The 259,754-nt window shown below is 53.1% G+C and overlaps 11 protein-coding genes, 1 long non-coding RNA gene and 1 pseudogene across 42 annotated transcripts; 7 read left to right on the top strand and 6 right to left on the bottom strand.

Moving 5' to 3' along the window:
* Positions 1-9,581: 9,581 nt before the first annotated feature.
* Positions 9,582-17,758, bottom strand: KEAP1 (kelch like ECH associated protein 1). 2 transcript variants are annotated; one of them, XM_036109273.2, is made up of 6 exons: positions 17,375-17,758; positions 14,664-15,349; positions 12,181-12,866; positions 10,917-11,122; positions 10,475-10,651; positions 9,582-10,319 (listed from the first exon to the last, which is right to left on the bottom strand). In XM_036109273.2, the coding sequence occupies exons 2-6, from the start codon at positions 15,300-15,302 to the stop codon at positions 10,153-10,155; spliced, it is 1,875 nt and encodes a 624-aa protein (XP_035965166.1). In that variant the 5' UTR covers positions 15,303-15,349; positions 17,375-17,758; the 3' UTR covers positions 9,582-10,152. The 2 variants fall into 2 exon arrangements, with proteins under 2 accessions (XP_035965166.1, XP_035965165.1); XM_036109272.2 differs by lacking the exon at positions 17,375-17,758 and adding an exon at positions 16,990-17,144.
* Positions 17,759-21,577: 3,819 nt separating this feature from the next.
* Positions 21,578-44,770, bottom strand: S1PR5 (sphingosine-1-phosphate receptor 5). 5 transcript variants are annotated; one of them, XM_078055772.1, is made up of 2 exons: positions 44,700-44,770; positions 21,578-23,717 (listed from the first exon to the last, which is right to left on the bottom strand). In XM_078055772.1, the coding sequence occupies exon 2, from the start codon at positions 23,697-23,699 to the stop codon at positions 22,503-22,505; it is 1,197 nt and encodes a 398-aa protein (XP_077911898.1). In that variant the 5' UTR covers positions 23,700-23,717; positions 44,700-44,770; the 3' UTR covers positions 21,578-22,502. The 5 variants fall into 5 exon arrangements, with proteins under 5 accessions (XP_077911898.1, XP_035965172.1, XP_035965170.1 ...); XM_036109279.2 differs by lacking the exon at positions 44,700-44,770 and adding an exon at positions 25,555-26,085; XM_036109277.2 differs by lacking the exon at positions 44,700-44,770 and adding an exon at positions 25,122-25,196.
* On the top strand, positions 43,989-50,409 carry ATG4D (autophagy related 4D cysteine peptidase). Of its 5 annotated transcripts, none has more exons than XM_078055738.1 (10): positions 44,003-44,557; positions 45,102-45,185; positions 45,262-45,435; positions 45,727-46,003; positions 46,078-46,142; positions 47,682-47,908; positions 48,839-48,917; positions 48,997-49,073; positions 49,158-49,277; positions 49,843-50,409. In XM_078055738.1, exons 1-10 carry the CDS (start codon positions 44,326-44,328, stop codon positions 50,023-50,025), a joined length of 1,518 nt encoding a protein of 505 aa, XP_077911864.1. In that variant the 5' UTR covers positions 44,003-44,325; the 3' UTR covers positions 50,026-50,409. The 5 variants fall into 5 exon arrangements, with proteins under 5 accessions (XP_077911876.1, XP_077911869.1, XP_077911873.1 ...); XM_036109274.2 differs by having other exon boundaries at positions 44,007-44,557; positions 47,778-47,908; XM_078055743.1 differs by lacking the exon at positions 49,158-49,277 and having other exon boundaries at positions 43,996-44,557.
* On the bottom strand, positions 47,903-58,475 carry KRI1 (KRI1 homolog). 3 transcript variants are annotated; one of them, XM_036109270.2, is made up of 19 exons: positions 58,336-58,475; positions 58,150-58,223; positions 57,286-57,391; positions 56,801-56,909; positions 56,488-56,542; positions 56,361-56,410; positions 55,986-56,082; positions 55,831-55,908; positions 55,438-55,568; positions 55,013-55,139; positions 54,801-54,896; positions 54,541-54,711; positions 53,367-53,442; positions 53,184-53,272; positions 52,968-53,094; positions 52,752-52,882; positions 51,721-51,785; positions 51,533-51,631; positions 47,903-48,112 (listed from the first exon to the last, which is right to left on the bottom strand). In XM_036109270.2, the coding sequence occupies exons 1-19, from the start codon at positions 58,427-58,429 to the stop codon at positions 48,064-48,066; spliced, it is 1,824 nt and encodes a 607-aa protein (XP_035965163.2). In that variant the 5' UTR covers positions 58,430-58,475; the 3' UTR covers positions 47,903-48,063. The 3 variants fall into 3 exon arrangements, with proteins under 3 accessions (XP_035965163.2, XP_035965161.2, XP_035965162.2); XM_036109268.2 differs by lacking the exon at positions 47,903-48,112 and adding an exon at positions 50,035-50,956; XM_036109269.2 differs by lacking the exon at positions 47,903-48,112 and adding an exon at positions 50,035-50,956 and having other exon boundaries at positions 56,361-56,407.
* A 440-nt stretch (positions 58,476-58,915) lies between these two features.
* Positions 58,916-61,487, bottom strand: CDKN2D (cyclin dependent kinase inhibitor 2D). The gene is made up of 3 exons (XM_036109284.2): positions 61,351-61,487; positions 60,922-61,077; positions 58,916-59,877 (listed from the first exon to the last, which is right to left on the bottom strand). The coding sequence occupies exons 2-3, from the start codon at positions 61,060-61,062 to the stop codon at positions 59,518-59,520; spliced, it is 501 nt and encodes a 166-aa protein (XP_035965177.1). The 5' UTR covers positions 61,063-61,077; positions 61,351-61,487; the 3' UTR covers positions 58,916-59,517.
* A 1,753-nt stretch (positions 61,488-63,240) lies between these two features.
* Positions 63,241-76,434, bottom strand: AP1M2 (adaptor related protein complex 1 subunit mu 2). Of its 3 annotated transcripts, none has more exons than XM_078055715.1 (13): positions 75,731-76,434; positions 73,023-73,135; positions 71,716-71,872; positions 71,450-71,517; positions 69,938-70,068; positions 69,678-69,825; positions 69,458-69,584; positions 68,811-68,959; positions 68,648-68,719; positions 65,302-65,460; positions 64,634-64,759; positions 64,227-64,302; positions 63,241-63,656 (listed from the first exon to the last, which is right to left on the bottom strand). In XM_078055715.1, exons 1-13 carry the CDS (start codon positions 75,771-75,773, stop codon positions 63,634-63,636), a joined length of 1,392 nt encoding a protein of 463 aa, XP_077911841.1. In that variant the 5' UTR covers positions 75,774-76,434; the 3' UTR covers positions 63,241-63,633. The 3 variants fall into 3 exon arrangements, with proteins under 3 accessions (XP_077911841.1, XP_077911845.1, XP_035952826.1); XM_078055719.1 differs by having other exon boundaries at positions 68,811-68,953; positions 75,731-76,432; XM_036096933.2 differs by lacking the exon at positions 75,731-76,434 and having other exon boundaries at positions 73,023-73,226.
* LOC118538768 (uncharacterized) lies at positions 63,635-66,016 on the top strand. Of its 2 annotated transcripts, XR_004918747.2 has the most exons (3): positions 63,635-63,766; positions 64,863-65,022; positions 65,347-66,016. It is a non-coding gene; the product is annotated as an uncharacterized LOC118538768 (long non-coding RNA). The 2 variants fall into 2 exon arrangements; XR_004918746.2 differs by lacking the exon at positions 63,635-63,766 and having other exon boundaries at positions 64,693-65,022.
* Positions 76,435-80,227: 3,793 nt separating the features above from the next.
* Positions 80,228-108,031, top strand: SLC44A2 (solute carrier family 44 member 2 (CTL2 blood group)). 5 transcript variants are annotated; one of them, XM_036096935.2, is made up of 22 exons: positions 80,228-80,355; positions 95,069-95,117; positions 97,087-97,160; positions 97,284-97,368; positions 97,869-97,953; positions 98,141-98,251; positions 98,330-98,390; positions 98,500-98,623; positions 98,755-98,838; positions 98,930-99,042; positions 101,407-101,538; positions 101,636-101,735; positions 101,821-101,913; positions 102,093-102,177; positions 102,783-103,045; positions 103,131-103,225; positions 103,907-104,010; positions 104,117-104,190; positions 104,279-104,349; positions 104,578-104,666; positions 105,790-105,874; positions 106,315-108,031. In XM_036096935.2, the coding sequence occupies exons 1-22, from the start codon at positions 80,325-80,327 to the stop codon at positions 106,434-106,436; spliced, it is 2,130 nt and encodes a 709-aa protein (XP_035952828.1). In that variant the 5' UTR covers positions 80,228-80,324; the 3' UTR covers positions 106,437-108,031. The 5 variants fall into 5 exon arrangements, with proteins under 5 accessions (XP_035952828.1, XP_035952831.1, XP_035952830.1 ...); XM_036096934.2 differs by lacking the exon at positions 80,228-80,355 and adding an exon at positions 94,414-94,502; XM_036096936.2 differs by lacking the exon at positions 80,228-80,355 and adding an exon at positions 94,416-94,502 and having other exon boundaries at positions 106,708-108,031.
* A 9,855-nt stretch (positions 108,032-117,886) lies between these two features.
* ILF3 (interleukin enhancer binding factor 3) lies at positions 117,887-145,958 on the top strand. 4 transcript variants are annotated; one of them, XM_036096940.2, is made up of 20 exons: positions 117,887-118,063; positions 130,147-130,244; positions 130,620-130,849; positions 131,008-131,185; positions 133,217-133,364; positions 134,765-134,856; positions 135,245-135,340; positions 136,016-136,127; positions 136,548-136,645; positions 137,215-137,326; positions 137,435-137,545; positions 137,843-138,042; positions 138,436-138,603; positions 139,043-139,168; positions 139,252-139,428; positions 139,528-139,681; positions 139,829-139,882; positions 143,291-143,656; positions 144,554-144,682; positions 145,280-145,958. In XM_036096940.2, exons 2-20 carry the CDS (start codon positions 130,242-130,244, stop codon positions 145,414-145,416), a joined length of 2,691 nt encoding a protein of 896 aa, XP_035952833.1. In that variant the 5' UTR covers positions 117,887-118,063; positions 130,147-130,241; the 3' UTR covers positions 145,417-145,958. The 4 variants fall into 4 exon arrangements, with proteins under 4 accessions (XP_035952833.1, XP_035952832.1, XP_035952835.1 ...); XM_036096939.2 differs by having other exon boundaries at positions 139,031-139,168; XM_036096942.2 differs by lacking the exons at positions 143,291-143,656; positions 144,554-144,682; positions 145,280-145,958 and adding an exon at positions 140,328-141,719.
* Positions 145,959-152,486: 6,528 nt separating this feature from the next.
* On the top strand, positions 152,487-152,935 carry LOC118538772 (large ribosomal subunit protein uL29 pseudogene; annotated as a pseudogene).
* Positions 152,936-160,709: 7,774 nt separating this feature from the next.
* QTRT1 (queuine tRNA-ribosyltransferase catalytic subunit 1) lies at positions 160,710-168,514 on the top strand. Its single transcript, XM_036096958.2, has 10 exons — positions 160,710-160,994; positions 161,221-161,289; positions 161,388-161,526; positions 165,019-165,097; positions 165,199-165,314; positions 167,389-167,527; positions 167,784-167,859; positions 167,981-168,090; positions 168,177-168,264; positions 168,352-168,514. The coding sequence occupies exons 1-10, from the start codon at positions 160,752-160,754 to the stop codon at positions 168,502-168,504; spliced, it is 1,212 nt and encodes a 403-aa protein (XP_035952851.1). The 5' UTR covers positions 160,710-160,751; the 3' UTR covers positions 168,505-168,514.
* A 2,550-nt stretch (positions 168,515-171,064) lies between these two features.
* DNM2 (dynamin 2) lies at positions 171,065-256,401 on the top strand. Of its 8 annotated transcripts, none has more exons than XM_036096956.2 (21): positions 171,065-171,389; positions 202,566-202,639; positions 213,601-213,750; positions 214,892-215,095; positions 217,603-217,701; positions 222,292-222,452; positions 225,178-225,320; positions 227,528-227,663; positions 228,864-228,931; positions 229,541-229,679; positions 231,980-232,066; positions 234,286-234,356; positions 237,667-237,718; positions 238,672-238,683; positions 242,678-242,791; positions 246,860-246,969; positions 249,493-249,604; positions 250,129-250,293; positions 252,734-252,966; positions 253,873-254,124; positions 256,012-256,401. In XM_036096956.2, the coding sequence occupies exons 1-21, from the start codon at positions 171,229-171,231 to the stop codon at positions 256,049-256,051; spliced, it is 2,583 nt and encodes an 860-aa protein (XP_035952849.1). In that variant the 5' UTR covers positions 171,065-171,228; the 3' UTR covers positions 256,052-256,401. The 8 variants fall into 8 exon arrangements, with proteins under 8 accessions (XP_035952849.1, XP_035952845.1, XP_035952842.1 ...); XM_036096952.2 differs by lacking the exons at positions 229,541-229,679; positions 256,012-256,401 and adding exons at positions 230,874-231,012; positions 254,664-255,554; XM_036096949.2 differs by lacking the exons at positions 229,541-229,679; positions 256,012-256,401 and adding exons at positions 230,874-231,012; positions 254,661-255,554.
* On the bottom strand, positions 252,260-259,485 carry TMED1 (transmembrane p24 trafficking protein 1). 3 transcript variants are annotated; one of them, XM_036096960.2, is made up of 5 exons: positions 259,167-259,485; positions 258,367-258,464; positions 258,041-258,224; positions 257,033-257,200; positions 252,260-252,572 (listed from the first exon to the last, which is right to left on the bottom strand). In XM_036096960.2, exons 1-5 carry the CDS (start codon positions 259,347-259,349, stop codon positions 252,462-252,464), a joined length of 744 nt encoding a protein of 247 aa, XP_035952853.1. In that variant the 5' UTR covers positions 259,350-259,485; the 3' UTR covers positions 252,260-252,461. The 3 variants fall into 3 exon arrangements, with proteins under 3 accessions (XP_035952853.1, XP_077911797.1, XP_035952855.1); XM_078055671.1 differs by lacking the exon at positions 252,260-252,572 and adding an exon at positions 256,149-256,487 and having other exon boundaries at positions 259,167-259,484; XM_036096962.2 differs by lacking the exon at positions 252,260-252,572 and having other exon boundaries at positions 256,540-257,200; positions 259,167-259,482.
* Positions 259,486-259,754: the final 269 nt, after the last annotated feature.

Here is a 259,754-nt window from a genome sequence, read left to right as displayed (position 1 = left end):
CTCCCCCCTTTTTTTAGCCCTACACCCAACATGGGGCTTGAACTCAAGACCCCGAGATCAAGTGTCACATGCTCCACCGACTGAGCCAGCCAGTATATTATATTATATATTATATAATATAATAGATAATATATTATATAAATATTATATATAATATATATTATATATATTTATATGTTATTTTATTTATTTATTTTTAAGATTTTATTTATTTATTTGACAGAGAGAGCAAGAGAGCACAAGCTGGGGGAACAGCAGGAGGGTGAGGGAGAAGCAGGCTCCCTGCCAAGGAGGGAGCCCAATGCGGGGCTCGATCCCAGGACCCTGGGACCATGACCTGAGCTGAAGGCAGACGCTTAACCATCTGAGCCACCCAGGCACCCCTAAATATATATATATATATATATATATATATATATTTTAAAGATTTTATTTATTTATTTGTCAGAGAGAGAGAGCGGCAGACAGAGGGAGAAGCAGGCACCCTGCTGAGCAAGGAGTCTGATGTGGGACTCGACCCCAGGACCCTTGGGATCATGACCTGAGCCAAAGGCAGATGCTTAACCGACTGAGCCACCCAGGCGTCCCTATATATATATATATTTTTTTAATCAACTGGCAAATAATGAAGAGATGGACCATCCTTGGGTAGGCAAAGAACTTTCATAGCTCGTTAGTGTTGGTGGAAGTTGGCACATACAGCTTTCCAAGAGTGGTCTGACAATAGTTATCAAAAATAGAATTGCATGGGGGTGCCTAGGTGGCTCAGTCACTTAAGTGTCTGCCTTTAACACTCCCTGCTCAGCGAGGAGCCTGCTTCTCCCTCTCCCTCTACCCTGCCCCTGCTTGTGCTCTCTCTCTCTCACTCTCTCAAATAAATAAATAAAATCTTTTTAAAAATTAGGGGCACCTGGGTGGCTCAGATGGCTAAGCATCTGCCTTCGGCTCAGGTCATGATCCCAGGGTCCTGGGATCAAGCCCCACATCCGGCTCCTGGCTCAGCGAGGAGCCTGCTCCTCCCTCTCCCTCTGCCTCTCTCCCTGCTCATGCTCTCTCTCTCTATCTCTGTGTCTCAAATGAATAAATAAAATCTTTTTTAAAAAATTTAAAAAATATGTAACTGCATGCATTTTGACCCACCCATTGCAGTTTTAAAAATATTTATCCGAAAGAAACAGTTGGATAAAAACCTAAAGGTGAAGGCACAAAATGCCCATTCTAGTATTGGTCAGAATAGTGAAGACCTATGAAAAATGTCCACCATTAGGGACGCGTGGGTGGCGCCGTAGGTTGAGCGGCTGCCTTCTGCTGGGGTCACGATCCCGGAGAGTCTGCTTCTCCCTCTCCCTCTGCGCCTCCCGCTTCTCGTGCTCTCGCGCTCTCTCTCTCAAATAATAAATAAAAAAATATTTTAAAAAATATTAACAATGTCTCCAGTGGTAGGATTAAGAGAGATATGTATTTTCTGTTCTGTAGTCTTTGATATCTTCTGACCTTTAGCAGTGAGCAGGTATTAATTTTATAATCAAAGGCAAAGTTATTTTATAATCAGGGTAAAGAAATACGCGGTATTTGTTATCTGGGAGGCACAAAAGCATGGTAGATAAGCACACAGACTCTGGATTCAGTTTGCCTGGATTCTAGCTCCCACGTCTCCAGTTAATGACTGGGTTCGTGGGAGCAGGTTATTTACTTGTTCTGTGCCTCAGTTTCCCTCCCTGTAAAATGCAAATAATAACTGCCCAGGTTACTATGTGCCAGACGCTGTTTGTCTTACGTAAATTATTGCACTGAATTTTCACAGCAGCCTTATAAAGTAGGTTCTACTATAAATGGGTCACAGGCGGGGAGGAAGGCGAGACTGGGAACTCCAGCCCCCAAGCGCCTCCCAGAGCGGAGCTAGGGAATTACAGCAGGTTCAGAAATGCACGCACGCGCAGACCGAGTGGAAGGCGTGGCGAGAACGCGCGGGAGATTTCCCCCTGCACTACGATTGGCTGTCGTGGTTGTCATTAGCCGAGAAGGCCGCCAATGAGGGGCGCGGCCGCTTCGCCTTGGGAACCCGAGGGCTGAGGGAGCTGAGGCTGTCCCGCTGCTGCAGGTGCGCGAACCTCAAGGCGGGTGAGGGGACCTGGCGTCACTCCCTGAGAGTGACCCCAGCGTCGTTCCCACTCGTTAAGGGGACCCCAGCGTCAACCTCCTTTTCTGAGAGTTCCCTGGCGTCATTGCCCCCTTTTTTCCCGAGACGTCAACCCTTTTTCCCAAGAGGGACCCCTGAGATGTTCCCTCTTCCTGAGGAGGACCCCGGCGTCCTCTGTCCTTCTAGAGGTGAACCCTAGCCTTGTCCCGTCTTCCTGAGAGGGACGCCAGAGCCATTCATACTTCCTTGGGTGGACCCCGGCTTCATCAGCCTTTCCTGAGGGGACCCGGGTGTCAGTGTGTGTTGGGGGGGGACACCAGCTGACACAGGAACTCACAGTGTCACCTGAGAAATTGTTTAAGGAACTGGGGCTGTTTCTCCTAAAATGGGAGCCGAGCGAAAGATCTAAAGCTGCCTTAAAATATCTTTCAAGGGGCACCTGGGTGGCTGAGTCGTTAAGCATCTGCCTTCGGCTCAGGTCATGATCCCAGGGTCCTGGGATCGAGCCTCACATCGGGCTCCCTGCTCAGCAGGAAGCCTGCTTCTCCCTCTCCCACTCCCCCTGCTTGTGTTCCCTCTCTCGCTGTGTCTCTCTCTGTCAAATAAATAAATAAAATCTTAAAAAAAAAAAAAATCTTTCAAGTGCTTCACACGGTCCCTGACATGGTCAGCAGGTCCTTATTGAGTGATTGGGTATGTGTACGACTGACCCCTGGAAGAGGGATTACTTTGGTCCATGAAGTCCCAAGAGATCTGATGGTAAGGGTTGGAGGGAAGTCGAAAGGGCTTCCCAGTGTTGAACTGAAATCCTAAAAGGCTGAGCACAGAGCTGGCAAAATCCGCAGCCTGGAAGACCTGGCCAGTTGCATTCAATCCCGCAAAGATGCATCGTCCGTCCACCGTGATCACGAATTGTCTCGTCCATGTTCAAATACGGGTGAGGTTCCTGTTGTATGTGTCAAATGGTGAACAAGACAGAAGAATAATTCTGAATACGAGGCCCACAAATACAGTGCTCATGACTTCTGCAAGTGACGCCACTTCTTCCTCATTGTTCATTAAGGAACGATCAGTCTGTCTCCCGCCTGGTTGACTACAAGTGCAGGAGGGCAGAAACTGTCTGCTCCTAGCTGTCACTACCCAGTGCCTGGGACATAGTCCATGCCCCAACGCTTCACTTGGTGAATCCTTAGTGGAACTGAGAGATGACCAGGGAGGGTGAAGTATGATGAGTAAGGGGAAGACACGCAGTAGAGAAGAAAGAGATGCACCTGCCGTAGCTGAGATTTAAACACCAACTCCTTGGCTGACGCAATTCATCTTTCCTGACCCTGAGGCTAAGAGCAAGTGAAGGCAAAGAGGCAGCTGAAGTCAGCAGCTCGGTTTAAAATTTCCCACCAAAGTGGTCTAGAGCAGCTGATTTGATCCGGGCAGATCCTGGGACATGTAGTCTGAAAAATGTTCCTGAGTGCTCTGTTTAACATGTGGCCTAAGAAAATCAAAGCTATGACCCTGAGGTGTGGATGTGATGCTGGGGCTCATGGAAGGGAGAGCTCTTTAAATAGGGGGAAGCTTCCTGATGCATTTGCAGTTGTTTCATTTACTACAAATATAATTTACCCAGAAGTTTTGAAGAATGCTAATTTAAAAAAAAAAAAAAGGAACAAGCCAAGGTCGGGTAATTTTGCACCCTGGGCTCCTCCAACCTTGTTCCTTTTCTAGCTCTCCTTCTCTGGCAACAGTTCCTCTTTTTGCCTCGAAGCCCACAAGAGGGTGCTGCGTCCCTTTTAGACCACACCTCCCGTATCAGCCCAGAGAGTAGGCGGAGCTACAAAATCATCACAAAATAAGGCAGATGGGTTGGTGGAAGCTCGGATTTTTCACAGGTTACGAGAGCCAGTGAGGAATTTTAAGCAGCACAGGTAAAGTGGTCTGAGGTCACTAAATGTTCTACCATTATCTTGCTAACCTTAACAACCTTGATAATCCCGATTAATGTTAGCACATCAGGTTTCCAGTACTTAAACCTCATTCCTACCAGTAATACTACATTTATTGTATCTTACTGCGTGCCAGCTGCTAGGGTAGTTATTATCCCCATTTTACAGATGAGGAAAGCCAGGCACAGAGAGGATTTGCACCAAGTTTGAGTGCCAGATATGGGTCTCAAGCCTAGTCTGTTGATTCCAGTGTATTCTTCCCCTCCCCCCACCCCTTAAGTTCTATCTTCCACAAAATTTAGTTCCACTAACATTTATATTTTAAAACCAGAATGCACACTCAAGGGAGAAGATATTCATTGAATTGACAGCATGTTGTATTGCACAAAGCAAGGGACTCTAGCGTCCAGAACTACAGTGCCCTTCACAGAGCTAAAGGTTACCTTAGACACTGTCCACTTGATTGAGAGTGGGAAGTTATTTGCTTACCATCACTATGAATCCAACCTCTTTCACCTCATCTTTGAAAATCTTTCTATACTGAAACTTCCCCTCGGCTTATAAACATGCTGTTTTCTGAATCTCAAAAACAAAACCCCAAACCCTCCCTGAATTCTTTGTTCCTCTCTAGCTTTCAGCCAGTCTTTTTCTGCCTCTTCTCATCCAAATGCCTCAGAAGAGATATTCTCTTCCTCAGTTTCCTTCACTGATTCAGTGTTGTCTTCTCAGCAACAGTACCTGTTCCAAGGAAGCACTCCATGAATATTTACTGAAGGGATCTGTTGCTTTACCCTCACAAGTCTCCTGAAATGGTTCTCAGTAAGATTACTTTCCAGTCACCAAATCCAGTGGGCATTTGAAGGGGTCTGTCTTTCTGAAGCTCTTTGCACTTCATAGCATTGTTCCTTAAAATTTTTGTGCTCGACTTTTTCCTCCACTTAGCCTCTGTGACACTATACTTTTCTTAGTTTTCCTCATGCTTTTCTGCTGCTGTTGTTTGTTGGGGCTTCTCTTCCATTTATTCCTTAAGTGTTTCTCAGAACGTGCTTTTAACCCACTATTCTTGTTCTATACCCGTATGTCTTGCCGTGTGGTCCCTGGACAAGCAGCATCAGCGTCAACTGGGAATGTTAGAAATGCAATTTCTTGAGACTCACCTATTGAATGAGAGACTTCTGGAAAATTCAACACCCATTTATGATTTAAAAAACAACAACATGTAGCAAACTAGGTATAGAGGGGAGCTTCCCGAACTTGAAAAAAGCTCCAGCAAAACTTAAGGTATAAGTTACAGAAAATCGTTTGGCAAACATCAGATTTAATGGTGGCACATTAGAAGCACTCACCTTATTATTAGGAATAAGACAACTATTCCCCACCAGTCCCACAACTAACTAACATTTCAAAGGTCTTAGCTAATGCTGTAAGGCAAGAAATGAGTGGCGTAACTATTGGAAAAGATGACATTCCACTATTCTTACTTGCAGACAATTTAACTATCTGCTTAAAAAAAAAAAACTAGAAAACTAGAAAGAGGCTGGTGGAAGATCAAGATACCTAAATCAACAAATTTCCCATATACCAGAAATACCAATTTTATTTTTTTTTCAGAAACACCAATTGTAAAGGATCAAGGAGTAAAGATCTCATTGACAACAGCAACCAGGCCCATAAAACTCCCATGAATAAACCCTTCGCAAGCCCTTTGTGGAGAAATTATAAAGCCTTCCTGAGGACAGCAAAGACTTCACTAAACAGATACACTAAGTTCATGAACGGAGAGGCCTAATGTAAAAATATTATTCCACCCCAACTCGATAATTTTAATGCAACCCAATTAAAATATTTATTTTTCATGGAATTTCATCCATGGAGCAAAGAATAAATATGCAGTAACAGAATAGCTCAGGGTTGTTTTTTTTTTTTTTTTTTAATAGAAAGAAAAAGGGAGAAGGGACTTATTCTGATATTAAGACATGTTAAAACTTTAGTAATTAAAATGATGAAATTGATGCAAAAATGGATATTGATGCAGAAAGTCAATATAACGGAATAGGGGTCCCATACAAACGTGAGAAATTTGCATATGATTGGGATAGCATTTAAGAACTATGGGTAAAGCATGAATGAGTCAAGAAATGGTTTGAAAAATAAATGGTTGAGCAATAGCTATCCGTACAAAATTAAATTCCCATTTGGTATCATACCAACAACTTCCTGTTGGATTTAAAAATAGTACAAAAACAAAACAATAATATCCGAAGGAAAAGCAGTACAAAAATTTCTTGATGTCTCTGTTAGTCAGGATTCTTGGTTTTAACAGAACCAACAAAAACCGAGTCTGGTTAACTTAGGCAGAAACAAATGTACGGGCAGGAGACAACAACTTAACAAATGGGTAGGAAGCCACGGAAAATGGCAAGAACCAAAAGTCCTTCTTAAATATGACACAGAAGAGAAAAAACATCAAGGGAGAGTGATAAATTTGACTGTGTGAAATTTATAAAGAACTTCTAGAAGCAGAAAGAACATGGTTTGTTACAACCACTTTGGAGGGCAATCTGGCAGCCTCTAAGGAAAGCTGTGCTTACCCTAAGATCTAGTAAGTTCCACCTCTTAGCATCCCCCTGGAGAAATATACATATTTGTGCCCGAGGAGACATGGTTAAGAGTAGGCATTTCAGCCTTATCTGTAATTTTGAGAAATGAAAAGACCTAAATGTCTGTCGGTACTAGAAGAGATAAAACAGAACATAGGTACCTGGCAAAAGGAATGTGATGTCACAGACAAAAAGATCTAGAAGTCTGAGGGGGGAAAGCAAGTTGCAGAATAATACAGGCAACATTATGCCATTTTTGTAAGGAAATACATAGAACATTACTGCAGTTTGTTTTAAATTGAGAGGGGACTGGAATGGAAAGATAGTAAGATTTCAGCTTTATCTATAATGTTCTCTTTTTTTTAAGGTAATACTTAGGTATTTAAGAATTAGATTGAAATGAGCATGGCCCACAGGGCCTCTTCTGACACCATGTTCCTCCTCCCTCTCAGAGTTCATCTAGGTTGCTTCCTGGTGCCACAGGACCTTTGCATGTGATGCTTCTTCTGTCCCGAAGCTTGCCCTTCCTTTCCTCACTAAGTTTACACTATCAGTTCCTTTGGATTTCTGTGAGAAAACCTCCTCAACAATGCTTTCTCAGGGCCTCTGACCTAGGTCAAGCTCCTGGCCTTCAGAGGGGTTACCTTTGAACCTAATTACATAGGCATTTTTGTGATCATTAATTCTAGCTCTCCGAGAGAGACGGTGTCATGCCTGTTTCTCACGGTGTCTGAACACCTCACTTCCGGTCTGGTAGAACAGCCATTCGAGAACTACCTGTTGGAAGCATTAAAGCCTGAAGGCGAGCAAAATGACTGTGCACTCTCCTAAAACAGTTGTATCCTGAGGCCTCAAATGCGACACACCCCAAAACATTGCCACTTCCCTTCTATACCTGCAGCCTCCTCAAAGCTTCTCTACCCCTGGCTGGGATTAAGGTTGAAGCCACACAGGAGCATTCCTAATTCTCCGCCCTTCTTATCTCATCAGTCCCCTCAGCTGTAGATTCAACCTCTCTCTACTCCCACAGCCTAATCCAAACTGCCAACCTCTCACCTGGCTAACGCAATAGCTGCTTCGCTTTCCCCAGTGCACTCCGCTCTGCAGCCAAGCCATGTCCACATGGCTTCCAGAGCCATCGACTTCCAAATGGGAACTTAACCACGACCCTCAGCTGCCTGTCACTCAGCACAGTTGTAATATTGCTTCAGCATCTGGCTTACCTGTAGAGTTGACCCGGTTTACCCGGGGGGCTGAGGGGCTTGGGGATGCCAGCCTTTCAGTGTTCAATCTGGGACTGTCCTGGGCAAACCAGGACGAGTTGGTCACACTACTCCTCTGCTAGGCTGTAATTCCATGAGGGCCGGGATCACTTGGGGCCTGTTCACTACCCTAGCCCCGATACCTAGCACAGTGAGGTCTTTTTATAAACAGCTGTCTTTGCAGAGTTAGAAAGTGAATGTAAATACTCACCTTTGTTGGTCCAGCAGCTTACACAGGGCCTGAGGCCCAGCCGGTGTCCAAGTACCATTTTTGCAGGTAAGAAACTGTTCATCTTGCTTTACTGAATCAGCTGAAACCTGACCTCAAGACCAGGGTTCCAGCCCTTGTAGAAGGAAACCCCACTCTGGGATAGGCTGTGTGGCTTATGGCAACGGATTTACATGCAAATTCCTCTTGACTCTAGATTAGATCGCTGTTTCTGGAGCTTTCACTGATATACACACTGACCCCACGGGACCTCTTTATGTCCCTTCTCACACACGGTGTTCGAACGAGTTGTAGCTGCTTTGGTGTCCACTTGAGTCGAATCTAAACCCTACCATTTAGTGGCCACATGACCTTAGGTAAGTCACTTCTCTAAACCTCTAATCTGTAAAGAATTCGGGCTGGCCCTTCCTGGCTCACAGCACTCTTGAGGATCAAATAATGTGCAAAAACACTGCAAATGCTAAAAGGCTATCCAGATACTATGTTTACAATTCCTAGTCCTCCCCCATCCATTCAATGCAGCCAATGCAGATTTCTTTTCTTGTTCCAATAAAACCTTAGGAAGAGGACCAAGGAAGCGGTGCAACTAAGAAAACCTTCAGGTGAATTGAGTGAATGAAGCTACAGAGCTGAGAGGTAAGGGAAGGAATCAAATGTTTCCTCACTAAGCTCCCTGGGAGAACCTAGGACATTCCTGATAGTTGAGACCTCTTCGCTCCACTCTCCCAATACAAATAGTTAATTGGCAGGGCACCTGGGTGGCTGTCATTAAGCGTCTGCCTTCGGCTCAGGTCATGATCCCGGGGTCCTGGGATCCAGCCCCGCACCGGGCTCCCTGCTCAGCGGGAAGCCTGCTTCTCCCTCTCCCACTCCCCCTGCTTGTGTTCCCTCTCTCGCTGTCTCTCTCTCTGTCAAATAAATAAATAAAATCTTAAAAAAAAAAACCAAATAGTTAATTGGCTTAAGAAGAGATCCAGGCCGTATGTTGCCTTCACACGAATTGTTCAGAAGAGACCAGGTTATATTGAGCCCTTTGCCTAAGAAAATTCCCAAGAACCCCTTTTGTCCTAAATAAAAGGCTATCTGTGTTATTGAAGCGCATACAAATGACTGGATAGATTTTCACCGATTTGGAAGGCATGTTGGGGATGGTTTGCCTTAAAATAGAACTCCAGGGAGCCCTAAAAGAGAGGTGTCAAGGAGTTAGGTCATTGTCTTCAAAGCAGCCCAATGTGACAAAGTGAGCCCTGTGTGGCTTGCCTCCGGGGAGAAAGATGCCCTACATGTCAAGATGCGATGGGCAGAGATAACGACCTGGTTTCAAATTCAAACTCAAAATCAAAGACTTGAGTACGTTTCGGAAGAGTCCTTTCTGTCCCCGGGTTCGAGACCTCCAGCTGAGAGCCCGGGTGGAAGACGCTAGTTAGTTTGTTCTTTATTTTCATTGGAAAGTTATATGGTTACTTATCAACAAAATGTCCAGGGCAGAGATATCCAGTGGTTTCTATGTACAGGCCCATCCCTGGGGTCCACACCTCCACAGGAGCCTCACCCGTGAGGCCTCAGCTGGCTCCTTCCCAGGCCTCCAGGAACCAACCACAAAGACACAAGAAACAAAAACCCGGCCTGACCTAAGCACCTGCTTTCACCGCAAAGGGAGGTGGCGGCTGCTGGTGTGGGACCCAGGCCTATTCTCAGGGTAGTGGGTGCAGGGGCCTCTCTTCCTGGGAGCCTGCCCTTCATGCACCCCCCCTCCCAGGGAGGCTCTCTTGGACACTCCTGGGACGACTCTGACAGGCTCGTGGGTTCCCGCTCTGGCCTTCTTTTCTTTCTAGTTGTCATTTGAACACTGAGGCATCTCAGCCTCCCATCTTGGAGGATAAGCATTTGCTCTGTCGCCTTTTCTTTTTGTCCCTGTTTTTGTACAAAAACAACCATACTATCGATCAGACCATTTTTTTGCCCAAGAAACTCAAGTGGCTCAACAGGTACAGTTCTGCTGGTCGATCTGCTTCCGGCAGGGCTCCATGGTGACAGCAACACCCACCCCGCTCCGGCCCGATGTCATGTGGGTCACCTCACTCCAGGTGTCTGTGTCTGGGTCGTAACACTCCACACTGTCCAGGAACGTGTGGCCATCATAGCCTCCTGCCGGGAGAGCAGAGGAGACAGTCACCCCCTCTGAGGGGAAAGAAAGAGGGAGAAGGAACCCCAAGGAGCCTTCCTCCTGGGATGTGAGCCCGCCCCCCAAAGATGGGGTTAATCGGTCTTCTCCACCCAGGCCCCTGCCCCCAGGGCCTCACCGAGAACGTAGATCCTTCCCTGGTGCACAGTAATCCCCAGGGCACTTCGCCGATGCTTCATGGGAGCTACAAAACTCCACGTTTCTGTCTCCACGTCGTAGCGCTCCACGCTGTTGAGCTGGTCCTGACCATCGTAGCCTCCCGCAGCATAGATACAGTTGTGTAAGACACAGACTCCTAAACACACCGTGCACAGAGTGACTCCAGGGCCTGGCTCTGGGGGCCCCAGGCCCCACCACCCCTCTCCCCTCGCCCCTCTCCCGGGGCGCCCTTCAGAAACAAAGCGGGAAGACAAGAGCTCCCACTGTCAGGATCTAGCTCTCCTGTGCGTGCCCCAGGGTTTAAGACTGGAACGGGAAGCCTCCCCCAGGTCTTGCCGAGTTTCAAGCCCAGGAGTGGGAGAGGGTTCCTCCACGCTCCCCTCCCGGCAGTGCCCACCCACCTGCCCCACTCCGGATGGTGTTCATGGGTGTGATCATCCGCCACTCATTTCTCTCTGGGTAGTAACACTCGGCTGAGTTGAGGCGGTTTGTTCCATCAAAGCCCCCGACGGCATAGAGCAGACGGTTGAGGACCGCCACTCCCACCCCGATCCTTCGAGTCAGCATTGGGGCCACCAAGTGCCACTCGTCCCGCTCTGGCTCATACCTGCAAGGGCATAAGAACGATGACAACAGCGATCACAGCTGACCTGTGTGGAACACTATGACCCGACATGCTGCTAGTTCCTTCTGCACTTGAACTCTTTACTCCTCATAGCTTTTCTCTGAGGAAACAGGTTCACAGCCATCATCTGCTCAAGGTTACCTGCATGTCTGCTGGACGCTGGTGGTAGCACGACCATACACCACCTGCCAGGCCCTGTACTGCGTGTTGTTAGCTCCCCAAAACCCCACTTAGCCGGTCGGGCAGGTGGTTCTCATCATCTCCCACTTCCCCATCATCTTCAGACGACAAGACAGAAGCACAGAGGGAGGAAATGGCATGTCCCGGGTCACGAAGGAGGTGGGGCTGGGGGTATGACCCAGCCTTCTAGGACACCAGAATCCTAATTCTAACAACCAGGCTACCACCCACGATGGTTTTTTTCAAAGTGTGGTGTCTGTTTAAAATTCCCATTCCCCAGCCTCGCTCCAAACCCACCAATGCCAGATCTCCAGCAGTGGGCCAGGGAGTTTGTTCTAACAAGTTCTCCAGCTGAGAACTGTATCATGGATCAAGCTTCTGGAAGAGGAGAAAGCAGAGGACTGGCTGTGCAAAAGTTGGAAGCCAAAACTGCTCAGCCTCTAAACACAGGGTCACCATGCGGTTGTGTCGGTTGTGCACTGCACAAGGGGGCACCTTCCACATAGAAGACCTCAAACATCTGTTTATTATGGCAGTCTGGGGGCAGATGGCAGTGAGGTGTCATGTTGTAATAAAATTAGCGTTTTACAACAACTTCAAACTGAAAGAACTCTTTCCAAATCTGCAGTTGTTATGGGTTTGTGACAGCCCTGTGAGCAATTCCCAGGCCCAGACACATCATCCAACGTCACTGACCATAAATCTCCCATGGATTTAGCTTCACCTGAGGCTTCCACTCCCTGAAGGCAGAGCACAGAGACAGGCACTCAACAACAGGGGGAATCCCCAAATGCCAATGGGTTCGGCCCTTGTTAGCAATGGGAACCTCAGAGCCCACCCCTCCGGGCCCTGCCACTCACCGCTCCACACTGTTGTGGTGGATGCAGCCATGGGAGCCACCAACGGCATAGATGTGCCCATCGATGACCCCAACCCCGATCCGATTGCGTGGTACGCTCATGGGGGCACAGGGCGACCACTGGTTGGTCATGGGGTTATAGCAGTCCAGCGCATTGGAGTCGGTGTTGCCGTCGGGCGAGTTGTTCCGGCCACCCACAGCATACAGCAGCCCGCCCACGACGCAGCCGGCCAGGCCACTGCGAGGGACCTGCAGGTCTGCCAGTCGGAGCCAGGTGCCATCACTGGGGTTGTAGGCCTCCAGGTAGCTGAGCGACTGGCGGAAGTAGCCACCAGCGGTGTAGATGAGCCGGCCGACTTTGGGCGCCCGACAGGGCATCACCTGCGTGGGCTTATGCAAGGTAAGCTCCTGGAAGATCTTGACCAGGTAGTCCTTGCAGCGGGAGTCCGACTGCAAGATCTCGCACTTCTGCAGCTGCATCTGCAGGAAGTGGGGCGTGAGGGAGTGGCAGCGCACGGCACGGAGCAGCGCCTGCACGTAGAAGCGCCGCTGCTCGCAGTCGTACTTGACCCAGTCGATGCAGGCGTGGAAGACCTCGGACTCGCAGCGCACGTTCAGGTCGTCTCGGCTGATGAGCGTCACCAGCTGGCAATGGGACAGGTTGAAGAACTCCTCTTGCTTGGCCACCTGCGGAGGGCATTACTGTGACAGGCTGACTCCCCTCAACGGCGGTACGATCGCAGACAAGTCACTCAACCTGCCTCTGACAATCTCAGTTTCCTATTTTGTAAAACGGGGATTCAAATAGCATGAACTTCATAGGTTGTGAAGGTTAAATGAGTCAATACTACATGCCAGGCATATAGTACGGAAGTACTCAGGCGAATGGGCAAAGACACAATGTACTATGTACCTTTTTGTATCATTTTGTGCTTGAACTACAAGATTGTTACCTTTTTTTTTTAAACAAAATTACTTTTTCAAAAGGGTAGATTGACTAAAAAAGGAAAAAGTAATAGCCATAGAATATTCTAGAAAAGTGTAGGCTCTAAAGAAAGAAGGCTGAGCTGCAACTTGGCCCACTACTTTCTAACTAGGTGATCTTGGGCAAATATCGGAAACGCTCCGTGCCTTGGTTTTCATCCTCTGTAAAAGAGGGATTATATTAGTAGCTACCTCATAGCTGGGCTACTCCTAGGGTATCCAGGGCCCCAGGCAAGTATTTCTTGTCAGGCACCAGTCTATATAAATAATTTCAGTCACCCGACATCAGCAGGTCACCAACACTCTGGTACCCCAAGCCCACGCAATCCCTTTAAAGAAACACTGTGCAGGCCTGTGGAAAAGCCCTGCTCACAGACCACCTTCCTGGAAGCCATAGGCCCTCGGACTAATGCCAGCGCTCCTCATCTGGTCAACCCCACATGTGGGGTAGAGGGAAAGAGAACATCTACCCCTTAAGGAGAGAAATGGAAACCCGGGCGGTATCTACCTCAGCTGATCCCGGCCACTGCGGGAAGACTTTGAAAAGTTCCAGGAAGGCCCTCTAAAGCACGGGACTCCCTAAGGCGTGGGGCCTGGGGTACAGCCCTGTTGGGCCACACCTTAGGGTGGTACTTCCTCACAGGATAGTTGGGAAAATCCAATGATTTAAAGAATGGAAATCACTTAGAACAGGGGTTGGCCCACAGCAAGTGCTCAACAAACACTTATTATCATCATCATCCCAAGGGCACAACCTCTAGTGGCTGCCACCCAAGAATTTGGGCTCTTCATTGTGATTTTACAAGGAATCTGTTATCTTCTGCTCACAACTTCCTCCACTTAAAAACGAAAATGAAACCAAGAACAGTGTAAGGACAACACTGCGCTGACCAGAGAAAACACGTCTAAGGGTCACATTTGAGGGAGGCAGCATGTCATGGGTGTTTAATAAATATTTGCAGGCTGTCTGAAATATCGGGCCCTCCTTTAGCGCACCCCAGGGTTGAGCTGCTGTCCGTGTTCACTGCACCCTTCCCTACCCTTGGCCCCAGAGAAGCCGGGGAGCCTGAGACAGACCCAGGAAGCTCTCACTTTCCTCAGCTGTTTCCCAGAGTCACCCCAGATGTGTAGACTAGGACCCCAGAACCCCATTTTTCTCCAGCTCCCTGATCGGACCCTTCACATCTCTTTTTTTTTTTTTTTTAATATTTTTATTTATTTATTTGAGAGAGAGAATGAGAGAGAGAGAGCATGAGAGGGGGGAGGGTCAGAGGGAGAAGCAGACTCCCTGCCGAGCAGGGAGCCCGATGTGGGACTCGATCCTGGGACTCCAGGATCATGACCTGAGCCGAAGGCAGTTGCTTAACCAAATGAGCCACCCAGGCGTCCCAGATCGGACCCTTCACATCTCAAGGGAAGACAGCGATGTCCAACCATCTGTCCCTGGTCCTTCCGATCCCGCCCCCAGGCCCTGGCTCCATGTCTCCTCCCGGCACTCACCTCTCCGAAGTGCATATAGATGTATTCGCGGGCGCGCTGATGCAGCTCGGCGCAGCCGATCTGTTCGGCGAAGTTGGCAATGCCAATGGCGTTGCTGGGGTCCAGCTGCTGCACGAGGAAGTCGCTGCAGGCGCGGACGACGCTGTCGATCTGGTACATGACGGCGCCATTCATCACGTGGAGCACACACTTCTCCCCCATGGAGATGGAGGCCGTGTAGGCAAACTCAATGAGGCGCTCCATGACCTTGGGGTGGATGCCCTCAATGGACACCACCTCCATGCCCTGCTCCCGCAGCCCATTGGTGAACATGGCCTTGAAGACGGGGCTAGATGAGGCCAGCACCACCTTGTGAGCCATGAACTGGGCGGCTGGCGCGTCCTCATATTTGACCTGCAGTGTGACATCACAGAGCTGCTGGCTGAGCCGCAGCTCGTTCATGATGCCAAAGGCCTGCTTGGTGTGGTCCTCCAGCGTGTAGCTGAAGGTGCGGTTGCCGTGCTGGGAGGGCGTCACCTCGGCTTTGCACTCGGTGGAGGCGTACATCACCGTGTCCCCTGCCCCCTCAGGGCGCTGTGACCTCAGGGGAAGGAATCGCGTGCGGGCCCCAGCCCCGCTAAGCCTGGGTTCCGGCTGCATGGGGTTCCAGGTGACAAGGGACAACACCACCACTGGCACTCAGAGGCCTGGAGGAGGGAGAGCACAGGGCTGGGGGCAGGGCCTGGGGGCAGGCCTCCTCTTTTTTAAGATAAAGTGACTCCTAGACCAGTTTTCCTTCCCAAGCCCAGATGAAGCAATGTCCATTTGTGCTCACTAACTGCCACATGGCCTCAGAGCCCAAGAGTCCATCTTAAAACACAGGTCGGATGATGTCCCTCCCTTGCTCAGAATCCCCCTACGGCACAAAGAGTAAAACCAAACTCTGCAATGTCCTACTAAGCCGTACACAGTCAGCCTCTGTCCACCTCTTTCCTTTGCTCACTCTGTTCCAGCTAGCTGGTGGCCCTTCCCTTCCTAGATAGAGCATGTCTAGCTCATTCTTTCATTTACCTCACCAACGTTTATTGAGTATCTACTGTGTGCCAGGCACTGTTCTGGGCACTGGAGACACAGCAGTGGAGAAAGGCAGACATAAACTGTGCCCCCCTGGAGATGACACCTGGGGAGAGATGGGCCATAAGTAAAATAAGCAAGACTTGAGTAGAAATTGCGGTTGTGAAGAAAAGGATAACAGCGTTGGGATAGTGTGACTTGGGGCAGTTAGTTTAAATCCGGTAGTCCAGGGCTCTGTTAGAGCTGACACAAGAAGGATGTACATGTGAAAGGGGTTTTCCAGGCAGAGGGAATGGCAAGTGCAAAGGCTCAGAGGCAGAATGAGAGAGACAATCTGGAGAATCAGGGAGGAGTATAATGAGAAATACTACTAAAGGGCAGGTTTCCATGAAACCTGTAGAGTCCAGAGGGCCAGGGCATGAGCTGTGTTTTGAAAGATCCGGCTGGGAGAAGAGGGGGATCTGCAAGAGGCTCCCCAGGTTGGCCATTTATCTTTCCCGGACTCAGAGCAGAGTCATCTCCTCCCTGTTTTATTTCCGCCACAGCACTTGTCAGAAACCGAAATGAGCTCCGTGGCTTGCGTGTTGAAGGATGGCCCATGCCTCTGGTCCTCAGCCCCAGGGCTTACGAAGGCAGGGAGCCCCGTGTAGGTCAGGGCTGTGCCCACCCTCGCATGTGCTCCCCCACGTCCCGCCTGGGGCCTAGCTCAGGGGTCAGTAAGCGAGTGGCTGGCCGGCTGCCCACTCCCCCGTGCCTGCCGGAGCACCCTCCTCCACCGGGCCCGGGGCGCCGCTTGGCCGCCTCTCGCCGGCTGAGGCCCCTGTCCTGCTTCTTGGTCTTTGGCCAGTCGGTCAACGGCGCCCCTTGGACACTGGGCACTTCCCCCCTCCCACCCACGAAGCGATGAGCGGGGGACTGCGCATGTCCTGCCTGAGCCGCCACCAAGGCCTGGAGAAGGGAGGAAGTGACCCCTGCCGCGCGGCCTTTCCACTGCCAACCCCAAGGCGCCGACCGAGCTCCCCAGCGCGCCGGGCTCCCGGGCCCTCGGTCCGAGGGGCACTCCCTGGGCCTCTCGCCCGGCTTGCGTAGCTCCCGGGCCACCTCTCGAGTCGCGCCGTCCAACAAAAGCCTAGGACTCGAGCCGCGCCCTCCTGGCCCTCCGCGAGGCCGCGGGACCCCCAGGGCGACCGGACCCGCGGCGCCCCGTTCCCCGACCCCCGGGGCACTCCCGGCCCGCCGTTCGCACGGCCCCGGCGCAGGGCGCCTCACTCACCCCGCCATGGCCGCGCTCGAGCTCCGCCTCCGTCGCCCAGGCCCGGGCGCCTCCATCGCTGCGCGCCGGGGGGGAGGCGCGGAGCGCGCGCAGGTCACCATGACTAAGCAGAGCCGGGCGCCGGCCGTGTCAGAATAAAAGTCCCCGCGGCCCCGGGCCTCCGGCGGCGGGAAGGGCAGAGGGGCCGCTCCCCCCGCCCCCGCCCCCGCCGCCAGTCACCGAGCTGCGCAGCCCCAGCGCGGCGACCACTCCGCCCGTCAGCGCGGCGCGGCGCACCCAGCCGCGTGGTCGGAGCCGCGGGGAATCAGAGCCTCGGGTTCGAGGCCCGGCGCGCCCCTGCCTGCGCTGGAGATCGGTGGACAGCCCTACCGGCCGGCGCGCTCACCTCGGCCCCCGCGTAGCCTCGTAGCTCTTGCCGCGGGGTGGGGGTGCCCGGGGCACCGAGGCGGCTCCCGGCACAGTGGTGCCACCCGCGCGCAGAGCTTCCGGGAAACCCGAGGGTCCGCGGCCCGGCCGGGGCGGCTCCCGCTTAACTTTCGTTATGGGGCGCCCGCGGGCGCGTCCGCAGTCGGGGGACCTTGGCTCTGGGGGCGGCAAGGCCTGCGGGGTCTTGGACGTCGGGTGGGGGGCGGCCTCGGGTCCGCCGGGAAGGAGGCAGGGAGAGGGCGGAGAAGCGCGGTAGGGAAGGAGCCGGGATTCCCCGCCCTTCCCGCAGGTGCCCGGTGCCCCTGGGCAAGGAGCGGGCGAGGGCGCAAGGCCGGGGGGTGGGGGTGGAGGGGGCGGCCCGGTCTGTCCCCACTTCGCACTGTCTCTTCCATCCGCCCAATTTCGTCATCTCGGCGCGTGCCTCCTCTCCCCCACGCGCTCTTCTCCTTTTTTTTTTTTTTAATTTTATTTATTTGTCAGAGAGAGAGCGCGCGCACAAGCAGGGGGAGCGGCGGGCAGAGGGAGAAGCAGGCTCTCCGCTGAGCAGGGAGCCCAATGTGGGACTCGATCCCGGGACCCTGGGATAATGACCTGAGCCGAAGGCAGGCGCTGAACTGTCTGAGCCACCCAGGCGTCCCCCGCTCTTCTCCCTTTAACCCCACACAGCTTAGGCCTCATGGTCCAGTGGTCGCAGGATCCTGCTTGAATTATTTACCTATTTGGCTTTTCCTTGTCTTTATTTTTTAGTTACCTCCAATCTAGAGGCGCGTGAAGCTGGCCTACAGGGGTCTGAAGCCTGGCTCTGCCACTTTCTAGCTCTTCAAGGGATAGGTCCATAACTCAACCTGTTTACACTTCAATTTCCTCCCTGGAAAATGGTAATAATACTAGCACCTACCTGCTAGGTCGTCCGGAGGACGAAATGCAAATGCTAGTGCCCAATAGATAGGAACAATTGTTATTTTTCATGGCAAGGGATACTGATTTGCCATTTATGCTGATTATGATATGAAGTTCATTTTTATTTTTTTTTAATATTTTATTTATTCATTTGCGACACAGAGATACAGAGAGAGAGCATGAGCAGGGAGAGAAGCAGACTCCCCGCTGAGCCAGGAGCCCAAGCGGGGCTTGATCCCAAGACCCTGGAATCATGACCCGAGCCGAAGGCAGACGCTCAACCATCTGAGCCACCCAGGCGCCCCTGAAGTTCATTTTTAAATGTACTTATTTTTAAAAGAGCCCATCTAAGCCAAACTATGGGAGCAGCCTAAGTGTCCATCCATAGATGAATGGATAAAGAAGATGTGGTATATATTTATATTATTCAGCCATAAAAAAGAATGAAATCTTGCCATGTACAACAACATGGATAGAGCTAGGGGGTATAATGCTAAGCAAAAGAAGCCAGTCAGAGAAAGATGGATACCATATGATTTCACTCATATGTGGAATTTAAGAAACAAAGGATGGGGCTCCTGGGTGGCTCAGTTGGTTAAGCATCTGACTCTTGATTTTGGTTCAGGTCAAGATCTCAGGGTTGTGAGATAAGCCCCACAATGGCCTCCATGCTGGACGAGGAGCCTGCTTAAGATTCTTTCTCCCTCTCCCTCTGCCCCACCCCCCACTTAAAAAATAAGGAGGGGCGCCTGGGTGGCTCAGTCGTTAAGCGTCTGCCTTTGGCTCAGGTCATGATCCCAGGGTCCTGGGATCGAGCCCCACATCGGGCTCCCTGCTCCACAGGAGGCCTGCTTCTCCCTCTCCCACTCCCCCTGTTTGTGTTTCCTCTCTCGCTGTGTCTCTCTCTGTCAAATAAATAAATAAAATATTAAAAAAATAAAAAATAAAAAGGAAAAAGAGAGAGACAACCCAAAAACAGACTCTCAACTATAGAGAACAAAGTGGTGGTTACCAGAGAGGAAGTGGGTGGGGGGATGGGTGGACTAGGTGAATGGGATTAAGAGTCAGTCTATCACGATGAGGATTGAGTAATGTATAGACTTACTGAATCACTATATTGGACACCTGAAACTAATACAACACTGTATGGTAACTACACTGGAATCAAAGTTTATTTTTTTAAGATTAAGGATCCTGAGCCAAGGCAGATGCTTAACCGTCTGAGCCACCGAGGCACCCCTCAAAATAAAAATGAAAAAAAAATTTTTTTTACAGCGCCTGGGTGGCTCAGTTGGTCAAGCGTCTGCCCTCAGCTCAGGTCATGATCCCAGGGTCCTGGGATCGAGTCCCGCATCGGGCTCCCTGCTGAGCGGAGAGCCTGCTTCTCACTCTTCCTCTGCTGCTCCCCCTGCTTGTGCTCTCTCACTCTCTCTGTCAAATAAATAAATAAAATCTTTAAAAAAAAATTTTTTTTTAGAGAGAGTATGAGCAGGGGAGCAGGGGAGGGTCAGAGGGAGAGATCGAGAATCTTAACCAGGCTCCACACTCAGCAAAGAGGCCAGTGCGGGGCTGGATCTCATGACCCTGAGATCATGACCTGAGCCGAAATCAAGAGTTGGAAGCTTAACCAACTGAGCCACCCAGGCACCCCTAAAATTGTTTTTTTAAGAAAGACTATGTATCTTTGAAGAGACAATCAAGGATACGACGCTTTCAGTTTTCTAATAAAATGGCTTCATAAAAATTTAAAAATTTTAAAAAAAGTATCTCATAGGAATAATTCTTGCCATATGTGATATACATTCATTCCTGAAAAGCTAGATGATAAACTGACCCAAATTTCAGCTGTACTTGGGAAGTCTGTTTCCTAAAGATACTCTATATTAAATCTTCTTTAAAAGAAAAAAAGAGTCCATCTAAACGAAAACTAGGCGAATAATCGAAGGAAATGCCAGGCTAAAAAGATGTTGGTCTAAGAAAAGATTCTGCCAGCCTTAGGAGTGAATTTTAAAAAGATTCAACATCCCTGCTCAAGTCTAGGATTAAATCCAAGCCAGAGGGTGGAAGGGGGTGTTGCGTGAAGCTGCAGTTCTGGGCTGCTCCAGAAGGGGCGCCAGAGCATAGTCAGCGAATAGGCAGTGGCCCGGGCTCCGCGGAAACCAGCACCTTCCTAGAATGTGTCTGAAGCAATCTCTCCTATCTCAAAATGAAACCTACAGGCCCTGTGACCCAGTGATACCACTTGTAGAGATTCATCCAAGGTACACTTGTACACGTGCAGGAGGATGTATGTACACGGATGTTTATTGCAGTACTGTGTATAAAGGCAAAGGATTGGACTCAACCCACGTGGCCCTCCATAGGATCCTGTTGTAATTAATTCCTTTCCATCCTGTGAAATAGTATAGAGCCAGTGAAAGAGATTAAGACATTTGCCTTATGGATGTTTATCTTGATTAAAAAAAAATTTTTTTTAGTGCTATGGATTGAATTGTCCCACACCCCCCTCCCCCCCGCACAAGAACTATATGTTGAATCCCTAACCCCAACACGATGGTCTTTGGAGATGGGGCTTTGGGGAGGATGAGGCCATTCAAGGTGTGGCCCCATGATGGGCTTAGAGCCCTTGTAAGAAGAGACACCAGAGAGCTTCTTGATTTCTCTATACCATGAGAGGACACAGCAGGAACGTAGCCATCTGCAAGCCGCGAAGAGAGTCCTCACTAGCACCAGATAATGCTGGTGCACTCATCTTGGACTTCCAACCCCCAGAACAGTGAGAAATAAATTTCTGCTGTTTCAACTGCACAGGTAATGATATTTGTTATGGCAGCCTGAGCCAACTAAGACAGTAAGACAGTACAAAATCTGTGGGTGTGCAACAATTCCAAGATATACTATTAAGTGAAAAAGCAAGATGCAAAGCAGTGCTAAAGTTGTATAAAAAAAAGAAGTTTTTTGTTTGTTTTGTTGTTGTTGTTTTTAAGAGAGAGGTGTTTACCTGTCAGCTCATTTATCCACAGAATAGCTCCCCCTCCAAAGGAGCCAGACATGAGGCCTGTGCCTCTTAGGGCCTGGGAGCCCGGCAGTCTGGGTTAGTATCCTGGCTCAGACACTAGGCAAGGTACTCACCGCTTGGAGGTTCTTCATCTGTCAAATCGGGGTGAGGAAACCACCTTCCAAAGTTGCAGTAAGGGTGAGGAAAAGGTGTGTCCTGGGCCTACCACCGTGGGGATGACTAGCCAGACACAGTAAGCTGTAATTGTTCTAATTATTTTATTATATTTTTTACTTTTTTATGAAGGATCTGACACCACACTCAAAGAAATCTTTTTCAGATAGGAATTGGCTGTCTCTCACAGTCAAATTTTAGTTTAGGGTGCCGTGTTTTTGGCATTCTCTCCTCTAAACTTGATTCATTTCTTTCTCTCACGCCCACACTGAATTCCTCAGCAATTCCCACCTGCTGTCTCCAAAATCTATTCAGAATCCACATAGTCTGAGGCCCCATCCTTGCTCTCCTGGGCCAGTGCAGGCACTTTCACCTTGTTCTAGCTTTGACCTTCACCCTTACAGATGTTCACCCTCTGTGAACATCTCAAGCAAATCAAGTCTGTCCTCCGCCTCCCACTTCACTCAGAGAAAAAGCAAAGTGCTGGACGGGGCCCACAAGGCTCTGCCCACTCTGCCCCAGCAGTTTCCTGCCTTTGTTTCCTCCCACCACCCGCCTCCATTGTTGCTCCAGCCGCAAAGGGGATCTTTGCTTTTCCGAGAAAACACAGGCATGTTCCAGCCTCAGGACCTTTGCACTGCTGTTCCTTCACCCTGCAAAGCTCTTCTTTCAAATGTTCCCAGGGCAATGACGTCTCAGCTTACATCGTATGTCACCACTTCTGCAGAGAAGCATCCCCTGACCACCACCGCATCACTGTATTGTAGCTGGAATCATATCCGTGATGTCTTCACCCTGTTAGTGCCTGTGTCCCCCATCAGAATGTCAATGCCACAAGGGCCGTGATTTTTGTCTGTTTCATTTACTGCTGTGGGGCTTAGCACAAATAAAACGCGTTTCCCTTGGTCTCTTCTGCCGCCACCATCTTCAGCTGCTTTTCCTACAAATTCCCTTATTTAAAAAGAAAAAGTCTGCAAAACAGCTCTCGGGGAGGGTACTGGCAGGCCAAAGGGCGTCAGTCCGCGGCCGGAGCGGGTACCAGGGTCCGGGCGGCTGTGGGCGCCCCAGGGCCGCCAGCCGAGCCGCTAGTGTCCAGCCCGTCCCGCTGGGGTGACGAGCGCTCGGAGCGGCTGGAGCTGCCGTCCAAGCCGGGGGGCAGCCAGCGGTTCAGGCCTCCCGAAGCCCCAGCGGGGCTCCCGGACCCCTGGGAGGCGTCCTGCCCTCTGTGGCAGGGGCGGCGGCCGCAGCAGACCAGGCGCAGGAGAGCGAAGCGCAGGTCGCGGTTGGTGAGCGTGTAAATGATGGGGTTCAGAAGCGAGTTGGCCATGGCCAGGCCCAGGAAGGGGTCGGCCTGCAAGAGCACGGGGCAGGCGCGCGCGGGGCACGCCACGTCGAGCAAGAGCAGCAGGAAGAGGGGGCCCCAACACACCACGAAGGCCAGGAGCACCACGCTGAGCGTGCGCAAGAGCGCCAGCGAGCGCGGCGTGCGGCGGGCCCGGCTGGGGGGACCCCCGGCAGCCCCGGGCCGCTCCCGCAGGCGCCGCGCGTTGGCACGCACCTGGCAGTAGATGTGCGCGTAGAGCGCGCAGATGGCGGCCAGGATGCCGAGGAAGGCGAGCACGCAGACGAGCACGTAGGCCTTGGCGTAGAGCGGCAGGACCGTGGAGCAGGTGTCCAGGCGGCCCAGACAATTCCAGCCGAGCGCCGGCAGTAGTCCGAGGAGCAGCGACACGCCCCAGGCGGCAGCCGCCATTGCCAGCGTGCGTCCCCGACGCGCGGCGGGCGCGGGTCCTCGGCGGGCCATGGTGAGGCGGCGCTCGAGCGCGATGGCCAGGAGGCTCAGCACGGACGCGGCGAGCGCCACGAAGACGCCACCTTCACGGGCGAACCAGAGCGCGGGCGACAGGCGCAGCGTGAGGGGCCCCGACAGCAGGATGTTGGCGGCGTAGGCCGCGCCCGCCAGCAGGTCGGACAGCGTCAGGCTGCCCAGGAGCAGGAACATGGGCGCGTGGAAGCGCGGGTGGCGCCCAAGCACGAACAGCACGGCCAAGTTCTCGAGCACGATGAGGGCGCACACCGCCAGGCACACGACGGCGTCGGCACGCAGCCCCGCGCCGGGCTGGTAGCGTGCACCGCGGAGCTTGCCAGTGTAGTTGTAATGCAAGACGATGACCTCGCTCACCGGCGCCGGCCGCAGCAGCCTCGGCTCCATGGGCCGCTTGCCCCAGGGCTGCGGAGAGGTAAGGTGTAGTAAAAGGCCTGAGGAGGCGGGCACGGTGGGGCGGGGCCTCGCAGCCCTGGGAAAGGGGCCCTCACCCCCTACCCGCCACTCCACACTTACCCCGGGGCCCAAAGGGAGTTAGGGATGGAAAGGAGGTGGCCATGGAGACAGGCCGACCCAAAGACACGCAAATAATATCACGAGGGGACATGGTGACAGAGTCCCCCAGGAAAGGGACACGCATAAGTTCACACATCATCAGGGCTATCCAGGGGCAGATTCAATCATAAGCAGACAGGGACGCACACACGAATACAGTGACACGCTGCCAAGAAATGTACACCCAGTCACAAATTAGAGCAAAAATACACAGTCACACCCCATGAGGGAAACCAGAAAATGTATTCACACTTGAGCAGAGCGACATAGACAGAGACACACAGCGACCCAAATTCAGCCACAGAGAGGGTCAAGCCCAGTCGTTACAGGCCAGTTTCACAACCTCCACCCACAGCCAGCCTGGAGCCCGGAACCTCACAATCTCCGTCCCGCGCTGCTCGCAGGGCTTTGTGTGCTGCACGCACTCCTTCATCCACCGCAAAAACCCCGTGAGAAAGCTGTCTGTCCTCCCATTTTACAGAGGCAGAGCCTGAGGGCAACAGACAGGATCCAGAAGGCACAGACAGGCTTTTGCAGAGGGGCTACACGTGTCATTAGAGTGTAATAATACTTCCCGCCCAAGACTTCACCCTCTAATCTCCTCGACAGCCTTCCCCTTAGTCCCAGTTTACAGACTGGAAGCTGTGACTCAAAAGTTCCTCGCATAAGAAGCGGACGGGAAGGTTCTCGTGTTTCAACACAAATACTGTTACTCAGAAATGGTTACACAGTCGCGCGAGTCCCACTTAATAGATGAGAAAATCGAGGCTTGGGAAGGGAAACGGACTTATTTGCCCAGGGCAGGAACAAATGCATCCCGGGCGGCATCGGTTGCACTCAGGGAACCTTGCGCAAACACAGCCCCAGGGAGTCACGGACTCAGCCACGCTGCGGGGAGGGAGACATCAGATGCATGCAGACACGGGTGACGCTCTGATGGGGACACCGAGCAGAGGCTCACAGCCTCTGCATCTCCCGCCTCGCCTCGGATTTCCTGGAAACAGGACTGAAGGAGCGAAGCTTGCAGTGTAGCCAGGAGAGGGCGAGGCCGGGGGAGTCCAGGCGCCCCTACCCCGATCCCCGCCCCCCCTCCCCGCATCCATCCCGGAAGTTGCCGCTTTCCCTCCCACCCCCCCCCCGCCCCCATAGACCTCCGGGGAAATCCAAACAAGGGGACCGGGGCTGCGGTCGGGGCAACCCCCTGCGGGCCGGGCTGAGCCCCGCGCACCTGGAGACCCAGGGCAGTGCACTCACCCGTGCGCCCTGGTCGTGCGCCCCCGGCAGTCGCGCGGCCACGAGCAGAGTGAGCGGACGCGGCTCGGGGGGCGGGGCTGGAGCTGGCCCGCGAGGGGGAGGGCCCACAACGCGGACCTCTGGCGGTCGCCAGCAGTCGCCCCCTCCCCTTGGGGCCCGGGCACCCAGCCCATGGCTGCCAGCCTGTGCCACCCGCCGCGGCACCGGAACGCGCCCCGTCGGCGACTGGCACCGGCGAGCCCTTGGCTCCCCCCTCCGGGCCTGAACTGCTCTCCCAGGGAGGCTCCGTCGCGGTGGGAGGACCCCGAGAAGCGGGGAAGGGGAGGTTCTCAGCGGGGGCAGCCGCAGCCTGAGCCTCTTCCCGCCCCCCAGCAGAGGGGTCCCGTCTGTCCTCTGGGGCCTGGGCACTGGTTGCTGCCCACTTCCCGCCTACCTTCCAGCTGAGCCTCCGGGCTGCACCCCAAGAACGCCCCGTCGGCGACGGACCCCCCGGCAGCGCAGGTTAGGAGGGGTCTTCAGCAGGGCGGCGATAGCCTCAGTCCCCTCACCCCAGCAGTTATGTCCAGGTGGCTCCGGGGCGCAGGCCCCTCTCCATTTCCCCCGCTCCTACGCCGGGCTTAGAGGGAGTTGGGGAGGCGCAGGTGAAGGTAGGATTCTGGTGGGAACCTCCTTCTCCCCAGATGAGGGAGATCGGGCTCATATGCCCTCCTGGCTCCCCCCACCCCGTCTCTGCTACCCTTATTGCTCCCAACGATGTGATTTACTCATTTAACATATTTCTGGGCTGTGTCCCCACCAGACGGTCAGCCCCCACGGAGGCAAGGGTTTGCGTCTGTCGTGGGCACTGCCGGGACACAGCCCAGACCCAATAACTTATCTGCCCAGTGAGTGAATGAATGAATGAGTGTACCCTCGCTTTCTGTGTGTGTATCTCTTTCATCGGGTCTCTCGGGGTCTGTCTCTCTCCCTGTCTCTCTTGTGTCTCTCTCAGTCGTTGGCTGTGTCTTTGTCTATGTCGCTCTCCCACGCCTCTCCCAGGCCTCCGCTCCTCCAACGGGCCAGTCCCAGCTGGCCCCACACCCCCACTCCCAGTTCCCAGGAGTTTCCTGGCCAGGCCCAGCTCCCCCACCCTCAGACCAGAGGCTCCAGCCAGGAAGGGGGGCTGGGCCTGGTGGCTGCGACCTTCACCGCGATGGTGCCCTTTGACTCAGCTGTGGGTGACATGAGGGTGTCCCAGGGGCCATGAGGGGAGGATTAGGGGCTGCCCCCAGGTGAGGGATCGTGAGGGGCACCCAGGCCTGATCATATCCTTATGTAGCCCTTTGGGGATCCCTGAGGCTTCTACCCCCGCTGTTCCTTGGGGAGACAGAACGGTTCCTGCCTGCTCCGACCAAAGACACAGGCAGGGCAGTGCAGTGGGGCTGGAGTGGGGGGATGTGGAATGCTTGGGTGATGGTGCTCCACAACCTTGCCTTCCAAGCCAGCAGGGATGAGCCCTGAAGATTCCCCAAATGCAGTGGGGCCACCCAGATGCTGGATAAATAACCCCCTTCTGCAAAAGGGAAGCCACACCCCTCTTGGGAAGATGGCCTCTTCACACCTCCCTGGGCTCTATGCTGTCCAGGGCCCTCCAATCGCCACCCACCCCCTACCTCCTAGTGCCTCTTTTCTGTAGACTGGGACCCTGATTTCTCCAGCAGATGTCAGGAGCCTGGACATCTCTGTTCCTCCACCCCTATCCACCATTCCACACCTGTGGCCACAGTTCTTAATACTCAGATCAGGTACCTCTCCTGCTCTAAATTCTCCCATGGCTCCCTAGGTGACTCAAAGTAACTGCCAAAGTCCTCACCACCATCCCCATGGCTCTGCTTGGTGTCTCCTTACTTACTTCATTGCTATCCCTGCCTCCAGCCATCCACTGCCCTCCAGCCCCGCTGGCCTCCTCCCAATTCCTCACACGCTTCCAGGACTTTTGCACTTGGGGATAGGTCTGCCCAGAACACCCTTCCCCCAACCCTTCCCAGCTGGTCACCTCCTCAGAGAAGCCTTCCTTGATCTCTCTCCCTCCTCCCCAATCCCACATGGCATCTGGCACCATCTGAAATTACCTTGATTATTTATTTATTCATGTGACCTATTGTGTGTCTGTGCCCCAGATCCCCAGATCCAGGAAGGCAGAGACCCTGTCTGTTCCTCTGCCCCAATGTCATCTAAATATAAAGGGTTCAGAGTCTGTCGCCAGGCTCAGCTACTTTGTAGTCTAGGACCATGGGCAAATGATGCCCTCTCTGAGCCTCAGTGGCCTCATCTGTAACATGGAGTTAATAACAGTGTCCACTCTGAGGGATATTGTTGAGGATGAAAGGTATTAGAACAGAACCAGAACGAGGAAAAAAAACAAAACAAAACCAGAGGCAGGACGAACAGTGAGAGCTCAGTAAATATTGGGTACTATTGGTCACCACCATATCCCTGAGGACGAATTAGGAGAGGACTCAGCTCAGGCCCCATGGGCCTCAAGCACCACCAGCCCCAACCCATTCCCTCCCACCCTGCACACCCCCCCCCCCCCAAGTCAAGCCTGGTCTCTTCCGTGGGGAAGCGCAGCTCACCTGATGCATGCCTGGGCCGGCCCACCCACCGAGCAGGTTCTGCTCCCAGGGCCCTCACACAGGGGCTGCCCCACCCGGGTCTGCACTCAGTCTCACAGCAGAGTCAGTGCCTGCAAGAGGACAAAATGTCTAACATGGTCCCCTCAGACCCCCACCCACCTAGAGGGCTGGAGGACCACAGTGGCGGGGGGGGGGGGGGGCCATTCTGCCCTCTCCACCCCCTTCAGACCAATCCTGAGGCATGAATGCGGCTGGCAGGGAGGTGCAAACTGACAACTTTCCCCCTGGCCAGAGACCAGAGCAGTCACAGTTTGGGGGATCTCAAACTGGAGGCCCAAGGGCCAAGTGTGGCCCACAACCCCAGGCCTGTTTGCTTAGCTCAGAGTCTTCCCATTCAAACAACCCTCTGACCTGGCCAGAAACACTGTACTTTTTTGTTGGTAAATTTGTTGCTCGAAGGGGTACAGATTAATAGCTCTGGGACTATTTATATGCTAGTGTTGCACAAATAAGTACATATGGTAGATCCTCACGGCCAGGTTTCACGCTGTTGCAGAGGCAAGTTGCAAATAAGCAAGGTGGGGGTGCCCGGCTGGCTTAGGCGGTGGAGCAGTAGAGCGTACCAACTCTTAATCTCAGGGTGGTAGGTTTGAGCCCCACGTTGGGTGTCGACATTACTTAAAAATAAAATCTTAAAAAAAAAAAAAAAAGCAATGTGGTGCTGAACTGTGGTTAGCAGTATGACATGTTTATTTTAATAGATATAAGGAGCGCCTGGGTGGCTCAGTCGGTTAAGGGTCTGCCTTTGGCTCAGGTCATGATCCCAGGGTCCTGGAATCGAGTTCCACATCGGGCTCCCTGCTCAGTGGGGAACCTCCTTCTCCCTCTCCCTCTCCCTCTGCTGCTCCCCCTGCTTGTGCGTGCTCTCTCTCTCTCTCTCTGACAAATAAATAAATAAAATCTTTTTTTAAAAAGACAGATATGAAAATAAATATAAATGTGTGTATACATGGCTTAGTAAACACACACATATTCCCTAGTGCTATCTGCTGAAGGTTCAGAAGCGTTGATACTCTAGAAAAAAAATGAGTACACTCAGCCCCTGGGTCTTGGTCTTTAAATACCATTTTCCAATGCAGGGACCCAGGGCTGGAGAAATGGCTGATTCTAGGGCTAGAGCAGAGAAAATACCAAGCCTGGAGACTTTCCCAGAAAGTCCTTAAACCAAGCAGAAAGGACACAGGGGCCAACCTGAAAGAACTTCTCTTGGCCAAAGCTGGATCAATCTGAGAATAAAGTGAATAAGTGTAGTATTGGATTATAACCCAAATGATGAAATAAATGTCCACAAGTCCATACTGATTAAAAATACATGATTAAATCCATTTAAAAATGGAGGAGAAGGGTCAAATCTCCCTGACTGGAGACTTTCAATTAATAAATGTGGAATGAGGGGCGCCAGGGTGGCTCAGTCGGTTAAGTGTCTGGCTCTTGGTTTTGGCTCAGGTGGTGATCTCAGGGTCCATGAGATCAAGCCCCACATGGGGCTCCATACTCAGCTCAGAGTCTGCTGGAGAGTCTCTCTCCCTCTCCCTCTCCCTCTGCTCCTCCCCCGTTCTGCCCACGCAAGCTCTCTCTCTCAAATAGACAAATAAAATCTTAAAAAAAAATAAATGTAGAATGAACGATGAAAATAGAAACTAGCCATAAGAATACCACAGTAATGACTGCTGCAGGCAGAATCCACTGATGGATGAGAAATTTAATGGATAAAACTTCAAGGAGAAACAGGACATTTGCATAGCCTCAAAGTTTCTACTCCTAAATATTTATTAATCATTTTGATCTCTTGTGAGGTGCCTGGCTGGCTCAGTTGGTAGAGCATGCGACTCTTGATCATCGGGTTTTGAGCTCAAGCCCCACATTGGGTGTAGAGCTTACTTAAAAATAAAATCTTAAAAAAAAAAAAATCACCTTGATGGCCTTAATCTTTGTCCACAAATTCTTGATACTCCTTCCCATAAGGAGTGGAGCTAAGTTGCCCCGTCCTTGAGGGGGAATGGACTTGGTGCCTTGCTTCACAGGACTAGAGTATAGTACAAGAAAAAACTGCACAGAGAGGTTCATGGCGACTTTAGTCATAATTGCTAAAAGTTGGAAGCAACCAAGGTGTCCTTCAGTAGGGGAATGGATAAACTGCGGGACACCCACACACAGGAATATTATTCAGTGCTAAAAAGAAATGAGCTATCAAGCCATGAAAAGGCAGGAGGAACCTTAAATGCATATCACTAAGCGAAAGAAGCCAGTCAGAAAAGGCTACATGTGGGGCGCCGGGGTGGCTCAGTCAGTTCAGCGCCCCACTCTTGGTTTCCGCTCAGGTCATGATCTCAGGGTCGTGGGATCGAGCCCTGCGTCGAGCTCTGCGCTCATCGCGGAGTCTGCTGGAGATCCTCTCTCTCTCTCCTTCTCCCTCTGCTCCTCTCCCTGCTCTCTCTCTCAAATAAGTAAATAAATAAAATCTTTAAAAAAAAAAGAAAGAAAGAAAAGAAAAGGCTGCCTGCTGTTTGATTGCAGCTCTATGATATTCTGGAAGAGCCGAAGGTGTGGAGACGGTAGAAAGCTCAGTGACGGCAGGGGTAAGGGGTGGAGAAGGATGACTAGGTGGGGTGCAGCGGATTTTTATGGCAGTGATGGTGGATACATGTCATTATACGTTGGTCCAAACCCATAGAATGTACAACCCCAAGAGTGAAGCCTAATGTCAGCTGTGGACCCTCGGTGATAATAACGTGTCGTGTTAGGTTCACGAGTTCTACCCAATGTGGCACTGTGATGTGGGATGTCCACAGTGGGGCAGGCTGTGGGGCAGCAGGGTGTATATGGGGACTCTGTACTTTCCACTTAATTTCAGAGTAATACAACTGCTCTGAAAAATAAGTTTATTAATTTTTCAAAACACCTTTGCCATTTCAAGTGGGCGGATGCTCCCAGGCCACGCCGCCTGGTGGCTTTGGCCATGTGGATTGCCAGCCTGGCCTCTGGAGGTATTTGAGTTTGGGATTCCTGGCTGAGATGCCAGGGTCATGGACTTGGGGGCAGACTGATGGCAGGGAGATTTCCAGGTTCCTAAACCTCTCTGCACTTCAGTTTCCTCACCTGAAAATAGGGACACACAGTTGCTGCCATTAGGACCTCACCTTCTGGTGGGGGGACCAAAAAACCCACATACAAGTCAATAAGCAAATTCCACATGGTGATGTGTGCTATTAACCAATCAGATATCATGGTGTGATAGGAGAGTGACTGGGGGGACCATTTCAGATCCAGAGAGCCGGGCATCCCTCCTTAAGGAGGTGAAGGGAGCTGAGGTCAACAGAAAGGGGGTTCCCGGCAGAGGAATCGTCCTGAGCAAAGACCTAGAATACTCCTTTTATTTTTTTAAAACTGAGGTGATATTCCCATAACATAAAATTAGCCATTTTAAAGGAACAATTCAATGACTTTGAGTACATTCACAATGGTATGCAATCACCACTTCTGTCTAGTTTTAAGACATTTCAAAAAAAAAAAGACATTTTATCACCGCAGAAGGAAACCACAGCCATTAAACAGCCACTCCTCATTGCCCCCTCCCCGGATACTTCATGTAAATGGAATCATGCAATCTGTGATCTTTTGTATCTGACTTCTCTCACTTGGCATCATGTTTTTGGGGTTCTTCCAGTTGTTGAAGGCACCGGGAGTCCATTTCTTTTTACAGCTGAATAGTATTTTATTGTATTTGTGGACTTCTTCTTAAAGGTTCTAAAAGGCTCAGAGAAGAGACTTTCGGTTGTCAGGGGAAAGGGAGAAGGCAGCCTGGTGGTGGGGCATCACCTTGTCCCAAGATGATGGGCAGGACTTGGGCGGAGCCACACACCTCTCTCTCCTCACCTTTTCATCCCAGGCCTGGCCAACTGCCCAGGGGGGAAAAGCTGACCTCATCCTCCCTTGCCTGTGTCCCCAATTACGGCTCTGGTTAAACTCAGGACAAGGACTTCAAAATCTGTTGATGTGGGTGGGGGCCAAGTCCTTGGGGAGACAGGAGGAGGCAGGCCCTGATCTTTCCCCCAGGCCGCCCCTCTAGGTACCCTCCTCCCTGCACCTTCTCACGTAGGCTTGGAAACTGGGAGTCAGCACCTCCTCTCTCTTCCCCCCCCTCACACTTAGACATTCATTTTACAGACTAGGTAGAAGGGAAAGAACAGCTGGGCAGGGCAGTCGATCAGCACAGGCAAAGGCCTGGAGGCTGCAAAGAATGTGCGAAAGAAAAGGAAATGAGGTCAGTTGGGCAGGAGCTTGGCTTAGGGAGAGCGAAGAAGAGGGGGTTGGGGGTGTGTTGGGGGTGGGGTAAAGGTCAGGTCTGGTGGGGCCTGAAATGCCAAGCCTCTGCTGTCTGACCACCACCGCACTAGATGACTTGCCAAACCTCTCTGATCTCAGTCTCCCCCTCTGTAAACTGGGGTCTTCCACACAGTGATCTTGTGAACACGGATGCAGTCATCAGTGCCGTGTTAACCCTCTCCTGACAGAGCAAACCACGCTATAAATGTCAGATATTATGTTTTAACCACTTTATTGAGACTCGATTCACCTACCATACAATTCACCCACTTAAAGTGTGGATTTTAGATTTTGATGGTTCTTGGTGGATTCACAGAGTGTGTCACCAATCACCACATCTAATTTTAGAATGCTGCAGCACTCACAAAGGAAACTCCAAACCCACTGGCCATCACCCTCATTTCTCCCCTCCACCCAGCCCCTGGAAACCACTCATCTACTTTCTGTCTCTATGGATTTGTCTATTCTTGACATTTCATGTGAATGGAATCATACAGTATGTAATACTTTGTGTCTGGCTTCGTTCACTCAGCCGAGCATGTTTTCAAGACCCAGCCACGTCGGGGCGCCTGGGTGGCTCAGTCGTTAAGCGTCTGCCTTCGGCTCAGGTCATGATCCCAGGGTCCTGGGATCGAGCCCTGCATCAGGTTCCCTGCTCTGCGGGAAGCCTGCTTCTCCCTCTCCCACTCCCCCTGCTTGTGTTCCCTCTCTCGCTGTGTCTCTCTCTGTCAAATAGATAAATAAAATCTTAAAAAAAAAAAAAAAAAGACCCAGCCGTGTCGTAGCATGAATCCCTACGTCATTCCTTTTTATGGCTAAATAAGATGTCATGGTATGGCTATGCCACGTTTAGTTTTTCCATTCATCAGCTTGTGGGCACTTGGGTTGTTTCTCCTTTTTTGGCTAGCTAGGAAAACGCTGCTCTGAACCTTGGTGTGTAGCCTTTTTGTGCGGATATATATTTTTGTTTCCACTGGGTATATTCCTGAGAGTGGAATTGCTGGGTCATATGGTAACTCTTTGTTTAACATTTTCAGGAATTGCCAGGCTGTTTTCCAAATCGATTGTGCCATTTTGCATTCCCAGCTGCAATGTATAAGGGTTCTGATTTCCCCACATCTTTGCTAATGCTTGTTATTGTCTGTCCTTTATTATGATAGCCATCCGAATGAGGGTGAGGTGGCATCCAATTGTGGTTTTGGTAGTTATTACTTTTTGTTACTGTTTTTATTGATACACTTTTCACACTTCAGTCCATCCTTCCTCCTGTCCTTCTTTTTTTTTTTTTTTTTTTTTAAGATTTTATTTTTTTGACAGAGAGAGACATAGCGAGAGCAGGAACACAAGCAGGGGGAGTGGGAGAGGGAGAAGCAGGCTTCCCGCCGAGCAGGGAGCCCAATGTGGGACTCGATCCCAGGACCCCAGGATCATGACCTGAGCCGAAGGCAGACGCTTCACGACTGAGCCACCCAGGCGCCCTTCCTCCTGTCCTTCTGGTCACAACACTCCATTACTCCTTGGTACCCTTTGAAGAAAGTTCAAAAAGTCCTGGCCGTTGGTATTGGCTCTCCCCCCCACCCCCACCCCCACCCACTTCACCCCATAGCATAGTTCCTGCCTCTGAATCTCCAAATCTGGCAACTGCTCCTCATGGTCAAAGAGAGGCAAGCTTTGGGGTCAGGCAGATAGGGGTTGGAATCCTGGCTCTGATGATCTTGGGTGGAAAGATTCACCTCTGTGAGCCTCAGTACCAATCAGTTAAATGGGAATCAGATTATTCCCTCTCTTATAGGGGTCAATGAATCAGTTCATGTCAACTCTTTCTTTTTTTTTTTAAGAGTTTATTTTTTTAAGTAATCTCTACACCCAACATCACGCTCGAACTCACAACCCCGAGATCAAGAGTCACACACTCTACTGCCTGAGCCAGCCAGATGCCCCTCATGTCAATTCTTCAGTGCAATGTCTAGCATTGAGTAGGGGCCCTATGGACCAGGATTTGCCTAGTTGGAAGTTCCAGAAAAACAAAACAAAACTAAGTTCAACTAAAAAACAACTCAAACTCATGTGAGGAAAAAGAAGAGATGAATTGGCTCCTGTAACTAGAAATCTAGGGGTCTAGGAGTTGCGTTGACTCTAGGCATGGCTGGATCAAGAAGCTATATAGTGCCACTAGGAATCTAACTTGCTGCTTCCTGGCTCAACTGGGCTTTCATCTCATCAGGCTCCCCTTTGGGTGGCAGAGATCCTGTCTCCACTACAGACCCATGATTTCCACTAAGCAGCTACTTGGAAAGAGATATTCAACTGCCCCCAAGGTTTCAACAGGTGTCCTAGTACTGCATTTCATTGGTCCAGCAAGGATCACATGACACAACCAAACCAGTCACCAGGCCTAGGGGATGGACTGCTCTGATTGGCCGACTCAGAGAGGAGGTCATCCCAAATTTGTCTGCGCATCTCCATCTGAGCCAATATGAGTCGTCAAGCCTTGGTAGGTTGTGTTTCAGGCGTCTGAGATGGGAAGGCATGGAGCGTCGGAAAAGTCAGGAGTCACGTTCGTGGAGTTCAATTTGGGCCATTTGAGTTGAGATGCCTCCCAGGCATCGCATGGTGCCCCTGAGTCATCAACTGGATAGGAGACACCATTCACTGGGTGTCTTGGTGGCTCACATTCCTTTTATTGCTTTTATGGAAAGGTAATTTGATTTCCCTTTGAAGGATACAATTGGAAAGTGTAATTATTATGATGTATAATTTCTCCACCTGGAGATAATTGCCTTTTTTTTTTCCTTCTTAGAAGTTCTGGCAGCACATCTCGATTCAGCTTTCCAAATGATCATGCCGTCCAGATAATGTATAGGGAGCATTCTGTTGTCTTCCTGAGTTCTTTCTGCTGGGCAGTTTCTCTTGCCACCGTCCCAGGAATCATCTTCAATTCCCATATTGGGACACCTGTTTCCTCCATCCTGTGTCTTCCTTTTTTGTTGTTGTTGTTGGTTCGCCCCCTTGTTTTGGTGGGGTGCATTCTGCAATAACTTTCTAAGAACATAAGAGCACAGGAGATAACATTTTTGAGCCCCTCCGTGTTTTGAAATGTCTTTGCTTGCTCCTCGCACTTGATCACTATTTTGGCTGGAAATAGTGGTCTGGAGTAAAAGGCCTTTTCTGTCAGAATTTTGAGACCATAGATCCACTGTCTGTTTATTTCCAATGTCTTTGACTTTGCTGTTTGTGCTGCCAGGAATGCACTCCCTTCCTTTCTTTTTCTGGCTCATTCCTCCTCATCCTTTTGATCCCATGATGGACATTTCGAAGGTAAACCAATAGCTCTTAACTGGAAAACTCATCCAATTCCGTGACTGCCTGGACTAATTCTGGCCATCGGAATGCAAGTGGAAGTAGAATCCCTTCTCTATGTCAGTCACTTCTGAGCAGAGACATCGAAAAGCCCACCCACGCCTCTCCAGTCTCCCTCTTGTCCCTCTGAGCCGTCTGAGGCAGGGAGTCCAGCATGGCGCAGCCACAACATGGTGGGTGCCTCAGCAGCCCGGGCCCCTGCCTGACGGTGTGGAGCCGAGCCCCTGCCAGCCCACAGAGGATGAGTAACACAAGGGAGAAATAAACTTTGGTTGTGTTAAACTACTGTGCTTTGGACATGTTTGTTCTTGCAGCGAAACTGGACTTAGGCTAATCCAGAGTCCAACTTGAATGTGGCTTCCTCAGAGACGTCCTCCTGGGTCGCAGCCACTGAACTAAGATTACTTCCCCCTCTTGGCAGCTTGTAGTTCCCGACGTGACCCTTACTGCTATCATAACTGTGAAATTATTTGTGTAACGAGTTTAGCATCAATCTCCCGCATCCCCCCTCCAAGACCCCAAGAGGAGAGAGAGTGGTATTTGGCTTACTTACCCAGCGCTGCAGCCTTGAACCCAGGACAGAGCCTGGTCCTCAGTAGATGTTCAGGAACCATTTTTTTTTTTAAGGACTTTTTATTTTTTATTTGACAGAGGGAGAGCCCAAGCAGGGGGAGTGGCAGGCAGAAGGAGAGGGAGAAGCAGACTCCCCGCAGAGCAGGGAGCCCGACTCGGGGCTCGATCCCAGGACCCTGGGATCATGACCTGAGCCGAAGGCAGACGCTTAACTGTCTGAGCCACCCAGGCGCCCCAGGAACCATTTGCTCAATGACAGAAGAGCTTTACATTCTTTCAGCCGGAAAGACAGCAATGAGCAGAGTGTATTTCTAGCACATTTCCTCACACAACTCTTGAGGCATGAGAGACAGCACAGGATGGCCTCAAGGAGGCAAGGAAGTTTGACAAGGAGCGTGATTGATGGTGAGAAAGCATCTGTCTGCGTATTTAGGTCTCTTCAAGAGTGTGTAATTTATTCTAGCAACTGCTCAGCCCGGGAGGGATTTCCAGGGCATGATGTATTTCACTGAGGGGCATGGGAACAGGGTGGAGAAGCATAGAGGCATTCTTGGAATTGCTGAGACCCAGAAGGAAATTCAGGCAGCGACGCCAAGATGCAGTCACCGGGAGACGACAGTCCTACCGTATTGGGCTCCACTCGAGTGCACTTCTGCGGCTGTGCCCTGACCGATTTGTTCCTTCGGCTTTGCTGAGCCGTCGCTGACATACAACAAACCGCTCGTGTTTCCGATGTTCTGGTTCCTCCACGTCCTCTCCAGCACTTGGTGTGGGCAGTCTCTTTCACTGTAGCTCTTCTGGCGGGTTTGTTGTGGGATCTGGTTGTCCCGTTGTTTTTTGCATTTCCCTGACGGCTGCTGATGTTGAGAATCTTTCGGGTGCTTATTTGGCATCCGTGTATCTTCTTTTGTGAAGTCTGTTCAAAGCTCTTACCAGTGTTTTCACTGGGTTGCGTTCTACTTTTTAAATGCATGGTGGGGCGCCAGGGTGGCTCAGTCGTTAGGCGTCTGCCTTCAGCTCAGGTCATGATCTCAGGGTTCTGGGATCGAGCCCTGCATCGGGCTCCCTGCTTGGCAGGAAGCCTGCTTCTCCCTCTCCCACTCCCCCTGGTTGTGTTCCCTCTCTCGCTGTGTCTCTCTGTCAAATAAATGAATAAAATCTTTAAATAAAAAATAAATGCATGGTGACTCTGAAGATTATCCCTGGGGATAATAGGAGCTCCCCTGCTGGATGACCTCTATATCTGAGCCTCTCTTTCCTCATCTGTAAAAGGGGGATAATAAATGTACCTACCTTGTAGGGTAGTGCTGAGTGTTAAGTACTTAAGACAGGTCAAGTCAGGGGGCACCTGGGTGGCTCAGTCAGTTAAGCGTCCGACTCTTGATTTCGGCTCAGGTTGTGATCTTAGGGTCATGAGATTGAGCCCCGAGTTGGGCTCCATGTTCAGCAGGGAGTCTGCTTGAGATTCTCTCTCCCCCCTGCCCCTCCCCTGCCTCTTGCTCACTCTCTCTCTAAAATAAATAAATAAATCTTAAAAAAAAATAAAATAAAAGACAGGTAAAGTCAGTAGGGAACTGATCTGGAGCCCTGGAGAAGCCAGCTGTGGAGACTCAGAAACAGCTGGGAGGAGGCTTTGAGGATGGCTAAGTTCTATAATCATTTAGTCATTCAACAAACAGTTATTGTGCATCAGTTGTGTTCTAACACAAGAGACACAAGGGAGTGGGGATGTCTGGTTTTCTCTTGTCATCGCCAGCTCTAGGTGCAGGCATGTTGCAAGGGATGATGGATGTTCTTGAGAGAATAATGGAGTCAGAGAGTCATAGCTCTTGTCTTTCTAGGGCTTTCACTCTCACAGGGGCACCAGGATTCACGAGCAATGACACAGTTGATTAGGAATTATTACAGCTGTGGTCAGGGGGAGACTGAGAACAGATAAAGGGCCCTAGCCCGGGGCACCTGGATGGCTCAGTCGGTTAAGTGTCTGCCTTCAGCTCAGGTCGATCTGAGATCGAACCCCATGTCCAGCTCCCTGCTCAGAGGGGAGTCTGCTTGTTCCTCTCCCTCTGTCCCCCCTGCCCCCAGGCTCTTGTGCTCATTCTCTCTCTCCCTCTCTCTCCTTCTCAAATAAATAAAATCTTTAAAAAACAAAAAATGACCCTAGCCCCATGGAGGTCAGGACAGGCCTCAGGGCAGAGGTTGGGCAAGCTGAGGCCTGAAGGGGAAGAGGCACCAAGAGGCGATATTAGTTTCCCACGGCTGCCCGTAATAAATTAGAACAAAGGGCTGGCTTGAAACGGAAACGTATTCTCTCACAGTTCTGGGAGCTAGAAGCCCAAAGTCAAGGTGTCAGCAGGTCCCTCTCTCTCTGAAGGCGCCAGGGCAGAGGAGAGACTCCTTCCTTGCCTCTTTCCTAGCATCTGGCGGTAACTGGCACCTCTGTTTTGTAGGTGAATAACTCCAATCTCTGCCTCCGTGGTCACTTGGCCTTCTTCCTGGTGTCTGTGTCTCTCTGTCTTCTCTTCTTACAGGGACACTAGTCACTAGTCGTCTTGGATTCAGGGCCCACGCTAATCCAGGATGACCTCATCTTAACTAATGCCATCTGCAAACTATTTCCAAATAAGGTCACAACCACAGGTAGCTGGGGTTAGCACTTCAGCATGTCTTTCTGGGAGAAACAATACAGTCCAAAGGCGGGCTGGCCCGGGACAACACTGGGATTTGGGATCTGAGGTGGTGGCGCCAGTTGGCACCAAACAAGTCTGGTGCAGCCCAGTGGGGGGTCCTGGGGTGGGGGTGCCTGGCGACTGGTTTGCTTAAGAGGATGGGACCTTGCAGGAGGAGGAGGAGGGGGAGAGGAATGGAAGAACGAGTTGAAAGAGCAGGGTCAGCACAGATGGAGATATAGAGCAGGAGCTGAACAGCTCCAAGGGGTCAGCCCTGATTCAGGCAGAGGTTGTCTGGGGAAGGAAGGGCCCAGGGGACCAACTGCATCTAGGATGTCACATGTCTGGACGTGGGCCATGGTTATATTTCCTGCACCGTCCAATACAGTAGCCACTGGCCACATGGGGCTGGTGAGCGCCTGAAACGTGGCCAGTCCAAATTGTGAAATACACATCGGCTTTTGAAGATGGCACCTAAAAAGGTAAAATAGCTCAATAATCATTTTTTATACTTAGTACATGTTGAAATGATCATATTTTGTATATACTGAGTTAAATAAAAAGTATTGTTAAACTTAATTTTAGGGGTGCCTGGGTGGCTCGGTCGGTTGAGCATCTGCCTTCTGCTTGGGTCGTGATCCCGGGGTCCTGGGATTGAGCCCCATGTCAGGCTCCTTGCTCAGCGGGGAGTCTGCTTCTCCCTCTGCCTGCCGCTCCCCCTGCTTGTGCGCTCTCTCTCTAACAAATAAATAAATAAAATCTTAAAAAGCAAACCAAAAACAAACAAAAAAACCCCCTTAATTTTGCCTGGAGTTCCTGGCTGGCTCAGTCAGTGGAGCGCGCGACTCTCGATCTCCGGGTTGTGAGTTTGAGCCCCACATTGTGTGTAGAGATTACTTAAAAATAAAATTTTAAAAAATTAATTTTACCTGTTTTTTAAATTGATTTTTTATTGAGATACAATTGACATATAACATTGTATTAGTTTCAAGTGTACAACATGATTTGATATTTGTATATATTGCTAAATAATTGGCACACTAAGTTTACTTAATATCCTTTACCTCACATGGTTACAAACTGTTTTTCTTATGAGAACTTTTTTTAATTAAAAAAAATTTTTTTTTAAGATTTTATTTATTTATTTGAGAGAGAGAGTGAGAGAGAGAAAGAGCACAAGAGGGGGGAGCGGGAGAGGGAGAAGCAGACTCCCTGCAGAGCAGGTAGCCTGATGCTGGACTCGATCCCGGGACTCCAGGATCATGACCTGAGCCGAAGGCGGTCGCTTAACCAACTGAGCCACCGAGGCGCCCCTGAACTTTTTTTTTTTTTTTAAAGATTATACTTATTTATTTGACACAGAGAGACACAGTGAGAGAGGAAACACAAACAGGGGGAGTGAGAGAGGGAGAAGCAGGCTCCTGGCTGAGCAGGGAGCCCGATGCGGGACTCGATCCCAGGACCCTGGGATCATGACCTGAGCTGAAGGCAGACGCTTAACGACTGAGCCACCCAGGCGCCCCTCACACCACGTTTTCTTTATCTATTCATCCACTAATGGTCAGTTAGGTTGTTTCCAGGTGTTGATTATTGTAAATAATGCTGTGGTGAACACAGGAGTGCAGGTATCTCTACGAGATCCTGTCTTCGTCTCCCTTGAATAAATACCCAGACGTGGGATTGCTGGATCATATGGTATCTCTCTTTTTAATTGTTTTGAGGATCCTCAATCCTGTTTTCCACAATGGCTGCACCAGCATACACTCCCACTAACATTGCACCGGGGATCCCTTTTCTCTACAATCTCACTAACACTTATAATCTTTTCTATAATAGCCATTCTAACGGGTGTGAGGTGGTATCTCATTGTGGTTTTTTTTTTTAATTTTTTTATTGTTATGTTAATCCCCATACATTACATCATTAGTTTTAGATATAGTGTTCCATGATTCATTGTTTGTGCATAACACCCAGTGCTCCATGCAGAACGTGCCCTCCTCAGTACCCATCACCAGGCTAACCCATCCTCCCACCCCCCTCCCCTCTAGAACCCTCAGTTTGTTTTTCAGAGTCCATCTCTCATTGTGGTTTTGATTTGCCTTTCCCTGATGATTAATGATGTTACCCACCTTTTCATGTACCTGCTGGCCATTTGTATGTCTTCTTTGGAAACCTGTCTATTGAGATCCTCTGCCCATTTTTTTAAATTAGATTGTATTTTTCTAACATGGCTACTAGAATTTTGAATATTATATCTCACATTATGTATCTACCGAAAAGCACTGCTCTAGATTTCTTTGGTGTATAGAAACTGTTCATAAAAATAACTTGATAGGGGCACTTGGGTGGCTCAGTCGGTTAAGCGTCCACTCTTGATTTCGGCTCAGGTCATGATCTCAGGGCTGTGAGATCAAACCCTGCCTCGGGCTCCGTGCTGGGCATGAGCCTGCTTGGGATTGTCTCTCTCCCTCTCCCTCTGCCCCTCCCCCTTCCTCTCTAAAAATATAAAAAATAAATAACTTGATAAATAGGTTCTTCCAGCTGTTGGGTGGATTAGAGGCCTCAGAGTTGGCAGCCGGCTGCTAGCGTTGGGGGCCAGACCGGGAGGGCAGCGGTGAATAAGAATGTCAATAGCAGGGGCACCTGTTAAGCATCTGCCTTTGGCTCAGGTCATGATCTCAGGGTCCTGGGATGGAGACACGCGTGGGGCTCCCTGCTCAGTGGGGAGTCTGCTTGTCTCCCTCCGCCCCTCCCACCCCCTGATTATGCACTCTCAAATAAATAAATAAATAAATAAATAAATAAATACAATCTTTAAGAAAAAAAAGAAGAATGTCAATAGCAGCAACACTTCACACGGAAGTCGTGGGAAGAATGTCAATAGCAGCAACACTTCACACGGAAGTCGTGGCTGGTGTGAGCCAGGCCCTGTTCTTAGCCTTCTGCGTATTCCTTTCATCCTCCCAAACCCGAGGAATTAGGCACTATTGCTAAGCCCATTTGGCAGATGAGGAAACTGAGGTGTAGGGTGGCAGGGTCACCTGTCCAAGAGGCCTGATCACCACATCTGCCTAAGTGGCCATGACTATTGTGCTGCTTCAGGAGTATGAGGACAACTGGGGACAGACAGACTCTGCTAAAGGAAGCAAGGGAGGCTGGGGGTGGGGGTGGGGCAAGGGTGTGGGAGGAAAAGCCAGCGGGGGTGAAATGCAGGACCAGTTAGGGGCACACTGAACCTGGGGAGCCTGAGGGACATTCCAAGGGGGACACATGTGGAGGCTGGACCCCGGGCTGGGGCCAGAGACCCAGGTGGGGAGATGAGGTGATTATACTCATTGGCAAGGGGGAATGAAGGGCAAGGAATCCAGGGCCCCACCGTATCCCCCGAGGAGGGGGTGGTCAGCCACCAGATCAAATGGAAGGGGGTCACCTGTGGCCCCCACATACCATCTGCCCCTTGCAACAAGTTCTCTTTCCATTCCATATATTATTTGTTGCACTTACTGTGTTGTTGAGCACCTACTGTGTACATGCAGGACACATGCTGAGTGTTGAGGAGCCAGCAGTGACCAAGATGGACAGAGTCCCCTGGCCTCGTGGTGTGGTGGGGACAGAGGTAATAAATATACTATATATTTATTGGTGGTGGGGACAGAGGTAATAAATATAGCATATATATATAGATATGATCAGTGCTCTGGTCTGAATGTTTGTGTCTCCCCACAAAATGCATATATTGAAACCCTAGCCCCCAGTGTGATGGTATGAGGAGGCAGGGCCTTTGGGAGATGATCAGGGGTTAGATGAGGTCATGAGGGTGGAGACTCCATGATGGGGTTAATGCCAAGAGGAAGACAGGAGATCTCTCTCTCTCTCTGCCTCTCACTGCACACACCAGAGAAAGGCCACGTGAGGACATAACCAGGAGCAGGGCCCTCACCAAGATCTTGGTGGTTGTGGCACCCTGATCTCACGCTTCCACCCTCCAGGATCATGAGAAAGAAATGTTTGTTGTTTCAGCCACCCAGTCTGCAGTATTTTTTACAGGAGCCTGAACTCAATCAGGTTGTGGTAACTGCTCTGTGAAAAAAAAAAAATAGCAGGGAACAGGAAAGGAGTCCAAAGGAGGCGGTGGGGTAGATTTTGAGCATGGTCAGACTGTTGGGATGACATTTGAATAAATTCCTGACAGAGGTCCAGGAGGAGCCCGCCATGCAAGGATGGGAGGCCTAGGTGGGCAGGGGGAACAGTTCGAGCAAAGGTCCTGGGGTGGGATTGCACTTGTTGGATTTGAGAAAGGAGGCAGGTGTGGCTGAAGGGAGGTGCAGTGAGGGTAGAGCGGAGGAAAAGTCAGGGAAGTGACCATCTTTTTGTACCCTGTTCACATCCCACAGCCTCATCCTATCTCCTGCAGCTGGCTGAGGACAGTGCCCTCGGGCTGGCCACTAGAGGCCACCCTCTCTGCCATTTACAGGGTCACAACCACTGTCATCCACCTTTGAGATTGTGGCTTGTTTACTCTGACCCCTGACTGTGCCTGTAATATCATGCTAAAGCGCTTTACACGGATGGGCTCAGCTCGTCCTCCTAACATTCCCGAGTCAGATGCATTGACAAATTTTTTTACAGCTTTGAGTTATAACTGACATACTGCAAATCACACACATTTCAAGTGTCCAATCTGATGAGTTTTCACATCTTGTAACCCAGCATCACGACCAAGATAGTAAACACATCCACCATCTCAAAAAGTTATATTCTAGCCCTTTTTTGTCCCTCCCTCTAGCCTCTCCCCACCCCACCCCCAGACACCCAGAAATTGATCTGCTTTCTGTTACTAGAGATGAGGCTGCATTTTCTGGAGTTTTAGGTACATGGGACCAGAGAGTATATACTCTTCTTTTTTATCTGGCTTCTTTTCCTCCGCAGAATTATCACGAAGATTCGTCTATGTTTTTGTATTTGAGCCCCTTTTGCTCCTGAGGGAACTGAGGCACAGGGAGGTGTGACTTGGGGGCGCGAGGAGGAGGAGGTGTCACACAGGTTCGGCCCCAGAGCGGCGCGGGTCCCGGATGCCCAGGCCGCCGAGGGGCGCTCTGGCGGGTGGGACGCGGGCAAGTGCACTCACGCGCGGGCCCCCCCCCCCCCGGCCGGCCTCTCCCTGCGCGCCGCCGGGGGCGGGGCCGGGGGCGGGCCGGGGGCGGGGCTTCCCGGCTCTGGGGCCTCCGATAAGGGCCTGCGGGGCGGGGGGGGTGCTCGGGCGCGCCTGGGCGCTGCGATAGGGTGGCGGGGCGTGGTCGTGGGGCGCCGCGGGGAGGCGCCGCGGCCGAAGCTCCCGGCGCGTCCACCCGGAACCGGGCCCGGCGACCCAGGCTGGGGCCGGGCGGGGCGGGGCGTCCGGCCGTGTCGCGCCCGCCTGGCTCACGGAGCCAGGGCCGCTAAAATGGCGGCGGCGGCGGTGACAGCGTCCCGCACCGGGGCCGGGGGCCTGGCCGCCGCGTCGGGGGCCGACTAGCGCCTTCCCGGGCGCCGCGGCCCGCCCCCCTGGGCGCTCGCGCGCGGCCCCCGCCCGGGCCCTCGGTCCGCCCTCCCGGCGCGCCCATGAACTCCGTGTCGCCGGCCGCCGCGCAGTACCGGAGCGGGAGCCCGGAGGACGCGCGCCGCCCCGAGGGCCGCAGGCCGCGGGGCCCCCGAGTCCCCGACCCTAACGGCCTGAGGCCCTCTGGAGCCAGCGGCCCCGCTCTTGGCTCGCCAGCGGCCGCCCCCGGGGAGCCGGACGAAGTGGACAAGTTTAAGGCGAAGTTCCTGACGGCCTGGAACAACGTCAAGTACGGTGAGGAGGGGGCGGGCCCGGGGCTTGTGTTCTGAGATAGGAGCGGGCCCAGGCAGGGGGCTTAGAGGCCGGTGGGAGGCGAGGGGAGCCAGACCCTGGCCCTGCCGAGTATTCCACCATGTGCCCTCCTCCTGTGACTCACCTGTGGGTCCCCCGCCCTGCCCTGCCCCGGGCGGACCTGCAGCAGGTCCAAAAAGGAATGTGTTTTCAAGTCTCAGCCACTCCCGGGTGACCTTGGGCAAGGTTTTTTGCTTTTCTGTGCCTTCATTTTTCCCCTCTGTAAAACGGATACAATCATCAGAACTGCTTTATTCATCCTGAATTGATGGCAAACACTCACGTGGCCGTTACTAGGGTCCCTGCCTCCATCGGAGGGGAATCCGGCATGGATCGCCCAGGGCCAGCCCTGAGATGGGACGTGGGATGGTGTCCGCTTCACAGACCGGGGTGGGGGATGGAAGCGCTGCTGCTGTCGTAACTGTTGTGTTACATGTCTGTCGAGCCAGCGCTTCATCTGGCTGGGTGCTGCCCCGCGTCTCCCCAGGTTGGGCAGTCAAAAGCCGGACCAGCTTTAGCAAGATCTCCAGCGTCCACCTCTGTGGCCGCCGCTACCGCTTTGAGGGCGAGGGTGAGCCGGTGGCCCCAGGCCGGGGTTGAGGGGGGCCTGGTGTGCCTGGTGGCAGCTGACAAGCCTGCTCTTGTAGGTGACATCCAGCGTTTCCAGCGGGACTTCGCGTCCCGCCTGTGGCTCACATACCGCCGGGACTTCCCGCCCCTGGCCGGAGGTGGCCTAACCTCGGACTGTGGCTGGGGATGCATGCTGCGCAGTGGGCAGATGATGCTGGCCCAGGGCCTGCTGCTGCATTTCCTGCCCCGAGGTGAGTGGTGGAAGGGAAGGGCGCCCTAGGAGCGTCCTGCCAAGCACACAGAGCAGCAGGGTCAGAATTGTTTGTAAACTAAGCTTAAATGTATGTGAGATTGTGTGCAAAGTATGTTTTGCAGGGTGGGGGGGGGGAGTGAGAGTTGATACAAGTTGCAGGAATGTGAATATTGTTGGTAAACCTGGGGTCTCAGGAGCATTAGAATTGTACAGAAAGCATGAGCAAATGGGAACTGTGACCCCCACCGCCCCACCAGCACCCTTTGACTCTGTACTCCATCCCCACCAGACTGGACATGGGCCGAGGGCACGGGCCCGGGCCCCTCTGAGCCATCAGGGTTGGCCTCTCCCAACCGTTACCGTGGGCCTGCACGCTTGATGCCCCCGCGCTGGGCCCAGGGCACCCCTGAGCTGGAGCAGGAACGTCGGCACCGGCAGATAGTGTCCTGGTTCGCCGACCACCCCCAGGCCCCCTTCGGCCTACACCGGCTGGTGGAGCTTGGGCAGAGCTCAGGCAAGAAGGCGGGGGACTGGTATGGGCCATCTCTGGTGGCACACATACTCAGGTGAGGGCCGCTGCAGGGGACACGGGAGCCACTGGGTTCCCCCAGGCACTCAGGCCTTCCCTCTCACCCCCCAGGAAAGCTGTGGAGAGCTGCTCAGAGGTCACCCGCCTGGTGGTGTATGTTTCTCAGGACTGCACAGGTAAGAGACTGGAAACCAAGGTCCCAGAGTTCTCACCCTGAGCCAGTCGCTACCTCAGCTGCGTCTGAGGACCTACCTTCTCAGAGGCTGAAACGAGTTCTGGGGCAGAGGAAGCCTTGGAAAGGATTCGAGGCGCACACAGTGGGAGGTGCTCAGGACCCCTCTGCTGCCTCTGGAACCAGCAGAGGAAACGTTAGGGGTTTCTCTGCCAGTGATAGAATAGAGGACATAAGGCTTCCCTCTCTCAGGTCCAATCTACTCTTACTCTGTAAACAATTCTAACATGTACAAAAGTCTGCTCTCTGCCTCACAGGATTGTTATAAGGATTAAGTGAGTAAATAACACAAGTTAAACCATTTGAGCAGGGCATGTCACATAGTGAGTGTTCGCCAAATATTAGATATTATTATTATTGTTCCCCACTATCCTCCAAATCAGTTTCTTTCTTTCTTTCTTTTTTTAAATTTTATTTGTTTATTTGACAGAGAGAGGGAGAGAGAGCAAAAGCAGGGGGAGCTGCAGGCAGAGGCAGAGGGAAAAGCAGGCTCCCTGCCGAGCAGAGCACCCAACATGGGGCTCGATCTCAGGACCCTGGGATCATGACCTGAGCTGAAGGCAGACGTTTAACCGACTGAGCCACCCAGGCGCCCCTCCTCCAAATCAGTTTAGATAGGGTCTTCATTAATAGGAGCCTCAATGGATCAGTGTCAGAGAATCTACAAAACCTATGAATTTTTATATAAAATTGTAGATGTTTGGGGTGATATTTGATTTTCACAGATGGTCACTATCTTAGTCCGTTTGGGCTGCTATACCAAAAATGCCACAGACGGGATGGCCTATAAATAATAGGAACTTATTTCTCATAGTTCTGGGGGCTGGGAAGTCCAAGATCAAGGCACCGGCAGATTCGGTGTCTGGTGGGGACGCACTTCCTGGTTCATTTTGCCGTGTTCTCACATGATGGGGGGCCGGCGAGCTCTCTGGGGCCTTATACAGGCACTGATCCCACTCATGAGGATTCCACCCTCATGACCTAGTCCACTCCCAAAGGCCCCGTCACTTTGGGGGTTAGAATTTCAGCATCTGAATGTTGGGGGGACACAAGCATTCTGACCATAGCAGCTGTGTTTCCAGAAGGGTTGAATCCACTTTTCTGGGAGCCAGGAAGGGGCTTACGTAGCAGTAAGGGAGGACGTGGGAGAATGGAGACCAGCAGATTGGACTTGAGGAGGAGGGACACGCAGGGACATTCAGCAGAGGGGCAGACTGCGTGGAGCTCCCGTTTCCATATTGGCAAACTCACACGCTGAGTAAGTAAAGACTAAGCAGGCCCGGAACTGGGGAGGTGCTCCGGGCTGCGGGGAAGGCTCTCTGCCTCCTCCTGGTTTTATGTTCTTCATCTAAATCTCAGGGCCTCAGTCACCCGCTCTGTAAAACGGGGATGTCTACACCTGCCCGGAGGCCCTGGAATTGTCGGGGGGTAGAGTCTGGGGTGGGTGGGGCATGAGGAAGTCCTCCGTTTCCATTGATGACAGGAGTGGGACTCTCCGACGTCGCAAGGGCACGTGGAGGGCCCCGCTCTGAGGTTCGAAGGGCGGGTAAGAATGTAACCTGCTGCATCATCCTCCCAGTGTACAAGGCAGATGTGGCACGCCTGGTGGCCAGACCGGACCCCACGGCCGACTGGAAGGCCGTGGTCATCTTGGTGCCAGTGCGGCTGGGCGGCGAGACTCTCAACCCCGTGTATGTGCCCTGTGTGAAGGTAGGTTCGGCCAAGTTCCACTAAGCCTCCCCTGGGAGCCGCACAGCCTTCTGTAGCTTGGGTCAGGTGTTCCTGCTTCCTTCATCCGTCCATCTGGTTACCCAGTAGTTAGGGAGCACCCAGTACGTGCCAAACGCTGTCCCAGCTGCTGGGTTTCAGAGGCGAAGAGGCAAACGTTCGTGCCCTCTGGGAGCAGACATTCTACTGGGGGAAGGACAGACAGCGGGTCTGAAACCAAACTGATAGCTGTGGCATTTGAACCTTAGATTCTAGAGGAACGAAAACTAACACTGCGAGGGGCAGAGGGGGTTGGCTACAGCCTAGGAAAGCCCCTCTCCAGCCAGGGCAGATGAGGAGCCAGAGTGCTCCAGGCAAAAGGAATGGCAAGGCTGGAAAAACCCTGGGGTGTTTTCACTCAGAATAAAGGCCGAAGTTCTCCCTACACCTGCAAGGCTTTGTACCATGCCCCTGCCCGTGCCTTGACCTCATCTGCCCCCACTCTCCTTCCCACTTCTCTCTGCCCCCACCACATGAACCTCCTCACTGTTCTCAGAACACACAGGCCTCAGGGCCTTTGCACTCGCCGTTCCAGCCGCTTGGAGTGCTCTTTCCCCAGAGATGCACTCCTAACTCCCTTTCTTACCTCCTTCGGGCCTTTGCTGCAATGTCACCTGTCAGTGAGGCCTTTCTGACTCCCCTACTTAAAACTGCAAAGCCCTTCTCCCTTCTTTATTCTTCTCCCAGTGCTACTGCCTACTGACACATGGCAGAACTTACTCGTCTTACTCCTTATTCATCTCCTACACTGGAACGTCAGCTCCATGAGAAGGGGCTGGGTTTGCACACATGCGGGGTTTGCTAAGAGCTTCCCAAGGGCCTGTTCCACAGCACCTGCCCGGAGTATACTCCCCGCCGCTTTTCTCCCTGCAGGAGCTCCTGCGTTCAGAGCTATGCCTGGGCATCATGGGGGGCAAGCCACGGCATTCACTGTACTTCATCGGCTATCAGGGTAGGCCCGCCCCATCCCGCTCCATCCTGCCCCCCCACCCTACCCTTCCTCAGCCCCCCTCACGCCTCCACCCCTGCAGATGACTTCCTGCTCTACCTGGATCCCCACTACTGCCAGCCCACTGTGGATGTCAGTCAGGCTGACTTCCCCCTGGAGGTGAGCCGGGTCAGATCCCTAGGGTGGGGCTGGGGAAGGTGGAGGAGGCCGGGGCCCTGAGCTTCCCTCATTTGTATGCCCCAGTCCTTCCATTGCACCTCACCCCGAAAGATGGCCTTCGCCAAGATGGACCCAAGCTGTACAGTGGGGTTCTATGCTGGAGACCAGAAGGAGTTTGAGACGCTCTGCTCAGAGCTGACCAGGGTGAGCCAGGAGTGGTGGAGGGCAGAGGGCAGGGGGCAGTGAGGGGGTAGAAGAGGAAGAGAGACCTCGAGTCCAGCAGACCTGGGGAATCAAGACTGTTATCCTGCCCACAAGCTACAAAAGCCTGGCTAGGACTGATTGGACCAAAAGAAGGGCAGGAGATGAAAAGTTAGGGACATCATTGCTTGAAGGACAGCTGCATCCATGAGCTCCCCGTCTCACGGTTCTACTGTCCCATCAGGGCCTCACCCTTATAGTGGCAAGGGGTGGCCACCGGCCTTTCTGGGCACCCACCTCCCTGTTCAGTGGAAAGGGAGCCCTACACTCCCAGAAGATGCAGCAAAAATCCTAGGGTTGCTCTTCATTGGTCACCCTGGGTCATGTGCCCATCACAGTGGCCAGGGAATGGAAGGTGCTGATTGGCTGGCCTGGGTCATCGCCCTGGAGGGATGAGAGTTGAGCTCAGGAAGTACCTGATAAATATACCTATTAGGATAATTATACCTGTAGGACAGTGAATATGGTTTGGGGACTCTCCAAGCCACTCTCCCCCTCCTCCCGCCAGGTCCTCAGCTCCTCCTCAGCCACCGAGCGCTACCCCATGTTCACCGTAGCTGAGGGCCATGCTCAGGACCACAGCCTGGACGACCTCTGCTCCCAGCTCTCCCAGCCAACACTGCGGCTCCCTCGCACGGGGCGGCTCCTCAAAGCCAAACGCCCAAGCTCTGAGGACTTTGTGTTTTTATAACGGGTGGGGTTGGGGGAGAAGATGCGCACTATTTATTTTTTTATTTATGTCATGCTGGGTGTGGGAGCTTGAAATCTGGAGGTGATGGGTCTTCCCGTTCTCACCCCCTTGACAAGTGCAGCTGAGACCAGTCCAGGAAACCTCGGAACTGGGGGCCATCCCAACAGGGGCAGAGCCAGTATGCCTCTCTCCGGCCGGCTGGGCCCTCCGCACAGGGCAGGGAGGGAGGGCTCCCAGACACCCACTCAGGGCCTGACTCAAGTACTGTAGTTTGCACTGGACCACCTGTGCCCCTCGCTGGTCCCAAAGCTCCCACCCTGCCGAAGTCCAGGCGTGGTGGGGGGAACTGCGGCCACTGGGGGCTAATAAAGCCGTTTCACTTGACTGTGGCTGGCCCAGCATCTGCGGGATGGGGTCCGAGGTGTGTCTCAAGGGGAGATGGGGGGGGAAGCTTGTTAGGTAGGCCTCGGCTTCCATGTCTGTGAGACAGGAAGACTTCTCTGCCCATGAGTCCACACGGTCCATGAGGGACATGCATGAGGAGTGCGATGGAAGGGAGGAACGCCAGGGCCCCTGCCTGCTCCCTGGAGCTCAGGGGCCGCTCTTGGGACCCTGCGGCTTCCTCCGTTGCCGGGCCAGCTGGCGGAAGTGCAGCCGTTTGGGGTTGAGGCCAAAGGCCTGCAGTCTCTGGCGGCTAAACTCATGCCCTCCAAGTGTCACGGTGGGGCCCAGGAGACGCGCCTTCCTGCCCCTCCTCCGCCTCTGGGGGATTGGCTTCTGGGTGTGTGACACGGGGACTGCTTCTTCCTGTGCTGGGGGGCTCCCAGGCTGGGGCTGCTTCCTGCGGGCCCCAGCAGGTGCCAGCAGCTGCCCGGGTGGGCCATCTTTGTCTCTCTGTGGCTTCCCTGTGGCTTCCGTAAGCGTCTCCGTCCTGAGCAGAAAAGTGGAGGCTGAGCCCAAGCTGGTCATGATTAGGCCAGTTCCTGAGTACACATCCCCCATTTTCCAGATGAGGAAAGGAGAGGCTCAGAGGCAAGGCACCAAATCCGGGGCCTGCGTCGGGTTCAAACCCAAGTCTGACACCAAAACTGGGCCTTTTCTACTGAACTCTGAGACTCAATTGCATTGCTGAGCACTCTGGCTTTTTGAGCCTGAGCCTATACTAAGCTGTTCATGGAAATTGATTTATTGCAGCTTTAAATCAGCTCTCTGAGGTCCTATCACCCGTGCTTTATAGATCAGGAAATAATGGGCATAATAATAATAATACCTATATGGTATTTCCTATGTTTTAGGCACTTTATATGAATTCACTTAATCCTCAAAAACCAACAAGAAACGAGCCATCTTAACCCCTTACCCTCATTTTTAAAATGAGGAAGCAAGCCCAGAAAGGGCAAAGGCCTTGCCCAAGGTCACGCAGCTGTGGCCCGGGACGAGAAAAGAGGCCCCGTTCCCAGGCCCAATGGGCTCCCAAGCCCGCCCTCCTCCAGCCGGTGACACTCACCTCTCTGGGCAAAGTGACTTGAAGATCTGCCTCTTTTTCCAGGAGTTCTGGGCCTTCTGGCTGTACGTCCTCTTGTCCTGCAGTTCCTCCTGCTCTGACCTGGGGGTGCCCACAGACGCGCCTATTGCCGGGAGCTTTGGGAGGTCCCCCGCCCCCCCCCCCCGGCGCACCTGGCCCAGCCCTGTCACCTGTACATGCAGGTTTTCTTCAGGGAGCACCACCGGTTCAGCTCCTTGTCGTCGGCAGCGAGGATCTGCACGGGAAGGGAGGGAGGGGTCCTGCTGTGTGAGCCCTGGGTTGGGGGTGCGGGGGGCTGGCTTTCGCAGCTTCAGCCGCCTCACTGGTCAAAGGCGGGTCATGCTACTACCACTCGGCAGGGATGTCACCACAGCAGGAGAGGACTGCTTTCTGTGGAGGCCACTGGATGTTTTTGGCAGCGGGCATCAGATGGGGAAACTGAGGCTCGGCAAGGCGCTCCTTGCCCTAGTCAGGTGGTCGGGAAGTGGCTGACCTCAGATTCCAGTTTGGGCCCAGGGGGTCCCAGAGCCTCACTCGGGCACCATGGTCCCAGCAGCCTCAGAACAGGCAAGGGGCTCGGCGCCATGGCCAGGTCTGCCAGTTACAGATGAGGCCGAGGCTCCCACCTGCAGGCCTCAGTTTCCTCAACCAGGGGGTGGGCAAGCCCCTTAGAAACTACTGAAAGGCTGCCGGGGAGACTGAGGGAATGCAGAAAGTACGGGGGGCATAAGCGTGGGCTTTGCTGGCCATGACTGGTGAAGCCCCCACGGCCCCCACGGCTGAGGGGCGAGCGCCGCTCCAGGAGCCGCACACGTTCACTAAAGCTCCACAGCCACGATGTGGGGGCTGCGGTTAGGCCCATTTTACAGATGGGGAAATGGAGGCACAGCGTCCTGGGTCACAGCTGGTGAGTGGCCACAGCAGGATTTGAATCTGGGCCATCTGTTTCCAGAGCCCACCCAGTCCTAATGGCCACCCAACTGCGGATATTAGCTAATAGATTTAACAGTACTATTTACGGCGCGTTCTAGGGCAAAGCACTGTTGGAAGCCCCCCGTCCGAGGCAGGGGAACGTTATCAGTACTGGTGTTTTCCAGAGAAGGAACGGGGGGGGGGGGGGTCGCAGCATCTGCTGGCTGCACACTCCCCCTTGCCCACGGGGCACCCCCCCCCCACGCTGGGCACCATTGTGGGGCCCCACCTCCTCGGTGCTCAGCCCGAAGTCGCAGGGAACCACGGTGCGGTACTTAAAGCGACAGGGCAGGTCGTCAATGATGTCCTCGTAGTCCAGCCGGTAATACTCGTCCAGGTACTGCTCGAACGTCTTGTCTCCTGTGCAGGGCGGGAGCCAGGCTGCCAGGGTGCGCCGGGCCCCGCGGAGCCCCCGCCCGCCCACCGCCACCAGCCCGGGCCTCACCAGGGTCGAACACCGGCTTTTCCTGCCCCACAGCCGCGGCGAAGGGTGACTTGCGCTTCTTCTTGCCCGTCAGGGGGGCCTCGCGCGGCTTTTTCCGCGGCTGGCTGGGGTCGTAGTCTGCATCCATCTGTCGAGATGCCAAGGTCAGGCCAGCCGTCGGCGGGGAGGGGCGGCCCCGTGTACCCCCCCAGGTCCCCCTCTGCCCATGGCACCTACATTGAAGTCGGGGTCCTCGCAGTGCAGCTCCTGCTGATTCCAAGCTCCACCCTGCTCAGGCCCAGCCCACGTGTCCCAGTTCCAGTCATCTGGTTGCAGAGGCCACAGAGGTAGGGGGTCAGGGTGGAACTTCGGACTTCAGACCCAGCAGCTCCCCCAGGCTGGTGCCCCCGGGGCCCTCACCTTCAAGCCCTTCCTCTTCCTCAAAGTGCGGCTTCTCCTCCTCCACGGTGCCATAGTACTCGTCCCCAAAACACCTCTGGAGGGTCAGGGCCCGGACGATCAGCAAGGCCCAGTCCCCGCCACAGTGGTACTCCTGCACCTGACGTGGCTCCCAGCACCCTCCAGACCTAGCTGCTGACGTGAGGGGAACCCTGTGTGACCAGGCCCCTCCATGCCCCAGTGCCCCCTGCTGCACTGGGCACCATTCTGTTCCACAGAGCCACCGTTCTTTCCCTCCCACAGGCCTTTGCCCCTGCGGTGCCCCCTGCCTGGTGCGCTCCCTCCCTCCTTGGCTGCCTAACTGCTCTTCAGGCCTCAGCTGCCTGCCCTGACCCACTCACCACCACGCCCGACAAAGTCGATCCGGGACTCCTCTAAGACCCCACCTCCCCCTGCACGTCCCCCCCACCACTCTGATCGCTGGGGGTTATAACTGTATAGTTTAGACTGGGAGCTCTGGGAGGGCAGGGACCGACCGCTTTGTGGCCTGGTGCTCAGTGACTATGAGGCTGGTTCTTGCCATTCCATGAGCTCCAAGAGGGCTGAAACTGCTGGGCCCTTGATGGAACCCCAGCACCCAGTGGGTGCCTGGCAAAGGCAGATATTGCAAATCATGTCATTTATTAAGCACCTACTATATGCCCAATGCTGGGCTGCATCTCTCTGCATTCTCACAAGCACCCCCAAGAGACAGAAACTACCTCCATTTACGGAGAAACTGAAGCCTATGCATCCTCAGTCCCCTCCCCTGAGCTCGTAGGCTTGGTCAGGGGTCTCTTTGGGGTTCACAGGGTCCCTGCTGCTTTCCCCATACAGCCCTATTGCCTGTTTCTGTGGCCGGATGCTATGTCCCCTCAAACCAACAATAAACATTAATGGCAACAAGTTTCAAGGACCCACAGCCACTCCCTGTTCCCTGAGCGTTACCAGTTTTTATGTGTACTTCTCTCAGGCTATCCTTACACCGGCCCTGAGGTACACAGTATGGTTGAACCCACTTTACAGGGAGAAAGGGACACACGCTCAGAGACGGCAAGTCACTTCTCTGAGGCCACACAGCCAGGAAGCAAGCACGGATTCCAGAGCCTTGTCCCAAGCAGCACTGCATGGCTGGGGTGGGGCGCAGGGGCCGCACCTGCATGAGCTGGTCGTGCCGGGTGGGGTCAAAGTCGTCCTCGAGGTCCCGCTCCTCAAAGCCCAGTGTCTCGTTGCCTGTGACCTGCCGCAGCCTCTCCAGCCTGGCCAGAATCTCCTTCCTTTTCAGGTTCTTCAGCTGCTTGAGCTCTTCCTGCTTCTTCACTTTCTCCTGCGGGTGGCAGGCCCGGGGGAGAGGGAGGGCGTGAGCTCTCCCCGCAGGGTGGGCAGCCCTCCCCATCCCGGCAGCCCCACGCTCACCCTCCTCTTTCGCTCCCGTGTCTCCTCTCTCCTCTCCTTCCTGCGCTCATCCTTGCGGCGCACAGAGGACACGATGCTTCGAGGGTAGGTCTTGACCTGTGGGCAGCAGGGGAGACCAGAAGGGCCACAGAGATGATTCTGGGCTCTCCCGGCCCGGGCCCCAAGGCCCAGGTCCCCCCTAGCCCCCCAAGCTCCAGCCCCGGGTCCCGCACCAAGGCCGAGTCCGGCTCCTCGAAGCGGAAGTTGTACTTGTGCTCAAAGTCCTCCTGCTTCTTCAGAAACAGCTCCCCCTCATCTGAGGAATCGTCCACGACTAGCTGGACCGGGAGGCTGGGGCCCCTGAGGGACAAAAATGGGGCAGGGCTGGGGGTCAGCTGAGCCCCTGCATTCCTGTGTAGCAGCTGTGGTAACGCACTGAATCCTCACAAGAGCCCTACTTTGGAGGCACCCCCATTTTACAGATAGGGAAACTGAGGCACAAAATCCAGTGACAGGGCCACCTAGCTCCAGAGCCCACACGCCGCAGGTCCTCCTCACAGAACAGTAACTCCGCTACCATCTGTGTGAAGAAGTAAACACCTGGTGCCCTTTGCCTTCTGGCACTGGCTCCAGGCCCCTGGGGGACATGGTTGCTTACCCTTCCTCCTCCTCTGCCTCCTCTTCCTCGCCTTCCTCCTCCTCCACGTAGCGTTTGTTGAGGATATAATCCCGCAGGAACTGCTCTCCTTCATCCAGCTCTGGGTTGTTCCAGTACTCCTTGAGGTGGGTCTGGGGGTGGGGGGTGGGGAACAGGACCCAGGTCAGGGACTTGTGGGCAGGGAAGGAGGGTGGGCTTGGCTCCATGTGGACTTAAGTCACTGAAACTTCACAGCCAGCCTATAAAGTAGGGGGGACAATTTCCATTTTACAGGAGTAGAAACTGGCACCCAGAGAGGGGCACACCCCGTCTTCAGACTAGGGGCTCTTGGCTACTCCCTCAAGGATTGGTTTCCAGAAAAAGCCTGGAGACGGACCAGACCTGAGAACTCACCAGTTCCTTCAGGGTGTCAGGGTTGTGAATCTCCTTCTGCCCCTTCAGCCACTCCACGTAGTCCGCATCCTCCTGGGCCTGCGGGTAGGCCAGCGCTGAGGGTCTGGGGACCCCTTCCTGCCACCAACCCCCAGCCAGCCAGGCCCAGCACCCACCTTCTCCTCCCTGGTTTTGGCCCGTTTCTGCAGCAACCCAGAGCCACCTTCCCCGGCACTGTCCTCATCATCGCTGTCCTCCACGAATGCCCGGAAGCTGCCCATGTGAGAGAGTACGCCTCAGGAGACGAAGCCTGGTCCCTGCCCACAGTCCCAAGATGAACCCTGTTTACTAAGTCCTGGGCTCTCCTCAATAAGCTCAGAGCAGTACTGTGACATAGAGGGCGTCATCAACCCCATTTAACAGACGGGGAAACTGAGGCACAGAAAGACTAAGTGATGTGCCCAAGGGCACACAGCCATGAAGTAACAGGGCTGGATTTGAACTCAGGCTCAAATCTGATCCATCTGGCTATTCAGTAGGCCCAGGCTCACCTTTCCTTGAGTTGTTTCTGTTCTTCTACGTAACTCTGCGACGAGATCTGCTGCAGAGAGAGCGACGTGGGCCTCAGGCCCAGCCCCAGGCCCCTCAGCCCCCAACCGGGGCCTCCACTCCACCTACCTGGAATCTCTGATCGGAGGTCTCTGCATCTGAATTTTCCTCATCGACATATTTGCTGTGTAAGGACAAATGGGGGCTTCAGAATAGACTCCCCACAGCTCGTCTGTCCCCACGGGGTGGGGAGCTGTTACGAGCAGCAGTTGGGGGGCAGTGCGGTGCAGATGGGTCACGGACACTCCTGTTCTCTGGGGTTCCCTCAATCCTGGTGAGTCACCACCAGCTTCTTCCCATCTCTTCTAAGACTCCCATGCATCCGCCTGCCCTGGGAAGGCTCGGGGGAGGGATGGGGCGGGGGGTCAGGATCTCTCCTCACCCTTCTTTCTCCAGGATAACCTTCCTTTCATAGTCCTTCAGGTACATAGGCCGTATCTTCTTTTGCTTCTCTTTGGCTTCCTCAGCTTCCTCGCTCTCCGAGGACGATACTGTCGGGTTGCCAGAAGACACCCGCCATCACCCATAACCCCCTTCCTTCCCCAGGTGGACAATCCCACCGGGCGTGGCCAGGGTCAGACCACGATTTCAAATATCACACTTGTACTACATGGTAGTAGCTGGCTGGGCTCACTCAGTAACACATGCTTTGAACAGGGTCAAGCACACAGTCATTATTAACAAGTAATAACCTAAAACACTCCGCTAAGCACTTCCGGCATAGAACATAAAGCATATATGGTATGAGGGTTCGTCGTCACAAAAACCAGTAAGGCAATGAGGAACCCGGGCTTTAGGGAGGCGCAACCCCAGACCTGCTTTCTTTTTTTGCTTTTTTTTTTTTATTATTTTTTATTTTTTTCAGACCTGCTTTCTGATAGAAGGTGGCATCCTTCTGATAAATGCGGGGGTCCTTCTTCTTCAACAAGGAGAGAGTCCTATAAAAGTCACGCTCTTGCTGGGGGTCAAATTCCTAAGGCATGAGAAGGATCGGGGATGACTTCAGAAGGGAGATGGTGAGAGCCCTGGTGGAGGCTGGGGGACACTAAGTAACAGAGCAGGTGGGCTGAGAGGGTGTGGAAATTAGGGTGGGGGGGCATACATTAGGAGGAAGGAGAGAGATCCAGCTGGACAGAGGCAGGTTGGGGGATGGAGGGTGGGTAAGAGGGGCGGTGGGAAGATGTGAAGCAGGTGACAGAGGAAGAGGGGCCCTCGTGGGGGCGGACTGGGGCGAGCCACACAAAGGTACAGGATCTGAGATAGAGGAAGGTAATGGGCAAGGGGAGGATACTTCCTGGGGACAAAGGATTGACGTGGGGGCTGGTGAGCAGAGAGGACATATGTGGGACAGCAAGCAGGGGCCGGGCTGCACAGTGAGGCCCCCAAGATCAGGGCTGATGTGAGAAGGTGAGTGCCCCATGTGGCAGAAGGATGTTCCACTTCCGGGGCTGAGTCGGCCCTGACAAATGGTTAAACTCTTGCGGTCGCACCTCACACATCAGGATGGACAGGTGGATGGTGGCGGGAGAGGGGAAGTAGGGGGGCATCTGGCCACCGCCTGGGGATGGAGAGGGAGCTGTGTGTCCTTCACGGGACTAGGAAGAGGTGGATGGAAACTCCCGTCGGGTGAACTGCGGTTGGAGGTTAGCCGCCCTCCGTATATCGGGGTCGGGAAGCGGTGGGGGGCTTGGATGCTTCCCGAATGTACGGCACCGGGGTGAGAAAGCTCACCACGCGCTCGTCGCTAGAGTCAGACTCAGAGCTGGAGTCGCCGCCGCTGTCCCGGTCCCCGTAGCGATCTTTAACTGCGGGGCACAGATGGGAGCCCCCCAGATCAGCGTGTAGGACCAGCTGAACCCCCACTTCCCGACTACCCGGCACGCGCCGCCGCCCCGCGCGCATGCGCCCCGCACTCACGCCGCTGCAGCTCCTCGCGCTCCCGGTAGCGGCCGTACCGCGCGGCAAACGCCGCGTTTACACGAAGGGGCGACGACCCGCGCGGTTCCGGCATGGCGACTCTGCGGCCCACTGCGCACGCGTGCGGCGGGTGTCCCGAAGGAGGCGGGGCTACTCTCGGCCCCCGCCCCGGCCCCGGCGAGCCCTGGAGGAGGAGGAGCCTCGCGGGCCGCACCTAATCCTGTCCCCATGCTTTCCCGGATCCCTTACGCCGTGCGACCATAATCCCCGCCCGCGGGTCACGCCTCTGCGGGTCAGACTGCAGCCACCGCCCACTGCCCCCGCCCCCCCCCGCCCGGGGCTCCCGGCACCCAGCTGACATCTGGGGGCCCTTTCTCCACTCGCGGTTTCCTGCCTCCCTTCCGTTCCGACAGCGTAAACCGCTGCCCCACCCAGCTCACTCACCTCTGGCACCCTGGGAATTACCACTCTCTCCCCTCCCCCAAAGCACCCACGATCTGCGACCCCCTTCCCACCCCCGACAAACATCCTGGACGCGCGGCTCTCCATCGCAGACTCAAAAATCAGAAGCCACCAGCTCTGTGATCATGCACAAGTCTTAATTTAATGGGTAAAAACATTAAGTTATCACACAACAATTTTTTTCCACAAAGCTTAATAAATAGAATCTCTTTTTTTAACGCTGTACAAGAGACTGGAAAACAAGCTTCCAACAAAATATGAATGAACTCATACTATCCTTTTATTGATTTGAAACTCTCCCCCCTCCCCCATGCCTGAAAGCAGTGTGCACACTTGAGGTCTCTCTCTGGGTACAGCCAGCCAAGGTCGCCAGGTTCCAGGAGCCTTGGAAGTGATGACCTCACTCTGGGGCTGGGGCTTTAAACGCTCTGCCCTTGGGCGTCTGCAGCCCCAGCAATCCGAGGCGCAGAGAAAACTGAACCGTTTAGATGGCTGTTGCCTGCAGGAGCCCTTCTCCGCCCAACACATCAAAAGGGGTGAGAAAAACAAATGAGAAATGTCCCTCAAACACACACACCCCGCAAATCAACACCAACAAGCCACAAACTGGTGCCCCTCCCCTTTCGACAGTGGGCAGAAGTGAGGGGAGAAAGTGTTTCTTCCCTCCTCTTTTGACACAGAACCCTGCTGGGTCGGGTTGCTGGAGTGGGTGGCCCCAGGTCACAGCAGTACTACCGTGTGCCTCTGCAGTATGTCCATGAGATCCTGAGCCCCTATCCCCTGCGCCAGCTCCAGGGGTGTGAGCCCCTTGGCATCCCTGTGATGGAGATCAGACTCTGTAGCCAGGAAGCTGACCACAGCCGTGTGGCCCTCTCGCACTGCCAGATGGATGGGGAGTGCCCCAGTGCCATCAGGAGCGTTGACATCAGCACCATGCTCTACCAAAACCTTCAGGGTGTCCAGGAATCCAGTGCGTGCTGCATCGTGGGCTGGAGTAGTGCCGGTGGTGTCCTGGACATTGGGGCTGGCACCTTGCTTGAGGAGCTCCAACGCAATGGTGGGGCTGCCGAACATCATGACCTGTGTGGGGGCAGAGGGTAAGAGGTCCTCAAGGGAGAGGTTCCAGGAAAAGAGAGTCACTGAAGAGAGGGGTCATTCAAGAATAGGGAACACTAGAGGTCTTCTAAAGAAAGGGGAAAACCCAGGGAACACAAGCTCTCAGACAGCTGTTGGATACCCCAGAGAAAGACATCTCCTAGGAAGAGGGACCCCCAAAAAGCTGGTCACCCCCTAAGGATAAGACAATCGTCTAGGGAATAGCCTCCACGGAAACTTTCAAGGAACCTAAGACCCTCCCCAAGGAAGCAGAGACACGCCCCATCCCATAGGGGAAATCATTAGGAAATATGGAACCCCCCAGGAAATAGGCCTCATAGAATGAAAAATGCCCCCAAAGAACTTGACAGCCGACTGAAGGGAAAGGAGATGCCCAGGGAATTTGAAATCCCTTCTCCAATTAATAACTCCTCCCATATAGTGGGGATAATCCCCAGTGTACCTGACCCCCTTAAGAAATGGGGTTCCCTTGTAAAATGCCCCCCCCCCCGAGGAATAAGGAGACCCGTGCAATGTGTAACTGTGCCCCCATTAGGACTTCCCTTAATATACCAGGCATCTGGGGGAACAAACAAATCCAGGAATGGAGATCTCCCCCAAGTAACTGGGTACCTCTCAGAGAACCCTCCAGAAAATGGGGACCCCCTGGAAACATGAATCCTTCCTTCCAGTGATTGGATTCCCCCCCACAGAAGCTCCAAGAAACAAGAGCCATCCCTATGAAACCAGTATCCAAAAAAGCTGAACTCACACCACGGAATAAGAACCTCCCCAGGGAAACCGAATCCTCCGCACCCAGAGAATAAGAAATCCTCCAGAGAAGATGGAAAGTCCTCCCCTCCCCCAACCTAACCCCATCCACCCACGAAAAGGGACATCAGGGAGCAACATCGGCCCAGGGAAAAAGGACGGGACCCCCAGTCAGCCACCCCATCGCGACCCAGGAAACGTAAGGGAAAAGGTCTGGGGTCCTAGCCCCGCCCCCGCTCCGCGCCCGCGGGGCCTCACCTGCAGCGCCGTCTTGCCGAAGCGGTTCAGGGCGTCGGGGTGCACCAGCTCGCGGTGCAGAAGGCGGCGCACCTCCTGCACGTCGCCTCGGGCCGCGGCCCCGCTTAGCCGGTCGCCGGCGCGGACCTCCTCCAGCAGCATGTCGACACCCGCAGCCTGCAAAGCCCCCCGCCCCACCCCGGCGCCGTCAGTGCGGGGAAAGCCACCGAAGCCGGCCCGCAGATCCCCTCCGAGGCGCACCTGGCCCGGGCGAGGCTCCCAGCGCGGCTCACCAGTCGGCTCTCGAGCGCGACCCCGGCCCTCCCGGCGGGCTCCTCCCCCCCGTCGGCCAGCGGGTCGCCAGGGCTGGCAGCCCGGCCCAACCCTCCGCCGCCCGCACGGCCCGGCCCGGCGCCCGCCCCTTGGGGGCCGGGTCTCCCCCCAACTCACCCTCCCTCCTCCTCGACGTCTGGTCTGAGGCGGCGTCGCCGCCGCTGCCAAGCTGGCCGTCAGGGGGCGGTGCCAGCGCGCTTGAGGCCCCGCCCCGAACGCTGCGGATTTGTTTTCTTATGAACTCGCTACACTGTCGCCCAGCCGCATTGCCCGGCGCGCGACCCGGCGGCGCCCCGCCCACGCGGGCCAGCGCAGCCAATGACCACGCGTCGCCGGGGGAGTTTTACGCTCCGGCATGGGCGGTGCCGCTCCTGATTGGCCGAGCCGCGGCGACCGGTGGACCGCCGGCAATGGCGGGGTTTTCGGTTTTCAAACTCGCCAGGCGGGCGGGAAAGAGAGCCGGTTTAACTGACCCGCGGGAGAAAGGTCAGGGGCAGGGTAGCGCGGTACGCCCCGGGCGGTCGGCACCTCTGGGAGGAAGGGAGGCAGGGCTGGGGCAGTCCAGGCCGGAGTTTCACCATTCGGTCACGCGATAAGCATTTATTAGCTCTTAGTATGTGCAGAGCGCTTTGTTTCATTCACTCGCCCGCTGTGTGCTGGAACCTGTCCCGGCGCTGGGGAGCGCGCATTCAGGCATCTACATAATTTTAGGTAGCGTTAAGCACCGTCAAGAAAATAAACGGGGAAATGGGGTGGGTGAGAGGGAATCACGTTCTGGCTCAGATTGAACCAAACCTGGCACAGCAAATGCCACGGCGAGGACAAAACACGCTGCGAGCTGCAGCCGCCACGTGGACGAGCCTGGGAGGCGAGAGTCGAGGTCGGAGGAGGCACTTACAGATGCCTGCCTTCGAACATTTACTGAGCACCCTCTGTGTACTAGGCGCGCAACTGGAGAGCGAGCCAGCCAGGTGGTTCCCGCTGCAGGACCCCCACCATTTAGGTCGGGAGAAGACAGTAATTAAATCTTTTCACGGGCGCCTGGGTGGCTCAGTCGTTAAGCGTCTGCCTTTGGCTCAGGTCATGATCCCAGAGTCCTGGGATCCAGTCCCACATTGGGCTCCTTGCTCAGCAGGGAGTCCGGTTCTCCCTCTGCTTGTGTCCCCTCCCTCGCTGTCTTTCTCTGTCAAATAAATAAATAAAATCTTTTTTTTAAAAGATTTTATTTATTTATCTGAGAGAGAGAGAATGAGAGAAAGCACATGAGAGGGGGTAGGGTCAGAGGGAGAAGCAGACTCCCCGCCGAGCAGGGAGCCCGATGCGGGACTCGATCCAGGGACTCCAGGATTCATGACCTGAGCCGAAGGCAGTCGCCCAACCAACCGAGCCACCCAGGCGCCCAAATAAAATCTTTTAAAAAAAATAAATCTTTTCAGAGGGGTAAACGCTATGGAGGTGATAAAACTGGTAAGTGATAGTCTCTTGGGAAAGGAAGGCCGTTGAAATAGGTCGGGGAGGGCCTCCCGGAGGAGGTGACGTTTGTGACCTGACGGTGAGGGAAGAAGCCAGGTGAATATCTGGGGGAAAGCATGCCAGGTGACAGGTATTACAGATGCAATGGCCGAGGTGGGAGCACCTGTTGTGCACAGGAAGCATGAGGACTAGAGGGGGAGAGTGGGAGGAGGTGAAGACAGGTTAAGTGGAGGGAGAGGTATCACAGATCGGGTTTGTGGACTGCAGTGAGCACTTTTTACTTTTCACAAGGGAACGGTGGGAGAGTGCTGAGAGCCACGACGGGACTTAGAAGTTAAGAGGCGCCCTCTGGCTGCTACAAGGGAAACTGAAGATCGTCAAACAGGGAGCCCAAGAACCGAGGGGGGGAAACTGCACGGCCCTAGATGTGCCATGCCCAGGCCTGAGAAACGGATCTGCATTGCCCGCTCCCATCCCAGCACTTCAGGGTGTTCCCGGCATCCCCAGTCCCCGGCCAAGAATATACACAGCAGCTAGATTCATTCTTTTTAATACCATCCTAAAACTCAGGGTGGGCCAGCATGGCCTCTGGGCTCAGCAGCTGTGAAGGAGGGGCCCCAACGCCCCTAAGGCAGGTCACTGCAAGAAGGCACTCACGAGGGGGCTTCAAGACCCTCCTCTATTTCTTCATATAAAATTGGGAGGAGGGAGGAGCCCAGAGGCAGGAGGTAGGGAAACTGTTCCTCCCCAGCCTATGGGTGGAGGGAAAGGCAGGGAGGAAGCCAGGTGCTGGGTGCTGGGAACAAGAAACTGCTAAGTCAGGGGCCTTCCCTCACACACATCCCCCATCTTCCTCCCTCCCAAGTCTACAGTCCCAGCCTGGGAAGAGGGAAGGCCCCATGTCCAAGTCCCCACCTCTTCTCTCTCCTAGCTGGTACGAAGTTGATAATCTGCAGGGAAACAATGAGCAGAGACCATCTCAGAACTGGGGAAAGGGAACAGAGGGAAAGACCCCTCCCGCACTTATCTCCCACCCCAGTGCTCATGATCAACTCCATGGGTATGTAACAAGGCTAAGAATGGGGTTCAACACAGGGAAGGTAACCATAGCAACAGGCTTGTCTCCAGATACAGATGGGGGTGCTGTGTTCAGTCCCTTGTCCAAACCCTATCAGTACCCAAGAGCTGGCACCTGCCCCCACTTTAAAGATGGGCAAACTGTTCGGCTCAGGTCATGATCCCGGGGTCCTGGGATCGAGTCCCGCATCGGGCTCCCTGCTCCGCGGGAAGCCTGCTTCTCCCTCTCCCACTCCCCCTGCTTGTGTTCCTGCTCTCGCTATCTCTCTCTCTGTCAAATAAATAAATAAAATCTTTAATAAAAAAAAAAAAAAAAAAAAGATGGGCAAACTGAAGCCAGGCCTGTTGGATTTTGGTGCCCTCCGAGCCAGCGTGTCATCAAAGCCCAGAGACCATCTTTTGGATCTCCTTGACCCAGAGTCCCAGGGAGCGGGCTGCCTTACCACCACTTTGGGTGATGTAGCGAACCCATGGCAGGGCCTGGTAACCGCTTTTCTCAATGATCTTCATGTATCGGACCTGAAAGGGGATGAAATGAGGTGGCCCGGGTGGGGCAGAGAGGCTGGCTGTGGTGAGGGAACTCAGGGGGAATGTGGTGACACGGTCTGGGAGTGGTGAGGTGACATGTGTGGGGGAAAAGGTGTGGCACGGGCAGTGGGAGGAGGAGAGCAGGGAGGCAGTCCAGGACCCTGGGAAAGAGATGGCACAGTGTAAGGGAATAGACACAGGGTGGTTTGGGGGGGGAACGAGGTGTCACAGGCCAGGGAACAGATGTGACCTGAGCCAAGGTATAGGAAAACGGGGAACCCACTGAGGCCAAGGAGAGAAGACATGTGCTCACTACACTCACCTGGATCCCGGAGACGGTGAAATAGGGGATCTCAAACTTGACCCCAATCGGGGGCCGGCCCTCTACCTCCTCCTTCTCCACGCTGGGGAGGCCAAAGTGGGCACGCATCAGGTACTCCTTGCCCCCCTGAGGGCACATGGGGGCATCAGACACACCAAGAGGCCTCTCTCTGCCCCAGACCATCCTCAGGGCAGCCCCCAGAGCAGGCTCTGTTCTTTGTCCATTTCAGACCAGAAAGTGAAGGTTCCTGGCCAAGATACAGCTGAAGCTTCTAACTAAAAAGCCTGGTCAGAGGGCGTCAATGACCATCTCCCCATTTCCCAGGCCCTGATGGACCCCGCACACCACCCCATTCGCCGGCACTGACCAAATCCTCCAGCAGCCCAAGGGTGAGGGTAACGTGATCCTGTCTATTTCACAGATGGGCAAACAGAGGCTCCATGAAGGGAAGTGGGTTTCCTAAGGCTGTCTAGCTGCGAGAGGCAAGGGCTGGTTTCCTCAAGACCTGGGAGGCGGGGAGCTTAACCACCCTGCTGACCTGGTTTCCAGCTTTATTACCCCTAAAGGATAACCATATGCAAACACACATGGGTCTCTGATTTGTTCTCTGCCTTGCTCGCGAGCCACAGGGCAGGTCCCTCAGATCCCACACCCGCCCCAGTACTCACCGGGAAAGACTTAATACTCCAAATAACGACATTCTTTTCTGGCAGGTACTTGGCACTGCCTACACTGGTCTTGAACCTGGGGGAGTCGGCGTCACTGGGCACGGGCACAGATATCTCCACGCCATTGGCCACCGACTGCTTCTTAAACTGCCCCTTGGCCTGTCAGGGGAGAGGGTGTGGGGCGTGAAGAATTCCCTCCTGCATTCTGCAAATATTCAGCAAGCCCTATCCCCCGCACAACCTCGGGGAGAGCCTCTGCAATCCTGAAGTGGGAACGATCGGCCTGCCCATTTTACAGATGAGAAGATGGAGACGAAGGGAAGCTAAGGCATTTGCTTGGAGACACACGGCCAACACATGGCAGAGCTGGGGGTCACACCCACAGGAGACTCCAGAGGCTGTGAGTGCCTTCCTTTTGCAAAGTGTCCTACACCTTTGCCTGGTCCAAAATGCTAATGGTGCCCTCACAGAGGAGTTTTCATTTGAGAGCTGGCATTTAATGAGCCCCTAGCATGTGCTAGGCCCCGAGCCAACCACTTGGTCCTCTCACTAATTCCCTAAAGTAGGATCCATCCCTAAGGTGCATTTTACAGATGAGGAGAATGAGGCACTTTGTCCAAGTCAATTAGCTGGTACCTAGCACAGCAGGGACTTGAACTGAGCTTGTGTTGTCAACCATCGCATGCCTTCCTTACAAATAAATGAATAAGTTACATCATCTGTATTAGCACGTGACATGGGACAAACTTTGAACACAAGGATTTTAAGTGTTCTGTGTACAGTAGCTAGCATTATGGTAACTACCACTAATGATGAATTTGGGGAGGGATGTTTGAGAGGTGAAATCAGGCGCAGAGGACCTCCAAGTAAACCAGAGGGGATATTCTTTCCAGGAAGCACCAGCATTAATGGCCCCTTCCCCTTCCCTGCCTGCAGGGATGGGGATATTGAGGGGTGTCAAGACCCTCCCTGGTGACTGTTCATTTATCTCGCAATCCAGCTTCCCTGACACCCCGAGACCAGGGAACAAAGTCAAATCTAAAAAACACAGACTCTCGAGCCAGGCAGACCCAAGTTCAAAGTAGGTCCCCTCCCTTCCTAGATGGGGGACATCTGCATCCCTCTGAACCTCAGCTTCCCCATCTGTAAAAGAGGGCTCACTCTAAGCTGTGCAGAAGCTCTTGTTTGGGACGCTGGGAGACATGCACAGAGCTGTTCATGGCAATGAGAACTAGAGTAGCCAAGAACTGGAACAATCCATGCAAGAGAAGGAACAGAAAAGATCCCCATGGTGGAATATTCTACAACTACAGAAAGGGATACACTAAGCTAAAGCTCCTGGGACTCATGTTCAAATCAATCTTACACAACCAAAGCAAGTCAGTCCACTGATAGAATCAGAAACCAGCAGAACAAAATAGTTATGGTTAAAAATGTGGGCAGCAGGGCGCCTGGCTGGCTCAAGTTGGTGGAGCGTGCAACTCCTGATCTTGGGATTGTGAGTTTGAGCCACAGGATGGGTGTGGAGACTACTTAAAAATCAGTCTTAAGGGGCGCCTGGGTGGCTCAGTCGTTAAGCGTCTGCCTTTGGCTCAGGTCATGATCCCAGGGTCCTGGGATCGAGCCCCGCATCTGGCTCCCTGCTCAGTGAAGAGCCTGCTTCTCCCTCTCCCATTCCCCCTGCTTGTGTTCCCTCTCTCGCTGTGTCTCTCTCTGTCAAATAAATAAATCTTTTAAAAAATGTTAAAAATCTTTTTAAAAATGTGGGTGGCAAAATTATAAAGTGAATATGCTGAGTACTTTCTTTAAACCACGTAAATATTACATTATATATGTATATTTGATATGCAAGTAAATAAAACATGTCAGTTGGTGTTAAGTCATAGGAGAAAAATAGAGCAAAGAGGGAGGTGGAGAATGATAGGGGGTTGCAATTTTATTTTGTATTTTTTAAAGATTTTATTTATTGGGACACCTGGGTGGCTCAGTCGTTAAGCGTCTGCCTTCGGCTCAGGTCATGATCCCAAGGTTCTGGGATCAAGCCCCGCATCGGGCTCCCTGCTCCGCGGGAAGCCTGCTTCTCCCCCACTTCCCCTGCTTGTGTTCCCTCTCTCGCTATGTCTCTCTCTGTCAAATAAATAAATAAAATCTTAAAAAAAAAAAAAAGATTTTATTTATTTATTTGAGAGAGAATGAGTGAGAGAGAGCACGAGCTGGGGGAGAGGGGTAGAGGGAGAGGGAGAAGCAGACTCCCCACTGAGCAGGGAGTCTGATGCGGGGCTCGATCCCAAGACCCTGGGATCATGACCTGACCTGAAGGCAGATGTTTAACCAACTGAGCCACCCAGGTGCCCCATGGGGGGCGGGGGGGGGGGTTGCAATTTTAAATAGGGCAATTAGGAAAGGCCTCTGAGGAGGTGACATTTAGCAAAAAACTGAAGGAGATGAGGGAAGGAGCCATGTGGATATCTGGGGCAGGGAGGGAGTATGATCCAAAGGGAACAGCCAGTGCAAAGGCCCTGAGGTATCACCTTGCTTGGTGTGAATAAAGAGGAAGCCAATATAGCTGGAATGGAGGGAGGGAGGGAGACAGTGGAGGGAGGTAAAGATAGGGAGGTGACAGGGCAGACTGTCGCAGGGCCTTGTGGGCTGCCAGGACTTTGGCTTTTACTCTCAGTGAAGTGGGAGCCATGGAAGGTTGTAGGCAGAAGAGAGACACAGCCAGACTGAAGTGCTCACAGGTGCCCTCTAAGGGAACAGATGGTGGGGGGCGAGGGCAGGAGCTGGGAGACCAGGGCAGATGCAGTGGAGGGAGGGTGAAGTGGGCCGATTAGGGATCTATTTTGCCCAGGATTTGCTGATGGTTTGTCTGTCTCCCCAGCTGGCCTGCAAGCTCCTTGAGGACAGCATATCTTTTATTTCTTCCTTCTTGTCCCTTAGTTCCCTTACAAAGCAGAGGCTCCATTAAAATCATAGTATCAATAGCTAATACTTTGTCCATCATTTAGACATTATTGAGAACCTACTAAGTGCCTGACACTGGGGAAAAGAAATCACGCAGGGGAGAAGGAGATGTGATGGCCTGCAGAGCAGAAACCAAAGGGGGTGGGAGAGGGTGGGAGCCGAAGCTGTGGGCATGGCTGCTGGAACAGCAGCCCAGGTAGAAGGAACAGCCAATGCAAAGCCCCTACAGGGAACCGTGCCTGACATGTTTGAGAACCAGCCAGGAGACCAGTGAGGCTGGAGGGGAATAAGGAGCCAGGGAGGATGGGAGAGATGGGGTTAGGGGGGTGATCGCGGGGAGGGGCAGATCAAGCACTGGAATCAACTGTTCCCCTGGGCCTACCTTAACCATGATCTCCACGCGACTGTGGGAGAACTTCTCAATGACGGACTCAATCCAGATCAATGGCTTAACCTGCAGACAGCAGAAGAGGAAGTTCTTGGAGGTTCTGGGGTCATCTCTCACCCTCTGCAGTGGGGCTTTACCCTGCTTCACCCTGCTTCACCTGGGTGCTGAGGCGGTAGGACATGAGCTCGAAGTCGCCATCGGGTGGGATGAAGGAGATGGTGCGATCGTTGTCAAAGCGAGAGAGCCGCACGCACTGGTGGAATTTCACATCCTCCAGCTCCACGGACTTGTTCTTGCTCCCTGAAACTCGGAGCCGAGCGGGCCGGCGGGTGACCCTGGAGGCCTGGGCTAGAGACCCTATCCCAGGTCGCTAGCCCTGCCTTCACCGCCTACCACTTGCCATTACCTGCCATTTTACAGGTAAGGAAACTGAGGCCCAGAGAGGATGAGTAACTTGCCCGGGGTCACCCAGCTGGCCAGGGGGGCAGAGCTAGGCTCTGAATCCAGGGAATCTGGCTCTTGTTGTCAGGTTTTTAAATAGGATGCGATTCCGTCCTCCTACTCCCACTTGAATGTCAGCTCCACAAGGACAGTGATTTGTCTTTTTTACCCTTGTACTTGTGCCAGGCACCCAATAATGAAGCACTCTTTGCGCCAATGAGCCAGCAGCCACGGCACCGGCCGTGACCAGCAGAGGGCACTCGAGTGCTTAGCTCAGAACGGGCTGCAATTCTCTGGGTCCCCGGATGGGGTAGGGTCGGCTCCCTCCCGCGCCCCTGCGCCCCTGCCCCCCCAGATGCTTACGGCCAGTGAGCTCAAAGAGCACACGGTCGTTGAGGCCAAGCCGCAGCTCTGGCATTCCCGACAGAAACACCTTGAGCTTGATGGTGCCCACGATCTCGCTCAGCAGGACGCTGCCGTTGGCATTGACCTGAGGATGCACATACAGGGGTCAACAAGCATAGGGCCTCCTCTGCTGCCCCCAGGCCGTGGAAGGAGTAGGGGAGAGGAGGGGGGGGCTCACCAGCAGGTTGACAGACTCTATGACATCGATGAAGACCTCATTCTTCTTGTACTTGATGCCCTCGGAGCGCCAGGACACGGCGTTGGTGACAGTGGGCGGCACCCGTGATTTGCCAGTCTCCAGCTTGTTGCCCTGCTGCGTGATGTACCTGTCGGGACGGCAGGGGCGATGAGCAGCTGGACCCGGAGACGCTTCCCGGACCCTCCCTGCCTTCCTCCCGCGAGCGGCTGCCCCTGTGGCTGCCCCTGTGGCCCACTCACTCCTGCAGGATCTTGCTGTCCGTGGTCTGTGGGAAGCCAAAGTCCATGAGCTCATCCAGCAGCTCATAGACGATGACAAAGTTGTCTCGGATGCTCTCCTCCTCCAGCTCCTTGAAGTACTCAGAGAATACCTGGGGGTGCGGGGAAACAGACACCAGCAGAGGTGTGGCTGGGGCCTCACTCATCCAGCCAGCAACCCAACAGGCACTTATTGAGTGCCTACTGTATACCAGTGCTGGGACATTAAGAATTCAGGGAGTCAGGGGGGTGGGAGGATGGGTTAGCCTGGTGATGGGTATTGAGGAGGGCACGTTCTGCATGGAGCACTGGGTGTTATCCACAAACAATGAATCATGGAACACTATATCTAAAACTAATGATGTAATGTATGGGGATTAACATAACAATAAAAAAATTAAAAAAAAAAGAATTCAGGGAGTCCACGAGCTTTAGGGGTTTGGGACCCCAAATTCAGGGCCTCTGGGAAGGTGTAGGCATAACCACAGCAGAGAACCTACCAGTCATCTGACATTTGAAAAACCCTCCACCCCTCATTCTGCTCCAGCCCCACTGGCCTTCTCTCTGTTCTCTCCTCAGAGTCTTTGCATATGCTGTCCCCTCTGCCTGGGACATTCTTCTCACAGTGGCCTTCTTATCATTCAGGCCTCAGCTCAAATGTCACCTCCTCAGTGAAGCCACTACCACCCCTCCTCCCCCTTGAGTGTCAAGGTGAGGCTAGCACCCCAGTCACTGGGTCTCATAATGTCCTGTTGCATTTCCTTCGGGTCCCTGGACTCCTCAGGACAGGCAGGGACTGTGCCTGTCTTGTGCACAGCTGTGTCCCCTCTTTGCTTGGCAGGGGACAGATCAGTACACATTCCCTATTTGTTGAAAAGTATTTTTTTTAATTTTTTAATTAACATATAATGTATTATTTGTTTCAGGGGTACAGGTCTGATTCATCAGCCTTACACATTCACAGCGCTCACCATAGTTGAAAAGGATTTACTGAGCACCTTCTCAGTCAAGAATGACATCTAGCAAGCATTCAAATTATTATATGATTCTAAAAATAGTACTAATGCTAACAATAATACCAAACCATTATTGAGCACTTACTGTATACAAAGCACTGTTTTAAGCACTCATAAATATGAATTTGACTAATTTGTACAACAACCCTGAAGCAGGACTTGTTTTAACTCCCAGTTTAGAGAAACGGAGAGAAGTGACTTGCTCAAGGTCACACGGCTGGCGGGGGGGGGGGGGGGGGGGGGCGGTGCTGGGATTGGAACCCAGTTTTCTCTGGCTCAGATTTGAGCAGTCACTGTCTTGGAAACCTCCTTGGTCCTTGCCCTACAGGGAGAGATGATCTCCTAGCAGCTAATGAGAACAGAGAGATGGGCTTCGATGGAGGTCGGGGAAAGCTTCCTAGGAGAGATGGATCCTGAAAGAGGAGGGCAAACCGGCTGGACAGACAGACCAGCCAGCCAATGGGAAGCCAGAACCTACCTCAACAGTCTTGTAGAGGAAGGAGTACACGAGGGAGGCGTTGGCGTTCTTCAGTGTGGTGGCCACCACTATGGGCAGCAAAGTTAAGGAAAAGGTGCCATTTTGGAGGTCTCAAGTGGGGCACAGATCCTAAAACCTCACCCTGTCCACCCCCCCCCAACCCAAGCCGCTGATGTGCTGTGCAACTTCTATCCTCAGTCCCACCGTCTCCGGGCCTGAGCTGCCACCACCCCAGGCCTCCAGGAACCCAGCTAGGGGCTGGATACAGTAGAGGTTGCTGTGTTTGATCCACAGGAAGTGGACCCGGCCATGGCTCAGCAGTGGGGCCAGGTCGCCCTCCTCCTCCCGCTGCATGAGCAGAGGCATGAAGTGCTCGATCTCACTCATGGCGATATCGCCCTTGTAGTTGCGACTGATCAGGGGCTAAGGGTGAGCAGAGAAGGCCTGGTCATCGCTGGGGTCTGGGCCCCTTCATCCGGGGGCATCAGAGTGCCTGGTTCTGACTCTACTTCCTGGGTGCCGGGCAGGGGCAAGACTCTGCTGCTCTATGCCTCGGTTTCCTCCTCTGTAAAATGGGTACATGATAACAACAGCAAACGTCCCAGAGTCCTCAGTGAGGACCAGCCGTGTCCTACTAAAGACTGGATGTTTGCTAACTGATTTGGATCTCACTACAGCCTGTCGGGTAGGCAGCAGCTTCATCTTCATATGTCTTCATGTGAAGGATGGGGACACCAAGGTGTGAACCATGTCTCTAACAGGTGGGGAAACCAGGAATTGAACCAAGACACCTGGGTCCGGAATTCTTACTCCTGCCCAGGGCTTCACAGGCACCCAGCTGGTGAGGTGGGGCCCAGGGAAGGGAAGGGAAGGGTGGGGAGGAAGGAAGGAAGCCAAGAAAAAAGAAACATTCTAGAAAGAAAGAGAGGGAGAGATGATATCCACATAGCTGCTGTCTGGCAGGCAGTAAGCACTCGATATTAACAGTACCTACTTCCTGAGCTGGTTTAGACCAAGGGTGAGAACCATGACGGCACAGAGCTGGTCCTCAAACACCTTAGCTTTTCACCACCACCGTTTTTATTGATTTGAAATGAAAAGGCGAATGAGAGGGGGCTTCAGAAAGGGACAAGGCAGCCCCAAATGGGAAAGAGGGTCTCCTGCCCCTGCTGTCTTCCCCAAATATGAATCGTGTGGATGATGGAATAGATGGTGATAGAAATAATTTCAGTGGACTGAACGCCTCATGTTTGCAGCAGGGTTCTTGTGCTAAGTAGTTTACACCCATCCAGTGGCATACATTCTTATTGGGTGGGGACCTCTGTTATTCCCATTTTTACGGACAGGGAGACTGAGGCTCAGAAAGGCAAAGTCCCCGGCCCGCGGCGCGCGGTTGGTAAACAGTGGAGGTGGGATTCGACCCGGGACTTCCAGGGATTGGGGGAGGGGTGTTCCCACGCTCCCGGAGCTTCCTGGAGCCTCCCCGCCCGCGAGGAGGAGCCGCCCCTGGGTCCAGGGGAGCGCAGCCTCACCTGTCCTTCCCCCCCACCCGCATCCCCCGCGCCCGGCCCACCTTGCCCTTGACGTCGAGGATGAAGACAGCCGAGGCGGACATGGTGGCGGCTGGCGGACCCGGGAGGCGGGGAGGGAGCGCCGGGAGGCGACGGCGGCGCCGCTTCCTTCTTCCTGCGGAAGCGGCCGCGCGCAGGTGAGTGCCCAGGTGAGAGCGTCTTAAAGGGGAGGCCTCCAGGTGAGCGGCGCTGTTGGCCGACGCGAAGGCTGCTGCAGGGCGGGGCTTCGGAGGGGACAGCTGCCCCGCCTCCCTTTCCCTTTGCACCCAGGAGGGCTGATGGGAGGAATCTCCAGACCAACCAACCATCCCTTCGTCCACCCACCCGTCCATCCACCCACCCATCCATTCGTCCACCCAGCCAGCCAGCCACCCACTCACCCCCAACCCATTCATCCACCCACCCATCCATCCATCTCCACCCGTCCACCCACCCACCCATCCATTCGTCTACCCAGCCAGCCAGCCACCCACTCACCCCCCCACCCATTCATACACCCACCCATCCATCCATCTCCATCCATCCACCCATTTAACCATTCATCTTGTTTCTCTTCTGTCTCTCCCACATGCACATCAGCCCCAGTAGAGCAGAAATTTTGTCCTGTTTATGTCTGTGTCCCCAGTGCCCCACACTGGGTACTCAAATAATAGCTGTCCAGGTCCGTGGGGAGGGGAGGAAAAAATATATTTGTGCAAATCATTCATTCATTAATTCATTCATACAATAACGATTTACTAATTAATTTATTCTTTCATTCAGATATTTACTGACTAGTAAATTCTTTCACTGAGGAACTGTGGGTAGAACTCAGAGCAGAACAAATATAACTACTTTTATTATTATTCCTAATGTTACTCTTATTCGTTCCAAAAGTATTTACAAGCTCCTGTTATGAGACACTAAGATGTTGATAGAATGGTGAAAAGATCAGTGGTCATTATTATTGTGACTATATTCTCACCAAACATTGAGTACCTCCTGGGCGCTGGACCGAACATATGGAGGCTGCTTTCATTACGGTAATGCTGCTGCTGAGGCTGATTCATGCAGTGAATGAATATTTATCGAGTACCCCCTGTGCCGCTATGGATGGCAAATAGACCAAGCCACTCCACTGCTCTCTTCAACGGAGGGTGAGAGGCACACAACATAAAAACCAAAAAACAAGATCATCTCTGATCATGACGGGAGATCGTCTTAATCATCTTGATCCTGATCATTTCTGATCAAGAAGACAAGTGAAGGGCGCCTGGGTGGCTCAGTGGTTAAGTGTCTGCCTTTGGCTCAGGTCATGAGCCCGGGGTCCTGGGATCAAGCCCCACATCAGGCTCTCTGCTCAGGGGGGAGTCTGCTTCTCCCTCTCCTTCTCCCTGCTGCTCTGCCTACTTGTGCTCTCTCTCTCTGTCAAATAAATAAATAAATAAATCTTAAAAAAAAAATAAAGAAGGCAACTGAGCTGGTGGCAGGTTTTGGGGGGGCACTGTGAGACGGGGAAATCAGAGAAGAGGCTGACATTTGGAAATTTCCCACCATGACTTTACGAGCAGGGAGAAGACAGCGGAAACAGTCCTCATGCAGAGCCTGCATAAAGGGAGTACTAATACTGTTTTTGTTGTTGTTGTTTCTATGTTGTTTCTACGAGGCCTCAGGAGCCAGCTGCTTGGACCTCAAGTCCTGGCTCTGCCACCAGCCAGCTGGGTGGCCTTGGGCACCTGCCCTCCCCTGCCTGGATTCCTGTCTACACATCTGAGAAATAGAGGTAACTGCTCTTTCCTCCTTAGGTTATCATGCAGATGCCTGGGTTATTACCCCCAGGATGACTCTTGGAACAGACATGGGATGTAGCCAACACTCTATAATGTTATTATTATTATTTGCTATCATTGCTATTATTATTTACTGTGAAGCAGTTAAGAACACAGGTGGCAGCGGGACGCCTGGGTGGCTCTTTCGGTTAAGTGTCTGCCTTCGGCTCGGTCATGATCCCAGGGTCCTGGGATCGAGCCCCGCATCGGGCTCCTTGTTCAGCAGGGAGCCTGCTTCTCCCTCTCCCTCTGCCTGCCGCTCTGCCTATCTGTGCTCTCTCTCTATGTCTCTGTCAAATAAATAAATAAAATCTTAAAAATAAATAAAAATAAATAAATAAAATAAGTAAAAAATTTTTTTTAAAAAAAGGACACAGGTGGCCACTTTGAATCCTGACTCCACGATTGGCTCTGAGGCATTCGGCTAGTGATTGCACCTCTTGTGCCTCAGTCTCTCCTTCTGTTAAACGGGCATGAGAGTCTTGGTGCCACCTCTTCAGGCTTCGCTCACTGCCTGGCACAGCACCGAAGCTCCCTGCACATCAGCTATTACAGACCCCGCAACTGTCTGCCCTCCTAGCGGGATGAGCAGGAGAAGGAAAGGGAAACTCACTTCCAGCCTGGCTGGAACTGATCCTGCTCAATAGAGGGAGGGTCCCGAAGGGCCAGAGGGTGGGGGGCTGGACACCTAGCTCACCCAGGCATCATCTTTCCTTCCTTCTACAAACCCAGCCCCACAGCTTTATCAGCCTCTGAGGGCGGGGTGGGTGTCCCCACCAGGGACTTGAGGGAGGGAAGCAAAGACTGCAGCTGTTGCTATTAGAACTACCCACTCTCCTCCCGGCGGGCCTCTAACGTGGATAATATCATGGCAAGGCAGCCCAGCCGAAGTGCACACTCACCGAGCACGAGCACGTCTCTCCCGATACTTCTTTCTGTCTTCATCGATTTTTTTTCCAAGTCTGTTTTTTTTTTTTTTTCTGGTTGACTCTGGTCTTCCCATCTTTGCTTTTCCTGATAATTCAGGACCCAAGGGGAAGACCTTTCCTGTCTTCTTACATTGGAAGAAGCAGAGGCCCAGAGGGGTCAAGGCACTTGCCCAAGGGCTACACAGCTGTGAGGCAATTGGGCCAGAAATTGATCTTGATTCGCTGAGGTCAAGAGCTCAATCCCCACCCACTCCCAACTGCTCTGCTGCGTTGCCAGATACAAGTATTCCTATTCCTAACAACAGCTCAGCCAGTGGGGCACTCAGCTTACCCAGGCCATGCCCTTAGTGTCTCCCCTGTGGGAATCCTTCTAGAAACAAAGCCTTGAGTGAGGGAGGCCTATTATCTCTGTTTGACAGATAGCATTGCCCAGGGGAGGAGAAAACGGACTGACTTGGACAAAGTTATGCTGTCAGCAGTGGTAGGGCTGGAATCCAGTCCTGCAAAGCCCAAGGTTTTATGCTGTCTTTGCTCAAAAGAGGGGCATTGCTGCCACTCTCCATCCCATCTGCTCCCTGCTCAGAAGGTGACCCAGGGGGATTGCGGACGCTGCCAGGCCCTTGCCCCAGCCCATCATCACCGACCCTCTCAAGGGCCCTTCTCCTGGGTCCCTGAGATGTTTTTCAGGCAGTAAATAGAATCCAAAAGCCGGGGCCCAGAGCCCTGGAATCTGAAACTCAAGGTCTGTTTGGCTGAAAAATGCATGAACCCAAAAGCTTCAGTGGGGTCAGAGAACAGAGCAGCTCTGTGTGCCCAATGGCCCCCCCTCAGCTGCAATGTCCCCTGTTCCCAGGGGCTGTGGCCTTGCCCCAGTTCCTCTTGGATGCCTAGAGTCCACCCCAGCCTCCCCTCTGGGACTCTGCCTCTAGGCACCCCCTTCTGTTCCTTCTCTACACTACTCAAGGGAGTGGTCTGAAACTGACACTCCCTCACTCTCATATCCCCAGTGGCTCCCATTGCCCTGGAGCTGCCTGCGGGGCCGATACAGTGAGAAACAACCCCAGCTGAACTCTCTCACTAGCCACCACCGCTTGAGCTTGAACCTACTGCCCCAGACGCACTGACTTCCTTAATTTCGGTTCCTCTCTTTTTCATCCGGCACCTAACCGCACAGCGCACAATAATGCACAACGCCTACTCATTTTTGCTTTCCTAGCCTCCAGCAGCGATAAGGTTTCCTCTTCAGGAAGCCTTCTCTGATCTCTCAATCCATGTCTAGGTCACATCCCTGCTCTGGGCTCTCTCGATTGTCTCACGCTCCCCTGTCATAGCTGTGTTGCACCCTGTTTTTAAAAATCTATTTTAAAAAAACTATCTATCTAACATAAACTTTACCATTTTATCCATTTCAAGTGTACAATCCGGGGGTATGAAGCACATTCACAAGCATTGTGCAGCCGTCACCACCATCCTTCTCCAGAACTCCTTTCATCTCGCAAAACTGAAACTCTGGGCCATTAAACCCAAACCCCCCCTTCCCCTTCCCCTCCCCAGCCCCTGGCGCCCACCATCTACTTTCTGTCTCCATGAATTTGACTCCTCTAGGGAGTTCATATAACTGGAATCAGACAGCATTTATCCTTTTGTGACCAGCCTGATTAAACCGATTTTTAAAATATATTTTAATTTTATGATTTTTTTTTTAATTGAAGTATCGTTGACAATGTTCTATTACCTTTGGGTGCGCTCAACACAGCAAACTGACAATTCTGTATCTTAAGCAGTAAGTGTGGATTTGCCATCTGTCACCATCCAATGTCGTTACGATCTTACTGACTGTATCCCCCTGGGCTGTACTCTCTAATCCCCGTGACATAGGCATTTTATAACTGGAGGTTTGTACCTCTTAATTCCCTTCACCTATGTGCACCCACTCCTCCCCCTCTGGCCACCACCCGTTCTCTGTATTTATCATTCTGTTTCGTTTTGTTTGTTTGTGCCTTTGTTTAGATGCCACATGGAAATGAAATCATATGGTATTTGCCTTTCTCGGACTGATTTCCCTTAGCATAATACCCTCTAGGTCCATGCAAGGTGTCAAGAATGGCAAGATTTTATTCTTTTTACGGCTCAATAATATCCCATTGTATGTATACACTGAATCTTCATCCAGCCATCCGTCAATGGGCACATAGGTTGCTTCCATATCTCGGCTGCTGTAAATAATGCTTCGGTGAATATAGGGATGCGTATATCTTTTATACTTAGTGTTTTTGTCGTCTTGGGGTAAATACCCAGCAGTGGAATTCCTGGCTCATATGGTATTTCTATTTTTAATTTTTTGAAGAACCTCTGTACGGTTTTCTGTAGGGCTGCACCAATTTGCTTTCCCACCAACAGCGCACAAGGGTTCCTTTTCCTCCACGTTAAATCTATTTCTTTTCTTTTTTGAAGATTTTTATTTATTTATTTGACAGAGAGCACAAGCAGGGGGAGCGGCAGGCAGAGGGAGAGGGAGAAGCAGGCCCCCCACTGAGCAAGGAGCCCGACATGGGGCTCAATCCTGGGCCAGGAGCCCCTAAATCTATTTTTTTTCAATAGTTTTAATTACCCACATGAATATTTTCTCCTTTTAAAGAGAGAGAGAGATGCCTGGATGGCTCAGTCATTAAGCATCTGCCTTTGGCTCAAGTCACGATCCCAGGGTCCTGGGATGGAGCCCTGCATGGGGCTCTCTGCTCCGCGGGAAGCCTGCTTCTCCCTCTCCCACTCCCTGTGCTTGTGTTCCCTCTCTCGCTGTGTCTCTCTCTGTCAAATAAATAAATAAAATCTTTAAAAAATATAAAAAATAAAATAAAAAATAAAATAAAATATTAAAAAGAGAGAGAGAAGGAAAGAGAGAACATTGTTGATCGGGAAACAGTCCCTTTTGTCCCCACTCCCTCCATCCTGGTCTTTCTGACAACAACTGGCTGGTATGTTCAGATCTTTTTCTATTAAGTTACATGCAGATATATGTGTGTGTGTGTGTGTGTGTGTGTAATGTCATTTCTCTCTCTTTTCCCCATACCGTTCACAACTAACCAACTAAATACAACTTGCTATTTTTCAACTTGCTATTTTTACTAACCACTGGGACCTGGAAATCTAGCCAGGCTACTCTGGCAGGGTTACGGAGTGCCTGTGGGTTGTGAAGTCAGGCTCCATGAGTTCAAATCCGTGTATAGCCCCACACTCACTACGTGGGTGACTGTGGGGAAATTACTTAACCTCTCTGTGTCATCTTCTCCAACTGGGAAAGAGTTGCGAGGATTTAATAGGAAGCACTTAAGAAATGGCTTAACCTCTATGTGTCACTTTCCCCAACTGGAAAATGATTATAAAGATCGAATATAAAGCACGTAATCCCTCTTCTGAAGCTGAGTAAGCTCCCTATAAACATTCACTCTTGTTACAACCTGCAGGGCCACCTCCTTCTTTCCTATTTACAATTTTTCCATTTTAAAATGAAACATGTTAAGAAAGTGCAGAAGTCGAGTGATTGCCACAAACTGAACCCACCTGCGTAACCACAGTCTTGCTTCCTGTCCACCCCCCTTCCCCCAGAAGCTGCCCCAGAGGCCCTACCACCCATAAAGGCAACCACTAATCCACTTTCAGTTACCAGTTCCCGTGGGTTGATTAGCTATGCCTGTCCTAGAACTTCATTCAGAAGTCCCTGGCCTCTGTCACTCAGCACCATCCTTTTTTTTGAGACTCATCGGTGCTATTGCACTTATCAGTAGTTGATGCCTTTTTATTGCTGAGGACTATTTTATGGTACGGATGGACCACGGTGTGCTGAGCCAGTCACCCGTTTATGGACATTTCGGTTGCTTCCAATTTTTGGTCCTTATGAATAAAGCTGTGATAAAGTATTTGTTTTGTTTAAATATTTTATTTATTTATTTGAGAGAGAGAGAATGCGCACAGAAGAGAGGGAGAGGGAGGAGCTGACTCCCCCCTGAGCAGGGAGCCCCGATGTGGGGCTGGACCCCAGGACCCTGGGACCATGTCCTGAGCCGAAGGCAGCCGCTTAACCGACTGAGCCACCCAGGTGCCCCGGATTTAATCGTTTCTGCCAGATAACATTTTGACCCACAGCATGTGCTCAGCCCGGTGGTTGTTACCGGACGCTCAAATTCTTGCCAATCTGATGAATGAAAACATGGCATTTTTTGGTCTGTTCACTGGCACACGGTCAGCGCTCAGTATCTATCTGATGAGTGAATAGGTGGATGAATGAACGGGTGACAACTGCTCCTAGCGCACCGAACACACCGATGAGAGAGTCTCCCTTGAGCGCAGATGGGAAACAAAGGTTGGGGCCCCACCCTCTCCCGAGCCCGGCCCCGCCCCACGTCCCGCCCCGGCCTGCTCCGGGCTCCCATTGGCGGCGGCGTGCGGGGCTGGCCCGGCGGGCGGGGCGGGGCCGGGCCCGGGGCGGGGCGCTGCAGCCCGCGGAGCCTCCCGCCCGCGCGGGCTGGGGTCGCTCGGGCTCGGACTCCCCTCCCCGCCCGACGCGGCCATGGAGGACGAGCGCAAGGACGGAGCCTACGGTAGGAGCCGCCTCGGGCCCGCGGTCGCCTCCGCTGAGTTGGGGGGCCTTGGGGGAGGGGTACCTCCGAGATCATAAACACCCGCGCTGCAGCTGGGGGCCCTCTCCTGCTTCCCGGCCCAGCATTACGCTCGGCGCGGAGCCCACGCCCCCCTGCTCCCGCCGGGTCGCCCCGCGTCCCCTCTCCCGGGAGCCCCCGCACCCCATCCGGCTGATGGGCCGGGACGCACGGCGCATGCTCCGCCCGGGGAGGTCCGGTTATCTGGGCGGCTCAGATGCCAGGCGGGGGAGGGGAGGCTTGGCAACCGGGGCTCGGGAAAAGGGATAGGGCCCCGACTTTCCCCAACCCCCCTCCTCTTCTGGTTGCCTTAGTCCACTTCTTTCTCCTGCCCGCATCCCCCGAGAAGTAGCCGTCCCGGGCTTCTGGCGAGATGGGGAAACTGAGGCAAGCCTGGACAGACCGATTGCTGGGGGGGGTGGAAGCCCATCAGTTCTTGCCAGCGGCCTGGAAGGACGGAAAGAAGGGCGCCCTCGCTGAGGTGGCAGGAAAGAAGCAGGAAACCATTGAGAAACTTTCCTGGCTGTGTGCAAGGGACTGGGGGTGCCCGCTACCGTTTCGCGAGGTCCCTGCGACGCGGACCCCCCGTCCGCGAACCTCTGCGGGTGGCCTTCGCCTGCGTGCCCAGGGGTTGGGGCCAAGATGAGGCTCCTCCCTACCCACGCCCTGCAGTGCCTCCCTCCCCTGGGTTCCCACGGAGGGGAGTGCCATCCTCAGTTTCTCTTTTCTCTTCTCCATTTTGGGTCCCAGGGCTGAGCTGGGCACATGGCCCACGTAGCACTCCCCTGGGGCGAAGGGGCGCCGCTGCCCCTCCTCGTGTGACAGGAACTTCCTGGAAACTATGAGACAGAAAGCTTTGGGGAGGGGGCAGGAAACCGCTCAAAAATAATCAACAAAAACAAGCTGACAAGATATGTGCCTCCCTCCTGGCTGCCGCCACCGGGGACTGTGGCCTCAGCAGGTTGCAGAGACAGATAGATGGGGGAGGCTAGGACCCTCCCTGCCCAGCCCAGCCTAGAGGGAAACACAGGAACCTGGCCACGGCCCAGCCACTCCTCTCCTTGCCTGAAGCTGCAGGCCCAACCTCCAGGGGCCTCCTTGCTTTTGGTTTTGGGTTCAAGCCTCAGACCCTGAGTCTGTGGGTGCTGTGCATCCCTTGGGTGTGGCTGGCTGTCTCTGATCTGGGAATCTCAACCTGGAGTCCTGGCCAGGCCCTGCCTTCCTGTGGGAAGCACCTGAGGGATCTTGGGTCTCTGTAAGGCAGGGCTGGGGGCGGGGGATGGCAGAGTGGACAGTGATGTGATTCACCAAGCCTTGAATTTGGCCAAAGGGAGCCAGCCTTGGATGGGCCCAAGCAAACCCTCTCAGGCCCTGCCAGACCCACACTCTAGACAGGGGACCTCTGTGCCCAACAGAGGCTGTGCTGGGTGCCAGAAGCCCATTCCATCAAGTATTTATTGAGCTTCTTACAGGCAGGGTCTAGACACTGAGAACACAGCAGTGAACAAAGCAGAAAAATCTTTGAATAAATATATGATTTTAGGTTGTTACAAGTGTTGTGGAGCATTAAACAGGACAGCATGTGTGTGGGAGAATCATCTGGGATTATTTTAGGTGACCAAGGGCTGGAGTTAGAGCCAGTGGCTGCTGGAAGATTTGGGAGAAGTGTGTTCTAGGCAGAAGGAACAGCAAATAAACCCTACAGCTACTTAATTATTTTTCTCTTAGGCACAAGGAAGCCTGAGGTAGAGACTTCAGCTAGGTCTTATATCCAGGCCATCATCAGCTCCTCTAGAGGGGCCACCTGGCTTGACTCCTTGAAGGGGGGGAGGGGGGGCAGATCTCACTTAGTTTGTAAATAGTCCATTCTTATCAGAACCAAAAACCTTGGGCCCTCAGGCTGCCACACGGAGTCCCTGCCAGATAATGAGGAGCTTTCCTTTGGGAATGGTGTTTCAAGAGTTGCACACAAATCCCAATGCTCACATATCCCTTGTATCCCAATGCCTTCCCATCCATCAGTTACCATGAATTTGGGGGGGGGGGGGGATGACGGCAGACAGACCCAGGTTCAAATCCTGGTTCTGACACTTAGGAGTTATGTGGCCATGGGAGAATTGGTGACATCTCTTAGACTCTGGATCCTTGTCTGCAGGGCTGGACAGACCACGCTCACTGGGGGGCAGCATTTTGCACAGTGGCTGGTAGGCTCTACCTGCTCAAGAGGCCTCTGGGGCCCCTAATCCTAGGGACATGGATTTTCCATGAGCTGATGGAAAAGCAGCCCTCTGTCAAGGCATAGACTTGGCTGGCCTGGGCAGGGCAGGAAGCTCCCTCCTCAGCAGACACCACATCAAGAGGAGGCAGCAGCATGGAGCAGACCAGAGAAATGGCTCCTGGCCCTGTTGGATGACAGCAATGTGTACTGCCATCCTTCCCGTCCACCCTTGGCATGATCATGGAAAAAGATTCTAGAACCCAAGACAATAGACTCCGTCAGGAGGGTGGGGTGCGGTGGTAGGTGAGACAACAGTAATGGTGCTTGTTTATTTTTTATTTATTTTTATTTTATTTTTTTTAGATTTTATTTATTTATTTGAGACAGAGAGAATGAGAGAGAGAGAGAGAGCACATGAGAGGGGGGAGGGTCAGAGGGAGAAGCAGGCTCCCTGCCGAGCAGGGAGCCCGATGCGGGACTCGATCCAGGGACTCTAGGATCATGACCTGAGCCGAAGGCAGTCGCTTAACCAACTGAGCCACCCAGGCGCCCATGGTGCTTGTTTAAAAAGCAGATTCCCTGGCCCCGTTTGCTAGAGTCCAACTCAGGTGACCGTGGGGATCTGGCATCTGATTTTTAAAAAAAATATTGTTGGGAGGGGATATTTACTTATTAATTGAAAGTTGGGTTTTTGTTGTTGTTGTTGTTGTTGTTTATTTCTTTCCAAAAGTTGTACTTCAAAAGTATTCATATGCTTCGAAATACAAAAGATAAAAAGATGGTGTAGCTTTATCATGGAGAATCTCCCTCTTGCTCCCTCTCCCAGTGTGACACACCCTTCTTGGCATGCATCACTGTTCCAGCATCTTGTGCTTTCTTCCAAATGGAGTCTGGGCCTTAGAACTTTACGTGCGATTATATACATATATTTTATCTAGTGGCTGGGTTTTTTTTTTCCTTTTACAAAAATATCAGCAAATCTCTAGCGTGCTAATTCCACGAGGCAGGATTGTGTGTCTGTGTGTCTGAAGGTATATTCACGGCACCTGTCACCTAGTAGGTATTCAACAGACATTTATGAATGAAAAGGTGTTTGTTTCACATGTTGCTTTCTTTGTTTGTTTTTTTGTTTTTGGTTGCTTTCTTTGTTTAATATGTCTTGGAGATATTTCTCATGTCAGCGCCTGGTAAGTTTCCTCAGTGTTTTCTTTTTTTTTTTAAGATTTTATTTATTTGACAGAGAGAGACACAGCGAGAGAGGGAACACAAGCAGGGGGAATGGGAGAGGGAGAAGCAGGCTTCCCGCCGAGCAGGGAGCCCGATGCGGGGCTCGATCCCAGGACCCTGGGATCATGACCCGAGCTGAAGGCAGACGCTTAACGACTGAGCCACCCAGGCGCCCCTCCTCAGTGTTTTCTGACAGTTGCATAAAATAGTGCATTTGTGGATGGACCGTCTTTTGAACCAGTCTTATGTTTAACCAATCAAGGGGAATGTTTTAAGCTTTTTATTGAAGCAGACAATTCATACATAAAAGGAAACATCCTAACTGTTTGAGGGTCCAGAGATTTTCTCAAGGTGAACACACCCGTGGAATCAGCACCCAGATTTTGTTTGGGGGGAACAAAAATATTAGCCCCCCAAAAGCCCCTCATGTCCAGGGAGGGGCCAATCAGTATTGTTATTTTACGTTTAATTATTCTGTGGTGAGAAACATCACATAAAACGTACCATCTTTTTTTTTTTAAGATTTTATTTATTTATTTGACAGAGACATAGCGAGAGAGGGAACACAAGCAGGGGGAGTGGGAGAGGGAGAAGCAGACTTCACGCTGAGCAGGGAGCCGGAAGCGGGGCGATCCCAGGACCCCGGGATCATGACCTCAGCTGAAGGCAGACCCTTAATGACTGAGCCACCCAGGTGCCCCTAATGATTACCATCTTAATCATTTGTAAAGTTGTACGTTTCAATAGTGTTAAGTATAGGGGTGCCTGGGTGGCTCAGTCATTTAAGCTTCTGACTCTTGATTTCAGCTCAGGTCAGAATCTCAGGGTCACCTGAATTCAAGCCCTGTGTTGGGCTCCATGCTGGATGGAGCCTACTTAAAAAAAAATAGTGCTGGGCGCCTGGGTGGCTCAGTCGTTAAGCGTCTGCCTTCGGCTCAGGTCATGATCCCAGGGTCCTGGGATCGAGCCCCACATCGGGCTCCCTGTTTGGCGGGAAGCCTGCTTCTCCCTCCCCCCGCTCCCCCTGCTTGTGTTCCCTCTCTCGCTGTGTCTCTGTCAAATAAATAAATAAAATCTTTAAAAAAAAATAGTGCTAAGTATATTCTCATTGTTGTGCTGAGGCCTGTTTTTGTAAAGCCGATAGACTAAGAATGGCTCCATTGTTTATAAGTTGTTGTTAAAAAAAATTAAAAGGAATATGTGACCGAGATGATATGTGAACCACAAAGCTTAAAATCTTAAATATGTGTCCTTTAACAGAAGAAAATTTGCAGAGCTTAAGTAAGGACCTTCCCATTACCCCAGAAAGTTCTCTTGTGCTCCTCCCCAGTCAATCCCCAGAGGGACAGTTGTTTTTGTTTTTATTTTAAATTTTTTTAAGATTATATTTGACAGAAAGAGCAAGCGAGCACGAGCAGAGGCAGAGGGAGAGAGGGAGAAGCAGACACCCTGCTGAGCAGGGAGCCCGATGCAGGACTCGATCCCGGGACCTTGGGACCATGACCTGAACCGAAAGCAGATGCTTAACTGACTGAGCCACCCAGGTGTCCCGGGGGAGTTGTTTTTACATATGATTTTAATCTCTTATATAATAAAATTAGTATGTTCTCTCTCTGGGGGCAGAGGGGTGCTGAAAATTAAAAATAAGCCCTCAACCACACGGAAAATTTTAGCCTTCCAAGGAAAAGAGCCCTTTACATACCCTCGGCCAACTGTCCTCATCCCAGAGGTAACATGACCACGAAGTCGCTTGCACGAGCTTAGCCTATTAATTTCTGTGTGTATGTGTGGCTTCCGGGCAGTATTTTTAAAAGTTCCTCAGGCTGGTTTAATGAAAAATGGTACTGTTCCCAGAGAGGGATACTATGTTGCCTTGTAAAATAGTTGACGTAGGTCTAAGGAACTTCCCTGATGGGAAACAAGGACCGATTATGTTAGCATGCGAAATAGCAAAGTTGGGAACAGTGTGTGTAACAAAACAGGGGGTGGGGGGGTGGAAAAGAGCTACAAGTTTGCTTATGCATGTGTACTTAGACACAGTCTAGAAGGAGGAAAGGGAAACCAGGCAGAGGAAGTTGGGCTTTGGGCCAATGGTGAGAGGGAGAGTGATTTTTTTGGTCTGCAGGCTTGTTCTGGTTGAAGTTTGTTACCCTGATAAGCATAGAGGTTACTTACTAAAAACGAGTTCATTCATAACTTCCCTTCAAACAGTTACTGTGCGGGTACCGTGGGCCAGGTTGTGTTCTAGACCCCAGAGACACAGCAGGTGTTGTAGTGGGGTAGCTGACTTTCTGGAAAGGGAAACAGACAAGGTATTAAGATAAATGAGGGACATTCTTAGAATGGCAGAGAAGGGCTCAGGAGAAAAATAATGCAGGAAAGAGGGATGGGAGTCATCTGCAGGGCCCGGAGGCAGAGTTGAAAATTTTAAGACCATCCTAAGGTGACGGGAGCAGGAGGGAGGGAGCCGTGTAGAATGTTTCAGGCAGAGGGTACGGCCTGTGCACGTGGGCTTTTGTACTGAGACAGATGGGAGCCATTGAGAGTTCTGAGCAGAGGGAACTGGCCTGACTCAGGTGCTCACAGGCGCCCTCTGGCCGCTATGAGGTGCAATGGCAGAAGCCGGGAGACCAGGACAGAGGTGATAGCGCTTATCCAGACGCCTGAATCACCTGGCACCGAGTTGCTAAGTAAACAAGCACATCTACAGAAAAGCTCACCACGGAGTTCTGACTCTCACCCAGCTTCTAGAACCCGGCATCGCCTCTGCTGCCGTCCAGCTGCATTCTTCCTCGCCCTTGACCACCTGTACCTTTTGTGTCCCTGAACCTTTCATATACCAGAGCCTTGGTTTCTCCATCCATACAATGGGGTGAACAACAGTATTGGCTCCTTCTTGGGGCTGCCTCCAGGGTTCAGTGAACTGATGCAGGTACGGCACTTTGCCAAGCTTGGTCCATGGTAAATGCCCAGTGGGTGGGGGTCATCACGGAGCATAGAGTTCAAGAGCATGGTTGTCAGGAGCAGAGTTCCAATCCCAGCTCCTACCGGCTGTGCGATTTGGGGCAAGTCATGAAGCATCCCTGGGCCTTGGTTTCTGTATTTGGCCCTATACTCTCAGAACCTTGTGAGGATGACATGAGCTTCTAGAAATAAATGTCTGGTTTGGTGCCCAGCGCAGGCCCGGCACATAGTAGGAGCTCTATCTTTTGCTCTTAGCATTGTGACGAGGAATGTCACACTTGACTTTCCTACCCGGACGCTATCCCCAAACTCTTTGTCAAAGGGACTCATGTGGGTGGCTGGGATCCCGTTCCCTAGGCACAGACTTCTGGGAAGGCAGGGGTGAGCTGGCCCGGCTGCATGGGTGAGGCCCTGGGCCGCCGTAAGCCTTGGGGACTTGGCCGCTATCTGGAGGCCGTGGGGGCTGGGTGGCACTTGATGCCAGGCACTAGCACTGGGCCTCAGCAGCCTGGATCGGTCTCCTTATCTTCTACACCCACTGCACCGGCTGGGGCGGCCTTTAGCAAGGGCCGCCTCCCCCACCCAGCCTGGTCTATTGGCCTAGCTTTCCCCCCACCTGCTCCCCCCACTAGCCCATCTTTAGTTCTGCCTCTCTCAGTATCTGCCAAGGAAAAGGCCTGGGTTGGAGCCAGGGGGGCCTTGGTTTGATTCACACAGCTCCATCCCTCACCAGCTACGTGGTCTGAGCATGTGGCGTCATTCTGCCCTCTCTGTCAAATGGGACCACGCCCCTGGCTAGTGTTTGTTGAATTCCAGACCTGTGCTAAGTGCTATTTGAGCATTGAATCCTAACACCCACGAAGCAAATGTTAAGTATTAATTCCACTCTCCAGACAGGAAAATAGCAGCCTGGAGAGGGAAAGGGCATGTCCACGCCCCCAGCCCTTTTGAGGGCAATAATACCACTCCTGGTTGTTACAGAGAGTGCATGTGGGCGCACCTGGGTGGCTCAGTGCGTTAATCATCTGCCTTTGGCTCAGGTCATGATCTCAGGGTCCTGGGATCGAGCCCTGAGTCTGCTTGTCCCTCTCCCTCTGCTGTCCACGCCCACTCGTGCCCTCTCTGTCTCTCTTTCAAATAAATAAATAAAATCTTTAAAAAAAAACCCACAGGGGCGCCTGGGTGGCTCAGTTGTTAAGTGTCTGCCTTTGGCTCAGGTCATGATCCCAGGGTCCTGGGATCGAGCCCCACATTGGGGTCTCTGCTTGACAGGAAGCCTGCTTCTCCCTCTCCCACTCCCCCTGCTTGTGTTCCCTCTCTCACTGTCTCTCTCTCTCTGTCAAATAATTAAATAAAATCTTTTAAAAAAAACAAAATAAAAAAACCCACAAAAAAACAAAGAGAGCATGTGAAACCTGCTGGCACAGAATGGGGCTCAACACTTGGTTTGTGGCCTCAAGACCGGGGGCGGCAAACTGTTTCTGCAAAGAAACAGAGAGTAAACATTTTCAGCTCTGCAGGCCACGTACGGTCTATCTCGGCTTCCCAACTCCACTGCCATAGCCTGAAAGCAGCCGCAAACAACATGAAAAGGAACCAGCATGGCTGTGTACCAAGAAAAATGGACTTATGGCCGCTGACATTTGAATTTCATGTAATTTTCACATGGCAAACTAGTCTTCCCCTTTTGATGTTTTTCAGCCCTTTAAAAATGTAAAGACCATTCTTAGTTCTGGGTCATCTGGAAACGGAGTGGGTGGATTCCTCCCCCATACCCACCCCCTCAAGCCCCCACCCCCCGCCGTCCCATTACAATTTCTCAACCCCTGGTTACGCAGCGTGATAGGGAGAGTAATGCCTCCCCCCGCCACCCCAAGATGTCCATGTCCATGTCCTAACTCCTGGAACCTGTGACTATGTTAGCTGACAGGACAAAAGGAAATTTGCAGCTGAGATTAAATGTAGGATCTTATGGGGCGCCTGGGTGACTCAGTCGGTTGAGCATCTGCCTTCGGCTCAGGTCATGATCCCGGGGTCTGGGATCAAGTCTCAGCAGGGAGCCTGCTTCTCTCTCTGCCCGCCGCTCCCCCTGCTTGTGCTCTCTCTGACAAATAAATAAATAAGATCTTTAATGCATACATACATACATACATACATAAATGTAGGATCTTATGATGGGGAGATTATCCTGGCTTATCCAGGTGGATCCAAGGACAAGGGCCCTTATAAAGGGAAGAGGGAGGCAGTAGGGAGTCAGAGAAGGAGATATGGCAGTGTCCGTGGATGTGGGCTGGATGGGCACAGGAAGGGGCCACAAGCCAAGGAATGTGGGTGTGCAGGCAGCCTCTAAAAGCCGGAATGGGTAAGGAAACAGATTCTCACCGAGAACCCGCAGAAGGAACACAGCCCTGCCAGCGCCTTGATTTTAGCCTAGTGGGATGCACTTTGGATGTCTGACCTCTAGAACCATAAGATAATAAGTCTGTGTGGGTTTTTTTTTTTAAGGTTTCTTTATTTGAGAGAGAGACAGAGAGCATGAGCGGGGGGGGGGGTAGGGGAAGAGGAAGAGAATCTCAAGCAGATTCCCCACTGAGCACAGAGCCCACTGAGCACATGGGGCTCCATCTCAAGACCCTGAGATCATGACCTGAGCTGAAACCAAGAGTCAGACCTTAACCGACTGAGCCATCCCGGCGCCACAAGTTGGTGTTGTTGGAAGCCACCAAGTGGGTGGCCATTTGCTGCAGCAGCCCCAGGCAACTCATCTGGATGCTCACTCCCGAGCTGGGTCGCCCTGCTCTGCTGCTCACCATGGGTACATGGTTCGCTGGGGGCCCCCGGGTCTGCGTCCCTCAAATGGAGGTAAGGATGGGATCCATCTCCCAAGGTTGCTGTAAGGAGGAACCCAGGGAAACCATGTGACGTTCTGGAAAAGTGCCTGGCACTGGTAAAGGGCAGTGAAATGGAGGCATCCGGGCATCTGTACTGTTATTAGCTTGCGGTATTGTTGCAAAGATTCAGCAAGTTCTCACCCTACAGGTTTGGATCGGGCTCAGTGATAGAATCCAGGAGTATTCAACCTGCCCCCCCAACCCCACCCCGCTAAAGTTAATGAGAGCTACTGGAACCCATCAGATGGCTGTACCAATGTTTCTTCTGGTATTTCTTTCTTTTTTTTTTTTTTAAGTTCTTTTTTTTTTTTTTTTTTAAGATTTTATTTATTTAATTGTCAGAGAGAGAGAGGGAGAGAGCACAAGCGGGGAGAGTGGCAGGCAGAGCGAGAAGCCTGATGCGGGACTCGATCCCAGGACCCTGGGATCATGACCTGAACCGAAGGCAGATGCTTAACCCACTGAGCCACCCAGGCGTCCCTCTCGCTGGTATTTCTTGAGAGATACTAATACCAATACCAAGCCTCTGGCAGGCGCTGCCCTGTGTCTTTAGTTCCATCTTACAGAGGGACAACTCAGGTTCATGCAGCAAGGTCATGGCCCCACTGTCCCATCCATAGCCACCAATTTCTCTGAGAGCTGAAACCTCTCTCTGTGTCTTCCCCTCCCCGGCCTGGCCAGGTCATGCTCCTGCTCAGAGACTCTCAGTGGCTTCCACTCACCCATCAAACCTGGAGTAGGGACCTTCTACTTGTTGCTAGGTGGCTGGGCAAGCCACTTCCCGTCCCTGAGCCTTGGTTTCCTCCACTGTAAAATGGGTTGATGATAGGACCTCCAGTATAATGAGGACAGAGCTAGAGTCTGAAAGATACTCCTCAGTCAGCACCAGCCACCTTTTTTTTTTTTTCTTTTAAGATTTTGTTTATTTATTTGAGAGAGAGAGACAGGGAGAGAGAACTTGAGCATGAATAGGGGGAGGAGCAGAGGGAAAGGGAGAAGCAGACTCCCTGCTGAGCACGGAGGGGGGGGGGCGCCTCTGCTCGATCCCAGGACCCTGGGATCATGACCTGAGCCGAAGGCAGACTCTTAACCAACTGAGCCACCCAGGGGCCCCAGCACCAGCCATTCTTATATGGTTGCTTCCCCTTTGCCAGTCTGGCTGCCATTCAGGGGACACAAGAAACTTCCGGTGCTCCCTTATCTCTTCTCCACCCTTACCGGTCTTGCCTCCTATCCGATGGTGGAAATATGTTCCTGTGTTTTCCCTTCATACTCATAATAGTTCTGAGTTTTTATCTATTTTGCATGATTAATGCGTGTGGAATTTATTTTGCTATGGGTTGGGGGTGAAGTTAACTTTTTTTCTTTCCTAATGCAATCAAGGCTACTGACAGGTTGATTTATCCTTTCCCTGCCCAGTGAAAATTCCACATTTATCATGTATTAAATTCTTTACATATGGAATTCACAAATTAATTTTTTAAATACATGCACCTGGAAAACTCTAAGCTATGTTTTTACTTTCAGTCTTAGCTATCTTTTTTTTTTTAAGATTTTATTTATTTATTTGACAGAGAGAGCAAGAGAGCACAAGCAGGGGGAACAGTAGAGGGAGAGGGAGGACTCGATCCCAGGACCCTGAGATCATGACCTAAGCCGAAGGCAGACACTTAACCATCTGAGCCACCCAGGCACCCCTTAGCTATCTTTTTAAAAAGATATTATTTATTTATGTGAAAGAGAGGGAGAGAACACACACACTCAAGCTGGGTACAGGGGCCGGGGAGGGAGGCGGGGAGCAGGGAGAGAGAGAATATCCCAAGCAGACTCCAAGCTGTGCAGAGCCCACAGGGGGCTTGATCTCAGGACTCTGAGATCATGGCCTGAGCTGAAATCAAGAGTTGGACACTTAACTGGCTGAGCCACCCAGGCGCCCCCAGTCTTAGCTATCTATAAATGGTTTGTGTACTGTGTTTATTCATTCAACAAACACCAAGTGCCAGGTGCTATTTTGGGCCCCAGAAACAGTTGTGAACAGAACAGACATAAATCCCTGCCCTTGTGCTGGGAACAGGCAAGGGGGCAGACAATAAACAAGCAGTATGTAAATGTGTGATGTGTCAGGTGGTGATAAAAAAAAAAACAAAATAAAATAGGGTGATGGGGTAGAGGTGAAAGGGATGCTGTTTTGGATAGGATGGTCAGAGAAAGCCTCGCTGAGGAGGGGATGATTGAACAGAGGCCTGAATGAAGTGGAGCCACATGGACATCTCTGGGAAGAGATTTCGAGGTAGAGGGAACAGCCAGTGCAAAGGTCCTGGGGTGAGACCATGCGTGAGTTTGTGGTATAGTTAATGAGGCCAGTGAAGGTGAACCAAGTGAAGGGGAGAGAGGGAGGAGACCCGGCAGAGCGTAGGGGGCCTTAAAGGTCATGGTGAAGAGTTGGGTTTTTCCTCCAAGGGAGGCGGGAGCCATGGAAGGTTCTGGGCAGAGGTGTTCACAGGCTTCTCGGGCTGCCACGGAAGGAACAGACAGTGAGGGGAGGGGGAGGGTGGGAGCTAGAGCAGGGTGGAGCTGCCTGCACTGGTCCAGGCAGGAAACCACAGCTGTGTGACAAGGGTGGGGGTGAGAAGTGCTTGGATTCTGGATAGATTCTGAAGGCAGAGATGGCGTGAAGTAAAGCGAGGTGTCTCCGGTTTCTGGTCTGGGCACTTGGGAAGACGAAGCTGCCTTTTCTGAGCTGGAAGCTGCCTTTTCTGAGCTGGGGCAGGTTGGGGACCCATCAGGGGCTTGGATGTAGCTGTGCTGAGTATGAGACACCCATGAAGCCTCCAGGAGACGGGTGTCACAGGGGTGTGCAGCTCAGGGGACCAACGTTGGGGGATCGTCAGGGTGGAGCTGGTGGCTGAAGTCCGGGCTCTGCGGGAGTGTCCCCAAGGGACCTAGTGTAGCTGGGAAGAGGCCGCAGCCTGTGCCGGGCCCGCTTTTTTTGTCCACTGCTTGGACTGGGTGGGTGGGACCAGCCAGCCTTGGGGTTGGCAGAGACCACGGGAACCACAGGGTTTCTTTGGGAGGCCTGGTCACCCAAGGGCATGGCTTGGAGCCTTGAACCTCCCCTGTTTGCTAAAGCCTGTGGGCTAGGGGTCAGGTGGGGCTTCCACAGCTGGAGGCCCCTTGGGGGAGGTGCATTCCTCTAGGGATAAGCTGACTTAGTGACCAGAGCCCTGCCAGGGGATGCTTGACTCTGAGGTAGCAGCTTACTGAGCACCAGGTGTATATGACCACCCTGTAGAACCCCATCGCTGACTGTATGCTGCACACTGAATATATATTCCTGCTGATCATGCCACGGCTCCAACTATGTGATCGACTACACTATGAAGTATACAGCTCGCCTCAAAGAGTGTTGGGGGCGGTGCAGTGCGAACAGGCACATGATCGAGGGAGCATACAGTTGGCTCGGGGAGCGGATGGCTGGTGTGGGGGAATACAGTAAGGGGGGGGAGTATAGCCAGCTGACTGTACACCTTGCACCAGCTATATACGCCCCCACCCCTGCTGTGTACCCCCACACTGATTAAACACCCTCTTTGCGGGCTGTATGCCTCCACACCAGCCGTGGCCCCTGCATGCCTGTGCCCCCACATCCGTGAAGCACCCCTACACTCACTGCAGTGTATCCGTGCCGGCCATAAATTGCCAAGCCAACTGTATGCCTCCTGGTATCCTGTGATTGGTCTGTGACCAGTTTTGGTTTGACACTTTAGCCCCATTTCACAGTTGAGGGGGCTCAGGGCAGGCAAGACACTGGCTGAATTGTCCTCTGGCTTGGATGGGGCCGAGGGAGCATTTGAATCTAGGCCATGCATTTAGGATGTCAGCTCCACGAGAACAGACCCACAAAATTGGGTCTCTCGTTTGCCACCATACTTAGTGCCCAGCCCGGGGCCAGCACCCGGTAGGTGCTCAATAAATCCTTGTTCTACAAAACAATGGCTTCAGGATTCACGGTTGGGATGTGTGAAGGGGTGGTGAGCTCGGCTGTCTAGCCTTGGGGGCCACCGAGGGCAGTGCCAGGCAGGGATGGGGCATCTGGGCTGCCAGTCCCATTTTGCCAGTCTTCAAGAGAATAGCGATGTGGGTCTTTATACGGAGTCTCCCAATGTTTCACTGTTGGCATTTCATTAAAAAAAAAAAAAAAATGCAGACCGAAATAAAACGCGTCCACTGGCTTGAGAGTTTTCAGCGCAAATACTCTGTATTTGGGAGTTTGGGTTCAGCCATCTGCCTGTTTTGCGGCGCCTATATCTAGAGTTACCTCCCTGCGCGCCTCAGTTTCCATACCTGGAGAATGGGGCAACATGAGGCGCCCTTCCCGGGGTGAGAGGGGTTGTAGGCGGCGTCGCCTGGTTGGGACGTATGCCGAGGCCGCGGGGTGAAGCCGGAATTGCCCGGGTGGGGGCTGGGCGGGGGGGGCGGAGAGGGCTAAATCGGGTGGCGGGTGAGCGGCGGGAGCAGCTGCCGCCCCGCGCGGCCCTCCCCCCTCCGTCCATCCGTCGGCCAGTCCGTCCCGAGGCTGCAGCTCAGCTAGGGCCGGTCAGACCGGTTTGGGCCGCCCCGCCTGGCCCCGGGCTGGGAGGAGCCGCCGCCCGTCGGTCCAGCCGTCCCTCCCACGGGACGCCCGCGCTTCCAGATCCAGCACCGAGGGGGCTCGGAGCAGGCAGCCGGCCGCCGGGGCTGGGCGCCCGCGGGGATGGGGGGCGAGCGGCAGCATTACTACGGGAAGCACGGTAGGCAGCGCCCCCCGCCCGCCCCCGGGCCTGGCCACTTGGAGGGGGCAGCGGGAAGACCCGGCCGGGAGCCAAGAGTGGGGAGCAGAATTGCCCATCTCTGCGGGTAGCCCCTCACCCTAGTCCTCTTCGGGAGCTGCCTCGCAGAGCCCCCTCCAGACCCCCTCCACTGAAGGGTTTGTCTTCGTAAGCCCCCTCCCCTGTACTCCTGCAGGAACCTTCTCCAGATCCCACCTTGGAACCCCCCCTCCCTGCCTGGCTCCCCGTTCCCAGTTCCCGGTCCAGCCCCTTCCTCAGTAGGTGGCCCCCAGTCCTGCCCCCTCCGCAGTGGGTGGCCGTCAGGTGATAACTCGGGGCTGGTCTCCATCAGCCACGGCTCCCCCTGCCTCGGCCTGCCCGTACTGGGGGCTGGGGTGTGGTCGCCAGGAGGTGGGGTGAGGCAGAAAATCCACTGGGTCTGTGGACTTCACTCTTCCTCTGGGCCAGAGATACCCCTAGGGGCTTCTGGGGGAGGGTAGTCTTGCAGCCCCTTCTTGGTCACCCTGCTCAATCTTGCCGATTTTCAGGAACACCACAGAAGTATGACCCTACCTTCAAAGGACCCATTTACCACAGGTAAGGGCTCTGGGTTCCTGGGAGAGAAGGGTCTGTGTTAGCACTGCCTCAACCCCTATTTCTTTACCCCCCAGATGTTTCTTTACCACATCTGCTCTCCAACAAACTGGTGATCGATATTTGCGACTTGACAATTAAAGAACTAATTTCCCAAATATACAGAGTCTTTTTTAAAAAAGATTTTTATTTATTTATTTGAGATAGAGAGAGAGTGAGAGAGAGAGAGCAGGAGCGGAGGGCAAAGGGAGAGGGAGAAACAGGCTCCCTGTTGAGCAAGGAGCCTGACTGGGGACTCGATCCCAGGACCCTGAGATCATGACCTGAGCTTGAAGGCAGACGCTTAACCAACTGAGCCACCCAGGTACCCCCAAAGTCTTTACAAATGAATTTTTATTTATTTTTTAAAGATTTTATTTATTTATTTGAGAGAGAGTGAGTGAGAGAGAGCGAGCACAAGCAACGGGTGTGGCAAGCAGAGGGAGAGGGAGAAGCAGGCTCCCTACTGAGCAGGGAGCCCAACATGGGGCTCAATCCCAGGACCCTGGGATCATGGCCGAGCTGAAGGCAGACGCCTAACTGACTGAGCCACCCAGGTGCCCCACAAATGAATTTTTAAACTCAGGCAAAAGACTGGAAGAGAGAATTTCTAGAACAAGAAATACCATAGACAGTGAAGTTACGGGGAAGTGTGCAAACTCACTGAAAGGTAAAGGAATGGGATTTAAAACAGGAACCAAATAGTTTCTCCATCACAGATTAGCAAAGATTAAAAAGATTGGCACATAGGCTGCTCTGAATCTAAGTGGCTCAGTATATTTTGGAGGGAATTTGGAAATACGAAAATTTTTAAAAAGATTTTATTTATTTGAGAGAGAAAGCACGCGCGCGGTGAGCATGCATGTGGGCTCACGTGGGGGGGGAGGGGCAGAGGGAGAAGGAGAGAGAATATCCTTAGCAGACTCCATGCTGAGCCAGGAGCCAGCTTGGGGCTCGATCCCATGACCCTGAGACCGTGACCTGAGCTGAAACCAAGAGTCTGATACTTAACTGACTGAGCCACCCAGGTGCCCCAAAATATGAATTTTTTTAAAAAAGATTTATTTATTTGACAGAGAGAGAGCACAAGTAGGCAGAGCAGTAGACAGAGGGAGAGGGAGAAGCAGACTCCCCACTGAGCAGAGAGCCCAGTGCGGGACTCAATCCCAGGACCCTGGGATCATGACCGAGGCGAAGCCGGCTTCTCTCTCTGCCTCTTCCCCAGCTTGTGCTCTCTCACTCACTCAACTCTCTCTCTCTCTCTCTCTCAAATAAATAAATAAATAAAATCTAAAAAAATAAAAATTAAAATATAAAATAGTTTAAATTTTAAAAAACATGAATCCCTATTGCTATTAAAGGTGGGGGGAAATGGGCACTCTCAGTCAAAGGAGAGCTGAACATTGTGGCCGACTGCTTCAAGAACAGTGTAGCGGGCGCCTGCATGGCTCAGTTGGTTGGGTGACTGCCTTCGGCTCAGGTCATGATCCTGGAGTCCCAGGATCGAGTCCCGCATCGGGCTCCCTGCTCGGCAGGGAGTCTGCTTCTCCCTCTGACCCTCCTCCCTCTCATGCTCTCTGTCTCTCATTCTCTCTCTCTCAAATAAATAAATAAATAAATCTTTAAAAAAAAAAAACAAAACACAGTGTAGCATTAGGTATCAAAATGTAAGGGGCACCTGGCTGGCTCAGTCAGTAGAGCTGGTGATGACCCCTGATCTCAGGGTTGTGAGTTCCAGCCCGGTGTTGGGCGTAGAGCTTGCTTTAAAAAAAAAAAAAAAGTGAAATGTACGTGCTCTTTGGTACAGCATTCACGCCATTAAGGACTCGTGTCCAGATAACACATGAATGTGGGTGTATGTGCAGGGCAGGGTGGGGTCCGTGATGCACAGGGCCCCAAGGCTCCCACCCTGATGCTGTTCTCTGTTCCCCAGGGGCTGCACAGATATCATTTGCTGTGTGTTCCTCCTCCTGGCCATTGTGGGCTACGTGGCAGTGGGCATCATAGGTGAGTGGAGGAGGGCACAGGATTGGGCTTCCAAGGTGGGAGGACAAGCCACAGCCTCTAGGGCAGACATGGGGATGGTGGTGAGGAATGACAGTGCCTCAGTGTCCCTGGATCCCTCCACAGCCTGGACCCATGGGGACCCTCGGAAGGTGATCTACCCCACTGATAGCCGAGGCGAGTTCTGCGGGCAGAAGGGCACAAAAAATGCGTGAGTCTGGCTCCTTGGGGCCTGGTGGGACTGGAGAGGTGTGGGCAGGATGGCTTCATGAGCACTGGGGAGAAGGTTCTAGGCTCCCACCATCCCCAGCCGCTGTTCTAGGCCTTGAGGACACTATACTAAATGAGACATTAAGAGTCTTGTCCTCTGGGAGCTCACGATTTAGGGGAGGGACAGAGAGGAGACCGTCCTGGATCTGATGTCAGGCTGGGTGAGCTAAACAGGTGAGCTAAAAGCAAGTTCAATCCAGGCTGTGCCACTCCCTGGCTGTATGAGCTAGGACGAGTGTCCCAACCTCTCTGGGCCTTTTTTTCCTCATCTCTGAAATGGGGCTCATCACAGTCCCACCCTCACGAGGCTGTTGGGATGGTTAGATGAGCCACCAGGCAGAGCTTAGAATAGGGTTGCTGCTACTAGAGTTGTTTGCATTAGATATTACACATAGGGAGGTTGAGAAAACTTGAGTTTTCATCTCCCTTCCCCAATTCTAGGAACAAACCCTACCTGTTTTATTTCAACATTGTGAAGTGTGCCAGCCCCCTGGTCCTGCTGGAATTCCAATGTCCCACCCCTCAGGTAATTCGGCCGCTCCCCTATCTTCTTTACTACCCCTGCTTTCCATCACCGGGTCCTTTTCTTTCCGGAGGGACAGCTTCTCTCTCAGCCCTTTCTTTTCCCCGGTGAATGGGAGGTGGGGCCTCTGTCCTGTGTGGGGGGGTGTCTGTCTTGATCCCACCCAACCCCTGCCTCCTGCCCCTCCAAGATCTGCGTGGAGAAATGCCCCGACCGTTATCTCACCTACCTGAACGCTTACAAATCCCAGGACTTTCAGTACTACAAACAGTTCTGTGTGCCTGGCTTCCAGAACACCAAGGTGAGGGGAGCCTAGGGAGGGGGGGTGGGTGGAGGGTCCTGGCCTGGGGCATGAACCCCTCTCCCCTTTTCTTGCTAGGGTGTAGCTGAAGTGCTTCGGGATGGTGACTGCCCTGCTGTCCTCATCCCCAGCAAACCCTGTGAGTCTGGGGTTCCTCAAACTTGGGGGGGCGGTGGGGGAGGGGCGGCAGTGGGGGGGGGAGGTTTCAGGGGCTCAGCCTGACTGGTCTCATTCCCTGCTCCACGCAGTGGCCCAGCGATGCTTCCCAGCCATCCACGCCCACAAGGGGGTCCTCATGGTGGGCAACGAGACGACCTACGAGGATGGGCACGGCTCTCGAAAGAACATCACAGAGCTGGTGGAGGGCGCCAAGTGAGGACCGCAGCCCGCCCACATCGGGGTCCTACTTCGGGGTCCTACTTTCCCCGGGTGGGCCAGGGTGTCCCCTGGGGCTGACCCAGTCGGGGAGGGGCTCCAACATGAGCCTTGTCTGCTTGTCCCAGGAAGGCCAACGGGGTCCTGGAGGCGCGGCAGCTGGCCATGCGGATATTTGAAGATTACACGGTCTCCTGGTACTGGATAGTTATGTAAGTTGGGAGGGAAAGTGGCCCCCCCAGTCTGTGTAGCCTGGGGCTGGTGAGAGGGTGCAGTCTGCTCATGCCCCCATTTTATCCCCAGAGGCCTGGTCATCGCCATGCTGATGAGCCTCCTCTTCATTGTCCTGCTCCGTTTCCTGGCCGGCATTATGGTCTGGGTGATGATCATCATGGTGATTCTGGTGCTGGGCTACGGTACGTCTCCCCCTCCCTGCACCCTCCCCACCCCACAGCCCGCAAAATGCCTCTGCTTTCTGATCTGACAGTGGCCATCCGGAATCTTGTCCTAAGCCATCTGTCTTTTATTTGGCGTATTTGTCAAGATGTGCATCTCAGCCTTGTTTATGGGAGTAGGCACTTAGAAATAACCTCCGTGTTTATCGATGGAGGATGAGTTAGATCATAGCCTTCCAGGTGGGACCTGGATCTGCATTTTGTCTACATCCAAAAGCATTCTCAAGTAGACTACATGGTTAAAGATGTGTGCTTTAGCACCAGACAGCTGGGGTTTATTTATTTATTTATTTTTTAAGATTTTATTTATTCATTTGAGACACAGAGATAGAGAGAGAGAGAGAAAGCATGAGCAGGGAGAGAGGCAGAGAGAGAGGGAGAAGCAGGCTCCTCACTGAGCCAGGAGCCCGATATGGGGCTCGATCCCAGGACCCCGGGATCATCATGACCTGAGCCGAAGGCAGACGCTTAACCATCTGAGCCACCCAGGCGCCCCAGCAGCTGGGGTTTAAAGGCCGACTCTGCCAGTTCCTTCCTTTGTGACCCTGGGCAGGTGACTCAACCTCCCCATGCCTCAATTTCTTCCTCTATAAAGTGGGGCTAATCAGTATTTACTAGTTAGGAGGCTTAATGAGAAAAAGTGTACAGACGAGATGGGGGGAGGGCCCTGTAGGTCTCAGGCCCGTGCAGCCCAGAGGCAATGCACAAAACCCAGTGCTTCACATTCTGATTCTTCAGATAAACATTCCAGGGGGAAAGATGTCTCATAGGCAGCCCAACGTGAGGACGCAGATATTAAAATATTCACGCTAATGATGGTTTCTAGCTGGGTGCTGGCGTTTTAGGCAAATGGTTTTTGTTTGTTTTTAAGATTTTATTTTTTTAAAAAGATTTTATTTATTCATTTGAGAGAGAGTGAGTGAGAGAGAAAGAGAGAACATGAGCTGGGGTGGGAGGCGCAGAGGGAGAAGGAGAAGCCGACTCTGTGCTGAGCGGGGAGTCGGACACGGGGCTCGATCCCAGGATCCCAGGGACCTGAGCCGAAGGCAGATGCTTAACCAAATGAACCACCCAGGTGCCCCTAAGATTTTATTTTTAAGTCATCTCTACACCCAGCGTGGGGCTCGAACTCATGACACCCAGATCAAGAGTTGCATACTAAAAAAAAAAAAAGAGTCGCATACTCTATCAACTGAGCCAGCCAGGCACCCCTGTTTTGTTTTGTTTTGTTTTTTACTTTATCTGCATTTTACAGTTTTATTCTACAAAAAGCTAAGGGGAATATTGAAAATCCCTGATGCCACCCCACGGGATGTTAATCCCCACATCCTCGGTCCCCACCCATGAATCATTGTTACCGGGTGGGAAGGAAAGCCTCAGGTCACAGAGCAACCTGGCACCTATTCAGCCGCTCATTTATGCATGTGTGCATCAAGCCTGGATCGAGTGCCTGTGTGTCCCAGGCAGTTTTCTAGGTCCTGGGGGTGTGGGGAAGATGGACACGAAATAATAAACCAGGGGGAGCCTGTGACTCTTGATGTCGGGGTCGTGAGTTTGAGCCCCATGTTGGGTGTACAGATTACTTAAAATCTTAAAAAAAAAAAAAAAAAAACCAGAAAACCCTCTAGAAGGTCCAAGCAGAGAGAAGGGCCAAGAGGTTGAGTGTGAGGGGAGGTGATTCGAAATGGGAGAAGTGGTTTGGGAAGGTCTCTTTAGACGGTGACTTCTGAGGGACGCCTGGGTGGCTCAGTGGGTTAGGTGTTTGCCTTCAGCTCAGGTCATGATCCCAGGGTCCTGGGATCAAGTCCCGCGTCAGGCTCCCTGCTCAGTGGGGAGCCTGCTTCTCTCTCTCCCTCTGCCTGCAGCTCCCCCTGCTTGTGCTCTCTCTCTCTGACAAATAAGTAAATAAAATCTTTAAAAAAAAAAAAAGTGATATTTGAGTAGAGACAGGAGGGTGTGAGAAATCCAGTACTAAGCAGCGGGAACAGCAAGAACAAAGGCTCGGAGGCGGGGCGCCTGGGTGGCTCATTCGGTTAAGCATCTGACTCTTGATTTCGGCTCAGGTCATGATCTCAGGGTCCTGGGATCGAGCCCCAAATCGGGCTCCGTGCTCATTGGGGAGTCTGCTTGGGATTCTCTCTCTGCCTCTTTCCCTCCCCCCGCTCTCTCTCTCTCTCTCACAAATAATCAATCAATCAATCTTTACAAAGGCTCGGAGGCAGCCGCTCTCAGCTTTGGTTCTTGCTTCTGCTAAATGGGGGTGCTCCCACCTGCTCTGCAACATTGGGGGAGCAGCCAGTGGGCTGAGGTCGGTCCCCTGTGCAGGAATATTTCACTGCTACATGGAGTACGTGCGACTGCGGGGCGAGGCTGGCTCCGACATCTCCCTGGTGGACCTTGGCTTCCAGACAGACCTCCGCGTGTATCTGCACTTGCGGCAGACGTGGATGGCCTTCAGTGAGTCCCAGCCCCTCCCCCCATCCTGCCCCGGTGAGGCCTGGGAGGGAGTGGGGACAGGCGGCTGGCAGACTTGGCCCCCCTCTGCCCCCCGCAGTGATCATTCTGAGCATCCTTGAGGCCATTATCATCTTGCTGCTCATCTTCCTGCGGAAGAGAATTCTCATCGCCATTGCGCTCATCAAAGAAGCCAGCAGGTGGGTGCCAGGGTGCCGCGGGGCTGGGCTGGGGTGGCCCCGGGGCCGCTCGGGCCCTGATGCCTGTGTCTCTGCTCCTCCCCAGGGCTGTGGGATACGTGATGTGCTCCCTGCTCTACCCACTGGTCACCTTCCTCCTGCTGTGCCTTTGCATCGCCTACTGGGCGAGCACTGCTGTGTATCCACCCTCAGACCCGGATCCCTGCCCCCGGGGGTGGCTAAGGGCCAAACTGGCCTGGAAGTGACCTGCAGCTTCGGGGGGTGGGGGCAGACCAGAACCCGGTAGGGGAATGGATCCTTTCTCACAAGCCGCCGGGGCCCCAGTCCCAAACCTCAGGTTCCTTAATGACCCTCCAGCTTCCTGTCCACTTCCAACGAAGCCATCTATAAGATCTTTGATGGCGGCACCTGCCAATTTGCTGGGAAAACCTGCAACCCTGAGGTGGGGGTCGACTGTTTCCCCAGCAGCCCGCAGACTCTCTGAAACCTCTCGTCCCTGCCTGGGGACCATTGAGCAAACATTCGGTGCCTGTTGTATGCCCAGTGCTGGATGTGGGGAGCAGGGTGGGGGAGAGATCCAACCTGGCAGCCCCCAGCCCACCCTGACTACTGAACCACCCACCTCTCTCCCGTTGACTTCATTTCCTGCCCCATACCCCTCCCTTAACCCAGTGACAGCCAGGTCTTGCCTCTAGATCCCCTTCCTTGCCATTCACAAGCCCCTCTCCTGATCCCTGTGGTCTTCATACCGATCTCTGCCACTCTTGTCCTTGTCCATGTGGCCACTCTCCTGATGCATGACCCAGCCCTGATCCCCAGGGTAGCTTATCCTGCCTCACTAACCGCCCCCCATGAAGTCAACGATCCTGTCTTGCTTCTAGAACCCCTTTTAGAAGGCCCTATCCTGAACCCCCAGTCCCTTGAGTTACCTCTGATTCCCACGACTCCTGTCCCACCCCACGGTCTATCTGACCCAGACCTGATGCCCAGAAGCCACTCTGACCCCCGGCCCCTGTGTTGTGACCCAGCTCTGCATCCCTCCCACAGACCTTCGCCTCCTCCAATGAATCCCGCCTGTGCCCTGGTGCCCACTGCCAGTTCGCCTTCTACGGGGGTGAGTCGGGCTACCATCGGGCCCTGCTGGGCCTGCAGATCTTCAATGCCTTCATGTTCTTCTGGCTGGCCAACTTTGTGCTGGCCCTGGGCCAGGTCACGCTAGCTGGGGCCTTCGCCTCCTACTACTGGGCCCTGCACAAGCCAGACGACCTCCCTGCTTTCCCACTCTTCTCTGCCTTCGGCCGGGCGCTCAGGTGGGACTCCAGGTGGCCTGGGAGTGGGGGCGAGATCGGGTTGAGGAGCCTTGGCGCGGCCGCTGACCACCCCCTTGGCCCTCAGGTACCACACAGGCTCCCTGGCCTTTGGTGCCCTCATTCTGGCCATTGTGCAGATCATCCGAGTGATGCTCGAGTACTTGGATCAGCGCCTGAAAGGTGCGGCCCTCGAGTGGCTTGCTTTGGCTGCTGGGGGGCAGGGCTGATGGGCAGATCGGGGATTGGTTAAGGGGGGCGGGGTTAGGGCGATGGGACTGTGATTGGCTTCTGCTTGGGGTGAGGAGGGTGGAGTGGGGAGTTTGAGCAATTAGTTCCCAAGGTGGAGGAATGGCTGAGGGAGCCCATTGGGTGGAGTTCTTACTTCTGGGGATGGGGGCGGAGCGGGACCAAGAGGCCTGGGCCACCATTGGTTCCTGAAGAGGCAAAGATTTGTTTGTGCAGAGGGGGGCGGGGCCGAGGCGTGTTTCTTTTTGACAGCGGCGGGGCTGGGATTGGTTATTTTGGGGGTGGGGCCAAGGAGGCGGCGATGATTGGCTTCTGCCTGGGAGGCGGGGCCAGGGCAGTAGTGTGGGTTGTGATTGGTTCCTCCCTGGAGGCTGGGTTGAAAGGCTTCATGGTAGGGCCCTTCCTCGGGGTCTGGGCTGAGAGTCCTGGGCCCTGTTGGTTCCTACTTGGGTGAGGGGCAGGACCCCGGGGGTTCTGCATCAGGTTTCCTCTCCCTGTCTCTTTGAGTAGGTGGGCTCCGGGAATCCTGGACTGTGTGCATGTAACGAAGAGGTGGGGGGGTGGATCCCTACCAGGGGTCTCCCCTCACCTCTGCATCCCTCCCTTCTCTCTTAGCCGCCGAGAACAAGTTTGCTAAGTTCCTCATGACCTGTCTCAAATGCTGCTTCTGGTGCTTGGAGAAGTTCATCCGATTCCTCAACAGGAATGCCTACATCATGGTGAGGAGGCCTGGGACGCAGAACCAGCCCACCAGCTCCTGCTGGGGACAAGGAACCCTCATTCCCAGCCAGTGAGACTGATCCTCCCTCCACCTCCTCCCCCCAGATTGCAATCTATGGCACCAACTTCTGCACCTCGGCCAGGAATGCCTTCTTCCTGCTCATGAGAAACATCATCAGGTCAGGGAAAGCACGGCCCTCGGGCTGCCTCCCTCCTCCCCTAGTCCCTGAGCCCGCCTTCATGCCTGCTTCTCACTGTCCCCTGCAGAGTGGCCGTCCTAGACAAAGTTACCGACTTCCTTTTCCTGTTGGGCAAACTTCTGATCGTGGGTAGTGTGGGTGAGTCCTGCTGGCCAGCCCATGGGGCTGTGGGAGCCTGCCGGGGTGACTTGCAAAGTGCTTTTGGGCCCCCACATCTTCTTTTGTGACAAGCGTTTCGGGGTGACTTGCGCAGTGCTGTTGGCCTGCCCCTTCTTTTGTGACGAGTGTCATGTTCTCTGAGGTCGTGGGCAGGGGGCTTCCTTTAGCCAGAACCCTCATCCATCTTGGTTTCCTCCCTCTCTTTAGGGATCCTGGCTTTCTTTTTCTTCACCCACCGGATCAGGATTGTGCAGGACACAGCACCACCCCTCAATTATTACTGGGTCCCTATACTGGTATGGACCTTTGGGGATGCGTGGGGGTCCAGGGAGAAGGAGGTGCTGGGGCCTCCTGGTCTCTTTTGACTAGACAGATGTGGATGGAGATCACAGGTGGGGGATTGATGATTTATTCAGTCCGCAAACATGTAGTAAGCACCTACCGTGTACCAGGCCGGGGGGGAGGGGTGGCAGGAAAGGCTTCCCTCCAGAGGACCTTACCTTTCAGAGGCAAATAGACCTCATTATTACAGACTGATCCGTGTCACAAGGGAGAGTTACAGGGAACCGTTAAACTGTTAGAGCCTGTGGTGGAGGATCTGGGCAGGCCTGGAAGGCCAGGTGTCTTCACTTTGGAAGTGATGTCGGATCTAAGATCTGAGGGAGATACGGGGAACCTCCAGGCACAGGGATCCACAAATACGGAGGCCCTGAGGTGGGCCTATGCCAGGAATAGTGAGGAGACTGGTGTAGGGGGGAGGAGGTGGGGATAAGGGCAGGGAGGTGGTGGGGCCATGAAGGGGTAATGTCATCACCCTGAGAGCAGTGCAGGCCTTGGAGCCCAATGACCTAGATTTTTATCTGAGTTCTCTATTTGCTCGCTCTAAGATGAGTCAGTGTGGGCAAGTTATTTAATCTCTCCATGGTCCACTCACTTCAATCCGTAAGTGTTTATCAGATACCTGCCAAGGCCCTGTGAGTCTCCAAATTATTGGGGGGTGTGGCCGTAAGTGGGACAGATACAGTCTAGTGGGGATGAGGGCATTATGCCTGTAACGCCCTAAACACGCATAAAATTGCAGCCAGCCAAAGGTCTCAGAGGACAGGCATGCAGTGCTAGGAGAGCATAAAACGGGGTCTAGATGTCAGAAGCAACTTCTTGGCGAGGTGGTATCTGAGGACTTGATGTTTGAACTGAAAACAGAAGGACTAAGAAGACAAAAACTTGACTAAGTCAGGACAACAGCATGTGCAAAGGCCCTGGGGTTGAAGAAAACAAGGAGTGAATGGCAGGACTTAGTATGTTATTCTAAGGAGGGCTTGTCAGCAGGGAAATGACAGGATCCGAGCCTGGGAGGGTGTGGGGAGTGGGAGTTGCTCTAGGAGCTGGGGTGGAAACAGCTTGGCTCCCCTTGCCTAGACGGTGATCATCGGCTCCTACCTGATTGCCCATGGCTTCTTCAGTGTCTACGGCATGTGTGTGGACACGTTGTTCCTCTGCTTCTGTGAGTGACCCCTCAACCCAACCTTGCCAGGCCCTGGCAGCCTTCTCCCCTCTGGGCATAACATCTGATGGGGCTATGTATTCAACGGCCAGGAGCCCCCCAGCTTCCCCGGGGACTGGCTGTTCCGCGTCAGAGGGCCCTGGCATGCCTTCTCGGCCTCCTCCCTCTGCTCGGAGCTGCTCCATCCTGTTGCCCCCTGGTCCAGGCTGCAGCTAGAACGCTGTGCCCCTGGGCCCTCGGCTTTGGAGTTTCCGGCTTTGTTGGGGGGGGGATCTGTGGCCGCTACTAACTCTGGTCTCTCCATCTGTCTGTTTTTTTTGTTTTTTTTCTCTTTTCCTCTACTCCATGCCTGCTGGCTTCCCTGTTCTTCCCTGCCTCCCTCTTTCCCTCCCTTCCTGACCACCCCATTTTCCCCCTGCCGGTTCCTGGGGGGAGCCCAGGTGAGGACCTGGAAAGGAATGACGGCTCTCAGGAGCGACCCTACTTCATGTCGCCCGAGCTGAGAGACATCCTGTTGAAGGGGAGTGCGGAGGAGGGGAAGCGGGCAGAAGTTGAGGAGTAGAGAGGGAGGGAGGCGTGGGGGCCAGGCAGGCCTCCTCGTTTCCTCCCTGTAGACCGGGGGTGCATGCTGGGCAACCCTGCCGGGGGAGTGTGGGGAGCGTGTACGTGTCCCATTCCCGAGCCCACCACAGCCTGCCCCTCTCCAGTCCCAGTGTGTCTTGCTTCCTAACCCTCTGAGCCTTCTCTGTGGCCCTCATCCTCCCACCCTGTCCCCGGAGGCCGCTGCCCATGGGCTCCCCTCATGCCACCGTCTTGGGGGCCTCTCTCCACAGTGGAGGACCTGGAGAGGAATGATGGCTCAGCCGAGAGGCCTTACTTCATGTCTCCCAACCTCAAGAGGCTCTTGAACAAGACCAACAAGAAGCTGGCTGAGTCCTAAAGGCCCCCCGCTCTCCCCCCACCTCTCCAGAAGTCTCACACTGGGTGCTCGGCAGCTGGGTCAGAACCCCTGGCCGCCTGGGCTCACCTGAAGTCCGATCACTGCCGCCTCCCCCCACCCCCCCCCAGCCATCCAGTTACCGCTGGATTCCAGGGACCTGGAAGATTTGGGGCCTCTCCTCCCTATGCCAAGAGGCAGTTGGAGTTTTCACAGGCGGCGCCCCAGGACTGCACGCATAGGTCACTCCAGCCCTCGCTGGCCCGGATGGGGAGAAGTCCGGTGAGGCCTCTTGAGGTCTGGCAGGCAGGGGGGCCCGACCTCTGTGGGCCGCCTCATGCTTCCTGTTCTCCTCTCCGATGGGGCAGCATCTGTGTCTGCAAGAGTGATGACCAAGCTCCGGCCCCTGAGGCCCCCCGTTCACTCGTGTCTGCTCTGGCCAGGACCGAGCACCTTCTCGACGGCTGAACAGCTGCCTCACAGGCTGCCATACGCATTTCTTTATTATTATTTTTTAACCCGGACATGCATTAAAGGGTCTATTAGCTTTTTTCTGTCTGTCTCCACGGCTGAGATGGGGCCAGCTGCGGAGTGCCTTGTGTCGTGCCCTCCCTGCTGGGGTGGGAGTGGCGAGGCCGGGTGGGGGTGGCTCCTGGCATGGGAGGCCACGGCAGGGGTGTCCTGGAAGGAGAGGGAGTGAGTCTGTCGGGGGAGGGCCGCTAGGATCGGGGAGCAGACCGGTGTGGACAGACCAGAGCAGGAGGGAGGAGCCTGCTAACAGCTGCTTAATGGAAACCTGCTGGCTGGCTGGAGGCGTCCGGCCCAATGTCCCCCCTTCTCCCGCCAGCACCGACAGCTCTCTCCGTGAGAGAGCAAGCAGCTGAATCCACCCGAGGGACGATGTCAGGGGAAGGGGTTGGCGCAGATGCTGTGGGCAAACCCGGGCCCCCCCCCCGTCCCCTCACTTTGAGGGATCCTTTTGCCAAATTCGTTGAACTCCGGGGACCTGGTCTCCCGGCTCCCCCTTCGCCCTATCCCCGGGCCCCTGACTTCATGTCTTTGCTCATCAGCACCACGGCGGCACCCCAGAGAGGGAGAAACCCAGCCTGGGGTCCCAGTCTCCTGTGCCTGCCCGCCAGCCCTCAGGCCCCCCGTTCTGTCTGCACACTCTTGCGTGTTAACTGCATTCCAACCACTAATAAAGTGCCTATTGTACAGAGCCCGGGCCTGGAGTGTTTGTGGAGGGAGTAGGAGGCTGGTGGGAGGAACCCTGGCTTCGAGTGCCCTGGGATTGAGTCTCTGAGCTGGGGCGAGTCTCCCCGGGGAAGGAGGGAGGGCGGGAAGCCCTCCGACTGCTGGCCCCATCTCTGCCTGAATCCCACCACGCAGGCAGCTCAGGTTTCTCCTGAACAAAATGCCTCTTTTTTTTTTTCAGATTTTATTTATTTGACAGAGAGCGAGAGAGGGAACACAAGCAGGGGGAGTGGGAGAGGGAGAAGCAGGTTTCCCGCGGAGCAGGAGCCCGATGCGGGGCTCGATCCCAGGACCCTGGGATCAGGACCTGAGCCAAAGGCAGACGCTTAACAACTGAGCCACCCACGTGCCCCCAAAATGCCTCTTATTAGGGTCTGATCCCTAGACTCCAGAAGGCGGTGACGGCCTGTCCACCTCCCGCCCACCTCCTCAGTCCCACGGCCTGGACACATGCCCCCAGGCCTGCTTTGTCCCCAGGCCCAGGCACCTGAGGCGCCCACAGTCTAGTGCAGTCTCTTTGAACCTATAAAGCTGCCAAGAGCTGAGCCCTGCCCTGCTGCCTGAAGGCTCGCTGCTGCCCCCTGCTGCCAGCTATCTGTCACTGTCAGCTAGCTGGGCCACTGCCTTTCTCTGCACTCCCACCCTTGGAATTTTTCTTCAATAGCCACCATTTCTTGAGTACTTCCTCTCTGCATACCATATATACCACTTTTATTACTCTCCTCGATAATTTTTTTTTTAAAGATTTTTATTTGTCAGAGAGAGAGAGAGCACAAGCAGGGGGAGCAGCAGAGGGAGAGGGAGAAGCAGGCTCCTCCCTGAGCAAGGAGCCCGATGTGGGACTTGATCCCAGGACCCTGGGATCATGACCTGAGCGGAAGGCAGACGCTTAACGACTGAGCCACCCAGGCGTCCCTTACTCTCCTCGATAATTAATTGAGGCCGGGAGGTTGGGTTACATTTCTGAAGGTGGCCAGTGGGAAAGTGGCTTAGAAGGCACTTGAACCCAGGTCTCCTTGACCCCAAGCCCTTACCTGCTACCCTGTACAGACCCCAGACAGTGTCGCCTCCTTGTCTTGAGTTTGTTCTTTTCCTTATCCCCAGTTCCTGTTAGTCCCACCTCCAAAATACCTCCCAAACCTACCCACTTCCTCCCCATCTTCAGCTCCCAGCCCCCATTATCACTCACCTGAACCAACGCAGTCCCTTACCCAGGTCCCTGGCTCCTGCCATCACCTCCCCTTCTCCACGGTTCCTCACACAGGTGCAAAAGGGTGCTTGTAAACACTCTAGTGAGTTCACACCCCTTCTCTGCTCAAGAACCCTCCATGGCTCACACCTTATTCAGCATAGCAGCCCAAGTCTTCACTGCGGCTCATGAGGCCCTGCCCCCATCTGCCTCAGGGGCTCCCCCTTGCTGACTCGTCCAGCCACCCTGGCCCCAGGGCTTGTGCCTGAAATGCTCCCCACCTGGCTCTTTGTGTGGCTAGCTCCTCATCCTTCGGCTTTCAGCTCAGGTATCACCTCCTCCAGGAAGGCTTCTGGGCTCATCAAAGGCCCCTCTTGGTGACCACACATCACCCTCTTTATTTTTCTCATGACATTTGTCACAATCTGCAAGTGTTTGTCTTTTCACTTCATAATGGTTAGCCTCCCCACCCAGCATGTCCGCGCAAAGGGGAAAGAGATCTGGCCTCTTTTTTTCCCCACCTTATCCCAGAGCAGGGCAGAGTGCGTGGTACACAACGCGCACAGAACAGCTGAATGACTGCAAACGGCTTGGCACAGTGCCTGGCCTGGTGCACAGCGTGTCCACTGTTACTAGTGTGTTAGCATACGCCAGCATGTAGGTTTCCAGTCTTTTATGCATGCTCAAAACTCTCTGGCTGCTGTGTGTGGAGATGGTACCATACAAAAGTGGGAGCAGGAAGGCCAATGAGGAGGTTACTGGAGGGGCGCCTTGGCTGGCTGAGTCAGTACAGCCTGTGACTCTGGGTTTCAGGGTCGTGAGTTTGAGCCCCTGGGTTGGATGTGGAGCCTACTTTAAAAAAAAAAAAAGATTTTTGGGGCGCCTGGGTGGCTCAGTCAGTTGGGCGTCTGCCTTTGGCTAAGGTCATGATCTCGGGGGGTCCTGGGATTGAGCCCCATGTTGCCTCCCTGCTCAGTGGGGAGTTTGCTTCTCCCTCTGCCCCTCCCCCCTGCTTATGCACATTCGCTCTCTCTCAAATGAATAAATGGAATCTTTAAAAAAAATTAAATTAAAAAAAGGTTACTGCACTAACCTAGGCACGTGCTGCTGGTGGACTGGACTCAGGTGGTCTTGGTGAAGATGATGAAAAGCACGCAGATTTTGCATGTCATTTGAAGACGGAGCTCGACTTGATTGATTGCATGTGCAAGAGAGAGGACTCAAAGCAGCAGGAGGAAGCAGGGCTGAGGGGGGCAAGCTCAGGCAGAGTCCCGTGGCGGGCACCTGTTGCCTGAGCCCGCAGGGAGCTTGGGAGAATAAGCGACATCTCAGAGCTGTCCTGAACTGGTAGGTCATGGACTAATGGTGGCCCAGGAGCTTACGATCCCAGGCACATCTGATTCTCCTGGGCGTGGAGGCAAAGTGTCCAGTATGACCCAGTCTGATCCTCTTGAGAGTGTTGGCAACGTGGTCCCAAGCCCAGGGTAGTTCTCTGAAGAGAGTTGGTGGGCAGGCAGTTGTGCAAAAGCCCGTAAAGCCCGGGCAAAGAGATGATAAAGCTGGGCTGAAGGGATCCAGGCAGGTCGGTGTATTTTGACTTGCTTCATACAAAATCTCCAAGGGAAGCGGTCACGTAGATGGTTGGATGTGTCGGGACTTCACAGGAGAATTCTAGGCTGGAGGCATGTGATCGGGAGTGTGTTTTGATGGTCTTTGAGATCGTGGGGATGGCTGAGATCACCTGGGGAGTTAAGTGTCCAGAAAGGCGAGGTCTGAGCCCCGGGGAGAAGGAAAAAAAGTGGACTCAGGGGAGAGCCAGAGAGCGGCAGCGTCTGGAGCTGCGTGGAAGGCAGAAAGCGTGGGCACAAGTGCTCCTGGCTTTAGTGTGGGAGCAAATGAATGGAGCGACTATTTTCTAGCGCGGGAAGAAGGACGTCAGCAGAGGGCAGAGCGTGTGATGTTGGAAGCCGTAACAAGGTGTGAAAAATTGGGGGAACACCGCATGAATGAGCAATGTTAGGACTGTGGGGTTTTTCTCCCCCAAACTCACCAAGGTGGGAGGTGCAGGCAGAAGGTGGATTTAGTTTGGGGCTGACAAAGAGGCGCAGGGGCGTGAGGGTATGTGCGAGGGGAGATGCAGGAGGGATGCTAGCTTTCTGCTGTCCAAAAACCGCCCACAGCTTTCAAAGCACTCGGGGTGAAAGCCAAGGTCTCTGGGGCCCTGCAGGACCTATCCACCCTTTCTTGGATGGCCCTCCCTCCCACCTCTCACTCTAGCCCCCTTCCAGTGCCTCAGACCTCTTTGCTGCTCCTTCCCTAAGCACGGTCAACCTCTGGGACTTTGTACTGGTTGTTCCCTCTGCCTGGAATGCTCATCTCCCAGCAAGCTGCATGGCCTCAGTGCCTTGCTCCCCGTAAGGACTTTGCTGTGCACTGCCCAACTCAAAATGTCACCTGCCCCAGCCCCGCATCACCACCGCGCTGCTTTATTTTCATCCACTGCACTCGCCACTACCTTGCTTATTGTTTATCACCTGCCTCCCCAGCGAGGTCAGCTCCACGAGGGCAGGGCCATGGGATGGTCTGTTCGCTGTGTCCCCAGCAGCAGCTCCGCGCTGCACAGCTTCAAGGCCAGCTCCTCCCACCCTCCCAGATGGTCTGTGTCACCGGTGGGCTGTACGCAAGCTCTTTTCTGCTTGGGTTGGCCAGCATTCATTTCTGTGGTTTGCAGCTCTGAGAGGTACCAATCCAGAATACTCCAAGTGGTGCGGCCAGGCCAAGGGGAGGGAGCCTGCTGCCCCAGCGGAAAGGAGGCCTGCAGGCGTGGGTGTGCGGGCTAGTTACAGGCTGGCGGAAAACAGAGTGGCTCCGGCAACGGACAAACACAAAGAGGTCTTCCAATTCTGTAACATTCTCGAACAGGTAAAGCTAATCCTGGGGATGTAATAGGGCCAGGGATTGGCTAGGGACAGGAGTGAGATTCCTGGGGCTGTGCCGACACCCCTTACCTTGATTTGGGTGGTGCTCACACAGATGCATACGTAAACAGTTACCAAGATGTACACGTAAATGATTGTATTATACCTTCATTGAAAAAAAAAAAAGTGGCTTCAGGGAAATGGGGAGTTCCTCTTTGGCTCCTGTCCGTGAGGTTGGACTGACTTGGGCACAGTGGGGGCCAGGTGTGGTGGGTGACCCACTCATGCATTTACTCACTGTATCGAGTGCTCCAAGCCAGGGTGAACCAGAACCATGTTCCCTGGTCTGAGTTTACTCTCTGGCAAGAGAGATAGATAATAACTAAATATGTAACAAGTGGTGATAGACACTTTGAAGAAAAATAAAGCAGGATAATCTGACAGTGCTGTTTGAGAAATGTGGTCAGGGCAGCTGGAGCAGAGAGCTCAGAGAAGTGAGGGAGGAAGCTCTGAATACCTGAGGGAAGAGAGTGTTTCAGGCAGAGGGTATGGCCAGTGCAAAGGCCCCGAGGTGACAGGATGCTTGAGTGAATGGAGGAAGGTGTGAAAGGACACGTCAAACGGTAGATCCCAGGCTCACACCCTCCCAGCCCAGCTGCCCGAGCAGAAAGACCTTCTATTTCTCAGATGACTAGAGGCAAGTCCCAGAGTGGCCTAGTCTTTGGCCAGTTCTGGTGAAACACCATTTCTGCACCAGTCACTGGACCAGGAAAGAAGTGGGGTTTTGATCAGCCAGATCCAAGGCAGAGACTGGGTGGTGGAAACACAGTGAGGGAGAGGTGGTTCCCCAAGGGAAAACCTTGGTTTTTAGATCAAAGGGGGAATGGAGACCCAGAAGGCCAAAGCCACCGGCAGCCAGCTGCTCTGTGGGATGAGAGCAAGAGCAAGAACTAGTTAGAACAGCAGGAACTTCAGGACGGCCTAGAGGGCCCTGACAGGCGAAGATGATGAACTCCAGGTGGCTGGGGTCCTACATACACTTGGCCCGTATGACAGCATCGCTGTGTGGCCATGCCGGTTTTTCTCCCCACGTCTCAACATCCTGGGGCTCAAACTGATGTGGCCATGATACGGCTCCACTTTCACTACTCGTTCTTTTAATGTAAAATATTGCTGGGGCGCCTGGGCGGCTCAGTCGGTGGAGTGTCAGACTCTTGGTTTTGGCTCAGATCATGATCTCAGGGTCGTGAGATCAAGCCCCGCATTGGGCTCTGCACTTTGCGGGAAGTCTGCCTGGGATTCTCGTTCTCCCTCTGCCCCTCCCCCTGCTCACACGCGCGCACGCGCGTGCTCTGTCAAAATAAATATGTTTACTTATAAAATTAAATTTATTTTGTGAGAGAGAGCGCTAGCATGAACGGGGCGGGGGCAGAAGGAGAGGGAGAGGCAGACTCCCCACTGAGCAGGGAATCCCACGACCCCGAGATCAAGACCTGAGCCGAAGGCAGACGCTTAACCAACTGAGCCACCCAGGCGCCCCAAATATAAAATCTTTAAAATATATATGTTGCTGCAAAATACACATAAAAATTACCACCCAAACCATTTTTAAGTGTACAGCTCAGTGACATGAAGTACATTCACACTTTAGTGCAACCATCACCACCCTTCACATCCAGAACATTTTGTTCTTCCCAAATGAAAACTCTGTCCCCATTAAACACAAACTCCCCCTCCCACACGCACCCACCATTCTACTTCCTGCCTCTATGAATTGAACTCTTCCAGAGACCTCGTATGAGTGGAGTCACACAGTATTTAGCCTTTTGTGTCTGGCTAATTTCATTTAACATAACATCCTCTAGGTTCATCCACATTGTAGCATATGTCAGAATTTCCTTCTCTTTTAAGGCTGTATAATATTTAACATTCCCTTGTCTGCATATATCACAACTTGTATGTGTTCATCGACAGACACTTGGGTTATTTCCACCTTTTGCCTATTGTGAATCATGCTGCTACGAACAGGGGTGTGCAAGTATCTTGAGTCCCTGCTTTCATTTCTGGTGGGCATATACTCAGAAGTGGAATTGCTGGATATGTTGTTTAATTTTGGGAGAAAACACCATGTTGTTTCCTTGCTCCATCTTTCAGCTGAGCTTTCTTCCTGGTTGGTTACATTCTGTCAAGTTCTTTCATCAAGGTCTACTCCCAGCTGCACCCCCACCCCACCTGGTATTTCCCTGGCTTCAAGATTAGAACAAGGGCTTCTCATGCCCCAGAGTCCCCGGCCTGGGGCTCACTGGCTCTGACTGGCTAGATTTGGGTCCCTTACTCCTAAGCCAATCACTGTGTCCATGCCATGGACCTAGTTTCAGAGTATGATAGCAAGGACTCGTCAACTGAACTCCAGACTGAGCAAGGAAGAGGGGAAGTTCCCCAAAGCACTGTGGTCCACCCATGTCCACTCCGCTGAGAGGGGAGGAAGGCAACAGGCATGGGTCAAAAAGGATTCAGAAGGAAAAGTTCCTCAGTGTAATTGGGGATAGGGGGCTGAAGTGTGAGAAATCTCTGAAGAGGAGGAAGGCAAGAAATGGAGAGCATGTTCATGAGAACACCGAAGTCCCTGAGGTAGACAGAACCTGGCTAGACAGAGGGAAGGCAAGAGGAGGGGACAGACCTTACTCTTCAACTGTTGAGGGAGAGGCTGTAATGGGGACAGGGGGTGCATAGCCAGATGACAGGGCATGTCAGGGCAGGGAAGTCAGAGAATGGTTGTGCATACAGGGATTGACAACCATGTAGTGCTGGAAAGGCAAGGGCAGTAGTGGGAGGCTGCGTCAGGGTGGAGATGAAGGGACAAGAGAGGGCAGGTGGCACCTTGGGGCTTCAATCTTGCATGGTGACCAAAGAGAACATAGACAAGGAGCAGGATGGATTGTAGCTTGTCAGAAGATTGGGCTGAAAACCTCTCATCCTGCCACTCCTCGTGGGTGGGGTTGGGGTGGCTCCAAGAGAACGTACTTTTTTTTTTTTTTAAACTTATTTACTTATTTGAGAGACCGAGCACACACACATGCATGTGTGAGTGGGGGGAGGCGCAGAGGGAGGGAATTTTCAAGCAGACTGCCCGTGGAGTGCGGAGCCCGACTCGGGGCTCGATCTCAGGACCCATGAGATCATGACCTGAGCTGAAACCAAGAATCAGATACCTAACCACCCTGGCGCCCCCAGACCGCACTTTTTAAGGGAGTCTGGTTTCCTTGACACTCCAACTGCTGCCCGGCAGCTCTTACTACAAAATCCAGGTTGGATGAGCCACCAGTCCAATAGGTAACAATCAGAACCACACCAGCTTCCCCGGCACTCATTCCATGCATCCTTAGCAAACCCTTGAGATTGAAAAACTCCTCAAATCTGTCCTGGGCTCCTCTGTGAAGACTGCAGTTTGATCTAAAGCCTTTGCTTATAACCATGATCCTATCTACCCCTTTCTGTGTTTGGGGCCGCCTCGACAGGGGCTGCCTTGACAGCCTCAAAAGCAAGTTCTTCAGAAATCTAATCTTTGGCCCCTCCCAAAAACCATCTATGGACTTGGGAGTTGGAAAACTAGAAACCTTCCGCGTTCTGCCACTTGGTAGCGCTGTTAGCTTAGTCAAGTCGGCACACCCGCTGAGCCTGTTCCTTGAAGTGTCCCGAATTGCTGGTCTCCAACTTGTTAAAGCCAGTTATCACCTTGCTTGTCATGATGACCCTAAACAATCTAAATTTACTTTAACCAATTTTACCTGAATACAAGGGCCCTTAAATTTACCAAAACTTTCTTCAGTCTCAAACTCTATTTAGGAGAGATCTCCAAATTGGGGAAGGGGGGGCGGGGAGCAAGACGCAGAATGTCTACATTTGTGTGAAAAACGGCAAAAAATAAATAAAAAATAAATCTAAGCAACTCTATGAATAAAACACAGTTGTAGAGTTACACACAAAACTTAACACTGGCTGCTAAGGAGGGGAGGCTGATTTAGTCCTCACACTCTTGAACATTTGACATTTTGTATCAGGTGAACAGATTATCTGTTCAAAACCCTAAATAAAAGGTAAATAGGAGAAAAGCAGTAGGTAGAGTATGCACCCATTTCTGTAACATTTTTACATCTTACTTTTTTTTTTTTTTAAAGATCCCATTCGTTTATTTGCTAGAGAGAGAGAGAGAAAGAGTGACAGTACAAGCAGGGGGAGCGGCAGGCAGAGGGAGAAGCAGGCCCCCCGCCGAGCAAGGAGCCCGATGCGGGGCTCGATCCCAGGACCCCGGGACCATGACCTGAGCCGAAGGCAGACGCTCAACCGACTGAGCCACCCAGGCGTCCCACATCTTACCTTTTTAATAATAGTCATCATTTTGAGGCATTTATTCCGCACACAGAATTGTGCCAAGTGCTTTAAAGAAAAATCGTAACCATTTTGTAGATAAGGAAACGGAGGCTCAAGAGAAGTGGGCTGTTTTTGGTCACACCGGGGGGACTCAAACCTAGAGCAGATACTGGGTCTTGCATCCTTAACAAAGGCGCTTACATCCCTACATTTCTGCTAGGAAAAACCATTACTATGCCGTTAAGTCTTTAACTCACTTTCAAGAAGGAAACGTTTTCAATAATTCCTTGTTCCGAGTCCCGGCAGTTTCTGAACAACCACCTCGCACATGACAACGTTCCTAATAACGAGGTCTGTCAAGCGCCAGCTTGATTCTGACACTGGAGGGGAGCGGGGCTTACTTTAGGCAGACTGTATGTACATCGGGGATCTCACGAAACTCCGGGAGGATGCAACAACAACGGGCTTGAAAAGAGAAAGCGCTCGGTCCCCGGCGCCTTTACTTAACAACCCCGAGCTGTGGTTGGCCGAGCTTGTGACCGCAGACCCGGCTCTCACACGACAAGGATGTGAATCCTCCAGCTGGGCCTGTTTCTCCACCTGTGAAAGGGACACTAGAAGACCCCTAGCAGCTGGGCTCTGTCCTCTGGAGACCGGGCCCGGCAGGGCGGCCAGACGCTACACTGGGGGTTTGCAGGACCAAAGAACTGGAGCGCTCACCGGCGCCGGTCCCGGGGCAGCAACAAGAAGATCTGTCCGGCCGTTGCTGACACCCGCATCTCGGGTCTTCTTGGCCTCTAGCGAGAGATGCAGAGAGAGAGGAGGAAGCTCCGCCAGGTAACCTCGGATGGACGTCTAACCTCCCCGACCGAAATCCGGCCACTATGAGGACACTCACGTGCCTCGCTCTCCGAGCCGTTTCCGCCAACGTACACATGAGCGACGGGCGTAAGATGGCAACCGCGCAGGCGCATAGACTCACAGCAGGGGAGACTCCGCCCCTCGACCTGAATCACGTGGTAATGCCGCTTAAAACCGCCATTGAAAAAAGAGAGCGGCGACCACATCACATGACGCAGACCTACCAATACAGCAAAGGGAAGCGCCAAATTCCTTGTCACGTGGCCAAGGATGCCTCTACATGGGCCACTGTCACATGATCAAGGCCTCGAAACGTTTCGATGCCACGTGACCAGCAACGCAACGGCTGCGCTCCTGCCACGTGACTGAAGCCCACCTTATCTCTTTTCGTCGCTCCCTCCCTCCCCGGCTTGGCCTGCGTCAAGCGGCAACGCGGCGGCAGGGGGCGGGGCTCCAGCGATCACGTGGCCCGCACCTCCCCGGCGCGCGCCCGCCCGCCCGCTCGCCCCCGGCCCCGGCTCCTCCTCCTCCTCTTCTCGCCATTGCAGTTGGACTCAGCAGCCCGGTGCGCACCGCGTGGCTTTTGGGGGGAGACCCCGGCGGGCTGTGGCAGGAGGGCGGCGGCGGCGGTTGTGGTCGGGGAAGGGAACGCCGACAAGGTAAGCGTCAATGTGGCGGCGGCCGGGCCCGCTCCCGCCTCTGCCCCTCCCCCCGCCAGTCCTCCCACTCAGCGCGGGCCAGGCTGAGGGGTCGCGGTGACAAGGCCTCAGGCGCCCCGCGCTCCCTGCCTACGCCCGGTTCCCTCGCCCCAGCGCCTGGCTCATTCCTCCCTCTCCAGTCTCGCTCCCGCGCTCGGCCGTTACTCTCCCCCATTGTGCCGAGGAAACAAAATGGCGGCGGCGGCGGCGAGGGCCCGGTGCGCGCGCATCCGCCCCCCCTCGCGGCCCCTCGGCCGGCGGCGGCGCCTCGCGCGGGGGGTGCGCGCGCACCGGGCCCCCGGCCGCCGAGTCCCCCGGGCCCGGCTTTGTCTGTTGCGGCGCCCCGCGCGCACGCGCGCACGTGCCGGGAGCACACACCCCCCTTGGCCGGTAGCATCCTGGCCGGAGCGGCAGGGGCGACCCCCCTCCTCGTTCCTTTCTAGTCTTTGTCCCAGTCCCGTCCCGGTTCCAGGAGAGTCCCAGGTTCCCGAGGCGGGAAATGTCGCCGCCTTTGTCCTTACATGGCGTGGAGACGCGGACCTCCTCCCTGAAACCCCGTTCCCACGCTGATTGCACAGGAGGCCTTTGTCGGTGCATGGGGTTCCCAAATCTGTAGTCGGCCAGGCCTCCCCCAGGTCAGGACCCATATTTGGCGGAGGGTTTAAGCTTTCCCTTTCTTTAGTTTTGTTTCATTGATGATGAATTTTCTCCAGATTGCTTAGGATTTGCATCCTTCCTCAAAATGGTGATCTGGTGCGATATTTGGGTACGCTGAAACTTGCAAGATTGTGACCCATACATGAGAGCTTGAAACGGTTTTCTACCTTATTTTCTCAAGTAGTTGAGTGACTGAGTTGAAGTTCTGCCCCAGTGAATCCGCCGCCTGGATGAATTATCTGGGTTGTACAGTGATCAGCACGCTCTCCCCCAATTCAGAACTGGGGAAGATAAGCCATCTCTTCTCAGTATTTCCAAAATTGATTGACCCGTTGCTTGGGATTCTGCTCACGGGACATGATGGATCAGTAAGGGAGTGCCAGTTTCCCTGAGAAGGCTTCTTTTTCTGGACTTAGGTATTTCAGTGATTCTGAATCTTTTTCTGATTGCTTGGGATTCTCTCCTCTTTAAAGTGAGTGGCCGGCCTGGTGGCATATTTGGGTTCCACAGGAAAACCTAAGGTGCCACCCAGAGTTGGGACTCAAATTTAGGGATTCAGACTCTTTTTTTTTTTTATCTCAGATAGTTGTGGTTGGGAATCTCCGCGGATTGCTCACATTGCTGCCACTATGCTTTGTGTGTGATGCTTTGTGTGTGGTCTCGTGGGATGTAGGTAACAGCAGCCGGTCAGGCTGTGAATGAAGTGTGGGAACGAGAAACTCAGTAGCAGCTGGAAAAGGGAAAAACAGGCCAACTGGGTACTGGCAGGTGCTATTGTCCCTGGTCCTGGGGTCTTTCTCCCTGAGCTGCTGTTCGCCATGTGAGCAGATCCTGGACCCCGGAATTTGTGAATGGAATCTCTGCAGGCCCTAGCGTTTGGAGTTGATTGGAGGCTGGCAGTTACTGCCAGGCTCGGCCTTGCCAGCACTGGGTGCGGGTGTATCAGAGTTTCCCTACTCTCCTAGAGCTTGGGCAAGCCTGGGAATCACACTCCCTCTGGAGTGGAGTGGTACCTAATCGCTCGCAGTTTTTGTTTGTTTTTTCCTGATTGAACTTGTCTAGTGCCTGTAGGCAAAAATTCCTTTCTTTAGCTTCTTCTAGTATATTTTAGAGGGTTTTTTGTTTTTGTTTTTGTTTTGTTTTGAGGCCCATATTATGGAGAGTGAGGAATCTAAGGCTGTTTCTTAGTTTTCTTAAATTCTTCCTGTCAAAAAACTACATTGTCAAGAGCGGCTGCTAATATTTTGATGTCACTTACTTGGTGCTCATTTTCATGCTCCTCTGCTTAAGTTCTCCAGGTAGGAACAGGAGGAGTCAGTGATGAGGAAAGAGCTTTCTCTAAGTCTATAAGCCTCTTCTTTTTGAGTAAGCAGTAGGCTTGTCTGTCTGTAGCAAGATGTGGGGCTTGGAAATGTTCTTCTGGAAAAGGACTTTATAAGTTTTCTTTGGGGGGGGGGGTGCCTGGGTGGCTCAGTCAGTTGGGTGTCTGCCTTCGGCTCAGATCATGATCCTGGGACCCTGGGACCAAGCCTGGTGTCCAGCTCCCTGCCGGGCGGGGAGCCTGCTTCTCCCTCTCCCTCTGCTGCTCCCCCCTCTCCCTCTGCTGTTCCGCCTGCTTGTGCTCTCTTGCTTGTGCTATCTCTCTCTCAAATAAATAAAATCTTTAAAAAAGAAAAAGTTTTCTTTGGGTTGGATCAGCTCCCTCTTATTTACCTCTCTCACCTCCTCCCCAGTTCCTCCTGATTTCATCTTTTATGACTCAGAGGAATAATTACCTTCCCCAGGAAACTTGGGTTTATACCTCCTTGGATTTGCCCTCCTGTTATTACATTTTGTCAGTAAGTTGATCAACCTTGTGCGGTTTTGAGCTGTACATGTCACTGTCTAGTGTGAAATGCATGTACGTCTCACAAAGCGGTGACATTTTATCTGAATGTTGCTTTGATTGAACATGGGAATTAGGATTTTCTAGGCCATATGTATTGGATGCTTTTTATCTTAGCCAAGTCCTTGGAGAAAAAGATTTGATTTCTGTTTCCAGTGAAAGGGTTTGAACTTAAAGGCAGATAGTGGTTTGACAGGAGTCTACACACAGTGAAGCGTGTTGGGGGCCCTGAAGGGATGAGATTCCTTCAGATTCCTGCTGCAGCACTTCTGAGTTTTGTCTGAAACAACTAGCTTCCCTCTCTGCTAGTTAGGGTAAGTCAGTGCTTTTTGTGGTGCTAACAGCATTACAGAAATAACATCGAAAACCGGGTAGACAGGTGTTTGTTAGGGAGCCTTGTCAGTGTACTGACTTTTAAAAATTGTTTCTTGCCATTTTATTCTCTGTTAAATCCCTGTGATATTTCCCCAAGGTTGCACTTTATAAGTGATCCCATTATAAATTGTGATTGGAAATTTAGAAGTGACTTTTAACATCTATTTTCACATGTTTCGAGAAAGCGGTGTCCAGTTGAAATTTAAGTTTTTTGTTTTTTTAAAGATTTTATTTATTTATTTGACAGAGACACAGCGAGAGAGGGAACACAAGCAGGGGGAGTGGGAGAGGGAGAAGCAGGCTTCCCGCGGAGCAGGGAGCCCGATGCGGGGCCTGATCCCAGGACCCTGGGATCATGACCTGAGCCGAAGGCAGACGCTGAACGACTGAGCCACCCAGGTGCCCCGAAATTTAATTTTTTTTTTTATTAAATGTTTAGGGGATGAAGAAATTGAAAATGTAGCCACTAGTTTTTTTTTAAAGATTTTATTTATTTTTTTTGACAGAGAGAGACACAGCGAGAGAGGGGACACAAGCAGGGGGAGTGGGAGAGGGAGAAGCAGGCTTCCCGCCGAGCAGGGAGCCCGGTGCGGGGCTCAATCCCAGGACCCCGGGATCATGACCTGAGCTGAAGGCAGACGCTTAACGACTGAGCCACCCAGGTGCCCCTGTAGCCACTAGTTTTAACAAGAAAATGAGTTTATTGTCCACAGGCTATTTTCTTGTGTGCCATATATGATCAGTAAGGATCATTTAGTTACAAAACTGAATATGCTGGGCGCCTGGGTGGCTCAGTTGGTTAAGCGACTGCCTTCGGCTCAGGTCATGATCCCGGAGTCCCGGGATCGAGTCCCACGTCGGGCTCCCTGCTCGGCAGGGAGTCTGCTTCTCCCTCTAACCCTACCCCCTCTTGCGCTCTCTCTCTCACTCTCAAATAAAATCTTAAAAAAAAAAAAAAAAAAAAAACTGAATATGCATCCTTTTATAAAAGTATGTAAATTTGCTCCAAATTATTTTTATAATCTTAGGTGATTAGTGAGAAGTGATGCTATTGGCAGTTTGAGATCCATTGTAATTTTCTTGAATGTTCCAAACGGCCATCCTTCTTAATATGTTCATTAGGATTGTGGTTCAAGCTCAGTCTTAACTGGGATAATCTTCCCGGCCACTTGCTTTTCTGTTGCTTCCTTTTGACTGCTTTTCTTATCTGAGTCTGTGTGTGTTTAAAGAATAAAATGTTGCAAGTTAGATTTGCTTCTCCATGGTACATTTAGTTTTTTTTGCAGGTTGTTGTGTATTCATAATTCAGAAAAGCAGTCCAAATGTCAGCAATGTGAAAAAAACCATCCCAGCCCCATGGCTCATAACAGCCCTTAATAAACATTTGTCCTGTGGGTGACCTGTGCAGAATCCATGCAGGAAGGAATAATGGCTGCCCGGAGAGGGCTCACCAGTGACTACAGCAGCACAGAGCAGATGTATGAGTTGACAGGAGTGGAGAGAAGGTGAATGGAGTTGATTTTGGTGAAGTTAACTTGAGTTTGTGTTTTAAAATCTCGGCTCTGGAAAAATACTGGCAGTTTCTTACAAAACTAAACAGGCAACCACCATATGACCCAGCAATTTCACTCTTGGGCATTTATCCCAAAGAAATGTATGGTTATGTCTACATAAAAATCTATACACAAATGTTCATAGTAGCTTTATTCTTGATAGCCAGGAATGGGAAGCCATGCAGATGTCCTTCAGCGGGTGAATGGTTAAACAGTGGTGGCTCCATACTGTGGAATGCTACTGAGCAACCAAAAGGAGAAAGCTGTTGATACAAAACTTGGATGAATATTGAGGCAGTTATGTTGCATGAAAGAAGCCAATACTGAAAGATTGCATGCTCTGCAATTCCATTTATATAACGTTGTTGGAGTGCCAAAATTACAGGAATGGTGAATGGATTAGTGGTCTTTAGGTTAGGCATATGGGGAGTGGTGGAAGGGGCGTGTGGCCAGTCATGTGCAACAGGAGGGATCCTTGTGGGGCTGGCAGTGGTCTGTGTCTGACTGTATCCATGTCTGCGTTGTGGTTATGATACTGTACTATGTAGTTTGCAAGATGTTACCATTGGGAGAAACTGGTTAGAGAGTACAGGTGATCTCTGTTATTTCTTACTACAGCTGCATGTGAAGCTACAGTTACTTTAGAATAAAAAGTTTTATTTAAAAGAGGGCCACCCTGGGGAGGTGGGGGGTGATGGGGTAACTGGGTGTTGGGCATTAATGAGGGCATATGATGTACTAAGCACTGGGTGTTAACACGCAACTGATGAATCACTGAACTCTATCTCTGAAACTAGTAATACGCTATATGTTAATTTAAATAAAATAAAAATTTAAAAAACCTAAAAGTGCCACCCTTACCCACTAAAATAATTCATGTTTGTGAATTCGCATACATTACATCCTTTGAGTTTTTTTTTTTTTTTTTTTTTTTGTAACGGGCAGTTGGTGGGGGATGCTTTTGGGAGAAGTAAACAAATTGCATGCCAAGTTAAAAAAAAAAATCTGGGGCACCTGGATGGCTCAGGTGATTAAGCATCTGACTCTTGATTTCTGCTCAGGTCGTGATCTCAGGGTTGTGAGTTCAGGTCCCACATTGGGCTCCACACTGGGTGTGGAACCTACTTAAAAAAAAAAAATGCAACATGGGAGGGTTGCCTTGGGGGTCCCCCCTCCCCAGCCAGGTGTGGAAGATTTCCTAAACTTACTTCCTTTGTCCCCTTGCTGCTTGAAGAGGATGTTGGAAAGGAGGTTTGGTAATTCCCACTTGGAGTCATGGTACACACTTTACTGTCAGGTCCTCTCACAGGCAGACTTTAATAAAACATTTCTGTTGGTTCATCCAAGAGTTGTTGAAATTCCTCCTTTAATATACTGTATTTGAGGTTTTACGGTTGATGAAACATCTTCCACAAAGTCATCTTTTATCCTTACTGTTTGCAACTCTTCGGCATTGCTAGTGTTTTCCATCTCATGTTTGACCCAGCTCTGAACAGGTAGGTAATTTGCTGGAAGGTCTCACAACTGCTAGGTTGGAGAGCCCTGGTAGGCGCAAACCTGGGGGCGTTTGTCTCCCAAGACCCGTGAATGCTCTACAATACTAGTGGGCCTAGAGTCCGGGGTCTCACAGACCAGGGGAGTTCCAGAAACATTTTGGGGGAAAAAACCTGTATTTGTCAACTTTTTATTTAGTCAAGGAAAATATCTTTTTAATTAGTGTAACCAGTCTCCATCTTTTCATGAGAAAAGACATGCTTTTTAAAATTGAAAATATTGGGGCGCCTGGGTGGCTCAGTCGTTAAGCGTCTGCCTTCGGCTCAGGTCATGATCCCAGGGTCCTGGGATCGAGCCCCGCGTCGGGCTCCCTGCTCTGCGGGAAGCCTGCTTCTCCCTCTCCCACTCCCCCTGCTTGTGTTCCCTCTCTCGCTGTGTCTCTCTCTGTCAAATAAATAAATAAAATCTTTAAAAAAAAAAAAAATAAATAAAATAAAATAAAATTGAAAATATTTGTGAAAATCTTTATTCCTAACTTTATACCTCCCTGTGAACCAGTAAAAATACTGTTGCAGACGGAATTGGGAACCACTGTACTAGACTTCAGATCTGTGCTGGATTTTAAAATTTCTCTGAGTGGCATTTTAGATTGGCATCTTCTGACTGGATTACTTTGTTAAAATTATTTTTCATGGGGCCCCTGACTGGCTCAGTTGTTAAGCGTCTGCCTTCGGCTCAGGTCATGATCCCAGGGTCCTGGGGATCGAGCCCCGCATCAGGTTCCCTGCTCTGCGGGAAGCCTGCTTCTCCCTCTCCCACTCCCCCTGCTTGTGTTCCTTCTCTCGCTGTCTCTCTCTGTCAAATAAATAAAATCTTTAAAAAAAATAAAAAATAAAGGGCGCCTGGGTGGCTCAGTCATTAAGTGTCTGCCTTCGGCTCAGGTCATGATCCCGGGGTCCTGGGATCGAGCCCCGCATCAGGCTCCCTGCTCAGCGGGAAGTCTGCTTCTCCCTCTCCCACTCCCCCTGCTTGTGTTCCCTCTCTCGCTGTGTCTCTTTCTATCAGATAAATAAATAAAATCTTTAAAAAATAATAAAAAATAAAATTATTTTTCATGTGTCCTTGATGATGTCAAAATGTACAAGTTTGTAGAGTCAGTAAAGAGTAGCATGTGTCTATCGCTTCACTTCACACTCCAGGATAGGATAGCTCCAGAGATGGGGAAATCAGGAGTGGGGTTTGGATCCTTGTAAATTTCAAAGCCTGATTCCTTCAGTCTCTTAGATGAGCATCTGCTTCAGGACTATTCCCCAGAGTTGCTGGAATAGCGGTAGGATTTCGTGAAATGTCCTGGAAGGGGCATGGTATCTGGTGGGGTTTTATTTTTTTTTGTTTGTTTGTTTGTTTTTTATTTTTTTTATTTTTATTTTTTTTTAAAGATTTTATTTATTTATTTGACAGAGAGAGAGACAGCGAGAGAGGGAACACAAGCAGGGGGAGTGGGAGAGGGAGAAGCAGGCTTCCCGCAGAGCTGGGAGCCCAATGCGGGGCTCGATCCCAGGACCCTGAGATCATGACCTGAGCCGAAGGCAGCCACTTAACTGACTGAGCCACTCAGGTGCCCCTTATTTTTTTTTTTTTGTAACGGGCAGTTGGTGGGGGATGCTTTTGGGAGAAGTAAACAAATTGCATGCCAAGTTAAAAAAAAAAAAATTATTTAAGATAGGTGGGGCCATACCTGTTAGGATGTTGCCACTACACCTGTTCATTCATTCTATAAATGGTTGTTGATCCACACATGCTAACTTGGGCGTGTTTTTTTCTAACAGCAAGTGCCACATATGTCATATTCTAATTAGCAAGAGGTCAGAAATGTGGTCATCACGCTGCAAGCAAAAGGTTTTGTGGTTTAAACTTCTGTAACTCTGCATGCTGTGAGTGGGCTGGATTTAAGAAAGAAACCTGATCCCTGTTAGAACATCCCCAGCCACACAAAGTTCATGTTTAAAATTCTGATTCTTCACTCTCCAGCTGTTCCTTGCTTCGGTTTCCTTTCAGAGAGACTGGACTTGTAAAAATCAGGCTTCCTTGTGCTCCATTTTTTAATCATAATGGTGGTTGCAGGGCAGGGGCCAGTGGAGTGTTGCCTCTAGGTAGGTGGGTGTTGTGGACTTCTCACTAACAGTGTTCTCTGCTAAAAATCTTGAAAAGGAGGTTTCTGCTTGCGCAGAAGACCCCTATGTCTGTTAATGAGATGGATCCCCTGGTATTCAAGACCAGAGCAGCTGGCTTCTGAAAAGCTGGCTTGGATGACAGATCTGGGTTCACATAGAGACAACGAGGCCAGATTTGCTGGCCTGCAAAGGAGCATTGTCTCCAGTTTTTCAGCATTTGTTTTAGCTCAGGTAATTAGTGCTCTTACTCACTTTGTGCCCCTGAATCAAGAGGCATCACTACCAAGGCCTGGTCTAAAGGAGGAGGGCTCCGGGGGTGAATGTTCCACAGATGGGGGGCCAGGTGTGGTGGTCAGGGCCAGCCACAGCCCAGTGAGTCTCTTCAGGGGTTTCTTCTGGGGCCTGCCTCTTGGAGCAGAGGAAGGTCAGGTGCTGCAGCTGGCTGCGGCCAAGGCACACCCACGTTTGGAGTTTTAAGGGTGAAGGCAGCAGATGGAAACCTACATGCAGGACAGTTGCTGAAAGCAGGTGCATTTGGGAGGCTTGTGTGTGTCCTTGAGGTACTTTTGATGGGCTCATTTCTTCTGACGCAGTATCTTTTTACCCGTTGGTAGAAGAGTGATTTTCTACTCCCAGTTTCTCTTTGTCAGATGGCATTTATTCTTGGTTGAGATGCCCCACCTCAACTGTGGGCAGGCTTCAGTCCCTCTTCACCATTTTCAGAGTAGGGAGTTGGGATACAGACACCTCCAGTAGTGGCAGATTAGGGTTTGGGGTTTTTATTAAGTATCGTTATGGACTCAAGCTTTTATGTACATTTAATGTGCTGAATCAATTTTGGTTGTATATTTATAATGTTTTATTATGAAAATTTTCAAACATACACCGAAGGTGACACGATTTTACAGTGAACAGCTACCTGTAGATAAAGCCTCGGTTCTGCCATTGACATTTGACTATGGTTGGTTGGTTGGTTGTTTTTGACTATGGTTTTGTCTCACACATCTCCGTCTGTTCTGGTCATCCTTCAGTCCACAGTTATTTATTCATGCATTTACTGGATGTCTCTGACCTATAATCCACTTTATTCTTATGATGCATTTCAAAGTAGCAGAAAGTTGCTGTCTTGTATCTAAATATTAACTAGAATCCAGTATTTATTTATAGTTTTTTTTTAAATAATGCACACATCTTGAGTATACCATTCAATTAGTTTTGACCACTGCATACGCTCAACCCCTACCAAGATGGAGACCGTGACCATCACCCTGAAAGCACCCTTCCCAGGTGTCCCTGCCATCACCTGTGTGTAAGGCAACTGCTGAGCACTTGTGGCTCTTCTAGAACTTCATACATACGGCAGCATTTTATGTTTGTTTTGTTTTTTGTATTCCGTTGCTGCAAATGTAGCTGGTGGGAGCCTTTACAAGTCAACTCCTTGTCCTTTGGACTTGCACTAGTGTCCGAGCGCTTCCTTGCTTTCTGATCTGCAAATGACCGGGCTCACACAGTCCCGGGGCGAGGTGCCGAATCAACCATTTCTCTGGAGAGCTCCTTTTAGAAAGTTAGAGAATGTCGGGTCTGTAAAATCCAGAATGAAAAGGTCTTAGCCTTCTGAAACCTTGGTTTAAGCTCTGTTGTTTTTAAAGCCTCTGCATTTGATGTTTGTGGCGGAGGAGGAGTGTAGTATGAAGAGCTGGTACGTGTACGGTGAAACGCTGGCTCCTAGCGTCTTGTTGGGCTTGGAAGGAAGGAGTTTCTTCTCTACCTTGTGCCAGCCAGCCCCGGGGCCTGGTGTGGAGGAGGTATATGCTAAATACGTGTTGAGTAAATAAATACGGTTTTTATTTTTATTTTTTTAAAGATTTTATTTACTTGACAGAGACACAGCGAGAGAGGGAACACAAGCAGGGGGAGTGGGAGAGAGAGAAGCAGGCTTCCTGCTGAGCAGGGAGCCCAGTGCGGGGCTCGATCCCAGGCCCCTGGGGTCATGACCTGAGCCGAAGACAGACGCTTAACGACTGAGCCACCCACACGCCCCTAAACACGGTTTTTAAACATCAGCCTTCTTTATCAGATTGATGAGGTTCCAGCATTGATGCGGCCAGGAGTGGGGGCTGTTTAACATGGCCGTATCACCAGTAGGTTGGGATTTCTCAGAGTCTGCTTCTTGGCTTAGAACTGGGTATCTGAGCGTCGGTTAAATTTTTAGATGACCTGTGGTGGCTGCACTTTAGTTAGGAGTACATAAGTCTGTTCTGCAATTAAAGAAAAAACTGGATTGGCAGTTTTCAGACATCACAAGTGAATCCCAACATACCCGTCTCCCAGCTTCAACAGCTGTAAGCACTTCGCCATCCTGTTTTATCTTTGTCCCCATCTCCACTGCCTGCCTCCCTGGAGTGTTTTAGAGCAAACACCAGGCGTGTACTTTCAACCATAAATTTATCTTAAATACATACCTAACAGGTAAAGCATTCTTTTTGAATACAATCTTGATATCCTGTGTTCCTAACTGAATGAATGGGAACTTCTTCATAGAGGATGCACTTTGTCACTCATTGCTTAGCCCCCAGGGCAACCTGGCAAATGGAGATCTTGTTGGTAGAAGTTGGTGCCATTATGAAGGGTCCATGGGGTTTGTGCCGCATGCTTTCTGTAAGTTGACTTGTTTAATTTTCACTCCTCTTGCCAAGGTGGGGGGGGGGCGCATCCATGTCACAGGTGTAGAAGGAAGCTGCAAGGAAACTTAAGGGCCACATGGCTAGTGGCTGGGCAGGCAGGGTTTCAAGCCCAGGTATGTGCTGAAGCTCCCACTTGGTGGTGACCGAGTTGTTCATCAGGGGTACCGTGAACAGCTGAGCCCAGAGATTGGCCTCCACTCTTCTCCCCACCCCACCAGGCATAGTCTTGACCCCTGCTTGTGCGTAGCTCTGCAGGAATATCACCTCTCATTCCACCTTTCAGTTTTATAGTTCTACTTTGAAACTTACAAATTTGCAATTAGAATGTTAGGTAGTCCTGAGGCATTGTGGGAAATTCTTGTTTTGGCCCGTCATGTCCAAGTTTGTCCTTGAAGCGTGTGGCTTTCCAGGTGGGGCCTGTTGCCCTGGCTGGTAACTGACCAAGATCAAAGGGGCTGTGTGGTTGGATGGGATGGGTGGATTCATCTGTTGTGTATTACCGTGATGGATTTTGTTGTTGTTGTTTACTCATTTGGAAGATTTCAGTGTGGACCAGACTGTTTGCACAGAGTGGGAATTGAGTAGGTTGTCGTCAGCATGTTATTTAGAGCCCAAGATGGTAATTACAGCTGTGCTTGCCCTGAAGACTTCTGTTGCGCACTTGAGTTCTCTCGGCCTCTCCAAAATGGAACCCACAGGTGTGGCCACGTGGTGCCGTGGTCACATCCACCTGATGTTTCAGAAGGTTCTTTCCTTCCGGTTTATAGAAGCTCCTGTCTCATGCTTTCCTTCCATTTTTTTCATTACCCTCAAAGACCAGAGCTCCTTCTGTCTCTTTTCCTTGTCCAAACACCAAGAGTTTGCTGAACATTTGTATTGTTACCTTTAGTGGAGACTCATTGATTTTTTATTTTATTTTTTTTATATTTGTAAAAACTGGCATACTTTGCATTAAAAAAAGATGAAAGAAGATGAAGTAGAAAGAGTGGGAAGTCAGAGTTGGCTTCTGAAACCAGCTGTTTTCATTTTTAGGGGATTTTGTAATTAGTTGTTTGTACCTCAGCTTAGCAGTGGTTACTTGGAAATAAAGATGTGCCCTGCTGTGTTACCGGGGCCCCTTCACGTGGCTGCACCACTGTCTTTTGTCCTATTCAGTATCTGGCTGCTAAAATTCATCCATCTATGAAATATTTGAAACTAAAAAGATTTTCTGATCTTATAGATAGTTGAAGTATTGATAACACCAAGGAAATCTGTTACAATTTGAAAAGATAAGCAAACATTTGATTTCCAGACACTACAGCAAAAGAAGTAAAAATGGTAAGTTTTTTTTTTATCTTATTTCTTTATTCGTATTTAGAGATGTAGCATTTCTCCAAGGCATTTGATCCTCATGTTTTTTCATTAGACTTCTTGAATTGTAAAATACTACTACATAGTGTTAAGAGTTCACACGTATATACATACATAGACACACATATGAAGTTGAGTGTGCCCCCTTTCTCTCAACTGCCTCGAGAATGAACAGCTGTTCCCTCTGGTTGTCCTCCTTCTCAGACCTTCAGTAGTGGTCGTGTAGGGGGCCTACTTTGACACAAATGATAAGGCATAATTCTGAGTTGGGCAGCTTGAAAGATGAGTGGAGGGTTGCTCGATGTCTCTGCAAGGTTTTTAACTGAGTGTTCGCATTTCCAGCGTCCAATGCGAATTTTTGTGAATGACGATCGCCATGTGATGGCAAAGCATTCTTCTGTTTATCCAACCCAAGAGGAACTGGAGGCAGTCCAGAACATGGTGTCCCACACAGAGAGGGCTCTCAAAGCTGTGTCTGACTGGATAGATGAACAGGAGAAAGGGAGCAGCGAGCACGCGGAGTCCGAGAATGTGGATGTGCCCCCAGAGGATGAGACCAAAGAAGGGGCTGGGTACGTTTGAGGTTTTGGGAGGGTGGGGATCCTTCCTAGAGAGTCTGGCCAGCATGGGAGTGAGCATCTTCTTTTCTAAGGAACTCCAGCCTTTCCAGGGCCTCTGGGTTCTGGCTGCACGGAATCCCTCACTGAGCGTACTTTGGTGTGTCCCTCAGGGAGCAGAAGACGGAGCACATGACCAGAACCCTGCGGGGTGTGATGCGCGTTGGCCTCGTGGCAAAGGGCCTGCTGCTCAAGGGGGACTTGGATTTAGAGCTGGTGCTGCTATGTAAGGAGAAGCCCACTACCGCCCTCCTGGACAAGGTGGCTGACAACCTCGCCATCCAGCTCGCTGTGAGTGTGACTGCCTCCACGGGGCGGGGTCAGGTCATGCTTGTTGAGGACGGCGGGACAGGAAGAGAGGCCCGTTTGTGCTGTGCACTAGGAGGCACGCTACAAACCCCCCCTTGCACGTGCTTGCGCATGCCTTATCCGTAGGTGATGGGCAGGATGCCGCAGGGCTGCTAAGGTCCTGGTGCCTGATTGACCGAGACGGGCCCAGACACTCTGTCAGCCAGGAAAGGCTCGGTGCCTACCATGTGGTGGGCTGCACTGTTCGGGGCTGCACCGGGCTAGAGCTCTGAATCCACGCTCAGTGGGGTGGATGGGCGGATAGAAGGTATAATGATTAACTCTTCCTCCCTGATCCAAAACTGGACATAAGAACTTTTTAAAAAGCAGCTTATTTATTTCATTACAAAAGTGTTGCATAAATAATAGTCTCTGATATTTCTTGAGAATTGACTACACCAGACCCTAGGCCAGGTGTGCTGTTTATATGTATATCATTTTCTTCTCACAACGACCCTTGGAGATAGGATTTTATCGTCCGAGTATTTTAGGAGATGTGACTAGGGCGCAAGGAGCTGAGTGGTTGATCCCAGGATCCCTGGTTGTGAGTCCTGGGGTTTTAGGACCTCCATGCGTCCCCACCGTATGCTGCCTCCTTGGGACACACTCACCCTCAATTTAGCAACAGGAATAGCAGAAGAATAAAGTAACAAAACAAAACTTAGAAATTGCATTCCTTAGGGAAAGGCACTGTTCATTTTCATATGTAAACATGGATTTTTTTTTCCACATGTAACTGATAATTTGGGATTTAGAGTAGAGGTCAGAATTGAAATGTGGAGCTAATGCAGTTCAGTCGATACTTCTGGAGAGCTGTATTTCAGGTGAATGAAGCACTAAACTTTTCTGTTTTGGTGGTAATTTTATGTTAATTTTAATCCATGTCTATCAAAAGTATATTCGTTGATGAAAATTACGTTGTTGTAAATGTTTCTAAAGGAAAGACATCTTTTGTAAAAAGTCTTTAAAGAAAGATACAAATAAAGTGTGTTTTTATTGATTCAGATTAGTGGTTTTTGACTGGGGCAACTTTGCCCCCCACAGAGGACATTTGGCGAGTTGGAGACAGTTTTGGTTGTCACGGGGCGGGGGGGAGTGGGGTGCTGCTGATCTCCGCTCGGTGGGGGCCGGAGATGGCTGCTCAGTGTCCCACAAGGCGGACGCTGGCCCTGCAGCCCAGAGGCTGGCCCAGTAGCCCAGAGGGTCCCTAGTGCTTAGGTGGAGAACAGCCCCAGTTTAGATCTTTCAGTGTGTATTTGTCTTCCCCTTAATGTGGTATTTCCTTTATGTTTTCCCTAACGAAACCTGTTAAGAGTTTGAATTTTCTTCATTAAGGCACATATAAACTGGTACAAAGGAGAAAGCAGAAGCCAGGTGAACATCCTTTTGTAGAAACATGCGTTTGCAGCAAGCACATGCTTTTCTGTGTGTGCATCATGTGATACAGATTACCTTACTACACTGTTTCTTTCCACATTGATGGCTGCTCACCCCAGTAGGGAAACACCAGTGGTGGATTCCGCTCTGCTGGGGGTTGTATTTGCACGTGGTGTCTGTGTAAGCCTCCTGCAGCCTGGTGGTTTAGGTCTTGTCAAGAAGTCCATTTTATACATTAGAAACCAGCATCTGAATGAGATGAAGTGACTTGCCCAGAGTTACCCAACTACCAGGCGACAGAATGAGGATTCACACTCTTGTCTCCTTCTCCCAGCCCCTGAAGTGTTACCCATCGCATTGTAAAGCTCCCCATGAAAAATGACTTCTCTGCGCAGTTAGAGACCTCCACTCTGGAGTACCCAGAAAATGGCCAAAGACCTGGTGGGCAGAAGGGAGGTCCTGATCCCCTAGATGAAGGAGCTGCTGTCCCGTCACCCTGCAAGAAGCTGACGTGTGCTGTGGTAACCAGCGAGACAGAGCTGTTGATTGCCTGCCTTGAGGAGGAACTGTGTTTGAAAGTTGCGTTCTCTTTTGTAGGCGGTCACAGAAGACAAGTACGAAATACTCCAGTCTGTTGACGATGCTGCGATTGTGATAAAAAACACAAAAGAGCCTCCATTGTCCCTGACCATCCACCTGACGTCCCCTGTTGTCAGAGAAGAAATGGAGAAAGTATTAGCCGGAGGTAGGGAGGCTGAGAAAGGCCAGCAGGACTGTGGAAACTTGGTGTTCCCTCGCCGGGCAAATGTGCTATTCAGTTTTAGCCTGCTTTGGTAAAAGGCTGTCGGTGTAGCTTTGGCCACCTGTAGACTCTGAGATCACATCTCCCGTGCAGTTTCAGTACTTGGGAGTTTGACAAAACGGTTGCACTAAAAGTGAGTAGCACTTTTCATAGAGGATTGCACCATTTTTTGTTTATCTGAATCCTTGAGTGTTCTCATCAGTGTTAAACTTGGTTTTTCTGTTGAGCGTTCTCTGGCCTTGGAAAAGTGTGTCCCTGGTGATTTTATGGCTTTTAAATTCTGGAAGACTACCAGATGGTTTCTGCATGAACATCACGTTGGAGTCGTGCAAACAGCTTGTGTTGTAGCAGAACCGAGGGCTGCCTCGCTTGGCCTCGCTTGGCCTCTTCCAGGGGCCGCTTTTATCAGCTGCCGGGATTGAAATGCAAAGAGCTGGTACAGAGTTTTGGATAAAGTTGTAAACGGTTGTGTGATTTGCAAACCAAAACCTCAGAGGCTCATAATACTTTCGTAATTCAAAGGCCACCGAGGGCCCCTCCTGTGTCTCTTCTGCGAGGATGGTTTTTATCGGAGGTGACGGTCGCAGGCCTTATCCAAACCCCTGACCCCCGGGTGGCAGCAGTGACAGCTCTCTAGTTCTGCTGCAGCAGAGGCTCACACCTTGCGCCCTTGTTGCTATTCTTTGATTACCTTTGGTTCTGATACCTGATTCCAATTATCGATTTAGGGACTCTGGACCTTTGACCAACAGGACTCTCTCTGTCAAGGGCTGGGGCTAGGGCAGTCCCGCCTGGTGGGCGGAGGTGGTCCCCCTTTGCCGCAGATGCCTCAGGGGATGGCCGTTGTGGGAAGCAGAGAGGGAGTTCATTTCCACTCCCCCCCCACCTATTTTGGTGCTTTTGTTTTTGTTTTTTGGGGGGTTTTGTTTTGTTTTTGTTTTTATTGGTGTTTTTTTTTTTCTTTTTGTTTTTTGGGTTTTTTTGCTATTGAAATTTTTAGTATAGCTAATTTATCGGGAGATCATGGGGAGGAAGCAAGGTAATTGTCTATTAGAAGATAGGATCCACCTATCTGTCCCCCTCCCCCATGGGATGATTCCTTTTAGAGTAACTTCCCACTTTTGTTTTTGTTTTTGTTTTTTTTGGAGGGGCCTCCAATTTTTACGATCTCCTCAGGGCAGAGTTAAATGCACTCTAGCTTCTCCTTCCCTGGTCTAGGGTGGAGATGACTTGAGATTCTGGGAGCCTCAGCTGCCCTTTAGGAAGCTGCCACATCCCCTTTCCACCTGACAGAAACCCCTTGGTCAAACTGTACCTTGTCTTCTTATTCCATCCATGAATAGAAACGCTATCAGTCAACGATCCCCCGGACGTTCTGGACAGGCAGAAATGCCTTGCTGCCTTGGCGTCCCTCCGACACGCCAAGTGGTTCCAGGTTTGCATTTTGTTCTTCTATTTGTCTTTTGGTAGAGAATTCCTAAGTTTTAACTTGGCTAACTTGCACCATAAAGTTTCGGTAACGTTGAAGATCGCCGTGCCGAGCTTAGCACCTGCAGGCGTGCGGTTGCTAACGGAGCGCGCATAGACAAATTTGACGTCCCCAGAGGAGGCTTGTGACTGAGTAGGTGGGCTGCTGCTGCTTTGTGCCAAGAGTAACCTGTTCTCATCCACATGGTGAAACCGCTGCTGACCACACACTTGATGGTCTTGAACGTTCACCATTTACCCTTGACAAAGTAGCACCCTGAGACTTGTGTTTTTCATGTTTGCCTTGTGTTTAAGGGAGGTTCCTTGGTATAAAGAGCCTGTGCTTTGTTCTCTAGGCCAGAGCCAACGGGCTGAAGTCGTGTGTCATTGTCATCCGGGTCCTGAGGGACCTGTGTACCCGCGTGCCCACCTGGGGTCCCCTCAGAGGATGGGTAAGGCACCTTGTAGCTATGGCCACTTGAGGGTCAGGTATGCAGAGATGTTCTCCCATATCGCAGGAATATGTTATGATAACTGGGCTGGAGGGGCCCTCTGGGGTGTGGCCGATGGATCCCCGTACTAGCCATTTATTGAGCAACTACTTTGTGCCACTCCCTGGGTGGGGGATGAGAGCTAGAACAGGACGGCCATCCCCATTCTGCCCCCCCCCCAATGGTGGACACAGCTCAGCCTAGGGAGGGGGCCGGCCAGGTAGCACGTTTACTGTGACACTGTTCTCCACGAAGAATTTTTGTAGCTGCTCTTGGACAGGGGTCAGCAAAGTGGGGCCCATAGGCCAAATCTGGCCAGCTGCCTATCTACGCCCGTAGTTATAGGGTTTTTATATTTTTAAGTGGCTACATAATAAATATGAGTACCTAGATAACCGCCTCAGCTTGGCCTCTTGGCTCACATAGTCTGACAGATTGATTTACTGTTTGTCCCTTTAAGGAAAAGTCACCAAGCCAGGCTGTAGTTGTCCTGATTTCAGTTTAGCCTCAACTTGTGAACTTGGAGGGCTTTGACACCTCTCCCCCCAAAAAACACACACAGACATAGTGACAGCTCCTCAGTGTCGGCTGACCACCTCCTGGACACTGGAGCTAACTGTCCCTCTTGCCTTTCAGCCCCTTGAGCTTCTCTGTGAGAAGTCCATCGGCACGGCCAACAGACCAATGGGTGCCGGCGAGGCCCTGCGGAGAGTGCTGGAGTGCCTGGCGTCGGGGATCGTGATGCCAGGTTGGGGCCTTGTGCTTTGCAAGTTGCAGGGAAAGGACAGGGATTGAGGCCCTGAGGCCGCTTCCTGGCGGGTCCCCCGACTGGGTTAGGGCAGCAGCAGCCCCGTGTCCCCCTAGGGCTGAAGCATGTGACTACCCTCTTGCACCATCATATCCAGCCCTGTGCCGGCTCCGCAGCTGTGACTCAGGGCGGATCCGGGGCAGTGGTGACCCACTCCCACGCGAGCTCCTTGCTCTGAGACACGTGGATTATTTATCTCATGGGCTGGACGCCGAGTGGGTCACCGAGCTCAGCGTGTTTTCCAGAGCTGGGTGTGGATGGGGCGTGGGGGGTAACGCACCTGGTTCCCTCAGGCAGCACAACTCTTCCAAGATGCTAAAAGATAATCCTCTGCATATCTTCCTTGTTTCCTGCCTTCAGATGGTTCTGGCATTTATGACCCTTGTGAAAAAGAAGCCACTGATGCTATTGGGCATCTAGACAGACAGCAACGGGAAGATATCACACAGAGTGCGCAGGTATAGTCTTCGCCATTGCCACCGTGAGCCCTTACCCAGGCTGTAATCGCTGGCTTCCAGTTCCGTTACTGGGTATTCTCAGGGTAGCCGCTGGACTCATAGGCTCAGGTTGGGGACCGAAGGTGAAGGGATTGTGCCTGATACAGGGCGCCCCAACCTGGGCTGCTTCTTTCCCTTGGCGCCACGCGTGGTTGTCGCCTGTCCCCTCAGCCTGCTCGAGTGCTATTTTTGGACACCGAGTTCAGTGGGGAGATGTTATTTGCAGTGTGCACTGCTCCAGGGTCCTTCCCTTGCAGGCCCACCACGTGGCTCCGTGTGGCAACCAGTCCCCAGATTGGGGTCTCCTGTATTCCTCTCAAGGGGGGTGGTCACAGGCTGGCCTTCCCCCACAGCAAGGTTGGGCCCTGGCAGTCAGGCCCTCCCCTGGCTGTTGGGGGACCCCTTGCTGTTGTAGGGGAAACCGTTAGCAACCCCCTCAGCTCCCACCCCTTCCAGAAGGCGTTAGTGAGCGCACAGTCCCTGGCGGGGAGCACAGGGCGGCTGAGTCAGGTCCTCTTCCCCTCCTCCAGCATGCCCTGCGACTCGCTGCGTTCGGCCAGCTCCATAAAGTTCTGGGTATGGACCCTCTGCCTTCTAAGATGCCCAAGAAACCAAAGAATGAAAACCCAGTGGACTACACAGGTAAGCACGCCACAGGGGCCCGGCCCCAGGCTGGTGGTGTCAGCGTGGACTGCTGGCAGGAGCACAGGAGGGATTCTCAGCCTTTTCTCTTGTGATCTCTTCCTTCAGTTCAAATCCCCCCCAGCACCACCTATGCCATTACGCCCATGAAACGCCCAATGGAAGAAGATGGGGAGGAAAAGTCTCCTAGCAAAAAGAAGAAGAAGATTCAGAAGAAAGGTACTAGCATTTGTTTCTAGTCCTTAGTGTGTCTTTCTTCTGGCTCAATTAAGAGTCATCCCAAAGTGTTGAGATGCTTGCTTTTGCCTTAATTTTCTCAGACAGGATATCGCAGCCCGTTGTTAAATGACTGCTTGTTGTGGGGGTCTGGAACGCAAGTGGGGTGGCCATGCTGGGAGCAGCATGGGTGAGGCCTTGGCCAGCGTGGGCTCCCAGGCCACCGGGCCGTGCAGCAGGAGGTCGTCCGGGGAGTGCTGAATGACAGTCCAGAACAGTGTTGGGGTTCTCTCTCTGTAGAGGAGAAGGCAGAGCCCCCTCAAGCTATGAACGCCCTCATGAGACTCAACCAGCTGAAGCCAGGCCTGCAGTATAAGCTGGTTTCCCAGACCGGCCCGGTGCACGCCCCCATCTTTACCATGTCTGTGGAGGTGGACGGCAGCTCATTCGAGGCCTCCGGACCATCCAAGAAGACGGCCAAGCTGCACGTGGCCGTGAAGGTAAACATGGGCAGGGTCGGGCACCCAGTGCTTGTTCTCTGCACAGCAAAGCACTTCTGCATCTTGGGCTCCTGTGGAGCTGAGGCTATCGAAACCCTCAGCAGGGACAACTCAAGGCTTAGGGAGGGTGTGTGAACACTGAGTTGAGATGTTTAAGTGTCTGCCAAGTCACACATGGAAGAATGGCTTCATCATTGTGGTTGACAGGCAGAGTCCCCAAATGTAGCTGGGCAGCAGGGTTTCGGGGGATGGGGGAGACAGCCTCCAGTTGCTGGCTGCCACCCTAGGAGCCTCTGATTCAGGATCCTGGGGAAAGGGCGGAGATCTTCGTAGATGACCCTGGTGCTAAGTCCCCCTCCCTAACTGGGGAGCCTTGCGGGTGTCCCTCTGCAGGTGTTACAGGACATGGGCCTGCCTACCGGCGCAGAAGGCAGAGACTCCAGCAAGGGGGAGGATTCTGCTGAGGAAACGGAAGCAAAGCCGGCCGTGGTGGCCCCTCCGCCTGTGGTGGAAGCCTCTTCGACCCCCAGTGCTGCCTTCCCCTCAGATCCCACCGCCGAGGTGAGCACATGGTGGGGGCCGGCAGCTCTGTGTCCTGTGAGCCAGCATGGTTACTGGTTCTTGTTACTCACGCCCCCCTCTCCACCCAAAGAGTAGCTTCCAGTCTAGGGGCCTGCATGGGGAGCTGGGTGTGAGCCTTTGAGCCACCACCAAGAGGGCCCTGCTGATGCTGACCCAGTGCCCAGGGCTGCAGTGGGATGGCCCTTGGTCAAAGGCAGGCCATGCCCCAGAGAGAGGGTGCGGGTGGAGGCAGTCCTGTTGCTGGGAGGCCCTCAGATGACTTCCAGAGTCTGGGAGGCGAGGGTGGTGCGGGACAGCAGGGAAAATGGAGTGGAGGGGCCTCTCTCATGTTTGGGGGGCAGCTGCCCTCCACATGCCGGAAAACCCTTAGCTGAGTTTTTTGGTTTTCTTTTCTGTTTTCCCTGAGAACGTAAAACAGCAGGGGCCGATCCTGACCAAGCATGGCAAGAACCCTGTTATGGAACTTAACGAAAAGAGGCGTGGCCTCAAGTATGAGCTCATCTCCGAGACCGGGGGCAGCCACGACAAGCGCTTCGTCATGGAGGTGAGCAGCCGGCTCCCCAGGAGAGCACTCCTGCCCCAGGGGGAGGCGCCGGGCTACGCTGACCATGCGTCTCTTCTTCCTAGGTCGAGGTGGACGGACAGAAGTTTCAGGGTGCTGGCTCAAACAAAAAGGTGGCAAAAGCATATGCCGCTCTTGCCGCACTAGAAAAGCTATTCCCTGATGCCCCTCTCGCCCTGGAAGCCAACAAGAAGAAGAGAGCCCCCGTCCCTGTCAGAGGTGGACCGAAATTTGCTGCTAAGGTAAGCAGTTGGCCCGGCCGTCTCTGGCCTTAGCTGTCGAGTTCTCCTGTGGTTGGAGTGCGAGGTGAACGCCCCTCGTCTCTGTTCTCTCCCCTGCAGCCACATAACCCTGGGTTTGGCATGGGAGGCCCCATGCACAATGAAGTGCCCCCGCCCCCGAACCTTCGAGGGCGGGGAAGAGGAGGAAACATCCGAGGTCGAGGGAGAGGGAGAGGATTTGGTGGCGCCAACCATGGAGGCTACATGAACGCTGGTGAGGACCCTTGCCTTGTGTTGGCCCGTGGACCCTGCTTGCTCCCTGGAGCGTGCGGGGCCCCTGGGGTCAGGCCGAGACGGCGGGAGAGCAGGGGCAGGGCGGGCTCACCTTGCAGCCCTGTAAGCCTGTGTGTGTTCCTTGCAGGCGCGGGATACGGCAGCTATGGGTATGGAGGCAACTCGGCGACAGCAGGCTACAGTAAGTGTGTGTTTCTCTTTGTCTGAGGGTGGGGAGAAGCTACAGTGTAGCTGCCACACCGAGGTAGGGCGGGGCGGCCCCGCAGCAGCAGCCTCCCTGAGATTTAGGAGTGGCACGCACCTCTTCTCAGGGGTTAGGGCAGACGATCCTCCAGCCCCGTCCTGCAGAAGTGTAATTTGCTCTTTAAATGTTAACACACATATTTGTGTGACTTGAAATTTTCTTAAGAGTCAGAATTTTAAATTTCTCTGCTGTAAGCCATGCGAAGCACCAGTCCTGATGATGCTTTTCCTGACAGTGCGCAGCTCTTGTCTTGAGAAGGAGCCTTCACTGGGGGGTTACAGGAGCAGAGAAATCTAAAACATGAATTTCAAATGTGGCGCTCTGTGCCATTTTTCAAAAGAATTCTAATTTTTTTTCTCTGCTCTGTCTCCCCCTTTTGTAGGTGACTTTTTCACAGACTGCTACGGCTATCATGATTTTGGGTCTTCCTAGAGCATCTAAAAGTATTGCACACAAAATCAACTTTTTACTCCAATTTTCTCGAACTCCAAAACCCAAAGTGTCCGTGCTGTGCCCCTGTGCTTCACTGGGTTTCTCAACCGTGGCTTGTCACCGCAGCTTGTCTGAAACTCTTAGCCTGCAGAATTTAAGACAATGGCAGTTTTTATCGTGATTTGCCTTTGAACTTGGTCATATTGAAGTTCACAATAAGTGGAAAACAATTTTCAGAGAATGCATTTTTGTGCAGAATTGCACAGAATTCTAGAGCCAGCGCTGGTCAGCACCAAGGCAAAAGCCCACCTTTGCTTTTTGTGGAAAGCATTACCTTATTTAAGAGACAGATAATGATGCATTTTAATCTACCTTTGTCTTAATTTACAGCAGGTTTTGTATGAATTTTTAACCTTTTAACAAATTCCCACATCTGGTTGATGCCTTTGACAGTAATGAAAATGATTTTATCACATCTGAATCCAGAGCAACTGGCTTTTTTTTTCTTCTTCTTCTTCTTTTTTTTTTTTTTAAATAAGCTTGTAAAACGTTGGGAACATTGGGAATTGTACATTGTGCTAAGTTAACCTCTCCCGCCTTTTGTAAATGCTCTGGTGGGTTCTTGTTTGGGGGTGTGGTATTTTGTGGCTGGTTTAGTTAGAGGTGAACTCTCAAAGGTATCAAAACTGTGCTTCCATTATTAGTGCAGGAAACAGACAGGCTTTAAGGGAGAGAGAACGTGGAATTTTGCAAGTCCTAATCACAGCTGCAAATGCATGGGATTCTAGAGTTTGTTTGTTTTAATGGGGCTTTAAAATAATTAAGCAGAAAGACTTAATACGCAGCCCAGTTCTGCCCGTGAGGACCCAGTGCTGCTGGGTATGCAGCCATGATGGATTCCAGAAGGTCTGGAATCTTCTGCCCTCTCACCTTTGGGTGCAGGCTGGAGTTTCTGACTTCTCCCTGTACGCAGAGGCACACGGAGGCAATAGCGTTCTTCACCGAGACCCCCGTTTCCCAGTGGCAGTCCCTTTTGGAAAGAGCACGGTTCGGCTCTGGTCAGCAGTCCTTTGCAGCAAAGCCTGCCTTTGCGTTGACTTGCAAGATTTTGCGTTTTTTCAGGCAAAAAGTGGTCAAAACGGTTACTATATAATTTGTTCCCAGAGGTTTGAAACATTCAGTGAAACTTTTTAAAACTTTGCATGATGTATTTTTTTTTTTTTTAGAAAGTTATTGTTTGAGAATAATGTCTTTTTATACCAGGAAATAGTTATCCTGAAATGACGTTGAAAACTTCTCCTTCCCTTTATTTTTTTTTAATCAATACATGTTAAAGTAACAAGTCCTCAGTACTTGGCGTCTTCATTCATTCCTGTGCTTGAGGAGGGGCGCTGAGGTGCTCAGTTTAGGCCGTGGGGCAGCTGAGGTGGCGGGGTTCTGAGAGGGGGTCTGAAGAGGACCTCCTATCCTCCAGCCTCCTTGCCAGGCCTTCGCATGTTTGCTCTCTTGCATTGTGGACCATGCCCTTCTCCTTGGTGTTTTTGGCTTTGTGATGGGGGTGGGTGGAGGGGTGGAGGAGGCCACCTGAAGAAAATAAACTGATGTCACAGATCAGTTTTATCCAAATTATTGTTCCAGCAACCCAAGACCTAGCAGTGTGGGGTGCACATCTGCCGCGGGTGGGAGGCATGGGATGACTCCCAAATTAACTCTACCCAAAAGGCAGGGGAACCCTTGGTGCTAAATATGGGAAGGAAGGTTGGCTGTGTGGGAGTGTCCCCTCCCCCTCCCAGTCACCCTGGGCTCAGCGGGGTAGCTCCAGGTCGTCTGTAGACTGAGGCAGCACCAACCGGCGAAGGCATGCCCACAGGCCCACGTACCTGCTCCGCCAGCCAGGAGCCCCACTGGCCCCGTGTGAGCGCTGGGGATTGCTCTGCTGGGCTTGAGAGCCACCCACACGGCCTGGCCTCCCCTTCCTCCCACCTCACCTTCGCTGACCCATCCCCCATCGGCCCACCTGAGTGTCTGGTGGGGGCAGGGTGTGGACATACCTGTCTTGTGGGATGGGATCTACACGGAGGACCAGAGGAGGGTCTTACTGTGACATTCTCAGCTTCAGGGTCTGAGAATGTGGCGGCCTCCCTGCACGCTTGTCAATCCACGCTCGGTCCGCCTGCCCCTGGCAGCTGTGCTGGGAACCAAGAGGGGCCCTCTGGGGGGCCATCTGCGGCTGTAACTGGAGGCCTGGCCTGGATGTTCGGATCCCAACTTTTTAGCCAGCCTCCCCATGAGAATCACTCCTTAAGTCCTGCGTTTGCACCAGTCACACCAGGGAGACGCCCCCAGGTCATTTGACTAACTCTCCATTTACTTCTCCAAGAGCCACATGAGACCAGTCGTTCGTCCAGGAGTGACACCAGTTTCCGGGGCCTTGTTAAAGAGCATCCCTTGGGGTTCCCCAGGCCTTTGACTGCAGAGCCCCGTCCCAGCACAGCAGGGGGGCGGTGGGGGTGGCCGGCTGCTTCTCTGGGGCTTTGCTTTCCCTGTCACCGTCGGGGACATCTGGGTAACAGCTAGTCATGAATGTCATCTCGCGCTCAGAGCTCATCTCATTGTAATGTTGACATCCGCTGCAAAAGCTGCTGTTGGCGCGCTGTCCTGCGGCTGCTTGGCAAAGATCCATTGTTGTCGTCAGCTGATGGGGGAGTGGCGCTGAAGGCTGGACCAGCCCAAACCCGGCTGCTTTAAGGACCCGAGCCACTGCTCCTCGCTCTCCTGCCTCTGGCCCTCTGCCCTGGCCCCGGGCAGCGGGGCTTGTGGGTCAGCCTTCAGGACCCACAGCTGCCACCTTCCCTGTCTTTGCCCTCCCCCGTCTCCCCCCTCCTCCGCCTGACCCGCTGCCTTCCTGTTTAGGTCAGTTCTACAGCAACGGAGGGCATTCTGGGAATGCCGGTGGTGGCGGCGGCGGGGGCGGTGGTGGCTCCTCCGGCTACAGCTCCTACTACCAAGGCGACAACTACAACTCACCGGTGCCCCCGAAACACGCCGGAAAGAAGCAGCCGCATGGGGGCCAGCAGAAGCCCTCCTACGGCTCGGGCTACCAGTCCCACCAAGGCCAGCAGCAGTCGTACAGCCAGGGCCAGTACAGCAACTATGGCCCCCCGCAGGGCAAGCAGAAGGGCTATAACCATGGACAAGGCAACTACTCCTCCTACTCAAACTCCTACAGCTCCCCCGGGGGCGGGGGCGGATCAGACTACAGCTACGAGAGCAAATTCAGTGAGTTGGCTTCCAGGGCCCCGAGGCCTGGCCGGGGTCTGGGCCCGCGGCGCACCCCGTGGAGTGTCGGAAGTCAGCTTTTGCCCTGGCCTCTTGCTCAGGGACTGGAAGGAAGCCGGGTGGTGCTGGCTGCTGGGCGGGCTTTAGGGAAATCGTGGAGGCAGAGTTCCCTTGGCCCAGATCCTTGCCGTTCCCTTCCTGTGGTGTTCTCCAAAGGCGGGTCTAGCGGAGGCCCCTGTGCCGAGGAAGCCTGTGCGTTGAGGCTGGGGCACAAGGGTGGAGTCTGTGAGTCGGGGCCGGCTGCTCTGCGGGGAGCTCTGGGGATGGGCCCTGGAGACAGCCTTGCCTCCAGCCCCCAAAGAGCCCGAGTCACTTCTCTGCCCCGCCTCTCCCTCCCCCTCATGCCCACACCCAACAGGCTGCAGCTGAGCTGGTGGCCGAGCTAGGAAAGCGTAGGTGGGCGCTTGTTTTCTGTGATGGGACATTGGTCCGCAGGCGGGCCAGGGACTTTAAAGAAGCCGTGTTCTCTGTGTGTGGGGGCCAGGGGACACTGGGTGTCTGGTGGCAGCTGGGTGGGAGGAGAGGAAGCTGCCGTGTGGTTCCTGAAGTGCTGGGAAGCTTGGGTTGGAGGAGTAGGTGGGAAGGCAGGATGCAGCTGGGCGTCCGAGCTTGGTGAGTGGGCTGACCCAGGGCATGATGACCTTGCAGGGCTGCAGCTGGCCCCTGGCAGTCCTCAGCCAAATGGACATGTGCCAGATGAAAGCAGATGGGACAGGGAGATTTGTAAAGGCCCATGGTCCCAACCTGCCACTTCCAGGGCCATAGCACGAGGATCCCAGACCACCCCAGCTGTGTCTTAGCCAAGGCCCCTTAACCACGCTGTCTTCTCTCCCCCAGACTACAGTGGTAGTGGAGGCCGGAGCGGCGGGAACAGCTACGGCTCAGGCGGGTCGTCCTACAACCCAGGGTCACACGGGGGCTACGGCGGTGGCTCTGGGGGCGGCTCCTCATACCAAGGCAAACAAGGTGGGCCTGGATCGGCAGGTGGCACAGTACGGGGGCGGGGGGGGGGGTCCGGTGATGAGGGGCATCGCCTGGCGTGGACAGGCGGGTAGCGTAGGCAGGGCTGCGGTGGCACCTGCCATCTGGCTTCCATGTGGGATGAGAACAGGAAGAGGGAGACGCGGGCACACGGGCTCAGGCATACCTCCAGCTTCTCGGCTTTTCAGAAGCCAGATGTCCAGATGTTGCCTTGGTCTTAAAATGATGGCGCCTGTATGGAAAGTGCTCACAACACCGAGGCCCAGACAGCCTGCTGCGTGGCCTCTGGTTCAGGGGCTTCAGGCTCAGCCTTGCGCTCGGGCGGCCCCCAGAGACTGCTCCCGCTGCCGCTGTCTGTACGGGACAGATCCCCACCGCTTACGAACCAGGGTCCGGTGGTTCCACCTCACAGGGTGTCGGTGGCCACCAGCCCTGACGCTGGCTGGCCACCAGCCCTCAGGAAAGGCACTGAGCGAGAGGCCGTGCCCGTACTGCTCCCCTGCTGCGGTCTCGCGAGCGGACACAGCGCGGCTCGGGTGCTGGCCGTGGTGCTCCCCCTAACCCCGCTCCTCTCTTCCCTAGGGGGCTACTCGTCACAATCAAACTACAACTCCCCGGGCTCCGGCCAGAATTACAGCGGCCCTCCCAGCTCCTACCAGTCCTCACAGGGCGGCTACGGCAGAAACGCAGATCACAGCATGAACTACCAGTATAGATAAAGCCCCCCCGAGGGGTGAAGATTTGTACCTTCTGCACTTACCCCTCGTTGTAAGATTCAGTTTTATGCATCACAGTTAACATGTCAGCTGGCCTCCAGGCCCCCTCCGCCCCAACATGTCCACGTTGCTGTGTTGTGAGGTGCAGCTGGTCACTGCTGTGACCCGTCCTGTGACCCATATTTAGCCGTGTTTGGGACTTCCGTGTCTTCAATGGTTTGTTAGTTGCCATCACAACTTTGTCCGAGTAGAGTTTTTTGAGTTCTTGCAGTTACGTATCCCTCTGTCTATTTACAATTGGTGTTAGTGTTAACTCAGTTTGTCTTTAAATAGCTACAGAAGGGATACATCATCTGTTAATGCTTTTGTGAAGTGAGTTAAACGAGCTTTCTGTATTTTAATGCTTTAGTGTTTCAGTTTTATAAGTGAAGATTTTATTTTAAAAACCAGTGGGAAAGAGTGGGGTTTTTTTGTATGTCTGGATCATTCAGGCAGTACATCTGAATTAAGCTGAATGTAGACAAATAAAGAAAAAGAAAACTCTGTGCCCGTCGTAGGCCTGGGTGTCTGACCCACCGGCAGTGTGATGGGCAGGTTCCTCCACTGTTCCCGGCACGGGAATGCAGGGTGGGGGTGGCAGGGCAGTCCCCTGTCACAAAAGGGTCCAGCTCCAGGCCTCTAGATGCCTTTACTCCAAGGTTGGCTGGGGCCAGCAAGCCGGTTACCTTGGGACCTTGTATTCCTGATGGTCTGCAGAGTAGCTTACGAGTGGCCCGGGCTGGTGTCTGGGGATTTGCTCACACAGTTCTGCATGCTTGCTTTTCTGCTCCATGGGTTCTGGTGTTGTTTTAAGTGCAGTTTCACGTCACCATGGAGTAAAATGTCCAAGGTTTGGTACGTGTAACCTGACTTGAAAAAGGCCAGTTGAATCTGGCTAAAGCACCCCAAGATCTGGGAAACCCAGCCATAGAACCTTCCATGTCGGGATGGCATGGTTTTGTGTCTCCAGCAGCCACAGCCTTCCTGGTGCAGCCCCCGCCCAGACGCTCAGAGTGCCCAGTTAGGGTTCTTTGTCGTGGCCCAGCCCTGTTCTAGCAGGTTTCCCTGGAGCGGTGCTTCTCAATCCCAGGCAGTTTTGCATTGTTTGGGGGACATTGGTCACCTAGTGGGCAGAGGCCAATGATGCTACTGACTGTTCTGCGCTTAAGTGTCAGCTGTGTGAAGGTGAAGGAACCTGCCCTGAGAGCAGCGCTTTCCAGCTCTGGCCCTGCCCCGGGGGGAGGGGGCGGAGTGGGGGAGGCGCCCTGACTGCCTTTGCCCGGGCTTCAGCTCTGTCTCGGAAGAGCCTCTTGGGTGAGGCCTGGGGCTGTACCTCTGCAGAGATCCTTCTCCTCTTGCCGTCTCAGACCAGGCACCGTTTGAGTTCTGAACCCTGGGAAGTCCCTTGGCCTCCTGTACTTGGTTAACTATAGCCTTTGGAAGAAAATCAAACTATTCTTGACTCAGAACTCTTCAGCTGAGGCAGAAAATCTAGTGTGCCTTCAAAGGATGAAGCTTTGCTTTGGAGAGGTAAATGAAAGGTGTTCTGCACTAGACAAAAGAAAACACTGGAAGAATTTTGTCTTCTGGAGCAGAGGAGGACCCAGGTGGTCTAATTCGGGGAGAGGGAGGGATGGTATGATGCCCACCTGAGAGGTGGTCCACAGTGCGAGCATTCACGTCGGCCTGCCGCAAGCTGGGATCCCTCGAGTGTGTGTGTGCGCGCACCAGTGGAGATGAGACAGACCTGAGGGATGGGTCCCAACCCAGACTTTGATGAGATGTGACACGTCCATGACCCATCGTCTCTCCTAGACACTTCCAGGGGGCTGGGACAGAGAGCCCCTCCAGATCATTAGGACCTTGTATTGAAATGAGAAGACACAGGCTGTGGATGGAGCCTGCAGCGCTCAGAAACCCACGGGAAGGAAGGCCCTACCCCGCCTGCCAAATACCTTCAAGCTGTGGGCCTGTGTTCTTGGCACGAGTCTCTCCTTACCACCAGTTTCCAAAGTGCTGACCACCACCACGTTGAAGTTTCTGAATGCAGGCCCTTCACAAGGGCAGGAATCTTGAAGAAGGCTGTGGAAAGAACTCCCAGGCCATCTTGAAGTGGAGGCCTCAGGGAGCTGTGACTTGGTGCCACGTTCCTCTTTTGAAAAAGGGTGGCTCCCTGGGTGGCTTGTCTCGGATAGATGCCTGTCTCAGTCCCTGGGCCCGGCCTGAGCGCTCCCCAAGCCAGGGCAAGTTTTGTTGACCTGAGAGACGTTGTCAAGAACGGCAGTATCGGAGTAGGATCTTTCCTTGTTTCTTCCAGCTTCTGGTGACTTAGGGCATTCCTTGGCTCATGACAGCATCACTCCAGGCTCCGCCTCCTTCACGGGACCTCCCTGTGAGCCTCTGTGTCTCAGGCTCCTTTCTTACAAGGACACCAGTCATTGGATTTCAACTCCACCCTAATCCAGGGTGAGCGCATCCCAAGATCCTTCACGTTCACGGGTATCGGCAGTTAGGACTCGGATGTACGTTTTTGGGGGAACGCTATTCAACCCACTAAAGAGTTGGGTGAAGGCTTTAACCCATGCTGCTGGCACAGCCCTGGGAGGTGGTCGACCACCGCCAGGATCATCACGTGGTCAGCATGGCGGGGACCTGTCCCAAGGCGACAGCTCATGAGCACACATCCCTTGGCACCCTAACTGCTTGGGGACCTCGGTGCTAATGGCACTGTGATGCAGCTGGTCAGCAACAGTATCACAGCCCGCAGGACCTGCCGTCCCAGCAAGCTGCGTTTAGGAAGGTGTGGCCGACACCGTGAACATGGAGAAGACCTGGGTGCTGGCATGTCATTCAGAGCTGACCAAGGCCTTTCCAGGCCTGTTGCCGTCCAAGTGCAGGAAGCCAGCCTGGAGGAGGTTCTCACTGAGATGCTTCTCCAGGTCCTCCTCGGCCAGGGACACGGTGGGCAACAGAGATGCCTCAGCCCACATGCTGCCAGAGGAGGGTGTCCTGCATCTTTCAGTCACCAGCAGAGATCACCAGGAGCATCAGCGGGAAGAGCCAATGGCCCACATGCTTACTCAGCAAGTTGATCAGGGTAGGGTGCTTACCTGGTGGATAGACCATGAGGGTCAGTGACCCAGGACTGGACACCACCCCAGAGGGCTCAGGATGCCTTTGGAGGGAGGAAGGGAGAAAGACCTCATGACTGAGGCAAAAGCTGGCCACACGAGTGGTGGGCCGAGATGAAGTCAGAGGGGCAGAGCCTTGCAGAGAATTTCAGCTGATCCCATAGGGGAGTTGGGGGGTGGTTGAGACCTAGGGCCAAAGGGGGCCTCTGAGCAGTAATGGGACACACATTCAGGATTTCCTCCTTCCTACATTGAGCAGAATCACTAGGGTCCTGGTTGTCCCTGTGGGCTGGGGTCCAGTCTGACCTGGAAGTCGACACCCGGTTGCTTCCACTCTGGCAGGGAAACGTGCGCTGTCCCTCTGACCGCTGACCATTCTTGTGTAGTCAGCCAGGCCTGTCCCACCCCGAAGGACTGACCTGGTTCCCCAGGCCTGGCCTTTTGCAGCTGGGCTCAGCCTCAGGATGCAGTCTGCAGGGGTGAGCCCCACATGGTCTGTGCCCTTTGCAAGCCTATCCTGAGACTTCTGGACACAATTATGGGCCACACACCAGCAAGCCTTCTTGGCCTGGATGCTCATTCTAACCCATCCCAGAATAAATGGAAACTTCATGTGTTCATTGTTTCATTCACTCCACATGTATTTATTGGGTGTTGCTTATGTATCAGTCCTGTACAGGGTGCTGGGAACATGAACCTGGGTCCTGCTCTCATGGAGCTTCCAGGTACCAAGAGAGCCCTGTTCCAGCTTGTGCTGCGAGTGTCAGGGAAGGCTTTCTGTGTTTTAAGAAAGACAGGACAGTTAAATCAGAACCAGAAGGTGTGTTAGGGAGGGTGAGCACAGGTTATGCTGTGCACAGGAACACCATGCATAAAAGTTCAGCTGTGTGTTGGGAATGGACTTCAGGCAGCTGAAGTCAGGCGGGTGAAGCATTCTGGTTGTAAGATGAGAAGTGTGGCTGGATGTTCAGTGGGGGCCAACCACTACAGGGCCTTGACAGCTGAGCAGTGGAGTTCTAACATTTATTCTGAGGGCAGTGGGGAGCCATGGAAAGACTCTGAGCTGTGGAGAACCCAGGCTCAGTTGTGCTTCAGAACAGTCTTTTTGGCTGTTGGGCAGAGAATAGGTGTGTGGGAGAGGTGAGAATGCAGGCCAGGTGATAGCAGAGACTCCCGTCCTGGAGCATTTGAACTGAGGTTCAGGGTGATTTAGGCCATAGAGTTCATTGGACTAGGTGAGGAAACTGCTCCCAAACCTGAGAGAGGTAACACCTACATGTCCCAGACAGGGTAGATGGGCCCAGAGAGGGGCACTGCATTGCCTCAGTCCACAAGAAGTAGAGGGCCCATAGGCACTCTGCTCTGTGGTTGGGAGACAAGCAGAAAAGTCTAAAACGCCACGGAAGTCATTTTCCTGAGGTCGCAAGTCCTGGGCCCATGCCATTTCCAACGTTTCCCAAGAAGCTGACAGCTAAGCTCAGCCTACTTGGCACTGGGCTGCGGGGGTGAGAATATCACGGAATGATAGGCTCCATTCCTGGCTGGATAAACTGGAGCAAACATTGCTCTCCAGCCTCCTGGGACAACCAACCAACATGGGGCTCCAAGTACTCTGTCAAATATTCGAAACCCCTCAGGTCCTGAGACCTCAGCATCAGCTTTTTTTTTTTTTTTTTTTTTTTTTTTAAGATTTCATTTATTTATTTGACAGAGACAGAGCGAGAGGGGGAACACAAGCAGGGGGAGTGGAAGAGGGAGAAGCAGGCTTCCCGCCGAGCAGGGAGCCCGATGTGGGGCTCGATTCCAGGACCCTGGGATCATGACCTGAGCCGAAGGCAGACGCTTAAGGACTGAGCCACTCAGGCGCCCCTCAGTATCAGCTTCTTAAAGCCAACTACCTAGTCCCCGGGTTTGGGGGCTTCCCTGGGCGACGGTGGCGTTCCCAGGGAAGGGGAGGTTGGGAGATCTAGTGGGAACTCCCTCCAGCCACATCTTGAACCTGTGCGCGGGCCTCCACGGGAGGGGCGCAGAGGCCGGCTCAGGTCCGGCCTCTGCCAACACCTCCCTTACCAAACCACGTGCTCTCCGCCCTTAGGTCGGCCTGGTGCACACGGCCCGCCCGTCTTACGCCCAATCAACAGACCCGGTATGGAACAGAAGTATTCTACAGGCGTCGCTCCCAGCAGGCCCCGCCTCGAGACGCCACGCCCTTGTGCCGTCAGCAAACTTCCAATTGGGCGCTGTTGCAGGCTCCGCCCTGGGCCGCGCCCCCATAGGTGTCTCCCGCCTGGTGCTCACATTCAACGGCTTGGGAAGGGAAGCTTTCCCAAGGCTCCGCCCCCAGAGCCGCCGCTTCCCTGGTCTCCCGGCAACGCGAGGGGCGCTGTCCAGCGTTCTGAAGCCGCGCTCCCAGCGCCTTTCGAATAGTGGCGGCCTTCTGGCGCCCCCAGCCCTCCCTGCTGAGCAGCGCCAAAACCCCTAAAGCAGATGTCAGTGAATCTCAGCTGCACCCCACCTCCACACCCCAGTTTACCTCTTGGTAGTAGAAAGAGCTTGCTTCACTTCACGATCTGCTAAGGAACCCCCACCCTCCCATCTAGCTCAGAGGGAAGCTAAAGTCCTTGTTGCAAACCAGAGGCCTTGCAGAATCTCACACTGTGACCTTCTCACCCTCGTCTTCCGTTCCTTCCCTCACTCTCTCCAGCCACACTGATCTCCCCGCTGCGCTGCAAACAATCCAGACACATTCCCACTTCAGGGCCTTTGCTCTCAATGTTCCCACTGCCTGAAATGCTCTCTCGATTCTTCTTCTTTTTTAAGATTTTCTTTTTAAGTAATTACACCCAACATGGGGCTCGAACTCACAACCCAGAGATCAAGAGTCACATGCTCCACCAACTGAGCCAGCCAGGTGCCCCTCTGAGATCTTATATTATGACTCCTCCCAGATCTCCTTCCGGTCTTAACTCACATCTCACCTTCTCCATGAGTCTGATCGTGACCAGCCTGTTTAAAATAGTCACCTCCCAGGGGCGCCTGGCTGGTTCAGCTGTTAAAGCATATAACTTTTGACCTTGGGTTCGTGAGTTCGAGTCCTACATTGGGTGTAGAGATGACTTAATAATAGTCACTTCCCAAATCTTTCTCCCCTCCCCTGCCCTCTTTATTCCCCAGCACTCATCACCACCTGAGACATGGTATGTTTTATTTATTTTTCTTGTTTGTTCATTCAGGGCATGGATTTTTGTCTCCTTGTTCACTGCTGTGTTGCCAGCAGTGAGAACAGCCTGAAACAGAGTGAACGCTTCAAGATGTTTATTACACATATATTCATGTGCATATTTGAGCACTTAAAGTGTGCTAGACCCTGCATACCATCATAATGACCTTCTGCCCCAATTTAAAGATAAAGAAAGTGACACTCAGAGAGTGGCATCACCTGACCAAAGTCACCTGGCTTCTGAGTGGTGATGCCAGAGTCCCCCCCAACCCCGATTTCTCTGTTTGTAACCTTTTCACCCCTGCTCTATGCTGCAATCCCTAATACTGCCTTCTCCTTCAGGAAAAGAAGCTGTATGAAAGGGTGGCTTCACAGAGCTCAGACAGGACTAGATTTCAATTCCTGTTCCTTGATTATGAGCCAGTGAATGTTTCTGCCTCAGTTCATTCATAAAATGGGAATGATAGTAGTACCCACCTGACTGTACTGTGGGAAGTGATGACACTGTAGGGCTTACCAGACAACTGGCACAGCCGGGCACCTGCTCCGATACTGTTGGCTCTTAATCATCATCAAATTATTATTTGAGGGAATTAAACAAACAAACAAAAAACCAAAACACATTTAAAAAATCAGGATGATGGCTCTTTCCCTCGGCCTCGGCGGTGGCAGATTGTGCAGACATGGCCAAGATTAAGGCTTGCAACTTCCCGGCAAGAAGGAAGAGCTGCTTAAACCACTGGAAGACCTGATGGTGCAGCTGTCCCAGCTGCGTCGCCAAAGTGACAGGCGGCGTGGCTTCCCAGCCGCCAAGATCCAAGTTGTTGGCATCTCTATCACCTGTGTTCTCACTGTCGTCAACCAGACTCAGAAAGAGAACCTCCGAGAATTCTACAGGAGTAAGAAGTACAAGCCCCTAGAGCTGTGGCCTAAGAAGACGCGTGCCATGCGCCGCGACTGAAGAAGCATGAGGAAAACCTGAAGAAGAAGAAGAAGAAGAAGAAGCAGCGGAAGGAGCGGCTGCACCTGCTGCGGGAGTCTGCGGTCAAAGTCCGAGGACCCTCATCTATAAAACACAAACTGGCAATAATAATAATAATAAATCAGGAGGATTAAATCATGGGGCGCCTGGGTGGCTCAGTTGGTTAAGCGACTGCCTTCGGCTCAGGTCATGATCCTGGAGTCCCTGGATCGAGTCCCGCATCGGGCTCCCTGCTCGGCAGGGAGTCTGCTTCTCCCTCTGACCCTCCCCCCTCTCATGTGCTTGCTCTCTCTCTCAGATAAATAAATTAAAAAAAAAAATCTAAAAAAAAAAAATAATAAATCAGGAGGATGACAGGACTAGTACTATGTCTTGCAAAACACATAGAGGGGCACCTGGCTGGCTCAGTTGGTAAAGCATGCAACTCTTGATGTTGGAGTAGTGAGTTTGAGCCCCACAATGGGGGTAGAGTTTAGTTAAAAAAAATATATATATATAGGGGCGCCTGGGTGGCTCAGTCGTTAAGCGTCTGCCTTCAGCTCGGGTCATGATCCCGGGGTCCTGGGATCGAGCCCCGCATCGGGCTCCCAGCTCGGCGGGAGGCCTGCTTCTCCCTCTCCCACTCCCCCTGCTTGTGTTCCCTCTCTTGCTGTGTCTCTCTGTCAAATAAATAAATAAAATCTTTAAATATATATATATATTATATATATTTTATAACATATATATTTAAAACACTAAATTTTAAAAAGGAAATGCTCAGCAGCTCAACCATGGTGAATTCTGTTGCCAAATTACCTAAACTGAATAATGAAAGATGTTGCTAGATGGCTCCAACATCTGAAAAAATGTCCAACCTCAGTAAGAATCACAGAAATGCAAACAAAAACCCCAAAGAGACGCTGTTTCACACACACCTGATGGACAGAATTGAAGAGTTCTGAAAATGGAAGAGTTGACAAAGATTCCTTATTTATTTGTTTATATATTTAAAGTAATCTCGGGAGCCTGGGTGGCTCAGTCAGTGAAGCATCTGCCTTCGGGTCAGGTTGTGATCCCAGGGTCCTGGGATCGAGCCCCACATTGGGCTCCCTGCTCAGCGGGAAGCCTGCTTCTCCCTCTCCCACTCCCCCTGCTTGTGTTTCCTCTCTCACTGTGTCTCTCTCTGTCAAATAAATAAATAAAATCTTGAGGTGCCTGGGTGGCTCAGTCGTTAAGCATCCCAGGGTCCTGGGATCCCAGAGTCCTGGGATCGAGCCCCACATCGGGCTCCCTGCTCTGCGGGAGGCCTGCTTCTCCCTCTCCCACTCCCCTTGCTTGTGTTCCCTCTCTGGCTGTCTCTCTCTCTGTCAAATAAATAAATAAAATCTTAAAAAAATAATAAAATCTTAAAAAAAAAAAAAAAAGAATTGCACCCCGGGGCTCCTGGGTGGCACAGGTGGTTAAGCGTCTGACACAGGGTAGCTTTCTTACAGTACTACTGTAGCTGTCAATTGCTGTAATCACCTAGAAAAAAGTTGGTACTGCCTAGTAAAGTTGAATATCCATCCGGTCTAGGGTCTTGCAAGTCCATTCCTAAGATTCTTGCACAGGTGTGCAAGGAGATTCATACACAGATGCTCACAGGAGAACTGTTTATAATAACAAAAACACTGAGAAGTTCACAAGATCATTGACTAGAGAATGAATAAGTACACTGTGGTATATTTATACCAATATCCGACTGTATGTTGATTTGCAGAAAAAAAGAATGGACCACAACTAAATAGGGCACCAATAAATCTTAGACACATAATCATATGAAACAAAGTAAATCACAGGGACCACGTGTGGTATAATGATTTTTAAAAAAGATTTTACTTATTTATTTTGAAGAGAGCACAAGCAGGGAGAGCAGCAGGCAGAGAAAGAGGGAGAAGCAGGCTTCCCACTGAGCAGGGAGCCCCACTCGGGGCTCCATCCCAGGACCCCGGGGTCATGACCTGAGCTGAAGGCAGATGCTTAAGGACTGAGCCACCCGGGTGCTCTATAATGATTTTATTAGAAGAGATGGGATAGGCACTGAGGGACAACTGGCAGTTTCTCTCATGCCTCCTTTTTGCTATCGAATTATAATATAACTATTATCGAACTTATATTTGGAGTAAATCATAATGTTGGGAATGATGTTGAGGCAATTCCATGAGAGAATGATCCATGACTAGTGGAAAATGGCAGTTCAAAGATTCCATTTGTAAAAAGTATTAAACTATTAAAACTTGTGGAAGATGAAAAAAAACCCATAGTATATCTAAATGAATCAATCAAAAACAACAACAGCAACAGGAAGAAAATACGTACTTGCTAATACATGCTGACAAATGTCTGTGAGTATAGACAAGAATGAATAAATACTAAACATTATTTAATATTAAGGGGTGAGAACTGTTTTGACAGGGGACAGGGGTGGGAAAGATAATTCATAGCATACATTTTATCCACATTTAAAAAAACATGTGGATATATATTATCTATTTTATTTAGTTATTAATTATTTTTTAAAGTAATTTATAGGGGTGCCTGAGTGGCTCAGTCAGTTAAGCGTCTGTCTTCGGCTCAGGTCATGTTCCTGGGGTCCTGGGATTAAGCCCTGCGTGGGGCTCCTTGCTCAGCGGGGAGCCTGCTTCTCCCTCTCCCACTCCCCCTGCTTGTGTTCCCTCTCTCGCTGTGTTTCTCTCTGTCAAATAAATAAATAAAGTATTTTTTTAGGATTTATTTATTTATTTATTTATTTATTAGAGAGAGAGAGAGAGAGATAGTGACAGAGATAGCAAGAGAGAGCACAGGGGGAGGAGAAGGAGAATCAGGCTCCCGCTGAGCAGGGAGCCCGATGCAGGGCTTGATCCTAGGACCCTGGGATCATGACCTGAGACAAAGGCAGATCCTTAACTGACTGAGCCACCCAGGCCCCCCAGTAAATAAAATCTTTAAAAAAAAAAAAGTAATTTCTACACCCAATATGTGGCTTGAACCCACAACGCTGAGATGAAGAGTTGTATGCTCTTGTGGCTGAGCCAGCCAGAGGCCCCATATATTATCTATTTTTAAACCTTAAATAAGCTTATTTAATTAAAATTGAATCCTCAGTAAAGCTTATTACACTCCTCTGTTTTCAAAATTTTCATTGTATTTGATGTATTTTTTGTGTGTGTGTACATGTTTTCATTTCTTTATATAAATTTTTACTATAGGGCACCTGGGTGGTTCAGTGGGTTAAGCCTTTGCCTTTGGCTCAGGCCTTGATCCCAATGTCCTGGGATGGAGTCCCGCATGGGCTCCCTGCTCAGCCTGCTTTTTCCTCTCCCTCTGCTGCTCCCCTTGCTTGTGCTCTCTCTGTCAAATAAATAAATAAATGAAATATTTAAAAAATAAAAAATAAATTTTTACTGTGGAAAAATAGATAAAATATAAAATTTACCATTTTAACCTTTTTTCCGTATTTGCTTAGAGATTTCCCCCCAGTTTTACTGAGATATAATTGATGTATAACATTGTATTAGTTTTATTTACTTAGTCATTTGTTTATTTATTTATCTAAAGTAATCTCTACATCAATGTGGGGCTCGAACTCACAACCCTGAGATCAAGAGTTGCTCAAGGGGGCTCCGGGTTGATGCAGTTGGTTAATCATTTGACTCTTGGTTTTGGCTCAGGCCCTGATCTCGGTATCGTGGGATTCACCTCTGCGTGGGCTCTGCGGTCAGCGAGGAGTCGGCTTGAGATTCTCTCTCCCTCTCCCTCTGCCCCTCCTGATCCTGCTCTGTGTCTCTCTCTCTCTAAAATAAATAAAGACATCTTAAAAAAAGAAAAAAAGAGTTGCACACTCTACCAACGGAGGCAGCCAAGCAGCCCTGTATTAGTTTTAAGTGTACAGCATAATGATTTGATATATGTATATATTTCAAATGTATTTAAGACTTGTAATCTCTAGGGCACCTGGGTGGCTCAGTCTGTTGGGCGTCTGCCTTTGGCTCAGGTCACGATCCCAGATTCCTGGGACTGAGTCCTGCATCAGGCTCCCTGCTCAGCGGGGAGCTTGCTTCTCCCTCTGCCTGCTGCCCCCCCACCCCGCCAATGCTCTATCTCTCCTGTAAATAAAAAAAAAAAAAAAAAAAGATTTGTAATGTGGAACTTGAACTCACACCTCTGAGATCAAGAGTTGCACGCTCTACTGAGCACGCCAGCCAGGCGCCCCTCAAATGTATTTGATGTTTGAATAGGAAATACAAACACCAAAAAATATTAAAAGGGAATCATTTTCCTGCATGCTGGCATGAGGAACTTCGCTGATCCCCTCCCCAGTGAAACTGGTGGAAAGTGTTAAGATAACAACCATTGAACGTCTCTGGAAGTGGTCCTAAGGGCAAACTGTAAATGAGGAAGCAACTATTCAAGAAAACCTATGAGAAAATTCAATTAGAATAGTGAGTGTTTCTGGTATTTGGTATCTTTTACCTCCCTTCCTTCTACCAGTTCAGTGGGAGGGAAACTCCACTCCAGACTGGAGCAACCAGGAGCATAAGGTTTGCCCACTCTTAGTCCCCAGTTGGGGTATTATGTTCTCAGGAGGGGCAACACCTCAGCATCTCTTGCCCTGCTCTCAGCCACCTGTGTTGGGGGTGTTTGAGGCAAGTGCACCTCTTCAAAGAGAGAACAACTGAGAATTTCTAAAATTATGGAAAGGCTCTGATCACCAGATCCAAGAATTTGAAAGAATCTCAAATAGGATAAATTAAAAGAAATCCACCCTGAGACACATCATATAAAATTGCAAAATGGCAAATAAAAAAGAATGATTTTTACAAAGATTTTATTTATTTATTTATTTATTTGAGAGAGAGAGAGAGAGAGAGAGAGAGAGACACGGAGCACAAGCAGAGGGAGGGGCAGAGGGAGAGGGAGAAGCAGACTCCCTGCTGAGCAGGGAGCGGGATGTGGGGCTCCATGTGGGGCTGGATCCCAGGACCCTGGGATCATGACCTGAGCCAAAGGCAGACGCTTAACTGAGAGCCACCCAGGTGTCCCATATAGAGTGTATTTTATTTTATTTTTTTAAGATTTTATTTATTTATTTGACAGAGAGAGACACAGCGAGAGAGGGAACACAAGCAGGGGGAGTGGGAGAGGGAGAAGCAGGCTTCCTGCTAAGCAGGGAGCCTGATGCGGGGCTCGATCCCAGGACCCTGGGATCATGACCTGAGCCGAAGCAGACGCTTAATGACTGAGCCACCCAGGCGCCCCTAGAGTGTATTTAAAAACAAAACAAAACAAAACAAAACAAAACAAAACAAAACAACAAACAACAAACCTTAAATCAGTAGCTAAAAATATTTCTTCGAGGAAAACCACATAACTAGATGGATATACAAGTGAAGACGATAAAATATTCCAGAAAAAGGGGCGCCTGGGTGGCTCGGTCGTTAAGTGTCTGCCTTCGGCTCAGGTCATGATTCCAGAGTCCTGGAATCGAGCCCCGAATCTGGCTCCCTGCTCAGCAGGAAGCCTGCTTCTCCCTCTTCCACTCCCCCTGCTTGTGTTCCCTCTCTCACTGTGTCTCTCTCTGTCAGATAAATAAATAAAATCTTAAAAAAAAATCAAAATAAAAAAATATACTCCAGAAAGAGAAAATTCCAATCTCTCACAATTTCTTCCAGCAAATAGATATTTGAACACCAAACTCAGGCAAAGACAGTATGAGAAAGGATATCTATAGACCAATATAATTTATAACAGATGGGATGGAAAAATTTTACATAAAATATTAGTTAAAATTAATGTAAAATGCCATAGTATATAAAAAGGTACCATGACCAAGTTGAGTTTGTACAAGAATGGAAATAAATGTGTTAATAAATAAGAAAATAAATTCATGTCATTGGGCATTTTAAATTAAATGAGCCAAATAATATAGCTATTTCAGATACTGAAAAAAAACATAAATATTTATTTATGACAAAAATCTGTTAGTGAACTAGGAATTGAAAGGACCTTTCTTTACTTGATACAGTGTATCTTCCAAAAACTTACAGTAGCTATCATACATAATGGTGAAACGTTGAAAGCATTTCCTTTAAAATATCTTCAAGGGCGCCTGGGTGGCTCAGTTGGTTAAGCAACTGCCTTCGGCTCAGGTCATGATCCTGGAGTCCCGGGATCGAGTCCCGCATCGGGCTCCCTGCTCGGCAGGGAGTCTGCTTCTCCCTCTGACCCTCCTCCCTCTCATGCTCTCTGTCTCTCATTCTCTCTCTCTCAAATAAATAAATAAAATCTTTAAAAAAAAAAAAAAAAATATCTTCAAGAATATTGTATGGGGAGTAAAGAACAAAAGCCACGAGACCAGTGATGTATCTACTGTAATAATCCAGGCAAGAGATGCTGGTGGCTGGGCCAGAGTGAGAGCTACAGAGGGGGTGTAAACTAGTCGATTCTGTTTAGATTTTGAAAGCAGAGCAGCTAGAATTTGCTGGTAAATCAGATGTAGGGAGTAAGACAGTGAGAGTTCAAGGACCACCCATCAGTTTCTGGTCTGAGTTCCTGGACGGACTGAGCTGCTATTATTAAGAAGGGGAAGATGGAGGGACCTAGGCAAGCTTGGGAGGGACAATCAGGAGCTCTGCTTTAGAGATCTAGAGTTTGAGTGCCTACAGACACCCCATGGAGATGTCAAGGAGACATCTGTAAAGAGGAGATGGGAGTTCAATGAGAGAGGACTACACTGGAAATTAAAATTGGGCATTGTCAACGTATAGAAGTTTTAAAAGCACAATATGAGTTACAAGCAACATGATACAGCGTGACGGGGTGGAGCATTATTAAGATTGGGGAAGTCAGGAACAACTGATAAAATATGAGTCAGCCATGGGAAAATCAGAAAGGAAGAGTATTGCAGATAAAGCAATAGCAAGTACAAAGGCCCTGAGGTGGGCCTCATGGTTGGGCGTTTTCCGGACTTGGCCTCAGTGAAGACTCTCCGCCACCTGGAAAAGCTGGCATCATTAGCCCAAGGCTCCTTGAAGGTCAGTCTTGCTCAGATAGCACAATTTAGGCCAGTGGGCCACTGAGAGGAAGGATTCTGGGGCAATGCCGCCCTCTGCTGGCCGGGACGTATATCCGCACCCTTTTCAACAATAACAGTTGTTATATATTATATAATATTTTGTTATTATTAGTGGAACACACAGTGCTCAATAAATCCATGACCCAGCCTCTCTCATCCCTGTGTGGCATGAAGACTGGCACTAATAGGTATGTATATATGTAGGTCTACACTGAATAAATGAACGAATAAATGTGGCTAGGTTCTGAGTCTGAGTCTCTTCTGCAAATCTGGGTTTCTTTCTCTCATTGTATAAATCAATGTATATTGAGCACGTACTGTGTACTAGGTGCTGTTCTAAGTTCTTGGGACAAATCAATGGGCAAGATAGACAAAAGCCTGTGCAAGGCAGCTTATTAAGATCTCCACATATCCATGCTTCTCAATCTTTACAAAATTTATTTTTATTTGTTAAAAGATTTTAAGTAATCTCTACACCCAATGTGGGGCTTGAACCTAAAACCCCGAGATCAAGAGTGATATGCTCTACCGACTGAGCCAGCCAGGCGCCCCTTTTACAACGTTTTTAATGCCGAGACACTATTATTCGCCCCATTTTTAGAGGAGAAAATTATCCCTTAGAGAGAGACTTTGATTGTAGAGCGGACAAGTGACGGGGGTGGGATTCGAACCCATAACAATATTTATTTTCCCCGACAACACGTAGCGGGTGGGAACGAACTGAGCGCTCCGCGGGGACGAGCATGCTGGCGTCCGTTGCCATGGTTCCCCCACGCACTTCCAAAGCGACAGCCAGCTCCCTGCCTCACGTGACCTCAGCCAATATGGCGCCGCCCAGGGGGTTGCAGTGGCCACGTGGTTCCGTTAGCTAAGATGGCGTCAGCAGTTAGCCCGACGTCCCTGGAGTCGGCCCCGCGGATCATGCGGCTGGTGGCCGAGTGTAGCCGATCCAGGGCCCGGGCAGGGGAGCTGCGGCTGCCGCACGGGCCGGTAGCCACTCCCGTGTTCATGCCAGTGGGCACGCAGGCCACTATGAAGGGCATCACGGCCGAGCAGCTGGACTCCCTGGGCTGCCGCATCTGCCTGGGCAACACCTATCATCTGGGTCTGAGGCCGGTGGGTGGGTTCTGCCTCGGTGGCGCGGCGGCGGAGAGTGGGGGGGAGTACGGGCACCGCCGAGGCACAGGCATGCATTTAGGTCAGTCGACAAAAGTGTATGGAGCTCCCCCGGTGGCCCGGGCCTTGTTCTGGGCGTGAGGGAGCGGCGGGGACCGCAGCTGGCTAGCCTTGTCCTCCAACATAGCGCTCACCCCTCACCTGATCTTTTCTTGCCCAAACCCAGGGCCCCGAGCTGATCCAGAAAGCCCACGGTCTCCACGGCTTCATGAACTGGCCCCACAATCTGCTGACGGTGAGGGGGAGTCGGGGCCGGGATCCCAGGGCACTTCTCAGAGGTGGAGATTCTCCAGTCCCACCCCCCTGACAGCCCTGCGGTGCGATTTCCCCCAGGACAGCGGCGGCTTCCAGATGGTGTCTCTGGTGTCCCTGTCCGAGGTGACGGAGGAGGGCGTCCGCTTCCGCTCCCCCTACGATGGTGAGGAGACCCTTCTGAGCCCGGAGAAGTCCGTGGAGATCCAGAACGCTTTAGGTGAGCGAATCCCGGGCCACCTCCTCTTGCCTTGCCTCTAGAGGGTGGAGGTGAGGCGGGCCCGTTCCTTAACGTGCTGCTCGGCTTTGGGTAAGTCTCTCCCCCTGCCTGAGCTTCAGCGGGGCCAACTCAAATGAGGATAGTTCACGGAAATAATGACGTAATGTTTGTAAATCTCTTAACACAGTGCCTGGCATGTAGGAGCTTTTATTATTATCTCTAATGCTATTCTTTCTCGTAAATGGCAAATTAGCTGAGCAAAGATATGTCGAAATAAAGAGAGCAACAAGGGGGGGACTGGGGAAGCTTTCAGTCCCTCCTATTTCTATCATTCCTTGATAAAGACAATGAACATATCTCTTTTTAAAAATTTTTTATTGTTATGTTAATCCCCATACATTACATCATTAGTTTTGCATGTAGTGTTCCATGATTCATTGTCTGTGCATAACACCCAGTGCTCCATGCAGTACGTGCCCTCCTCAATACCCATCACCAGGCTAACCCATCCTCCCACCCCCCTCCCCTCTAGAACCCTCAGTTTGTTTTTCAGAGTCCATCGTCTCTCATGGTTCATCCCCCTCCGATTGCCACCCCTTCATTCTTCCCCTCCTGCTATCTTCTTCTTCTTTTTTTTTTTCTTAACATATATTGCATTATTTGTTTCAGAGGTACAGATCTGAGATTCAACAGTCTTGCACAATTCACAGCGCTCACCATAGCACATACCCTCCCCAATGTCTATCACCCAGTCACCCCATCCCTCCCACCCCACCCCCCACTCCAACAACCCTCAGTTTGTTTCCTGAGATTAAGAATTCCTCATATCAGTGAGGTCATATGATACATGTCTTTCTCTGATTGACTTATTTCGCTCAGCATAACACACTCCAGTTCTATCCACGTCATTGCAAATGGCAAGATCTCATTCCTTTTGATGGCTGCATAATATTCCACTGTATATATATACCACATCTTCTTTATCCATTCGTCTGTCGATGGACATCTTGGCTCTTTCCACAGTTTGGCTATTGTGGACATTGCTGCTATAAACATTGGGGTGCACGTACCCCTTCGGGTCCCTACATTTGTATCTTTGGGGTAAATACCCAGTAGGAACATATCTCTTTTAACATATATTATATATAGTGCACATTATGTAGTTTTTAGCTCTACCTCCTTCCTGTCTTCTTTTTTTAAAAAGACTTTAGGTATTTATTTGGGACAGAGGAGGGGAGAGGCAGAGAATCCCAAGCCATCTCCCTGCTGAGGGAGGAACCGGAGGTGGGATTCGAGGTGGCGCTCGATCTCACACCCAGGTGCCTATTCATTCATTCATTCAGTCATTCATAAATTTGCTCCTTCAAGAAACGAGTTCCTTTCCCCAGTGGGGTCTCACAGGGTCTGAATTTTGCTGATTACATCCCCATGGTGCTGTGTAACAGTTTTCTTCTGCCATTAGGAGTTCCAAAGTGGTAATGTTCGTTCTTCATTTATCAGCCAGATTATTTCTGTGAAGAGAAACGTCCATCACCTACTCCTGGGTGACCAAGAAGTTCAGTTCATATAGGAAAATGGCATTCATTCTTTTCCTTATTTACTAGTTTTCATGGCTTGATTATTTAGCATCCTCTAGCAGTGATGAATTAATCTTTAGTGTTTTTAGGATCACCATGAAATGAGGGGTTTGTTTGTTTGTTTGTTTGTTTGTTTGTTTGTTTATTTAATCATGGGTTTAAATGTATTTGCTGTGTCTCAGTCTCTTGCAGTGGAATCCATCCTATTGATTCTCAAATTGCCCCATCTTTGGTTTGTGTGGTGCACTCTGCTTTTTTCCTGTAAAGATGCATCTTGACAATATTCCCCTGAGCTTTTCTAACATATATAAATCCATAGCCCCTAATCTGAAATTCTTCAGGTCAATTCAGAATTGTAATATTTTATAAGGATAATGCAGCATACATAGCATCTTAGTAGGTCTGGGACAGTACCCTGTTAAACTTTACTTGTTTCTTTTACTTGTTCCTTTTCCATTTAAAAAAAAAATTGTGACCGGGCACCTGGGTGGCTCAGTCATTAAGCGTCTGCCTTCAGCTCAGGTCATGGTCCTAGGGTCCTGGGATCTAGCCCCGCATCGGGCTCCCTGCTCTGCGGGAAGCCTGCTTCTCCCTCTCCCACTCCCCCTGCTTGTGTTCCCTCTCTTGCTGTGTCTCTCTCAAATAAATAAATAAAATCTTAAAAAATAAATAAAAAATAAAAAAAATTGTGGCAACATAAAATTTACCATTAAAAAAAGTTGCCACTATAACTTTTTTTATTTATTTATTTTTAAAATATACTTATTTTTTTAAATAGGCTCCATGCCCAACGTGGGGCTTGAACTCATGACCGTGAGACCAAGAATGGCATGCTCTACTGACTGAGCCGGCCAGGCGCCCCACTATAACCATGTTTAAGTGTCCGATTTAGTGGCACTAAAGCACATTTGCATTGTTGTGCAACCATCACCACCATCCCTCTCCAGAACTCTTCATCTTGCGAAACTGAAACTCTGTGCCCATTAAACACTAACTCTCCATTCCCCTCCGCCAGCCTCTGGCTCTCGCCATCTACTTCCCGTCTCTATGAATTTGACTTCTCTAGGGACCTCATCTAAATGGCATCATGCAATACTTGTCATTTTTGCGTCTGGCTTATTTCACTGAGCATAATGGCCACAAGGTTGTAGTATACGTCAGAATTTTCTTCCTTTTTAAGACTGAATAAAGCACCCATTAAATTGGATTTTATAAAAGATTATCACTGTCTTGGGTTTTGCTGTGAAATTAGGTATGCCATAAGCATAAGATAAAATCTTTGATTTTGAGAAGTTTCTAGATTTTGGAATTGTGGGAAAGGAACATTCTGTTAAGGGTTGGACCATGATTTATTTAGCCAGACGTTGATGGTCACTTGGGCTCCCATTATGCTATTACCCGCCACGCCATGGCGGATCACTTTGTATTAACAACATTTTGCTCTTGAAGGGTAAACGTGCAGGAGTGGGATTTTATTCTATGTGCCTGGGCAGGGTTTTAGCTGGGGTGAGGCAAGACCAAATGGGTATTTTATTTTATTTTATTTTATTTATTTTTTTTTTTTTTTAAAGATTTTATTTATTTATTTGAGAGAGAGAGTGAGAGAGAGAGAGAGCACAAGAGGGGGGAGCGGGAGAGGGAGAAGCAGACTCCCTGCTGAGCAGGGAGCCTGATGCGGGACTCGATCCCGGGACTCCAGGATCATGACCTGAGCCGAAGGCAGTCGCTTAACCAACTGAGCCACCCAGGCGCCCCCAAATGGGTATTTTAAAAAGCTCCCTCTGGTTGTTGTATAAACAGACTGGGGGGCTACGTGGGAGTCAGCAAGACCCAAGGAGGGGCTTCTAGGGTCCAGCTTATCCCCAAAAGGCAGTGAAGGCTTTCCCAGTGATGGTGCTTCTGTCTCACCCCCCAGGCTCAGACATCATCATGCAACTGGATGATGTGGTCAGCAGCACTGTGACGGGGCCACGTGTGGAGGAGGCCATGTACAGGTGTGTGCGTGTGTTTGTGTGGGTGTGTGTGGGGGGAGGGGATCCTAGTCCTGTAGCCTTGTCTCCTTACCCTAGGGCTCATGACTAGGGCCCTCTTACAGGTCAGTCCGCTGGCTGGACCGATGCATTGCAGCCCATCAGCGGCCAGACAAGCAAAACCTCTTTGCCATCATCCAGGGTGGGCTAGACGCGGATCTCCGGGCCACCTGCCTCGAAGGTAGAGCCATGTGCTGGTCCATCCAGGGCTTATCCATCACTGAGGGCCCCACATGGGCCTGGCATGTGGTGGTGCGGACGGTGGTTGTTAATGGGTGGAAGGAATAGCTGAAGCAAAGGCCCGGGGGCAGAATGGACTAGAATGTTTGCAGAATGATAGTAATTCCAATAGCTCGCGATTTTGGGGTAGTCATCAGACGCTACGCCGTATGCCGGTCACAGATTGCCCCATTGAGTTTTCATAGCCATCCTGTAAGGTGGGAACTACCAGGTTCCCGAGGTTATAGAAGAGGAACCTGAAGCACAGAGCTGTAAAGTCACTTACCCCAAGCCATGCAGCTTGGACATTGCAGAGCTGAGATTTGGACCCAGTTCTTGGGCTGTAGAACCTACAGCATTAACTGACACAGGTGCTGCTTCCTCCCCAGGGTCAGGAGTTAGGGGTGGGGTCCAGGGGTTGTGCTGACACTGGAGGCCCTGGGATACCACACTGAGGTACTGGGGAGCCATGGAGGGCTGCTGAGTGGGCAAGTAACAGGGACCAAGAGGAATCATGGAAAAATCCCAGTAGGATAGGAAGCAGAAGGCCCATGAAGAGGTTGGAGTATTTGCCCAGGAGAAGAGCGAGAGACCTATACCAAGGCCATGGCCATGGAGACAAAAGGGAGGCAGAGATGGGGGCTCAGAGGCAACGAAGTGTCATAGGCAAGACTCTGGGTCCTAGAGTTTGTTTGGCTGGATCCAGACCTCTGATCTGCTGCCTCATGGTTCTGCACCCTTGGCCTCTCTGAGCCTCCCTTTTTTCCTCTGTGGAATGGGCACATATTCCCAATGTCATGGGGTCGAAGTGAGGATAAACGGGAAGGTCTGTTTAGTCCTGTGCCTGCACCTGGCATCCATGTGTACCTTTGTGCAGACTGTCCTTGTTGGAATTCCTTCTGTCCTCAAGCTGTGCCCAGCTCCCGGCCCAGTGAGCCATTTTAAAGGAGACCCCCAGGCAGAGATACGCTTCACGTCACAGCTCAGTATGTGTGGACATAGATGAAAGCAGAAACCAAGACTTCGTGAAACGTTACCCTTACACGTGAAACATTTTCTGGCATTCTCTGTGCTCTCATTTGAAAAAAAAAAAACAAAAAACCTACCACGCTGGTCTTGCGCTAGCAAATTCAGTTCTTGGCCACACTGGTGATGCTTCAGAGCGCTCTAAGCTTACGTGCACCAGCACCAGCACTGCGTGGGTTCTCCCCGCGACGGGCTCAGAGTCCACGGTGAGGTCGGGGTGGGGGGGGGTGGCTGGGAGGCCACATTTGAACAACTTGTCTCCAGTGGATTGGACTGCTCATTCCAGCTTCGAAATCTGACCCTTCGGACGGGTCCTTCTTGTCGATGCTGTGGCCTCCCATGGTTGAACTAGGCAGCTGGGGCCCAAGGCAAGGCTGGGCTTGGAGACTAGACCTGGGCTTAAACCCAGCCTCTGGCATATGCGGCCTCGGGCCAGTGTCAAGCCTCGGGTACCCCTCAGTGGTACAGAGCTGCCGCCCCTTCTCTGCAATTCTGGGGCCTAGGAGCCCACTTCTAAAATGCAAAACACTCAGGAATTTGCAACCCACTCCTTTGCGGGCCAGACCAGACCAGACCTACGGGGTTATTTACCCCGGTTGTTGGGAGTCTCTTCATGTTTTGGTGCAGAAACGTTACAGATGTTGAGGACAGGCTGTTACCTTGCATATGGGATGTTCGCTGTTCTAAAACCTGGAAAATGCTCAGTTTTGAAACATACAAGGCGTCATCTTCGCTGTCAGTGAAGGGTGCACAGGCTGGAGGCCTCTCCTGAGGACTGAGGAGCGGAGGGAGCTTCACACACAGCAGGCATTCAACACATGGTAGCTGAGCTCACCAGCGGCCTTTAGACAGACAGATGGAAAGACAGACAGACACCCGCCCTTCCCCCACTTCTCTCTCTTTCTTCCCGAGGGTCTGCCCTGGTCTGGGCAGGGTCTGCCCTGGGGCTGCAGAGGAGGAGGCGTATTTTCTTTCGCCCAGTGACCCCTCACCTTGCCCTGTACCCCCAGAGATGACCAAGAGGGACGTGCCAGGCTTCGCCATTGGGGGCCTGAGCGGGGGCGAGAGCAAGGGCCAGTTCTGGAGGATGGTGGCCCTGAGCACCTCAAGGCTGCCTAAGGACAAGCCACGCTACCTGATGGGGGTCGGGTATGTGGAGACGAGGGGAAATAGCCCTACCTGTGGGAAGGGGTTCCTGGGGATTCCTGCCCAGGCTGGTGTTGGTGGAAGGACACAGCCCTGCCTGGGAGGGGACTAAAGGAGGACATGGCTTTCCTCTGGGGGCGGTTTAGAGGGAATGTGGTCCAGTCCCTGGGGAGTCGGAGTGTCTGTGATGGGGGGAGGCCTGGGTGTGTGACCAGGGCATGAGGTTCTCTGCTCCCCCCCTCCATGGCCCTCCTCCCAGCTATGCCACCGATCTGGTGGTCTGCGTGGCTCTTGGATGTGACATGTTCGACTGCGTCTTCCCCACGCGGACAGCGGTGAGGCCCTGGCAGGGGGCAGACGACGGGTGGGGGGCTAGGGGGGCCAAGGTTGGGGTGGGGCTGGTGCGGATGAAGGCCTGGTTGACCCCCACCTTCCCCTCGTCCACCCCTCCCCCAGCGCTTTGGCTCCGCTTTGGTGCCCACCGGGAACCTGCAGCTGAAGAAGAAGCAGTATGAGAAGGACTTCCGGCCCATAGACTCCAACTGTGCCTGTCCCACCTGCCAGAAGTAGGCGGAGCTGGGCCTGGGGGCTGGGGGAGGGTGTGGCGGGGTGCAGGACTCCACGTGGCTGAGCCCCAGCCTCCTGTCCACAGGCACAGCCGGGCCTTCCTGCACGCACTTCTGCACAGTGATAACACGGCTGCCCTGCACCACCTCACTGTCCACAACATCGCCTACCAGGTGGGCCTGCGGCCAGGGTGGGCCAGGCTCGGGGTCGGCGTGGGGGAGGGCCCTGGGGCCCCTTGGCTGACACCTACCCCCCCGCAGCTACAGCTGATGAGCGCCGTGCGTGCCAGCATTGTGGAGAAGCGCTTCCCTGACTTCGTACGGGACTTCATGGGCACCATGTATGGGGACCCCACCCTCTGTCCCACCTGGGCCACTGAAGCCCTGGCCTCCGTGGGGATCACACTGAGTTGATCTGGCTTGGGGGCGGGAGGGAGGGGAGGGGAGGGAATGGGAGGTATCGAAGGATTTTTTTAAATTATTATTCTAATTTAGAGTATATCTGTGCCTTCTTGGGAAGGTGGCCTGTCTTGGTCCTCTTCTTCCTCTGAGTGTCACTGTGGCCAGTGTGTCGTCCCCGTCCCCCCATCCTCCCCCACCCCCCCGCTGATAATAATAAGTAACCATTGCAGCAGCTGATCTCTGGAAACCACCTGGCGTAGCCCAGCATGTAGGATGTACCCCAGCACGGGAGGTGCATCCCTTTTCCTGTGGCTCAGGCCCCCCAGCCACCCTGCGGGGGGCACTTGTTACCCCACTTTTCACAGGTGAGGAAACAGGTGGAGAGGGAAAGTAGCTTACCCAAGGTCACCACTGAGAGGTAGCCCCCTGGCTCCAGAGCTCATGCTCTGAGCCTTGACTATTGACACGTGGCTTAATTTTGCTGTCAGTAAACACAGTGATGAAGACAGTAGGTGTGATCTAGCAGGTGCTTACACTGTGCCCGGTACTGTTCTTTTTTTTAAAATTTTTTTTTTTTAAAGAGAGTGAGAGCAGGAACACAAGCAGGGGGAGTAGGAGAGGGAGAAGCAGGCTTCCCGCTGAGCAGGGAGCCCGATGCGGGGCTCGATCCCGGGACCCTGGGACCATGACCCGAGCCGAAGGCAGACGCTCAACGACTGAGCCACCCAGGCGCCCCAAGATAAGGGTTTTTATATTGAAAAAGTAATCCATGTATACAATGTGTAGGATCCACTCTTCTTTTTTATTTTTTAAGATTTTATTTATTTATTTGAGACAGAGAGAATGAGAGAGAGAGCACATGAGAGGGGGGAGGGTCAGAGGGAGAAGCAGGCTCCCTGCCGAGCAGGGAGCCCGATGCGGGACTTGATCCAGGGACTCCAGGATCATGACCTGAGCCGAAGGCAGTCGCTTAACCAACTGAGCCACCCAGGCGCCCGGATCCACTCTTCTAATAGCATAAAAATGCAACTTTTTGATCAGTTTGTGTATTCTCCCAGAGATTTTCCATGTGTATATATTTTTCATGAATGTGGGAGCCCTTGATGTGCAGTTCTGTACCTTTTTTTCTCTTAGTATATTTCAAATTGTTTACACGTCAGAACATGAAGACTTCCTGTCTTAGAGCTGTTGCACAGTATTTATTTAACCAGCTCAATGAAGGGGATGTAGGTAGGGTGTTTCCAGGTTTCCGTCACTGTGGTCAAGGCTGCAATGCCAAGCCTTGTCGGTTAACTTTTTGCCCACCTCTCTGAGACCGGGGTTTTAGGTCTTGGAGCAGGCATATACCATGGGCCACTCTGCCACTCCCCTGTTACGGCCTCATCAGCCCACTTCCCTACCTCCATTGCATCTGACTCCTTATTGGGCTTCTTTCTGGCCAATCTATGCCTAGGGGGGTTAAATCACTTCTTTTCATAAAATCCTTCCACCTGTCTCCGGCTTTTTTTCCCACGAGGTCAAGATCCCTAGATCCCAGAATCTCCAACACCGACTGCAAAATAATATCTTTTCAAGGGGAGAGGATCCGTTGAGTTTCACTGGGTACTCAAAAAGGTCACGATGCGGTCAAGTTGAAGAGGCAGGGGAACAACGTTGCAGGCGTTAGCCGAATCAAGTCGGGGCGTGAACAGAAGGTAATCCTAGGAAAGGGCACAGCATTTGCAAAAGCGTGAAGGTGGGACTTCACAGGAATGAAAATGAGAGCCAACGATGCAGCGCTAGACCGCCTCTCCCTAGGAACTACTAACGCCGGACTCATCTTCAAAGCGCTTTGAAACCCCGCGCGAAGAGCTGGTTTGCAAGCCCCGGGCCGAGATGCATTCTGGGACTTGTAGTTCTCTTTAGAGGCCGGAAACTCAGAAGCGACGGACACTACCGAGTCCCACCACGAGGTGTCGCCCTTCGGCGAGTCCGGTGGGCCTTATCCTTTACTCCGGAAGACTCTAATAGACCTACAACAATCACAAAACGGGAGATTCTTTGATTGACAGAGAAGTTCTCAATCAAAGTCAGGATTCGGAGGTCAAAGCCCGTCCTCTCTGGCTTTGTTGGCTGGAGGAACGAAATGATATTTATATAAACCAATGGGGAATTCTTAGGGAACTAGTTAGTGTCAAGTGACAAACCAGAGTCTATGAATCGATCCCTAATGTCATTGGCCGGCACTTTTGACTGGCGGGTCTTCCTGCCAATAAGACTTGGGTTTTCTTGCCGTCGGGGACCTCCCATAATAGGCGGAGCCAACATTGCCTTTTCCTGAAACACCGCCTCCTGGCCTTGACAACTCGCTGCCCCCACGCTATTGGCTCTTGCGGAAAAACGACAGTTCTGGAGTCCAATGAACCCACCAGGAGGTCTCCTGGGGGAAGGTTCACTCAACCATAGGCCTATGCCTCTCTTTCACTGGCTCGTATGTACGAGTGGCAGCGCGACCGGCCAATCGGGGGCGGTGTGAGGGCTTTGGGCGCAGCCCCGGAGCCCGGGCGGGAGGTCGCTCGGGTCGGGTGTCGTCTGAGAACCGGATGAGGCGGCGACTGTGAGGCCGAGCCGGGAGCGGGCGTCGCGCCGAGGCCCGGGCGGGCGGGGAGCAACGGCTGCGGACGCCGCGGGGCCGCGTCGTTAAGGGCCGGGGGCAGGCGGGGAGCGCGGGGCGCTCGGGCCGGGGCCGCCGGCGCCATGGGCAACCGCGGGATGGAAGAGCTGATCCCGCTGGTCAACAAGCTGCAGGACGCTTTCAGCTCCATCGGCCAGAGCTGCCACCTGGACCTGCCGCAGATCGCCGTGGTGGGCGGCCAGAGCGCCGGCAAGAGCTCGGTGCTCGAGAACTTCGTCGGCCGGTGAGCGAGCGCGGCGGCGACGGCGGGCGGGCGGCGGCCTAGGGCGCGGAGGGCGGACCGGGAATGGCGCGCCCTGCGCAGCCGGCGTAACTGCGGCGCTTGCGTGCCCGCCACGGGGACGGGGACAGGGAGGCGGGCTCTGTGGGACGCCCTGGGCGGAGGGCTTCCTGCAGGGGCTGGGGAGCCGGCTCAGGCCCTTGGGGCGTCTCACCGACTGGGGGGGGCGTGGGCCAGGAAGTGCGGTGGACCGTCGCCGACTCTTCTGGTCCCCCCTTTCGTGGCTGAATTCTACCATCTGGTTGCCTGTGGTTCAGGGTCCCTCTTCTCTGTCTGTCCGAAACCTGCCAGCTAGATACCTATTGGTTCGAACCCCTGTGGTCTGGCTGGCTGTTCATTTATCTGGAGCAGCCCCTGCCGTCTGGTTAGCTGTCTCTCTGTCCTGGATAGAACTCCTTGCCACCACCATTTGGCTGTCCATCTGTCCATTCCCTCAGGGTGGCCCCCTGCTGCCTGGCTAGCTGTCTGGGGTGACCTGTGCTGTCTGGCTGCCCGTCCGTGCCCCTCGCAGACTTTAACACTTAGCCGTGCCTCTGTTGGGTTACTCTGGCTAGCCTCTGCAGTCTGACTGGCTGGCTGGACCCTAGGGGACTCGGTTGTCTGGTTCTCCTAGGCAGACTCTAAAGCCTGGTCCCTGGCAAACGCTGGCTTCTCTCACAAATAGATCCTTTTGTCTGTCTGTACAGGTGTCGGCCTTATCCTAGTCTGCCCATCAGTGCCCTGGCAGGCCCTGGCTGCCTGGCCCCACCTCTGCAGTAGGGAGGAGGTGGTGGGAGCATGCAGAGGACAAGGGAGCTGAAGGATGAAACCTGAATTTCCCTATCAGTTGGAAGTAGGCCCTGGTGGTGGGGGGGGGGAACCTTTCTGCAGGATTCTTTCCCGGCCCTTGTCAGGGTGCTCTGGTATCCCAGAACACAGAGGCCAGCTCCCAAGCGAAAGCCTGCAAATTGGGGGCCCTCGTTGGAGCCTTATCAGGCTTTTGGGCAGCCCTGAGAAGCCTCAGTGTGCCCATCTGTCCGGTCGGCAAACTCCACTCTCTGGGCTGTTTCCAGGATTCAGGAAGCTGATGAATGAGAGCTGGACATGTGGCCTGCAGGGGTGTTTGGTTCTTTCCTCTCCCTTCCCCCGCCTCTTGCCCTTCTGCCTCCCAGATGGGCTGTCACTTCTCCATTCTGGGAAGGACTCCATTTGTGCCTGTGGCTGCCAAACGATAACATCACAGTAATCGTTAGTATTACTGTGGTTGTTATCGGTGTTGAGGGGTAATGTTCATCTGGCAGGCCCCAGGCTGAGTTCTTTTGTCAGCCTCTTGAACCCCATAGTGAGCGAGGTGGAAGTTCTCTTATCCCCACCTTAGACACGAGCAGGGAGGCTCAGAAAAGACTCATCCTTGGCCCAAGGGCACCAGGCTAGGGCTCACTGGAACCCAGCTGGGTGCCCAGCCCCGCCCTGCCTTCCCGGAGGCCTGGAGTTTGGCTGTCAGCGGCATGAATTTCCTCCTTTGCTGCTTTGTCTCTGGCGCCTTGCCTGTTGTCCACTGTGGCGGAAAGGTGTGGACTTGGGGTCAGCCGGGCCTGGGCTGAGCCTTGGGCTGGGCTGTGGGCCCCTTTGCATGGTTATCTTCCTCCCTGCCCAGGCTTTCGATGGGCACACAGCAAAGTTCTGTCCATTTCATTTGCCTTGGGACTTTGCTCAGGTGGTTTGGCTTCTCTGAGCCTCAGTTTCCCCTCCTAAAAATGGGGTGATGGTCCCTCGACAAGACTGTTGCCATGATGCAGGGACATGATGTGTTGAAAGTGCTTACTTAACACAGTGCGTGGCACACAGTAGGTCGACATGGACAGGCTGTTATTCACCATGCTGGTTCCTCTCATATCATCAACAAAAACTGATCAGAATGAAAGTGCTCAAGTTACACACTGGACTGCATTTAAGCCTGACGAGGCTGACACTGCTATGATCCCATTTTACAGAGCAGAAAACTGAGGCTCAGCAGAGCACTCTTGCTCAAGGCCGTTCAGTGAGGAACTGGGGGCTCTAGGTTGGGGACCTGGGGTCTCTCTCCCCTGCCCACCTCCCCTCAGTCTCTCTGCCCTTCGCCTTTCTCTCTTACCCACCCATCCAGGCATCTACTACTGAGCTGGCTTCTGTGGCAACCTCCTCCCAGAAGCCTGCAATGTGACCTTGATCGTTGAGAGCATTAGTTCGGGGCCTGAGAACCAGAGTTTTAAAAAAGCTTCTCGGGGATGGGTTGCTCAAACAGAGCTAACTTCTTTTTATTTCTGGAGCGTGGGTCAGGTTTCTTAGCTACCGAGCCCTGCCATAGGGGGACGGCAGGCAGGCCTCATTTTGAATGAGAACCTGTTTGCCTCTTTGCACTATGGATCTTTACAGTGGACATCTTGTCTGGTTTCAAGGAACAAACGAGAGAGTATGTCAAGGGCCTGGGCCTGGGGGTCAGCACGGACTGCTCTGTTTCATCGCCTCCTCCTTGTTGGTTTTTCTAAGAATGTGGTCCAAGGGAGAATGGCCCAGTTAGCTCAGCCTGTACCAGTGATTGCAGATCGGCAGCTGGGGGCCGAGGCCTGCTTGCTGGTTTTTGTTTCACCTGCATAGCATTTAAAATCTTTTTTGTTTTTAATTAGCTGCCAATATTTATATTTTGCATCAAGATTTGGATTTTTGCAGTGCTTAGCAAACACCCACAGATCTTTAGAGTTTAGTGGTGGTGTACATGGGCCTTAGGCCTTAGGCCTTAGGCCTGACTCCAGCGTGTTTGGGTGTGTGACTTTGGCCAAGTGGACTCAGGTTCCTTTTCTGTAAAATGGGGTGATAACTAGACCCTCCCCAGGGGGACTGCATGAGTTAATGGGTGTTGAGTGCATTGACCCTATGCCCCTGGCAGCTGTTGTTATAATCCTCATAGTCTGGCCTCCCTAGGCCCAAGTCTTGCTTGGCATCAAGTGCCTGGGTCAGACTAGAAGTGGCCACGGGAGGTGCCACACTCCTCACTCCTCCCTAATAGTCGCCCAGGCTCATTTTACATTTGCCTGGGGACTCCTGGCCCTGGAAACCTTTGAGTTTAAGACCCTTGGCTTGTCTGCCCTGTACCAGAATGTGGCCCTAAGAAGGGGGAAGGATGTAGCTCTCCAGTGACCCTGGTCTTTTAGCCTCAGCAGCCAAATGGAGGGAGGAGCTTGGGAAATTTTTCCTTGGGAGAAGAGGAGGAAGCCGAGGTTGAGGCCTCCAGCTCAGAATCCCCCAGGGCTGGGCTTGATCCCATGAGCCTTTCCCCTCTGAGCCTCGGTATCCCCAGCTAGGAAATGGGGCTGTTGACAGTATCTACTGATGGGCCCCTTTCAGGTGAGCAGATGGGTGTGTTTCACCTCTTAGGGGAGATAAGTCATCTGGTGCCTATCATTGAGGGTGGAGGGAGGACTAAATGCTTTGAAGAGTGTCTAACACAGGAAGAGTGCTTAAAACGCTGGCAGTTTTCATTTGTTCATTGAAAAATGTTTTCTGAGCACGTGTACTCTGTGTGCGGCCCTGTTCTGGGGTGCAGACACGGCCCTGAGCAAGATACCAAAACCCCTGCCGTGGGGGGCAGATAAGGAAGGGGGCAGAACAGGGTGGAAATTGATAACTGTTAAGGAAAAGAAGAGCAGGCTCCTCCTGGAGAGGGCAGGGGGGAAGTTCGGGTTTTAAATAGTAGGGGGCTGGGCATCAGGGAAGGCCTTCTTGGGAAAGTGACATTTGAGCCAAGACTTAAGCAGGTGAGGGGGGAGCCACCAGTGGAGATTTGCTGGGGGAGCATCCCGGGCTGTGGGAACGGCCGGTGCAAAGGCCCTGAGATGGTCCTGTGCCTGCAGGCCAGTATAGCAGGAGAGTGGGGGGAGATGAGGTTAGCAGGTGCTGGGGTGGGGTGGGGGCCCAGGAGGGCTCTGAGCAGAGGGAAGGCTGCGGTGGCGCCATTCCAGTCGTTTCGGACCTGGTTCTGGGCAAGCTGAGGACTCTCCTTCGATTTTCAGCTTTACCTCGATTTTCTCAGTGAGTGGTACTTGCCAACTCACAGAGGAGCCCAGTGCCATTTTTCTTTTGACAAGAATCAGCTGCCCATGGGTCTCTACCATCTCCAGCCCCATTTCCATTTGGTCTTCGGTGATGTGTCTCTCATGGAGACATGGCCACACCAGGCTGCTGCCTGGCACACAGTGGGTGCTGGACGGATACCTGTCAGATGACTGGTGGCTGCTCCCGTCCCTGCCAGACCAAGGGGCAGGCACACGGGCTGCTGCCTGGGCTGGTTTGTGCCTTCACAGATCGTAGGTGTTTAAAGTTGCTTGGAGGGGCACCTGGGTGGCTCAGTCATTGGGCGTCTGCCTTCGGCTCAGGTCATGATCCCGGGGTCCTGGGATCGAGCCCCGCATCGGGCTCCCTGCTCAGCGGGAAGCCTGCTTCTCCCTCTCCCACTCCCCCTGCTTGTGTTCCCTCTCTCGCTGTGTCTCTCTCTGTCAAATAAATAAAATCTTTAAAAAAAATAAAAATAAAAAATAAAGCTGCTTGGAAATGACAGCTGTTGCCGTTGTTTTTCCTTTCGGTGGAAAACTAAGGTTCCTTTGCCTGTGTGGTCGGTAGTACCCGGGCCAGCCTGAATGGGGAGCGTCTGGAGGCGCCCGTGGAATGTGGCTGTCCCTGTCACACGTCGGCCGAATGACCTCACTTCTCGCGTCTGGGAAATGGGAATCAGGATGTTCCCTCTCCCCTGGGAGCGGGCTGAGGATCAGATGAACTAATCCTTGTGAAATAGGAGAGCCCTGCCTTTTGCAAAAGCCATGGGTGAGGACTTACGGGCAGTTAATTTCTTTTTCTGCAAAGAGATGGAGTTCATAATTACTTTGTTAATATAAAGACCACCTTATTTTATTTTATTTTATTTTTTTATTTTTAAAGGTTTTATTTTTATTTATTTATTTATTTTTAAAGATTTTATTTATTTATTTGACAGGGAGACACAGCGAGAGAGGGAACACAAGCAGGGGGAGTGGGAGAGGGAGAAGCAGGCCTCCCGCCAAGCAGGGAGCCCGATGTGGGGCTCGATCCCAGGACCCTGGGATCATGACCTGAGCCGAAGGCAGACGCTTAACGACTGAGCCACCCAGGCGCCCCTAAAGGTTTTATTTACTTATTTGACAGAGAGAGACAGTGAGAGACGGAACACAAGCAGGGGGAGTGGAAGAGGGAGAAGCAGGCTTCCCGCTGAGCAAGGAGCCCGATGCGGGGCTCGGTCCCAGGACCCTGGGATCACGACCTGAGCCGAAGGCAGACACTTAACAACTGAGCCACCCAGGCGCCCCAAGACCACCTTATTTTAGTGCAAACGTGAATTGAGTGCCTCTCGTGCAGGCGGGCCTCATTCTGGCTTTTGCCTGGAGGAGGGTGGGGGGCAGGAATATAACCGGGACCTGTCAGTGAGCCAGATCCTGAAATGCTAGCGGGAGCCTATTACTGGTGTGTTTCTAAGTGAAAATGGTGGCTGGGATCAAATACTTGGTGGGAGAATCATTTATGCTCACTTAGTGTTATGGTGGTGGGAGGTGGGGAGCAGAAATGCCCCACAGTAGCGAATTGGCTAGACAAACAGTGTGTCTGACAACCAGCTATGAAATAGCTACTCAGGGAGCGAGAAAGGATTTAATGACCCAGGAGGCTGTGGAAGACCGGTTCGTTTCCAGACCCAATGGAAGTGTGCTCTCATCTTGTGCGAAGCAGTTGTATTTTTGGCGTAAAAAGCCTGGGAAGGTGTATGCCTCCTGAACCCCCCATGTGGGTGGTCTCCCCATATGATTCTTGGTTTGGTTTTGCTTGTTCGGATTATGTTCATGGTCAGGAAGACAGATCTCTCCAGAGCTCAGCTCCGGGCAGCCAAGTGCTTTTTCAGAGTTAGGGATAATGGCCCTCGCTAGGTACACGGATTGAAATCCCCTGGTGGTGAGCTGGTGGTTTCTGGGGCGAGGGCAGAGATGAGCTTGTGGACAGCTCTAGATTTAGGGTTTTCAGAGGTAGCGCCGACGGAAGGGAACCATGTGTCTCTCCAGGTGTTTGCATTTGGGTCAGAGCCACATCTGCCAAGCTCTTGCCGGATTTGAGTGGAAATGCCGAAATTACAGGGCCCTCAATTGCAAGAAAAAATGGGAACATCAGCTAACCCTTAATTTACTGGAGTTGCTAACCACATGCTGTAATTAAGCCGTTATTGTGTGAAAGCTTTGGGAATATGCAAGCCGATAATGAGATATTTATAGGGCATTAGCTCTCATCCGAATAAAAGACAAAAATTGCCTTGCCTCTGAAGCAAGATGGCCCTGGAGAGAAAAGACTCTGCTTCTGGGTGCGTTTTGGGTTCCTGTTAGTATGGGCAGTGTGGCCCCTGCTGGGTGCTGGGGATTTTCCCTCCTGGAGTCACCCTCAGCTTGAACAGGGAGCCGGTGACTCTTGGTTTCACCTGCTGCTGGATGTTGATGACACAGTAGGAGGTGATGTTTGTGGAGCATCATTCTGTGCCATTCCCTGGGGACCTCTGTCTAAAATCTGACCGGGTGGTCCCAGCAGCATCCTTGCTTTACAGATGAAGAAACTGAGGCCAGAGAGGGGAACTGACTTGAAGTCTGCACTCTGGGAGAGGGGGCTGAGATGGAGGCCTGAACCAGCAGGCACATGAGGGTCAAGAAAGTGCCTGTGGGAGGCCTGCTTTCCCTAAATTTTCATTATGCAAGTCGGACACCGAAGGCCGAGTTCTAGTGAAAAGGAAACCGTGACCCATGAGGAAGAACATGCTTCAGCCCCATCCCATCCTCCCAGTTCCACGGGGGGAGCACCACTGTCAGGTTGGGGTGGATCCTGCCAGACCCCTCTTGCGTCTTTTTGTCCATAAATCCTTGCTGGTACCTACGGAAAACCTGTAGCACTGCCCGCAGTTGGTTCTTTTTCAGCGTATCTCTTTTCTAGAACTGGGACCACCTCCGTTATACGGTGTGCAAAACTTGTTTTCCAGCCACTTAATACATCCCAGAGGTCTTTCCATGTTGGAGCGTCTGTCATTGCTGCTTGGAATTTCCTGACAGCCCCAGAGGGGTAAGGAATGGAGGAAGGGGCCAGCAGGAGTTGCCGTGACTGTCCCCCTGAGAAATGGCAGCACCCTCCGTGTGCGTAATGCACGCTGGGGCCTCGGCACCAGGCGCCTTTCTTGCCTTGAGGCCGGTGCTCGATCCCTGTTTACTGGTGAGGAGATTGAGTTAGAGAGGTTTGCCCAAGGATGTTGGGGCTGCGGGTGGCCAAACTTGAACCCAGAGCTTTGGCTTTCACGAGAGGCCTTCCCGGGGCCTGCTGGCCTGGACCTGGAGTGGCAGCCTCAACCCGTGGCCCAGCTTCCTAGGGTCGAGTTTTCACTCCTTCTGCTCTGTTTGTCCCACAGAGTGGCCTCAGAGATTTCTGGAAAAGGCCAGGTGTCAAGGAGTAATCCAAACCCTCCTTAGGTCCTTGCAGCGCCCACTGACGTGCTCAGTACCACACCTCAGTTGCTTGATTGGCCTCTTTCAGTGGCTGTCAGGGGTGGCTCTGGTCTTCCACACCGAACAGACTTTGCGCATCTTCGGTGCGCTTGCCTTGTGCCCGGTGCTGAGCGCTCTCTGTGTGTCCTTTGGGTCAGCCCCATCTTACAGACAAGGCAGCTGAGGGGCAGGCAGGTGAGGGGCCTCCAAGTCCCCGCACTTGCCCACTGGTTCACTCAATCAGTATTTGTCTCCGGTGGAGAATGGTGCCACCGTACCAAGCAGCAGGGTCTGGGCTTGAATGGGGATGTTGCCACCAGTGAGCCCCAAGAGCTTCTTGTCCTCTCGGGAGGCACAGGGAGAAGGGGTGGAGGCATGTGGAAGACACAGGTTCTGATAGGGAGCCTTGGGGCAGGAATGGTGGTCAGGGAATGCTTCCTGGAGGAGGCGTAGGTCTTTCTGTTGAGGTGAGGAGGTTGGGCAGGAGCTGGCATTCGCATGAATTCGTACCTTTATGGCCATCCTGCCTGGCTGTGGGCCCCAGCTCGTGGCTTGAGCCCTGTTCATAGGCGCTTTCTTTTCTTTCCTTTTCTTTTTTCCTTTTTTTGGTTTTTCAGGTTTTGATTTTATTTCCAGTTAATTAACACAGTGTTGTATTCGTTTTAGGTGTGCAATATAGCGTTAGCTCAGCACAACACCTGCCCTCCTTCATCCCCTCTCTTTTTCGTGGCTGTGTAGTACTCAGGTACGGAGGCACCTTGGTTTATTTATCAGCCTCCTGGGGATGGATGTTGAGGTTCTTTCTAGGCATCTAGTCCCAGATTTGCACGTGGGCAGGGGGCACCTGGGGTTGGTTTGGAACTGGTCAGAGTCCTCCACCCTGGGTTCTCGGCTCTGGCCCTTAGCCCCTGCCCTCACTGGGTGCCTGTGGACCCGTGAGTGGGGGCACGTCCCTCCTCTGGCATAACCTGCCCAGGCTCCTACCTCACTTGGGGTAAAAGCCCAACTTCTGTGCCCCCCTCCGCCCCCCCACACCTCCAGCCCTCACCTCCTCCCCTTCTCCCCCTCCTTCATCCCTCCAGCCACACAGCCTGCTCCCAGAACCCCCCAGGCTCACTCTCACCTGACGCCTTGCTCTTCCCTCATTTGCGTCTCTTTGTCCAGAGTTCTGTGTGCCCTGCCCCACCCCTCTCTTCTTGGGTCCCTGCTGAAAGCTCATCTCTCTGCGAGGCTGACACTTACCTACCCTGGCTCACACTGGGCCTGGCACTCTCTCAGACCCCCTGCCCTTCTGTGTTTCCTTCTGAGCTCTTATTAACACCTGAAATTATTTTCAATATTTGTCTGTCTCTCTGTCTGCCCTCCTCCCAACCCCCAGCATAATAGCAAGTTCTCACAGGCAGGGATTTTTGTCTGTGTGTTCCTCGCTTTCCCAGTACGTAGTAGTAGCATGCGTATTTGTTGAATGAATGTACCTAGAAACCAGAATTGGATTGATTTCACTGCGCAGATGTTCATTGAGGAAGGGGGCTGGAGGACGGTGCTGAGACTCCGCGTTGGGGGCTCACAGTGGTGAGATGGGGCATGAGGTGCTCCAAGGGGGCCAGAAGCAGGCGCATCTTCTTCACGGGGAGGCCTGCGATTTGTCCTGTGGACACTGATAATAACAGTATTGTGCTAAGACCCCAGGGCCAGCCAAGCTCGGATGTCTGTCTGGGCTGACTTCCCCAGCTGTAAGAGGGGCCCCCACCCTGGGCTGGGGCAATGGAGGCCCCACAGAGCTACCAATGAGCTGCCCCCTTAACTCTTGCTTAGTACCTGGGTGCCAGGCAGGGGTGGGCACCACTTTGCCCAGGTGCTTGAGCACGTTCACCACAGGGGCCCCCCGAGGTTCGAAGGCAGGATGCCCAAGTAAGTGCCCACTTGGACCAGAGCAGAACCATGGAAAGGAAGCCACTGGGGGTTGTCCTCCCATAGGGAGCCAGGGGGAGAGGTCATAAAATACCAGCATGCCTCCCTAGACCAACTTAAAACTCCTGTGGGATTCTAGAGCCATAGCATGGAAGACTAGTGCTCTGTAACGGGAGACTTCCTTTGGCTGAACTTGAACCCGCTCGGACCGTAGACCTGCAGGATATGGACAAACGGCCAGCAGAGCTGTCCAGGCCCCCAGTGACACCCCCACACCCAGACGTAGGAGGAGGCGTCCCGGAGACTCTGCTGCATGATACATTGTCCCAGCGATAAGTCTTTGGGGACCGGCAGGCTGGCTGGCGAGCAGAGCAGGCAGGAACAGTCCCAGCTAGGGTGACAGCCGCCTGCTGGGTGATACACCCTGGCACGGCCAGGCCAGCCCTGGAGGAAGCCCCTGTGGTGGGCCTGGGACACAGCCCTGTCTGTCTCAGGCCATCGGGCCTCTGTGTTCTCTGCTGATGGGTAGGGTCTTTCTGGAGGGTCACAGCCTCCTTGTCCAGGAGGCTCCCAGCTGGCCCTGTAGCCAGGGAGCCAGTGGTTTTGAGGATGACGCCTTCAGACGTTGTTCTTTTTCTACCTGGTGGGGCGACGGAGTGCCAGGGATCTCTAAATCAGGATGGGGGAATTGCGCCCAGGGACATGGAGCCAGCCACTCAGCTTGAGAGAGCCTTCCTGTGGTTTGAGTTGGCACGTCTTGTTGCAATACTGAGTTCCCCTCATCTGGGTGGAAGCTGTTCTGATGTCTGTGACATCTGTCCTGCCGACACCTGCCGCTGGTGCCGCCCGCCGGGCTCACCGCGGAGCTCAGGGCGCGCGGCTCTGCAGCGGGGGCGGAGTGGGGGGGCTCCACCCGGAATACACACCCAGCACCGGCAGAAAATGACACGTTGGCTTGAGGTTTCAGTTCTTTTCTTTTTTAATTTTTTTTTAATTTAAAGATTTTATTTATTTATTTATTTGACAGAGCGAGACAACGAGAGAGGGAACACAAGCAGGGGGAGTGGGAGAGGGAGAAGCAGGCTTCCTGCGGAGCAGGGAGCCCGATGTGGGGCTCGATTCCAGGATCCTGGGATCATGACCTGAGCCGAAGGCAGACGCTTAACGACTGAGCCACCCAGGTGCCCCTTTGCTTTTTTAATATTAAGATAAGTAAGGCAGAGGTTCCTGGTGCCCTTTGCAGGGAACCACTTCCATCAGCCCATGGCTCTTGCCAGATCCTTTTTCTGTATCTCTGTGTGCGAATGTTCCCCATTCCCCCTAATGCCATTAGAAGCCCATGTTTGAGAGTCTGGAGTCCTGCCATAATGTGTCCGCCTCATGCCAAGTTCCTGTTCTTCAGTATCTGGAGGAGTTTTTGCCTTTGTTTTGTTTGCGATACATTTTTTATATTGGAACAATTTTAGATAGACAGAAAATTTAAAAAAACAGTTTTTTAAAAGATTTTATTTACTTATGGGGTGCCTCGGTCATTAAGCGTCTGCCTTCAGCTCAGGTCATGATCCCAGGGTCCTGGGATCAAGCCCCACATCAGGCTTCTTGCTCCACAGGAAGCCTGCTTCTCCCTCTCCCACTTCTCCTGCTTGCGTTCCCTCTCTCGCTGTGTCTCTGTCTGTCAAATAAATAAATAAAATCTAAAAAAAAAAAAAAAAAAGATTTTATTATTAGAGAAAACGAACGGGTGGGGCAGGGGCAGAGGGAGAAGCAGACCCCGTGCTGAGTGGGGAGCCAACTCGGGGCTCGATCCCAGGACCCTGGGATCAGGACTTGAGCTGAAGGCAGATGCTTAGCCATCTGAGCCACTCAGGTGTCCCCAAAATAAACAAGTTTTAAGTTTACAGCAAAGTAGCAAAGACCATAGAAAGAGTTCCCGTGTACTCTTCACCCATCCTTTCCTGATGTTAACGTCTTACCGCATGTTCCTCACAACTAAGAAATGGATCTTGGTAGGTTGTTATCGTTAAGGAAAGCCAGACTTTCTGCAGATTTCCCCAGTGTTCCCCATTGTGTCCTTTTTCTGTTCCAGGACCCCATCCGGGATGCCACAATGCAGGCAAGCCGTCCCTCCTCCTTAGTCTCTGCTGGTCTGTGACACCACCACCCTCTTTGCTTGCTTTTCATGCCCTTGGTATTTAATAGAATGTCCTTCAGTTTGGGTTTATCTGGTATTTCCATGATTAGATGGGGGCTCCAGGTTTGGGGAGAAGAACAGAGAGGGGAGGAGCCCTTTCCTCCACATCCTGTCAGGGGTCCATGATATCAACAAGTCTTCTCATGGGTGTTGCTGACCTTGATCTCTTGGTCAAGGCCGTGTCTGTCAGCTTTCCCTACGGTAGTTCACTCTTTTTCTCCTTTTCATATACCTTCCTCTGGAAGCCTCAATGGTTCTTCTTGATTGCTTAAATCGTAACATGTTCAGTGTGGCACCAAGTTCCAAATATCAGAGGATGGGGAGAGAGGCCTTGCCACCTGCAGCTCGTGCCCTCACAGCTAACCGCCCTGCTCAGGACAGACAGAAGCAAACACGTGTGTGTGTGTTCTCCCCTCCCCCATACACAACTTTGCACCCCGGTCGGAGCAGTGAGATTGTTACTGGACAGTGTTCTTGGAGATCTTCCTGTGTCAGCACAGAGTTTGTTTGCCCCTTCGGCTGGTTTTCCACCCTCCAGGTATAATTTACATACAGTAAACGCCACCCATTTTTAACGTGGAGTTCTGTTTTGACAAACAAGCAGACTTGTGTCACCACCGCCATGATCAACACACAGAACTCTTGCAGTCCCCCCAGGAGTCCCCCCTGTGCCCTTTTGTGGTCACCCCCGCTCCACCCTGTGCACCTGGCACCTGCTGATGGGTTCTCCACCCTATGGTTTTGCCTTTTCCAGAATCTTATGTAAATGAGCCCACAGGGCTTCTGAGTCGGCCGTGGTTCACTCTGCGTAACACACTGGAGAACCATCCGGGCCGAATGCAGCTGCCGTTCAGTCCTTTTTATTGCTGAGGAGTATTTTGTGGTATGGCCGGGCCACCGTCTGTTGAATTGTTCACCAGCTGAAGGACAGTGCGTTATCTCCAATTCTTGGTGATTCTGAGTAATGCTGATAGAAACTTTTATGCTCTTGTCTCTGTGTGGCTCGTGAATAGGATACATTTTGACTTAACGTATCTATGACTTAGGAGGTAAGATTGAGGTTATGATTTTTTTGCATATGAATGTCCAATTGTGTCAGTACTATTTATTTATTTGTTTGTTTGTTTATTTAGTAGGCTGCACACCCAGCATGGAGCCCACCTGGGGGCTTGAACTCAATGACCCTGAGCTTGAGATCTGGGCCAAGATCGAGCCAGATGCTTAACTGACTGAGCCACCCAGGCGTCCCATGTCAGTACTATTTATTGAAAAGACCTTCTTTTGGGGACGCCTGGGTGGCTCAGTCAGTTAAGTGTCTGCCTTCAGCTCAGGTCATGATCCCAGGGTCCTGGGATCGAGCCCTCCATCAGGGGGTCCCTGTTCAGCGGGGAGCCTGTTTCTCCCTCTCCCTCTGCCCCTTTCCCCGCTGGTTCTCTCTCTCTTTCTTGCAAATAAATGAACAAAATCTTAAAAAAGAAAGGAAGGAAGGAAGGAAGAAAAAGAAAGAAAGAAAAGAAAGAAAAGACCTTTTTTTCTCCATTGAGGTGCCTGTGTCAGAAACCAATGGGCTGTGTTTGTGTGGGTTCATCCTGGACTCTGTTTTCTACAAACATTGATCTGTATGTCCTGACCTTTGACCAAAACCACATTTCTTTATTACTTTATAGTAAGTCTTGAAATCAGGCCGGGTGAGTCTTCTTTGTTACTCATTTTCAGAATTGTTTTGGCTAGTGTAGTTCCTTTGCCTTTACATATAAATTTTAGAATCAGCTTGTTGATTTCTTAAAGAAAAAGAAATTTCTCCATCTTGGTACATGGAGAGCTTTGCTATTAGTTTTTCTGCTGTGTGATTCCATGGACCCATCAGTGCTCACCTGGCCCAGTGCAGTTACCTCCTCCTAGGTCTTGTACCTTCTGCCCTCACTCCCTGCCCACCCCAGGTTCTTCTCCCTACAGTGGCTAGAGGGGGCCTGTTAAGAACCTATTCCCCCTCTGCTCAGACTCCACCATGTCTCCTAGCTCCCTCGGGGTGAAAACCGAAGTCTTCACTACCACCAGAAGGTCCTGCATGATCTCCTTGCCCCCCCTCCCCCACTGTCCCATCACTTCTCTCCCCTCATCTCCCTCATCTGCCCCTGTTTCTCCCTTACTTGTTCTGTTCTGGCTGTACTGGGCTCCTCACTGTTCCTGAAACATGTGAAACACGGTCCCACCTCAGGGCCTTTGCATATGCTCTTCCTCTGCCTGGAAAGCTCTTTCTTTGAGACAACCTGATGGATCATTTGTCACCAACATCTGGCCTGTGGTCAGATGTCTCCTCAACAGGCCTTGCCTGGCCTCACTGCTAAAATGCCTCCACCCTGTTACTCCATCCTCTTGCCCTGCTTAATTTTTCTTGGAAGCACTTGACACTCCCTGTCATTGTTCTACCTGTTTATTTGGTTTATTGTCCATCTCCACCCAGTAGAGGGTCAGTGACTTGCTGGTGGGGCCTTGCTCTTGGGTGTGCCCCAGCCCTTTGTATGGTGCCCGGTGCGTATTACATGCTCTAGAACCCCCTCTTCTCCATGTAAACGAACTGTGTGTCTCAATCACTAACTGGTACTCACTCAGCAAAGGCAGCCGAGCTTGCTGTTTGCTCCGCTCCGACCTGGGCTGCCACTCCCCCGGTCGCCACTTGGAGTCAGGCCTGGTGGGGGAGGCACACACTAGTCAGGCATACCACAGAGAGACGGAGACTGTGACTAAGATCAGGGTCACAGAGGGGATGAGGCTGTAGGAGGGCAGGATGAGGGCAGGCCACAGTCAGAGGCCCGGGCCTTTCTGGGAGGGTTTGTGTGGGTTGGCAGTGGTTTTTATCTTCTTTAATTTAAAAAAAAATTTTTTTAAGATTTATTTATTTGAGAGAGAGAGAGAGAGAGAGAGAGAGCGCAGGGGGAGGGGCTGCCAACCTACTGAGCCACCCAGGCCACCCCAGCAGTGGTTTAAAAAAAAAAATTTATTGTTATGTTAATCACCATACATTACATCATTAGTTTTTGATGTAGTGTTCCATGATTCATTGTTTGTGCATAACACCCAGTGCTCCATGCAGAACGTGCCCTCTTTAATACCCATCACCAGGCTAACCCATCCTCCCACCCCCCTCCCCTCTAGAACCCTCAGTTTGTTTTTCAGAGTCCATCGTCTCTCATGGTTCGTCCCCCTCCGATTGCCCCCCTTCATTCTTCCCCTCCTGCTATCTTCTTCTTCTTTTTTTTTTCTTAACATATATTGCATTATTTGTTTCAGAGGTACAGATCTGAGATTCAACAGTCTTGCACAATTCACAGCGCTTACCAGAGCACATACCCTCCCCAGTGTCTATCACCCAGTCACCCCATCCCTCCCACCCCACCCCCTACTCCAGCAACCCTCAGTTTGTTTCCTGAGATTAAGAATTCCTCATATCAGTGAGGTCATATGATACATGTCTTTCTCTGTTTGACTTATTTCGCTCAGCATAATACCCTCCAGTTCCATCCACAGCAGTGGTTTTTATCTTAAAGATAGATGATGGACTTGCTCCCTTCTTGGTATAGGAGTTGCTCTTGTGCTTTTTGTTTTAAAATAGCATCTCTACTGAACTGAAATATAATTTACATACCATAAAACTCATCCTTTTAAAGGACTGTTGGAGGGGGGCGCCTGGCTGGCTCCGTCCGTAGAGCATGCAACTTTTTTTTTTTTAGGATTTTACTTATTTATTTGTCAGAGAGAGAGTGCGGGAGAGTGAGCAAGCACAAGCAGGGGGAGCGGCAGGCAGAGGGAGAAGCAGACTCCCCGCTGAGCAGGGAGCCCGATGCGGGGCTCGATCCCAGGACCCTGGGATCATGACCCAAGCCAAAGGCAGATGCTTAACCAACTGAGCCACCCAGGTGTCCTGAACATGCGACTCTTGATCTTGGAGTTGTGAGTTTGAGCCCCACATTGGGTGTAGAGATGACTTAAAAATAAAATCTTAAAAAAATTTTAAAAAGTGTACTGTCAGGTGATTTTTAGCATCTTCAGAGTTGTGCGGCGATCACCACTGTCTTAATTTCAGAACCTTGTCATGCCCCCAAAAGAAACTCTGTCCTCATCAGCAGTCACTCCCCACCCCTAGCAGCTCCCAACCACTAATCTGCTTTCTGTCTGTGAATTTGCCTGCTCTGGATGTTTTGTATCAATGGAATCGTACACAACTTGGTTTTTGTGTCTGGCTCCTTGCACTTTGTACGGTGTGTTCAAGGTTCATCCTTGCTACTGCACCAATCAGAATTCCATTCCTTTTCATGGCTGAATAATATTCCATTGTACAACTATGCCACCTGTGTATATCCGCTCCTCAGCCGACAAACGTTTGGGTCATGTCTACTTTTTGGCCATTAGGAATAGTGCTGCTTTGAACATTTGTGTACAGATTTTGTGTGCACGTGTGTTCATTTCTTTTGAGTCTCTATGTAGGACTGAAATGGCTGAGCCATGTGGTAATCCTTAGGTTTAACCTTGCGAAACTCCCCGACAGTTCTCCACAGTGGCTGCCTCATCTTACGGCGGACCAGCACCGTAGGAGGGTTCCAGTTTCTCCACATCTTCGCCAACACTTGTTCTTATCTGCCTTTTTGAATTTCGCTTCCTAGTGGGTATGAAGTGGTATTTTGCTCCTTTCTCATTTTCATTTCCCTAATGACTAATGATAAGCTTTTCATGTGCTTAGTGGCCATTTTTCTATCTTCTTTGAAGACATGTCTATTCAAGTCATTTGTCTGTTTTTAAATTGGGGTATTTGTCTATTGTTGATTTGTAAAAGTTCTCTGTATCTGGTATCAAGACCGATCCCTTATGAGATATATGATTTGCAAATACCTTCTTCCATTATGTGAGTTGTCTTTTTACTTTCTTAGAAGAAGACAAGTTTTATTTTGATGAAATCCCATTTCTGTATTTTTCTTTTGTCACTTACGGTTTTGGTGTCATATCTAAGAAACTATTGTCCAATCCATGAAGGTCATGAAGATTTACTCCTATATTTTTTAAATAAATTTTGTTTCTTATATTTTTTGCCACCTAAATCTAAGACTCCTGTGCTCCCTAAATTGGTCATGGAACAGGTTAGATTGACACTAGGGCACTTACCAACCTCAAGAAAAATTCCGTGCAATGAGATATACTATAAAACACCACAACTTCCCAACCCAGTGGCACATCCCTCTTAGGTATTAATTTGGTTCTGAGAGACCCAAGGCTTATCTGAAGAAATGGTGTCCTTAAGTTTCAGATAATTGAGCACTCCACCTTTTGGTACAACTGCTTATTTTATGTCTAAGAACTGTGGTCCCAGAAGCTGTAGATGATCTTAAAAAAAAAAAAAGTCAAAATCTTACTAAGACAACCTAGAATTACATTGGTCATTATGGGGAATGTACCAGTTAAAGTCATTTTAAGAAATGCGTTTGAAAGCAAGCGTTCCCAAATCAAACATACAGAATTGGATGCCTATTTTTTTTCACCCCCTGCTCCCTCTCTGCCCTCACCTCTGGCAACAACTGATCTGTTCTCTGTATCCGAGTTTGGTGGGGTTTTTTTTGTTTGTCTGTTTGTTTAAGATTTCACATATAAGACAGATCATGCAGCATTTGTCTTTCTCTGTCTTATTTCACTAGCATAATACCCTCAGGATCCATCCATGTTGTCAAAAGTAGCAAGATTTCATTCTTTTTTTATGGCTGAATGGTATTCGTGTGTGTGTGTGTATGTGTGTGTGTAAATGTACATACACAATTTCTTTATCCATTCATCTATTGATGGACACGTAGGTTATTTCCATATCTTAGCTATTGTAAATTCTCTTATTATATTTTCTTTTAAATATGTTATGGTTTTAGCTCTTACATTTAGGTCTCTGATCCATTTTGAGTCCTTTTTTATATATCTTGTGAGGTAGGAGTCCAACTTCATTCTTTGGCATGTGGCTATCCAGTTGTCCCAGTACTACTTGTTGAGAAGAATTATTTATTTATTTATTAAGATTTTATTTATTTATTGGAGAGAGAGAGAGGGAGAAGCAGGCTCCCCGCTGAGCAGGGAGCCTGACACAGGGCTCGATCCCAGGACCCTGAGATCATGACCTGAGCTAAAGGCAAACGTTTAACTGACTGAGCCACCCAGGCGCCCTTGTTGAAAGATTTAGATCAGTTTGGGGAGTATTGCCATCTTAAAAATACTAAGTTTTCCAGTCTATAAACACGAGATGTATTTTCATTTATTTAGGTCTTTAATTTCTTTCAACAATTTTGTTTTAGTTTTCAATTTAAGTTTTTTACTTCTTTTGTTAGATTTATTCCTGAGTATTTTATTCTTTTTGATGCTGTTATAAATGGAATTATTTTCTTAATTTCATTTTCAGATTGTTCATTGCTGGTGTGTAATAACATAACTGATTTTTGTGCATTGATCTTGCATCCTGCTACCTTGCTGAACTAATTTATTATCTCCAACAGGTTTTTGTGTGTGTTGTTGTTATTGTTGTTGTTTTTGGTAGATTCCTTAGTAGTTTCTATAGATATGATCATGTCATCTTTGAATACTTTGCTTCTTCCTTTGGATGCATTTATTTCTTTTTCTTGCCTTATTGCCTTGGCTAGAACCTCCAGACAACGTTGAATAGATGTGAGAGTGGATATGCCTTGTTTTGTTCCTAATCTTAGAGGGAAAGCTTTAAGTGTTTTACCATTAAGTATGATGTTAGCTGTAGGTTTTGTGCAGATACCCTTTATCAGGTTGGATAATTCCCTTCTATTCCTAGTTTGTTGAGTGTTTTTATCATGAAAGGGTGTTAGATTTTATCAAATGCTTTTTCTGCATCTATTGAGATCGTTGTAGTTTCGTCATTTACTCTTAATATGTGTCTTCTGTGAACTGATCCATTTTATCTAGGTTAATACTCTTAATAATACTTTACTGTATTGATTGATCTTTGCATTTTTGGACCATTATGGCATTCCTGCAATAAATCTCACTTGGCTATGGTGCATAATCCTTTTTATGTGTTGCTGGGTTTGTCTTACTTGTATTTTGTTGAGGATTTTTTATGTCTGTATTCATAAGATGTATCAGTCTGTTGTTTTCTTGTGATATTTTTGTCTAGCTTTGGTATCAGTATAATGATGGCCTCATAGGACCAGTTAGGAAGAGTTTCCTCCTCTTCTGTATTTTGGAAGAGTTTGTAAAGGATCAGTGTTTTGTTTTTGTTTTTGTTTTTTTTTAAGATTTTATTTATTTTTTGAGTGAGAAACAGTGAGAAAGGGAACACAAGCAGGGGGAGTGGGAGAGGGAAGAAGCAGGCTTCCCGTGGAGCAGGGAGCCCGATGCGGAGCTCGATCCCAGGACCCTGGGATCATAACCCGAGCTGAAGGCAGACACTTAACGACTGAGCCACCCAGGTGCCCCAAAGGATCAGTGTTAAACCTTCTTTAAGTGTTTGTTAGAATTTACCAGTAAAGCCATTTGGACCTGTGCTTTTTTTTTGTGGGAAGGTTTTGAGCATGAATTTAGTCTCTTCAGATTTCTTTTTCTTTTCTCTCTCTCTTTTTTTTAAGATTTTATTTTTAAGTAATCTCTACATCCAATGTGGGACTCAGACTTAAAACCCTGAGATCAAGAGTCACATGCTCTACACTGAGCCAGCCAGGTGCCCCTTGATTTCTTTTTCTTTCTTTCTTTCTTTCTTTCTTTCTTTCTTTCTTTCTTTCTTTCTTTCTTTCTTTCTTTCCTTTCTTTCTTTCTTTCCTTTCTTTCTTTCTTTTCTTTCTTTCTTTCTTTCTTTCTCTTTCTCCCTCTCTCCCTCTCTCTCTCTCCCTCCCTCCCTCCCTCCCTTCCTTCCCTCCCTCCCTCCATCCCTCCTTTCTTTCTTTCTTTCTCTTTTTTTTAAAGATTTTATTTATTTATTTGACAGAGAGAGAGACAGCAAAAGAGGGAACATAAGCAAGGGGAGTGGGAGAAGGAGAAGCAGGCTTCCTGCGGAGCAGAGAGCCCGACACAGGGCTAGATCCCAGGACTCTGCGATCATGAGCTGAGCCGAAGGCAGACGCTTAATGACTGAGCCACCCAGGCACCCCCTCTTTTTCTTTTTGAGTCATTTTCAGTATTTTGTGTCTTCTAAGAACTGGTCCATTTTGTCTAGGTTATTTAATTTGTTGGCATAGTATTTTCTTATAATCCTCTTTTATTTCTGAAAGATTGGTAGGTTCCTGATTTTAGTAATTTGAGTCCTTTCTTTTCTTGGTTAATTTAGCTAAAGGTTTGTCCATTTTGTTGATCTTTTCAAAGAACCAACTTTGGTTTTATTGATTTTTCTCTATTTTTCTATTTCCTATCTCATTTATTGCCTCTGTAGTCTTTATTATTTCCTTCTTTTGGTTTGCTTTGGCTTGGTTTTCTTTTTTTCAAGTTCTTAAATGAGAGGTGAATTTTTGATTTGAAATCTTTCTTTTAAAAATTTCTTTTTTTTAATTTCTAAAAAATTTTAAAGTTTTACTGAGGTATAATTGACAAAGAACAGCCTGCAGTCTGTATGTCTGTCTGTCTTAATTTTTAATTGATTTATTTGTTTAAAATTTTTAAAAACGATTTTATTTATTTCAGAGAGAGAGAGAGAGCGAGCACAAGCGGGAGGAGACAGGCTGAGGGAGAGGGAGAATCATACTCCCCGCTGAGCAGGGAGCCTGATGCGGGGCTCAATCCCAGGACCCTGGTATTATGACCTGAGGTGAAGGCAGACACTTCACCAGCTGAGCCACCCAGGCGCACCTATTTTTATTTTTTTAAAGATTTTATTTTTAAGTCATATCTGTACCCAGCGTGGGGCTTGAACTCACGACCTTGAGATCAAGAATCGCATGCTCTCTGATGAGCCGGCCAGGCGCCTGTCTCTTTTTTTTTTTCTTTTAAGATTTATTTATTAGAGAGGGGCGCCTGGGTGGCTCAGTCGTTAAGCGTCTGCCTTCGGCTCAGGTCATGATCCCAGGGTCCTGGGATCGAGCCCCACATCGGGCTCCCTGCTCGGCGGGAAGCCTGCTTCTCCCTCTCCCACTTCCCCTGCTTGTGTTCCTTCTCTCGCTGTGTCTCTCTCTGTCCTATAAAATAAATAAATAAAATCTTAAAAAAAAAAAAAGATTTATTAGAGGGAGAGAGAGTGGGGTAGAGGCAGAGGGAGAGAGAGGATCTCAAGCAGACTCCCCACTGAGTGGGGAACCCAATGTCGGGCTCCGTGTCACAACCCATGAGATCATGACCTGAGCCAAAACCAAGAGTCAGACACCCAACCAACTGAGCCACCCAGGCGTCCCCCCCGCTTTTTTTTTTTTTTTTAATATAGGTGCCTAGGGATGCCTGGGTGGCTCAGTTGGTTAAGCGTCTGCCTTCGGCTCAGGTCATGATCCCAGGGTCCTGGGATCGAGCCCCGCATCGGGCTCCCTGCTCCGTGGGAAGCCTGCTTCTCCCTCTCCTGCTCTGCCTGCTGCTTCCTCTGCTTGTGCTCCCCTCCTCTCTCTCTCTCTCTCTCTCTGACAAATAAATAAATAAAATCTTAAAAAAATATATACATAGGTGCCTACATCTGTAAATTTTCCTCTGCATACTGCTTTTACTGAAGCCTGTAAGTTTGGGCCTATATGTTGTGCTTTCATTTTCATTCGTCTCGAAGTATTTTCTAATTTCCCTTAACATTTCCTTCTTTGACCCAGTGGTTATTTAGGAGTGTGTTATTAATTTACACGTACTTGTGAATTTCGCCAAATTTCCTTTTCTTACTGATTTCTCACTCCATTCCATTGTGGCCAGACAACATACTTTGTGTGACTTCAGTCCTTTGACATTTATGATTCTTGTTTTATAGCCTGACCTTCATACAGCCTAACCTGGAGAATGTTCATGTGCTCTTGATAAGACTGTGTATTCTGCTGTTGTTGGGTGGAGTATTCTGTGCAGGTTTGTTCGATCTCCTTGGTTTATGGTGGTATTCGTGTGTTCTGTTTTCTTGCTGATCTTTTGCCTGGTGTTCTGTCCATTATTGAGGATGGGGTATTGATATCTCCCAACGACTGCCGTTGACTTGCCTCCGTTTCCCTTGTCTCGTGCTCTCTTTACGACGGCTTGATGGTCCTCAGTCCAGTCCCAGCCCGACTAAGTCCACTCACTCTCCTGCATGAGCTTTTATTTTTATTTTATTTTATTTATTTATTTGACAGAGAGAGGGAGAGAGCACAGGCAGGAGGAACAGTAGAGGCAGAGGGAGAAGCAGGCTCCCTGTCAAGCAGGGAGCCCGATGCGGGGCTCGATCCCAGGATCCTGAGATCATGACCTGAGCTAAAGGCAGGCGCTTAACCATCTGAGCCACCCAGGCGCCCCTCCTGCATGAGCTTTTAGTTTCCCCCTCCAGACAGGGCCTTGGAGTAAGGCGACAGGCCTGTGTGTCTACTGTGCCCACGGCTGATCCCTAGAAGGGGACTGCTGTGTTGGAGTGGGGGCAGATTGAGAATCATCTTGCCAGGTCTGCCAGGAAAGACTGTGCCAGGGTCCTACTTGAGGTGCCGAGGAAGGTCTCCCTTTCTGCCATCACCCTTATCAACCAGTCTTGTGGAATAGGGCCCTATGTGTGCCAGGCACTGGGCTTCTAATCCTGCTGACAGCCCGACGGGGTGGGCACGGTTACTATCCCCATCTTATAGATGGAGAAACCAAGATCTGGGCAAGTGAAGGCCTGAGGCTGTGGCTGAGCTGTCCCCATGCAGCCTCTGTGCTCTCCACTGTCATGATCTGCTGGCCAGTTTGTCCCTACAGGGAGCTGTGACTGGCTGTCCTGTCTTCAGAGTTCATCTTTGTTTCCAGTGTGGTGACCAGGATGGTGCTGGCAGATGGGGACAGGGAATGAAGCCAGTTGGGTTGGTGCCTCACTGGTTGTTGTTGGGGGGGAGGGGTTGCTCTTCGCTTAGGTGGCTTTGGTCTAGGTGACCAAACCTCTCTAGTTTGTTTCCCCATCTGAGAAGTGGGGTTGGTGAGAGCCCCTGTGGAGGTGGAGTGAAGACTCTGCACGGAGCTCAGCTCAGTGCTGCGTTGTGCGGACCCAGGAGATGCCAGCCCCTCTCGCAGTGCCCTCCTCAGCACCTGTCGAGTGCCGGGCACGGTGCTGGGTATGAGGGAACAGGCCGTGAACAAAGCAGACAGTTTAGAATGGGGACCAGTATGTGGGAAGGAAGCATGGAGACGGGACAGAGCCCCGCCTGGGGAAGCACTCAGGGGACCTCTCCCGGCAGGTGTCATCCAGCCTGATGTCACATGTTAGCGGGGCCTGGAGGCGGGAGCCAGGGGAGCCAGCAGAGAATGGCAGGGCGGTGATGGGGCACTGGCATTGGGCCTTGTGGGCTGCGGGGAGGACGCTGGTTTTGTCCCAAGTTTGCTGGAAGCCACAGGTGGGTTTAAGCATGTGGGCAGCACGATCTGACTTGTGGTTTGCAAAGCTATCCCTGGCTGCCAGGCTGGGAACACATGGGGCAGGGCAAGAGTGGGGCATGGAGGGTTGGGGAGCATGGCTGTGACCCAGGGGACTCAGCCTAAGGGGGTTGGGACCCAGCGGGGAACGGGGGGATATGTTCGGCTATGTTGAAGGTAGGATTTGCTGAGAGATCGGCTGTCGGGGGTGGGGAAGGCATGGCCCAAGAAAGGGCGGTAAGGCCATCCTGTCTTGTGTGACACTGTCTGGACAGTTCCTTGCCCCATCATCTGGGAGGGGGCCTGGGGAGGACACACACCCATTCTCCTACTTGAAGAAGGAGCCTGCAAGGAGGATGGTTCTGGAATGCTGGGAGTGTGGTGGGGCACTGCTTGGCTTTCTTTCCTGCCTATTTATCAACATCCTGCCTCTGGGCTCAGTTGGGCCCCTCTTGCGGTGACATGCACAGAACTAGGGATCCATATGTGGCCAACTAGGCCGTAGAGATGCAGTGGGGACTCATTGACGCCCTGGCACCTGCACTGTCTTCTCCTGTCCCCACCACACCCCATTTTATAGATGAGGAGACTGGGCCCAGGATGTGAGTGACCTTGCTGCCAAGGTCACACAGCTGGCATGCAGCCGGGGTGGCCTCGTGACATAGGCTGTCTGCTGCAGGGTAGAGCAGTGAGGATGCTCAGGTGACCCCCAGGAGGGCAGACTCAAGAGCTTGGGTCCCCAGCTGCCAGCGGTTTTTCTGTCAACTAGGAAAATGCTGCTTGGCTGACTGGTTGCTTTGGCGCTTAAAAATTTATATATATATATGCACACACATAATATATTTAAAGATTTTATGTATTTATTTGAGAGAGAGAGATTGCATAAGCAGGGGGAGCAGCAGAGGGAGCAGGAGAAGCAGGCTCCTCCGCAGGGAGCCCAACACGGGGCTCAATCCCAGGACCCTGGGACCATGACCTAAACTGAAGGCAGACGCTTAACTGACTGAGCCACCAAAATTAATATTTACGTGTTATAAAAGTTATAAAAAAGTTATGGAAGACCGAAATTCAAGTCATGTTGGGAACTGTTAAAACAAAGTTTTTCCATTTGCATTCCGTACTTGACTTCCATCAAGGGCTCAGGTGTCCCCTCCAAGTTTGTTGTCCCCACACAGGCAGGAAATGTGCACAGGCATAAAAAAAAAAAAGGTTTGGAGAATGCAGTCTGTTCTGTGCATCACACTCTGCTTTCAGCACTGCGGCCTGGATTACCTCCTGGGCCAGTTCCAAGATTGATTAGCCAATTCCAGGCTGGTGGACATCTAGGTGGTTAACAGATTTCACTCTGGAAAGCACCGCTGCAGGGAGAGGCCATCCTTGCAGACCCACTGAAGAGAATGAAAACGGTGACGTGGGGCGGGGGAGTCAGTAGGGGACAGTTAAGCCTCTCAAAAGAGTTGACATCTGGATTGAGTCCTGAGTGACCAGAGGAAGCCAGGATTGTGGAAAGGCTCAGAGGAGATGGTCATTCCAGGCAGACGATCAGCACGTGCAAAGGCCCTGCAGCAGAAGTAGGTTTGGCCTGTTTGCTGTACCTTGACCAGCAGTGTGCTTGAGGGAGTGAGTGAGGGTAGGGGTGAAGGTAGGGAGGTGACAGGGCAATTGGATGCCATCAGGAGCCCTTTGGAGCAGAGGAGGGTCATGGCCTGATTCATATCATGTCCAGTTTTCCATTGACTGTATAGGGCAAATGGTCTCTTTTGGGCACCATGGTAAGAACTTTGCAAATCCTTCCAACTACCATCTGAGGCAGGTGACATTATCCCCCACTTAACAAATGGGGAAACTGAGGCACAGAAAGGTGACTAGACCTGCACAGATAGTCCAGAAAAGAATTGGCAGTGCCCAGATTCCAGCTCAGGTCTGAGAGGCCCAAGAGCCACGGCTACTCGTCTCCATGGGCCACTTCCTGCTTCTGCTCCTGGCCTGGCCTCCCAGATGAGACCTTGGAGCAGGTGACCCTAGGGCTGAGAACCAAGGGCGGGGCCGGCTCTGGACCCTGCAGGACTGTTGCGCAGGAAGGAGCCTGCTGGGGATTTGTGAAGGGGTGGCACCTGGAGTGGGTTGTGAAAGTCAACAAGTCCACCCACCCTCATCTGAGCCTCAGTCTCATTGGACAGTGGCAGGTTTGGTCCTTCATCCCACAAACATTGGTCACCTGCCCCATGCCTGGCTGGCTATTGAGAGCTGAGGAGAAACCGGAGAACATGCCAGGCAGAGGACCCTGCTCCCATGAGGCTGCCGCTCTAATGGGTAGGTGGGAGGGAAGGGACAGACCATAGCCATATGAACAAATCAGTAAACTGGAAAATGCCAGTTGTGAGAAGAATTGAGAATCAAGCTGGATGGCATATAACAGAGCAGGACCTGCTTCATATTCGGGGGGTGCTGGGCAGTGGGTACAGAAGAGGAGTTGCTAGTTGGCCCTGTGGGTGTTGCAGGGAGAGATTTGTAGGCTGAGGGAGTAGCCAGTGCAAAGGCCCTGAGGCAGGACCCTACCTGTTTTGGGGGAACATGACAGAGAACAGTATAGCAGGAGCTGAGTGAGTAAGGGGGAGGGCCGGGAGTGACTGGGCAGGTTGTGCAGGGCCTTGTGGGCCTCAGTGAGGACTTGGGGTTTTACCCCGAGGGAGGTGGGAGCCTTGGGAAGCCTCTGAGCAGAGGGGGGACATGCTCTGACGTGGCATCCACAGGCACCCTATGGCCACTCTGGGGGTGAGGGTGGGAAGCCCTAGAGGCAGCAGCTGCACTGGCCCAGGCAAGCACGGATGGCCTGCGTGATGGCCTTGGATGTGCAGAGAAGTGGGCCAGTTCATGCTCCATCTGCAGGTGGGGCCGGCAGGGCTTGCTGCAGGGCGGGGTTGGCAGTGAAGGGTGGGAGGAGCCCTGTGTCTGCAGTCCGAGTCAGCCTGCCTGCCCCTTGTGGTGACCCCAAGGACATAGTGGCACCTGCCTGGGGCCACTGAGTGTGGGCTGGGCTCTGGGTGACCAGTGGTTACCGTTGGATGGCGTCCAGGTCGATGGTAATGAGGCAGGGACTGGGTGGGGACCGGTGGGGCACGTGGACTGGATGGTGAGGCTCCAGAGGCCAAGCGATGATCTGTGCCTCTGTTCTAGTAAAACCACAAAGGAGGCCCTGGGGTGTGTGGGGGTGATTGGGGGGGTCTGCCTCGTTGACATCCCACCTGTGTTCCCATCACAGCTCTGCTCCTTCCTCGCTGAGTTGCCTGGGCACGTCCTGAAACTCTGAGCCTCAGTCTGCCTATCTGGGAAATGGGGGTATTGGCCCTGGTGTCATTCTTTTCGTGTTGCTAGAGGGTTTGCTGAGATGTTGCCAAAGACTGGGTTAGAGCTGGGCTAGGGGGGCAGCCAGTGCTCCCTATCTGGGCTCCTGACAGCCTGAGAGAGTGAGCTGGGTACAAACAGGTCCCTGGAGCATGGGCCGCCTGCTGAGGGCTCTTCCCGTGGCTGGTGTTGTGCTGAGGTCTCCTGGTCACACTGAGGCTTTGAGTGACCCCCCCCCCCCATGAGGATATGGTGATGAGGAAGGGATCCCAGCCTAGAGCACTTGCTGGGCCTCCTGCCATCATGCTGCCCAGGTGAGGGGTGACCTGGGCGCTTACCAGCTCTGACTCATCCTCTGCTGGCTTATCTGTTTGTTTTCTTCCCTCCCCTGGGAAGGCCTCCACCTGCCCACTTGTCAGCCTGGGTTTTAAGCCTCCATTGTTCCCTCAGGTAGGCATCCCCACCCATGTGGGGGGCTGGAAGCCAAGGGGTCCTGGTGGGATCTTAGGCTCTGTTCAGACAAAGTAAACAAACAGCTAGGGCTTCTGATCTGCCCCCTCCTGTTGTGCCTTACCCTCCCTGTTCCCTACCACCTTTCCCCTGGGAGCCCTCATTACCTTCTAGGGAGAGGTGGCCCATTTTAGGGCTTGGAAACTGAGGCTCCAAGAGGGTGAAAGTGACTTGTGCAGGTCAGGCGGCCAGCGGGATCTTCTCTGAAGGATGAGTGGCATCCCTTCATCTGGTAGACGGCCATGCCAGTGCCCAGAGAAGGTGGATCCTGCCCAGGACCACACAGCTCATGGGGGGAAGGGCTGGGCTTTGAACCCAGGTTCTCTGGCTCCAGAGTCTGTATTCCTCCTTGCCACTCACCAAACATTTAATGAGCACCTGCTATATGCCAGGCACTATTCTAGGTGCTGGAGATCCAGTAGTGACCAGGCCAGGTGATGTCATATGTTGTCACAGGACTGGACTTACGTTGAAGGCCATGTTGTGGGAGTGAGAAGGGTGTGCATTTGGGAGGGAGGGGTGCATGCCATGGCATCTGCCCACGCGTAGGTGGGCAGTGCCTGTGGGGAGGAGTTTCCTGGCAGAGGGAACAGATCCTGCAGAGGCTGGAAGCCAGAACTGCGGAAATCCCAGAGGTGGAGGATGCAGGGGTGGGGTGGGGGTGGGGGGATGGACAGGTAGAGGATCCTGTCAAATGCGGGATGGATCGTGTGAGTTCTTCAGGAGGGAAGCTTGGATCCCTGGCCTTTGCTTTAGAAAGATAACTGTAGGTAACCTGGGAGGAGGATCTTGGGACCAGGCCTGGGTCTGGTGCAGAAATGATCATGGCTAACACTTATTGAACCCCGACTCTGTGCCAGGGAACAAAATAGACCTGAGACCCTGTCCTGGGGAGCTGCGTGGCAGGGAGGGGTGGGTAAGCAGATGAGTGGCTTGGAGTGTTAGTGATGAGGGAAAAAATGAAGGTGGGAGGGACGTGGGGTGGGGGGTGGAGCTGTGAGCGAGGGTGGGAAGTCTCCCTAGGGAGGTGTCATTTGAGCCAGAGCTGTGGCGGGGGGGTGAGTCATGGCGGTGCCCATTTGGTACCCAGCTGACCTTGGGTGGGCGGTTACTCCATCCTTCTGACCGGGAAACCGAGAGGCAGGGAAGCTGGCCCGAGTCGCACCGTGTGCAGGGCAGCCTGGGTGTACGGTGGCCCTCGGAGCAGGCGTGGGTGGGGTGGCTCAGGGCAGAGGAAGCAGACGACTGAGGCTTGAGAGTTGACTCCAGATAAGCGGACAGTGTCCTGGGCAGAGCTACTTGGGGTGGTGGTCTCCTTCCCAGGGGAAGGAAGGCCCCGAGAGTGTTCCTGCTGCCTTGTGTCAGAAAACCCTCTGAGTGGACCTGGGGGCACAGCCAGACAGGCCCCTCCTCACCGAGCCTCTTGGAAATTTCTGGGAGTTGCTTTTGGGGGGGGGACTGTCCAGGCTGCAGGTAGGTGTTGCTGCTCTTTCCACTCAGCAGCCTGAGAACTTCTGGAAAACACAATTGGAGAAATACCAGGGCTCCTGGTGCTCCCGGCCTGGGGTGCGAGGCCGCGTGCACCTGCCCAGCCTCGTCCTTCAGCCTTCTCCCACTCAGGCCGTACCTCCTTTGCCCAGGCTGCACCCAGTCATCCTTCCCACTCCCCATCAAGTTCCAGCCCCAGAAAGCCACCTTCCCTGCATGTGCCCAGAGCTCTCAGGGTTCTCTTGGGCAGCGTGCTGGTCCTGGTCCTCTTCGTGTTTTGCTGAGGCTCTCATTGTCTGTTGTCTGTGGTGTTACCATTGTGCTCATGGTGCCTGGCCCCCCAGCCACGCCCAGAACAGTCACAGGACAGCATGTGCCAATACCAGTGGCCGAAGGCTTGGCCCGGGCTGGGGAGATGCCAGCGGCTTTTGAGTCAGATGTGTGGGCCCAGAGGCCGGGTGACCTGGGGTCAGAGGCCAGACCCCATGAATTTCAGTCCACATTCCCACCACTCCCTGATGCCTAGTGACCTTGTTTGGGTTTTTTTTAATTTTTTAAATTTAATTTTTAAAATGTTTTTAAAGATTTTATTTATTTATTTGACAGAGAGAGACACAGTGAGAGAGGGAACACAAGCAGGGGGAGTGGGAGAGGGAGAAGCAGGTTTCCCGCGGAGCACGGAGCCCGATGCGGGGCTCAATCCCAGGACCCCGGGATCACGACCCGAGCTGAAGGCAGACGCTTAACGACTGAGCCACTCAGGCACTCCTGTTTTTTTTTTTTTTAAATAAATGCATACACTTAGGAAACCACCAGACAGATCAAGATAGAGGATGTTGTCATTCCAGAAAGTTCCTCATGCCCCTTCTAATCAGTTCTCCAAAGGGAACCAACTGCTCTGATTTCTATCTGCAGAGACTAGTTCTGCCTGTTCAGGTCTGCCCTCTGACTCAGCAGGAGAAACGGGGGCGTGTGTCTACCAGACGCATCTGTGCAGATGTTCATAGCAGCTGCATTTGTAATGACCCCGAACTGGAAAGACCCCAGGTGTCCCACCAATGAGAGAACCGATGAGCAAACTGTGGCCCATCCATGCCAGTGAACACGGGTCAGTGGTGAAAAGGAACCTGTGTCAGTCACACACACAGCATGGGGTGAGGGGCACATAGACCGGTGGGAGGGATGCATTCCCATGCTTCTGTATTGTTCGGTCATGGACCCGTTCGGTTGCGTTGAAGAGGCGGAGTGGGAGGTTCTGGCGAAGGACGTACACACTGTCACCGCTGCTGTCGCTGATTTTGTGTTGGAGGGCTGGCGCTGATGGTTTCCAGGATGCCATGCCTCTGATGTGCGAGGGGCCTCCTGTCCCTGCTTCTCAGGTCTTTGCCTCTGAGCCAGGGGATCTGGGGCTCTGGGATGGCCAGGGTCAAGGCCATATGTGGTGCTTGAGAGGTTAGCAGCCAGCAGCAGGCCTGCCCTGTCCCTGGGAGAGCCTGGCATCTGCCGTGAAGTGGCTTTGCTCTCTGGCAAGGGCCAAGGTGAGAACTGACTTTAGGGCCTGGTGAGCTGGGGGCCTCCTTGCTGTCTCCCTGCCCTGCCCGTTCTGTACCCCTGCATGTAGCTCACTTCTTGTTTCCCCTTCTCAGAGGGGCCTTCTCTAACCATCCCAGCTGGGATGCCCCCTACCAGTTGTCCTGTGTCCTGCACAAATTGCAGATGATCTAAACATTTATCTAGGTGCAAACCTTGTTTGAAATTCTCTGAACCTAGAACCTTTCTCCATTTTACATGAGACAACACAAGAATTCTTTGCATGGCTTTAATGATCTCTGAAAATGCCCCTTCTACTTCGGTGCCCTGGATCCCTGGTCTTTGGCTTTCCTTTCTCACTGGTCCAGAGTGCCTTCTGGTCATCCTACTTTGCATGAATCCACATGTGTTAGTGTAAACAGGTGCAAGTGGTGCCTGAGTATTTCCGTAGTGAAATACACAGGATATATTTTTTTTATTTAACGGCTTTATTGAGGGATGTTTATGTATTAGGAAATCTACCCATTTCAAATGCAGTGATATTTTTAGTAAATTTACAGTAAATAGTAGTAAGTTGACCACTATAGTCCAGTTTTAGAACGTGTCCAGCACCCCAGAAATCTCCCTCCTTGTTTCCCACCCCTGGGTAAGCACTGATCCACCTCCTGCTTATATCGATTTGTCTTTTTGGGACATGAAACACATCATATTTTATTTCATCTTTTTATCATACATATGGCATTATATTAATTTATAACATGTATGTAGGAAATGCACTGATCTCTTTGAGGTGTGAGGAGATTGTTCAGATATCTGTCCATGAAAGGGCTCTTTGGGCAGGCTGGGGCTGGAGCACAGCCAGCCAGGGAAACGGTACCATTCAACGGCAACCTTCATTCCAGTCCCTCCTCTGCCCCTTGTGGCCTCAGGACCTTCCAAGGTCAGAGCGTTCCCCAGTGCCTGGCTGGGACTGGTGTCTTTGCTGATGTTGCCCCAGTTGCAAGACGGGATTGCTCCACATGTGTGGTCACACTTCCTGCCCCGCAGGCCAGCCGCGTGAGTAACTTCTGTCCTTTTCCCCTCCCACAGGGACTTCCTTCCCCGAGGTTCAGGAATCGTGACCCGGCGGCCTCTCATTCTGCAGCTCATCTTCTCAAAAACAGGTACAGTGGGACAGCTCGCTGCTGTAGCAGGAAATGAGCGTGGACTCAGCGCCCGGCAGGAGTGAGGGGGCCGATGGCGGTGTCCGGGGTCTTGGGCTGTCATTTGGGCTTGAATTCATGGTCTCCACGTGTGTAGCACAGCTGAAGCACAGTTCGGTGAACACCCACCCCTCGTGTCCTCCATTGTGACCAGGCTGCTAAGCGCCATGTTTGTTTGCAATGTTGTGGATAACACAGTTTGCTGAACGGTTTCAAAATGAGTAGCAGACGTTGTGACACGTCAACCCAGAATGTTTCAGGGAGCCTCCCCTTGCACTAAGGACACCTTCCTACATTCACAGCCACACCCAAGAAAAGTAATCGTTCCTGCATGGTACCTGATGCCAGTCCATCATGAGTATGTTGCCAGTTGTCCCCCCAGATATCTTCCCTGGCTAGTTTTCCAGCTGCTCTGATCAGTCCCCTCCTACACTCACTCGGTTGTCCTGTCTCCTCACCACCATGTCCGTTTTGATGATGACATTGGCTTGGGAAGAGGCCCATCCGTTGAATATAGAATGGCCCATGTGTAGATTTTTTTCTGTCTTCCCTTCGGTGTCCAATCAGCTGGGCCAAGTCTGGCATGAGGTGGGCATGTCTTCCAGCATAAAACCCACTGAGGCCTCCTTGGAAAGCATCTCGGGTCAGAAGCTGGAAGGGGACAGGGGAGCTCTTGGGGGCATGGTCTCTCCTTCCAGAGCCCCGAGTGGCCTCATGCTGCTTTCCCCACTGACCTGGAATATCAGCCTTGGTGGGTTCAGCATCCACAGGGCGCCAGGCTCCCCGCACGGCCCGGTTAGACACACCTGTCCTAGGAAGGCAGCTGACACGCCCCCATTTTACGGGCAAACTGAAGCATAGCCGGGCCACCTGCCTTCGCACTTGGCACCCGATCTGGATGGGCATCAACCTGGGTGGGCATGAGCTGAGTCAGAGCTCAGCCCCTCCCCTGCGCTGTGCCCCAGTCACGTGCTCTCATCTTCATCTTCTGACTCCGCCCAGCCCACTTGTGAGGGGGCGTGGCTCCAGTGAGAGGTGGTAGCCGATTGGCCCACACCTCCTCTTTGTGAGCTCTGCCATGTCATAGGCCACAGGCGAGCCAGTGGGCTGCTTCCTGTGGGTTTAGGTGTCCAATCCGCTGGGCCAAGACTGGCAGCCGCAGAGCCGGGGGTTTCAGATGACAGTGGGTCAGAGAGTCACGTAAGGAAGGCATGGCCCAGTGGGTTTCCGCTTTCCATTCAGCCGGTTGGTAGGGGGTGGGGGCTGAGGATATGCATTTTTAATGAGTTCCCAGCTGATGCTGATGTGCATGCTTCTGGCCCCTGGCCACGCGGGGAAAGCTTCTGCCCTGGTGGGTCGGCCCTGAGCGCTAAGGCTGCCTGGGTTCAGATCGTGACTCTGCAGCTTACTGGCCTCATGGCCCCTGGGGAGGGACTGCTGCTCACGATGTGTTTCCTGTCTGGACAGTGAAGATAATAATAGCGCTGACTTTGGCGGTTGCCATGAAGACCACGTTATTCAATACGTCCGAGCCGCAGCACAGTGCCTGGCACACTGCAGGTCCTCCCTGTGTGGTGCTGACTCAGGGGCTGTGGTTGTGTGCTTTCTGCCGGCCTGCTTGGGATGGCCTGCTGGGAGAACAGGTCTGCTGGCATTCTGCACTGGAAGGTGGCAGGCTGTGTCATGGCGGGAGGGCTATCCCATCATCTCCATGGTGGCCGTCACCAGCTGTGGTCCAATGAGCACATAGTGCATGCTACAGGCTGGTCCAGGCCCAGGGCACAGCAGTGACGGGACCAAGGCTGCTGCCACCACCTGCCTACCTGGCATTCCCGTTGGTGCCAGGGGACAGAAGGGGGAGGCCAGGGGGGAGACTGGCAGGCCTGGCCCCCACCAGATTGGAGTGTGTGTGGAGAGGGGAGAGTGACTAACTTCATCCTAGAGGGTGGGGCATCCTGGGGCTTCTTTGAAGAAGCAGTGTTGGAGCCAAGGCTGACAGGTGTGTTGGGGTGTCAGGGTAGGGGGAGCTCCCTTCCAGCAGAGAGTGGCAGACTGAAGAGCACTGAAGGCAGAAGCTCTGAGGGTGCACATTAGCCTAGTGCCTGACCTGGACTAATGCTGGGGTCTCCGTTCCCATCATCCCCACTTTACAGAGGAGGGAACTGGGGCTTCCAGAGATGAAGCCACTTGCCCAAGAGCACATAGGAGCATCATCATGAGAGCCCAGCTCTAAACCCACTTGGTGGGGTGCACCCTTAGGCCCAGGTGTCACTTGACCAGATCCTGTGGCTGCTGGTGAAAGAGAGACCACAGGAGCCCGCCCGGGGCAGGGGACCGGAAGAGGTGGGAGTGGTGCCTGGGGGCAGGTGGGGACAGGGTGGCAGCCGTGGAGATAGAATTGTGGTTGGATTCTGTTGGGCTGGCAGTGGAGATGGGAAGCGAGGCCCAGGTGTCCCATATGGTAGTGGCCCTTGCCGGGTCCCAGCACACATACTCCTCCTCCTCCACCTGACTGTGGCATCTTCCGTCTCTTCTTGCTGCCAGCAGATGCGTGCCCTGCTGGACCTCAGCCGGATGCCAGGGAGGCAGCGTGGGGGTGGCAGACAGGAGATGCCGTGGTCAGGCTGAGAGGGGCAAGGACTGGGGGTGTGGGACAGTATATTGGCCGTTGGATTTACTTTGGGCCGGGGGCCCAGGGAGAACATTTTGGGCAGGGGCAACAGCATGTGCGAAGCTGTGAAGTGAGGCTGGGGGGGAGGGTCAGGAGGCAGGTGACATGGCCTGGCAGTCTGCTGGGGGATTAGGCATGAGAGCCCAAAGAGCACACGGGTGGGGAGAGACCTGCTCAGCCCACTGGCTGCCCTGTGGAAGGATAGGCAGGGAGGCCAGGGAGAGGTTAGCCTCGAACCAGGCAAGAGGTGGTGAGGTCTGGCCCAGGGCAGTGCTGTGGGGGTGAAGGGCAGTCTAGAGTGACCTAGAGGTGGGGGGGTCCAGGGCGATGAACAGCAGAGGTGCCCTAACTGGGTGGGAGGCGGGACATCCCACTAATAAGAGGGAGGAGGCTAAGTTTAGTGGGGGACATGTGATTGGTGGAGGGGCTATGTGGGGCTGCATTGTTTCTAGAGAGTAGACTTTTGTCCAGCTGACTCTGGAGAAAGGACTCTGGAGCCAGGCAGCTACCCCTAGTGTCTGGGGCCTGGGACAAGTGGCCTCCCTCTCTGTGTCTCAGCTTCCTCATCTGTAATATGGGGGTGATAGTGGTACCTCCCTTGTGGCCCTGGCACGCCATGTGGCTTTGGTGTGGCTGCCGCCTCCTGTGGGGTCTGGAGTCCCACGATGTGGTTCTGTGGCTGGGCCTCAGTCCTCTGATGTCTGTGACACCCAGTGATGCCTGGCTTCTGGTCCAGACTGGTCTTGGTGAGCCATTACTTTTAATCTGCTTAGTTTAAAAATTACCTAAGACCACATGGGGTGCCTGGCCGGCTTAGTAGAGCATGCGATGCGAGCCCCACATTGGGTGTAGAGATTACTTAAAAATAAAATCTTAAAAAAAAATAATTACCTAAAACTACAGCCACCAGGAAGTTTGATGGCTCATGGGTGAACCCTGCTCCTCCCTGGGAACCATCCCTTGGCCTGGTAAACCCTGCGTGCTGGGGACTGTTCTTGTGTGGAATGTGGCCTGCTGAGCCTCCCTTCCCTTGACCTTGGCTGGTGTTCTTAGGGGCCAGCGAGGGGATGGCAGGGCTTCGCTCCCAGCTTTCTTCTCAAAGCCTTATGACCCCAACAGGTCCTTGCTGGCCTCTGGGACCTCACCTCCTCCTGCTCCCTAGCTGCAGCATCTTCCCTCATTGCTCATCCTCAAGGTCAGCTCTCAGCTCATTCATTCACCCCTCCAGGCCTTGGCCCTCACTGTGCTCCCTTCCTGGAACACCCTGCCCACCTTCCTTGTCCTTGTCCTCCTCCTTTCCTGAGTGTGAGCCCCAACGCCCTCCTGCCCCCCCGCCCCATCACAGCTGCCTTAGTTCCTCCACAGCACGTATCACGTAATCTCATCCCGTTTTTATATTTTCTTAATGGTTTCTCCCCTGCCCCGAAAGTCAGTGCCAGAGGGCAGGGACACTGATGTGCCTTGTCCGCCGCTCTCTGGTGCCCAGCACAGGGCCGGACCCCGGCGGGTGCTCTGTCAGCATTAGCCAGGTACCTGAGCGTGCTCTGTGGGCCGCTGCGCTGCCTCTTCTCTCCTGGTGGAAGGCGGGTGGGGTCATCAGCTGCTTTCTCCGGCACCTTTCCCCATGAGCCTGGCCCTGGCAGGGCCTTCTCTATAAAGCTGGAAGACACTGCAGCGCTCGGGGCATGGGCCTTGTGTCTTGATGAGGAAACAGACAGGAGCTGGTGCGAGTCAGGCGGGGGGGCAGGGCGCGGGGGGGCTGGCCGGGATGCCAGCTGGGGCTGTCACTTTCTCCGTGTACGTGGGGTTTTTCCCACACTACCAAGCAGTTCTCCAGTTCTCAGTGGACATTGACTGCGTGGCCTACAGTCACCTCCGTTCCCACACTGCCCGCCCGCCTGGACATAGTGTCAGACCCCCCAGGATAAGGGCTCCGTCCCACCAGACTGTCGCCCTCCACCCCCACCGCCAGTCACGAGTACAGGATGTCCCCTGTGCTTCTCACCCCCGGCTATAGATCTGAGGTTCCCAGGGCCCTCCCCTCAGGTTCACTGAATTTACTGGAGCGGCTCACGGAGCTCCGGGAAACTGTTTACTTCCTAGATCAGTGGTTAATATAAAAAGGATAGAACTCAGGAGCAGCCAGAGGGAAAAGAGGCGTAGGGCAGGGTGTGGGGAAGGGGCGCCCCTCTCCTAGCACCTCCTTGTGCTCGCCAGCCAGGAAGCTCTCTGAGCCCCATCCTTTTGGGATTTTGATGGGGCCTCATCACATAGGCATGATTGAAAATTAGCCACTGGCGATGGATTCAACCTATGGCCCTCTCCACCGTGGGGGTGGATAGGGAGGGGCTAAAAGCTGCAACCCTCTAATTACATAAATTGGTCCCCTGGCAAGCAACTCCCATCCTAAGTGCTTTCCAAAAGTCTCCTCATTAGCTTAAACTGATGTGTGGTTTCTGAAAGGGGCTTATTAGGAATGTTAAGACAGCTTTATTGCTCTTATCACTTAGGGCTTTCCAAGGATTCTAGGAGCTCTGTGTCAAAAATGGAGGGAAGAAATACAAGTATGTATTTCTTACTATAAATCACAATAGCACACCTTCCTGGTGGTGGTGTGTCCTAGAATGGGAGGTCTGCACGACTTGTCTCAAATCAGAGGGAGCCTGAGGACCAAGCAAGCTCGGGGGGGTGCCACATGCTTTGCCTCTTCTTGGTTGGCTAAAGCCTCTGCAAAGTTCCTCTTGATTGGACCCCTTTGATCATGGGGTACTCAGGGTCTCCCAGGTATATTTGAGTCCCCAAGTATGGCCTCCCGTCCCAGGTGAGCATGCCTGCTGTGCCAGGTTGGGGGAAGGCAGACTCCACCTCCTGCTGCCAGGAGTCAGCCTGGTGTTCCACTTCGCGCTGGGTTGAGAATGGGGTAAGGATGGGAAATGTCCATGAAGACCAGGGCAGGGTTCCTCCATGCAAAGCCCTGAGACCCCGGAGCGCCTGGGTGGCTCAGTCGGTGAAGTGTGCGACTCTTGATTTTGGCTCAGGGTGTGATCTCAGGGTCATGGGATCAAGCTCCAAGTTGGGCTGTGCATTGAGCTCAGAGTCGGCTTGAGGTTGTTTCCCTCCCTCTCCCTCTCCCTCTGCGCCTCCCCCCCGCCCTACTCATTCACTCAGGCACATGCTCTCTCTCTCTCAAAAAAAAAAAAAAAAGGCCCTGATACCCCAAGGCCAGCCTTGTGCATTTCCCTGACTAGCAGCTAAGCTATTTGTGTGCTTCCTGTGGGCGCAGCGCGATGGCATTTGATTTCCTAGCAGCCCCACAGCTGTGTTCAGTGTTGTCCCATTTCCTTGTGGGGGAACTGAGGCACTGAGAGAGGGGCTGGAACTCTGAGCTGGGCGTGGCTAGACATGCCCACCTCTCTCTCTTCTTCCTTTCACCTCCCCACATGCTGTTGTGGCTCCTGCCTCAGCCTTTCCAGGCCGAGGGGCTAGGCTGAAGGCTGGTTGTTCCAGTAGAATTTCGGCGGGGTCTGTCACCGGCTGTGCCTGCGGGGTAGGGAGGTGCCTTCTGTCCTGTGGGCCTCCTCCAGCTCCTTTGAAACAGGGGGGCCCAAAGCCTTCTCGGGAAACCAGGCCTGAGGGAACCGCGGCCACTGACCTGGGGCTGTTTCCTGGTGCCCCGGGTGGCATGGCGGCACGCACTTGTCATCTCCCTTCTGAGGACACCTTCTCGAAGGGCCTGGGAGATGCCCAAAGTAGGGATTGGCTGCTTAGCACAGCGGGGACCCACTTGGGACTCAGGGTGATGTCGTCCTAGGCTGCGGCACCTGATGACTCAGTAATTTTTATTAAGCACCTCCTAGCTACCAGGCACCGGAGAGAGCAGTGACCAAAACTAAGCCTGCTCTCTCGCAGCTCCGGCCTTAGCAGGGGGACACCTGAGCACATGGCATGTCAGGCCGTGGAGGGAGGGGCCAGGCGGCAGGGCATCTGCTGGATCCCCAGTGGTCAAGGTGGGCCTCCCCACGGAGGGCTGCTTCAAGCTGAGACCTGAAGGAGATGAGGGAACAAGTCCTGGAAGGAGGGCAGAACGTCTTTCTAGGAAACAACTGCGAGTGCACTCACTGCCCCACAGTTAGGATGCGGGTGGGAAGCTGTGCGGTGGCAGAGGGTGGCTGGCGCCTCTGGGTCAGCAGCACGAGTGCTGGACAAGGGCCCAGGTGATTGCTTCATTCCTGGTGTGCGCCAGGCCCTGGGCTGGGTCCCGTGGAAACCCTGGGGCTGCCCTTCCTCCCAGGGAAGGGCCTGGCTCGGAGGGCCGGTGGGGGTGGGGGTGGGGCTGTCAGGGCCGCCCCAGGGCTCAGGGACTGGCCCCACTGGCCGCACTGGCGGCACTGGCCTTGTTTGCTGCGCACCAGCAGGGGAGAGTTAGGAACTCGGCAGCTGGGCTGGGGACAGCAGGGTGCAGCTCTGCTGCGGGGACTCAACTTTGGCTGCTGGGAACGAGTTGAGAGAGTCTCCAGGCATCACAGGCTCTGAGCTCAGCCCTCAGGCCTCTGACTTATTCTTTGCGACAGGGGATCATTAAAAACTCATCGGCATTCCAGCACGTACAGGGCTGGGGAGCCCCAGGCAAAGCCCCTCCCGTCTTATTTCTCAGGTTTCTATTCTCTTCACAGGGAGACTGGCGCAGAGGCCGACCTGGCCCGTGGGAGGCTCCCCTCCTTCCCCGGACCCCTGGGCCCAGAGCGTCCTCAGGCAATGGGGGAAAGTCGCCACCTCAGAGAGATGGTGCAGGCACGGGCTCTCTGCCCACCGCTGCCCTGGCCTGCCTCCCTCGTCCTGGGGCGGGCTGGGGCTGGACTCCGGCAGGTTAGCCCCTCCAGGGGGTCCCACCCCTGGCTTCTGCTGTGTTGCGTCTCTTTGGAGTGTGTGGCACCTGCTGTGACACGCTTGGGCAGTGTCCATCGTCCCGTCAGACCAGGGGCCCAGCTCAGGACTGGGCCTTTGGTGTCAGGATCTTGGGAAGGAAGGAGGGAGGGAGGGGGAGCAAGAGAGAGAGAGAGAGAGAGAGAGAGAGGAAAAAACAGCAGGTGGCCTTGCTAGACTCCGTCCCTGTCCAGTCTCCCATATATTCAGCTTGGTGGCCTTGGAGTTGGGCCCCCTTACAGAAGCCGAAGCAGGGACCATATTATCTTTCTCATAGTCATTCAGTCATGCATATGATTATTGAGCACGTCAGTAGGTATACCCAGAGGGAGCCCCCAGGGACACAGAGTGAACAATGCAGATTCAGATCCCTGCCCCATAGGGTGAACCCGGAAAATAACACAGGAGGAGGTCAACGTTGTTAGAAGGCAGCCAGTGCTTGGAGGGTCATAAGGCAGGGAAGGAAGAACTCAAGAGGTTCGTCATCTTGGGTGGGAGCCAGAACAGGCCTCGTGGAGAAGGTGACACTTGAACAAACATGAAGGAGGTTAGGGAGAGAGCCTATAAGCAGAGAGAAGAGCCAGTGCAAAGGCCCTGAGGCAGAAGACCCAAGTGGCTGGCTGGAGGGGAATGAGTTGAAGTCAGAAGCTGGGGAGAATGGGGCGCCTGGGTGGCTCAGTCATTATGCGTCTGCCTTCCGCTCAGGTCATGATCTCAGGGTCCTGGGATCAAGCCCCACGTCAGGCTCCCTGCTCTGCGGAAAGCCTGCTTCTCCCTCTCCCACTCCCCCTGCTTGTGTTCCTTCTCTCGCTTTGTCTCTCTCTGTCAAATAAATAAATAAAATCTTTAAAAAAAAAAAAAAAAAGCTGGGGAGAAGGAAGTTTTATAGGGCTCTGGGGAAGTGGTGAGTTGGGAGCCATGGAGGGTTCTGAGGAAAGGAGGGCCAAGGTCTGGCTTTAAGAGGGTCAGTGCTGTGCGGGGAAAGAAGGCTTCGTGGAAGCTTTTGAAGGTTAGTATCAACCCTGGAATCTAGCACATGGTTTCAAAGTGACAAGGAGCCCAGTAAAGTGGGCAGTGAGGGATGGGCCTGGCAGGCTCCTGAACCTTCCTCTTGGGCACAGAGGGTGTGGTTTCTGCTGCCCACCACTCCCGGGGTAAGAAGCTGTGGCTTTCTGGCACCATCCGCACATCCTGCAGATGAAGGAGTTGGCAGAGAGGGAGACGGCCAGTGCCCGCTGGACTCCAGGGGTCATGGCCAGCAGGTCCTGGCTCTGGGGGGGGAGGAGGCCCAAGATGCAGGATGAGGTGTCAGGTGGCATGGGGTTTAGGAAGGCTCCCTGGGAGAGGCAACAAGCAGGCAGGCCCTAGAGGAGCAAGGGGTGGGGGTGGGCCTTCCAGGTACCAGGCCTGGCAGGGCCCGGTCTACAAGGGAGAGGGCCTGCATCCTGTGGTTGCGTTCCTGGGAGGGGGATGGTCTCTTGCGGGTGCTGAGCCCCGGGCCGTGAGCCGGATGAGAACTGAGGTATGCTGTGGGGGGGTTGGGGGACTGTTCCATTTTTGGAGGCTGCTGCCGGAAGAGCAGCCAAGCGTTTCCTCTTGTCCCTGTGGGGGGCTTGAGCGTGACTGTCCTTGGGAACTGGGTCAGCTGATGGGGGTGGGGTGGGGGTGCCCATGCTGGTGGTGTCCTCGTTGCCCCTGTCCCCAGGCGACCAGTGCCCTCAGTGATCTGAGCCCACAGAGTCCCCCGGGCCCCCGAAGCAGAGGTCCAGAGAGGTTATGAGCCTGCCAGGGGCCTCACAAAGGCCACGTGACCTGAGAGCCACTACCTGGAGACAGATGATCTGAAGTCGGAATCCCAGCTCCACCACTGAGCTTGGGCCAAGTCACTTCCCCTGTGTGGGCCTCAGGTTCCTCATCTGTGGCACAGATGCCCGCTGCTAAGGGGCTCGCTCTTGAGGGGCACGTGGGAGCACCCACGGGCCTTGGCTGGAGCCAGCAGGGGCTGCGTGTTGGCCCCAGCTGGTTAGGTCGCGGTGATGGGATGGCGAGCCTCTTCGCCCTCATTTCTTTCTGCCTCGCTCTGCGTCTGGGTGGAGATTCTAGAGCTGCTGGGCCTCCTCTGTCGGGCTCCATCTCCATCCTCTCTTTTGAGGCAGCTGATGGTGTGTCTGTGCTGGGATTTGTGTAGCCAGGTCTCCTCCTGGTGGACATCGAGGCGACTTCTCGTTCTTTCCTCTTAGGGATGATGCGGCTGCATGCATCTCTGCCTCTGTAGTGGTGCAGTGCTTTGGGCTGTTTGCCAGCGTGTCTGACTTCCATTTTCTTTGTAGCGTCACTGCTGAGCCGTGGTTTCTGAGCCTACGGGGTCTCCCCTTCCCAACATTTACCACAAAAATTGGAACATATGGAAAAGTTGAGGAATTATACAGCAAACACCTGTAGGCTCAGTCCCTACATCTGAGGACGAACATATTTTATTCTTGCTTTATCCCGTATCTAATGGGCCCAGCACTCATCGTTAGTCACTTGGCTCAGAAGGTGTGAAGAGGCCTCCTCTGCCCACTTCAGGCCCTGCCCAGAAAGCGGTTCTCCTGAGGGGTTCGTGTCTAGGTGGGGGGCCCTGGGAACAGCCAGAAGGTGAGGAGAGCCAGACGGGCTTTGATGAGGCCAGCAGCAGCACCCTGTTCCCCATCCTATGCACACGCTCGGGGAGGAAGGACAGATGGACCCCAAGGGCGCGCGTCTGGGATCTTGGCGAGCTGGACAGTGCTGGCAGCTCAGGATCCCCCTAGGATGGCGGCTTGCATCTCCTTTGACCCACAGCAAGGGGGTTTCTGTGTCACGACTCTGGACTCAGTCTCACGGGTAACACTGAGGAAGCAGCTCCCTCACACGTACACCACCTGCTGTCCGGTGACGCATGCCCGTATTTCCCCTTGTGTCCTGTTCATCCAAAAGTGACAAGTGCTGGTTACACCCACCTGTTGGTTGTTTTGTTTTGTTTTGTTTTTCTCATAGCGCGTCATGACGTTTCGTTTCGCAAAATACTTCACGAGAGTTTCTGTTCCCCCCTGGGGACAGGATCTTTGCTGGTTTTGTTCCTTGAGGAATTCCCTGAGGTCCGGAAGGGGGCTCGGCTGTAGGAGCGCCCCCTGTAGATATTTTCTGCAAGGATGAATCTGTGGCTCCCCAAATTCCTGGAGCCACTGTGACTGATTCTTCGCTTTCTCTGCTTGACAAGACACCTGTCCCAGAAGGCCATCAGCTCCCTGCCCGCAAGCGAGACTGCTTCTCTTTCTCATTTTGAGCATCTTTCTTCCTTTTTCAGAATATGCTGAGTTTTTGCACTGTAAGTCCAAAAAGTTTACAGACTTTGATGAAGTCCGGCAGGAGATCGAAGCGGAGACCGACAGGGTCACGGGGACCAACAAAGGCATCTCCCCAGTGCCCATCAACCTGCGGGTCTACTCGCCCCACGGTAGGCAGCACAGGCGCAGACCCTTTGGGTGTCGGGGCAGAGGGGAGCCGACTCTGTGCCACTCACGGGTGGGGTTGGCCACACTCTCACAAAAAATATGACCCCTTCCATTTTTCTTCACACGCACACAGCCCTCTTGATCTCTGTCTTCCCATTTTTTGATAGGAATGTGGTACTGAGAAATCATTCTCAGCTCTCAGGAAACACAGCATGCTGGAAAGACTGTTGGGAGTGGTGGGGACTGGGGCAAATCGCAGCTGTATGCCCCTGTGGAAAGGGTGGCCATGGTGTGGTTCCCAGGTCACGGCGGCCACATAATGACACCAGCCCAGGGTAACCAAGTCTTCCGGGCCTTACAGAGGAGCCAGATAGCCAGTCTTCTCTGTAAAATGTTCTGATTTAAAAAAAACTCCCATCATTTACCTAGCGCCGCCTGCCACCAAGTACAACTTGTGGCCCTGGGGCATAGATTGCTAACTCAAATGGCATTTGGAGAATTTTCTAGCAGACTCTGAACTCCTCAGCATGAGTTCTTAGAGTTTTTAAATTGATTTATTTTTGAATAAATGATGCCTGTACACAGCACAAAAATACAAAAATTATGAAGGGGTATAGAGCAAAAACCTACACTGCCCTCAGTATTACGAACATATTTTATATTCTCACTCCTGAGTCAGTTATGAACATGTTTGTGTGTATATCATGCTTGTGTGTTTCACCGCTTTTATTCAAATTGTAGCATAATATAAAATGCCTCTTCTTTGTATGAATACATCTCAGAGTGTGTCTCTTATTGGAGTATCATCTTTTTGTTTTTATGGTAAACATTGGTAAACAGCAGCCTTTGGTCATGGCTGAATTGATGGGCCGAAATTTATTTAGCCACTGAGAGCATTTCCAGGCTGCCAATGCAAATGTCCCAATTTAAAACTGTATCACTGCAATAGAGAGAGGCTGTCTGTAGGAGGGGGCCCTCGAAGAGGAGCTGCTGGATCCAAAGGTGTGATCTGGTTGGAGGGCAGGAGGAATCCTGCAGGCAGACCCCTCCCAGCATTTGGGAAAGTGGGCTGGGTAGCTGTGGGGCCGTGCCTGCCTCCCCTCCTCTGTCTCTGATGACCTTTCCCTCTGGTTTCCCTCTCAGTGTTGAACCTGACCCTCATCGACCTCCCGGGTATCACCAAGGTGCCTGTGGGGGACCAGCCCCCAGATATCGAGTACCAGATCAAGGACATGATCCTGCAGTTCATCAGCCGGGAGAGCAGCCTCATTCTCGCCGTCACCCCTGCCAACATGGACCTGGCCAACTCGGACGCCCTCAAGCTGGCCAAGGAGGTCGACCCACAAGGTAACCACTGAGCCCTACCGTAGGCGTTGCCCTCCCGAGGGCCTGGATGCATGGCAACTTGCCCAGCATCCTTGATTCCAGGTCACTGGTGTTCTCTTTGGCATATGACCCCTAGGAAAAGGCCCTCCTGGGATACAGCATCTCCCGTGGGGACCAGCAGTGCCGGAGGGCTGCCCCTGGGAGGCTGTTGTGTGGCAGTTGGGCGTTTCTCCTCAGCTTGGTCCCCCTCAGTCAAAATGGCAACAGCAATCCTAGCCTGTAGAGCTGCTGAGAGGACTAGAGATGTCCCTGTAACTGCTCAGGGGCCAGGCAGAGGAGGTAAAAGGTTGATGAGTTAGTGAAGCCAGATGGGGCAGTAGGGATCAGTGGGGACTGTGGCGTCTCTGGCTTGGGGCATTCCGGGTCAAACTTTTCCTTGGGCCATTTATTAAGTACATGTCAGTTAAGTACCTGATACATGCCAGGCTCTGTTTTGGCCTTGGGGACCCTGCAGGGGACAAAGTTGACAGGGCCCCTGCCACTGGTGAGTTGATGTTCCAGGGAGGGAGACAGAAAACAGTAAGAAAATAAGCAGGTGGGGCGGTTTCAGCCAGAAGTAAGCACTGGAGGAAAATCCAACCCTTTGAGAGTGGCTGGGGTCGGGGGTGTGGGGGTCAGAGGCCACTGAAGATGTGAGGTTTCAGGCAAGACCAGAATGATGAATGATGAAAAGAGGCAAAATCCAGGAAAATGGCCAGTGATGCTAAATAGGCTGGGCTGGATTTGAGCCTGGGGTGCCCAGAACGTGGTGAGGAGGCCATTGTGGCTGGGGCAGAGGAGGCGACGTGGAGGGGGTGCGACTGTCCGAGGGGCCTTGGTGGCTGCCGTGGGGAGCTGGGTGTGTCCTGCATGTGTTGGGGGTTGTGGAGTGGGACACACACTGAAATACGATTTGCAAAATGCCTCTGACTGCCTGATTCCATGGTGGTTCGGAGGGAGTCGGGGACCAGGGAGGAGCTGGGGAAAGACGGGCTCTGGCGCTCCGCTCCCTGGCTTCTGGTCCCCGGTCCGGCCCGAGGACGGCCGGTGGAGGGATGGGAGCTGACGGCCCTTTCACACACTGGACTGCGAGCTTTTCAGAGTCGAGAGCAGTGCTCCGAGTATCTTTGTCCCGAGAAGGACACGCTGTGTCCGCATGGTCATCCCAGACATGGTCTCCCAGGAAAGGCCGCGCCTATCCGTGGGCCCCCCACAGGCTCCCCGTGCCCCCGGTCCAGTCCCATGGATAGAGCATGATTGTGACAGAGATGCCACAGAGGCTTGATCGGGTGGTAAGGAAATGGGCGTGGGTTCAGTTACACTTGTAAACTCAATGTTGGCTCTTTTTCTGGCTTTGGAAGTGTTCATAATTATTACCCCCAAAATGTCACCGTTATAAAACACAGAATCTAAGAAGCGACCGCTCCCCTTCCCCTACAGAGATACCAGTGGCCACGCCTCGGAAATAGCCTCTCATAGTTTGTTCTCCCGTGTAAACTCACATTTTAAAAAATGCGATGATCTTTCCTTATTTTTCTGTACGCTGTGTGTGTTTCCCTGTTACCATCGGGACGCATGTGCACAGCATCCACCTAGCTGGCCACTCTCACCTCTTCTTTGTTCATAAATGATCCTCCAGTGAAATGCAGCATTTCCGGTAGAGTCCAGGCCCCCAGGCCCCCTCCCCAGTCCCCCCCCCCACTCTGCCTCTCCCCTCCCTGCCTCGCACAAGCTTTGTGGGTATTCACAGCTGTGGCCCCTTCACCCTCCAAAAAGGTGATGGCACCTCACAGCCAAATATGAACAGGCAGGAGCACCAGGGAGAGCACAACTCTCAGTCCCGCGAAGCCCCCCTTAGCACCCTCTGGAGATCTCCCTGGGCTTCCTGTGTGTCACACATATGCACACGTACATGCACACACACACACGCACGGGCGCTATCACAGAGGATCCGTAGGCCCACCAGGGCCAGCTGATCTGTAGGTGAGCAGCTTTCCTAGGAGGGTTCCCTTGATTCGAGGTCACCTGGGGACAGGAGGAATCCGATGAAGTGGTTTCCAGAGTGGAATTTTGGCCATTCAGGTGCAAGGTAACCCTAGAAACAGTCGCCGTGGTTTTGCGTATGATGTTGGGACTTTGCGGGTAAGTCAGAGAGCACAGCATGGAGACTGAGCCTGGATTTTGAGTTTTCATGAGGTCTTCCCCTGACACTGCAGCAGCAAGACACTGTCGCAGGTCACAGGAATGACAATGACGGTGGCCAGTATTTACTGATTGCATGTTTGTCACAAGCCAGTTTATCTTCATGGGCAACCCTCTGAGATTGGCGTGGCTGTTGTCTTCACTTGACATGAGGGAAACTGGGGTCCAGGCAGGTGACGTTATAGCTTGTCCCAGGTCTCACAGCTTGGACGTGGGGACCCCCCCTCCCCAGGCTGCCAGCCCAGGCTCCTCCCTCACGGCATCCTCTGACCTCTGGGCTCTTTCAGGCCTGCGGACCATCGGCGTCATCACCAAGCTCGACCTGATGGACGAAGGCACCGACGCCAGGGACATCCTGGAGAACAAGCTGCTGCCCTTGAGAAGAGGTGCGGTTGGGCGGGAGCCGGAGCCATGGGGGGCGGTGGCTGGGCGGAGGTTCAAATGATCATGTTTTTGTCCTTATCGTTACCGAAACCTGGACCGATGCCAGGAAGTATGCACAAATAAGCACCCACCACTGCCTGTTTCCCCACGGCCCAGAGTAACTGCTTTTTCATGTCTTTTTCTTCTGATTTGTACACATTGACTTTCCATTTACACAGTTAACACCTGCTCACTTGGGGAACATAAACAAACCTACAGAAAAGGGAAACCAGAGTCATCCACAGCACCCCCTCTCCCACTAGTTCCTACCTTGTGGCTCTCCTCCCAAAAGTGTTCCCCAGGATGCATAATTAATTAATTAGCTTCTTTTCTTCCTTTTCCTTTTCCTTTCCTTTCCTTTCTCCCTCCCACCCTCCCTTCCTTCCTTCCGTCCTTCTGATTTATTTATTTATTTGAGAGAGGAGGGGTGGTGGGAGAGAGAGCGGCTCAGGCAGACTCTGCATTGAGGTTGGAGCCCGACACGTGGCCGGATCTCATGACCCTGAGATCACGACCTGAGCTTGAAACCAAGAGTTGGATGCTTAACTGACTGAGCCACCCTGGTGCCCCAGGATTCATAATTTTTATTAATGTTCATGCTTACTTTCTATTTGAACATTTAAAAAACATTCTTGAAAGTAGAGAGAGAAGTACGAGGAGCCCCCATGGACCCAGCCTTAGTGTTATCAATTGTACACAGCTAATCTCGAATCCCTGAATGTCCTCCCCTTATTTGCTTCCTGGGGGATTACAAAGCAAATCCTTGGCATCAATATCATTTTACACATAAATACCTACGTTTCTGGTTGAACAGCTCCCTCACCAGCCCCTTTTTTTTTCCTCTTATACCATTTTTTGTGGAAGAAACCAGATCATGGCCCACACTTGGGATTGGGCCAATTGTTCCCTATAAATTGGTAATTAAATGTAGATGGAGAACCTGATAAGGTTCAGGTTTAGGATCAAGTTTAGATCTTCTGACAGGAGTAGCCTAAATATTTTTCTTTTCAAAAAATTAGAATAGCAAATACTTATTAAGTGTCTGTTACGTACTAGGCACTGCTCTGTGCTCTTGATGTGTGCGGGCGAGCTCATTGAATCCTGCTAACAATCCAGATTATGCGGTGGCTCTATTCCTATCCCCATTTTATGGCTGAAGAAACTGAGGCACAGAGAAGCTGAATACCTTGTCCCAGCTCACAAAAGTAGGATGTGACAGAGCTGGTTTGGAATGCCGGCTCTCCAGTGTCCTGCCACTTTGTGACCTACTTTTCTATTTCACTTAGCAGAACAGCAGAGTGTTTCCCCATGACAGGCAAATATTCTTCAAGGTGACTTCAAGAGGTCCTGTGGAATCCCTTATATGAGGATTTGTGGGCCGTTACTCAATCCCTATTTGTTGGACACTGAGGTTATTGCTGTTTGTCACTGTGGCATGGTATTGAGTGTCCATCTAGGCTTTAATTTTTAAAAAAATTTTAAGCCATTTTCTTTTTAAAATTTTTTTATTGTTATGTTAATCCCCATACATTACATCATTAGTTTTAGATATAGTGTTCCATGATTCATTGTTTGTGCATAACACCCAGTGCTCCATGCAGAACGTGCCCTCCTCAATACTCATCACCAGGCTAACCCATCCTCCCACCCCCCTCCCCTCTAGAACCCTCAGTTTGTTTTTCAGAGTCCATTGTCTCTCATGGTTCTTCTCCCCCTCCGATTTCCCCCCCTTTGTTCTTTCCCTCCTGCTACATTCTTCTTCTTCTTTTTTTCTTTCTTAACATATATTGCATTATTTGTTTCAGAGGTACAGATCTGAGATTCAACAGTCTTGCACAATTCACAGCGCTTACCAGAGCACATACCCTCCCCAGTGTCCATCACCCAGTCACCCCATCCCTCCCACCCCACCCCCCACTCCAGCAACCCTCAGTTTGTTTCCTGAGATTAAGAATTCCTCATATCAGTGAGGTCATATGATACATGTCTTTCTCTGTTTGACTTATCTTGCTCAGCATAATACCCTCCAGTTCCATCCACGTCGTTGCAAATGTTTAAGCCATTTTCTTAATTGCTTTCCTTTCTTGCCCCATTCCTTCCCTCGGGGGATCTGCTGTCAGCTGTAGGCACCCTTGGCACGCCATTTAGATCTTTTCCTTGGTCCCCCTAGATGCCCTCCTCCAGGTGTGGGATGGGCATGGGACAACATTCGGACCGTGGTTTCCAACCTTCCCCCATCCGTGCTGAGCCATTGAGTAAGGAGAGGTGGCCGCCAGGGTCAGGAGCCAAAGAGTGCCTCTGCATCAGAGGTTTAGGAAGGAAGGGTTGGTGCCGGAGAGGGAAGCAGACCCCACGTGTCCCCGTCCCCTCTGCCAGCCACCCCCACCCCGTGCTCTTCCCACATGTACTGGGGCCTAAATTTTAGTCCCCGAAGGATGCTACCTGGGCTCAGCATTGGTGCTGGGTGGCTGGATGACACAGACCTCTTCAGCTTCCTTCCTCCCCCCTCACTGTTGTCTGCGTCTGCCCTCCTCTGCCCTCCTCTCTGTTTCTAAGAAAGTCAGCCCTTCCTCGCCCCGCTCTGTCTGGCTCCCGACTTAGGCCCTCAGGCCTCCCACCCTCAGTGTTCTCCTCTTGTCCTATGCCTTTTAGAATCTCCCAGCTGCATCCTTTTTCTTGACTTACAGAATACTCAGAACTCCTATGCTTTTAGGAACCAGAATCCCAGCCAGACCACTGTCTCTGCTCCCTGCTGTTTCCTCCTGCTTACTGTTGTGTGGGTGATAGTGAGTTTGGGCTTCTCACCAGTCTGGGCTCACATCTGAGTTCTCCTGCGGCCCCTCTCTGTGACCTCACCTTGGTCATTTCCCTTCATCTGTAAAATGGACATAATGGCAAAGATGGAGAGAATGAAAGGTAACCAGTCCTGCACAAGACTTGGCAGGATAAATGGCAGGCAGACACCACTCCCCTCCTCCCCAAGGGAAACCTTGAATGCCCCCCACTGAGAGCGGGGTATATCTGTGTATGGATCTCTTTGGGCCTTTTGCCACCTCTCCCCAGTCTACCTCTCCAGCTTTCATTATGTCAGTCAGGATGAAAACAATCCCCACGTCTGTTTATTGAGCACCTACCATGGGTCAGGCACTCGGCTGAGTTCTTGGTGTCCCATGACACCCACCCACACACCCGTACTGCTGGGCGCCTTGCATCCACACTTGGGGACCCGTGACTATTCTGGATTTTTTTTTTTTTTTTTAAGTAGGCTCAATGCTCAGTGCGGAGCCCAACATGGGGCTTGAACCCACAACCCTGAGATCAAGACCCGAGCTGAGATCAAGAGTCGGACTCTGAACCGACTGAGCCACCCAGGCGCCCCTGTTCTGGTTTTTTGAACACCATCCCCATTCTCTTCTCTTCCAATTGCTTCATGTCCGAAGAGGGCAGAGCTTTTCTTCACATTAGCATTTTGATTTTAAATCCTGTTTTCTATGATTAAAGAATTCTAGAATGGTTCCAAAGGTCGTCCAGCCCCGCCCGCAAGTCCCATTTCTCGTGTAGTCATGGTTACCATTTTCTTGTGTCTGATACAGAAAATTTTAACCCAAATACAATCATCTCTAAAAAGCTTCCCTCCCGTTAGCTCCGAAGCATTAGCCATCATTCCCACCTGCCCGCCATGTGTGGTTTTGGACTTTTTTCTGTTCTGTTCTATTCATTTCTCTGTATATACATATCCAGCCTTTACAAACGTAACAGCTGTAGAACAGGTTTTATTTATTTTTATTTATTTATTTATTTATTTATTTATTTTATTTATTTTTAAAGATTTTATTTATTTATTTGACAGAGAGATAGAGAGCACAAGTAGGCAGAGAAGCAGGCAGAGGGAGAGGGAGAAGCAGACTCCCCACTGAGCAGGGAGCCCAACATGGGGCTCGATCCCAGGACCCCGGGATCATGACCCGAGCCGAAGGCAGCTGCTTAACCGACTGAGCCACCCAGGCACCCCTATTTATTTATTTTTAAAATATTTATTTATTTGACAGAGAGAGACATAGCGAGAGCAGGAACACAAGCAGAGGGAGTGGGAGAGGGAGAAGCAGGCTTCCCGCCGAGCAGGGAGCCCGATGTGGGGCTCGATCCCAGGACCCTGGGATCATGACCTGAGCTGAAGGCAGATGCTTAACGACTAAGCCACCCAGGTGCCCCTAGAACAGGTTTTAATACCTGGCAAGATGAGCTGGTCCCTCTCCCCCTTCTTTTTTGAGGTGGTTTTCTTGTCTCTAAAGCTCAGTTTGGGGGTTTCATCTTCTCCAGAGCTTTCCTCTGTCCCCCACCTCACACCAGGCCGGGCGTCACCCCTCCTTCCTCCAGACACTTCTGTTGCTTTTCGGGACTGCTCTTTGTGTTCATGTTCTCCGCGTTTCTGAGGAAACGGTCCGGCTTGTGGCCCGGTCTGTGAGTGACCTATGGGACAGGGTCCATGGTGGGCATCCAGGCACCTTGGCCTGCCTGGCACTGCCCCCTGCCCTGACCGTCTGTCCCCGCAGGCTACATCGGCGTGGTAAACCGCAGCCAGAAGGACATCGAGGGCAAGAAGGACATCCGCGCGGCGCTGGCGGCCGAGAGAAAGTTCTTCCTCTCCCACCCGGCCTACCGGCACATGGCTGACCGCATGGGCACCCCGCACCTGCAGAAGACCCTGAATCAGGTACGGCCAGGGTTTTGTGCCGGTGCAGTCCGCTACGCTGCTGGCCGTGGTCCAGAGCAACACGGGTCCCAGCCACATTTGATTCGGGGCCTGACGAAGGGGGGGTTGTTCCGTGAGTCTCTAGCGGCACAATTATCTCCATTGCTGTTATTGTTGCTTTTATTTTAATTATAATTAAATACTTGGAATTATCTAATCAGCGTACCCAGAGGTTTGCATACAGTTCCTGGTGTCGGTGACCTGGTGACAATGGCCTGGCCCACACCAAGGCAGGGTGCCCGGGAGCGCTGGATGGGACCTCTGCGGGGCCGAAGCCCAGCCCCACCTCTGACCGGGTGGCCCAGCCTGTCCGAGCCCGTGTCCCCTGGGTGTCAGCTGGGAACCATCACCGGCCGCTCTTTCTGTACCGGGAACGTATTCTCAGCTTTCGGAAACCACGAGCATGCCGTGAGGTGCCCTCGTCTGCCCCCCCTTCCACCCGCGGGGCGCACTGTCAACCGTGCCTGCGCTTCTTTCTGTCCATGGAAGCAAAAAGGACTTTCGAGAATCACAGTTCTCCCTTTCTTACCGTAAAGGATGACGTAGTTGTGGATGCCTCCTCCCCCGCCGCCCACCCCGCCCCGCGTTTGGGTTTTTCTGCTCAGCGCTATCTCCTGGAGCGCTGGCCGGGCCGAAAAGCACCCTTCCCCGTTCTTTCTCGTGGCTGCGTCGTGGTCTCTGAACGCACGGGCCGCAGGCTGTCCCGCCAGGCTCTCTTTGGAGAGCAACCACGAAGGTGGCCGTTAATGTGAATACCGTCGTACGGCTCGTGTGTGGATTTCTCTGGAGAGTAAAATCCCTGATGGGGGATTACGTAGGCACACTGTGACAGGCCGTGTCTGTCCTTAGGGTCAGTCCTGGTTTGTCCACCCAGGGTTGCAAGATGTGCCCTTTGGATACTTGGTGGCAGCTTCCCAGAAGGGGGGAGGAACTCAGAGCCACAGTCAGGCAGGCGGTGGGGGCACAGTGGCAACGCCCGAGCGGGGCTGTGTCCTCAGGAAAGGCATATTTCTAATGTGGGGGCGCAGCCTCGGAGCACGTCCCCAGATGAAGGCACGATGGGGGCCAGGAAGAGCCAGTGCAGAACAGGAAGGCAGAGGGGGCAGCTGAGGGGAGCAAAGGGGACGGAACGTGTCCAGTGGGAGGAAGCGGTTGGCCTGGGCGAAGAAGGGGGAAGAAGGGAAGTAAAATGCCCCGCAGGTGGTGGGGGCCTCCGCTGAGGGCTGGCACGTAGGCAAGGAGCCTGGCTGGCCTCCGGGGGGCCTGGCTCTGCATCGTGGCACTTCCTGGAGCTGTGCCCACCCCCTCCCCCCGCATTTCCCTGTGAGCACAGCGGGGCTGCTCTCGTGCTCTAGGATGCTGTCAGACACTGGGGTGAAGGTCTGCAGAGCGTGTAGCCTCCATGCCCCCCTTAAAGGCCTGTGGCTCCCACAGAGGGGTCTGGGACCAGCCGCTGGGGCAGGGCCCCCAACCACAGAGGACTTCAGCGGGGCCATCAGATTCATAAGCACCGAGTGTGAGACTCCCTCACACCTTTTTTGTAGCTTGAGGATGGACGCTAGTAAATTCTTGTCTGTTGTGGGAAAGATGGCAGCAAGTGCTTCTTTTCACTTTCAGGGTATTAGCTGCTTTTATGGCTTTTGTTTTGTTCCCTCCCTCCCGCCCCCCCCGTCTCTCTTTCTCTCTATTAAAATAAAAAATAAAGTCATACAGCCCAAATATAGTGACTATCCCATTTCTTCCCATGTGGTTGCTGGGTCCTTTCCCCAGCGGTGGCCAGTGTCACCACTAACTGGGCTGCCTTCTAGCAACGCTCAGGGCCTGGAGAGACCACTGTGTCTGTAATGCCCCCCATCACTACCTCCCTCTCCCTCCTCCCCTCCCTCTCCCTTTTCTTTCCCTTGCCTTCCCTTACTTCTTTCCCTCCCTTACTTCTTTCCCTCCCTTAACAGCGGTTTGTTTTCTGTTCTCTCTCACGTTTTCTCTCACCACCCATCCTGAGGCTTATGCTGTAACCTTTTCTGCAGCGCTGCTTCCTCTTACAACTTGTGAGCAGTTAACAAATCCCCATGATTCCAAAGCAGAAGAGGAGAGAAGGGGCCACAGGGAGAGGCCCCCTTCCTACCCGCCTGCCCCACTCCAGCCTTGCTTCCGCTTTTGCTTCCCGTAGAGCTTCCTTCTCTCTGTTCAGGCAGCTAAAACTACGTTCCTCCTTTTCCCTGTCTTCCACAGAAGGAAGCACATGCTGTTACGTTCCTTTCATTGGGGAGCTTGTTTCCATCTTAGTTTATAGGGCCCGTCCCTGTGTCTCTCCGTCTGCCTGTTGTTCCATGGCCCACGTGGACCGTCACCCACGGGCCAGTCCTTCAGTGCGTGGGTCCTTGGGTGGCCTCCTGGGCCTCTCACCAGAGCACTTGTGGGAGGCTGTTGCTGGTCGGCACACGTGTCATGTGGACCCTGCGGCACGGTCAGCCTGGTTAGCTGCCCTATGGGGGCCACCTCTCCTTGTCCCACGCACTAGTGTGACTCCAGCCGGAGAGTTCCCTGGCTTTCTCCTGAGGCTGGGTGGTGTGCTGGGCTCAGCGTGGCATCTTGGCATCGGTCCTTGGAAGGTGCCACGGGCCGGCCCCTTCCCGGCATCCCGCCTGTCCTAACCTCTGACCTCTGGCCTCTCTCCCTTCCCCAGCAACTGACCAACCACATCAGGGAGTCGCTGCCAGCCCTGCGGAGCAAGCTGCAGAGCCAGCTGCTATCCCTGGAGAAGGAGGTGGAGGAGTACAAGAACTTCCGGCCCGATGACCCCACCCGCAAAACCAAAGCCTTGCTGCAGTACGTGCTTCCCCCCGCAAGCCCCCCAGCCTGGCTCACGGGGTCCTCCGCCCAGCCACAGGGTCCCAGGTCCAGGCCGGGTGCCGGTCCTCAGTTGTCCATCTGTTCACTTAGTGTAGCATTTGTGGAGAGCCTCCTATGTGCCGAGCCCTGTCCTGAGCCCTGGGGTTGCCGCAGTGAATGGGGCAGACAGCCATCCCTGCCCCGTGTGCTTAGGACGGGGATGGGGGAGGGATGGGACAGAAAATAAGTAAGTAAGAAAACACGTCGTGCATTAAATGGTGAAATATTAATGTGGGGAAGGGGCTAGGGTGCCGGGATGGGCCTGGGGGTGCCATTTAAAACAGAGTGGTCAAGAAGGCTGCGCTGAGACAGAGTCAGGCAAAGACCTGGAGAGGTCAGGGATGGGGGCCTGGCCAGTGCAAAGGCCCTGAGGCAGGACTGTGGTCTGCAGTGTTGGAGGGGGCTGTATGACAGAACAGAACGAGTGGGGGCGGAGTGGAGGAGGGAAGGGGACGGGGCAGAGCATTCAGGTCTTTGTGGGCCACAGGGAGGAATTGGGCTTTTGCTCCAAGTAAGGTGGGATCCATGGAGGGTTCTGAGCAGAGGAGGGATGGCCCTGATTCAGGTATCATAGGCGCCCTCTGGTGGCCGTGGGGAGGACAGACATGGGGGACTGGGGTGAGAGTTTGGCCCTGGGTCAGCTCTCTCTGCTCTGTCCTTGGAATTCTCACTTGGACCCTGAGTCGGTGCTCACTGTCCCAGCTCAGAGCTGTGGGGGACTCTTCACAGCCATCCTGCTGTGAGGCAGGGGGTAGGTGTGCCCCACGATCCCAGGCTCTCTCTCTCTCAAGGCTTCTCTTGCCTCTGTATTCCCGGTTTCTGGACTACCAGGAACCCTGGGCGCTTGGCTAGAGTGCGATCCAGAAACTCCCTGGGAGCTCATAAGGCAGATGGTGCCACCCATGTGGCTCCTCCCCTGGACACACCAGAGGGACACCACCCGCAATGGCCGTCATAGCCCTGCTGTCCGTGTCCATCCCCCCCCGCCCCCCGCCACTCAGCACTGCATGGTGGAGGGTTCAGGGGTGAGAATGCTTTTATGCTCAAACTTAACACTGTTTACTTCTTGTGGGCAAAGAGTTTCTTGGGATCTGAGATCACCCTATGCCTGCCCTCCCACCGGGTGTGCAGGGAGAACCCCATTCACTGGCAGCCGCGCCTGGCTGCCCCGGCGTCTTGCAGGCATCGCCGTGTTTGCTCACGAGAGCTGGTCATCTCTTCGCTAGCAAACTGTGCTTCATGCTGCTGGCCCAGTGGGGGCTGGTCCCTCAATTGCAGCAGCTCCCCTTCAGGGCAGACTGCACGCAGAACTTGAGGACATCAAGAATTTGGAGGGGGGCAGAGATACAGAAATGATTAAGGCAGACAGTGCAAGAAGCTGGGGAAACAACTAGAAATGCTAAGAAAAACCAAACACTAATAAATACTTTAGTTTTCCGCTGCTCACATGGTCACAGTACTAATCAGCAACATTTGGAGACCTTTTTAAGGGCTGGGCTGGGTTCCAAGGGCCCATGTGCGGTATTAACATATTTCATCAGTTATGTGAGCACTTTTTAAAAAGAAAAACATTTTAACTTCCCTGAATTCAGAAGTTTGAGGTGAATCACCATTAACTAGCCAGTTTTTCTGGCATTTTTTCTTTTTTGTGGGGGTACAGACTAATAGTGCTCTTTAGGATTGGTGATTTCTTGGAGTTAATAAAATCTAGAAGTTCTTTGAATCCTCACAATGACCCCATGTGGGGACAGTGTTAAGATCAACTCACTATGCAGAGGTTCAGAGAGAGGCTCAGAGGGGCAAAGACACCTGAATTGTGTGGAGGGGCTACCTTTTCACTCACAGTTCTGCCTGGTCAGGGCAGAGGTTGCTAAGCTGTGACCTCACCCCCCACTCTTACCATCTGCAAAATGGGAGTAAAAACTGCTACCCACCAATCACCGTACTGGGCCTGTAAAGCGGGCCTGGCGTGTCGTGATTGCGTGCCATGGGCAGTCCTGTAATTTATTTGTTTTGGTCTACGCGTACATCGTGCTGCTAAAAAAATGAAAAGGAGCATATAAGCCACGGCTTGACTCAGAGCGTGATTCTGGAGCTGTGTCACAACCTCCCCTCTGACGTTCGGGTTCTCTTTTTCCTGGTAGGATGGTCCAGCAGTTTGGGGTGGACTTTGAAAAGAGGATCGAAGGCTCCGGAGACCAAGTGGACACGCTGGAGCTCTCCGGGGGTGCCCGAATCAATCGCATCTTCCATGAGCGGTTTCCCTTTGAGCTGGTGAAGGTAGCGCTGCCGGGCTGGGCCCTCCTGACTCTGGTCAGGGCCTCCTCCCAGGCCAGGGGGTCTTGAGCTCCTGCCTCCAGGCTTCTGCCTACTGTGGGCGGAGGTGGTGGAGATGTCACCTTCAGGCTTCCTTCCCTGAGCAGGCAGCTTCGAGGTGTGCAGCAGACCCATAGAAAGTTCCATTTTTGCCCTCTGACGAAAACCAATACACATTCTTTGCAAAATACATAGAAATCATAGGTCGGTTCTCATGGGAAAATGTCCTCCTCGTGGTGAAGGGGAGAAAAGGCAGGTTAAGGAGCCAACACGTGCAGCATAGCATACAGATAATATTTACAACACCCTTCCACATGAAGGCTGTGTCTCGATGTGTGTCTTTGCATAGACAGATCTGCAAGAATACTCATAAAAATGTCAGTTGTGGGATTTGAGATTTTTTTTGTTTATTTGCTTGAAGTTTTATACTTTTCATACATCATTTTTATGAAAACCAGTAAAATTATTTTCAATAGAAGATCAAAAGCTAAAGGGATGAAAACACCCATAATCCTAACATCTGCAGCAACTCCCGTTAGCATCTCGGTGTTTGCCCTTTCAGGATTATTTCTGTGCAAACGGGTAAGTCCCCAGCATACACACAACACAGCACATCTGCTCATCCGTACTTGAAAAACAATTTATGTGTCTCTGTACCGTGCTTTTTTCATATGGTGGCCATCTTTCCAAACCAATCATTTACATTTCATGCATTGCTAACGGCAAGATAATATCTTATGGATGTCCCATCATACATTGAACCAGTCTCCCATTATTAGACATTTAAGTTGTTTTCACATTTTTTAGCAGTTACGAATAGTTCTATGAACATAACTAATTCTTATGAATTCCTCGAGGTAGGTTTCTAGACCGTTTAAAACTGCCTGAGAGTATAGTTATGTGTTTGGAGGCCCTTGATTGGTACTGCCAAATAGTCCATAAAAAAGTTTATGTGAATTCATGTTCCCTCTGAGAGAGAGTGAGAGTGTTCATTTCAAACCATCCTCGCTGAAATTGGGTTTTAATGTTTTTAAAAATTTTGACCAGTGGAATAGTCTGCCGTGTGAAAACAGCCACACACAGGACATACGTTCCCCAAATACACACCCGTTGTGGGGGTGCCGCAGGTACCTCTTTGCATGTGAGTGATTTGTCTGCTCTCAGATGGAGTTTGACGAGAAGGATTTACGGCGCGAGATCAGCTACGCCATTAAGAACATCCACGGAGTCAGGCAAGTTCCAAGGGGAGAGCTGCCATGTTCCCTTCAGCTCCGCGGCGCCACTCTCCAGCCAGTTGGTCCCCCAACCCTCCAGGTGCCCTGAGTGTGAGGCCTGGAGAGGGCTCCTGGGTGGTTTTCGGTAGCTTTAAGTCTCTCCCTGTGGGCCTCCAAGGGCACTCGAGGGCGGGTGTGCCGTCTTGTGTGGATCTGTTGTAGGCCATGGGGCTGCTTGCCGCCCTTGGGTTAAATGTAGGTTAAACTGCCCAGTCAGTTGGCATGAGCCCAGCTTAGAAAGCTCACTGTAGCTTTGCCCCGGGGGGTTGCGGGGAGCCAGAGCTGAGTCACGATTACAGGAACCCAGCATGCGTCCCCATCACAGGTCCCCCGTGAGACTCCTAGGTCCCCTCTGTTATCCGACAAAAGTAGTCACTCTGGTTGTCCAGTCTTCCATCAACCCTGGGGTCCTTGGGTCATCCTGTGGGTTTCCAGGCAGTGGATGCAGGCATCCGACCCCCAGACCTGACTCAGTCTCGGGGCCCTGGCCCGTGCCTATGAAATTGCTGACCGTGCTTTGTTTCTCTCTGACTTATCTCCCCTACCCCCGGGTACGGATGGTTTTAGGACCGGGCTCTTCACCCCGGACTTGGCATTCGAGGCCATTGTGAAAAAGCAGGTCGTCAAGCTGAAAGAGCCCTGTCTGAAATGTGTCGACCTGGTTATCCAGGAGCTAATCAATACAGTTAGGCAGTGTACCAGTAAGGTATTGGGCCCTTGGCAGGGTGACTCCTGGCCTTGGAAGCGGGGGTATGGGGGTTTGGTATCAGGCTCCCAGTGCTGCTCCAGCCTTTGCCCTTCCCCCCCCCCCCAGATTGCCTCAGTTTCCAAGAATGTGGCCTTCTCCCTGGGGCTCGGGCGGCGGCGTTGGCCTGGGCGTGATGTCCGGGAGGGAGGGGGGGTGCGCCAAGCCTCCAGAACTGGCCTGACTGGTGGGCAGGGCTCCCTGGGACCCTGATACCAAGCCTAGCATGTGTCTGATGGACGTGGGGGTTTCGTTGGGCTGTCGCTTTGCTGCCTTCTGGGAAGCAGAGAGGGACCCCGCGTCAGCTGTTGGAGGCCAAGCTCCCTGAATCCCCCCCCAAGCCGTCACCCCTTCTTAACGAATGCCTGGCACCCTCAGGCTTTCTGGAGCCAGCCACTTCTCTGTCCCCAAGGCACTAAGAGAGGTCCGAATGCTGACAGCAGACTGAGTGGGTGTCCGGCCCAGCAAAGCTGGCTCCTCTCCTTGCTGCCTCCACCAGGAGCCCTGGCTCCCTCCGGGTGTGGAGCTGTCCCCCCAGGCAGCACGTCCTCCCAGCTACTAGGCCCCAGGCATCCGTGTGCTGGTGTTCACGGGCCACCATCTCTGGCCGGCGGGACGCACTGGGCTCCCCCGCAGTCCTGGTTCCCAGGGCAGCACGCTTTGGCCGGACAGCTGAAGTCTTTCCCAGCGGGCGGTTTATGCTTGCACGTCCGCAGAGGCCCCAGAGCCCTGGGTCAGTCTCCTAAGGCAGGGAAACTCTGCTTGAGCCTTCTGTCTCAGTCTGGAACAGCCCACATTTGCTTCTTAAGCTTCTTCGATTAGAAAAGGGAGAGAGAGAAAAACCTAGATGGGGTGGAGATTATTGTCCTAGAGTCCACTGTCACAGGTGTGAAAATTCGAGGGCTTCACGTTCCCTTCGCCGTCTGAATGGTGATACTGACCCCCTAGCCCCGCCCCGGCCCCAGCCTCCCCTCCGACCCAGGACTCCTCCTTGATCTGAAGCAGCTTCCGGGGCAAATGCGGGCACAGGCTCCTACTTGCATGTCACTAACCAGCTGACTCTCCTTTCTTCTCTTTCTGTCTCCCATCCCACGTGTGTGGCCTGCACTGTCCCTGGGTGTTTTTCTACCTCATCCCGCCCTCCGCATGACCCAGGACGGGGCTCTTCACCCCCGACATGGCCTTTGAAGCCATTGTGAAAAAACAGATTGTAAAGCTTAAAGAGCCGAGTTTGAAGTGTGTTGATCTCGTGGTCTCAGAGCTGGCCACGGTCATTAAAAAGTGTGCTGAGAAGGTAACCGAAGGTTTTGTTGTCACCTGCGCATTTGTCCCGCATCTCCTCTCCCCCCGTGTTAGTCTCCACCTGTGCATCTGGAAAGTCTGCCTCAGCAGGCACCCCCTTCCGTGGGCCACCTTTTGCTTGGCAACATCTCAACTTTGCCTGGCAGACGAGAGGGGGGAGTTGCAGTGCCCAGGTGTTCCACATTTCCAGTTCGGGCTCTGATGGGGACGGGAGGCCTGGGGTGTTGCCAGGGACAGTCACCAAGCAGGCAGTGGGGACGAGCGGCGCGCCTGTTCCCGGAAGCCCTAATTAGAGGAGGAGGGTCTCCACCCGTCACCCAGCGTGAACTGATCGGCGCGCAGACCTGCAAGTTTGTGTGTTACGGGGCACTTCAGAGGCTTTCCACTAGTGACTTTGACCATCCGCTCAGTTTTCCCCAATCGCGGACTTAACCCAAACCTTGGAGGGTGGGCTTCTCTGTGTTTGGTTCAGTTAGGATCGGGGAAGAGCTTTCTGTAAGGGGGTCCCTCTGAGGTAGATGCCCAGATGCCACTCCCGTCATCCTAGAACAGGCGCTACTCACTCACGAGCTGGGCGAGAGTTCCTGCCCCACTGGCCCGCTGGCCCTGAGTAGGCTTGGTGTCCTTGCTCTCACCCCGTGCTGGGCGGAGGGGGTGGCCATCACTCTCGGGCAGTAGACACACACCACCCACTTTCTCTTGCCACTTTCCACCTTCAGATCCACTCTCAAAAAGCATCTCTGCTCGTGCGTGGACGCCCTGTCCCTCTGTCTGGCACACCGTCGCCCCACCGTCCCCTTCTTGTCTCCCAGCTAGGGCAGCTATGAGACAGGAGTGCGGTGGGGACTCGGTAGGCCCACCCCTGGTCACTCCCCTTCCCCCGTGTTCTCTCTGTGGTTCATGTTGTTTCCTGTGCCACGAGGACTCAACCAATGCCACCCCCACCCCCCACCCCCCAGCTCAGCTCCTACCCCCGCTTGCGAGAAGAGACGGAGCGAATCGTCACTACCTACATCCGGGAACGGGAGGGGAGAACCAAGGACCAGGTAATTGGCTTTTTGTTTGACTTTTCAGGTATAATTTATGTGTGTAACTTTTTTTTATGTGCTTAAATCTTGAGCATACATTGCCTTGAATAATGACAGATGCGTAAAGCAAGGTGACCCCCACCTCAGTCAGACCCCCACCTCCGTGACCCTCAAAATTCCTGTCCTTTGCCCCACCCCCAACCCCAACCCCCAGACCCTGGCAACAACTGGTCTGCTCCCTTGTCCAGAATGTCACTCAAATGGACGCGTGTAGTATGTAGCATCTTGGTTCTGCCCTCCCTCACTCAGCACAGAGCGTTCAGGATTCATCCCTGTTGTACGGGGTGTTTGCGAAGGTTGTTGCTGTTGATCGCTCAGTGGTGTCCCGTGGTGTGTGTGGACCACAGCTTACTTATCCGTTCGCCCAGCAGAGGATGTGTGGGTGCTTTTTAGGTTTTAACAGTTCCCTTGTGGAGACCGTCCAGGCACACACAAGGACAGAGAGTGGGGCCGGTCCCCACACCGCTGCGGCACGGGTCTCACCTGTCACGTGCCCAGTGAGCCTACGGCTGTCCTTTCGTCCCCGTGGGGCCCTCGTCTGGTCTCAGCCCCTCCCCCCAGTCATCCACTGTGACCTCTTCGCCGGTGTTTGTTCAAACCAGAACAGGCCCCCGTGTTGGGTTCGGGTGTGATGCCCCCCCCGTGTCACCATCAGTGGAGCAGGACATGGCTCATTTGTCCTTCAGAGGGTCCCCCAGTCAGCCTGCGCCCCAGCCCATGTGGCTTCTATAGCCCGGAAGTTGTATCAAAAGCTTGAAAGATTCCAGGGGCGTCTGGGTGGCTCAGTCATTAAGCGGCTGCCTTCGGCTCAGGTCATGATCCCGGGGTCCTGGGATCGAGCCCTGCATCGGGCTCCCTGCTCAGTGGGAAGCCTGCTTCTCCCTCTCCCACTCCCCCTGCTTGTGTTCCCTCTCTCGCTGTGCCTCTCTCTGTCAAATAAATAAATAAAATCTTTAAAAAAAAAGCTTGAAAGATTCCAGTTCGTTTTGTTGTTGTCAGGGATGTGGCTGTCCCTTCGCCACGCCAGAGTGCCTGGTTGTCCCACGGCCAGCACCTCTGGGCGCCGGCCCAGGGCTCTGGCCCATGGCGCTCAGGCTTATAAAACCAGCAACAGTGGCTCCCATGCACAGAGCCCCCCAGCATTTTCCAGCAACCCCACAAGGTCCAAGTGACCTTGTGCCTGGCATGTTTCACGCTTGAGTGCTCAGAGGCACAGTGAAATGACAGGAAGGGGCAGGGTGTTGTGTAAAGGCCTGTCCCTTAGCTGAGATGACATCCTGACTGGCTCCTAGTTGCCTGGGTTTGTGTGTTCCATTCTCATGCCCTCACCTGGCCAAATTGCCTTCGCTGGGTTTTTGTTTGTTTCTTTTTTTGTTTTTTTTTTTTTTTTTTAAAGATTTTATTTATTTATTCATGAGAGACAGAGACAGAGGCAGAGGGAGAAGCAGGATCCCCGCGGAGCAGGGAGCCCGATGCAGGACTCGATCCCAGGACCCTGGGATCATGACCTGAGCCGAAGGCAGACGCTTAACCGACTGAGCCACCCAGGCATCCCTTTTTGTTTGTTTTTTTAAGATTTTATTTATCTGACAGAGAGAGCGCACAAGGAGGAGTGGCAGGCAGGGGAGAAGCAGGCTCCCTGCTGAGCAGGGAGCCCGATGCGGGGCTCGATCCCAGGACCCTGGGATCATGACCTGAGCCGAAGGCAGACACTTAACTGACTGAGCCACCCAGGCGCCCCTGCCTTTGCTGTTTTAATGTAACACTTACAACACACCGGGCGCTACTCTAAACATGCTGTGAATTATTTAACCCTATGCAGTCGGGCCTCTCGTTGCCCCTTCCCACTGTTCAGTAACAAGTGGCCAAGGGTCCCACCACCAGGCAGGGGCCGAGCGAGACTGCAGCCCAGGTGGTGAGCCCCAGAGGCTGTGCCTGAAGCCACCACCCGGCTGCCTCACTTTACTCTGTTGGCCCAGGCTTTCTTTCTTGTGAGGCCCTGAAGGTTCAAAGTACCCATGCCCCCTTCCCTCTGCAGATGTACCCCAAGGTATGTGTGTGCCTGGGAAGCAGTATGGTTCCAGCCCCCCCTGCTGGTGGGTGTGGGAAGGGCTCCCGCCATTGCCATCCCCGCCAAGCTCAGCTCGGTGCTCATAGTTAACCCCGCTTTCTTCCAGATTCTTCTTCTGATTGACATCGAGCAGTCCTACATCAACACGAACCACGAGGACTTTATTGGATTTGCCAAGTATGTACTTTTCAGGACAGTGGCTGGTGGGTGGCCCCAGTGCCTGCCCTCAGAGCCAGGGCCCGAGGGAGGTGGTCGAGTTGGCTTCCCTCAGCCGACTAGGGCAAGAGGGTCTTTCTGTCAGGGTACTGGGGTGAAGCCTGGAGCCGCCTGGGGGTATCTGGAAGCTTTCCTGGGCTAACAGCAGCCCCCATCCTCATTGTCCTCAACACGCCTCCTGTGGGCCCGACCTCTGGTCAGCCGCCTTGGGAAGGGTGAGGCTGGCAGCATGCTTTCCTTCCTGCGTGACTTCTCAGAGCCTTCCATAAACTGTGCAGCTTTCCCCGGACTCCCCCATCTGCACTTGGCCCTTTCACGGAGTGTCTCACGAGCTCTGGGCTCCGACTCTGGGGGCTGCTCTCTGGGAGGTGCTGTCCAGGCCCTCTGTGGCTTCCGTCTATATACCATAGATTCAAAACTGGAACTTTCCATGGCACCTGGATAAGGGGCCAGCGCAGGGATCTCTGATTTTGGCATGATGTAGATGTAAATGCTGGTGGCCTCAAGCATCGCTCACTGACTCCCTCAGCCCCTGGGCCCGCCCTCAGCCACCTTGGGCGTCATGTAGATTGTTCTGGTGGCTCCTGAAGGTCTTCTTGCCTGAGCCCAACAGAATCACAGAATCAGCAGTAGCCAGCTTCCTTGCATTTGCTTAGCATTTCTGGTGTGTGTTCTCTGTGCCAGGCTCTGTGACACAGCAGTGAGCAAGCACAGACCCAGGTCCCCACCCTCAAAGGAAGGTCCCATGCCAGAGACAGACATGCACCAAACCAGTTAAGACACAGTGCCATCACTGCTGGGGTCAGGGCTGTGTGAGGCTTGTGTTGAGTCCGGAGGGCCACCTTCTGGCCTGGCCTCGGGGTTGCAGGGAGGCTTTCTTGTGGAGAAGTGCCTGTTGGAGCCCAGTGTTGGGCTAGCAGGCTGGACAAGAGGATCTTTCGCTCAGGGGTCTCTGTGCTGGGCTAAGCACTTACTGAGTGGAACATGTACAATTGCACTCAACACAGTTGGTCAGCTGATCTTTGCTGGGCAGTTGGTAGGTGAGTGGAATGAATGAATGAATGAACGAATGAATGAGGGCATGATCAGAAGCTGCTCCCCATGCCCAGATGAGCCAAGGGCCCTGGTTGGGCCGTCCCTGCTTTGGGAGGGCTGGGGGACCCTGACCACGGGCCGCACCGCAGGTGCACCCCCTGCGCCTCTCCCCCCAGCAGCCAGGTGTGTGGGGGCTGAAAACGCTGGTCCCCCTCTTTGGTTTGCTGCTGTTTTCCTCACCTTGATGTCTCTGCTTCTCACACTTCATCCACAGTTCCTTCTCACAATCTCTCCTGTTTTTCCTTTGACCACTCCACTCTTTCCTCTGGATTCCTGGGCCTTCCCACTTCCCCCAGCTGTTATTATACTGAGCAGCTGGTGACCGGGTGGGTATTGCCTGCTGTGTGCCTTTTTCCTGGTGTGTGAACGGGGTCTCCCTGGCTGGGCGCGGGGGCCCAGGGTGCCAGGCTCCGCCCAGCCCAGGCACAAGCCAGGGTCCCAGCCTTGGGGGGGGGATGTCCCCGCGGGCCCACTGGATAGCCTTGGAGCGCTGTCTCGGAGCCAGGCCCGGTGCAGGGCCTTTGGGGCAGGACGGTGAACAAGCCACACTTAGCCTTGCCCTTTCGGAGCCCACAGGCTGGACACGTGTTATTGAGCACTTTGTCACCAGGCAGACAAGAGTTGGAAAGGAGAGTAGGTGAGGGGCTGTAGGAAAGTGGAGCAAGGGATGTGGCCTGGAGAGACCGCCAGGTGACAGTCAGGGGACCCAAACAGTGTTGGAGACAAGGAAGGAAGGCCAAGAAGCAGGGAGGCATGGGGAGACCAAAGCAAGGTGGAGGTGAGAGACCAGGCCCTGTTGCCAGGAGGGCCCTGCAGGCCGGGGGGAGGACTTTGGACTCCTTCCCCCCACCATTCCCCACTCCCTCCCACCCCCCATCCCCAATAGCAAGACATTCCTGATTGGGTAGACGCAAGGGAAAGGGGCAGCTACATCAGCTGCCAGGGGAAGGTGGGAGCCAGGAAGCCCCTCGGAAGCAGCACATCCGGGACCTCACTGGCATCCAGCCATCACTGTGTGTGGCTTGATCAGTCCTGTCTCCTTCAGACACTGTTGACCGAACTCCATCCTGTGCTTAGATGTTCTGGGCTGCTTTCTCACTGCCCTCTAAATGCAAAAACCAGGGCCCAGAGAAAAAGCTCTATAATGAATCCACTGAATGTTAGGAAAATTGTTGGATAAATTCTTCCCCCGTACTAAATGTTTCAACCTTTACTGATCTAGGAAGAGAAGCCTATTTCCTTAACTCTCTCTCCCCCTCTCTCCTTCTCTCTCTCTCTCTCTCTCTTTCTCCTTTATCCCAACAGCCAGCTTGAACTTTCAGGTACAGCCCCAGAGGCAGCCAGTAAAGGAATGAAACAAGGTGGTTTGCCTTGTCATATTCTGAAAGTTCCTAAAGCAATATGTATTCCTCAAGGAACATCTTATTCCTAAAGGAATACGACAAGAAAAGAAAATAGGATGTCTAAGTTATAGGAGATACCCGTTATTTGCAGGTGGCGTTGTGATTGTCCCAGTGGAAAATAGGATGAACAAGGGAGCTGAGTAGGTTCCCACATACAAGATATGTGACCTTCATCTGTGTGGCACAAACTAGCTAGGAAACAGGATAGCTGAAGAGGAAAAGAGATCAGGGACTATAGACAAATAAGGGACCTTAGAGAAACACACCCTGTGGACCTTATCTCTCCTCTGCATTGGGCCAGGAGCCATCCAAGATGTTTTCATGGTGGGCAGCTGTCCCATGGTCTGATCTCCCGGCTCTGGTCAAAGCCTTTGAAGACTTGGTGCCGGGGTCAGTGATGGGAAGAGAGGGTGGGAAGAAGCCTCAAGTTTGACCCCCAAACAGCCTGGTGCTCAGGTTACTCTGAAGCCACTACGGCCCCCTCCCAGCCACCTGGGAGTCCAGCTTCTCGGGCCCCCGCCTTGGAGGCTCTGGGGCCGTTGACCCCTGGAAATAGCTGGTGCTCTTGGGAGTGGCTGAGGTCAAGGCCTAGAAGCCTTAGTTTAACTAAATACATTTTCTTGTTGCATGAGCCCGACTCTTTCCCTTGGGCAGCCCCTTGTGCGTAAGGGGCTTCTCTCTGCCTCTGCCCTTAGCTGACCCCTTGGCCTCCCCAAGGGACAGAGTCCCTCCCGCGTGTCGCCACACGAGTCCTCTCTCTGCTTTGTTTTCAGCGCCCAGCAGAGGAGCACACAGCTGAACAAGAAGAGAGCCATCCCCAACCAGGTAGCCCGCCCCCCTCAGCCCATAGCTCTACCCTTGGGGCCGATGGGCACTTAGGGACCACTGAGCCCAGTGATGGTGCCTGGCTCGTGGCATGTCCTACCAGACCCTTTACCCCCACTCCCCAGCCTCTTGAGTCTGTTCAGGTTTTGATGTTTCAGGAAACCCATCTTTGAGCTGAAGCTCTGGCACAGGCTGGGGGGCAAATTTGTACACCCACAAGGCCCTGTCTGACATCCAAGGCCACACTTAGAACTTGACCCTTGAGAGGGGGGCAGCCCAGTCACCCATGGGTGTCTGCAGACAAATTGGGTTCCTGGTCCTAGCCCCAGAGACTCAGAATCTGTGGGAGGGTCTGGGTGGGAGGCTGCATTGTGATAAGCAGTTTGGGGAGCCTGCGGGTGCTTTGAGCCCCATACCCGGAGAAGCCCAGAGCCACGGGAAGGGTTTTCTACCTCGATGTCATGCCCCAGCCAGAGGCCTTGGGCATGAACAATATGAACAGCTTCATATATGCCCGTATCAGGTGCCTCTTTTTTTCTTTAAGAAAACACATCATCTTTGCAAAAATTTCTGTCAGTGCCCACCCCGCTTCTCCACATTAGATGGGGTGGGGGTGGGGGCAGGGGTGGGGGCTCTGCTATCCTGCACGATTGTAGAGCCCTCTGGAAAAGAAGGATGTAACCACTGCATGATTTTTTTGTGCTTGCCGTAGGTAATACATATGTTGTTGCTTTTTTGTTTCGGGAGATGATAATGAATTAAATATTAACACCATGAATATAATTAATAGCATGTAATTTTTTTTCTTTTGCTGTTTTTTTCCCCTGCTCTTCTCTCCTCCCATTTTTTGTGCTTTTCCTGCTTTTTCTCTGTCCCCTCATGTCCCTTACGTTTCTTTTCCTCTGCCTGCTCTTCTTTGATTTACCCACAATCCTAACTTTGCATTTTCAAAGGGGGAGATCTTGGTAAGTACCCACTTAGCGTGGTAGCAAACATTAGAGAACCTAAGAGTGGTGGAGACCCCGCCACCCTGTAATGTCCCTAGAATAACGAAACAACTAAAAATCAAGCTAACCTAAAAACCGCCTGCCATGGCCAACGCCCGCCGGACTTCGTGTTTCCCTGGGCATAAGCCAACTCACACAGACACTAACCTGACCACCATCCTTGTAGGAGGCCCACCCTCCAGCCCATTCCTGACACATTTAGCTAGTTTCCTATAGGTCAGGGATGGCAAATATTCAGCTAACACCTCCCAAGCTTCCCTCCCCTCACCTCCCTGGCCAGGGAAGATTTTGCTTAAGTCCTACTGGAACTCGTTCTTGCCGCTGCCACCACTCCAGTGCAGACATCACCATGCCGAAATTTCCTCCTCCTGCACTCACGGCAGACATTACTAATGGATCCAGCACTCTTTCCTTTGTGCCTCTCCCTGGCTCTGCCGGAGGTAGGCACAGCTAATCAATCCTGGCATTCTTTCCTGAGCATGCCACCACTCCCCATTCTGTGGCAGATGTGACTAACTGGTCAAAGAATGCTTTTTCCACGTTGTAGCTTTGCACGTGACACCCCTCCAACACCCATGAGAGACATGACTGATTGATCAGGGAACTCTCTCCTGGATGCTGCCACTATCCTTCTGTCCCCGTGGCAGATACGATGATTGATCAGGTCTGTTCCACTTGCTCCCTCCTCTTGTATCTGGCCTGCGGCAGACATCACTAATCGATCCTAGCACCCTTTCCGGCTGCGTCTGGAATTCTCACTAAGGTGGCAGCTGCCACGCATTGATCAGTGGGGCTGCCCGCCATGAATGGTATTTGCCATCCCTGTTATAGGGAACACCTCCTCTCCGAGTGTGGCCCAGCCCAGTGGGGAGCAGGTACTGCTCCCATCTTGAGAGGTGAGCTGTTTTCAAGGTGCTCACCTCCAGGCAGCGGGCTTCAGCCCCAGCTCTCCACCTCAGAGAGCAAGGCCTAGGCCTCCTTTCTCTGGGATGTTCTCCCACCTCCGGCCCCTGAGGCACTGGGCGGCCCAGCTGCTGCCCTCTGGCAGGGATCTTCTGGTGAGCCCTGGGGGTCTTTGCAGTAGCTGAGCCGATCCTGTGCCAGGGCTGCACTGCATCCGGGGTGTGGAAGGTGCACAGAGAGCCAACGCTGGGCATGGTCGGGTGGGGGTAGTGGCAGGAAGAATGGCTGGTCCTTAGGCCTGTGGCTCCCACTTTTCCCCATGTCGCCCCCAGTGCTCTTTGAACCGTTTCCTCCCTCCACATGTGGCCCAGGGGCCTGCTTCTCGCACCCCAAGAAGTTTAGTCATTCTTTTCCTGCCAGATTCCAAGTCCCCAACCACAAAGCCCAGCCCTGCCACATCCGTCAAGGCTGTGGGCCCCCCGGGTCTCCCAGCCACGGTTTCCATTCCTGTCCCGGGCGACTCAGGCTGAGACCCTCACCCAGGAGGAGGCTGACCCACCCTGCCGGCGGGCCCCAGCTTGCTGCTTCCTGCCAGCCGCCCGCCCGTTCTGCTCCCAGCGGCCCTTCCTCCCGTCCCGGGCGTGCCTGCATGCCTGTCGCTGTGCACCCTGGAGCGTGGGAGCCTGCCTGCCTCTTCTGTCCCCTGCCCCCCTCCTTCTAAGCCAGGCCCCTGGGGCACAAGTCTGGCTTTTGGATGAGGAGGCGCAACTCCCTCTCCTCTAGACTCCACGCGCGCGTGTGTCTGCAGCCCACGGCTTACAACTCCCCAGGGTGGGATTTCGTCTCTGACCCCACTTGGCTCCCACACAGACAGCTCTCTGGGCAGCTCGAGGGGAAGGGGACCTTGGAGGCTTCTCCAAGTCTGCCCAGCAGCCTCCTGCCTCAAGGCTCAGCTGTGCCATTCCCGGCCCGGCCCGGCAGTGCCTCCACCCCGAGGCCACACTGCCCATAGCGTGGCCAGGGCCCTGTCGGCCAGCTCTGCCCGCTGCTCACTGAGGGTGGCGGCAGGTGAGCCAGGCCCCTGAGGAGCCAGTGGGGCACGTCTGCCCCCTTGGGAGCTAGGCTGGGCCCCAGAGTAGAGAGGCCTCACCCTGTGAAGATTTCTCTTCTGGGGAGCGTTCACCACCTGTGTTCACCTCCTGCTCCCCTTCCCCTGGTTGTCAGTGACTGAAGTTTAGAAGTATCTAATCTGCCTGGCCTGGGCTAAGGCTAAGCAGGCCCTGCCCCGCCCCCTGGGGTGGGGAAGGAAGGAGCCGGTGTGAACACACAGACCCGCACCGCCCTGGGGCCAGGGACTCCTTCCCGGGTCATGTGCAGGATGGCCTCGGGCCTGGGTCTGAAGACCAGCCTTGCCCCCAGCGTGACCAGACATTCCCCTTTGCCTGGGCATGGGGGTGTTCCCAGGACTCCAGATGTTCAGTCCTAAACCAGGGTGCCCTGCAAGGATGAGCGTACTGGGGCCGGAAGCCTCTGCCGCCTAGCCCGCCAGGCAGCCCATGGTTGGGCAGGTGCTTCCTGGTGGCCACAGGTCTCCCCGGGGCTCTTGTCATCACTAGGAAGCCTGGAGAAGGGCTGCCAGGTGGGATCCCGTGCTGTCCCCAGCCTGGGCAAGGGCTTCCGGGTAGTGCAGGGGTCCCTGGGTGCACTCAGGCCACCTCCACCTTCATGGCCTCTGAGGCTCAGAGCCTGATTCCAGCCATAGGAGGCAGGGGGCCCTGTGAAGATTTGACAGGCTTGGGGGCAGGTCAGAGAGCAGGGGATGAAGACCCTCTTGAGACCCACCCATTAGGAAGACATGTAGCCCCCAGAGTCATCCCTGGAGCCCCATCTCCGGTGCTTTTGCCACGCCCCACCCTGGGGGGGACTCCATACCAGTCCTTCCCAGCTGTCCTTGGCCGCACGTCTGTAGCTTGGCCCGGTCTGTTGCTGCCTGGGCCCCAGATGGCCCTGCCTGTGTCTCCATGTGCTTCCCGCTGCCCTGGGGTCCCCAGTCCAGACTGATGGGTAGCTCCGGCCCACACATACCTCATGACCCAGGGACCATAGGACCATGGCCCCCCAGGCTGCCTACATATAGCTGTCAGGTGAGTCCTCTGCGTAGGCCTGGGTTCTGCCTCCTACTCAGATGACTGCTGCGGCCAGATGAGCCCCATCTGGGGATCTTCCAGCCAGAACCTTAACATGTCAGAGAAAAGTAGGCCTGCCCCCGGGTTTGAAGCCAGCGTGGGGCATGATCCCCCTGCAGGTTCCCCAGGCTCAGACCTTTGGCTCCAGCCCTCTGGGTGGAAGCATCCCTTCCTCCTAATTTCTGGAAAGAGGCTGTGGGGGAGGGAGCCCCAGGACAGAGACTGGCCACGATCCCTGTTCAGCGCAGGTCCCTTTGCCCACCGACTGTCCTTCTGAGTGAGTTGGGCAGATGAGCCAACAGAATGGGCAGCAGAGTTGCTGCTGCGTGTTGAGCCTCTGCTGGTCAGCCACGAAAGGAGAGAAAGAACCCTTCCATTGTGTGGCAGGTTCCTCCAGCCTTCCCTCAACAGCCGCCTTCCAGAGGGTGCAAGGGGCGGGGTCTGAGGGCGGCATGGTACCTGCCTCTTGCAGGTGTGATTCCTCCAATGGTCACGTCCCATGTGACACACGTATGGGCCTGGGACCTTCCCTGGGCCCCTTCTAGCCGGGCATACCCGTTCTTGCCTGTGTGAACAGAACCTAACCCCGTGTGTGCAGGGGGTCTCCTGGGGGTCCGCTCCCTGTCAGCCCTGGGCCTGCGAGTGAGCGTGCGTGCCCTGTGTCTGTCTGCCTGGGCGTCCCATGTTGGTTGCCAGTGGGAAATGCTTAGGGGCAAGGTGGAGTTGGGTCGCCTGGCTTCGGGCTGGAGGTGTCCCTGCCATGGTCCCTCTTCCTTACTGGGGACAAGGGCCCTGGCCACTGCGCAGGGGTGGGCCGGGCGGGGCGGCAGGCGTTGTCCTCTGAGCGACACCCTCCCCCCCAGGTGATCCGCAGGGGCTGGCTGACCATCAACAACATCAGCCTGATGAAGGGCGGCTCCAAGGAGTACTGGTTTGTGCTGACCGCGGAGTCTCTATCCTGGTACAAGGATGAGGAGGTGAGTGGCTGGGGGGCAGGGCAGTGGGGCTGGGATGGGTGGGTGCTCACTCATTCACTCTGGTTCATTCAAGAAAGGCTCCCTGAGCACCGCCAGGATCCCAGAGCTCCGGCAGAGAATGGTAATGGCCAGGCTGGCCCCCTAGGGGTCCAGCCGGGTGGCAGCTCCACTCCTCCAGGCTGGAAGGGAGATGGGGGAGGGGAGCCCTCAGCGGGCTGGAAACTGACCCCAGCCCCCAAAGTCACAGTGAGGCATCCCTGGCTCTCAGAGCGGGCAGGGCCCGAGGTCAGGGACTCAGGCTCACAGCCAGGCTGCTGAGGTGCTGGGCTTCCAGCGTCTGCAGCCTGCACAGGCTCAGCCGGGCCCTTAGCCTCCTTAGGCCTCTGTTTCCCCATCTACGAAGTAGAGCGGAATGGGCCCCGGGACGGGCCTAGCTATGGTGTCTTTCGAGCAGTCCGCATGTGCTTGTCCTTATCCAAAGGACGTGCGGAGGCCTCTGGGAGCACTGACCCGGGCGAGTAGCCTGCAGGCCGCCTCATACCGCAGTCTCCATGACCCTGGGGACAAGGGCTGCGAGTCCAGTGGGCAGCCTCGGGCAGTGCCGCTGTCTGGGTCCCTTCGCCTCCACACGGGCCCATCCTCCCGTCCCGAGTGGCCCATCGCTTTGCTTCGTTCTCTTAACAACATGGCCGCGGCTTAGTGGCCTCGGGAACGATGCCGCCCCAGGGTGACTGCCTGTTGCTCTATTGTGGGCTGGGCTGGCTTCTGAGGGTCACCAGCGAGGGGCACTGTGTTCCTCTCACTTTCCTGGGCCTACAGGCTCTCCCCGTTGGCCGGGGCGGTGTTAGGCGTCTGACAGAGGCCCGAAGCGGAGGCATTAACAAGTCTGTCTGAGGGCGGGTGGGGATGACGCTTTTGCATTTTCACCCTCCTTCCGCCCCTGTTGTCTGAAGCCCAGTCTGCTCTGGGTGCATCAGCTGCCGGGCACGCCGAGGACTGGTCTCCACCTTGGGCCCAGGCATCTCTGCCCAGGGTGGGAGTGCCAGCCTTGGCCACAGCCTCGGGCAGCTGTAGAGGGACTTCTGGGCCCAAACCCCGTCCCGGCAGTTCCCCGCCAGTCCAGTTTTCAGAGCTCCTTCCTTCAGCGTAGGAGGGGCTCCTTCATTTTCCCGTCGTGTGCGTGTCGAGAGCAGGAGCCCCAGACCCTCCTGTGGGCCAGACCAGAGGCACGGAAGCGCCGGGCGGGACGAGGGGGGAGCGCCCGCCGGCAGTAACGAGAACCAGCAGGCCTGTGAAAGGGGCCCTGTGTGCGCCCCAGACACAAAGCAGGCTCAGATCGGGAGGGACCCTCAGAGTTACACACGTGGCCGAGACCCCCCGACGACCAGGCCACCTTCTCAGAGACCCCTCAGAGAGGCAAAACGTATTTCTTTATTTTGAAAAACCACCGAGAGGAAGCAGTTCCGGTGTGGGGTAGGAATAGGGGACCGATTCAGCCAAGAGCCCCCCGACCCCTCAGCGGGCGGCAGGCTCCCTCTGCCTCGCCCTGGCACCTCTCCTCCCACCCAGGCCCTTTTGTGACTCCCCAGTCTTTTGTCCAGGTCTCCACCCCAGTGGGAAGCAGGGCGGCGGGCACCGACACTCACCTCCGGGTCTGCCTCGCTGTGGAGGCGGCAGCAAGTTTGGGGGGTGCAAGTCCTGATGCGCCGCTTGCCCGAGCCCAGCCTAACCAATGTGCAGACTACTGTACACATTCAGAGCCCCCTGAACAGGTAGTCTGAACACTGGGTTGGCGGGGCCGGCTGTCCATCCTGCAGGCCCCCCGGGGGGGAGGGGGCAAGTCGGGCCACCGCGCCCCGGCCCCTCGGAGCAGGCGAGGAGGCCACTGCCTGCGCCGATCCACTTCGTCTCTTCTGACGTGGCACGGCTGGGGCCGGCTCGCATCTGGAGAAAGTTGTGGGTTTGCAGGAAATCCTAAGGAGGGGGTTGGGGAGCGGGTGGGCGTGGGCGGGAGGGAGGGCTTGGGTCCGCGGCCTGTGTGTGCAGGCGAAGGTCTCTTCGGGGGTCGGGTGGGGGCGGGGTGTGCGCACGGCTCTGCGGCTCTGTGTGCGTGTCAGCAGCCCAGGAAGGCAGTCGCTGCGCTCTGGGCGGAATCACACTATAAACAGTTCCAGATGTGGCGTCTCGCTCAGGGCCCACAAGGACTGTGACTCAGTTACTTGGCCTGGCTGGCCGACTGGAAGCTTCCTGCCTCCTGACACAGCAGGGTGGGGGCAGCAGAGGCCCTTCCACCATCTTCCGGGCGGGGAACCCCAGCCCGGGCCCCTTCTAAAGCCCCCAAGACTTTTCTCGCAGAGGTTGGTGGGGCCCTGGGCCTTGCCTGGAGCCTTTCTTTGCCACCCTCTGTCCTTGGACTCCCAGTATGCAGCCTGAACGAGGCTTTCCCGGCTCCATGGCCCCCGGGCCCCTCTTCTGCTCCTCACTGCAGCTCGGCCGGAAGGAGCACTCTGCCCTGCTTCCTTCTCTGCCAGAGCCCAGGGAATGGACTCTGGAGCCACAGGCATGAGAGACACACAAAAGAAAACCCTAGTAGTGCCTCATACGCTCACCTTAATCCTCACCTCGCACAGGGAGGGCAGGACCCCTGTCCACCTTTGACAGATGAGGAAACTGAGGCAGAGAGGGGCAGTGGCTTGCCCAAGAGCATATGGCCAGGGAGGGGCAGAGCCCATCTGAGCTCCTAAGGCTGCAGGGCCAAGCCCATGCACCCAAGCCTGCTGCTCACTCCTGCCTCTCTTCCTGTCGTCCTGAAACTTGGAGCCAGCCCCCACCTGCTAGGGATCCCCTGGCCCCCTTCCCCTCAATCTCTGTGGCTGTTCCGGAATTTGGAGGCAGCAGCACGTTGGGCTCTGTTCTGGGGCCTTCTGGTACACAGGGACAAAACAGGCGAAAAGTGAATTCCTGGGTGAAGCCCGGACATAAAGGGTGATGGGCAGAACCTGGCTTTGGGGCACATGGGCTTCTGAAGTCCCACTGTGGCCCACTCCCCCTGCCGTGTGGCAGCCACCTTCCCTCTCTGAGCGCAGCGCTTCCCTGGAAGACATGGGGGAAGGTCACTGGAGCGACTGTGGGTCACATGGGCCTGGGAGCCAGGGGATCCTGATGCACCCTGATGCTGTTTTCTGGTTTCCTGATGTAGAAAACTCATTAATGCGCCCCCCACACACGCTGTCCCCATGCACCTGCAGGGGCCCAGCCCCATGCTGGGAGTACAGTGGGTGCTTAGCCACTGTCGGTGAGTAAACGTTGGTTTCCGTGACCCACATCCTCCCTGAGCTGCTTCCCCGGCAGTCATCAGGACTGAGGCCGGGCACTCAGTGGGCACTTCCTGAACAGGACTGCCCTTAGGAAGTGAGTAACACTTCTGTGGCCTTGGAGCTCAGGCATGACCTCGAGGGGCCTCACTTTTCAGCTCCAGGAACTTCTGAAGCTGATGAATTTTAAATCCCAGCCCCACCCCTGAATCGTCGCCTGCCCCACTTGGCCTCAGTCTCCCTCTCTATAAAATGGGATCACAGTGGTAACTCAGTTACAGGCTCATCATGAAGATGTAGTAGTTAATGGTTTCATTCACGCAACCTGGTGGAGAAGAGGTTGGATTCTGGGTAGAATGAGAGCTAGCCAATGTCGAGTATCCACAGTGTGTCGGCAGTGAACAAAAGAAACAGGAGTCCCTGACCTTGAGTAACTGACAGACCAGGCCGGGTGACAGACGGTAGCCTAAGTCCATGAGCAAGATGATGTGGTGTGTCCAGTTACATGAGGGAAAGTACCAAGAGGAGGAGGAGGATGGGGGTTGGTGAGAGAGAGAGAGCAAGCAAGCAGGGTGGGGACAGGTCAGGCCTCTCCAGGAGAGTCCCCTCTGCCCAGAAACCTGAAGGACGCATGAGGAAGCCATGTGGGCATTGGGAGGAGCATTCCAGCAAAGGCCCTGGGGTGGCGTCCAGCCCAGGGCATCCTCAGATCCTGTTAAACAGTCCATGGTGACCCCTCCCCTTCCACCCTCAGGAGAAGGAGAAGAAGTACATGCTGCCTCTGGACAACCTTAAAATCCGCGATGTGGAGAAAGGCTTCATGTCCAACAAGCACGTCTTCGCCATCTTCAACACGGAGCAGAGGTGAGGGCCCACCGGGCCAAGGTCACTGGCCTCGTTTGGTCATTCAGCAGCATCCACTGAGCACTTTCTGCATAAAGTCCCTGCCCCGGGGTCTCATGTTCTAGAAAGGGAATCAAGTAAGAGGCAGAAAACTGCCATGGGTGCTTCCAGCATGTGGGCAGGGAGGAGGATCTCTGGGCAGACATGATGAAGTGAGGTGGGAGCCATAGAGGGTTCTGAGCAGAGGAGGGACTGGCCCTGGCTCGGGTGTTCACGGGCACCCCGCAGTGGCTGTGGGGGGGGGCACAATGGGGGTCAGGGCTGGAGCTGGGAGACCAGGGCTGATTGGGTGGCACTGGTCCAGGTGGGAGATAGTGGGGGCCAGGCCCAGGTAGGGCTGAGGACTTAGAGGGGGCGGCCTATTCTGAGAGTCAGAGCTGACCAAACTCCTGGTGGATATGGATGCAAGAGAGGAGGGCATTTCCTGGGGACCCTGAGCACCTGCAGGAACCGAGCTGCCCTCGCTGAGATGGGGAAGGCAAAGGCAGAGTAGGCTTGGGGACGGTCAGGGGCTGGGTTTGGGCCACACCGAGGGAGAGAGGCCTGTGAGACACCACGTGGGGAAGTCGGGAAGGCAGCTCTGTAGGTACAAGAGTCTGGTGTTCTGGAACGAGCTCCAGGCAGGGTGTGAACTGGGGTGTTGTTATTGCAAGGCAGTGTTCAAAGTCCTAGATGGGGTGAGACCCCTGGGTGAGTGTAGACAGAGGAGGGCCCAGGAGGCCCCTGGTGAATCCACCCCCACGGGCTTTGGGGGAAGACGTTAGCAAAAACAAAGATGCTTTCCTCAGCTTGGGAAGAGGCCCAGCTCTGGCAGGAGGTCCGAGAGCAGGAGGAAGGGCTGAGTGTGGACACATCCTCCCTGCTCCCCCAGGACCACCTTCCCTGCTGCCCATCGCTCCCACGCTCCCGTCGGTTCGAAGCAAGCCTCATGTCACGTTTTATGTAAGAATAGCTCAATCCAGCTTTGTTCTGGGCTGGCCGAAAGCTCTGGGGCCCACTTGGCCATCATCTGGCTCCAAAAACCTTTGTATCTCTTTGGCTCCTCCGTCTGCGCCCCCATCTCCCCTACCTAAGAAGCCTGAGGGCACGTGGGAGAACCTGGGCTTTGTCCTGGGATAGGCCTGCTGGGAGGCTCTTCCTTGCTGCATGCAGGAGAGCTGCCCCGCCTCCCCGGCCCCTGATCCCCTGTGCAAGGGGGTGAAGGTCGTACCTAGCATAGCATTTAGGAGTGAGCTCAGGAAAGCCAGAATAATAGTCATGGAAACAAGATAGAAGTTTGGGTTTTCTACGGCTTTACCCTCCAGGGCAGGTGGGGCAGCTCCACAGGCTTCCAGGCCCAGGTGCTCCTACTCCTGAGACCTCCTCCTCCTTTTTCAGGATGGCTGCCCAAGGTCCAGCCATCCTGATGTTCCAGGCAGTCCTAGGGAGGAGGAGAAGGAGCAACGAAGGCGTGCCCCTCACTCCCTAAGACTCCTTCCAGAAGTCTGAGGGCAGCCACTCACGGACTGCTCGCCGGCCGTAGCTCTGTCACGAGGCCATGACTAACCTCAAACTCCGATCTCACACAGAAGCTTTGGGACAGCTTGGCCGTCTTGGCCACACCTGCCCTGTGGGACAGGATGGCGTGTGTGTGGCACAGATCCTGGCCTACAGAACACCGGCCATAAATGCCAGCCATAAATAGTGTCCATCTGCTTTTCCTCCAGCCTGTGGCTTCGAGCCTTCCTTCTGCTCGCAGACCCACATTCGCCCAGCATCTCACATGCCTTCGCTGGGAGTCTCAGTCCCGTCCTTGGACAGCTCCACAGCCCTCCGCCCGCCCCAGCCCAGCGCCCAGGAGTCGGGGCACATTCTAGACCTACACTATCCAGTGCGGTAGCCACTGGCCTCATGTAGCGATTTAAATGTAAATTGGCTGAAATGAAATGCAACCCGAATTAACTTCCTTCGTCGCCCTAGCACTATTCATGGTGCTCACAAAGAATCCACCTGTGGCTTCTCGCTACCGCGGCTGACAACAGCAGTTGAGAACGATCCTGCCGTCACAGAATGTTCTTTTGGACAACTTTGCTGTCACCTCCCTGAAAACACCTTGCTGGGAGCTGCCCAACCAGGGGTGTTGAGGGACACCTGCCCACTTCTGAGAGTATCTTTGACAGCCTTTGGCCCCCACAGGAGAGCATGAAAGGGGAGCAGTTTCCAGGGAAAAGAGAGGCATCGACTAAAGCCCAAAAACAAAACCCCTCGATGCTGCTAGATGCCGATGAGCACTCGCTCTGCCCTTGGTACGGTTCTGGATGCTGTAGGCACTGACTTTGCTCCGTCAGCCCGATAGGATGCAGATGCTCCTGCCATCCCAGGGCTCGGGTTGTGCCTGGGTCAGGTGTGAGTCCCCGTCCGTCAGAGCCCAGAGCCCACGCTCCAGCTCCTGCACCCGGCAGGCCCACGGGCAGGGTCAGGAACGTGCCTCTTCTCTCGCTGCAGGAACGTCTACAAGGACCTTCGGCAGATTGAGCTGGCCTGTGACTCCCAGGAGGACGTGGACAGCTGGAAGGCCTCGTTCCTCCGAGCCGGGGTCTACCCCGAGAAGGACCAGGTGAGGAACTGTGCTGCCCGGCTGACACACCTTGGGCTGAGCTGACCCCTCCTGGGAGAGGAAGGGGTCCAGTGTCTCGCTGGATAGGTCATTTCCAGGCACGTAGCCCGTACTCTCTTAAGCAAACAAAGGAGAAAGGGGGAGAGGGTTCTGCCATCAGGGCCCAGAAGATTCTCCAACTAAAGCCAAGGCCGGGGAGATACATGGCCTGGGATCCCATCTGTTTTGTTCGCTTTCCTCCTCCTGTCCTTGAGGTGGAGTGAACATGGCTGCCCTCGGCCCCAAAATTAACATGTTCCAGTCCCCGGTGAGAAGGTCTAATCACCGTAGGCCATGGTCACCCTAGGTCCGGGCAGCACAGGCCATGGGCAGGCAGGGCCCCACAGTGCTGACCTGACCATCGGGGACATCCCCAGAAAGCTGGTGGTGGGCAGGACAGGGCAAGCACTTCCCAGAGAATGGGGGCTCCCCACTCTCGCCCCAGGTCACGATCACCCCTCACCATCTGCTCTCTCCCCCTACAGGCAGAAAATGAGGATGGAGTCCAGGAGAACACCTTCTCCATGGACCCGCAACTCGAGCGGCAGGTGGAGACCATCCGCAACCTGGTGGACTCCTATGTGGCCATCATCAACAAGTCCATCCGCGACCTCATGCCAAAGACCATCATGCACCTCATGATCAACAATGTGAGTGCCCGGCCTCCGCCAGGGCCTGCCCGTCACGGGGGAGGGGGCCAGGGCCGCCACAGCCAGATTTGGCCTGAACACTGTTGGTTTTTGTTTTTCAAGATTTTATTTATTTATTTGAGAGAGAGGGAGGGAGAGCCATGAGCAAGGGGAGGGGCAGAAGGAGAAGCAGACTCCCCGCTGAGCAAGGAACCTGATGCGGGACCTGATCTCGACCCCAGGACCATGACCTGAGCCGAAGGCAGACACCCAACCGACTGAGCCACCCAGGCGCCCCAACATTGTTTGTATAAAATGTAAAATTAGAGTGAGTCACTACCTTTTTAACATCAGAATCAGGATTCTCAGCCTCTCTTGGCAAATTGGAAGGTGCAGGCCACATGGGGCTCACTCCCATTTACATAGGTACTTGAAGCTACACTTCCTCTGACTTTTTTCGGCCTTATGATAACCCTAGGAGAGGGACTATCGTGTCCATTTTATAGACAGGACAACGAGGCCCGGCAAGGTCAAGAAACCTGCCCTGAGTCACTCAGAAGAGTGGGAGGTGGGATTAAAATCCAGACTGAGTATGTCCGGAACTGTGGCCTCCTGATGGCCTGCAGCCCAGCCCACCTTCACTCGGGGGCATTACATGCCTCCCCCAGGGCTCCCGAGATGCTCAGGGCTTTAGGCTCCTCTTTGGTGAAATGCAGCTGCACTAAGGTCTCCCACTCTAGGTTGCTGGGAGGGTTGCGGGGGGCTCCTATCTCGGGCCTTCAGCTCAGCGAGGCACTCAGGAATCTATGTAGGCCAGGTTTGGCTTATGTCGTGCCTATAAAAGCTCTCCGTGTAACACGGTCTAAAGCAAAAATCCCAAATCCCTCTTCTTACTATGTTCTTCACTATCTCCTTCGGGGTGAGCGGTGCTAAGTTTCATGGGTGTGCTGGTATATCCCTCACATATAAATGGGATTTATGATATACTTGCTTCTGCCGCTATGAAATTTAAAATGCATATGTGGTTTGGCTCCAAAGTTCTATTTGCAGGAATTTTTCCCACAGAGCCCTTTGCCCATATTCAAATTGAGCACATACATGCTTATTATTTTAGCATTGTTGTGTAGTGGCCAAAGATTGGAAATCTCTGTCCCCTTAATAGAATCCGTTTAGTACATAGCTATTCTATCAAAAAGAAGGAGGAGGAGGATTTCCGGGTTGATGATAACGCTCAGTCATGAAGTGGAAAACTGTGGAGCATAACAGAATGTACTGGAGGGCTCCATTTGTCTAAAAGGGGAGGGAAATGAACTCTCAAGCCTGGTCATTTTTGCAGATGCTGAAAGTTCATCTGGGAAAAGTCAGCATCTATTCTTAAAAAAGACAATGGTAGAAGGAGCCTTTTGTTATGAGTCTGTGTGTTTCAGTCTCAAAACCACTCTTGCCCTGAAGGGGAAAGCTCGGAAAGCATCCCCTCTAAAATCCAGAACAAGTTGGCTCTCTCCACTTGTGTTTAAAACCTTCTTGAGGGGCGCCTGGATGGCTCAGTTGAGCGTCCGGCTCTTGATTTCGGCTCAGGGCATGATCTAGGGTCCTGGGATCGAGTCCCACGTCAGGCTCTGTGCTCAGTGGGGAGTCAGCTTGGGGATCCTCTCTCCCTCTGTTCTTCCCCCTGCTCACGCGCACTCTTCTCTCCCTCTCTAAAATAAATAAAAATCTTCAAACAAACAAGCAAACTTTCTTGTCGAGTTACTAGCTAGTACAGTTCAATCAGAAAAATCATTTAGAGGTGTGAAACACTGAAAAGGAATAGGAAACTTGGTCCTAGTTGGAGAAGCTCCTGGACACACGAACAGGTACCTAGAAACTCCATAAAAGTAACTGAAAAAACTCCTGTATCCTGTAGGAGGTTTTAGGAAGGAACAAATTATAAAATTAACAGAAACTAGGAGTTTTTTAATGAAAGCCAGCTTGAAGACAACAAATGGGAGGAAAGACAGCAGTAAAAGAGGCAGGATTCAAGTTTAATAAGCGTCTCGTGGAATGGGCTGCAAGGACACGTGAAGGGGCCCCCGAGAGACTCGGCAGACAGCTCACGTGCGTTTCAAACATCATATACATCGCACAGTAAAGTTAAAGACCAGACAGCCTGGGGCGCCTGGGTGGCTCAGTTGGTTAAGCAACTGCCTTCAGCTCGGGTCATGATCCCAGGATCCACGGGCTCTCTGCTCGGCGGGAAGCCTGCTTCTCCCTCTGCCACTCCCCCTGCTTGTGTTCCCTCTCTTGCGGTCTCTCTCTCTCTCTCTCTCTCTCTCTCTGTTAATTAAATAAATAAATAAAATCTTTAAAAAAAAAAAAAAAAAAGACCAGACAGCCCACCCAGTGTGGCGGATGCTTCTGCAGCCTGTCGTAACGGCAGGTGTGGGGGGACGCCCTGACCTCTCTGCCCCTTGCCCCCCAGACAAAGGCCTTCATCCACCATGAGCTGCTGGCCTACCTGTACTCCTCGGCGGACCAGAGCAGCCTTATGGAGGAGTCGGCCGACCAGGCCCAGCGGCGGGACGACATGCTGCGCATGTACCATGCGCTCAAGGAGGCCCTCAACATCATCGGGGACATCAGCACCAGCACCGTGTCCACGCCCGTGCCCCCGCCCGTCGACGACACCTGGCTCCAGAGCACGGGCAGCCACAGGTCCGAGAGGCCTGGGCCCCTGTAGCCTGCAGAGGCTGCTGCCCGCCGGTCCCCCCATGTGTCCCATCAGGGCCCAGCCCAGGGGCGGGTGGGGTGAAGGGGCCTGAGCCACAGTGGTTGCTGCTCCCCGGCCTGGGCCTGAAGCGACAAGGAGAGGGAAGCGTTGGGTGGAGGGCCCATCTGACTCCTGGTGTTTTCCATTGGTGAAGCCCAAGCGGAAGCCAGAGAGGGCAAGAGGCTGGGGCAGCGGGGGCCATGGGGTCGTCGTCCTGGAGCACAGAGCGCAGATGAGAATGGCAGGTTGGGGAGGGTCTGCAGCAGCAGCTGGAGGGCATGACTGGCCTGTCCCTGGCCCCCCCAACCACCTCAGAGCTGGCGGATGGAAATGAGACGCTGGCATGGGCAACGCAGGGCCTCAGGCAGGGACACCCGACCAGTGACAGGGCAGGTGGCAGGAGGACAGAGGGTGGGTCAGGGGAATCTCCTAGAAGGTGCCGGCCCTGCTGAGGCCTCAAGGAGCCATGGAGTTACTTAGGGAGAGGGAACAGCGGGTGCTCCGGCCTGGGGGGGCAGCCTGTGGAGTACCCAGGGCAGGGGTTCGAATGAGCGTGGACTGGAAGAGACAGGGAAGCTGGCAGGCCCTGGCAGGGCTGGTGAGAGGGAAGTGGCCCTGGGAGTGAGGTCAGAGGGAAGCAGGAGCCCCTGGTGGCTGAGCCAGAGGCACAGGGAGGCCCTGGTGCAGGTTTTAGGTGGGGGCACAGCCACTGCTAAGTAGGTGGGGGCGGGGTGGATGGAGGGGCCCCAGCCAGCGCCACACCCCGGCCCCCTCGGGTTTCCACAGGCACCCCGGCAAGGCTGGTGCTCCCCACCCCCTTCTCCGGCTCACACCCTCTCCTTCCTCCACAGCCCCACTCCACAGCGCCGACCCATGTCCAGCGCGCATCCCCCGGGCCGGCCGCCAGCAGTGAGAGGCCCGACCCCAGGGCCCCCTCTGATTCCCGTGCCAGTGGGGGCAGCAGCCTCCTTCGCCGCGCCCCCCATCCCGTCCAGGCCTGGACCCCAGAGCGTGTTTGCCAACAATGACCCCTTCTCGGCCCCGCCTCAGGTTCCATCTCGGCCGGCTCGGATTCCACCCGGCATCCCCCCTGGAGTGCCCAGGTAAGGCTGGACGGCCCCCTCACTGCCCGCGCCCTGCGGGGAATGGAGTCTTCATCCGCATGTGGCTGGTGTGAAAACTGAAGCCCAGAGAGGCCAACTTGCTTGCCCAAAGTCACAGAGCGGTGGAGAGTCAGGGTGACACCGGGGCTCCCAGGCCTGGCCTCTGCCTGAGCAGGTGGCCCACCACACAGATTGGGACTCCTCACGTGGGGCCCCTTCTCCTAGTTTTGACCTTTGTTTCCTTACTGAGGACACACGCGTGAGCCGTCGCACACCCCTGCCCTTCCTCACCCCGCCCTGCAGGCCAGGCTCCGTTCGCCACCCTTGTCCCGTGAGAAACCCAGGGGCCAGGCTGGGCGGGGACTCAGCCGGGGCCACACAGCTCCAGCTCCTCCGTGGCACTCTAGCAGCTTTTGGGGCATCAGGCAGCACCCTGGGGCGGGGGCGGTGGGGCCTGGGTCCCCTCCCTCGTCCTACTTAGGGCCTCACTGCCATCTCCCCCTCCCCCTCCCCATCTGTCTTTATTCTCTTTGCAGCAGAAGACCCCCTGCTGCGCCCAGCCGGCCCACCATTATCCGCCCAGCCGAGCCATCCCTGCTCGACTAGGCCGCCGGGGTGGCGTGTTCTCAGGGGGTCTTCGCACACCCGCCGTGCAGGAGCTTCGGTGGTCTGGGGGCCCCTCCGCTGCCCCTGGCCCTGTCATCCACGTGCCAGGACCAGGCTCCCTGTGGGCAGCCCCCTGACTCTTCCCTAACCTTGGCCCCCATCCCCAGCTGGACACAGCACTGAACGAAGGGGCCCTGGAGCCCGGGGGCAAGGGCGGGAGCGGGGGTGTCGCACTTTGGGGGCCGGAGCCACAGGGTAGCCGAGGAGGGAATGCACCCGGGGCGCCCTCTCGAATGAGGATTCAGGCTGGGGCCGGGGGGACTCAACCTGGGGCTTCTCTGGCCAGGAAAGCCTGAGACCAGGCCTTCTGGAAACTGGGGCAGCAAGAGTGCCTGTACCCCCCAGCCCTTCCTGGGGCCCAAGGAGCATGTCCACTTCTCCGCAGCGGGAGCTCCAGGCAGTGAGCCAGGCCCAGCAGGCCCCACGCTGCCCGCCCTGCAGGTTGTAAATATTCCTTCCTTGGCCGTATTAACCACACGGCCGGCCTCGGCTGCCGGAGGTGCCTTCGCCGGGTCCGGAAGCCTCCGTCCTCCCGGCCTCGCTCTCCTCCTCCTAGGTCCCCAGGGTGCCTCGGGCTCAGGGCTGAGTGAGTGGGGAGGCTTTGAGGGGCTCCTGGCTCCCACCCAGGCCTCCCCGACGGGGTGGGCCCCAGGTGGCCCATCGCCGAGCAGACCCTGCTCGCCCCTCGCTCGGTCTGACCACTGTAAGTGCCTGCACTCTGTATCCTATTAATAAACTAAAATAAAGGGAAGAAGCTTCTGGTGGCTGCTGTGTGGGCCTTTTGTGTTGGCGTTCAGGCTGAGCATGTGGACTGCTCGCCTTCCCCCGGCAGGCCTCCGACAAAGACCCCACCTCCCCTCCTACCGTGGGCACGCTCACACCTCACTCCTGGGACCCTGCTCTTGGGGAGAGCACTTCTTCCAGAGGCAACCATGCTCTAGAGGGCAAATCTCTAACACATCAGGAGTGGAGACAAATGTTCGGCACTCCCCCTCCACACATACTAACCCAGGGGCCTGGCTGTAGCCCCTGACACAGGCCTGGGGTGGGCAGCAGAATCACACAGGGGAGAGGGAGCCCTGGCCCTCCACCCCACACTGCCGTGGTCAGGGCCCCCCTCCCCAGCACTGCAGTCCTAAGGACTCCGCCCAGGTCCAAGGCCTTCTGGCCCAGCCCGGGTCACAGTTAAACTTTGCTTTCTGATTTTTCTCTTGTGCCCAGGCGACCACCTCCATCGGCTCCCGCCCGGCCTTTCTTCTGAGCTTCGTGGGAGACCCCTCCCGCCTGCCTGGTTTGCCCCCTTGGGGGCAGGTCTGTCCCGGCTGGTGTCCCTGAGCCCCAGTCACCAGGCTCTGTGATTTTCTGACCATAATTTATTGACTCCAGTGCCCAGGCCAGACCGCCCTTTGTTCCGTGAGGCTCCTGCACAAGCTTTGGCTGGGCCACCCCTCAGCCCTGCCCGGGGCCTCTGCAGAGAGAGCAGGAGGGGCGGGTGGTCATGCAGCCCCCCACTCCTAGAGTTCTGTTACCAGACCTCACACAGAGCCCACCCCGCGCTGGGCTGAGGGGCTGGACTCCTTCCTCTCAATAAAGTGACTGTCCTGGCAAGAACACTGCAGCCGTGTCTCCTTCCCGGCCCCTGGCATAAGCAGGCCGCCCCCAGCCTGGGAGCCGCCCCCAGCAGCAGCAACAGGCCTCTGGTGGGGTGACAGGGAGACAAAGGAAGGCGTGGGGTCCCACAAGCAGCAAGCCCCCTCCCACCGTACCCTGGCTCAGAAGGCCAGGAGGGAAGGGAAGGGAGAGTTTGCTTCCTGGGCCCCATCCCACACCAAGCAGTGCCCGTGCAGGCTGGGACTCAGGCTAAGGCACACACATTTACCGGAGGGGACACGGCAAGGGGCCAGAATATCCAAGGGTCACATGCAAATGCTGCAGTGCCCTCCCCGTCCATGCACAATTTCCAGGAAAGCAGGTGCAGCCACTGAGCGGTCCCTCCTGGAGGGCCCAGGCCTGTCAGCCAAGCCAACAAGGGTTTCCAGCCTGGCCCCTGGCAGGGAGGAGACACACGAGGACCTCAGGGCCATGACTGCGTGGCCTCCCCTCCCATAGGAAACTAAGTTTGGGGAAAGGACCCCCAGATCTCACACACATGTGCCCTGCTGCCCCTCCTTTCCCTGTCTTCCTTCTGGGGCTATGTGGGCACAGGGCGCTTGTCCTGGAAAAAGCGCTTGAGCGTGCAGACCTGGAGCACGGCCACCAGCAGCAGCACGGCCACGTTCACCGCAGACCAGAAGTTGACCCGCTCCAGGTTGCCCTCCTGCAGGTTGCGGTCACGTGCCTCGAAGGCCCGCAGGAGCGTCAGCATCTGGATGCTACGTTCCAACCGGGTCTTCATGGTCTCGATGGACTCCTGTGGAGCAGAGAGAGGGGCAGGGTCAGGCCTCCGCCCTTGGGGGAGCAAGGACCAATAAAATGGGGGATGGAGTGAGCCTGTTTTGGGAGGAGAGAGCTGAGAGGAGACTTTGAGGCCAGGCTGCCTGAGTCTGAATCCTCTCTCTGTGCTGACGAGCTGGGTGACCTTAAGCAAGTTAATTAACCTCTCTGGGCCTCAGTTTCCTCCGAATTGAGGTGAGAATTGAGTGCCTAAATAAGTATAAAGAATGTACTTACTAGTGGGGCGCCTGGGTGGCTCAGATGGTTAAGCGTCTGCCTTCGGCTCAGGTCACGATCCCAGGGTCCTGGGATCGAGTCCCGCATCGGGCTCCCTGCTAGGCGGGGAGCCTGCTTCTCCCTCTGCCGCTGCCTCTCTCTATCTCTCTCTCTGACTCTCATGAATAAATAAATAAAACAAACAAACAAACAAATTTTTAAAAAAAGAATGTACTTACTAGTGGTTAACAGCACAGTTGCTAAAGCCAGACTGCCTGGGTTCAAATATTGGATCTGCCAGTTGCTATGTGGCCTTAGGAAAGTTACTTAGCCATCCTGTGCCTCAGTTTAAATGGGGCATTGAGAACACATTCCCTACCTCATATGGAGATTTCATTAGTTATTTAAGCCCTTGAAACTCCTACACCTAGAAATGCGCTATTATTTTAACTGTGAGTGACTACTATTCTAATTAAGGTGGGGGCGCCAGGGGGGCTGGGTCAGGCAGATGCGGACCCCAGGCAAGGTGGAAGAATAGGGGAGCACTGTTGCCCAAAGCCAGAGATCTGGGACAAGTGGCCCTGGCTCAGCCTGGGCGCACCTTGATGTCCTCCATCTTGACATCCAGCATCTCCTCAGGCTCCACAGCCTCTGCCCAGCCCTCGACCTCCTCGTCATCCTGCAGGCTGTCAAAAATGAGTTCGAAGAACACCAGCTTCTCAGAGATTGTGCTGAAGGAGTTGTCAAAGCACAGCTTGTAGTCCCCAGCTTCCGTGGGCTCCACCCTGGGAGAAAGACACACAGACACACATGACCCAGAGTGGCCCACCAGCCAGACTTTGAGAGGCAGGGAAGGTGGTAACCTGAGGCCACTGGGGAGGGGCAGGGCTGAAACTAAACCCAGGCAGACAGTGGGACTTAACTCACGTGTGCACCCCATCTGCCTTGCGGGACTCACTGACCAGCAGCACGCCCTGAGGGCTCTCCAGCGTGAAATCCACGTCCAGTCCAGCACCTCCGATCACCTGGGGGGACAGGTAAGAGGGTGGAGGGCTAGGGGTAGGCCAAGGGCACCTGCCAGGGAAAGCCAGGGCTGGACCAACCCGCACAGACCCATCCAGGACCACCAGGGGCCCACCTGAGCGCTGACACCTACACCTGTAACCTGGTCCTGCCCCACCTGTCCCTCTGACCGCGCCCCTTGCCTTGGCTCAGTCTTCATTGATAGGACAGCTCTGGGTTTGGCTCTTTCATCTGGTCACGCCCCCGCCGTAAGTCCTTGATCGACGTTTACCTGGCCACACCCCAAGTGAGGTGACAGGGCCCCGCTTTCCTTAACCCAACCCCGGAGACATCCTCATGTTGACCTCGCCCTTTTAGTGGCGCATCTTGGTCACGCCCACCAACTCCCCCAGTCAGCGAAGCCAACTTTTGGCCACGCCCACTCGTGAGGTTCCTGCCCTGTGAGGGGCGCTCTCTTATAACCGATGGCCCCGCCCCCCCGGCGGTCTCACTCTAACCCCGCCTCCTGCCATTATTCCCACCCCCTCCGCTCCCACGCACCTTCTCCACCAGCTCCGGCTCGCTCTTCCTAGCTCCGCCCCCGCGCTCTTACGCACCGGCTCCTCCCCCTCCCTCTTTAATCCATGCCTCGCTTCAGCTGCTTGGCCACGCCCCCTCGCCCTGGCTCCGCTTGCTCGTCTGCTCCCCGACTCGGGACCCTCTACCTGGTACTCGGTCTCGAGGCTTGCGTTGGCCGGCGCAGACTGGTAGAAACACTGCTTCCTCCCCGCAGGCAGCAGGAACGTGAACTCGCCGTCCTGGATCGGTGGGGGCCCTGCCCCCCCAACCCCCACCGGCAGCAATAGTAGCCATAGTGCCAAGGCTAGGGCCGCTCCGGCCGCCATCATCCGGGTCACCCTCCGGTCTGCTAAGAGGTCGCGGTTCCTTTAAGGGCTGGCCCTGCCCCCTCTGCTACTCGGCGGAGCTCATTGGCAGCCGCTCCTGCCGGTGGTGTGAAGCGAACGGAGAGGAAAAGTGAAGGGCCCCCTGAGAGCTTAGCTGCCCGAATGAATGCCTTCTGTGCCTTAAAACACTCAGCCTTCTGGAGACTTTTTCCTGAATAGCCTCTAGCTCTAGTCACCATCAACAGATGGTGTGGGAAAATGGCAAAAACAGGTACTATGATGGCGCATGTTTCTTAGGCAAAAGTTAAGACAACTAAATCGGAGGCGGGCGGGGACCTTCTAAGGCGCCTCCCTGCGGTTTTCCGAGAGTACGCTGCGCGCAAAGGCCGTTGAGCGGTCTGCTGTGGG

Source organism: Halichoerus grypus, chromosome 1, assembly GCF_964656455.1.
Source record: "Halichoerus grypus chromosome 1, mHalGry1.hap1.1, whole genome shotgun sequence".
Taxonomy (NCBI): Eukaryota; Metazoa; Chordata; class Mammalia; order Carnivora; family Phocidae; genus Halichoerus; species Halichoerus grypus.
The sequence above is the reverse complement of the archived record's forward strand: the minus strand, read 5'-3'. Positions and strand labels throughout refer to the sequence as shown.

What these genes read in the sequence shown, in the direction of transcription:
- CDKN2D (XM_036109284.2), bottom strand. Translation starts at nt 61,062, where the DNA reads ATGCTGCTGGAGGAGGTCCGCGCCGGCGACCGGCTAAGCGGGGCCGCG. An exon ending in TCGGCAAGACGGCGCTGCAG is followed by an intron (nt 59,878 to 60,921) that starts GTGAGGCCCCGC and finishes GCCCCCACACAG; the next exon opens with GTCATGATGTTCGGCAGCCC.
- KEAP1 (XM_036109273.2), bottom strand. Translation starts at nt 15,302, where the DNA reads ATGCAGCCGGAACCCAGGCTTAGCGGGGCTGGGGCCCGCACGCGATTC. An exon ending in CACCATCCGGAGTGGGGCAG is followed by an intron (nt 10,652 to 10,916) that starts GTGGGTGGGCAC and finishes CGGTGTGTTTAG; the next exon opens with GAGTCTGTGTCTTACACAAC. An exon ending in GGGAAGGATCTACGTTCTCG is followed by an intron (nt 10,320 to 10,474) that starts GTGAGGCCCTGG and finishes CTCTCCCGGCAG; the next exon opens with GAGGCTATGATGGCCACACG.
- DNM2 (XM_036096949.2), top strand. Translation starts at nt 171,229, where the DNA reads ATGGGCAACCGCGGGATGGAAGAGCTGATCCCGCTGGTCAACAAGCTG. An exon ending in GCGGGTCTACTCGCCCCACG is followed by an intron (nt 213,751 to 214,891) that starts GTAGGCAGCACA and finishes TTTCCCTCTCAG; the next exon opens with TGTTGAACCTGACCCTCATC. An exon ending in ATCTTCAACACGGAGCAGAG is followed by an intron (nt 246,970 to 249,492) that starts GTGAGGGCCCAC and finishes CTCTCGCTGCAG; the next exon opens with GAACGTCTACAAGGACCTTC.
- ILF3 (XM_036096939.2), top strand. An exon ending in GGGGTCCCCTCAGAGGATGG is followed by an intron (nt 135,341 to 136,015) that starts GTAAGGCACCTT and finishes CTTGCCTTTCAG; the next exon opens with CCCCTTGAGCTTCTCTGTGA. An exon ending in AAACCCAGTGGACTACACAG is followed by an intron (nt 137,327 to 137,434) that starts GTAAGCACGCCA and finishes CTCTTCCTTCAG; the next exon opens with TTCAAATCCCCCCCAGCACC.
- AP1M2 (XM_078055715.1), bottom strand. Translation starts at nt 75,773, where the DNA reads ATGAAGACAGAAAGAAGTATCGGGAGAGACGTGCTCGTGCTCG. An exon ending in GACAGCAAGATCCTGCAGGA is followed by an intron (nt 69,826 to 69,937) that starts GTGAGTGGGCCA and finishes CCGTCCCGACAG; the next exon opens with GTACATCACGCAGCAGGGCA. An exon ending in GCTCTTTGAGCTCACTGGCC is followed by an intron (nt 68,960 to 69,457) that starts GTAAGCATCTGG and finishes CTCGGCTCCGAG; the next exon opens with TTTCAGGGAGCAAGAACAAG.
- SLC44A2 (XM_036096934.2), top strand. Translation starts at nt 94,466, where the DNA reads ATGGGGGGCGAGCGGCAGCATTACTACGGGAAGCACG. An exon ending in GCAGACGTGGATGGCCTTCA is followed by an intron (nt 101,539 to 101,635) that starts GTGAGTCCCAGC and finishes TGCCCCCCGCAG; the next exon opens with TGATCATTCTGAGCATCCTT. An exon ending in TACTGGGCGAGCACTGCTGT is followed by an intron (nt 101,914 to 102,092) that starts GTATCCACCCTC and finishes ATGACCCTCCAG; the next exon opens with CTTCCTGTCCACTTCCAACG.
- ATG4D (XM_078055738.1), top strand. Translation starts at nt 44,326, where the DNA reads ATGAACTCCGTGTCGCCGGCCGCCGCGCAGTACCGGAGCGGGAGCCCG. An exon ending in AGGCTGACTTCCCCCTGGAG is followed by an intron (nt 49,074 to 49,157) that starts GTGAGCCGGGTC and finishes TGTATGCCCCAG; the next exon opens with TCCTTCCATTGCACCTCACC. An exon ending in TCTGCTCAGAGCTGACCAGG is followed by an intron (nt 49,278 to 49,842) that starts GTGAGCCAGGAG and finishes TCCTCCCGCCAG; the next exon opens with GTCCTCAGCTCCTCCTCAGC.
- KRI1 (XM_036109268.2), bottom strand. Translation starts at nt 58,429, where the DNA reads ATGCCGGAACCGCGCGGGTCGTCGCCCCTTCGTGTAAACGCGGCGTTT. An exon ending in GGCACGACCAGCTCATGCAG is followed by an intron (nt 53,443 to 54,540) that starts GTGCGGCCCCTG and finishes CTGACCCTCCAG; the next exon opens with AGGTGTTTTGGGGACGAGTA. An exon ending in GGAAGAGGAAGGGCTTGAAG is followed by an intron (nt 53,273 to 53,366) that starts GTGAGGGCCCCG and finishes CTCTGCAACCAG; the next exon opens with ATGACTGGAACTGGGACACG.
- TMED1 (XM_078055671.1), bottom strand. Translation starts at nt 259,349, where the DNA reads ATGATGGCGGCCGGAGCGGCCCTAGCCTTGGCACTATGGCTACTATTG. An exon ending in GCCTCGAGACCGAGTACCAG is followed by an intron (nt 258,465 to 259,166) that starts GTAGAGGGTCCC and finishes CTGTCCCCCCAG; the next exon opens with GTGATCGGAGGTGCTGGACT. An exon ending in AAGGCAGATGGGGTGCACAC is followed by an intron (nt 258,225 to 258,366) that starts GTGAGTTAAGTC and finishes TCTTTCTCCCAG; the next exon opens with GGTGGAGCCCACGGAAGCTG.
- QTRT1 (XM_036096958.2), top strand. Translation starts at nt 160,752, where the DNA reads ATGGCGTCAGCAGTTAGCCCGACGTCCCTGGAGTCGGCCCCGCGGATC. An exon ending in GGCCCCACAATCTGCTGACG is followed by an intron (nt 161,290 to 161,387) that starts GTGAGGGGGAGT and finishes GATTTCCCCCAG; the next exon opens with GACAGCGGCGGCTTCCAGAT. An exon ending in GCCTGTCCCACCTGCCAGAA is followed by an intron (nt 168,091 to 168,176) that starts GTAGGCGGAGCT and finishes TCCTGTCCACAG; the next exon opens with GCACAGCCGGGCCTTCCTGC.
- S1PR5 (XM_078055756.1), bottom strand. Translation starts at nt 24,300, where the DNA reads ATGAAGGAGTGCGTGCAGCACACAAAGCCCTGCGAGCAGCGCGGGACG. An exon ending in AGCAGCGCGGGACGGAGATT is followed by an intron (nt 23,718 to 24,246) that starts GTGAGGTTCCGG and finishes ACCTCTCCGCAG; the next exon opens with CCCTGGGGCAAGCGGCCCAT.